This window comes from Malaya genurostris, chromosome 2 (genome assembly GCF_030247185.1).
Source record: "Malaya genurostris strain Urasoe2022 chromosome 2, Malgen_1.1, whole genome shotgun sequence".
Classification (NCBI taxonomy): Eukaryota; Metazoa; Arthropoda; class Insecta; order Diptera; family Culicidae; genus Malaya; species Malaya genurostris.
Genome location: NC_080571.1, coordinates 78,024,156 through 78,241,677, shown reverse-complemented (window position 1 = coordinate 78,241,677; position 217,522 = coordinate 78,024,156). Strand labels below are relative to the sequence as shown.

The 217,522-nt window shown below is 37.4% G+C and overlaps 4 protein-coding genes across 30 annotated transcripts in view; 3 read left to right on the top strand and 1 right to left on the bottom strand.

Annotated features, from left to right (window-relative positions):
• The window catches only part of LOC131429715 (putative peptidyl-tRNA hydrolase PTRHD1), an 8,006-nt gene extending 6,349 nt beyond the window's left edge, over positions 1–1,657 (top strand). Inside the window, exon 2 of the mRNA XM_058594027.1 lies at positions 1,403–1,657. Coding sequence (XP_058450010.1) covers positions 1,403–1,573 — 171 coding nt within the window. The 3' untranslated portion in view covers positions 1,574–1,657. The remainder of the gene's footprint in view (positions 1–1,402) is intronic.
• Positions 1,658–47,696: 46,039 nt separating this feature from the next.
• On the top strand, positions 47,697–182,263 carry LOC131427772 (tropomyosin-2). Of its 27 annotated transcripts, none has more exons than XM_058591265.1 (9): positions 47,697–47,851; positions 65,475–65,818; positions 112,749–112,882; positions 120,783–120,900; positions 144,423–144,493; positions 144,806–144,881; positions 145,996–146,058; positions 157,152–157,221; positions 166,275–167,109. In XM_058591265.1, the coding sequence occupies exons 2-9, from the start codon at positions 65,579–65,581 to the stop codon at positions 166,868–166,870; spliced, it is 1,368 nt and encodes a 455-aa protein (XP_058447248.1). In that variant the 5' UTR covers positions 47,697–47,851; positions 65,475–65,578; the 3' UTR covers positions 166,871–167,109. The 27 variants fall into 27 exon arrangements, with proteins under 27 accessions (XP_058447248.1, XP_058447247.1, XP_058447254.1 ...); XM_058591264.1 differs by lacking the exon at positions 145,996–146,058 and adding an exon at positions 145,512–145,574; XM_058591271.1 differs by lacking the exon at positions 166,275–167,109 and adding an exon at positions 164,300–166,066.
• Positions 182,244–210,091, bottom strand: LOC131427775 (modular serine protease-like). The gene is made up of 5 exons (XM_058591274.1): positions 209,758–210,091; positions 184,130–184,427; positions 183,538–184,073; positions 182,610–183,473; positions 182,244–182,534 (listed from the first exon to the last, which is right to left on the bottom strand). The coding sequence occupies exons 1-5, from the start codon at positions 209,852–209,854 to the stop codon at positions 182,323–182,325; spliced, it is 2,007 nt and encodes a 668-aa protein (XP_058447257.1). The 5' UTR covers positions 209,855–210,091; the 3' UTR covers positions 182,244–182,322.
• On the top strand, positions 192,704–196,066 carry LOC131427771 (transient receptor potential channel pyrexia). Its single transcript, XM_058591244.1, has 2 exons — positions 192,704–193,102; positions 193,162–196,066. Exons 1-2 carry the CDS (start codon positions 192,996–192,998, stop codon positions 195,956–195,958), a joined length of 2,904 nt encoding a protein of 967 aa, XP_058447227.1. The 5' UTR covers positions 192,704–192,995; the 3' UTR covers positions 195,959–196,066.
• Positions 210,092–217,522: the final 7,431 nt, after the last annotated feature.

The following is a 217,522-nucleotide window of genomic DNA, read 5'->3' as shown; positions in this document are numbered from 1 at the left end:
GTTTCTGGAACTCCAGAACCTGGATTCTGGAACTCCAGAACTTGGATTCTTGAGCTGGATTTTTAACTGAATTCTAAACCTGGGTTCGGGAGTCGAATTCTGGGCTTGGACTCTAAAACGAATTCTGGAATTTAATACGGAACCAAAATTCTAGACTTGCACTCTGTAACTTATTTTTTAATCTGAAACTGATTAGCTCTAGAAATTGGAGACCTGGATTTAGGGGCCTGATTTCTGGAAATGAATTTTGGAACTGAATTCTGAACATGAGAATTGAATTCTGATCTTCAACTCTGGATCTGAATAATGCATCTAAATTTTGGAACTAAATTGTAGAACTGAGAATTGGATTTCGGAATTGAATGTTGAGTCTTAATTCCGAATATGGATTCTGGAGCTGAGTTCTGAATCTGAATTCTGTACTTGGACTTGGGAATTGAATTCTGTAACGAAATACTGGAACTGGACTCAAAAACTTATCATTCTCCTTAAACGCTAATTTTGGAAAGGCGCTCCTTAGTAAAGTAGAACGTATTCGCGTCAGAATAAATCTAAATCTTACTGCACTGCGATTCGTAGTGTACAAAGTGTCGATGACTACAACAGTCGGGGATCGACACAGGCAACCACAGAGTGACGGAGCCGAACATTTGAAAACCAAAAGATTTCTCCAACTGTGTCAGACCCAAAGTCAACTGACTACGAGGGGATTCAAAGTACACAAAATGTCAACGACTACAATAGATGCAAGAGCAAGGGAATCATACAATGGAAATTCAAAATAACTATATGTTGTGTAAAACTAGTATCTAGTAGAAGGCATGATGATCTTTCAACACTCGATATGCACATTCTAAGCATACATATAAAACTCGGTTGTTACTTGGGAGCAACTACAAGAAAAAAATAGCATATCTTTGTAATTTTTGTTTATATATAACCGCACATTTCTAACAAAAAAATTACTTCTTTTGTATATTCAACATTTAGTCCTCCCACCATTCGAATGTATTCATTTTGCAACTTGCGGCTTGGTTTTGTTCCACATATCTCATCTCGCCTCTAATGATGTACTGAAACACTCCCACGCTGTCGGGAAAATTTTCCGCGCTAGCCTGTCTCGATAGACCAACCAAAATGTTTCATGAAATCGTGCGTGGCGCTCTGTCCTGTTCCAGTTCAATCGGTTTTCCAATGCAAACATCTAATGAACCTTCCTCGGCATGAGCAAACATTTACCACAAGAGCTAGGCATATCAGAACAGGGTAGCGTGGGTTGAAAAATCCGAAACTGTTTATTTTTAAACCGAGACAAACACCAAAAATTCTCGTCACCGGCCTACATGCGAAATGACTCGGTTCGTACTAAATATCGTTCATTCTTATTCATTTCCGTCCGTAGGCTCCGGATGCCAATAAGTTGATCAGCCTGGCCGAGGTGTTGCAGCAAAACGAAATCAAGCATAAACTGTGGATTGAACAACCGGAAAATGTGCCCACATGCATAGCACTGAAACCCTACAGGAAGGAGGACGTTCAAAAGTACGTCAAGAAATTCAAACTTCTCAGCTAGTGAAATCAGGAGTGGAGGTGGACGATAAAATTTTCCTGAAAGAAATATATTGCCTGTTTGGCTTGAAAAAATAAATAATGGGAAATTTCTCAGAACCGAAATGCGAATTGTTGACCGCCTTGTAGGTTTATTGCTTCAGATTTCGGCCATGTGTAAACTGGGACCGACAGCAAGGTGTGATCTTACGCCCGTTACGTAAAGTCCTCGGCTTTCGGGGCCGGCGTTAATGTAAATGTATACGAATACAATATTTATAAATCAGCTCGCACACTCGTTTTCACCGCTAGATTATAAAAAAATGTGATTGAATGGCGGCGGTCGGCCACCTACAGAATAGGTGATCAAATTTGGGTGAGGAAAAAACAGACCATCAATCATTTGAAGCATACCGAAATTAATGTGTCCTAGTATTTTCGTTTCATAAAACCTTGAAATGAAAGGAGTAGAATCTCATTCATGAAAACACGTTTACCCTCTATGTTCTATGGTCGTAATACTAATTGTATTTGCAACTGTCGAAGCTTCAAATTTTGTTAATGACGTTCCCAATTATTATTTGCCAAGTATTTCATGATCCTTTACGTTCAGTGTCTTAATTAAGAATTTTCGTTTTTCTACAACTCGTTAAATTGAGTTTACGAACTGAATAAGGGGTTTCGTGATACAAAGGACAAATTTTGACTATAAACTGTCACTTGCTTATACGCCCTAATGAAAAATCAACCGAGATTAAGTAATCAAAACTTTTTTGAACTTCTAGAAATCGACGTTAACATTTCAAAAGGGTTTAAAAGCAACTGGCAGATTCTCTTTGTTTACTTTCTATTTCGACTATATCTCGATACATATCTGGTACTGATAGAACATGTCTCATTTTACATGAAAATTTTGTAAGTAAACTTGAAAATTGGGGAGTTATCAACAGAGAAGAGAGTAAACAAAGATGAACTCTCATTAGTTTATGTGACCTTATGGAATGTTCACGTCGAAATTTTCAAATTGATAGGCATTAGTAAAAAGCCAATTTCCTTCTTCATCACGGAATAATAAAAACTATCAATTTTTAGGTAGAATGCGTTTTAACCAATTTTAGCTTATTTAACTGACCACTTACCATCGGTTTTGTGAAATAATGAATGAAAATTTAAATTAACCTAAAAAAGTGGTCAATTAACAAGCAAATTTCTGATTCTAAATACCAAACTGTTTTCTAGGGAAAAAGCTTTTAAAGAAAATATTCTTTTATATTTCAAAAACAGCTATGTGGAAATCATTTTAAATTCTGGACTGACTCAGATGAATTATTTAATCGAATCCGAAATAATCTCGCTAAATTTTCGTATAGTTCCGCCTAAATTTTCACAAACCCGCACCATCCTTGCTGAAGTTTTCTAAACTCGCTGATCACGCACAATTGCTTCAAAACTTTTCTACTCATTCGAACTAATTGATACCATACCAACATTATCTTCAGCTTTTATTGACATACATTCATCGAGCCCTTTTGGTATACCCTCAAACCTCTACATCCCTTTTGGGAGTGTTACTCACCCAGCGAGTGCCCAGGTTCAATAGAAAATAGGCGGATGTAATAGGAGTTCCCAACCAAGCATAGCAATTGTTCCTTTTACCACTTTGGGTCAATGTGCAGGAGCACTGTCTTGTAAAAAATACCTTTGCGTATTTTCGAGATCTTTCTTGCCGTTTTTGGACAAAAGCGTTCTTCAAAATTATTTGTTCACGTCAATAAAATAACCATGCTTTCGAGCAGGATTATTTTTGACAACATCAAAATAACCACTCGAGTGTCAGATTTCCACCAAAAGTTAAAATTATCCACGAAATGGTTCCCAGCCTAAACCGAACAGAAGTAATACGTACGCAAGTCAATCGAGTAATGTTCGAAAATTGAACAACTCGAACGAATGATATTCGAGTTCATACCCAACTCGAAAGGAATGCTGAATGGAAATTGTACATTCGATCGGAATATTTCGAATCGATCGACGTACAGAATAGGGGTGATAAACCATTCTATAGAACCATATTCACCCCTATTCTGTACGTCGACCGATTCGAAATATTCCGATCGAATGTGCAATTTCCTTTCTGCATTCCGTTCGAGTTGGGTATGAACTCGAATATCATTCGTTCGAGTTGTTAAATTTTCGAACATTACTCTATCGACTTGCGTACGTATTGCTTCTTTCAAAGAAGTGTTCAAGTGTTTCCGAACGAGAGTCGATCGAATCATACAAGTTGAACGGAATAAAAAATGCAAAATTCGAACTCGAACGAAAGTGTAGATTCGTTCGTATCACAAATCCGTCGGATTGCAGAAGCGGGGTGAATATACACCCCTATTTTGCACAGATAAAAATATTTTGTGAATTTACATCTATTTTTATGCACATATTTGGAGCAGGTAATTAAACATAAAATTACTTTACAATTCTGTATGTTTCAATACAATTTAATTGCCAAATAAGCGTTAATTGAAAGATACAGTTATATTAAATGAAAATTCAATGCAATTCAATTTAGTTTTGCATCGATGAAGGTTTTCAATCGAAATTTCGATTCAACTCATGTGTATTCCATGTTACTATTGATTTTCATCTCGTGTAAATTTCATTATTTCTTTCTGTGTGTATTTAGTTCGAATCGGAATGTTTCGATCGAATACGAAATTTGGCATTCTGTAGCTTGATAGAGTTCGAGCAAAAGCATCATTCGATCGAATTACAGAATGAAAATTTTTACATTCGTTCGACGAATTTTATCAAACTTTATTTCTCACTTTTGTCCAAATCAAATTGTCTGATAATTCTGACTCACGTACTTCTCGATTCAAGATGTCGTTGAATCAAGAAAACGAAAATATTTTTCTGGATAAGTTTATTGGAACTTCTAAAACGGCGGAGCTTTTCAAAACGTCCAAGCTTTCACGTGCGGTCAACGAAAGTTTTCTGAGTAATTTTTTACTGTAACTTACACAAGATGATGTATTTAATGTTCATTCGGTGTCAATTTCAGCAAGCAATTACACCTTAGACTTAAAAATTTTAGAAGGGAACGAAGTGTAAGCGTCATTACCCAGCCCATGCGGTATAACTCAGATAAGCTTTACAGAATTTTATTCCTCTAACAATTTCGTTAGCAGAAAAACGAACGACTCGGTTTTTATCAGTCTTGATTAATATTGTTTTTAAAATAACGGATTTTAAAATTGTAAACACATTATGTGCTTGAAAATAAACCTAAGCATAATCATATCAAACTTGAATAGACTGGTTATTTTAACAATAAATATATTCTATTCGAACATAAATATCATTAAATTTATCCTCTATAAAAAACTGTCATATATCAAGCATTATATATGATTAAAATAAACATTTCATATTCCATTCAAAGACAACATGAAGGGTTGCTTTAAGATTCATTTTCAGATTAAATGGAATGAAATTATTTTCGAAAAAACTATATATATGCTCTAGAACAGGGGTTCCCAAAGTGGTCGATATAGACCCCTTGGGGTCGATATAGACCCCTTGGGGTCGATGTCCTTTTTGCGGGGGTCGACGTAAACATAAACTGACTGTGGGGGTCGACGAGGTCTTGAAATCGACCCCCTATTGTTTGATATAAGTTGTTATTTGAAATATTCATGCTAAAAAGTTGTGTTTGCATTCAGTAATAGCCGTTCAACCGAGAAGGTTGTGTATAGAAGCGTACAGTTTAATAACGCTGGTTGGTTTACACGCGTTAAAAACGACAACGGTTGAACTACAGGTAGAAACCTGTTGGCAGCAGCCGTTAAAACGTATAGTCGTGCTGCATAAGAGAGCCCTAGTGCTGGGCCAAGCTGGTGAAGGAAACAACAAAGGGCGTTTCCCAAACTCTACCCAGGCCGCAATATACAGCCACAAGTGCTGAGCAGGAGAGTGCAAAGGCACATCGAAGAGGAAGAGTGCAAAGGCACATAGAAGCAGGAGAGTGCAAAGGCACACCGGTGCGAAGGCACTTCGGTGCAGAAGCATATCGGTGCGGAGCACAAGGAAGAAGGAGACAAGACAACTCGGTCTTTCCACTGCCATACAACACGCAGGTATACTCCGGTGACCTGCGCTGGTTACAGCTGGCGAAGACGAAAGCAAATCGGAATTCGAGTGGTGCTGGATGTCAGGTAGCAGTAGCATCACATCATATTCTATCGCTACAGTGAGCTTCAGCATTGTATCAACGTCCAGATACATCCAACAAGAACATCTAGAGCAACGAGGATCTACACGGCAGTGCAACGGAGATAGACAACAATTTCAAGGTAGAAGTTTTTTCTTTTCCTTTTGATTGAGTACTGTGTAGTGTTGGTTTCAAATTTTATTTTAAAGTTTAGTTAAAAATTTTAATGTAATGGATGAATCCATGGACGTAAATCCTAGCATGAATCCGATACCCCCACGAACGAAAAAATATCAGGAGAGCTCTTCTGGGCCTTGGATAGTCTTTTTTAGACGTATATCAAAGCCATTAAACATTTTTCAAATTAATAAAGGTTTGACATCACGATACTCTTCAATCAAAGAGATCATAAAAGTAAATAACGATAAAATTCGTGTTGTGGTAAATAATTTGAAACACGCGAATGATATTGTCTCTTCGGAACATTTCAATAAAGAGTATAAAGTTTACATTCCCTCCAAAGATGTCGAAATTGACGGTGTTGTTACCGAAGCGAGTCTTTCGGTAGATGATTTACTCAAGCATGGTGTTGGTCGTTTCAAGAACTCTATGCTTGAGGGTGTGAAAATACTGGAGTGCAAACAACTGTACTCAGTAGTTCATGAAGAGGAAAAAAAAGTTTATCGCCCATCAGACTCGCTTCGAGTGACATTTGCCGGGTCTGCGTTGCCGTCTCATGTCTATGTCGATAAAATTCGCCTCCCTGTTCGGCTTTTTGTTCCAAATGTAATGAATTGTACGAACTGCAAAAAATTCGGCCACACAGCTACTTACTGTAGTAATAAACCAAAATGTATTAAGTGTGAAGGGCCTCATAAAGATAATGATTGCAACAAGGAAATTGAAAAATGTATTTATTGTGGGAATAGTCCTCATGATGATATTTTAGTATGCACTGCATTTAAAGTGCACAAAGACAAAATTAAGCTTTCTTTAAAAGCACGGTCTAAGCGCACATATGCAGAAATGCTTAAAACGGTCATTGATGTCCCCCCTTTGGAAACCGAAAACGGGTTTTCAAATCTAGAGGAACCAGAGGACTCTGACTCTGACGAAAATAGTGAAGGTAATTCGTTTATCACTACCCAAGGGTCAGTTAAGAGAAAGAAGTCTTCCTCCAAATTACCAAAAAAGACACCTAAAATTTCATCTTCAAAAAAAGATCCCCGTGTTAAACAAAAAAAGTCAAAACCAAAGACTGTGCCTCCTGGTTTGTCAAATTCACAAACCAATCCAGGATCTAGTACAGAAAAAGATAATAATCCAGTGGGCTCCATTTCACAGCCACCAACAGGATTACTGAAGTTTTCGGAAATTGTTGAATGGATTTTCTCAGCATTCAATATATCTGAACCCTTAAAGACCCTCATAATGGCATTCCTTCCAATAGCTAGAACCTTTTTGAAGCAGTTATCAGCTCAATGGCCAATTGTCTCAGGTTTTGTATCTTTTGATGGATAATTTATCACCCGTCGCAAATGATACAATCAATGTCCTGCAGTGGAATTGTCGAAGCATCATGCCAAAACTTGATTCATTTAAAATATTATTGCATAGTCAAAAATGTGATGTATTTGCTTTATGCGAAACATGGCTTACTCCAAAAGCACAAGTTGGACAGCAACAGCTTAATGAAATGGTTGAAGCCCTTCCTGCACCACGATTGATTCTGGGGGATTTAAATTCGCACGGTATTATGTGGGGTTCCGTTTACAATGATAGCAGATCATCTTTAATACAAAACATTTGTGACAATTTTAGCATGGCGGTATTAAATATGGGTAGCATGACACGGATCCCAAGACCTCCGGCACGCCCAAGTGCATTAGATCTATCTCTTTGCTCAACATCAATTCGACTAGATTGCACCTGGAAAATACTGCCTGATTTACACGGTAGCGATCATTTACCAATCATCATCTCAATTAGCAGTAGCAATTGCATTGCTACTTCCGCTAGTATTCCATATGATTTGACAAAAAATATCGACTGGATTAAATACCAAAGTAGTATCTCTAGTATTTTGAATTCAATGGAAGAGCTCCCTCCACTTGAAGAATATGACTTCCTCATTTGTTCGATTCTGGAGGCAGCAGAACAATCCCAAACTAAACGCTTTCCTGGGCCAACGACTAACAGAAGGCCTCCCAACCCCTGGTGGGACAAAGAGTGCTCAGAGGCTAAACTCGCAAAACAAAATGCTTGCAAGACGTTTCTAAAACGGGGAGGAGGAACTCCTCAGAATTTTGAAAAACTTATGGTTTTAGAAACCAAGTACAAGAGCATACTACGAGCCAAAAAATGTAGCTATTGGAGACATTTTGTCGAAGGTTTGTCAAGAGATACCTCAATGAGCACTCTTTGGAACACGGCCAGACGAATGAGAAATCGTACCGTGGGCAATGAGAGTGATGAATACTCGAACCGATGGATATTTGACTTTGCTAGGAAAGTTTGCCCAGATTCTGTTCCTACGCAGAGCATTATACGGGAATCTCCTCCAAATAATGGTTTTATTAATAACCCATTTTCAATGATGGAATTTTCTATAGCACTCTTGTCTTGTAACAATAACGCTCCAGGGTTGGACAGAATTAAATTCAACTTGGTGAAGAATCTGCCCAACCTCGCAAAAAGACGTTTGTTGGAATTGTTCAACAAGTTTCGTGAGCAAAATATTGTTCCACCTGACTGGAGACAAGTGAAAGTTATCGCCATTCAAAAACCGGGGAAACCAGCTTCCAATCACAACTCATATAGACCCATTGCGATTTTGTCCTGCATCAGAAAATTGTTCGAAAAAATTATTCTACGACGTCTCGACACTTGGGTCGAGACGAACGGTTTGTTGTCAGATACTCAGTTTGGCTTCCGTAGAAATAAAGGGACGAATGATTGCCTTGCATTACTTTCGTCTGACATCCAAATTGCCTTCGCTCAAAAGCAACAAATGGCATCTGTATTTTTAGACATTAAAGGAGCATTTGATTCAGTTTCCATTGATGTTCTTTCAGACAAGCTTCACCAAAATGGACTCCCAGCGGTTATAAATAATTATTTGCACAACCTTTTGTCAGAGAAACACATGCATTTTTCACATGGCGATTTGGCAACACTCAGAAATAGTTACATGGGTCTCCCGCAAGGCTCATGCCTCAGTCCGCTCCTCTATAATTTTTACGTAAATGACATTGACAGCTGTCTAGTAACCCCATGTACACTAAGACAATTGGCAGATGATGGCGTGGTTTCAGTTACTGGACCCAAAGCTATTGATCTGCATAAACCATTGCAAGATACCTTAGATAACTTGTCCGATTGGGCTGTTCATCTTGGTATCGAATTCTCTGCGGAGAAAACAGAGTTAGTCGTCTTTTCAAGAAAGCATGATCCCGCGCAGCTTCAGCTCCATATGATGGGAAGAATGATCCAACAGGTTTTAACTTTTAAATACCTCGGGGTGTGGTTCGATTCCAAATGCACGTGGGGAGGACACATTAGGTTTCTGATAACAAAATGCCAACAAAGAGTAAATTTTCTTCGAACAATAACAGGATCTTGGTGGGGTGCTCATCCGGAAGATCTAATAAAATTGTATCAGACAACGATACTTTCAGTGATGGAATATGGATGCGTTTGCTTTCGTTCCGCTGCAAACTCTCATATTATCAAACTGGAGCGAATTCAGTATCGTTGTTTGCGAATTGCTTTAGGGTGCATGCATTCGACACATACAATGAGTCTTGAAGTTCTGGCGGGAGTTCTTCCATTAAAAGATCGATTTTGGGAGCTTTCATCACGCCTGCTAATAAGATGTGAGGTGCTGAATCCCATGGTAATTAATAATTTCGAACGACTAGTCGAGCTTCGATCTCAAACAAAATTCATGACAGTATATTTTAACCATATGTCACAGGAAATCAACCCTTCAAGATATATTCCTATCCGTGTCAGCCTCCTAAATGTCCCTGACTCAACTTTATTTTTCGATACATCCATGCAGCGCGAAGTGCGTGGAATCCCGGATCATCTACGTTCGACGGAAATCCCAAAAATATTTTCAAGTAAGTTCAGGCATATTGACTCTGAGAAAATGTTTTACACGGACGGATCGCGAATTGAAGAAGCGACAGGGTTTGGTATGTTCAACAATAATGTTTCGGCCTCATTTAGGCTTCAAGAACCTGCATCTGTTTATATAGCAGAGCTAGCAGCAGTTCAATATAGTTTGAGTGTAATCGTCACATTAATTCCAAACCATTATTTCCTCTTCACAGATAGTCTGAGTGCAATTGAAGCCATTCGCTCAAACATGACTGGCAAGACTGAACCGTTTTTCCTGGGCAAAATAAAACAGTGCCTGAACGACATATTGAACAATAATTATCTAATCACTATAGTCTGGGTCCCGGCTCATTGCTCCATTCCTGGCAATGAAAGAGCCGATATTTTAGCCAAACGTGGTGCTACTGAGGGTGAAATTTATGAGAGACCAATTGCTTTCAACGAATTCTATAGCTCGTCTCGCCAAAGAACACTTGCCAGCTGGCAAGCTTCTTGGGATAAAGATGATCTGGGTCGGTGGATGCACTCAATTATTCCGAAAATATCGACAAAGGCATGGTTCAGGGGACTGGATGTGAGTAGAGATTTCATTCGTGTGATGTCTAGACTCATGTCCAATCACTACACGTTAGATGCACATCTCCTTCGAATTGGGCTCTCCGAGACTAATCATTGTGCTTGTGGCGAAGGTTATCGGGATATTGATCATGTCGTTTGGACATGCGTGGAGTATCGTGATGTCAGATCTCAACTAATAAATTCTTTGCGTACCCAAGGTAGACTATCCAATATCCCAGTTCGAGACATTCTTGCTTGTCGTGACCTTTCATACATGAAACTTATTTATCATTTCATAAAGAAAACTGGAGTTTCAATTTAATAAAGGCCCCTTTCAAGACTTAGTTCTGATCCCAGCTGCGTCCATGAGTTCAACCAATAGCTAAATTAGAATAAAAATAATGTAATGATACAAACAAACTCGAAACAGTTTATGAAATTATTAACAAAATGTCTGAAAATAACAGCTTATTTTATAATTTATAGAAGTTAATCGTTTGGTTCAAATAATATTTCCGAGTAGATTTCATAATTAATGACGAGTTACCTAAGATGATATTTAAGTAATAAGAGAATATGTTTTAATAAATGCAAAACGTTGTGACTATGTTAGAATTAAATTAGGATGAGAATATTATGTAAAAGTGATGCTACGGCGAAGAAAAACTTATGTAAACTGCCTTAAGAAATAAACGTATTTATGAAAAAAAAAAAGTTGTGTTTTTTGACCATCCGAAGAAATTGGTAAGTATTTTACATCAATATTAATAAAGCAAGAAATTGAATTTTCAAAGGAATTTGTCACTGGGGGTCTGAGGTCTAAGTTTATTTTAGTAAAGGGGTCCATGACCCAAAATAGTTTGGGAACCCCTGCTCTAGAACAACCTAACAATATGCTGGAAAAACTGAGTTACTATTGAAGTAAACTGTTTTTCTTCTCCATGTACTCGTCGAAAATATAGGTACTGCCTCAAAGCTTCACACCCTGTTGTATCAAATAATTTATGCAGGAATTGACTTTAGACTCTTTATTAAGGACTATTAGATTTTTTTGCTGCATAATACGAACGTTTGGCTTAAATTTGTAGTAAATCTAATTTTTTCATATGATATATTATCACAGATCCAAAAAGTCTTGTGATTTTACATCTTTTAAGTTGCACATAAATGAAGCGTCGTATTTCACACAAATTTATATTCAAGAACATGTGAAATTGTGTGATTTGAAATTTACATGGCTTGAAATCGAATAAAATAGAAAAAAAAACAAAACACCGTTAGCAACAGCGCGACTTGAACCGAGAAACATTAGATAACAAAGCACGTCAGTTAATTGACTGAGCCACAGAAGCACATATCTGCCTGATAAATAATTGATACATATGAATCCATACAACGACAATTGGTAGCCTAATGAAAATAACACTCGTATCCTGTAAAATTCTGTACGAATGGAATATTGCGTCATTAGACACAAAAAGTAGTTACAAATTGTATCGTTTGTAGAATTATGTCACCTGTAAAATTCATAATTTTTTTCTGTGATATAGAAGAAATCACGCGTTTTTTTAGAGACTCTTTTTGATTTCTCTCTCAATCTCCTATTCTCTGTTGAATTAAAAAAAAAACTAAGAAAGTACTAACATAAAGATAAATCGATAAAGTTCATAATTTATTTCCAAAAAGTCATCGTACTTGGCGTTTATTTGAGTAGACGAATATATTTCAATATTTATACTGTTCGATTATTATTTCTCGGTTAATTTTTCAAAAGGGCGTATAAACAAGTGACAGTTTCTCTTTAATCACTCCCTCTTTCGATTATTGTGATGTGATGAGAAAGATTTTCTTTGATATCACTATTCTGTTTGAAAGTCGAAAGTTTCGGGTATCATTTCATGCAAAGAGTTGAGTGGTAAACGGGGAAACCGCTTGGTAATTAACTTGCTTATACGCCCTTTTGAAAAATTAATCGAGATTTAGTCAAATCGTAATCAAGCAGTGATAGGAGAAATCGAGGCAGGTCCTGACGAGTGAAATGTTGGTTTTACATACCGGCTCTCAGACACTCAATACATGGTGATTTGCTATGACAAGAAACTGGCTTCTTATTCTTCCTTCCGAATCATCCTTCTCGTCATTTTTGCCCTGTGGAATAAATACCAACGTATCGGCACAGATTTCACAGACTGGTAATGAGTACCAACAAGTTTTCAATTTGCTGGAGAAAACTACACTGAGCCAAAAACTCCCATTGGATTTACGTGAAAAATAAAATACTTATTGAAAAAAGCCCACCACATTATATTCGTATGCATCATGTAACATTTCTATGTTAATTTATAATATTTAATTGAAATCTCGATGACTTTTAAGGAAGCGGCGGCCTCTTGCATACCTGTAACCGCCTCGTTTGCCCGGTCTACTCAAAGCTAGGTTTCTTTGCTTTAGTTAGGGTAACGAGCGGTAGCGAGGTCGAACAGCACATGAACCAAAACGATGTGGCGCAGCCGCATTAGTATTTTTTGTCGTGAATACGACTTACTTTACTATGGGGTGCCTTTTCAAAATTAACCATATGGAAGAATGGGCAGAACTTAATCGTGAACAGTGCTGTAAAACTTCATTCAATTCAATTGAAACTGAATGTGGAACACATTGACGATCTCTCGAATGCAGTAAACTTCACTCTCTGACACACACAATGTTTGCTGACGGCCCGAACGGGCAGCATTCAGTCATCAATCGTTTCTCTTCAATCGAGGCTCAGTTTAACCACCGTCAGTTGATCTCTTGAAGTAACAAAATATCTCTTTCAATAGTGTGAGAGCGGCCTTCAAATGAGGTTCATGTAAACATTCCAATTGGTTCAAGATAATAGATGAAAGACAAACCAGATTGCTGAAATATCAATCACAGAATACACATAAATTAATTTTTTCCTCCTTCAGTTTTCAATTTTTAATACTTTACTCCATTTATAATTCTATTCGTTCGAATTTGCTTACTACCAAGAGCGAAGGCAATGAAGGAGCTACACTACTCCGCACTTGAAACTGAGCAAGCAAAACTTCAAATGACTATCAACGATTATTCAACTGACGATGAATTCCGGGAGCTTCACTTGAAAATGGCAGCAAAAGTCAAATGAATTTGTAGGGATATGCTGACGGCCAGCGGCCATAAATTTCGTTTTCATCTTATATTATTCGATTGAAAATGAAATTTTACCGCACTGATCGTGAATATCTCGACTTGTATTAACGGTAGCAACATAATTCTTTCACCATTTCATCAGAAATATGATCAGGAATTGAGGATAATACTTTGAACAGTGTGAGATAACCACAAACAACTTAAAAAATGAGTTTTCTCAAACTTTGAAAACAAACGCGGAAAACTCTTTACTTTTGCTTGACTTTTTCACGCAAGGACGACGATTTTGAGGTAGTCAGGCACATATCTTCAACTGACTGCGTATAAAAGGGGAACCGTGGTCAAAAATCGATCATTTCTTCTTGTGCGTTGGACGGAAGCAGACGTCATGGGACTAGCAGCTTCGGAGAGTGCACCTTATGCGTGGTTGAAAACCTCAAACGCTCAGGTCGTGCTTTCATTTGGACTTCAATCGTCAGGTGGAGCAATCGTCAATGAAAGCAGACCTTTTGCGTGGTTGAAAACCTCAAACGCTCAGGTCGTGCTTTCATTTGGACTTCAATCGTCAGGTGGAGCAATCGTCAATGAAAGCAGACCTTTTGCGTGGTTGAAAACCTCAAACGCTCAGGTCGAGCTCTCATTTGGACTTCAGCCGTCAGGTGGAGCAGTCGTCAATGAAAGCAGACCTTTTGCGTGGTACCAAACCTCAAAGGCTCAGGTCGAGCTCTCATTTGGACTTCAGCCGTCAGGTGGAGCAGTCGTCAATGAAAGCAGACCTTTTGCGTGGTACCAAACCTCAAAGGCTCAGGTCGTGCTCTCATTTGGATTTCAGCCGTCAGGTGGAGCAGTCGTCAATGAAAGTAGACCTTTTGCGTTGTACAAAACCTCAAACGCTCAGGTCGCATAGTCAGTTTCCCTTCGAAGAAGATTGATTACATCATCCTGTTGTTGGTCGTTTGCATTGAAGCAAAATACAACGGGAAATGGACAACAATGTAGAACATTATACAAAATCAGCCTTTCTAATGGCTTTAAATGTTACCTAAAGAACTATAAAGATTGCTTCTTTGTCAATCAAAAATTAAAATTAGCAGTGCAGTGCAAATCTAAGATAATATGATCAGTTTTTTTGAAATTTTCACTGTTGCGAATTTAGAACTGCTAAATTCGCAACAGTGTTCAAAATCGTTTATATCCAATCAGTGTTTAATATCTTAGAAAATTATACAATTTGACCCTTCACGCACGCCTTCATAAAAGGTTCTTTCCAAAACCACCAATATTTTATCATATAGACTATACTGGATATTTTGTAATATTTGTGTGTCAGAATGGTTGATGTAACTAATCTGTACTGTAGTTTGGGTGTATCGTTTCAAATGCTAGTAGTGTAAAAGGGTAAAACTTGCACAATTAAAACAATCGATCAACTGATTGATATTCGGAAGTATAAAGAAAGAGTGCCAGTTTTATTCGTATTCACGATATCCAGTTATGTCTCTGACATTACACACCTGTCCTTTTTTTATTTTCACTCAATAAACGGAAAATACCACCTACATTTTCCTAGTAGATACACACACCTATGCAATTGCTTTGATGCTTACTAGCTAATAGTCAACAAGTTTTCTTGGGAACTACTTTTTGAAGTTCATGAATCAATCTTTATTCAAAAGTACAACAATCAATCATTATTCAATGGTAGGTTAACAAAACGGGCGTTAACGCTATCATCTTTTGTTTGTCTCTAATTTAAATCAGTTCTAATTACGATTTCAGGATTCGGCGAAATGACCCTTTCGGCGAACTGACTTTCGGTGAAATGGCGTCCGGCGAAGTGACCCATTCGGCGAAATAACCCTTTCGGCGAAATGACTTTCGGCGAAACGGCTTTCGGCGAAATGACCCTGATCCGGAAGATTTCATGTGTAAAGCAAATATAAATTACGTGATTGTAAGCTATGAAAATTGTTTGGAATAAAAATAACTGTAAGTAACGAAGAAGAGAGTGCTCGCAGATTTAGGATTAGAAATTGTTCGTTTGAGCTTTTACGTAAGTTTATACGAGCTATCAAAAAATAGTTCTAAAAATATTTTTTTTTGTTTCAATTATAAAGGTTTTAACCTTAAGGTCATTCGCCTCTTCGGGCCAGAAAAATTTTCTGACCCTATGTGCGGGGTTGGGAATCGAAACCAGGTGGGCTGCGTGAAAGGGCATCGACTTACCCATCACGCTATACCCGTCCCCCCTCTAAAAATAATTATATTTAACATTTTTTTTAGAATGCGATATAGTTTCAACTGCGAACAATACGGTCGGACAACAGCGTCTTTTTCGTTTCACGTAGACAACGGAATGCTACTTATGGACTTATGGACGCTACAGTGTGTCAGTTATTATAAGTATCAATTTAGCTTACATATTCGTTATTATAAAAATTAGAAAAACTCATTTTAAATATATATAAAGAAAACGTAAAATCATTTTCATTCAATAAACATCAGCCATACAGCCAATAAATCAGTAGACCATTGGAAAAATACATGGAAGTTAAATGAAGTACAGATGAATAATATATGGATTTCAAATAAGACACATGTAATATACTAATAATAGCACGTACGTTTTACATGAAATTCATGTAAAACGTACGTGCTGCAACAATGATTTTCATTATGTGGGACACATGGCTGTCATGCATGGGAAAAGTGACTTTTACGTGCAAAGTATTATGGAAAATAATCATATGTTTTTGCATTTGAATACTAAGTGATGTTTATTTTGAGTGTAAGAGAATATAAATATTCGACAGAGCGGTTAGAAGTAGCGAGACCTGTTTTCTTTGATTCCGATCAGCTATTATGCTACAGATTTTGACAGACTATTTTTTGTCTTGATCACAGATGTAATAAAACATGAACTGGCATTCTTGCTGTCCAGTGACATAAGCTATCCAATCTTTATTGTACAATGTTGCTAGTTAATAGTGACAGATATCAGCTCTGTTGCCAAACTAAATTTTCTCAGCGTCAACCAGAAACTGACTGACGCCTGCTTGCCACATGAGATCACGTTTAAAAAGTTAATCGATAGATCGAAATAAATGCTTGCGATTTGGCCCCAGTCTCCTCTAAACTATAAACTTTTTTTTTTAGGGCCGCTCGGTTTAACGAAACTCTGATTATTATCAGTGATAATGCAGAGATTTTATATTTGGTTTTACTTGTTTCGCCTGCGAAATCGGATTTTTTTCGAATAACCCCATTCGTCATAACCAACATTCCATTTTGCGGTAATACAGGCTTCAACTGGTTGTTTACAATGTCGATCCAATTTAGGTTAATGTATTAGGCAATAAATATTCGATTTATCTCACTCAAGTCAAACCTCACATAAGTAATACCTGCATATTCATATTTCGCCAAGCATTGAAACTGTCAAAGTGCGATCATATTGGAGTTTGCAGTTAACCAGTTGCATAGTTTCAATTTTCCCGATATGGTAAAAATCACAGGCCATGTCCTTCCCGTGCTGGCGTCGACGGTTGCATCGGGCGGCGTGCGAGCAAAACAAACATTTCGCATCCGCTCCGTTGGACTGCGATATGCAGGCTGACAGACATGCGCGCGCAATGAGCGACAAAACAACCGCCGCGACGCAGCATGATTCATTCAATCAAAATTGAAATTAAAAGCTGCATAAAAGGTAGCGCAGTGATTATGCGCTAAAATAAGAAATAATTTCGCTGCGGTCCGGAATTCTTCACGCGGCGGCATTCTACGCCTAACTGGAACCGAGTTTTATTCATTTTATTAAATATTATGTTCTTAAAAATAGGATGCTTTTAACGAATGCACAAGTTTCACACCGAGTGATTTCTTCTTTTTTCCTATACGTTGACTATATTAAAAAGAATGAATATTTAATTTTAAGGAATAAGTCAATCCTCGAAAAGGCGTGCAACGTTACCGTCATTGATGTAATGAACGCGTAGCAGATACCGTACCTGTCGGTAGGATCTCGATCACGAAGATTACGGTCGGAAGATAGCTCTAGGATCGCACGCGGCCGTCAGGTCAGCGGTTCTCTCAGCAGTGGGCTCCCATAAACGATTGCGACGATTGCGCGTGTCTCAGCGATGATTCGCCGACGACGACCGCAAGGTCATCCTCCTGTCGCAAACCGAACCGAGGGTGCGCATTGGTTGCGGGCTTGGCTGCGTTGCATTTTTACAAATTATGGCCATAAGCCCCATCAGGCGATAAGTCTTACAACTGATGGTCTCCTCCACGGAGATAAATTGGCTGTTTAATAATTTTTCGCCTTGTTAGATCAGATTCTAGCGGCACTTGTTCATTTGATAATTGAGCGCTTCGCGACAACCTTCGGATATCTATAATTCAGTTACCAGATAGATGATCTGATCAGTTAGTCAGTAAATGCAAAAAAAAAAAAACGTTTATCTGCTTTCTGATTTTGGATGTTTAGAACTAGAACGAAACCAGTTCGAATCGCTGTGGGATACTTTTCGATATGATTGATGTCTTTTACCATCGTTGTCGAAGCGAAAACATTACGTAATCTATAACAGACAGGCGCGTATACAGGGGGGTGTTTTAGGGGTTCAAACCCCCTCCGAAACTCAAAAAAGTATGATATTATGTAAACTCTTTTTTTCAAATAAGTAAAAAATAAAATGAATAATTTTCAACAAACGACTCCACAATAAAAAAATTTCAAATAATTATATAAAAAGTTCCATTTGTATGGAAATTGATCAACATGTTCTGAAACACCCCCCGAAATTTTTTTCTGGGTACGCGCCTGATAACAGATAAGGGTTTGATTCGTTTTCACTGATTAGTATTATAAGGGTCTTATTTCAATCCATGCATCTCACACCATTTTTGAGGTTATGAACTTGTTACATAAAATTTGCTCCTTCTGTTCATCGAAAAGCTTTTTCAACTATGTCAAAATTTGTTGCTGTCTTGAAAAACAATAAAAGTATTAACTAATTAAGTATTAAATAATCTACCAATATTTGGTCAGCTTTTATTTCTGTCCTCATTTGGCAAAACAAGAACGACTAATAGTTAGAATCCTTGGACTGTTCATGTAGAACGTTCACACAGAAGAGTTCAAGGTTCATACTCAAAATCTATTGAACTTGGACAAAATATATTACATTAAAAATATCCACTACATGTTTAAAATAACATACCAAAACGCTACCCCGGTTTATGGGACAGATTCGGGTCGGCAAGGATGTCTAGCGTGAAAAACATTCGGTGGTGATGACGGCAGACACCTACCGAACTTTCCTATTTGTAGCGAGTTGGCGTGATTCACCGTAGAAGTAAAACTTTGTTCACGTTGGTGTCCGCGTGTGTGTGTTCCCGTGAACGGGGCAAGTTATTTCGAATGTGGGTTCTATTTTTGCTAGAAGGGAAATGGGTTTGAAATTTTCGGTCACACAATGTGTGCGCTTGTAGCAAACGAACATTTTGATAAATCGCGCCCCCACTAATCAGTTTTGAGACCGAGCGTGATTGAAAACTAGTAAAATGTTCCCATTCATCTTGAGCAAGCTGCTGTATGCATGTTTCTAAGAGAACCTTCTGAATCTAGATGATCTAGCTCTACTTTAGAGTCAAATCGACGAGTTGTAACGGGTTTTCACTTTGTCACATATACTACCTTGAACCTTCTTAAATTGAACGATCGAGCAGGGAATATCAGGTTAGAAAATCTGTATCACTTATAGATATCTTAACCCCAAATCTTGAACTGATCATTTAGAATACAATTTGTTAAATAATGGGAATGCATACCACAGTTGGTCGTTTTGAGCAAATATTTGAAACATCAAAAGTGATTAGAATGTATTGCAATTGTGTTGATGAATCATAGGAACGCATAATGAAAAAGTTGTATAAATGCTTGTGTTACTTGTATTTGAATGCAACAAACTGGATTAAAGTATTGAGTACAAAGACCAGACTCGGATTTTGCAATGATGAAATCGTTTAGGAACATATATTTTGCTTGAACAGGACAAAAAAAAATAAATGCTCTTGCCGGGTAAAAACATTTGTTTTGGAAGAATCGGTAAAGTTTTGGTTCGGTTTTAGCATTCACAGTATTTTAGTACGGTTCTTGTAAAAAAAAAAAACGATTGTTACATTGCAAAATCCGTATACGGGTTTTTAACTCAAAGTTTTTATACGGTTTCTGGATTCTAAAATACTGAAACGGGTTTTTTTAAACTAAGTTGCAATTGGCCAATTTTTGCATTCAGTTGTTCATATGAAGTTAATGCGACATTCGAATTCCCATCCGCTCAATTTTCTATAGAGACGTGTCTCCCATTACTCAATGACTCGAGATCTGCCTACGATCGTGGTAATTTATGTTTAAGAAAGCATAAGTAAAAAATATTACACTTGTTTGTGCTTTTTATAAACGCGTGTTGGATTAACAGATCGGCTGAAAAGTTCGTATCGTTTCTATGAGAGGGCGCCACTAGAATTAAATCCTTACCATTTTCAGTTAGTATCAACCTTGAAACGATACGTGTATAAATTTGACAGCTGTCTGATTATTAGTTTGTGAGATATTGCATTTTGAGTGAAGCTATTTTTGTTATTGTGAAAAAAAATGGAAAAAAAGGAATTTCGTGTGTTGATGAAACACTACTTTTTGATGAAAAAAAGTGCCGCCGATACCAAAAAATGGCTTGATGAGTGTTATCCAGACTCTGCACCGGGCGAAGCAACAATTCGTAAGTGGTTTGCAAAATTTCGTACTGGTCATATGAGCACCGAAGACGATGAACGCAGTGGACGTCCAAAAGAGGCTATTACCGATGAAAACGTGAAAAAAATCCACAAAATGATTTTCAATGACCGTAAAGTGAAGTTGATCGAGATAGCTGACACCCTAAAGATATCAAAGGAACGTGTTGGACATATTATTCACGAATATTTGGATATGAGAAAGCTTTGTGCAAAATGGGTGCCGCGTGAGCTCACAATCGATCAAAAACAACAACGAATTGATGATTCTGAGCAGTGTTTGGAGCTGTTATATCGAAATAAAATCGATTTTTTTCGTCGATATATAACAATGGACGAAACATGGCTCCATCACTTCACTCCAGAGTCCAATTGACAGTCAGCTTAGTGGAACGCACGCGATGAACCGAACCCAAAGCGGGGAAAGACTCAACAATCGGCCGGTAAGGTTATGGCGTCTGTATTTTGGGATTCGCATGGTATAATTTTCATCGACTACCTTGAAAAGGGAAAAACCATCAACAGTGACTATTATATAGCGTTATTAGAGCGTTTGAAGGACGAAATTTCAAAAAAACGGCCTCATTTGAAGAAGAAAAACTACAAGGATCAGCCCCATGGGGTTGTTCGAGCCATTGATGTGGAACAAGGCCACCAAAATTCCTAATGACCGACATTTTCAATTAATCGTCACACTTTTGAATCCGTAAATGCACGAGAGTCTGCTTAGATTGATCTTTATTTGGAACCACCACCGAACACGCGAACCCAGAATATAGACTCTATTTGTCGTGATTTGTATTTGTTTTGTAGCCGACGAAATTACGTCAATAGCCCAAATGTATGCAATTATATGTTTGTACATGCTTGCGATGCAGATATCGATATTTAAGCTTCTTTTCGTCAAGCTTGTGTTCAAGTTTGGTATGCAAGTAGTTATTTTTATAGCGTGTCTCTACCATTTTGCGATTTCGGTTGAAGCGATAAACTTTTTCTCATTATCAATCGAGTTCATCTTATGTAATTAAGAAATTAATCTTATGCATTCAAAATTTACCCTGGGGTGACTGTCAATTTCTCAGGCGAAACGACATAACATGGGATTTCATCCAATCTTTCATGACACAAGATCAGGGCATAGCAATTAAAGCTTCAAATCGTTTTATGGCACTTTTTGTCTTGCTGTCTAGCAACAACCTACCTCTAGCAAGCTACGTGTAGGACTGAAACGTTAGCTATAATTTTGCTTATATTTATAGCTTCGCGTGCTTCCAACAGCTTCGCTTTTGCATCGATAGACCAATCAGAGCGCTGCTTTCCCGTTGATATATCGCTTACTCCTTCAAAACCGTCGACTATGGCAGGTAAATCCGGTATGCCGGAGATTTTTTGCAGCCAAAATAGGACACTGCTAGCTATTAATCAACATTTCAATGATATAAAATTAAATATACATGGCTATGAACATTCAAATCAATACGTAGAAATATTTCCAATCAAATGGTAACATAATATTAATAATTGATACAAAATTGACTGAGCTGTAATTGTTCAAAACCTGACCACATTTCTACGTGTATTTTTCTTGAGTTTCTAGTTTGCACCGCTATATAGAAAACAAAAATGTGTTCCACATTAAAAAGTTTTGTTTCATCAAGACAATGCACCGTGTCACAAGTCGATGAGAACCATGCTGAAATTGAACGAATTGGGCTTCGAATTGCTCTCTCATCCACCGTATTCTCCAGATTTGGCCTCCAGTGACTTTTTCCTGTTCTCAGACCTCAAGAGAATGCTCGCTGGAAAAAAATTTAGAAGCAATGAAGAGGTAATCGCTGAAACTGAGGCCTATTTTGAGGCAAAGGACAAATCGTACTACAAAATCGCTATAATCGTTGTATCGCCTCTGATGGCAATTATGTTGAATAATAAAAACGAATTTTGGCAAAAAAATGTGTGTTTCTATTAAAAGATACGAACTTTTCTGCCGAACTGTTATATCGGTATATTGAATAAATAGTAGAACAATTGTTGTATGTTCGATAAATTAATAATTTGTTCTCGGTAGCCGGCTGCCCAGATCAACCAAGAAATAATTTAAATAATAAATTGGAAATAATAAACAAGACACGAGTGAAATCTGTTGACGCGTGTTTGGTGATTTAAAATGATTTGATATAATTTATAGAATACTACAATGAATAAACTATTTTGTCTAAATCCTATTTACTCGTTCATTTTGTAGCAGGTAATTCCAATTAGAAAAACCTGTTTTAATCCACCTAGTGGTGTAATGATGCCTTTCTCATGTACATATAATATTGTGGTATTCTATTCAAAATTTTTCTCTTCGATTTTTGAAAGAAACCAAGAGATTGTTTGTGCTTTAACTAGTATAACATACAGAATAAAACAGGTCTTTGATTGTGTAGGTCATCCTTAAGAAAAACTATTATATGCACTTCCGGCACCGGAACCCGAGAACCGGTATAATCAAAGTCGGTTCGTACGGCCACCAACTAACATGACATACAAACTCTACTAGTTTTTATTCGAATTTTGAAGATTTTATACAATTTTGCCATCGCACTCTAAATGACGATTTAAATGTTTGTTCTATCCGAAAATATGCAGTAAATTTTGGTAGGACCATAAAACCTTTCAATTGACCCTAAGATTGGGAATAACGGTTTAGAGTCCAGTTTATAACATTTTTTAGGGTTTTTGTTCCGCCAGTGTAAGTGACGGTGTACAATATTGAACACACTTCACCCTATAACTCCGGAACCGAAAGTCGGATCCGCACGAAATTCAGAAATTCCGTATGGGACCAGAAGACCTTTCATTTGAATCTAAGTTTGTGGAAATCGGTCAAAACCATCGCTGAGAAAATTGAGTGAGATCCATTTTGGTATATATGACCACTATTTCCGGTACTTCCGGAACCGGATACCGGGAACCAGGATAGCCGGAGTCGGTTTGTTTAGTTGCCTACTGATGATGACTATCGTTTTGTGTAGTTTTGAGACCAGTTTAGAATTTTTTTTCCTTTTTTTTCTCCGCCAGTGTAAGTGACGGTGTACAATATTGAACACACTTTACCCTATAATTCCGGAACCGAAATTCGGATCCGCATGAAATTCAGGAATTTCGTATGGGACTAAAAGACCTTTCATTTGAATCTAAGTTTGTGGAAATCGGTCAAACCATCGCTGAGAAAAGTGAGTGAGATCCATTTTGGTATATACGACAACTATTTCCGGTACTTCCGGAACCGGATACCGGGAACCAGGATAGCCGGAATCGGTTTGTTTAGTTGCCTACTGATGATGACTATCGTTTTGTGTAGTTTTGAGACCAGTTTAGAATTTTTTTTCCTTTTTTTGTTCCGCCAGTGTAAGTGACGGTGTACAATATTGAACACACTTTACCCTATAACTCCGGAACCGAAAGTCGGATCCGCATGAAATTTAGGAATTTCGTATGGGACTAAAAGACCTTTCATTTGAACCTAAATTTGTGGAAATCGGTCAATCCATCGCTGAGAAAAGTGAGTGAGATCCATTTTGGTATATACGACAACTATTTGCGGTACTTCCGGAACCGGATACCGGGAACCAGGATAACCGGAATCGGTTTGTTTAGTTGCCTACTGATGATGACTATCGTTTTGTGTAGTTTTGAGAAGAGTTTTGAATTTTTTTTACGTTTTGTCGTGAATACGACTTACTTTACTATGGGGTGCCTTTTCATAATTAGCCATATGGAAGAATGGGCAGAACTTAATCGTGAATATCTCGACTTGTATTAATGGTAGCAACATAATTCTTTCACCATTTCATCAAAAATATGATCAGGAATTTAGGATAATATTTTGAACAGTGTGAGATAACAACAAACAACTCAAAAATTAAGTTTTCTCAAAATTTCAAAATAATGCGGAAAACTCTTTACTTTCGCTTGGGTTTTTCGCGCAAGGACGACGATTTTGAGGTAGTCAGGCACATATCTTCAACTGAATGCGTATAAAAGGGGAACCGTGGTGAAAATCGATCATTTCTGTTCGTGCGTTCGATGGAAGCAGACGTCGTGGGAGTTAAACCTTCAACCAGCAGCGACGGAAAGTGCACCTTCTGCGTGGTTAAAACCTCAAACGCTCAGGTAGCAACTCTCATTCGCTTACTGGCCTTCAAGGCGAGCAGACTGCCATCGCGAGAGTTAAACCATCAACCAGCAGCAACGGAGAGAGCGCCTTCTGCGTGGTTAAAACCTCAAACGCTCAGGTAGCAACTTTCATTCGCTTGCTGGCCTTCAAGGCGAGCAGACTGCCATCGCGAGAGTTGAACCATCAACCAGCAGCGACGGAGAGAGCGCCTTCTGCGTGGTTAAAACCTCAAACGCTCAGGTAGCAACTTTCATTCGCTTGCTGGCCTTCAAGGCGAGCAGACTGCCATCGCGAGAGTTAAACCAGCAGCGACGGAGAAAGCGCCTTCTGCGTGGTTAAAACCTCAAACGCTCAGGTAGCAACTCTCATTCGCTTGCTGGCCATCAAGGCGAAAAGACTGCCATTGCGTGAGTTAAACCAGCAGCGACGGAGAGCTAGTCGTAGCGTTCGGTAGTCGTAACGAGGTTTAGAATTCAGAGCCTGCGTGCTGAAACTAGATTCTGGAACTGTATTCCGGAACTAATTTGAGTTTCGAAATTGCAGTTCTAGAATTGAAACTGGATTCTGAGTCTGTTATTGGTTCTAAATTTAGTTTTTGAACTCAGGATCCAGTTCTTTATTCCAGACTTCTTCTATTCGGTTCTTTTTAGAACCATAATAATACTCCTAAAGAATTATGCGGAAATTTACTTTACTGTACTCTATACAACCCATTCTGGTAGTCATGGCGAAAAATCGTCTTCAAGTTTTAGAGCTTAGTTCTGGAATATGGGTTTAGAATTCAGAGTCTGCGTGCTGAACTAACTCAACTCGTCACTCTTCATCACGAACGCTTTCATAAAAAGTTCTTTTCAGAGCCACCATTTTTTTATTATATAGAACTATACTGCTTATTTCATAATATTTAATATTTCAGAATGTATAATGTAACTAATTTGTAATTTAGTCTAGGCGCATCGTTTAAATTTCTAGTAATGAAAGAGGGGAAAGTTGCACGATTCAAACAATCGATAAACTACCATTTCGAATTCGGAAGCATAAATAAAGCGTGTCATATTCGTATTCACGACATCCAGTTATGTCTCTGACATTACACACCCGTACTTTTTTTTGTTTCGCCGGTTTAAGTGACGGTGTACAATATTGAACACACTTTACCCTATAACTCCGGAACCGGAAGTCGGATCCGGATGAAATTCAGGAATTCAGTATGGGACCGGGAGACCTTTCATTTGAATTCATTTGAATTGTCAAAATCGCTTCAGCCATCTCCGAGAAAACCTAGTGAGATTATTTGACACATACACACACACACACACACACACACACACAGACATTGCTTAGCTCGAAGAACTGAGTCGAATGATATTTGACACTTGGTTTTTCACTGGTCGGAAAAAGGCAAAACCTGTTTTAATCCATCTAGTGGTGTAATGATGCCTTTCGCATATCATCTACGATTTTTTGGAGAATAACCGAAATCGGTTTTTTGGCCGCCTACTGATAATCATTTGGAGAAGATTTGAGGTCGATTTAGAATTTTTTACGTTTTTTCGCCCTTTTCAGTGCTGGTATAAAATTTTAACACACTTTACCCTATATTTCCGGATCCGGATGAAATTCAGGAATTCTATATGGGACCACAGGACCTTCCCTTTGAACCTAAGTGGGTGAGAATCAGTCGCGCTATATATGAGAAAAGGTAGTGCAAAAAAACGTTACATACACACATACGCACTTACACACACATACACACCCAGACATTTTGCGTACTCGACGAACTGAGTCGAATGGTATATGTAATTTCATATGAAGTATGTATAATTCTATATTCTATATGAGAAAGGCAAAAATAGTTTTCATTCGTAAAGCGGTAGTATATCAAATTCAATTTTCTCGAATTAATCAAGAATTCCCGGAACTTCAGGGCAGAGCTGCTAAATGTCACTATCAACGAGCAACTTTGCACGACGAAGATTGGAATGTTTATGTCACTGGACTGCTGCCAACCAGGCTCTACCAATCATCATATATTGAGTGTCTGAGAGCCGAAGTCTCTGCTTGATTACGATGTGACTAAATATTAATCAAGCAGCATAAACATTGAATTAAATTCATGTACACCAATAAACTCCGAAATCCGATGACATTTTACAAAGAACAATGAACTTTATTAATTAATGTTTATGTTAGTACTCTCATGGAATTTTTTTACTTCAACAGGGAATAGGAGAATGAGAGAGAGAACAAAATGCGTCACCTGTCTTTGACTGAGTATACTTCTACTTGGTCATTGAACTATCGAGTATCTCATTTGACAGACACTTTGACCGTACCGATTACAGTTGACGATGATTTTAGTCAGTCTGTCAAGGTCATTTGACATGACTGACAATTTGCAGCTGTGCTTCAGGGTCGGATATTGTTGAAACGTTCACTTGGGAAGTCTGTGAGTTTAGTGGTGCATCCGAGCATCTTGAAACTGAAACATACTAAGTCGCACGCGAATACTACCAACCATTACTGAAATTTTTACCATCAAATATCCCTCTCCCGTGACACTTGTGGAGTGGGCAGTAGTAGGGGAAAGTCTTATAAAACGCCCCTGCTAGCCAAAATGCCCTTCCTTTCTTAAGTATCAAGACTTTTCTGAACCAAAGTTCGATTACTACCACTTTCTTTTCGTAGGATCTTTTTGCTATGCAAGCAGTGGCGTACCGAGGAAGACGCCGGGGCAGATTTGCCGCCCCCATCGTTGGTTCAAAGTGCAAAAAAAAATACAAAGCTGAACTCCATCTCCGGAAAGCTAACTTGGGCAAGCAAAAAAAAAGATCCCAAGAATTGCTTTGCCGCCCCCTAAAATTGTGGCGCCCAGGGCGAATGTCCGAAAAGCGAAAAAACTAAGAATGTGGTCGTTTTGGAAAATGTGTTTAATATCAATAAATTCTCATCTTTTCGATTGGATTCATTGAAAATTATGGTTCTCAGCCTTATTGCAATGAAATACTCACATTCTCGAGGAAAATATATCAATATAGTAACAACGAGTGTTGGACTAACATCCCTTCCCAGTTCTTAGTCGATCAACGTTAGGGCCTGGCCGGCACTGGTACTGATCAAAGAACTCTGGGATTACCAGAAGATGTACATTGAAAGATGATTTGCCAATCCCAGGCCTGGTCATCTAGGCATTCTCTGTACAATTTGAGCTAATCCCAAGCAGTAACGAAGGAGCAAACAGGGGTGGTCACTCAAACCCGCAGACATTTTTTCAGATTTATAGACTTTTGAACCCTGTCTGAGGATATTTGAAAAGAAAAAATGTTGGAATTAACAACAATATTTCAGAGAAATATGACTGTTTTAGTGGCCTAATAATATGGCCAGGGAATGTATAATACTGGAACCGTAATTCGTATGTAGATAAAATTCAACTGACGCCTATTTAAGTGTAAGACTTTTGATTTGTAAATAAGTTTGTGAGAATCGGTTCAGCTATCTCTGAAAAATCGGAGTGAGATCCATTTTAAAAGTTTTGATAATTATTTCCAGTACTTCCGGAACCGGAAACAGAGGGCCGGCATAACTAAAATTTTTGATTGTGACTGATATTTATTCTCATGGTTTCTTTATAAAACGTAAAACGAAAAAAACTGTAGCAGATCAGTGATTTTCGACAATATTGAATTGATTGATTCGTGTGATGCTCGATGTGACAGAAATTAAGTGTCAAGGTAGCTGGTATAACGTCCGATGAATTCATGACGTTAGACGAATTTATACAAGCCGATGTGCTCTCAAATTTGATTTTTTCAATATAAGGCTGGAGTGTGCGATACGAAGAGCCGATGTGCAGAGAAACGGAGCCATCATCAATAAGGTTGCTGACAGAGTGCAAGCATCACGCGAAGCGTCAAGAAGCCCGTGCGAGGTAGTTGTATTTGATCAAACCAAACTCGTCAGAGTGATTGCGATGCATTAAGTTTGCATCGCTTCGCATTCTGCGTTCAGTCTGGCTTCGCCCTCATCTCACAAGCTACTGTGCTACTTCTGCAATTATTGGTGTTGATCGTAGGGCTATGGCCTTTTAGGAAGCTGCGAGAGTAGGATTGACCATTAATTCTAACACGACAAAGTACATGGTAACTAGAAGAGAATTGCGTTTTATTCTGATTGCGAGCTACATTCAATCGTGCTTCGTAAACAAACACTGTACTTCGACTGAAATGCATCAAATATTATCGGAAGAATTCAGAGTCTGATTTTAGTTTTTTTCTTCATGAGCATTTTTTGAGGTGGGGTAAAACCAAGCAGTTAATTTATTGATAATTTCATCTGTACTTCGGTCGTTACAGAAACGATCCAGGACAACCTTGAACGTCAATTTTATTTTATGTCATTTGAAAGTCATCTAGTCGAAGAAAGCGTTAGCCTAAATTATTTGGGCCACTCTAATTAATTACAATTACCACAGTGTAAAACAAATTGAGTAATAATTTGAATCAAATACAAAACCAAGGAATGAGTATTGTCTTATATGAATAATTATTTTCTTAGAAATCGGCATAACTCTTTGTTATCACTAACAATGACAAAAGAATGAAAAAGTAAAATTCGTTAAGTTTTCAATAACGTCGGCAAAGTTCATTCTTCACAGCAAGTGAGAAGGTGCACAATTTTCTGACTGTAGAACCACAGAATCTAGTTTATCAAATAATATATAGCTCCTGAAAGTGTTGTTTTTCTGCTCCCATAGAAAAGTAAATAGAAATGTTAAGATATTTTTAGAACAAACGTGTGCAGCACAAAAAAATTCGAAAAAGTTGCCACTCGTGTTTCTGAATGAACGACTAACTTTCGCAACGTTTATTTTACTAATACCAGCAAACGAAACTAGGTTTACTAGCCAGAAAATGCATGAGTTATAAGGCCACATAAATCTTTCATTCCTGAAATATTCACGGTACAATTTCTACAGAAAGTCTACCTTCGGAAAGATCAAGCCTCATTACCTTTCCTACGCCAAGTTTCTATATTTCTAAACTATTGAGTGACTAATGCATTAGTACAGACGTTGACTACGGAGAATCCATATCTGGAGACTCGTCGCGAAAGATCTATGTTTTGTTGTCTCCACCGGCGGGGATAATAAGCTTTTTAATTGATTGCAAAGGGTGAGATTTCGAAACACACGAAGCCTTCCCCTGCAGCATCCAACTCAAGGCTGCTTCCTTAGATTTGCAAATTAAATTACGGACAGTCCATATGGACGTTTGTATGCAGTAGAATGGCGAGAATCAGCTGACGCCGGTTGAATCGAATATACCTCTACCCATTTTAAGCCACGTCGTAAATCGTCGTCTGCTCGACCAGCACCCCTTAAATGTGACACTCTCTATGGCACTATGGAATATGAGTTTTAATAATTATAGGCCTGTGAAATGAAATCTATTAGTGGGTTAATTGCCTGGTTATTGTGGCACCTATTCGTTCGATGATGTGACCATTTTTGTACCCTTCCGTACCGAGCGTGTGAAGTTTTCAGATTTGACCACATAATTTAGACGATGGAAGGGAGCTGACGGTTGTACGACACTGTAGGTGTCAGGGGCTATTTATTTATATTTTACAGAAAACTGTTGATTTTCACAATATCTTTTATTCTACAAATGTGATATTTCATAATGTCCTGTTTTGGGTCACTTTTCTCTAGACACTGCATAAAGCATAGCTGGTCTGAAAATTTGTTTATGAAATAATAAAGAGCTTAGAATTTTTGTTCATAAAAGGATATAAATATTTAATATGTTTATTACACTTCGCATGGATTCCTGATATTAGATTAGAAATTTCTGAATTTCGTCTTGTTCCCTATTCTGGTTCCGGAATCATTGGGTAAAGTGTGTTAAAAATTGTATACCGTCACTTCAAGCGGCGAAACAAAAACCGTAAAAAATTTTCTAAACTGTACTCAAAACTACACCACTCGGTAGCCATTATGAGTATGCAGTCAAACAAATCGATTCCGGCTATCCTGATTCCCGGTTTCCGGTTCCGGAAGCACCGGAAATAGTGGTCCTATATTCCAAAATGGATCTTACTCACTTTTCTCAGTGATGGTTTGACCGATTTCCACAAACTTAGGTTCAAACGAAAAGTCTTGTAATCTAATACGAAATTCCTGAATTTCATCTGGATCTGACTTCCGGTTCTGGAATTATAGGATGAAGTGTGTTAAAAATTTAATATCGTCACTTAAAGCGGCGAAACAACCACCCAAGTTTTAGGCAAATATCCGATTACTTTTTTTGAGTTCAAAATGGGTAGTAACTGATACCCCCGTACCCAGGATTTCGTTTCGGGAGGTGCCCTCAGATAGAAAAAGAATGTTACTAAAGATTTCTTATGTACCTAATTCTTGGTGTGCCTTTTACCGGAGTTTTTAAAAGACACCTCCAACTTTTCCACTGGAACTATCATTATGGAGTATTCAATTGAAATTTGTGACTGTGCCCGAGAGAAGGTTATTATGTTACAATTCCTTTGATGATGATGATGATGATGATGATGGTCCCACCTCATACCCCTACAAAGGTGTGAGCAGAACGAGTTATCTAAATGATAATTAATATTTTTGCACATATCTTAACCAGTAAACAAAAGAAAACGATCTGATTAATCTAGCAGGTATAGATTCTTCTTCAAAAGAACGACTGACCACAAAATAACATTCAAATATCTCGGATTTACTATCCAGGGTTAATCAAGAAAATTTCCAACCCGGGAAGATCCTTGATCACATCAGGAATCGAACCCGATATCTTTACCAGTATCAGACAGTAATTCACCTGGCCCTTCCCGCCGGACCAGTTCATCGCTACACACATCAGCTACGATGGAGTAACGAGACTGCGGATGAGCAGAGCCAAGCCCAATTCCATCAACAACTGTCGATCCCAATTAGTTTCCCGAATCTATTCCTTAAATAATTATCCAACCTTGCGATCAAGGTCAAGAGCAAACTTAACACACTGAATGCTAAGGCTCTTCGGCCAGTCCTGTTCGCTTTCCAAATAGTCACTACCTGCTTCGCGCGCGAGGCTCAAACGTTTGTAGACTGCTCATTATTTTTAACTCTCAAACAAACTAAAAATCCATCATCATCATACCGAACATAGTAACTTAATACGTCTCACAATAATATATATAAACAAAAAAAAATACAATCTTCGTAATACGTAAAAAAATAAAAAATCTAAAAAAATTGAACTAACTAACTAAATATTTGCTTACAAAGCGGACTTTATGTGTGAAATACATAACTTTTTGAACTCCACCAATGAGGCCGCGCGTTTGATCTCTCTTGGCATCGAATTGAAAAAACTTATTCCCTTGTACAACAATGAGTTTTGCGATCTGGCTAACAAAAAGCTTGGTGTTCTAGCATCAGACGCGTTTCTAGTATTGTACCTATGCAAATCAGTTCCTCTTTCAACTCGATCACACAAATATCGAGGCAGCATGCCATTTAATATCTTGAAAATAAATACCATGGTTAAGTAGTAAATTCTCTGTTTCACTGAAAGCCATTGTAATGCGTTCAGTAGAAAATCTGAGGAGGTATATCTACTACATTTTAGAATTAATCGCATGATCTTATTTTGCAGTCGCTGTAATCTCAAGATTTGTGTGTTATTAGCAAGAAACAGAATGGATGGGCAAAAGTCAATGTGTGGTGAAATGACTGTTTTATACAAAAGAATCTTACTATGGGTCGTTAAGTCATTTTTCAAACGACATAATACACCATATTTTTTGGCAATCTTCTTGATGACGTTATTGATATGAGATTTGAATGTTAACTTTTCATCAATTATGACTCCAAGATACTTCATTTCTCTAACGCGATCAATAATTTCACCATCAATTTCCACATTGGCGTCATGACCGGTGCTGACAGAAGAAATAACCATATATTTAGTTTTCGCGACGTTTAGTTTCAGTTGCTTAAATTTTAACCATCGAACCAGCGAACTTAGATCCTCGTTTAAATGTGCAACAGCTTCATTGAAATCTCTAGCCGTAATGAACAGAACAGTATCATCAGCAAACAAATTTATATCACAGAAACGTAAGACTCGCTTCATATCATTAATATACATGATAAATAGAATAGGACCTAACACACTTCCCTGAGGCACACCAAGTGAATTGCCGAGGGAACTAGACATTACATCGTTAAAAACAGTCTTTTGAGATCTACCACATAAATAGTTTTCAAACCATTCATGTGCCATTCCCCCGATGCCAAAACGCCGCAATGTCTGCAACAATAAAGGTCTTGAAATTGTTTCAAAGGCTCTCTTCAGATCCAAGAACACAGCAAAAATACTCTCTTTGGCTTCGATTTTCTCCTTCCATTTTGCCAATACTAGGTTCAAAGCGGTTTCACAAGAGTGACCCTTACGATATCCCGATTGTTCCGGTATTAGCAAACTGTTAGAGTTCAAATAGTTAATCAGCTGATCTTTAACAACAAGTTCCAAAATTTTTTCCAGCGTGTGCAGCATGTTAATGGGACGGTACTCCTCGGCTTTATCCGTTCCAGTAACCTTGGGGATAGGAACAACCAGAGATTCTTTCCACACTTTTGGCACGTGCCCCGTGTACAACGATTCATTTACCAGATCCAGTAGATCGTGTCCGATAACATGAAAGCAATCCTGTATCACTTTTGAGTTTACATTGTCAATACCCGTCGATTTTCCCAAATTAAAACAAATATTTTTCAGTTGTTCAAAAGCGATTGGTTGAAATTCATCAAGTCTACAATAGTTATTCATCGGCTGTGTTATTTCAACAGGTTCACCTACCAATTCAATACTTTGATTGATCTGCTGAACACTATTTATGAAATAACTGTTGAACTTTTCAGATATAATTTGTTCTGTGTGTTCTTCTATACCGTCAAAAGTTATACTTTTCGATGCACTATGTGTAGGCTTGATAAGCTGTTTGAGAATTTTCCATAACTCTCTACTGTTTTGTTGATTTTGATCGATTCTCCTCTGTATGTATTCATATCTAGTCTTCTTCAGTGCCCGTGAATAAATATTTCGTGCTTGTGTATATCTACTCCAGTGACTATCATTGTTAGTTCTACAGAATCTCTTGTACTGTTTATCCCTCTCCCGTTTTAACCGTAAGAGGTCTATTGAGTACCAACTACTCGAGCTGTTCAAACTAACATACTTTTCAATTACTAATTCATTAGTACACTTTTTCAGTATGTCAGTAAGAATAGATGCCCTGTGATCCAAATTTCCAGTCAACTGTGTACAACCCAAGCTTCTTGATACAAGTCGAGATATGGTTTGCTTTGAATAGTTTTTCCAACTCTTGATTTTCACCGTATCTTCCTCATTTCTAGAGCTACTCGTTACGGAAATTGCAATTGTTTCATGATCTGAAATCTTGCAATCGGATTCCGCATTTGAATAAACACCGTCGAAATTGGAATACACGTGATCTATCAATGTTTTACTGTATCTCGAAATTCTTGTAAATTCATTCACAGTTTGCCTCAAATTGAAGAATTCTGCTAACTGTTTCAATTGATTCGAACCTTGATCACTGAGCCAATCAATATTAAAATCTCCAGTAATAATATTTAGTTTACCAAAATCGACGAAATTCTCCCACCAGTTTTCTAGAATTTCCAGAAACTGGCGGTCGCTTGAACTTGGAGAGTGGTAAACGACTCCATAATTTCCCATCTGCATGCCTCTTTCAACTGATATACCCAAGAACCAATTATTTCCAACTGCTTCGTTTGATTGAATGCTGAATTTAATTGATTCTCTGGCGTAAATTGCAACTCCACCCGTGTGCCTGGAATGGGACAAACAAAAAGCAACAGTGTAACCCGGAACACTGAACTGATCGAAAGCGTCAGAATCAACAATATGTGTCTCTGAGAGCAAAACTAATGAAGGATGTCTATCCTCTATAAGATGACGCATTGCGACATAATTAGAAGACAAACCGGCTATGTTCAAATACAAAATATCTGAATGCCTCCCATCGATTAGTTGCTATTCCATTGACATAATGTTGTTCTTTTTCGTTTCAAGCAACCTCAGATATACAGGACACTGCTTACTAAATGCTGGATGGTGAATGTCTAAATTCAATTTCCTTTCTTTGTTCATTTTCAGACAATTAACGCATTTGAATTCAGTTGAAGAACACTCAGATGTTCTATGTGCGGAATTACATTTGGAACAATTTTCACTGTTTAAACATTCGGTGCTCTTGTGACCAGGCTTCCCAAATGTACCGCCGCGCGACATTATTATTGAGGATGTCATGCTACTCTTTCCATGACAGCCTTGTGATAGGTTTCATCACGACAGCCCTTAGACAAATAGTTCTGTACAGCCAACGTTGCCGTCATTCACTTCGTTCGACAGTTCATTCCATCGTAAGACATTTTGTCATGGTCCACGACAGCCGAAGAAGCATGAAGTTCTCGCTGTTGCGACAGTAAGCTTCGGGTATCAGTCACTGCGTTGTTTCTGTCGAGAGCAAAATATTTACTCTCCCTTGACCAGGTCTGCGACAGTAACCGGTGCGGTTCAAATTTGTTGCTCTTGGTTTGCTATGAAGATTCGAGGCAAGCATGTGGGTTTTAGTTTTGCCTTTGGTGATTGCTTTGCGCAGCGGTTGATCATTGCGCATAGCAATCACCGTTGGTAGGGCATTGATAACAATATAATTGATAATTAATAATATACGAAACTCCTAATACGAAACGGATTGAAGAACGGACTTTGGTTTTAATGAAAGTTAATTTTTATATTTTGGTCGATCTTCTATGAATTGATAGATCGATTAATTAAAGAGCAATGTTTTTTAATAGCTGAGTCAGTTCGGCGTGCTCCTTTCAGGCAGTTTGCGGTCGGTTTGTGGGCTGTAACATTCATAGTGTATGCGCGTACTGATGTGCGTGGAGCATTATTTTCATCCTCTTTATCTCTTCCTTCAGGATAGTAAAGGCGCAATCGTTCCTTATATAAGAGTGTAAAAGCCAATTGAATCAGATTTTAGATTTATATGTTAACGGTAAATAAATGTTCGTAGCGAAAGATATGTTCAAATCAAAGATTCCGTATTCGATACTCGTTAGCGTTAGCTTTGCAGTCGACTTGTAAGTCTACGGGATTTTTGCATGGCCAGTGCTGCAATACTACGGACACTAAGAATTCTTTCAAGTCAGGAATGAAACATACAAAACCTGGCTCGTTAAGTTCGTTATACGTTGAACCACCAATCGAATAAAAACCTTGAGTGAAAAATTTGGAGTCGGAATTTGCAAGGCAAAAATCATCCAGAAACATCTTATTTTCAGGTACCGTACAACAAAGCTTTGAATGCAAAAACTGAATGAAAAATTCCGGTTCTTCAAAAAAATATGTTTCCAAGCGTGGAATGCAGCATGGTTGCCCGTAACAGATTCGAATGTTTATTTTGTTTTATTTAGAAAAAAAGTTTTAATTCCCCAAGTTATGTAATAATGTCTTTCTTGAGTAATGTGGTCTCAAGCTTTCCATACATATCAAGTTCTCTTCTATATATGAATAGTATGGTGTTTCTATTACCCTGGAATATATTCCAAAAAAAAATCGGATATAGTACGGTTACTTATATGATATAGGGTTGTGCTGATAATCTGCTGAATCATTTTCTTCCTGTTATGCATAGAATTATCTTATTTCCAGAAACAGCATATTAACTATTACATTATTTTGGTCATAGCTACCAGAAGTTCGCGACTTTTACACACGTTGAAACTGTCACTTTACATTGTAAAATTTAAAACTCGGTTAAAGCGTATCTTTCATCAAGTAGAAGCTTGTGTCAGTATATTTTGAATTCTTTAACTTAATGTCGTTGTTTACCACAAAACTTGCTATAAAAGTAACTGAGGCCCAAATTTATATCTACAGTTAAAAGGACAATTTCATGTAAACTTCTAGAAGTATCTCAATCATTTCCTTTATGTGCTTTTACGCTCAATCCAATTTTGGAAATGTAGATGTTGCAATCACGAGCCGCACGCAGAAGAAGATGCGGTGCATTGAAATTTCAAACAGCACATCCAGTTTATATGCGCTCGCTACAATTCTCGTACACATTTTTCGTTTTCTGTTTGAGTCGACTCTCACGCCCTCACGGAAAAGGAAAGTTATTCGTGAATAGCAAAGCGAACTATTGAATTTAATTCGGATCCGACTTCCGCAGTTAAAAGTCTAATAATGTCGAAAATTTTCTAAAATCTAATTGCCTTAGTAGCTTGTGTCTGCATTTAAAAAAATCAAACGTTTGGAACTATAAATATTGTAACTAAATAGTCAAACTTTCTGAGAGCCGAGTTCTTTGCACATATTTAACAGTTTTCTTTCTAAAAAGAAATTATGTTCTGAAAAATGTAGGTGTAAATCCCCGGTGAACAATTAAGTTTGAAACCGGGAATAAATAAAAGATATAATGAAAATAATAATAATAATAATAATAATAATAATAATAATAATAATAATAATAATAATAATAATAATAATAATAATAATAATAATAATAATAATAATAATAATAATAATAATAATAATAATAATAATAATAATAATGATAATAATAATAATAATATTGTAGCAGTCATTTCCGACCCTAAGAAACTCATTGTTTTAGTTATCCTAGGAGAAACAGAATTTAAGAGCTGTATATGACACGAATTTGTCTTTCATTTATTTAAAATTCAAAAATTAAATTTTTAAATTCCCAGTTTTGGTACTGATCATCCCTTAATTTCGAAACAAGAAGTCGAATATGGATGAAACTAAATGGAAGGCTTTTAATTAAATGATTTGCGATGATTAAATGATTTGCGATGAAAATTTCTTCTTAACTTTTCTTCACATAAACAACCATCTGTTGAACTACTTTTTATCTGAGAGCTCCCCCAATCAACTTCATGGTTGCGGACCCTGTATTTGTGTAGATGGTACTAAAAGATCTACCACCTCAACGAAAAAGAGCTCAATTACAAGGTCCGGGGAGTACTTAGAAACTTGCAATGAGAGCAAAGGGAAAGTCAATTTAAGCCGCAATGAAGCTATATTAATAGGCACTGAATTCCATAAAAAAACTTATAAACTTATTTTTCTAGTTTTGTGATATTTATGACAACAAAAGAGGTTTATTGAAGATCTGTTCTCAAAGGTAGTAACAAATTAAGAACTCAACGTTTTTTATATTCTCATTCCTTCAACTGCTGGCAAAACCTATGTGAATGTTAAATGAACAACTAAATTTAAGCTATTTTAAATAAATTTAAGCTATTAGTTGATTGATTCCTATGTGGAAAAGAACAATTGAGAATACTAAATTTGTAACAAAGTTTGGGGTAAACCAAAAAATTTGATGCTTTTGGGAAAAATAATGGTTTCATTATATTTTTCTTTTTAAAACACTTTTAGCGAAAATCTGAAAGCACATGTTCACATATAAACATAAAAGTTGCCCATTCAATTTTATGGTCGAAAACTATTCAAAGTGCACCAAACATCTTATTTGGGTTCAGAGTATCATATTCTATAGTTTCAACGAAATCGGTGAGGCACGGGTACCAAAGTGTGCCGACTATTGGTGGAGTAACGTTAAATACACTACATAATTAATTAGTTGTGAAAAGTAGCTACGATTCGATCCAAAAATCAAACGTCATTATTCAGAATAAGGGTGCATAAGACATTTTCGGAGTATTGTTAATGAATGGAAGTGTATCTGTTTCTTTAGGAATAAGAAGGAAGCAGTAAGGATCAATACTTTAGAAATTCATATATACATATGAGCCGTTACACAAAACTCAGTGTTTATCTTTTAATATTCGTTAGTTATTAAAATTCATTGCCTTCGCCGACAGTATATATAAATCTAAAACAATTTCTTTATTTCACAATGGTATTGTAATGAAACGTTACTAAAGTTTCCTGCAAAGGTAATCCCAACAACGCAATCGTATGTACTAGTACCATTTCATTGAGGCAGCCGAAATAGTGCGAGCGCACTATGACCCACGGCTCGTCTCCAGAAACAGCCGGTTCATTGCTTCAAGAGACATTGATGAGACAGCCGGCTTGCGACAGCCCTTCGTAACAGTAATGCCCTTAAAATCAAAGGATGTCTTCGATTTTCAAAGGCTGTCTCCGTAACATTTTATGCGAATGAGCGAACAGAAAGAAACAGGATACAAACAGCCCGTTCGGTTTGACTACTCTCCGGATAGAATACTCTCATCAATCTGGCGAGTACAAACTGTCTCAGTGACAGCATTCATTTAGGCATGCGAGCGCTGTTGCCATTACAGTTCGGCGTATGCTTCACACATATTGTAGACTGGGCTTTCGACTTTGCGCTCCGACAGTTCATGCTATCTCGTGGCGGATGTCATTGAAAAGCAGTACTGCTGGGAAGCCTGCTTGTGACCAAACTCACCACACTTGAAACAGCGCAATACGTTGAACGACTCGAAAACCGAACACCTATCCCAGCCGACGCAAACCTTACCGGCGGCCATCAAACTAGAATAAGTATTTTTATCAACCTCAATTATAACACTGAATTTGTTATATTTGAAGCGTGGATTCTCAAAGTCAGCAACAACTTTTACATCTTCAATCGAAATTTCCTGATTTTGACTTTTCAATAGGTCAATAAATACATCAGAGGAATATCGATCACTCATCCCAACTATTTTCAGTTTAGGTTTCCCGGGCTTGGGTATAACAGCATTGTATTCAGTACCTAAATTGCTTTCAATGTTTTCTTTCACTGACTGAATATCCTCTCCTGCTGCACACTCAACAATAATCGAGCCATCTTTACCATTTTTGAAATTACTAATTTTATGTGTTCTTGGATCCAACCTACCCTTCAGAAATTGTCTCGTGTCATCACTTGTTTGCGAAGACTCAATAGGTTTAATCATAATAACCGAGCGAGTCTCACGTTTTCTGTTACTTTTCGTTCTATTTCTAGCTAATTTACCAGAAAGAACATCCGCGTATGATTTTTTATTATTTTTATCAAAAACTTCGTCATTACTATCATTATCAACATTTTTATCATGTGGTTCATCATCAGTATTAGACATAATTTTTCTTTTGCGTCTGGGATTTCCATCTGACTCCGAATGAGTCTTTCTATCTGCAACAATTTTCTTTCTCTTCATTACGACCAATTCATTATCATTGCGCTGATTATTCTTAATCACGAAACTTTTCAAATCTTCCAACTTTTTGGCCACACTGTTTTCTAAACAGGCCATTTTGCTCTCCAGAGCATCATTGGAAGATCTGATCAGTCTCTCGATTCCACTCTCTATCGCGATATTAATATGTGCCTCGATACTCTCCCGCACAGCAGCAAACGAATCAGTGATGGATTTGAATTTCTCCATCTCCTTCTTCATATTACTAATGAGCGAAAGAACATCATCCTTTGGCATCATATTAGACACCGCGGCACCTTCCAAACAATCAGCACATTTAAACAAAAGCGCCGGTGTATCTGAAACCCAACCGGCCATGGCTCTCGTAAGCCCAGTACAGCGCTGGTGATAGCCATTCTCACAAACTGAACATGTTATTCTAATATCTGATATGGTTATTTTTTCCTTACACTTCACACATTCACCCATCATTCATGCACAAACCAAACCGGCCCGACACACAGCTGGGGGAGAAATTAAAGCAAAGTGAACCATGCAAAAACAATAGACAATGCATTCAATATACCACGGTACGACGCCGCTTTGTTTGAGCGACCGCCGCACGGCGATTACTGACACAATTTACAGCACAAAATAGAAGTATTTACAAAACACTTTCTACTTATCTGTTTAAAGCACAATTAGTCACTTGCTTAGCCGAAAAAATTTTCGCAAAAAGCCACCTATTTCACACAAAATTTATCACAATTTGACTCAGCACTAAAGACGCACAAGTTACCATGTTCGCCATTCAATACAATTTGAAATTTGAAACTTTACGGTCACTGTCATGTTATTTCGGTACTACATGTCTAAGACCTTCTCAATATTTATTTCCGTCCCATTGAAACGTCCTTCGAAACACTCGTCTGTTGTCGGGTAATCATTCTGTTGTCTAGAGTGTAATAATGGGTTTAGCCAAACCTGTACTCGAGGTGCGCTTGCGTTAGTCTCTTTATCCCTAAATAAGTATGTACGAGCCCAGCGGCAGGATATCTTTCTCATCTGCAAAATCTTGCTCAAATAAGGCATGCTCGCGCACTTTACTTTTTAGTAAGCCTATAACTTACAGAAAAGTAACGCTTGTACTCTTCGTAACGCCTATAACTTACAAAAAGTAACGCATGTGAAACTTCGTAACGCCTGTACTTTGCTAAAAAGTAACACATGTAACGCTTCATAACGAATATATTTTACTCAAAAGTAACGCATTTCACACATATTTATATAAATAGGGATTTTTATAAAGACAAAATGTTTTCATCCGAGTTAGTATCAGATTACAATTCTAAACCGTATTTACCTACAGCTTATTTTTTCGTGTGGTGTATATCGGTAAATATTCCCTATATTTGTAGTTGTTTGGTTCAGTGTATTGATTGGGAAAACTGTCATATGTGCATTAAAAAATTTGTAGTATATTAGTAACCTTTTTCGCCACCGCACTTTACTGTGATGCCCCTCATGAATCGCAAGAGTGATCCATATTTATTAAATCACTCCCACGAAAATTCTTGCAGTCATTTTTTTTCGAAACGTTTTTATAATATGGGTGACATTTAGCATTGCCGCAATTCTCAGGGATATTGAGGATAACTATATATCTCAATACAGCGACACTTCAAACAAAGCATGTTATGACATTGATCTATGCCATTCAGCTACACACTTTAGTGTTACGTTCGAAGCATTCGGTGTCAACATGCCCACACTTAAGAGTAAAATGTGATGCAAAATAATTGAGCCAATTGACGACACGCTTTACATTTATGCGCTTAGCTTTTGAAGTAGAAATGAAGCATACTTGAAATCGTAGTCTAGAAACTTGAAATGTATTTAGAGAAACACATTTTAAAAAAAGTGTCGATTCTTAGCAGTGTAGGTTTGAGAAAATTGCTATCTTCGGATGAATTGAGTACACAGTTTTCTCATTTATTTTGTACACAATTCACTAATTTCCCAATAATTCAGAGATCGGTAGTCGAATCTGAATAAAACTCAATAGCAACCTACGTCACATACACAAAAATCCCTCCGAGCCTCAGTGATTACAAGATCTTTAGAACTGCCAAAAATAATTATGCTGGATCATTTTTAACAACAAAAAACTACAAGGATCAGCCCCATGGGGTTGTTCGAGCCATTGATGTGGAACAAGGCAACCGAAAATTCTAATGATCGACAATCAAACAGTTCAATCAATCACTTTTTAATCACTTTTTAATCCGCAATTGCACGAGAGTCTGCTTAGATTGATTTTTATTACGAATCAATACCGAACACGCGAACCCAGAATATAGACTATGTTTGTCTTGATTTGTATTTGTTTTGTAGTCGACGAAATTAAATCAACTGCCCCAATTGTATACAATTATATATTTGTACATACACCCGATACGGATTGCGATATTTAGCCTTCTCTTTGCCAAGCTTGTGTTCAAGTTTAGTATGCACGCAATTATTTTTATAGCGTTAATTTTCTCTACCATTACTATTAATCTGCGATTTCGGTTGAAGCGATAAACTTTTTGTCATTATCAATCGAGTTCATCTTATATAAATTGGAAATTAATCTTATGCACTCCAAATTTACCCTGCCGTAGTTGTCAATTTCTCAGGCGAAACGGCATAACATGGAATTTCGTCCGAACTTGCATGACACAAGATCAGAGCATACCAATTAAAGCTTTAAATTGTTTTATGGCACTTTTTGTCTTGCTGTCTAGCAACAACCTACCTCTGGAATGCTACACGTAGAACTAAAATGTTAGCTATAATTTCACTTATATTTATAGATTCGCGTTCTGCCAACAGCTTCGCTTTTGCATCGATTGACCAATCAGAGCGATGCTTTCCCATTGATAAATGGCTTACTTCTTCAAAACCATCGTCTATGGCAGGGAAATCCGGTATGCTGGAGATTTTTAGCACACAAAATAGGACACTGCTTGCTATTAATTACCATTTCAATGATATACAATTAAAAAATACATTACTATGAACATTCAAATCAATACGTAGAAATATTTCCAATCAATTGATGAAATAATATTATTGATTGACACTAAACTGACTTAGCTGTAAGTGTTCAAAAGCTGACCATATTTCTACTTGTACTTAAACTTGAATTTCCGATTTGCACCACTATATAGAAAACAAAGATGTGTTCCGCATCAAAAAATACTACTGAACTGTCAGATTTTACCCAAGAGGTATAACAATGAAATTCACCACAGATTTCGCCCAACCCAACCGAGGACCAACAGACCACCGGTCTACTGGTGGAACGAGAAGAATGTTGCAAAGAGCTCGATCAGCGGAGATGAGGATGGAGAGGCACACGGCATTCAAAACGGCGAAGTTAGCACTAAACAAGGCCATCAGCGCAAGCAAAAGAGCCTGTTTCGACCAGCTATGTGAGGGAGCCAACTCCAACCCACACAGATAAAAATATTTTGTGATTTTACATTTATTTTCATGCACATATTTGGAGCAGGCAATTTAATGGAAATTTACTTTACAAAACGAAGCGGTTTGCAAATATACAGTCTTGTTTAATGAAAAACTAAATGAATTTTAATGTAATTTTACATCAATCATGGTTTTAAATCAGATTTTCGTTTCAACTGATGTCTATTTCATAGTACTATCGGTTTACATGTCGTGTAAGTTTCATCTTTTCTTTCTGTGCATGGGGCGATGCCTACAGGATGGTAATGGCCAAAAACGAGAGGGGCGCTAGCACCCCCTGACCGTAGTCCGGCGAGGTGGAAGGAAATCATAACGGTTCTCTTTCCCCACCACGACACGTCTTACTGGCAGCCAGCCCCGCTACCAGCGAACGAAGTTGAAAAGGTAACGAACGAGGAGTTGCTCACTGCGGCGAGATCGCTCGATACAAAGAAAGCCCCGGGGCCAGACGGTATCCCGAACGTGGCTCTAAAGGCGGCTATAATGACAAAACTGGACATGTTCAGGGAGGTCATGCAGAGATGTCTGGATGAGCCTATGTTCCCAGACATTTGGAAAAGGCAGAGGTTGGTACTATTACCGAAACCTAGGAAACCCCCAAGGGACCCATCGGTGTATAGACCAATCTGTCTGATAGACACTGTGGGAAAACTCCTTGAGACAATCATCCTCAACAGGCTATCTCCCTTCATAGAGGAGGCAGGAGGACTGTCCAGTCAGCAGTACGGGTTTCGCAGAGGCAGGTCGACGGCGGACGTAATAACATTCGGTGGTAACCACGGCGGAAGTAGCTATCCAGCGCAGTAACCTACGTTTACTGGAGCGCCCAGGCGAGCTGTTGGCCATCAATTGTGAGAGCACCGCGATCGCTTTTGATGCGCGCTTGCAGGCGTATTCAATGTGCTTGCTGAAGCTGAGTTTGTCGTCAAGCATCACACCCAATTACTTCAGTGATTTCTTCGAGGGGATCACGCAATCTCCGCCATGTACCAACGCCTCCTGTTCCGATTTACGGTTGTTTACCACCATCACCTCTGTTTTGTGGTGCGCGAATCGCAGTTTCCTGCTACGCAGCCAGTCCTCTACCAAGCAGATTAAGTGTGATGCACTTAGTTCGACCTCTTCGATGGATTCGCCGTAGACTGTCAGTGTGACGTCGTCCGCGAACCCGACTATCTTGACACCCGGAGGGAGCCTCAACCTCAGTACTCCATCGTACATTATATTCAACAGGATCGGGCCCAAGATAGATCCCTGTGGTACTCCTGCCGTGATTGGTGTGTTACGTGTGCCATCGTCGGTCTCGTAGAGCAATACTCGGTTCTGGAAGTTGCTTTCCAGAATTTTGTACAGCCCTTCCGGTACTCCCAGTCGAAGTAGGGAATCAGCAATGTGTGCCCAACAAGCACTATTGAACGCGTTCTTAACGTCTAGCGTTACTACCGCACAGTAGCGGATCCCTCGTCGTTTGCGCTGTATAGCTACCTCCGCCGTGGTTACCACCGATGTTATGGCGTCCACCGTCGACCTGCCTCTGCGGAACCCGTACTGTTGACCGGACAGTCCTCCTGCCTCCTCTATGAAGGGGGCTAGCCTGTTGAGGATGATTTTCTCAAGGAGCTTACCCACAGTGTCTATCAGACAGATTGGTCTATACGCCGAAGGATCCCCTGAGGGTTTCCCAGGTTTCGGTAATAGTACCAACCTTTGTCTTTTCCAAATGTCTGGGAACATACGCTCGTCCAGACATCTCTGTATGACCTCCCTGAACATGTCCGGTTTTGTCATTATAGCCGCCTTTAGAGCCACATTCGGGATACCGTCTGGCCCCGGGGCTTTCTTTGTATCGAGCGATCTTGCCGCAGTGAGCAACTCCTCGTTCGTCACCTTTACGACGTCGTCACTGTATGTGGAACGCAACGCACAGATGCTGCAGAGTACGCATAGACTGATGTGTCTTCGCGTGATCAGTGCATACCGCACTGTATCGAAGGATGCGGCCTGGGTGGTTGCAAGTATGATGCCTATCGGTCTGATAGTGAAGGAAGACGCGGAGTGCTACAGCATGGGGAAGAACCGGAACGCCCGTAGGGCCTCCAAAGCCGCTTCTCTACGCAGATGGCAGCAAGAGTAGGACAGCTCAACCAAGGGTAGGTGGACACATCGGCTCATACCTAGGGTCTCGAGTTGGTTAGATAGACCTCACGGAGAAGTGAACTTCGGTCTGACGCAATTCCTCACAGGCCACTGGTGCTTCAGATGGTATCTCCACAGGTTCGGCCACGCGACATCCCCTGTATGTCCTGGCTGCCCAGACGAGATCGAGACGGCAGAACACGTCTTGTTCGCATGTTCCCGTTTCGCGGCTCAAAGGAGTGAGATACTGCAGGCATGCGGCATTGACACCACACCGGAGAACCTGATCCAGAGAATGTGCCACTGCGTAGAGAACTGGAACGCAGTGTTGACCGCGGCATCCCAAATTGCGGGCATATTGCAGCGGAAATGGAGTGCGGAACAACAACAGGCAGCCGCGACCACTAGCCGCGTGCAACCATAGTAGCCTCAAGAGGGATCAACGAATAAACGTCGGTCCGGGAGAATCTCCTTCGCCGGGGAGCTCTTCGTCGGAGTAGTCTAGATCCATCGTCGGGGACTAGACGAGTAGTACTTAAAACTGTTAGGATCGTCGGGGCGCCAGTGAACCGGAAGCTATCCTCCAACCGGAATAACAGGATCGACCCAGGCATCCAACTGGTCGATCCCTCGTGAGCAGGATGCTGATCCCCATTCTGCATAAATCTGGGGAGGGTGCTGTGAGCACCAATAGCCTTCCACCCCGAAGTAATACCTAGCGGTGGTGCCGGGGAGGTAGGGTTGGAGATCCAAGATGTTTTAGTGGGCAGTTCCAATCAACAGTTGGGTAGTCCCACACTCCGTGCGTAAATGCATTTCACCTTGTAAAAAAAAACAACTTTCGCCAAATGTACACACCTAAAACTTAATTTTGATCTCGTCGAAAAAGAATGCTAAAAACGAACGGCAAAGCGATATTTTACTGAAATTTCGGCTAAGATAGCTTTTTCCAAAATTCTCGGCATATTATTTCCGATTTCTCGGCAATTCAAAATGTTATGCGGATATTCGGTTTTGTAAATTACCGTGTTTATCAGCAATTGGTCGTTTTGCCGAAATCGACAAATTAATGATATCAACTTACCGAAATCTCGGTTAAAAATCTTTTAGACAACCGAAATTTGGTGATTCATCAAAGTAGCCATTTTCTTCAGTGTAAAACTGAGTAATGTGAATAAGTGCATGAGTTCATATGCGGAATTAGTTGCAAATAAAAATTGAATCCGAATATATATTTCGAATATATGTTTCGTGATATTAAGAAGTGACGAGAAATCCCCCAGAGCATTCTTACGGGATAAAGATCCTCGCAACGCTAATATACTGCATGAAATTGGTTGGACTCCGGTATGATATAATTTTTAAATATTCAATGTTTTTTTTTAGCCTTTACTTTCGTTGTAGCAGGAATCTGATTTTCTACGGAAAATCGAATTGTGTTCTTTACTGTGGATAATATAGAAGTGCATCTATTCTACGGCGTATATGTTCAACAAAGTTTTGCCGAGATTCGGAAAAAAATCTAAGTGTGTAACTATTTGATAAAAAATGTGAATTTTTTTCGCAACAACAAAAGTTATCCCAACTGATTTGATGCTTCTGGTACTGGACAGAATTTACAGCGAATCTATGTTTTACTAATAAATTTTGATATAATTTGGCAAAAATAAATCTGATCACAATATTTGTGTAATCGAACCAAGTTTTCTACTAAGATAAATTCAGTTCTACATATTTGCTCCTGACTTCACAGTACAAATAAATCGTTCACATATCGCAATTATGAAAACTTCTTCATGAAACCTACCGAAAACCATGAATTGAAAGACAGCAATTATTTCAACAAGATCGATGACGTCATTATCCACACCAACGAAGCTCTTGTCAGGAAGACAGCGACTCGCGATCGCACTGACTAGCATTGTTGTTGGCGTTCGTGCATTTCACGAACATTATTCACCATCGCGTGGCGCCTCCATATAGGATCAAGCCGCACCAAACGCTCCACTGTCTAGCGCCGAAAGGTAATTGGTTTCGGAATACGAGTGGTGGGAATTTTCCTCGGCTCGGAAAAACCGTGGTGGGGATTCGACCCAAACCGCTCGGGCCGCTATGCTCTATGGTGGTGGGGCGTGCTCGGGTCTACCGGCACTAGCACAAGTTGACCCCCCAAGTCAGCCGTACCGGTGTTGGTGTGCTCGCGCCGCTTTCACTGTGCAACGTCAGGACACGCACGCTCGCTGGCTGGTATTGGTGCATGCGGTCCCGGTTCGCGCAAAACAGTGCGCCGCTATCAAAAAACGCTTGCGAACGTTTTTCAGTTCGCCTTTAAACTGTTAAACTCGCGGATTCAAGTGTAAGTAAACCGCGCTGCTCGTAGATTTTCTAGAATCGAGAAGTGCGAGGTTTTGTTGTAGGGTTTTAATTCGTTACTGGATGGGAATAGGATTTAATAATTACTAGTTTTTTTCGGGATAATTGGGAGATATCTGTGATAATTACGTAGAGTGTAAAGACAAACCGAACTTGAATAAGTGAGATTTCCTTTGTTGTTTAGTGAATAGCGCGGATGGACTGAAATTTTCTGTGAAAAAGTGATTGAGGACACGAGAGTGAATGTGTGTCAGTCAAATCAGCGAAAATTTGTCGCTGGAAGGACACCACAAAAACAATCAACTGATAAGGCTTGACACGCTCTTCCATTGAGGATTCGAGAAAAATCGAAAGACTCCCCTACTGGAATGGGATCAATTGTAGTACATACACAAATAAAATTTCCTAGGCCGGTTGTTTGGTGACCACCGATTTATCGAAGTGACTAAGTTATGCCAAATATCGACGACTTCCATGAATCATAGCTTCAGTTATTGGTCGTTGACACACGAAATGGAAATGCCGTCAGATTGCAAAGTATTTTTATTTCACGTCGTTTGCATCACATATCCGTTTGTATCGAGTGTTTCGATCGAGCAGGAATTTATAGACCTATTTTTAAATACTTGCTTCACACGCTCTGTACAGATCTTCGGTCGGTTCGTGCTCGGAATGTACAAAAAGTGTCTGGTCAGAATTTTTCACACTGAAGCGGTTTGAAGCGAAAATTGCCGAGCTATATTTAGCTCGCAGCCCATGTTTGCTTTACGGGCTTTGTGTGCGATTGTTTAATCCGTTTTTCTCAGTGGGTGTCTGAATTATGAAATTGAAAGCAACTGTTTGTCTTTCTCAGGATCACCGTGGGCAATGCCGATGCAATCGGATCGCTTGCATCATTTCAGACATGTTCGTTGCGAAGGACCATGCGTGACTGTCTCATTGGTTTCCTACATAGAAAACGGTATAGTTCTTCGCATGCCAAAATAATACCTGTTGACTGTGTTACTTTGGTGGAAGATCTATTTTTAGACATTTTTCTCCGATCGCACGAAATCGTATTCGTATTAGGAAGTAGTCGCATTGCGTTTGCGCCGTGGAAAACTCTCGTCCTACGCATTTCTATTGTTGGATTGATAGAATGGAATCGGATGGTGCTGTGGTGGCCACTGCTCGAAAGTCAATCCAAGCAAACAGCGAACCACCGGACACTAGATTGCACAAGTAGGGTTACATTGAGAAATTTTCACGCATGGTACACCAGAGTAGGACATTTTTTTCTCTCTTGCACACCGACTGCCACTTCTGACTCTGAACTCGAATAGAAATAGTTCCGTTTTTTTCAAACTAGAATGAAACATAGAAGTACGCTCAGAAAATGCAGAAATTATAAGTTTTCTCTATGTATCGATCTATTCTTAATATAGATAATATAAATGTAACGGGATTAATATAATCTAAAACCATTGCTGAAGTAGTGTAGAAACAATTATTTAGCTAGATTGATAGAAAATTCGTTGAAGTAATTTTACTAAAATTTTCAAACTTCAAAAACTTTTGGAGGTGACATATTGCAATGCAAACGCCGAATACAAACGAGTGCTTACTCTATTCCAAACAAAGCAACCATACTTCCGGATGGAATCGAAATTTTTCCAAATTCCTTTAAAGATGAAAAAAGAGTAACCATATCAGGAGATATTTCCATCGACTATTTTACCCATATTGATACAGTTGAGCTGAAGGCCGAATCTAACATTGACAGCAAATGGAGAAAAACATCGATGAACGTTTTGACTTTGGTTTCAATTCCTATTTAGAAATTATCGTATATTCTCATGTCAATTTTTGATAAATCGATGAACTGTGGGTTTATCTTCAAAAGGTATGCAATAACATGAAAAGAGTTTCACCCTTTTTCTATTTTACTTCTATGCTCCCTGTGTGAATTGTGAAGTTACGCTTTCGCGTGCATTTTCCGTGACTGGTTTCCGCGACTAAGACAAATCTTCGGTCTCATTTACTATTTCCAGTAGTAAAAAGTTCGGAAACCATTTAAAATTACAAAAATAAATAGTTTCGCACTTTCTAACTAGCAATTGAAGAATCGCCCTGTTTGTTGGCATGGACCAGAGTTGCCAGGTTATTTTTTCAAAAATCTGTCAAAACTCAAAAATTTATCTGGATTTATCTGGGTCTACTATATACGAGGAAATTTTTGCCGGGCTGTATTTTCAGTGAGCAAAAAAAAAGAAAAAAAGGTCTCCTTACCTATCCTATAGAGGCCAAAACCGTAAAGATCTAGCGAGATCTGACAAAATCCAAGAAAATTTGGAAAATCAGGCAAAAGATCTGATTAGTTTAAGTGTCTGGCGAAACGAGAAAAATCTGGCATTTGCCAGACAAATCTGGCAATCTGGCAACGCTGCATGGAACACGAAGGGTGAAACTTACGTAAACAAATGGAATGACAGTTTCGTCTTTTGTTCTTTGTATTACAAAGATTGAGATTTTTGTAGAATCCGAATTTTTAGGCAAAATAGTAGGATTTTGAAGCATTTAGTCGTAGTAGACAGAGACTCGATTTGTTTACTTTTGTAAGATTTGCCATTCCTTGAAAAACAACGGAATTCTAAAATCTTACACTCAGGCAAAATGAACAGTGAAAATCATGAGATATGTCGTGTAGTTGCTGGAATCGCAATTTCATAGAAGTAATATAATAACAAACCTTCATTTTAATGGTTATCACTTTTTATTATGCATTATATCTATCGTTAATGTTATTTGTATACGTGCGCTCTATAGATTCAATAGCATATGAGAGATCTTATGTCTAACAGGGGAATTCAGTACACACCTAAATTACATTACCGATCCCAGCTGTTCAAACCTTTGTAGATTTCAGTAAAAATAACATTTCATCACAGCGGTACCTTAAGAACCTGCTGTCAACATATGATAATTTGTGCTTATATATCAGTAGAATAACAAGGTTCGGTAGTTCGGCTGTTCTGAACTCGTAAAAAGATGGAAAAAAAATTACCAAGCGAAGTTTAGTGTGTATAATCTTCTCAATATTTTCGAATAAATTTCATAAGGATTTGAATGAGGTGAATCTTTACCCTCTTTATGATTCACATTCAAGATTCTTGTGGCTAAAGTCACCGTTTTTCTTTGTTTACTTTCTCATTCGATTAATGGTGAGATTATGAAAATTTTTATTAAGTTTCCAGTACTGACCGAAGTTAAAGGTTTCAGGTATCGTTTCATATAAAGAAGCGTATGAACGGCTTAGTAATTGATAGAAAAAAAAGTAACAAGCAAACTGTCACTTGCTTACCGGGATCACGGAGTATTTCATATTTTCCGGCATTCTTTCTACATGTCCAGACGGTTGTAAGCAACCGTGTTCTAATAGTCTTCTGAAGTACACAGGCAACCAATAAGCACATACTAATGCCGTATTATGCAGCCCGTCTGGGTTCGATTCTCAACCAGGGTTGAAGGGTCAGTTAAAACCTTTTTAATCGAAAACAAAAAGCGTATGGATAATGTCAGAGACATAGCCGTATGACGTGAATACAAATGAAATAGATGACTTAGTTTCATTGATGTTTAATAATCTGTGTTGTGGACCTGGAATGCTGGAAACGAATTTTGGAGCCGAGTGCTAGAACTGAATTCTAGAGCTGAAATTAGAAACTTAATTTTGATTCAGGATTTTGGAACTGAATCCTAAACCTGAACTCGGGAAACGAACTCTGAAAATGTGTTCTAGAACTGAATTCTGTTGAACTGAACCTGTAATATGAACCTGAATTTTGGAATTGATTTGGAGACCATGATTCTTGTTCACACCTCATTAATGATTTTTAGTTACAGAATTCCGGTCCATGATTTAGTTCTCAAATTCGGGTCCAGAATTTAGCATAGAAACTGAGTTCTATAATCTAGATCAAATAGATCAAGATCTTGATGTCAGTTCCACATTTCGGTTCCAAAATCCAGGCTTAGAATCAAGTTTTCGAACTCTGGAACTCGATTCTGGTCCTGGATTTTGGACTGGATGTGGAATTTTAGATATGGATTCTGAAAAAAATTGGTCTTGGATTCTGAAATCGAATTTCAGAACTGAACTCTAAAATTGGATTCTGGTCTGAACTGAACGAGGCAACTACGCGGCTAGAATGAATGAAGACGTAAAACGTATTCACGTCAAAAAAAGCGCAGAATTTTTTCCAACTTACTGACTACTCGAATTTTCTACCTTCAACGATCATTCTTTAAGCCTGTACAGAATTACAGCGAGTATCAAAGGCTTATTTAGAGCAGGAATTGTGTAATATTGCAAGCTGCGAGATTTCCGCTCATTTCGAAGTCTACAGCTTTCTATTCCTATTAACAACCGCAACACACCTTTTTATCTCTTGGTTGAATTGAATTAGTTTTCCACGGTGTGTAGATTGTGGTGTGTACAAGATCAGAAAACTCATCCGTCAGAGTCAACCGATGAAGTTTTTATTTCGCCAATGAAACAATGTAATCGGTTTGCATACTGGATCTCTGATTTTCGTCACGAGAATTTACTCGGTTTTTTTTGTCGAGATCACTACAACCAATCTTTCCTTCACGTATTACAGGAGGTCCTAACGATTATTATTTTGCTGTACGTGCAGATAGGAGAATGACTACTGAATCAAAACAACACCTGAAGTAGCTGTACGAGTTGCACATGTACAGATTTGCACAAGTTAAAATATTTAACTACTTGTCGATTTTGATACACATATAAGCGAACGACCCTTACTTTCCAAATTCACCTTGTGAAGCCTTGAATGTATTGAACATTGAGTCTTTTTTCAGAACTGAATGAATTTTGTTATCGATTCTATACTATTTCGATTTTATTAAAGACAATACATGGTGCGATACAGAGCAATTCTAGTTATAATTCGTAGTGTTTGCATCGAGATTTGACTATATTTTTTTACTATACAATAAGACTCTTTTAGCCAGGTCTGACAGATACTCTTAGAATTTTCAAAATTGTAAATATTCTGAAAATTGACAAAATATGACGAAATATTTGTTAATAGGAATAGCACACCAAAATACTGGGTTCTGTGTCTGTTACTATTTCGTGACATTAGTGACGAAATAGTAATGAAATATTTTCAAGTTATTGGAATTAAATTGAAACTAATATCTTTAGAATCGATGTTCAATATATTAAACGTAGTCTGTCAAAAAATTATATTGTGAAGAGCATTCATTTTTTAGATTACCCCGTAAAGAGGGAACCTACGCATTTTTTTTTGAAGAACAGTTTTGTAAGATTTTGCTGAGATAAAGTGTACTTAAACTTCAAAACCTAGAATTCATAAAATATCTTTACCTGACATATGATAGGAACAAAAATAGTATAACAACTGGAAAAATGAGTAAATACTTCCATGCAATACGTTACTACTGGGATCAGATCAGAAGAGAATCTAACCGATTGCGCAAAGCACACATGTACAACACTTTCTCCAAGCGGATGCTTTTGTAATGTGTTCTTTCCACATCTTCATGATGTCTCAGTTGGGAAAACAGTTTTTCGCGTGGGAAAATGTTTGTATATTAATATAAATTTTTGCTTTATTCATATACCTATTTCTTTTTTCACACTGATAAAAAAGACTATCTTGCAAGGAGTTTGCCAAAGTGTATTATATTATTAAAACCTCATTATTTCTAAGGTTGAGTAAATAAAATTAATCAAGGGATTGTCAGACGAACTGTGAATGTAAATCGTACATTTTCTGACAGAACCAATAGTTTAGAGGAGACTGATCACTAAAAGTAAAATAAAAAATTAGGTCTGTGTTTAAATATAGTTCCAAGAATTCTTATTTTTAACACTCGCTTATCAAAAATAGAAGCTGATAACGGCCTAAAGATTCATAAAAGGGGGGATCTTAGGGACCTATCCTATCAAGTAAGGACACACAAAAAGTCATCTTAGGGACCCACAAAAAAGTACCCATCATTTCAAATTATTGTTTAATATATTGATATTAGCACAGGAAATAGATATACAGGCTCGCATATGAACTGTGTGTGAAATTTGCTCAATCAGCTTGGTGAATAATTGCAAATGTCACCGCGATCGACACTATTTTGGGAACTGCTTTCACATGAGACACTATTTCGGGTGCAACATTCACTTCACGCTAAATCTCGATGAACATTAGAAAAGGTCCCAAGTGCAAATGACAGATTCTCTTTGTTTACATACTCTTTCAATTATAACGGCCTAATCTTGTATTTTTCAACAATTTCTGAACTACAGATCAAAAGTCGATGGGTTCAGTCGTTATTATATGTAAAAGGTTGGATAGAGGAATTACCGATAGGGCCGTAATAATCGAAAGAGAAAGTAAACAAAGAGAAACTCTCATTTGTACTTAGGACCTGTTCCCGTGTTTGACTTCAAATATTTGTTTTGCTATTGGATAAAATCACAAGTTTATTTTCGTTTTATTCCGGCCCCCTGTCACGACGCCATCTTGATGAGATCAAAATCGGAACTTCAAAATCAGCTGATCGATTTTCAGTTCAGGCGATTAGTCGAGTAGGTAGCAGTAGTCAGCTCCAGGGGTTTTTGAAAAGTTTTGTTCGAGCCTGTACATCTGTTATCTGTGACATTAGACTTGATATGATGCATACCAAATCACAGTTTGTCTAACTTACTCGTCTTGAATTGAGGAATCTCGCTCTATTATTACGACTTGTACATCTCACAAAACCAGTATTCTTTGAACTACTGTAAAACAAGTGCTAACCGCAAATAAAAATGCCTTGAGAGACAGTAGTTCAGTGCAACAATGAACATCCCATACAAACCTAGCTCCAGGTGGTATTACATAAACAAAACTCTACGCCAAACAACAACACTGGAAAAAAAATCATTTCCATTGTCAGTTTACTGCCAGCTATGCTCGGATAAGTAGTTTACAAGAACATTCATCATGGTATTTACGAAGCGCAAATTTTATGCAAATTCCATCAAACAACGTACAGCTCGTGGTCACCCATTAAAATCAAAACATGCTTTGCTGACTTACTCATAGTCGTGCGATTTGCGAAGGAAAGCAACAATGACAACGACAACCAGAACCGGTAGCCGTCTAACCGCAGCCCCACGGCGAGCCTGGCCCGTGCCATCAAAGTCAGTGTCAAGAGTTATGGTACGCTGCTAGGTAGCGCTGGATATCTTTGCAGTTTCTCCTTGTTTACTATGCAGTGTTTGAAATAGTTTAAAATACTATTTTTCGCTATTATTTTCCCGAAAAATCGATGTTATCCGTCGTTTTGCGAAGGTCATTAATCTGTTCAAGGACTTTCAATCCTTCATATTTCAAACAGTAGCAACTTGATCAAGTCAACTTCGATCCGACGACGACTCGGTTCAGGTCTGGGCCGTTGGCCGTCGATCTAGCAAACGTTGACTAAATCCGATCCGAGGGATCGAGATTCGAGGCTGCTGCGGTCGGTACGGCACATTTATTAGTTATTGCCCGTATAAGTACCGGTTTTGGAATGTCTTAATGTGAACTTGCATCTGCCTTATATGGATAAATCGGGGTGCACTTGTGCACCTAGTTCTCACCGCAAGTTCACCTGTTCGGGGTTTTGTTTTTCAACCCGGCCGGTCCAATCCGCCAATCGGTGTGACTTATGAATGCTCATTTCGCTGTGGCGCCTTGCCTCGGTGAACCAGTTTCGCTCGCTTTGGTGCGACATTTTCGATCACTGTCGGTGACAGCCGACAGGGGGCATAATCTGTCGGCGAGTACAATTTGTTGGAACAACAAACACTCTGACGAAACGTGACAATTGCTCATGGCCGAACGGGCTGAGAAATAGGTTGGCTTGGCAGACCTTGAGCTGTTCCGACGACACTTTTGGCCCGCAGTTATCTGGAGTAGCCGAGATGACGCACGGTCTTCGGGCTACATTTTTGTGGACCAGTTTCGGTCCTTGACGGGTGGACTCGAAGGCGCCGTGCCGCATTGCAGACAAATTATCGAGGGGATAAATTGCAGGCTATCGAAACCAGAACAAAACAAAAAAAGGGGTAATAAAGTACTTGATTGCAAGTGCCTTCATGAAAGGCCGAGTAGGAATGAGTAGTGAAAGGTCATATTGGGATTTTGTTTGCAGGCTACTGTGCTCTTCGAGAAGGTTGCAATCGAGGATAATTTCAAGGGCTTAGCAATTTTACACGGTAGATTTCGAATGAGAAAGTTCACGTAGCAATGTCGGTTATAATTTTCGATTTGTCATGACATCTTTTTCGATAGTCGATAATCGCAGATAAAAACGTACACATCTCGCCGGAACTGAACTGTTTCTTCCATACTCGGATATTAGTTACATACGGAAAGTTGGCATATTGAGAAAAAGACATTTCAAATTCTATTTTCGTTTAATTTTTGTTCTATTAAACAATAAATTTTGGTACTGTTACGTGAAATATCCGTAATACATCCGAAGATAAACTCAAGATTACAATGTCTCCTACGATCCATTGAAAAATGTCAGTTATCGTGAACCAGTAGACTCAGTAATAATGTAATTTTATTGACCCTTCGTTAATGAGCGTCGACTAGCACCGGTAAAATCCCATGAAAACAATACAAATTAGAAAGGATTAGGATTAGAACATATGTTTACATTCAGCACATAATGATTCCTGACTTCAATGGTATTTAATGCTTCGTGGGATGAGACGATTACCAACTAAAAAAAATTCTTAGCTATAATTCTAAATAGTTTTTACATTCTTATTTTAAGAATTACTGAATATGTAGTCAAATAGCTTAATACCGTTCATACTGTAACTTGATATTTTTCAAACATAAACAAACATTGTCATAGTTACGACGCTTGTAGCGATCAGACGCTTGTTGTTTTGCTTCAAAAAATTGAACCTGACAGTGAACGGAGCTCATCGAGGAGTCCTATTTAAATGATACATGAGAAATCGTAGACCACTCCATCTTGTGTTTATCTTTGATACATTACTAATATTTTAATTTCACATCAAAGAAATTTGCACTGAACGGGACTCAGTTTTGGAATAAAGCAAAATGTTACTATGATGATTTATCTAATTTTAGTTTTCCTACACGGATAGAAATCCATTGCCGGTACCATGATTAAGAAATTATGGAAATCATGAAGCGTGTCTTATCAGGATATCATACTTATTGTTAATGATATTATGAGCAACTTGATTTAAAGGAATTACTGGGCTGCTCGAAGCACCTCTACAGGAGAATTGCTACTTGGCGATTGCTTTTTAAAATAACCGTTAAATTTCTTACACAAATTGAAATCTCTAATTGGATGTCTGTTCTCTGTGGTTTTACATCGTAGTGACTTGAGAATAAAATGTGAGCTTTTTCCCACACATCCAGAAAAAGAAACTGTCTTTTTGTGTCTGGTGGAATTCAAAATAAATTCTGAAATAATGCAACAACCGATTCCGAATGATATTTCGCTACCAATCGCCCTCGACTGCTCTATTTTTCAGTACTCGATCGATTCAGCGCTAAAATTTTCGCCTGACTGGGGTGCTCGACCAACCCAATTGACAGTGACATTATAAATGTCATTGAGCTTTCGCTCATTTTATGATTGTGTTAGTGTAAAAATTAGGCGACTTACGCCATTTGATTTTACTCCAGCTAGAGGAATGGATGATGCTAACTAACGTATACACAGAAAGAAATAATGAAATTTACACGACATGTAAATCAACAGTAACATGGAATAGACATGAGCTGAATCGAAATTTTGATTGAAAACATTCTTCGATGCAAAACTAAATCGGATTGCATTGAATTTTCAATGAATATAACCGGAACTTTCATTTAACGCTTAGTTTGCGATTAAATTACACTAAGGTCTCTTTTTACACGGGGGTTACGTACCGTGTTAAAAAAATCCGTGTAAAAGAAAACCGTGTTAATTGCGGAAACCGTGCAAAAAAAAAACCGTGGAAAATTTGACGTAATAATTGCAAAAACCGTAGATTTGATTTTTTGTTTGTTTTATTTTGGATAAAATGTAACTTTTGATAATTTGAAGGGGAAAAAAAGTTTATTTGTACTCCCCAATTTATACAAGGTGCACATAACTGTGAAAATGTAACTGTTGATTCACAATATAAACGGAAATCTAAAAAACAGCCAGAGGTTACGAGAAGGGTCCAGTCATACTTAATAAAACACATTGGATGATAAATTAAAATTAGAATACTTAGAAAACGCGTTGTACGACAAGCAAAATAATCTAAATGGCTCATGTCTACTGTATAATGCATTCAGTTTTCAAAAAAAAAAACGATAATACTTTCAAATTAGATCGTTCGACTAAAGTGCTAGTAACACCACCAATAAACACTTTCACTACAAATCAAGCTTGAGAATCAGTTCTTTCCAATTCCGAAGGTGCGATGTGTAGTAAACACTAACGATCTTAACAGTCATTTTCAACTAAACTGAGGAAAAGACATGGGTATTGGATGAAGATCTATGCACGCAGAGACAGAATTAAAGGGGAAGAATTCATAGAGATGGACATAAAACAAATTATAAAAGGTATTACTATGTGTAACGCTCGTATATTATTTAAAGGAAAAACAGTACATTTGGCGTAAAAATCAAGGAAATACAGTACATCGACTTTGAAAATACAGTACATTTTACAGTACGCATTTTTCTAAAAATAGTGAATAAAAAACAAAAGCAAATAAATTTGATCAGCATCTTACGAGGAAAACAGATTAAAAAAACGAATACAACTATGTAATGAAAACCGCGAAAAAGCCACCGCAGAAATTGGACTCGAACCCGTAGCAAGCCAAATACGGGTAAATCGTTTTGCATATTAAATTATCCTGCATGTGAGACACACATACAAACAGCCTAACTGAACATAAGAACCGAGCATGTTCAGCTGTGCTCGGGCCCTATGGCGTTCATTTGTAGTCATTTCTCAATAATAATCCCTCCGCAAGGTGTTTCAGCCCTCAATTAGTCCGTTTTTTTTGTATGTTTCACATGCAGGGCAGGTGGAAAAACGATTTAGGAGGATAGGAACTTTTTCGGGTTCGAGTACAGTCTATGCGGTAGCTTTTTCGCGGTTTTCATCACACAGTTGTATTCGCATATCATGTAAAACTTACTCAATACGGCTCTACGTCTTAAGAAGACTAAACAAATCGTTCAAAGCAAATTCATAAACTCAATTAAAAATTTTAAAATTCGCCAAAAACTGAAAAATGTGCGAAAGTAATAACATTTTTTGAGAAGCGGATGCTTTCGATAATGATTTTGATTTAGACCATATTTTCTTTTTGGTTGAGACATTTTTCTTTTTTTTAATCATCAAAGTTTCGCTTGATTGTTGTGACGCGCTCTGAACAAGAATTATTAATGAAAAAATTTGTGTGTGTGGTTGTTGTGTTCTCATTAACATTCGCTACGTGTTGTTACTGCTCTTGTACTGCCACAGATCGAAATTCAATGCGTTGAAGATTTAAAATTCTGTATTAAATTTGAGTGTGAAAAATACAGTGTAAAAATACAGTATGAATTAAAATACAGTAGATTTGAGGGTAAAAAACAGTACACAGTATTTGAGTCGAAAATACAGTACATTACTGTAAAATACAGTACGGATACGAGCGTTAACTATGTGTCATGCTGAAGCAACTCATTTCATCGGCGTAAATCATAATACTACTAGAGCTATATCATTCAAATGGGTATGAAATACTGTATTGCTCGATATGATGAAGAGTTGAAGTAAAGTTCTTCAACGCTCCGAAATTCTCGATGATATCAATGACGATGCTGACATCATACACCACAACTGAGCGGAAGAGACGTTGTCGTGTAATTTACGACAGGGGTTCAAGATCTGAAAACTGATTATTCATTTTATGGAACGACAGTCAATACTCCCGTGAATGGTTGAATGAATAATTTTAGTTAACTTTCAAACTTAAAATTAACTCTCATAATCGTTTTCTTACAGACAACCTGTTCCCTATTTAAAATTTTTCTCAAAAAAACAAATGACAGTTCTTTTTAAACTCTCATCAGAAACCGTGTTAATTGCGAAAACCGTGTAAATAAAAACCGTGTTAATTCCGGAATCCGTGTAAAAAAAGCCGTGTATAAAAAAACCGTGCGAAAAAAAAACGTGTAAAAAGAGACCTTAGTGTATATTGAAATCTACAGTATTGTGAATTAACTTTATGTTTAAATACCTGCTGCAAATATGTGCATGAAATTAGATGTAAATTCACAAAATATTTTTATCTGTGTAGGACTTTTTGTTCATTTCCAGCGAATTTCAACAATTTATGCGGACTGAATTGTCAATTCATTTCCTTCTTATTCTTTCCCGATTTTGCACCTTTTTTTTTTGCTGATTTTCAGTTTATTTTTTAAATAAAAATATTGTATAACTGAATATATGATTTTAAATCTTCAATTTTTTCGGATATGCAGAACTACACAGCGAAAAAAAAATGAAATTTACAGGTGACGCAAATCTACATATGACACAATTCATAGAACGTAATCCGTGAAACGACTGAATTTTACAAGAATGATATAAATATACGCCCGTATTTCAAGCAAATGGGTAAATTTACTTGTTTCAGCACTAAAAAGTATGTCAGAATGAATTAAATATAGGTTATATTTACTGTAAAATTGAGTTATGTCGGTCTCAGAAGACGTAAATTTACACGATTTTTTTTAGGTGTGTAGTAAATAACCAATTCTTCTTAGAATTCCAGCATTCGTTGGAAATGAACAAAAAGGCCTCACACACTTACATTTTAATACTGAGTCACTGCAAAAATGTCGAGATTTGCACAGTCGAGAACGATATTGGAAATGTGTGAAATTACTATAATTACTAAGTCGAAGGTTTCGGGTATCATTTTGTATACAAAGAGCTAAGTGATAAACGTGGATCTTGCTTTATAATCAAGAAAAGAGAAAGTAGACAAATGGAAGCTGTCACTTGCTCTCACGGCCTTTTGAAAAATTCACCGAGAAATGTCAGTAATCACCGATACTGTCAGCAAACCTTTGCTCAGTGAAAGCGACTAGAAGTACATGAATAGCTGTGACATTGGTTGTTGACCGTAATCAGGATGTAGCTTTTATTAATTTCTTATAGCTATATTTTTATAGCGTTCCATGGAGCGGTTTCTTGAGTCGACCGAATAGAAAAAAGTCACAGGGAGCCAAATCAGGTGTATTCGGTGGATGCATGGTATTCGTTTCGTTTCTAACCAAATTTTCACGGATAACGATGGCATCACGCACCGTATCGTAATGCAAGATCCACGAGTTGTTTGCCCACAAACCTGGTCTTTTTCGGCGAATTGCTTCACGCAAACGTCTCATAACGCCCAAATAATACTCCTTGTTGACGGTCTTGTGAGAAATTCTGACAGCTGGCAGAAACCTGGCAAGATTGCGGCAACTGTCAAAATTTTGCAGGCAATATTCTGTCGCCACATGACGTCTTGCAAGATTGCTCTTTTTTTCTTTTTTTCTGTTCGATTTCATTTGATATTCGTCAATCTCGCATGTACATCCAAAAATGAGAACGAGTCTTGAGACCAGGTAAAGAAAACGAAAATACTGGTATATTGAGAGATGAAGCTTTGCATATCATGTTTGGTAGTGCAAAAGCTATGTTATTGCTCTTCATTTGAACTTCTAATGAAAAAATTAAACCGAAGTCGCTAAATATGAAGAGCCGATCCAAAACGGTTCTGTCAGTCTTGTCAGTTCTCTGCCGGAAACGGTTGTTGCATTGTTGCCAGACTCTTACCGGATTTCTGCCAACATTCCAGCAAAACCATCTGGCAGACGCTGCCAGCCGTCCGTGGGGAAATCTGTCAGGCATATGCAAGTGGGCATATGATAAACATTTGCCAACACTGCTGCACACCTGGAAACAAGCAGTGAATTATAAAAATAACCAGGGCTTTTTCGTCATTTCTCTCTGAGGAGCACGCTCGTGCACAATTTTTTATACCCCCTCGATAATGTTTTAATGAGAAAATATTGAAATCATTCCTTTTTTAATTGTTTAAAAACACAAAATTTTAGTGAAATATAATAACTGAAGTTTTATTCAGGTTATATTGTTATGATATAAAAACTTTTGATTACAATATATGGAACAAATTTTAAAGCAGCTTCCAACTTTTAATCAAATTTTGCTCATAAATCGAACTATTATGAACTTTACTGTTTGGGTCCATGGAAGAAGAATGATTTTTAATTAACCATGAGTCCACATATTCCATAGGGTGAAAGATTGGTCCATTGATCTTGAAATCCAATAGCGATGATACTTTATTGTAGTAGATGTCATTACTAAGTTCATCTGCGAAAATCCTCTCGCATTCTACCGTTGTAACTGCTATGGTATGAACAGTATTGACGAGAAAAGGTTCCTGAATTACAAGGTGATGAGTGATGAAAGATTTTTAAACAGTAAAATAAATAACGACTTAAAAAAGGTGACGAAATGTTCAAAACTGATATTGAGCCCTTTTTTTGAAATTATGGTTTTTTAAGTTGCTGGATGCTGAAAATTCTATCCTCCATATGGTTGATGGCGCAAAAACAGGGGCGATATCATCAAGATTGGTATCAACATTATTCTGATTTGTGGGTCTGGTTAGTTGTTGACCAAACTCATTTACGAATTGAAAAATATGATCAGCTTAAAAATGCGTCACTGTGATATTTTCGATATTTTTTTAAGGTCCCCACATAAAAAGTCTTGAGAATAACAATAGCCACAGATCTAGAGATTTATTTTATTTATTGCAATGAAAGCTGTACGTATTAAAAAGAACGTGTTCCGTCTTAGTTCATGATGATGTATCGTGAAAAATGTAGACTTTTCATCACAGCGTATTATCGAACAACTATTTAAGTATTTTTAAAAGTAAATATGACAAAATTGACAAGTGACATAGTTGACAAACGCCTTGTCGAATTCCGACAAAAGTTACGTCACACACGAAATTTTCGTTTTTTGTTACAGCAAAAGACTTGCTGTAACTAATTCAATAAAACATTGTTTGCAGAAAATGCAACAATAAGCATTTGTATAACTGAAAATTTAGTAAAATGTTGTCATTAACTTCTGCATTGGTTCTCCGAAATGTTCAGCAGAGAAGGTAATTATTCACTGATTTTTCCTTAAAATTTTAACTGTTGTAAGTTGATGAAACGTCAGCTAACAGTTTTTGCTGGATGTGTTTGCTGAAATTCCAGCTCGGCAAAGTTCAGCAAAATTTCGTTAAAACTACGCAAACGAAGTTTCTGATTTCGGTAGCTTTACACGACACTAAAATAGGTCAATAATATTCTTCTAGTCCTGTTAACAAAAAGCTGTTAGTTATTACATACATGTTCATTGTATCTCTCATTAGGTTAAAAATATGAGTCATTGTGTTTGTCGTTCACAGTTCGAGGAAACTTAACACAAACGCAGATAAAATGGCTCTCCGATGGCACATACGCTGCAAAATCTTTATTCTGTATTTTTCCACAAATAACCGAAACCCGTTTCGCATGCCTTCAACCGACCACGGTATGCAGATCCGCCATTGCTGTGCTTATGTCTTTCACTTTCAAACATTTTTGGAATGCTACTCGAACATGACATCCTTCCCGTGGCTCTACTTCACGTAAGCGAAGAATAATAAACCACAAATTGAATTAATCAAGATCAAGGTTTACTGGCTCTTGCTGGCTGACCCGGGGATGCCATATTGGGAGGTAAGCCTTCGTTACCACTTAAGCCTTTTCAGTGCCGGATTCCGGATGCTACGACGTAATAACTGCCATACTCGTTAACCGACCGCCAAAATGGTTACAAAGAGGCTCTTTTTTCAACGTTGCAAAACTTTTGCTCCAGTGGTTCATCACGCCGTCAGGTGCTGTTGACTTAAAATCAATATTTTCCGGCTTATTATTTACGCAGGCCCTTAAATTCACCGGACGACCTTGGTTCTTCACCGATGTAGATGTCGGTAGCAAATAATAACGCATAAACCGGTCAAGCGTCAAGCGTATAACCGAATTTACACCATCGTATTATGAACTTCCAAGATTCGGCGTCCATCGTCTGGCCCAGATTAGTCATGTAAAAAGTGCGCCTTCTTGCCGCGCAACGTTCAATCACGTCTGCCGATGCGAACTGAGAGGGATTTATCATTTTGTCACGATCCCGTCTGAATTGATCAGTAACTCATACGATTTGCACACAACATGACACTGCCGTCGACCACTTAACAACAGCCGGTCCGGTCCGGTCCAGTCCGATCCGATCGTCTGTCGGTATGGCCTCGACGGAAGGAAGATGTATGTTTCGGGCTGCTGCTCATGTGGCCAGAAGATGATGTATCAACTTTGACACAGCGAAGCAAGAAAAAAAAAATACTACTCCTTATTTGGAGCGTATCGCGAAGACCCTCTCGTCCTTCGTATGTCCGTCGAGTTTGCATGAGAAGAACCGTTGTGGCAGTAGGTGCTGTAGAATATAATATGAGCACGAGAGTTGAATTCTAGAAGCAAAACATTTGTAGAAACATAAACGGGTAAAATTGAGCGCACGAAGCCACACCTATTGAATGCAAATGAGGCGAACGCTTTGGTGACAGTTGGAAGTATTTTTTTTCTGCTGAACCATGCATTTTCGGTCAATGCACAGTAAAACGATAACCGCCGGAGCCGTTCTCAAGTGACTCGACAAAAAAAAGTCAAGTTTTATGGGTTTGTTTTGAGTTTTTACTTGGGTCAAACAAAGCCACATCAACAAGTTGAACGCTTCTGAAGATTCTGAAGCTGAATTCTGAAAGATATATAGATAGAAAGAGAGTCTTTCTACCAGGTTTTTACTCAATTCAGGACGAAGTTACCCAGCTTCAGGTACTTGCAATTGACGGTACAGACAATAACACCATACTCCCGTCTTCGGTAAACTCTGACATAATAAGGTAATCAAATTGAAATTCATGTTCTCGACGATGACCAAAAATGGGTAACCGTCAAGGTCGTCTGCACTGCATACGGCCAGTCGGCGACGACTCTCGTTGTGGTTGGTTCTTCGCGCGCGCGTTCCAAGCCCCGTTGTTGCGAGGGTCTTTACATTTTATTGTTTGACTTTTAATCTGGCATGGGTTGACCAGGTGGTACGGTCAGATTCAGTGAGCATTTAGTTCACGTGAAGGGAAGTGCTTGGCAACATCTCAATTTTTCGCAGTGTTGGCGAGTAAATAATTCGCGTTCGATCGCGACAGTGTTCTTAGTTTCTGTAAAGTGATCCGCTACTGTTAGGTGGTCTCCATTCGACGAAACGTATTTCTACAATTGGTACGAGTTCCGGGTAGTTCACTTTTTCACTAAAATTTGTGTTAGGAAATTTATCATCAATTAAAACAAACAAAAACTAATCATTGATATCCTTTTTTTTCTCTTTTCGTCAAAAACAAACAGGTCACGTGCGGTCACGCGGTTTCCAGTGTGTTGCTAGGTTTCGGGTCCGATTCAGTCGTTTTGTTTTAGTGTAGTGAAGTGAGTCACACAAAAATCCACCCACCATGGATGCGATTAAGAAGAAGATGCAGGCGATGAAGCTGGAGAAGGATAACGCGTTGGATCGCGCCCTTCTCTGCGAACAGCAGGCCCGCGATGCAAATCTGCGCGCGGAAAAGGCCGAAGAAGAGGCCCGCCAGCTGCAAAAGAAGATCCAGGCCATTGAGAATGACCTCGATCAGACGCAGGAGGCACTGATGGCTGTCAACGTCAAGCTGGAGGAGAAGGAGAAGAATCTGCAGAACGTAAGTAAACGCCTAGTGTTTTTTTGCGAGATCGAAAGATTGACAGAAAGAAATCGAATCACTGACAGATGGATTATTATCTTCGCGACGCTGTTGGACCAGAGTGTACACGCAAAAAAAAAATCCGAATGTTTAAATCATCAATGCGATTAGTTACATCGACCTAAAAAAAAGTTGTTTTAAATCAACATAAAACATTTTCAACCCGCAAATAGGGTCTTCCAAATCAAAATATTATAGATCCAAATTCGAGACTTTCGTTTGTCGTTTTTGAAACAGATGATAGAAACGCGAACCAATTTTCCCGCTCAACAATTTTGATTGACAGATTACCATGCTGAACCTTTTTAAGTGGGAGGTTTCGGGATGTTTTACCCTATTAGACTAATTTCACGAATAGATTTCGGAAGTACCACATCACTTTTTTTATAAACAGGCTACGTAACTATAGAATACTTGTACTAAGGACAGAGTAACAACTACATATGTTCTTTTTGATTTGTAGAGAAGGCATCATTATTACTTTGAATTTACAGAAAAAAATAATAAACCAATAACTAATTTGTAATACGACAGGATACGGGTTTGAGTCCAGTCTTTGCGGTAATTTTTTCGCGAAATATCTTCTGCTAGACGCTACGTCAGTTCTTTTCCACTATGTTTTCCTGTTGGGCTTGATCAAAGTACCAATGAAACTTTATCTTTTTCTACTTTCTGTTCTACTAATCACCCTTGTTCTGAATAACGACGTGTTGTTTTTTCGATCGTATTTCATTCGTATTCCTAATAACGCTAGCAAAATCAAAGGTAGCTAGGATTCGACCGAACCATATTCGATCGGAAAACCAATACGTCGTTATTCAGAATAAGGGCGAATAACTCCTTAATTTTCACGTTTACTCGCAAAATATTCGTGCACAATAAAAGCGATTTCCATTTTTCTATCAATATCAGATATGTAACAAATTTTTGTATAATAACACAGATATAGTCAAATGAGAAAGTAAATAAACAGAATCTGTCAATTTCTTTTAGACGCTTTTGAAATGTTTACGTTGTAATAACAAACCGTTCAGCAAACTGAACGAGCAGCCTTCTTTTCGTCCGTTAAGCAGTTAAACAACAGATCTTACCGCTTTCTTATGTCGTTTTCGCTTGATGCCAAACCACAGATAACAGATATACAGGCTCACATATGAACTGTGTGTATCAGCGTGGCGAAAACTTGCAGATGTCACCACGATCGACACGAGATTCCACCACGATTTGGATGTCGCTTTCACATGAGCCACAATTTTTGGTGCAACATTCGCTTCACGCTAGATTTTTGTTTTGCTGGAAGAGGAGAAATAGGCACAATTCTTTTTGTTTTATTATGTGATTTATGCGTTATTGAAATAAAGTTGTCTTTAACATCACAGTGAAATCGTGTGATAAGTGTTAAAATTGTTGTAGTTCGAATATTAATATAACAGGCAGGACAATTTTGTTAACGTTCCGGGACGTAGTGGAACGTTTTGAAAGATCGCGGCGAATAGTCGAGTAGGTCGTAGTAGTGTTTCCAAAATAAAAGCCTTGGTATTACATTCCTGTAGCGGAATTTGACCTTCTGTTTCAACAGACTTCGCAGCCGATTCAGAGTGTACAGAACCATTGCATGGCTGGTGCCACGATTCTACTGACACTACGAATTTTTCCAGGTCGGGGCTCGAACATACGACAACTGGTTTGTAAGACCAGCGCAATATGCATTGAGCCGCCTACCCGGGACGAGTAGTGTTTCCAACGAATAGCAAATTAGAAATTTGCACAGGATTTTGAAAAATTTTGTTCGATCCTGTATATCTGTTATCTGTGGTATTACACATCATTTTTTTACGGATGTCGGTAAAATGTTGGCTTTCAAACAGTTCATTTACCGAATGATCGGTAGAGTTGCACTGAACTTCAATCTGTCATAATTGTACTGACTTTCGGCAAAAAATGTCACACGCCACAGAGTTTCGGTAGAATTAACTAAAAACCCCTGGAATGAAAATACACGCTTAATAAACAAGAATCACACCATGTTGTTTTCCAATTAATTTAGGACGCGGGATGTCTAATAATGAATTGTATTAAAATAGTGACATATATTTTGCTGCGATTATCGCCGGCGTTCCAATTCAAATACATTACGATATGTGTTCATAAAGGGTAATTTTTTAAGTGATAGGATTTGATAAAAAAAATAAAAAATTATGAAAATGTTGAAACTTCGATAGAACGATCAATATAATATAATGTTCGAAGATGATTTCATGCAAATGTTCATCGCGGCTCCACTTTAGATAGCCCATACGCAGGATCCAATTTTGGCACACTCTCTCCTACATATCGGCCGGTATTTCACGAATAATGCCACCGGCCTATAATCAACATGAAACAGTGCCTTTTGTGGGATAGCTTCTGGCTAATCTTCACTCCAGATATGGTAATTTTGCTTGTTGATGTATCCATTCAACCCGAAATTAGCTTCATCGTTGAATACAATTTTTCGATCAAAGTGGGATCTTCCTCCAACCTGGCCAGCGCTCATTGATTATTAAATTATAGACCAAACAACGATTCATGATTACATTATAGACTAAGCTGAACAAGTTTGGCAATGACGTAAGACACGATTCACGCGTGATCTGTCACAAACAGTGTTGCAAAAAAAAAATACCAGCAAAAAATTTACCCTGTATATTTGATGGAAAATGCTGATTGCCATCAGTGATTATGAATACTAATATTTTCATGTTCACACAAACCAACTAGAAATTAAACACGCCGCGTTCCTGACTTTCGGGAAGTAATCCTGTTTGACATTTTAGTTTACTAAAATATCTCACTATTAGTAATACATTTACTAAGCATTAGTAAACCTGTTACATGATTAGTGAACAGTTTACAGATTACAGTACACAGATCATGGTAGTGAAATATCCGTTAGTTCTTTGACAGTTGATAGGAAATTATAAATACAATTACTAATCGTTCAGGAAAAATATAGTTTTTCGGATCTCAAAAGTAAAAATAACATTTCAGTTGTTTTTCAAAGAACGGCGAATCTAACATTGACAGCAAATGGAGAAAATCATCGATGAATGTTTCGACTTTGGTTTCTAATCGTGTTTAGAAATTATCGTATATTCTCAGATCAATTTATGATTAGTCGATGAATTGTTAGTTTATCTTCAAAAGGCACGCAAATGTTACCACTTTCCTTCTATATCCACTGAATAAATCAACATAAAAAGAGTTTCGCACTTTTTCGATTTGTTTACTTTTATACTTCCTGTGTGAATTATAAAGATACGCCCTTGCGCATTTTTCATGAAATTGGCTGGTTTTCGCTACTAAGACAAATCTGCGAGTAGTTTCATTGTCTCTTTTACTATTTCCAGTAATACAAGGTTCGGAAATCATCTAAAATAAATATTTTCGCCCTTCCTTACTAGCAATTGAAGTATCGCCCTGTTTGATGGCATGGAACACGGAGGGCGAAACTTGCATAAACAAATGGAATGACAGTTTCGTTTTTATAGTTCTTTGTATTACTAAGATTGAGATTTTTGTAGAATACGAATTTTTAGACAAAATTTTAGGATTTTGAAGCATTTATTGGTAGGAGAGACAACCTCGATTTGTTTACTTTTGTAAGATTCGTCCTTATTTGAAAAACAGCTGATTTACGATTTAATTGCAATTGAACAATCCGATAAGCGTTATCACCGCGAGATGGCGTTATGGTGATTGTTGTGACATATCCCATGGATTTAGAAAAATTTTTGACGAATTTTTCCATATACTTGAGTTTGAACGAATGCAGATAACAAAACCTTACAAATAAGGGTAATAATAATGATTATTCACGTGTTGTCATCAAACATATGATTTAAAATTGTCCTATACACTTGAAAATTTCTGATGGAATCTTAAATTTTCAGTTCACATACAGATTTGATTTAGATGATAAAACATGAGTAAATAGACGAGTAAAACAACTTTTGATCATAATTTATTAATTAATCTCAAAATCCAACCATAAAAACAAAGAATTTCCCAGATATGAAAACAGTACCCAACCTCACTTCTTCGAATTTGATATTTCATCTTACGATTTCTCCATAAATATCAATCAAACATTCCGCGAAAAGTTACTGAATCAATAATGATCGACTTCTTTTACCACATTTTTTTGTATGTTAGTATTCGATTCATAAGAAAAAAAAGAAACCCGTAATTTTGTTCGAATCTTCAAACAAAATCTGAACATTATCACCATTGCTTAGTTCAAAGCTCGCCACTTGAGCAGCGCCGCGATCGCAGAAGAGTGGACTGGACTCTTCAATAAAAACGAGCATGAATTTTGCTTTTAGCTCGACAAAATCGATCCGGATTGAATCAACTGCCGAGTCATCATTAATCGAATATGAAAGGATTTTTCTTTGTTATTGTATGAAAAAATTATCACAAAAGTTACACGGATAAAAATACATTGCCGGCACCATGATTAAAAATCATGAAATCATGAATAATGTCTATCATGAAAAAAAGTCTTGATTTTATGAGCAAAATGATTGATATCATGAACATGAAAATTTTTATGATATCGATCATTTCACTCATGAAATTTCATGAGAAGACATGGTTCATTATTAAAAAATCATGGTACCGGCAATAAATTATTATCCGTGTACAGTTGTGGGAAGGTGGTGTTGATTTTAATCTAGCATACAAAAAACTACCCAAAAACAAACATAACGACAAAAGACAATTAGTTTTATTTATACGTTTTCTAGTTCCTCGAGCAATGGCGACGTGGTGCTTTGTAAAACTGACTAGAGACATTAGATGACAGATATCTCACCGAGTTTCAGTAAAAGCTAACTCAATTTGCTGATTCCGTTATATTTGTTGTTTACGAATTTGTTGATTTCGTTATATTCGTTGTTTACTGAAGTTCAGCATATGAGTAACATTTTGCTAAACTTCCACAAAAAAACGTGCTTTACCGAGATATCAGAATATTACTTTAACGAATTTCGGAAAAAAGCATATGGATTACTGAATAATCAGAAAATATCATGTTGTCGATCGAATTCGGCATTTCATTATGCCATCTTGAGAATCGGTTTTAAGTGTGAGTGACAATAACAGTTCTGATTTGATTCAACCAATGTTTTTTTCGAAATAACTATCATTTGTTCATAACAACCATATCCTAGTTTAAAGCAAGCATTTTTTGTTTGAATCTGCGGTATCTTGGTTTGAAACATCAATTTTTCGGGTTTGAAGGGCAAGTAACCGTTTTGTTATTTTATACAACAGGTATTTTTCAGTGTGTACGTGTCAACATTTATGGAAGATTTTTCGAGAAGTTAGATATGCTTTGATTATCTTAGATTCACGACGAAGGAGATATTGAGTGTATATTTCAAAAATACAACAAAACTACCATACTAACTGTCATAATTGATGATCATTCTGAAAATTTCTCGAATAATGTTGGGCCTTAGAAAGCTAACATTTTCACACCCTCTCATTTTACTACTACCACAGAACGCGATGGCATCTAGTCGAAGAAGCCATTGGTTTGGTTGAATTTTACCTCAAAATCGCCGAGAAGCATGACTTGAGTATCTCCCAAGTAACACAATCTGTCTCTGTATCGTATTTATAACTTCTCTTGTAACCATTTTCGATTGAAAAGGTGTACTTTTACTTGTACGTTGTGTAACAGGTATACGTTTTTGAAACTTACCTCGCTTTAAAATGTAGATTTAAAACAAACAATTTTCGAGGGTGAAAGACATCAAATTGTTTTTCTGTTTGAACAAATAAAAACAGAATTTTCATCACAAGCATAGGTTGAAAGTAATTATGTATAAAGAAACGCATGCAACCATGCAAACAACAAAATTTTTTTCTGGTATTTTTATGAATCAACTATATTTGGACTAAGTCCAAAAGATAAAACAATTAGCGAAATGGTTCACAGTCCAATTTTCAATTCAAACTAACAGTCAAATGTTCCACTACTCAAAAAAAAACTAGAAATAAACCGACTAAAAATGAGTAAATTTCCTGTAATTTGTTTAGTGATTATTTGCTACTGCCAAGAAAGATCTTCACAAGCTAAATCACTATTTCATGCTGGCAACTCCTAAAGTTATAATTCATCGACTTTCTGTCCTTTCCAACCGCAAACTGGTGACATTCACTTCCGGCCAAGTGTCCGTCAACGCAAAAAAAAACTCAGATAGCACCAGTTGGTAGCTACCCAGTAAAAGTAGAAGATTAGCGTCCTTGAACTGATTGTGCGAGTTTTATTCATAGCAAAAGCGCAAATTTTCATGATATTCGGTTGAAGTCTTTGTAAAGCGAAAAACACGCAAAATGTAAAATGGCGATCCCAAATGACGGGCTTGTGCGTTGCAAGTTAATTTTAGCAACCTTGCGGGGCGGAATTTGCACTCACCAAACGAGTGCATTCGAAGGAATTTCACCTGAACTCAATACTGTAGCATCCGTTTGCGATACTTTATTGCATAATTTGTGGTGTCAGTTTGACGTGTTGAATTATGACAACGGTTTTGTGACATGATTCACGCTCGATGTCCTGGGTAACAGAGGCACATTTTCGGTGGATTGTGCGAGTGTGACTCGAAGCACGCTTTCCGAACACGATGTTGGGAAAACCTATTTTTAGGACCAAGTGCCAAGCGATCGGTATTAAATATGGCGTCATCGTTTTTCTCGGTGCAGATCGGCTCATGCGCGTTTTATCCGCCGGCGATTTGTTCAAGCTGGGATTAGCGCTAGATATTGACCAAACGTCCAAACGGCAACTAGCATGCGACCAAACACGTTCCCGAAGATGTCGTCCGTCAACGGACATGTCCTGTGTCTACATGGACTTTCCGCTCCCTCTCTCTCGCTTTTTCTCAAGAAACTATAGGTTGGCACAAGCACCGATAGAACCAATCATCGTCTAATTATATAAAACTGTTTATTGGTATTATCGGGGCGCTGTCAGTGACTGTTTCGTGATTCGTGACTGGTGCGGGGGTGGAAGCGATTCACGAACCAAAGAAAGAAATTGTCGACGAGGGTCAGTAAGAAGAACAGTAAGAATGCCGGCTGATGGGTCCACGGCCGAGATCGGTGCGGAGTTTCATTCATGACATAAGTACACTATCCGGCGCATTGTTGGAAAAGACGGGATGCAGTGAAAACCGCATATCGTGCTGCTTCTCTACAGTGTATAGAGATAAAAAATATTGCATCCGATTAGTTTATCTCGTTTGTAATTCAAAACTCGTTAACAGTGAGTATTGATGTTGGAAAAAGTACAAAAATACAAGTGCTGATAGTTCTGAGGAGAATGATCGGAGTGATATCGTATGGAAACAGAAAACGAGGATCAAACTGCTTCAGTCGGCATCGTCGTGTCTACGGCGGAAATGGTGGAAGACGAACCAGAAAAGCACGTCATGCACGAAGCCGTGCAGCGGTGATATCGAAGTGTAGTACAAGTGCTGACCGTGAGAGAGCGTCGCTAGCACTGATCAACTGTGGCTTAGAGCAGACAGTATGGGCGAATACGAAGGTGGCGAAAACGAAGCGCCACCGAACAGCGAAACCAGCAACTGGCAGACGTAGCGCAGTGTCAGTGACAGCAGCCAGTAAAAAACAAGAACAAGTACGATCGCAAAGTTCGGCAAGTTTGGCCGATGGTGGTGCTTCTGGTAAAATGTGCGAAAATAATCCCGTTCCGTCTGGAGGTGGCACGGGAAGGAAACGAGGTCACCAGCATCATCCCCGATTCGGGGGCAACCGCAAGTCGGCCGTGCCAGCGGAGGATGTGATTGCAGCTTTACGGAGTGCCTTTGACAACGGCGGAGGATTACCACTAGCTGTTACGACGGGTGGTGGAAGTAGTATTAGCAGTAGCTCGTCATCGTCGTCACTGCTGACTGGTACGATAAACACAGACATAATCATCTATAACGATGAAAATGCTAATCCGCAGCGGAATGTCAACCGTGCGGAGGAGTACAAACAAACACCAATGATAATCGATGCTGATACTGATGAATGCACTGTCAGCTGCAACGATGACGATGTTGTAAATAACAATCTAGGCCAGGATCTCAATGCGGAAGTGGACCAGTTTCAAGATCCGATCGAAAGCATAGCGGAGGTTGATGAAAGGCTGTCAGAGCCAAGTGATGAGTTGATTATTCAACAACAAAGCAACAGCAATAGTCTAATTAGTAGCGACATAAGCAATAGCACTGCTAAAAATGTAATAGTGATAGAAGACGACGAAGATGATGACGGCGGGGGTAGTGCAGCTAGCGGGGAACCGTTAGTTATCAAGCTGGACGAAGTGACCAGCGGTCAGGAGCTAGTCAAGCAAATTACTAAAAAACTGAAACGAAGCAAAAAGAGTCCGTCCTCGGATGATTCCAGCAGCGCTAGTGTTAGTCGGAAAAAATCCAGTAGCAGTAGCAAAAAATCTTCCAAAAACACCACCGATGGCAAGCAGCGGAAAAAGGTCCGGACAGCAGGCTCGTCGGAGGTGCAGAAGGTGCAACGGGCTTCCGGAGATGGAGCACCGAGCGATGGCGACAGTGGTTTGGCGACGGACGACATCGACCCGGATGCGGCGGAATGGGCCAAACTGAGGTGCACCAGCGAACGGACGGAGGTCATCGCCGAACGGGAACATCGACGGCAGAAACGATGCGCGGACTATCCTGGTTTGGCATTCGGTCGATCCATTTTCAGCTCCGACACGATGATGAAGTTCAACATAATCCGGAACGAACTGCATAACATCATGAAGACACAACTGAAACGGGTAATTACCTTTGCTTTCGAGCTCATATCGAATATGACCGGGGTGGGAAGAAAATGTGTTGATTTGAGTGAAAAATCATTTCGATTGTATGCAAAACCATTCGCTTTGAATACACATTTTCTTGCGTTTTATTCAATATGCTCAAGCAAATTTAGTCTATAGACTAGTGGCAGCAAATCACAGAAAATGAAAGAAAGAAACAGATTCATGTCGAAATTTTGTTTGAGACGTAGAGTGTGTGTGTCAGTGTGTGCTCGCACCCGAGCAACGAGCATGTGTTATTTATTTTTAGCAGTAAGAAATTTTCCAAAAAATGTTTTTCTTCGCAAACGCAAATCGCGGCGGCGGCGGCAGAACGGTACATTTTCAACCCACATAAATTGCCCGAAAAAGTGAAGAAAACGGCGAAAATCGGTGAGCGCTGCGCGATCAGCTCAGTAGGGAAAGAAAAACACAAACACATGGCGCCCTGATGGTGTTAGTGGTCGATCTGATCTATCATACCGATCGGGCACATGCAGTACCGAAGCAGGCCAAGCGAATGGGGATCGGCTCATTTGACCGCATGGACCGTCATCAGCCTTTGGTACAGTACGGTAAATTTGATTACCGGTGTCCGGTTTTGACAGGTGTTAAAATATAATTTTATCGGGGTGTTCAAACTAAGCTTGAATAATTCATTTAAATTTTTTTTTTTTCGCTTAATATAGTTTTTCCGTCCGTACTGTGTCGTGAATGACTGCCCGACCCAGAACAAACCTTTTGTTGTTTATTCAAGCGAAATTTCTCGTTGCCATACCTACCAGCTACCAACGAACATCTCGATTTCTCTGATCGTATCAAAAATAAAACAGTCAGATCTATCTAGATTTCAAGATCCTACCTTTCACTCAATCATTATTTACTTTGTACCACTCAAAAAGCATAGTGCGTAACCTTTCACTGCGAGCAAATTTAATTATCTTTCCGTGTTACGTGCCCAGCATAGAAAAAAGAAAGAAGAAAAAAAACTAATGCAGAAATTGTGCTGCAGAGGAACACAATCAACACTGTCGAAGAGTTGGATAAGTTGTGCAATTTCGTTGCATGGTTTGCTTCGATGGTGATTCGTCGTTGCCTTACGCGAGAGGCGCTCAGCGGTGGCTAGTCGGTCTTATCGCTTTAAAAGAAATTACGAATTTGTTTTGATAGCAAGATTGTAACATCAACAGCAATAGCACACGATTGTCCGTTCATTTCTGATGTCATCCAAAGAATTAGAGCAAATTTAAAGCACAGTTCAAGTACAAGTTGAAGTTGAAGTTGAAGATCCGAACAATAATTTATAGTTGGTGATGGAAATTGTGCTGAGCTGATAATACTTAGAGTGCATTTCTCGAGTAATTTTTCAAAAGGGCGTATAAGCAAGTGACAGTTTCTCTTTAATCACTCTCTCTTTCGATTGTTGTGATGTGATTAAAAAGATTTTTTTTTATATCACTATTCTGTTTGAAAGTCGAAAGTTTCGAGTATAATTTCATGCAAAGAGTTGAGTGATGAACGTGGAAACCGCTTAGAAATTAATAGACGAGAAGGTAAACAAAGAGAAACTGTCCTTTGCTCTTACGGCCTTCTGAAAAATCAACCGAGAATGTTCTTATATGTTTCACCGCACTGATTTTATATTTGACGCCCAATCATTGTAAAACTTTCAAGGTAAAACCACAAGCTTCCGATTTATATTGGAAACTTTCGAGAAATTGCAGTAATGGATCCGTAATAATTAAAAGAGAAAGTGAACAAAGATTAGCATTATTAGCAGATAGGCCCTTTTTTCGTGGCCCTATCGATATTGTTATGATTTTATAGTCAGAAATTATCGGTTTTTTGGTTGAATGCGAATTTTGAACGCAAATGTATGAGTACACTGAAGTCTTTTTTTATGCGAGTTTACGTACCTCATAAAAAACCGCATAACTCTGAAAACTCGCATAACTCTGAAACATTGCATAAAAAAAACCGCAGAAGGGAAATTACATAATTCTGAAAATTCGCATAAAAAAACCGCATAACTCTGAAACTTCGCATAAAAAAACGCATAATTTCGAAAATTCGCATAAAGTCGTATAAAAAAAACCGCATAAAAAAAATTGGAATTTTCAATTTTTTAATTAATTTAACTTCAAAACCCTTATTAATCCACCTAGTGATGAGATAATGCCTTTCTCTTGCCATTTAAATATGTAGTCTCATTAAAACATTTATGACATTTCATTTTATCCTCGTCAATTAGTATTGTAAAGCAAAGTCTTGGCATTACATTCCTTTTGTAGAATTTGGCCTTTCTGTTTCAACAGACTTCGCAGCCGATTCTTAGTGTACAGAATCATTGCATGGCTAGTACTATGTATCCTACTGACACTAAGAATCCTTCCAGGTCGGGGCTCGAACACACGACAACTGGCTTGTAAGACCAGCGTCCTATGCATTGAACCGCCAACCCGGGACGATTGTATTAGTATTGTAAGCTAATCAAATAACCTAATAGTAGCTTCCAAACCAGTCTAAGTCTTTCGAAATCGACTCTTTTATTCTGTTGCATTGAAAAACACTGGGATTTGTCGGTTACGTTACATTGCATCTTCGAAACAAAAATATTTACCATTACCCTACCAAATTTTATTGACATTGTTAGTCTTCAAATAAGCCTAAGTTTATCGAAATTTGTTGAGTCATTTGTTGTCATCAAACGTATGATTTAGAATTGTCCTATACACTCGAAAATTTGGGATGAAATGGAAGAGTAAAACAACTTTTAATCATAATTTATCAATTCATCCTAAAATCCAACCATAAAAACAAACAATTTCCCGGATATGATAACAGTACCCAACCTCACTTCTTCAAATTTGATATTTCATCTTACGATTTCTTCGATATTTGATCAATCAAACATTCCGCGGAAAGTTACTGAATCATTAATGATCGATTTTTTTACCAAATTTCCACACGTTTTTGTATGTTAGTAATCGATTCATAAGAAAACTACAAGGATCAGCCCCATGGGGTTGTTCGAGCCATTGATGTGGAACAAGGCATCCAAAATTTCTAATGATCGACATTTTCAATTAATCGTCACACTTTTGAATCCGCAAATGCACGAGAGTCTACTTAGTCTTTATTATGAACCAACACCGAACACGCGAACCCAAAATATAGACTATATTTGTCATGATTTGTATTTGTTTTTTGCCGACGAAATTACATCAATAGCCCAAATGTATGCAATTATATGTTTGTACATGCTTGCGATACAGATATCGATATTTAAGCTTCTTTTCGCCAAGTTTGTGTTCAAGTTTTGTATGCAAGTAGTTATTTTTATAGCGTTTCTCTACCAGGAATAACTACCATTCTGCGATTTCGGTTGAAGCGATAAACTTTTTCTCATCAATCGAATTCATCTTATATAAATAAGAAAAGAATCTTAGGCACTCAAAATATATCCTTGGGGTAGTTGTCAATTTCTCAGGCGAAACGACATAACATGGAATTTCATCCAATCTTTCATGACACAAGATCAGGGCATAGCAATTAAAGCTTCAAATCGTTTTATGGCACTTTTTGTCTTGCTGTCTAGCAACAACCTACCTCTAGCAAGCTACGTGTAGGACTGAAACGTTAGCTATAATTTTGCTTATATTTATAGCTTCGCGTGCTTTCAACAGCTTCGCTTTTGCATCGATTGACCAATCAGAGCGCTGCTTTCCCTTTGATATATCGCTTACTCCTTCAAAACCGTCGACTATGGTAGGGAAATCCGGTATGCCGGAGATTTTTTGCATGCAAAATAGGACACTGCTAGCTATTAATCAATATTTCAATGATATACTATTAAAAATATATGGCTATGAACATTCAAATCAATACGTAGAAATTTTTCCAATCAAATGATGACATGATATTAATAATTGATACAAAATTGACTGAGCTGTAACTGTTCAAAATCTGACCACATTTCTACATGTATTTTTCTTGAGTTTCTAGTTTGCACCCCTATATAGAAATCAAAAATGTGTTCCACATTAAAAAAAATAAAAACCCGACATTTTTTTCGAATCTTCAAGCAAAGTCTGAAATTATCATCATCGCTTAGCTTGAAGATTCGAAAAAAATGTGAAAATTTGGTAAAAAAATCGATCATTAATGATTCAGTAACTTTCCGTGGTATGTTTGATTGATATTTACGGAGAAATCGTAACATGAAATACCAAATTCGAAGAAGTGAGGTTGGGTACTGTTTTCATATCTGAGATATTCTTTGTATTTTGGGTTGGATTTTGAGATTAATTGATAAATTATGATCAAAAGTTTTATGACTAGTCTATTTACTCATGTTTTATCATCTAAATCAAATGTGTATGTGAATTGAAAATTTCAAATTTCAAATTCCGAGATTGTCAAGAGTATAGGACAATTTGAAATTATGTGTTTGATGACAACACGTGAATAATCGTTTTTCTTACCCATATTTGTAAGGTTTTGCCATCTGCATTCTTTCAAACTCAAGTAAATTGAAAAATTCGTCAAAAATTTCTTTAAATACATGGGATATGTCAAAACAATCACCATAACGCTATCTCGTGGTGACCATGATTGGATTGTTCAATTGGCACATTCCCGCATTGGCTAGGCTGCCAGGCGGGTGACTAACGGCTGCCAGCGGGCACAATATGGCTGGCAGCAATTCTGGTGTCCGGCTGCCACACCGTTACCAGACATACACCTTAAACGATACAATAGTATCCACTAGGATTTCTAAGGTAGACGTGGCTACCAGCCGTTTGTCATACCGATGGAATTCTTTGACATTTTCAGCGAAGGTGAAAAGATGAAAACGCTCGGCCAACTAAGATACAGACGACTATGTTTTGCCAAATTTGATTTGACAGCCGTCACAGAAACAATTTTGGTAACCGTCTGGTGACCATGGCTGCCCAGGTAGCCAAAACGCTATGCGGGTTGTCGCAAAACTGAATTACCGGAAGCGACGCCTGCCAATGAAAAATGGAACCAAGAAAAGGAGGATTCTTCCGAAAAATTTCATATAGGCAGTAGTGATTTACGATTTTTTATGTTTATTCAATGGTACTAATCGATATCAGCAATGAAAACAAACTCGGAGTAGAAGAAAATCGGTTACAAAATTATTACTACTACTTTTTTAGTGTAAACTACGATTAAACATGAAAAATCTTCAGAAATGTGTGAAATTTGGTAAAGTTAGGTTTTTTCGGACCAGCATTTTTTTAAACAGAACCCAATAATGATATCACAAGTACTGAAATGTTTAGCGATCGAGTACCATCTATTTTAGATATTTTATCTGTTATTTCCAGGCATTTGAAAAATGATGTTGAATGGTTTTAGTATTTTAGGATATGTTCTCAAGAACTCTTCATTTCAAAATAGAAGAAAATATTTTCTTTTCTTTGGTGTAATCATTTTTAGTTTTATAAGATGATATGTTGACCAATATTGCGATCTGGAATTTGATTCGGTTCGGTTGAGGTTATTTTGAACCGAAGACATCATATCATCAGGATATACAGCTCTCACATTTCCCGAACAAATCGTAAACAACAACTTATTTGCGAGCATGGCGCTGACAGGTGTGTCCGCATGGAAACTCCTACATACAAGTACATGCGCACCCATGACATGATATGCTCAATGCGATGCCGTGCGATGGCGTAGCTGAACTGAAGACCTATTTCTATCAAAGCTGACAGGGTCTGATGTTTGCCAAGCATCCCAAATAATCACAGAAAAGTAAAAAATTAAGCAATTTTAATAGTGAAAATTGAAAAATAAACGTGAGCACTGCTCAGTAATCAATAAAAGAACAACTTATTGTTACTGACTGATGCAATCTTTGAAAAAAAATATTGAGAAATGTGATGAACTAGATTGTTCAGCCCTTCGAGTTGAATTTGAAAAATTATTACCATAGCTTAGTTAAATTATGAATTACTGAGATGGACAGGAAGTGGCATTTGTGTTTAATGTAGGACAGGCCCAGGCCCAGGTGACTGATTGTGACAGCTACAAGAGGGAAACTAATTTTGAACATTTACGTTAAGAATCTAACGTGGTAAGGACAGAAAATTATGAAATCATTTATTTTGGTTAAATGTACTGCAACATTTCCAATAAATTGTATTGGCACTGATTGCGGGGCGAATGCTGTGTCAAATGTTCACGGTAGTTATGAATTTTTAACTAAATATTTGAATATGGTTGCTTACAAAATCAACTTGTTATTCGCGTTTTTCAAAACATTAATTTATATTCAGTCGAACAACTAGGAGTCATTAGTTGCATTAGTTTACCGAAATAATTTTTCGCATCGATATTTTACCATACTCGTTAACTGGTTGTTAAGTTACGTACGTTACTTTTCAATTATTCAGTTAGTAACCTCCAGCAAAATCAAACATCAGAAAACGCTACCGTAACCATTATTATTTGCTTTCTTATACAATGTAAAGCCATATCTCCACTTTCTTGATCGTAAGTTTTTCTATGAGTCGCACTCGCCGCAGTGGGCTTAGACTATGATTTTTTTTATATTGTTCCCCACATTTTCCGCTGTTCAATTACCACTGTTTTGTGTAACGGTTTACGCCACCCACCGCCCGATAGTTAGAAACCTCAGGCCTCAGAGGCCAGGTTCAAAGCGCGATGCGCTCAAAAAGCCGTGTAAATATTTATACGTACAATACTGCAAATAATAAATTTATATCTGGCCTTTAGCGCAGTGACTGCCGGGCATGCACAGATTGGGTGTGGTCGGTTTGTTTTTTTTTCTGCGTTAAATGTAAAAAAAACTGTTGCAACGTGATAAGTTTTGTTGAGATGGACCCATTTCTTTAGGGTGATCGGATTCTCTGTGCAGTGAAAGAAGTTCCAGTTGTGTCACAAAACACAACAGACTGGACTATAAGATTTTCGCACCGCTAATTGTTCGCCACCCACTCAGAAGAAAATGTGCGAAACGGACGGACTTTCAGCGGGCATCTGGTATGAATAATTCAAAAGTAAACCAACACCCATTACAGTTTATGGTTTCGCTTAACGCAGCCAAGTTGTGCCAAGCCAGGGAGCTCTATGGGAAGAGTTGAATTCTTCGGTCCGGTCCGGCGGGTCTAAAAATATCGTGCGAATTGGAAAATCCAACCAATCGTCGTCGATCAGTGGCGGCCAACTGAATGTGATTTAAATTTTATGAATGCTGACTACTTTTTGATTTCTTAGTTTAAGAATACATAACATTGAAATATCTACCTTGTTTGGTAGTAAATTAGAATTAAGGTTTCTGATTGTTCGTATTCGATCACAAATACTAAAACGGTTTGATTAATTTTTTTAACAAAACTTCACACCTTCATTTAATTTTTGCCCGAGCAACAATATTGTTGACAGTTCTTTCTTATAAACAAATTACCGTTGATTCAACTTGTAATTTCATTTTTGAAATTTGATTACAATGTATAAAACATTGCTAAACTGATTTAAGTATTGATCGAATAAAAAAATTACTTTTGATCGGTATCCACACGAACATAAAAGTTCTACTCAAGCTTTTATTAAACAAGACTTTCTTGGGATGCATTGGTAGCTCTTGCAATGCTCCTGACTGCTCTTCACTCCAGATGCAGCAATTGTTGACGTATTCATTCAACTAGAAATGAGCTTCGTCGCAGAACACAATTTTTGGACAAAACCACTTTTTGGATCTTCCTCCAACTTTGCCAGTGCTCATTCATGATTAAATTATAGACCAAACTGAACAAGTTTGACAACGACATGAGACACGAATCACGCGTGATCTGTCAAAAACAGTGTTGCCAAAAAGATATCAGCAAAAAATCATCCTTCATTTTTAGATTTAGATACTCAGTAGAGGTAAATTTCGCATAATTCTTTGTGAATCAATTGTTTATCTTCCTCCAACTGGATCTTCCTCCAACTTTGCCAGTGCTCATTCATGATTAAATTATAGACCAAACTGAACAAGTTTGACAACGACATGAGACACGAATCACGCGTGATCTGTCAAAAACAGTGTTGCCAAAAAGATACCAGCAAAAAATCATCCTTTATTTTTAGATTTAGATATTCAGTAGAGGTAAATTTCGCATAATTCTTTGTGAATCAATTATTTATCTACACCAGAACCATAATACTGGAGAACACTGTACATTAATTAATGAATCAAGTTCGGTGAATTCTGAACTTGAATTCCGAATCTTAGTAAAGGAACCAGTCCAGATTCCATATTCCGAATTTAGTTTCAGTATGCAGGTTCTGAATGGTGGAAAGAAGTCCCAAAACTGAATTTAGGAAGTAAACTCTGAAACTGAATTCAGGAACTAAGCTCCAAGATTCAGGTTCAGATCTAACATTTAGTTCCAGAATCTAAAATTCTTATTCTAAATTTTGTTCATGAACTTCAAATCAGAATGCTAAATTAGAAGCCCGAGCAAAAATTAAGGAGCTAAATTTAGTTCCAAAATATAGTTAAGAATCCAGTGCCAGAATTCAGAATTAGGTTTCAGTTCTAGAATCATAGTTATTAATTTTGAAACTGTAATCTGGGGCTAAATTCTGAACTTGAAATTGAGTTCAGAATTAAGGTGGACCAGAACCCAGGTCTGAATTCAGATTTAGAATTTAATCCAAAATTCAGTCCCCTGGAGCTGCTGATTGCAGGCAACTGCTGGCTATGACGTCCGAAATGCGAATGCGGTTGTCTGAATGTCGATCGAGTAATCGAATAGTATTTAATCGATTAGTTTGAAATCAATATTCGATTATTGAACTAATCGAACAACTCAAATAAACCAGTAATCGATTAATAATCCTGATAATGGATTAGTTCGAAGACGTTACTCGGTTATCGAAATATCGAGTAATTCGCAAAAATTCAACATGCATAAATGCTTAAGAGAGAAGATCTGTCTTCGCTGCCGCTGGTTGAAGGCAACTGCTCGCCACGACTAGAGATGTCGGAATATTAATCGAGTAATCGATTAATAACTCAGATAATCGAATAATATTTAATCAAGTAGTCGAATTAATTATCGAAAAATTGAAAAAAAAACCAATAAAAAAACTAATAATTATTTGAGTAATCGATTAATAATCCTGATATTCGAGTAAAATTTTAGACATAAGAATCATTGTATGGCTAGTAGTACGATCCTGCTGACACTATGAAAACTTCCAGGTCGGGTTCTTACACAAAGCTAATTTTGAAAAGAGGCCCTCTCGTTTTCTCATCGAACATATGAATAAAACAGCCTGTATATTTGAAAATCTCAGAAATGTACTTTTGTATAAGTCTTTTTGTCTGATTTGAAAAATAAAACATATTTGTACAGACGAACGAAATCAATTTCGAACTTATTTCATCTCTAAATTCAACCACAAAAACTAAAAATTACCTTGATTTGTAAATGAGGTTTAGCACTTCTTCGAATTTTACATTTCTTTTTACGATTCATCCATACTTCATGGAATGAAAAGTCACGGTCATCTCACAGAAAAAATCGTGAATAGTTTCGAGCCGTTTCGTTGAAAACAAGTCTTTAGATAACCCAATACCTAATTTCATGACAATCCACTAGTGTTTGAATAACAGCTGATCTCTGATACGAGTTCTAGTTTTCATCAAGCTATTGTAAAAGACGCACCAGCGCATTCATGCATAAAAGCAATGGTGAAATTGCATAATTTGCAGATCGGATTGGTCCACCATCCCCCATATTGTCCAGATCTGACCCCCTGCGACTATAATCTATTTCCAAACTCCCATCTCCAGGGAAGGAACACCGATGGGTCAAGTGTATTGGCAAAATGACGCTGCCTTGAAATGTAGAGGCCCAGCTTGTTTAGAGATGATACTTTCAACAAAAGCTGTCAAATCAGCAGGAAAATTTTTAATTGCTTCACCTTTTTAACGATTTTCCATAAAAACGGGTAAATTCTTTTAAAAAATCATAGTAGAAGTGGAAGAAAAAGTTTCTACTCTGATGTGGTAATGTTGATCTTAATTTATTGTGCGAAAACTATCGTTTATTTAAAGATGAGCATTATACTTGGTTCAATACCATTCTTCAAATGCCCGGAAATAACAAATAAAATATGTGAAATAAATGCTACTCGATCCCTCAAATTTTCTAATTTTCGAGAAATCATTATTGAACTGGTTTCTGTTAAAAAAATACTGGTTCGAAAAAAAACCTAACCTCCCCCAATTTCACACATTTCTGAAGATTTTTCATGTTCAATTGTAGTTTACACTAAAAAATTAGTAGTAATAATTTTGAAATCGATTTTCTTCTACCCCGAGTTTGTTTTCATTTCTGATATTTATTAGTAAACAAAATAGTGAATAAACAAAAAAATCGTTGCAAATTACTACTGCCGATATGAAAATTTTCGGAAGAATCCTCCTTTTTTTGGTAACATTTTTCAATGGCAGGTGTCGCTTCCGGTAATTCAGCTTTGCGACAATGTGTCAATCGCTCTAGATGGAGATTATACTGAAGAATAAAATAGTTTCCGAGGTAAAAATCGACTTTTTCTTTGTTATGCCCGGGACTTCTCATTCCATGCAGTATATATATATTTATCAAATACTAGCTGACCCGTCGAACTTCGTCTCGCCTAAAGCGTATTTGTTCGAATTTATGTTTTCGGATAGCAGAATTGTCAATCGACTAAGTGGTTAACGTTTATCTCCATTATTTTTCTGATTACTTAACCTACAATCAACGGAATTCGAAACTCATTCGCTTTAGCTAAAAACGGAATATCACCAAAAATTAATGTAAAAATGTAAAATATTTCTGTTCAGCAAAAATTGAGCAAAAGTATAGATTTTCATCTCATCCTTTGAGTCAATGCATTGAGCAGAGATCCCTCTCTACTGGCTTGGACATAAAGGATATAAGGTGCCACGTTTTCTTCTACAGGTGTCGAGTTTTCTTAATCGATAAAAAAGCTCACTAAATAGATTTTTTTATTGATAAACTTAACACAATGTTGAAGAGTTTCTCTTCTAGAGTTGTTCATTCAGTGGAGTAGGATATATTTACAATTTGTATTCAGCCCAAGTAACTAAAACTTCGTAAAAACAAAAAAAAAACCCTTCTTAATCCACCTAGTGGTGTGATAATGCCTTTCTCTTCTTTCATAACAGTCTCATGAAAATATGTTTCATACATTTATTAAATAATTTTAGACGCCAATTGATTCAGATTGATTTGAGTAGTTCACAAAAGCATGCTTCAGTGTTTTATGTCACACAGTCAGCATCATTTTTCCAAACTAGTGCTTGACATTTGCGCTGCCTATTTGTATGAGAACAGTGATGCTAATCTAAAATAAAAAAGCCTTCTTAGTCCACTTAGTGAAATTTTCATATATCTTGAAAAATCACCATAGGGGGGAGTACATGAAATTTTCGAAATCGAAAAAAAATTTTTGATGCCAAAAGGCTTAGAATTGCATGAAACGTCGAGATTTAGTGTCATCTCGAAAAAAAATTTTTTTGAAAAAATCGACTTTTTGGGACTTTTTCTAAGTCCCAGAAAGTTGATTTTTTCAAAAATTTTTTTTTTTGAGATGACACTAAATTTTGATGTTTTATGCAGTTTTAAGAGTTTTGGCATCAAAAAAAATTTTCGATTTTGGAAATTTCATGTACTCCCCCCTATGATGCTTTTTCAAGATCGATAATTGTCAAACCTTTACCACCGGGCAGCACCCCTTAAGCATGTCCAATTTAGGTCAAATTTTGCATGAAGGCTTTTTTCGAGGTGCTTAAACTTTTGAGCACTAGAACTTTACGAAAATAGAGTTGATCCCAAAATTTTGGCTCCCTTATATATACAAGAGCGGTAAAAATCAACGTGTTTTGTCGGTTACGTCACTTATACCATCATATATCTGGAACCAAAAGTCACAACCATTTGATCTTCGAACTTGATCAACGGCCCGACAGTAGCTTTCAAACGAGCCCAAGTTTGTTAAAATCGGATCAGCCATCTCTGAGAAAATTGAGCGCGTTCAAATACAACGCTTTTTGTCGGTTACGTCACTTATACAATCATATCTCCGGAACCAAAAGTCACAGCCATTTGATCTTCGAACTTGATCAATGGCCCGCCAGTAGCTTTCAAACGAGTCCAAGTTTGTTCAAATCGGTTCAGCCATCTCTGAGAAAATTGAGCGCGTTCAAATACAACGCTTTTTGTCGGTTACGTCACTTATACAATCATATCTCCGGAACCAAAAGTCACAGCCATTTTATCTTCGAACTTGATCAATGCCCCGATAGTAGCTTTCAAACGAGCCCAAGTTTGTTAAAATCGGTTGAGCCATCTCTGAGAAAATTGAGCGCGTTCAAATATCTTCGAAAAGTGCACACACATACACACATACACACACATACACACACATACACACACACACACACACACACACACACACACAGACATTTTCCGATCTCGTCGAGCTGAGTCGAATGGTATATAACACTATGGGTCTCCGAGGCTCCGTTCGAAAGTCGGTTTTTCCAGCAATTCTAATACCTTTCTATAGAGAAAGGCAAAAAGATTTGGCTTAAGCAGCATACAAAGTAATCTGAACAGTCTGTTTTTAAGGAATTACTCATACTTGAATGTTCACTCGACGCAACAGAACAAACTTTGAAGCAGTTTCGTGTACAGCTTTTAGGCAGCGAGAAAGTTTCCTCAGAACTTTTTCTGTACGTTGAAGTTGCCAAAAAGTGCCACGCGTACTTTAGAGCTCTAATAAAGTGGACATTTTTCTGGTACTGTGGAATTTTTGGTTGCTTAGAGAGACTGCGCTAAAATTTTAATTAGATATTATACCAATTTGAAGATTCTTCACAGAATATTAAATATAAAATGGCATTCTCAGTAATCTTGAACATTGATATCTAGTTGCCATTTATTGTGTGCGCTTAGTATAATCTAAATCATTAGAGAACAAAATGCAAGTAAAATTTCTTAGTGTGACTACAGCACAATCTTTTCATTGATTCATTCAAAAATTTTCTGATTTGTTAAACTCGCGCCACTGAACACAATTAAGGAAGTGGTAAAATTATATCAGCCCATTTCCTCCTGCATACAGCTTTTTGGCAAGCAATAGTTTTGATACAGAATTAAGCACGTGGCTTGAAATCAAGTATTCATGTGAAATATCCACACTAATAAACTCATTGCGCGCCAAACAATTTGTTCAACGGTCTAGTATACTTTCCTTCGACGGCCTAACACTTATGTAACTCGTTGCGCGCCAAACATCAATCTTAGATCTAGCAATCAGGCGACTTTTTCAGCGGAAAATTCCATTGTCCATACAAAACAACTTCATGGATTTTTTCCACTTTTCCGGCAAGTTTTCCTAATTTTTTTGATGTACGAACCCGGTGGGGGTAAAAACTGATCAAACAAAAAAAGAATCATCTCAATCCGTCCATCCGTTCTTACGTGATGCGATTACAAAGAATGATCTCTGCATTTTTATATATATAGATAGAAGATAGATAACGCGGAATGTCACCGAAACCTTCATGATAGTGATTTTTACCAAATTTTTACGGATTTTTGTACGTTGGTGTTCATATTTTTCGAATCTTCAAATTAACTCCTGATTTTCACCATTGCTTCTTGAGTCAAGGCTCACCACCTGGGCAGCGCTGAGATCGCTGAAGAGTCGAATGGATTTCTCATCACATCGTCACTGTATCTGGTGGCGAACACGTTGATTGAATTCATCAACAGGGTCGTACACGGATCCAGAAAACTATCTAAATTTTAGCAGTTTCTAACGACTTGTGGGAATCTGTCCAAAAATCTAAAATTAATCCTAATAATAAATATTAGGCGAAGGATTAAAGGATTAGTTAAATAATGAGTTTTCGGTGCAATGTGCAGTACTCAACTTCAGGGAAACGATAACTAGATGACCGATAACTTGACGTCATATCATCTCAAGTATAAAATAATCTACAGGAAATCTCTTCAACTTTCAATAAGCTTACGTGTTATTTATTTATTTTTCGTCTATATCGTGCAGACTGGCCGATACTTGAATTACCATACCACTAGGAAAGCCACTTCTCTCATATGGTTCACTGGGCCACCGCCATGAATTTGCATCTTTCCCTACGTCAGTTCGTGTCAGTTGATATCCGTCGTTGCTGTTGTTGTTGTTCATATATTTTTTTCTGTTTTTTTTTCCTGAACTTGAGACGTTATTATTGGTGACTTTAATCCATTCAACTATCTAGCCCGGCAACACGTACGTACCCGGGTTACTCGTTGTGATTGAATGGCACACATGGCGAACCGACCGATGGTATACATTTGTGTATTTATTTTATTGCCACTGGCTAGCGCCATACCATCCGCTGCTAGTGTGATTTTCTCCTTTTAAGGAATTGTTTTTTTTCTCTCTCTCGCTCTTTTTCCCCTTAACCGACCCTGGCCCGTCTATCCGGTCGGTAATATCGGCGGCGTTGTACAATGTCACAGTGCTTCTTGTCGGATACGCTAGGGGAGGCTACGATACACAATCGTAATCCTTTCGCGGTTTTACTAATGATCGCTTCGGATCAATTTCAAATATCCTCAAGGTGAACAGTTTTATAGTATACTCATTATTGATCATTCGTTTTCTAGATAATTAAATGTCCATGGTTTATTGCATGAAACAAAAACTCGAATTCGACTGGTGAATTATTGATTATGACGTTCAATATCCGGTATTTAATTTATTCGTTAAGACCATTGGATAAACCAAAAGTTGAGCTACCCTAAGGCGGTGCAATTCCACTGATGAGAGGGCAGGTGGTAGCCTCCCCCTTCGTTTAATAATTTTGCAGTGCATACTTACCTACTTATTGCGGTTGGTGATGGCGCCTTGGCCCTATTAAAGCTTAGTGGCGCCAGATTTTTTTTTGTATTTATATGAAAGTTGTCCAAGATACCTATAGTATATTGCATTGTTCAGTGAGGTCAAGGTTGCGAAATTAAAAATAAAATTCCATCTGGCTGCTAGTATGAAAAGTAAGAATCGTATTTCAAGAATCGTTGAATGCATTGTAATAAAGTAAATACATTTTGAATGTCGATTTTAGAGAATTTCCTGTCCGAAAAGATTCAAAATGTCATCACAGAGGCTCCTTATCCCTTGTTTTCGCTAACCTTCCAGCGGAAAATCATCTGTCAATCACCGAGAGGTCAGTAACGATTGACCGTTGAATAGAATGCGCTTCGCGCTCAACCAATGAACTGTGACGCGTGGTCGCTTGTTTTATTCCACTCAACCCTAGCCGGCGGCGATGGCGTATCTCACGGAATTCGCCTTTTCGTTTCACCATGGCAGCGAAACAAAAACAAAACGAAATCCATAGCAAACTGCGCGTTCTCGCGTACGTGCATTGATTATTTATGAAAATCAGTTTTAGCTCTGCTGCAAAGTAGAAGCTCGAGCACCACGGTTCGTGGTTTAGTCTGACTTGGAAGTGCTCGATGATGTACGTATGTGTGTATCATACCATCGAACGAACAAAGAGGACAATGATGCATTAGATACGTAGGTACAGTTCTCATTTGTTTGAAATAATACACATTTCGTGGGGGAAAACTCTAGTCAGCATCGAACGAGTTTTTCGCCGATGAGTTCGCCGGAGAGACCGACACGAAACGGAAGCGCCACCCTTTTACAGGTGTTCCACATCCAATTCCATTGTTAGTTCCGCATTCTCCATTACAATATCAATGAAAGAACATGTACAGCGCAAACAAAAAATCGTTCTTCTAAAGCGATCAAATTTGTACATAATTATTTAAGCAGAAAAATGATGACTGATTAAGTGAGTTGTTGAAATGGATCTGTAATGCTAATTTTCAATTTTAAAAAAAAAAACAGGTGTCCAATGTAAGCCCGCATAAAGTACACTCGCTAATTATTATGCGACTAAACCGACCTGCGGGACATTTGAATAACAAAGCATTCTACACTTTAATGTTGTAGGAAACCACCTTCTCCCCTATCGCAAACAAAGTGTCTGACGCTGTTTGATTCTCTCACGTTGCTCATCGTAGCGTAAAAAAAAGAATGCTATGACGATGAACACAGCGGTATTGAAAAGCGTGCCTGCTTGTGTTGATGTTGTACTGCTGTTCGGAATGAATCGGAACTCAGTCTGTATGTAGTGGTGAAAAAATGCAACAGAACTCAACCCGTGTTGCTATTTTAACTATTTTGTTGGCATGTCGAATTTTAGAACTATAACTAAAAAACTTCTGTTGTCTCAGATGACCATAAATTGTTTGTGTCGTCAAATCGTTAAAAAATTCAGGCCAATATTTGAGGAATAGCTTTTAGTGATAGCAGTAACAACACGGTAACAGACGTACAAGTTCAAAACTCACTTTGATGACAAATTGTAGTCAAAGGATGACAGCGAGGTTTGACGGTTAGATTGTATACCGAATGAAAGCTAAATTCTATAATAGTGAATAAACTTATGCAATAGTACGAACTTAATGCTGTTCATTGTGGCATATGTTGGATTATTCATCAATTTTATCTATTTTAAACAACATTTTTCGAAAAAAGTCGACCACAAGATACAAGAAGTCATTGATACAACCACAAGATACAAGAAGTCATTAAAGGTTCTAGTAATTCAATCGCGACAAGTGTTAGCAGCACAGAATTCTGAGACCTTGTCACTAGAGTACAAATATGCTACTTTGGTCAAGTTATCAGTAAGAATAGAATACTTCAAGTGTCTGTTGATTTAGAAAAGGCTTAAGTTCGCTTAAGAATATCGCTCATTATTTACGTTATTCCATGACGGTTGAGTTTCCGGTTCAGAGTATGTTTATTTCGAAAACCAAATGTGTATGACTGCAAGAAACAAGTCATTAGCTTGCTACGCGAACCGTAGAAAGTTTCATCTCGAACCCGAATAAATGAACAGTCTGGCTTGAATAATTTAATTAATATAATGATACATTAAATTATTCAAGTCAGATTGTTTATTTATTCGGTTAGAGGTAAAACTTTCAACATCCACCTAATTTTTTATCAATAACACAACACATTGGAAAAGGTGGATGGGTAATTCAAGAAACCATTTCATGTTATTGATAAAACTGTAAATTTGCGCATTCCAATGGCATAAAATATCTGAAACTGTTTGTGTGTCATAAAAAGATTGAATGCCGAATAATGTTTTATGTGTTTTGAAAAATACGATGTTTCTGATGCTGAATATTATTTAAAATAATTCCCACTTATTCTGTGTGTTTGCTTTTGATTGCAAATACTGCGTTCACATCAGATAAGTCGGAGCTGACGAAACCAAAAACTCAACATAATTTCTTCACTGATTGATGTATTGTAAATTTGCTAGTTTTAAATGAAGAAAATAACGAAAACGGTCCTTTTGGATCGATTGGATTGTCCTAAAATGGACAAAATTGTTGACAATCTTCGATTTTTTAGAGCAAAGTCCTGACATTGCATTTCGTTTGTGAACCGGAAATAGAAACATAATACTTTTTATTTAAATCTGAGTTTGCGAAAGTCGCTCAAGCCGTTTCTGAGAAATTGGAGTGGTTTCCGCTTTGAAGCACTCGAGTACTTTTCCGGTGCTTCCGGAACCAGGAACGATGATCCGATATACCCAAAATCAATGTGTCATCAATTAACTATACCTGCCTAATTGAAGAGTTATATAGCTATTCGAATATATTTGGCTCGATTTTTCCGTGTCATTTATACCTTATGATAAAAAAAGAACCGGAATTTTCATTTGAAAATTCCCGCGCTTGTCCAATCGGTAAACTTTTATTCTCTCAACGTTGGCAATACTTTTATACACATTCTGTCAAATTTTGACGCATATCGTACGATTAGTTTTTGTTTGGCGTCTATACAAACAAGTTGAAAAACTTTCGTGTGACGATTTTTATAATGGATGAAAATTTAGAACTACGGCTTGCCTTCGAAGCGACATTCGGTCGATTGTTGTGCGGTTTCGACATCATATTCATAGATCCACACCTCATCACCAGTTATGATGCATTCGATGAATGTGGGGTCACTATCTGCGTTGGAAATCATCTCTTTGGCCACATCAACACGACGCTGTTTTTGAATGAAATTCAGTTTTTTGATTTTTCAAGAAAATTGCAAGAATTTTGATGCTTCATTCCTTAGTGAAATGCAAGACTGATCACTTTCATCACCGTTGGCCAGATATGTTTCTTGTTTCAATCGAAGTTACTGACGAAGTAAAAGACAAAATAAAGATGAGATACATTGGGCTGGATGGTACTGTTAGTATGAACGTTTGGACAAACTGTGGATGAGATTTTTAATCGTAGTTCCCAGCAGATACCCGAAAAATTCTTATTCCTAAAATCTCGATGTTTTTTGGACATGGGATTTCAACTTAAAGCTTGAATGAGAGAAATATTTTAAAAAAACTGAACATAGGCTATTTAAGCCTGTTCGAAAAACCGGGAATTTTTAGTCTCGCGCACCGGGAAAACCGGGGAAAAACCGGGAAATTGAAATCGCTAATTCACTTGCCACTCTGAATGACAATCATTTCCTTTGTAGCGGCTCGCTTAATTTAAAACAAGAAAACCGATCCAATCAGTTTGGCCACTCTGGACGACGTCCGATCCGTATACTATAGGCGTGACTCATATCAACCGCTACTTCGTGCACATGTTTTCTGAGAATGAAAGCACAGGAAAAGTCAGAATGAACTGAACGCACAGTTAGCATTGTCACTCAACATAGAACATGGAATATGAAATAGTAGGAAGAGTTACTTTGGAAGCTCTTTTTTTTTGCTTTGCACCTCGGATCGGATATCCATAAGTAGACAGATACTTCACGAGTGGGTCAAGTCCGTTCAACCAATTTACGAACGTGTGCTGGTCAATGATTGTGACCAACAATTATGTCCTTTTTTGGACTACTGGCTTCAAAAGTGGGCTCGCTAAACCTCTATAACCAAACACACATACGTCAAGATAGAAAGGTGTGGTGAGCTCACGGGCCACATTAGCCCACCGGATGGTAGTGGGTAACTCACTACCACCAGCCCATGAACTACTCTGCACGATTCTGTCTGGTTGGGCGCGTCGCCATCTTGGAATTTTATGGGCTGCTTGGTCCGGTCGGTTCATGTGTGGCTCGTCGCTCAGTCCGGTTCAGTATTGTAGTAGTTGTTGACGAAGTGAGTACTGCCTTGTGTCGTAGATCCGTGGCTGCCCAAATTACTACTGTTTCGATTGTGCTCTATTGTGTGTTGATGCGTTGATCTCTATTAGTTTTTCACTGGGGTACAGTTTAATTGGTGATCCAAGTAATTGCTATTGATACCGGGTAGTTTGAGATCAGAGCATAACCGTGCGGGTGCGGACGTGGTGTGTGCCATTGGTTGTATTGTCAAGGGGTGTGTGGCCTGGTGTGGAGGAACCACAGCCTGCTGGACAGTGGATTACTTTGCTGTAGTGTTCTAGCCGTGATTGGATTACTAATATTCTGGAGCTCTGAAGCTCAAAATGTCAATCGCGGAAATCATAATTGGATACCCTGACAGGAAAAATTGATTACATCTGTAGCTACTACATGTGATACACGGAGTGTGCTAGTGTGTTTGAAATTTTCATTCGGGAGAAGTTTTACGAGTTAAAATTCTCACGAATGTGAAATATTTTATTTTCGTGCTTAGTTTCAACAGGAAATCGTGCAGCAATTGTGTTTCTCTGCCAGTTTAAAAAGGAATATCATCAGTAGATTCCTGTTAGCATTAGTTATTTAGTTCATATATATATCTACATTAGTCGAAGAAAGATATAAAAAATATATATTAGGAAGAATCATGGCTGCGAATTTGCAACAAAGTGGCACTCTGTTGGATGTGCTGAAAAAGAAGATGCGACAGACCAAGGAGGAGATGGAGAAGTACAAGGACGAATGTGAGGAATTCCACAAAAAGCTGCAGGCGGAAGTCATGCGACGTGAGGAAGTAAGTGGTCGGTTTACGATTTCATAGCTATATAGCCAAGGTTAACAAGCCTAGACATATTAGACAAGAGTAACCAAGAGCCATGTACGTCTGAAATCGGTGGCCAACTATTGTGTTGCCATATTCGGGACAAAAAAAGCAATGATTAAACCAGCAAGCAGACAGAGATAACAAACAGTTCGAGGGGACAAGGTGTAGTTGCGTCACGGTGTGCCATCTGTCAAAGCAGTGACTACGACAGTCACAGCAATAAGAAAATTTCGTTCATGAAAATAAGCGTCCTTGTCAGTCAAACGAAAATGGTATGAATCGAGAATTTCGATAGCAACATAACACCGCACAACCACAGCGACAAATCAGAACTGGAATTTAAGCATTTCGCCAAATCTGTCTCTGATTGGTGTGTTTGTGTTAACTTTTGCCACATCGAAACTGTACTAATGTACACATTTGAACTGGAAATTTTCTCTAATTACTAGCAAATCTTTCTCGGCTCAAATAACAAGTGGTTGACCCTCTAGAACACTGTTTCCAGTCAACCACCTTGCATATCTAGTGAGGAACAAAAAAAAAACGAAAGACAAGAAGCAAAAATAACTCAAGTTGCTGCCTCTCTTCCTCGGAACGGTGTTGGCTTTTTCTTCCAGAAATATAATACGATACGACTAGGAATTCGTACGATGAAAGGTACCCATCCGAAAAGAGCATATTATAGGACTACTACACACGTCCACGTCCAGTTAGCCACAAGGCGGTTGCGCTTTGCGCATGCCTACACTGAACGATCCAAGTGTCAAAGTCATAAAAATACGTTCACTTTTGACACAAACACCAGCACCAGCACCGTTCTTCTGCTGGATCACGGGCGGTGAGTGGTCGCTTCACCCTAAACGGCTGATATTTGCTAGATTCTATGCTATACAATAGAGCCAAACACCGATCGCTTTCCGGCATCGGTAGTGTGCGCGCGAGTGAGTTCGGGGTACTCTCATCCGTCTTTCTACACACGCACACAGTCGCGCTCCCCATATGCATTGCACCGTTGTGAGTGCAGCATAACTAGCACTCTCCAGTGCCGCCTGATGTATGCGTGCCGTGCAGTGACTAATGAGTGGGTACTTTTGTTTTTCTTATTTCCAGTTTTCTTACGGTCTGTCGGTCGGTCGGTCTGCTGATGGTTGGTTGAAGGATCAAACTTCTTTCTTTTGTTTCTTGCTTGTGTTTTCGTTTTATGACTGGGCCGGGATTGCTGTATTTGCCGCATTTTCCTATTGGGAAAAGTCTGTTTGTTCGATTTTCGAGTGGGTTCCAAGATACTGTCATAAATTTCCGTTGGGAAATTTGTTAGGCGTATTTTTACCGAATATAATTACGCAATAAGTTATAGTCATGATTTAGTGTAGACATCATGTATTTATTTTTTTTCTGACAACTATTCGAACTACCGCAGACAACTGTCTGTCACAACTGTTTTTGATTAACGGATTTAACCCACTTGAGTATTGGAATCGGACTTGAAATTAGCTACTTATTCCAATTTAACCAATTTTGTTTCAACATAAACATGCCTAAAGGGTTGAAATGTAATTGACAGATACCGTTTGTTTACTTTCTCTTGTTCGTTAACTACATTGTTCTGAAAAAAATTGATGAATTATCAGCAGACGTGGAAGTGTCATTAGCTTATATAGAAGTCTATTTACCATAGCTCCTAAGGTAAACCTTCCAAAACTACAGATGCTTTGACAAGGAAAAACTGCTTCAACTAATGTCGTTTTTGCTTGAGGAAACTGAAACTGACTCAGGGTAGTTTCATCAAACAAAAACTTTTCACGAAACTGTGTTGATTAGCAACAGGGGTTTGAGTAAAACTGATTTAAAAACCAGGTTCGAAAATGACTCGATTTTCAGTTCAACAACGTTGAAACTAGGTTCGAAACTGATTTCAAACAAACGGTTTGACAGCAGTTAGAGTAGAAACTGGGTTAGGTTTGGCATCAAGCGAAAACGACATAACAATCTACTAACAGTGCCGTCTCATTAATTAAGAAGTGCCGTCAAATCGCACAGAATTATCGATCTGTTCTTGGTTGAAGCTCTATCATATGTGTTCAAAACAGTCACTTGTAATATAAATAAGAGAAGCGTCGTGTTTATTGATGTTTGAATTCCCCATTGGCTTCTATTCTCGCGCCGGTAGCTATACAACCTCTCAAATAAAGACCAAATAGAAATATTCAAAGAATATTAGAAAATTCTTACAGCAGCTAAAAATAAATGAAATAATTTTTACAACCAAACATAAATCAGATCACTGATCAAAGAAACTTGAACGTTTCATATTACTACAAAGTTTTCGTAAAATATTTGACACAATCTGCTAAATTCAATAAAATTACATTACGTATACATTTTTGAAGAGTTCCGAGTACATCCGGAAATATCTGAGGATTCTCTAAGATGCAAAAAAAGTGTTTTATTAGGAAACATTTCGGAAGACTTCAAAAGAAAGTTGAAACGGAAGACGAAAGCGAAACGCAAAGAAAGTTGAAACAAAATATGTGCTTTTTTGCACAAACCAAAAATACCCAAAATGTTCTAAGATTGTAAGTTCTTTAAGCATACACCGAATATTGAAAAATTCTGCAATATTTTATACGTTTTTCTTAGGCTTATGTACATTGAAGGCATTTTTGAACGGAGGATACGTATCGCATGAAAATAAATCATGTAAAAATAATTGCATAACTTCGGATATTCGCACATTGGAATCGAATATTTTTGGAAATCCGCATAACTTTGGATATCCGCATGAAAAAATTGTGTAACTTTCAAATTCCGCCAACCAAATCAGAAAAGTTTTTCTTTATTTTTTGTTATGAAGTTAACACGTCATCAGCTTAATTCAAACCCAACAAAAGACGGCTTCGCGAAAGGTGAATGATTGAATTTGCGAACAAAATACAGCCCACCGAAGCTGTATAACTATCTCCAGCCCGTAAAATCGAACATTTGAACCACTCAGCGAAACGAAACACATTTTCTTCCCTATCGCTCTTTCGGTAAAGACGTTTGAGATTTATTCTAAAGTAACGTTTCAAGATAGTATCTCATTATTTTGAAAAAGACGACGCGGTCCTTGAATCTCTTAAGAAATAAAGAAGTCTTCCGATGCTTAAGGTGCAATTTACATTCTTAAGAAAAAACGGCGGTTGTTCCATAACGCAACAGCGAAGTTTTCTTCGTTATCGTTTAGTGAAAATTCAAAAGAAAAATATAAAACAAAAAAAAACCGATGCGGACTGCTTTTTCATTTAACAGCAATAGCTGCTTTCTTAAGATTGTAAGTAGAATCTTAAGTTCTTCAAGTATACTCCGAATATTGAAGAATTTTTCAATATTATATTTGTTTTTCTTTGGCTTATAAAAAAAACTACAAAACTTCAGAAATTCGCACAAAAAAAAATCATATAATTTGGGAAATCCGCATACAAAATACATAACCAGATATCCGAAAAAAATCGCATAACTTCGGAAACTTTAAAGATCCGTTAAAAAAACACATAACTTCGGAAATCCGCATGGAAAAATCGCATAATTTCGGAAATCCGCATGAAAAAAATACTGCTTAACTTCGGCATAAAAAACCTCATAACTTCGAAAATTCTGCTAAAAACACGTAACTTCGGATTTCCGCATAAAAACCGCACTTCAGACATCCTTAAAAAACAAAACTTCGGAGATCCACATGAAAAAAATGCTTTAAAAAAAAATTTCGTAAATCCGCTTTAAAAAAAAACGCATAACCTCGGAAATCCGCATACAAAACCGCATAACTTCGGATATCAGCATAAAAAACCGCATAACTTCGGAAATCCTTAGAAAAACATATAACTTCAAAGATCCGCGTGAAAGAAAAACTACATAACTATGGAGATCCGCTTGAAAAAAGCCGCATAACCCCGGAAATTTGCATAAAAACCGCTTAACTTCGGACACCCGGTTGAAAAGAAACCGCTTAATCTCAGAAATCCGCATAACTTCGGATATCAGAAAAAAACGGATAACTTCGGTAATCCGCATGAAAAAAACTCGCCTTACTTCAAAAATCCGTTAAAAAACGCATTATCTCGGAAATTCACTTAAAAACCGCATAACCGGAAATTCACTTAAAAACCGCATGAAAGCCGCATAACTTCGGAAATCCACGTAGAAAAATACAAAACTTCGGAAATCCGCTTGAAAAAAACAACCGCATAGTCTCGGAAATGCGTTTTAATAAACCCATAACTTCGGAAATTCACTTGAAAAGAAAACCGCATAGCCCCGGAAATCCACGTAAATAACTATGAATATCAGCATAAAAATCGCATAACTTCAGAAATCCACATAAAAAACACAAAACTTCGGTAATCCGCATGAAAAAAAAAACGATGAGCTTCGGAAATCTATTTACAAAAACCACATAACTTCGGAAATTCGTTTGAAAAAAACTCCATAACTCCGGAAATCTGTATAACTTCGGATATCCGCGTGGAAAAATCGCATAATTTCGAAAATCCGCTTAAAAAAACCCCGCATAGCCTCGGGAACCCGCATTAAAAACCGCATAACTTAAGAAATCCACTTGAAAAAAAAAAAACGCGTAATAAAAATTCGCATAACTTCGGAAATCCACATGAAAAGAAAACAAAATAACTTCGGATATCCGCACAAATTCAAAGATCATTTAAAACCCGCATAACATAACCCAGGAAATTCGCATACAAAACCGCATAACTTCGAATATCAGCATAAGAATCGCATAATTTCGGAAATCCACATAAAAAACACAAAACTTCGGAAATCCGCATGAAAAAAAACCACATAACTTCGGAAATTCGCTTGAAAAAAAACCGCATAACCTGGGAAATCCGTATAAAAACCGCATAACTTTGGACATCAGCATAAAAAACCGCATAATTTCGGAAATCCGCGTAAGAAAAAACCGCAAAACCACAAATCAGCATGAAAAACCGCACAACTTCGTAAATCCACATAACTTCAAAGATCCGTTGAAAAACGCAAAACTTCGAAAATTTGCATGGAAAAAGTCGCATAACTTCGGAAATCCTCATGAAAGAAAAACTGCCTAACTTTGGATAGGCGCAAAAACACATAACTTCGGAAATCTGCTTGAAAATAAAAATCACAATACCTCTGAAATCCGCATAAAAACTTCGTATATCAGCAAAAAAACGCATAACTTCGGAAATTCGCATGAAAAAAGACGCACGACTCCGAAAATCCGCATAAAAAGGGGATATCAGCATAAACAACCGCATAACATCGGAAATCCGTAAAAAAACCTATATCTTCGGAAATCAGCATAATTTTAGACTTCTGGAATCCACATGATAAAAACCGGATAACTTCGAAAATCCGCATAAAAATGGCGCATGAATTCGGAAATTCGCATAAAAAGGCGCATGAAAATCGCATAAAAATGATCTTAAAATATTTTTTTAACCGAGTTCCTTTTGCATTAGTTCATCAGTTATAGTTTCACGTGATGAAATATTGTTTGTCGAACAAAAAAAAAAAAATAAAAAATAGTTTATTTTATACAGTTTTTTTTTATTCGGCTCCTTTACACTTAAGTTAAACGCGGCCGTTTCACAGTAAAAAATATATTTTTTTTTGCTGGATCTTGTTATAATTTTTTTTCTTGGAGGAGAGGCGCTTTCGCTGTTATCTAACGAATAAAGGGGGAGCAGTGATTCGCTATTCACACTTACGTCCATTGGTTCAACATCACTGTTATTGGCGGAATAATCGTAATTTTTTTCACAGGTGTTACCGATCACAGGTGTTACTGTTCACTCCTTACCGTAGTGAACAGCTTTTTGGAAATATTGATATGTGGCCATCTGATTGTCATAGGTAACAAGTGATTTGCACGGGATTCTTGTATTCTGACCGAAAGTCACATACGAAGGTAGTTCTTCAACCAGGCCCGTGCGCAGGAATCAACCATGGGGGGGGTTTCAAGGGGAGAGGGGGGTGTCCAAAAGGCGAAAAGGCGCCTCATCCACTTCAAATTATGTCAGTTTATAAATTGATAAAAAAATTGATAAAAAATATGAATTTGTCAAGTTATTTGCACTTTAATATAATAAGAACTCCATTGTTCAAGAAACTTAATTTAAAAAAAAATCTTCATGGGGGGGGGTTAAAACCCCCAAACCCCCCCCCTGCGCACGGGCCTGTCTTCAACTTTTCTTTTTCGATAGAGAGAATCTCTCCGTATTGGGACATAGTTTGGCTAATATAAGGATCGATGACGCTTGAGGGAAGATCATGCACGCGCACTTCTATAGCCCTATCTTCAATATATACTGGAATTTTGTACTTAACATTATTTTTCTTATTGCATTGAAGTAAATGTACACGTTTAGTGTCAAGATGCATTTGCTCGTTAAGCAAACCTTCAAGTTCTCGTATCGAAGGTCGAATTTTGCACCGCCTGAAGTCAACAACAATTGTATTCTTTCGTAGCGGCGGTAGCTTTTGTTCGTTTGGTTCACTCATTTCGAGATCGTTCTATTGTTCCCTACACAATATTGTACTTGGTTTCTTTTGTCCCGTACGTAAGCGGTTTTGTTTTATCGACTAACTTGGATGGGCTGTGAAAGCGAACTGGGTAAGAAAATAGTTGATTTGTACCCTTTAAAACTAAATTATCGGGTTCGACTCATCATTGCACAGCAACTCAACACGAACCGCTTGTGCAATCTAGTAGTTCAACATAAACTTAAACGTTCCTTGAGTGACCAAGATTTCAAAGTTCAAATAATTTGCAAAATTTGAATGAAAATTATAAAATTAGGATGTTTTTAGGATACTTCAAATTGAAACATTAGTTTGAACGGGCGGTTCAATGTGAACTGCGGTGCACTAATTAGTCGAAGACGAGTGTGACCTAGGCTAACATATAACACAGTAGAGAAAATGCTCGTAATAATGTATTTTTAATAATTTTAATATATTTTTGTTTTTGCTTCTAGAAAATATTACTGGTCCTTTGCAATTATCAAGCAAAATAATTATTCTTTACGGTTCTGATACGACGAAGATACGCATCTAGCGATCAATATGTGGATTACCTCTCATTCTGCAATGGAACAATAGGTGCCATACTGCCATAAAGAATATTTCCGCAACCTAGCTCAGAATTAGAAATCAAGATTGGACGCGCATTTCTATATCGATTGAGTCAAGAATGGAGTTGATAAAATTACAAACTACCAGCACAATCATCCGAACCGACAAATCCAATTAACCAAGACAAGGTCTCCGCAACGCGAACCAAATCGGAACCTACATCTCACTTCAGTTTGGGGCGAACCTTTCTTGGAATGATCAGCGGCCACCATCATCAGTCGACACACGGATTCCGATAGGTGCGGATTATTTCTCACATGCCTAATGAGCGACCGGCCGGCCGAGCATATCGTCGTTCGTACAAGGAGAGAAACTTCTCACCATGATCCATCGTTGGTTCACAGTTATCGCCATAATCTAGAGGCTGCTTGTTAAAGTCGGATCGAGGGGTACCGTGATCTGGGCACTACCAACTACCCATGTACGCGCTTAATTAATTAAATGAAGTTATTAAAATGTTCCGAGTTTGATTCGAGCTTCTTGCACAACGCAAATAAAAAGGAAACCTGTTTGTTATAATGCTTGCTTTGCCTGTTCGTTCAATTTCTTCTGAAGCAATTGTCCGCACGGCACGGATCTTGCGACGCCCTTGTCCCCCATAAGCCAAGCCGCTGTTATCCGTTTGCGAAATATGACATCATCCGTTGCCTCACTCGAGTCGTCGGGTGCTGTGCTCTGCTGCTGGATTTCTGTACCATAAATAGAAATAAGAAAGGATTGACTTATTTGGTAGCCGTGTTCGGTTTGACGATGACGAACGGGATAAGTATGTCTGGCGGGCTAAACGAAAATAAATGAAAAAAAATAGCAGAAGGAGAAATCTGTCGTCAGCTGTTACGTTGCATTCCATGCGATGATCAGCCAATGCTCAAATAAGGATGCCCAATCAGTCGATCAGCTCGCATTATGCGGATGAAAGTGATGTCATGCGGATCGGAACCGGATTACCAACGCGGATATACAGTGGAAATCCAAGCTGACGACAGTGCTCGTTCTGTTTGTTTGTCGGTTGAAGTTTGAAATTCATACGACGAAAGCAACGCAACCGCAAAAAGGTCGCGTCGAGTCTCAGACACTCGATTGGGAAGCTTTGATTGTTTCAAATTTGGCAGTAGACGACGATGCTCACGTTTTCCACGTTCATCGATCACCCGTGACATCATCGACAAGCATAACAAATATTCTCCATTTGCTCAAGGTCAGCCAAACTGTCGCCCACTAGCGTGCTGCACGTTAAACTAACGCGTCGTCGTTGGCTGCTAACGACAACGGCCACAACGAAAAGACCTTGGACTCTTGAAACTGATCGTGCGTGTGACAACTCTTTTTTTCTGTCTCCAAACTGTCAACCTGCTGGTTGAACGGAACGTGCGTTTTTGGTGATTGATCGACTGGCTCATCGGGGCGTGGTAGCCTTGCGGGTGTCGGAATCGTACACCCCCTCGGTTGCGCCATATTTCCGTCATCCGGACTATGCTGGTTGGTAGAGGAAACAATCGAGGCTAGCACACTAGTGATCAGACTGGTAGATTCCACCGACATTCGTCGTCAGCCGCCTCCTGTACCTCACCGATGTTTTGAGCCGGCTTGGAATGCATCAAGTCAACAGAAAATTTCATTGCGGAATCTTAGCTTTTAGCTGTGCAATAAGAGAAGGAAACAAAAAAATCATTTATTCCACCAAACACCGTTCCGTCGGCGGTTGATAGTGATGGTGATGGAGTGTTCATCACTAACATAACCCCCTTAAAACCGTAGTAGTGAATAACCCGACGTTGGAATGTACTTGTATGTTCGTGGAAGCAAAATTTGCTGGAAGAAAAGCCGGCTTCGCACACACGAATGGTGGTGTGAGTATTGCTTTGTAGTATGACTCCGTGTGCCGTCAAAGTTCGAATAGTTAGGAGAAACGAAAGAAAAAAAACACGGTGACGTTGAATGTGGAAAAAAAAGTTGATATCAGATGGAAAATTCTGAGTCGGTAGGAATGGTAAAAAATGATGCTTTATCCTGGACGTTCCTACCATTGCATTTTATTTAATGATTGTGTTGTCAGTTTGTGACAGTGTCTCAGTTATACTAATCACACTGATTATGATACTTTTACTCTCACTGTTACGTGGTATAGCTTCAAAATGTAGGAATAGAAATTGGAGAGCTTCACTTGAAGTTTTGTTCTGGCCTAATTTAGACAGTGGAAATTAGTGCCTTGGGTGGAAACTAAATTTGTTCCTGGTTTACAGTTTCACCGTCATTGATTAAAAATGTTCATTCAAACATCGATGAATATCAGTTCCAAAACCCAACTCTGAAACATTCTTCGATATTTCTCACTATATGTTGTTAGCAAACGTGTTCCTTCCGGAGCCCTGTGATGAGCAAAGTGAGAAATTATACTCTAATGTAATGTATTGCAATACTCTAATAGTACATATTTATTAACGTTTCTATAATTTAATATTTTTCCCTAACCTACATTGACAACCTCTTCTTAATCCACCTAATTGTGTTTTCATGTTTTTCATTTGTCATTCAATCAGTTTCATTATAACATTTTTTTTCTTAATTTTTGACACGAATTGAATGATTTTTGACAGAAACTCATTCGGTTAGAGCACAGAAGCGTCATTCAGCACTAACGTCGCATATTCGCCCACGTATCTGATACCAAACCTTCGAACTTGGTCCACGACCCAATATTAGTCTCAAGTGCGTGTAAATTTGTTGGCATTGACTCAGCCATATCCGAGAAAATTGAGCGGAGGGAAAAGTGTAATTTGGCGTTTGTGTCACAACTTTGCAACTCAAAGTGACAGTCAGATAATTTTCGATATTAATTTACAGCCCAAGGCTTGTAAAATTGTCTAAGCTTGTAAAAATCAGTTAGGCCATCTCCAAGAAGATTGAACGAAGAGTAAAAAATCCGTTTTGTCGGTTACGTCACTTATACCATCACATCTCCAGAACCACAACAGTCGCTTGATCTTCGGACTTAACCTACAATTCAATACTGGCTTTCAAACGACCCTAAATCGGTTCAGCCATCTCTGGGAAAATTGAGCGTTAAAAAATCTTAAAAGTGCACAAACGAACAGAGACATTTTTCGATGTCGTCGAGCTGAGTCGAATGGTATATAACAGTAGGTGGCTCCGGAGATCCGATCAAAAAGTTTCTCCACCAATTCGATTATCTTTCTGTAGAAAAAAACAAAATGGGAATGGGAAATGCTATGTATTTTATAACAATTAATAATCCATATTTTCCATAAATTTCTTTTCGGAAGACTAGAATGAAAATTATCTAAATTTCGGATTTTTTGTTCTGAAACAAAGAAAATTATAGTTCCTTCGATTCCATAGATCGAAAGCACGTCGGATTTATTTGTATGCTATAAGTCACAATTATAGATGTTATGAGCAGAACAAGTTTTATGGTTAATTATTCCCGATTTGGATGAAACTTTGCACACGTCTTTTAGTCTGGCAAACCATGTGCTTTACACGGCTGGAGAGACCAATTCGACTCAAGACTGGAAAAAGTTGATTGTACGAACATGACATTCCAAAAAATATATACAGGGTGATTTTTTAAGAGCTTGAGAACTTTTTTAAACAATAAAACGCATAAACTTTGCAAAATCTCATCGGTTCTTTATTTTAAACGTTAGATTGGTACATGACATTTACTTTTTGAAGATAATTTCATTTAAATGTTGACCGCGGCTGCGTCTTAGGTGGTCCATTCGGAAAATCCGCTTTTTTATCGACAAATTTTGTTCAGCGATGAGGCTCATTTCTGGTTGAATGGCTACGTAAATAAGCAAAATTGCCGCATTTGGAGTGAAGAGCAACCAGAAGCCGTTCAAGAACTGCCCATGCATCCCGAAAAATGCACTGTTTGGTGTGGTTTGTACGCTGGTGGAATCATTGGACCGTATTTTTTCAAAGATGCTGTTGGACGCAACGTTACAGTGAATGGCGATCGCTATCGTTCGATGCTAACAAACTTTTTGTTGCCAAAAATGGAAGAACTGAACTTGGTTGACATGTGGTTTCAACAAGATGGCGCTACATGCCACACAGCTCGCGATTCTATGGCCATTTTGAGGGAAAACTTCGGAGAACAATTCATCTCAAGAAATGGACCGGTAAGTTGGCCACCAAGATCATGCGATTTGACGCCTTTAGACTATTTTTTGTGGGGCTACGTCAAGTCTAAAGTCTACAGAAATAAGCCAGTAACTATTCCTGCTTTGGAAGACAACATTTCCGAAGAAATTCGGGCTATTCCGGCCGAAATGCTCGAAAAAGTTGCCCAAAATTGGACTTTCCGAATGGACCACCTAAGACGCAGCCGCGGTCAACATTTAAATGAAATTATCTTCAAAAAGTAAATGTCATGTACCAATCTAACGTTTAAAATAAAGAACCGATGAGATTTTGCAAATTTTATGCGTTTTATTGTTTAAAAAAGTTCTCAAGCTCTTAAAAAATCACCCTATACAATAGAGATGAATGTTTTTCCAAAAATTGGAAAGCTAAACTAAGAAATACCAGGAAAAAAACGTTTCTTCATGTGTTTTTTTTTTGCAATACTTTCATTATAAACAATTCAAAACATTTCACGTTCGCAGACCATCACCTGGAGGCAGAATCCCCCACACACTTAGAATCATTTACATCTTACTAGATGCACATAAAAGGAGCATCGCGATTTACTTACATACACAATTCAAAGCATGTAAAGATAAGTCATATCATCAACTTCACAGTTAATTTAGCTGAAGCAGTTAATCTATACAGACGCAAAATTTATTTTTACATGTTAGTAGATGTAATATTTTGTCATCACCGAAGAAATTATGGCATGTTGGAATTTACGTCAAGCGTAAATTTAATTTTTTCTAAGAGTGCAGAGTAGATTACCGTCACCCCAATGAGCATTGCTACAGTTCAGTACGGGTGTTTTTTAGGATCTTTCTTTTTTTCCAATTACTCTATTGTCTGGAAGTTGTTTTGACAGTTTAAAGTGACGTCTCTACTCAGTATTGTTTGGAAAATCATCATGAATAGGTTAACTCCAGAACAACGCTTCCAAATCGTGGATTTTTTTTTCAAAATCACTGTTCTATTAAAATGCACTTCGTGAATTCTATGGTGCACACAATCGTCCGTCTGATACCACCATAAAGAACGTAATTACTAAAATCAGTGGCGTCTGGTGACAAAATTTTCGGGTTGTGCACTGATTATGTGGTATGATATCCGACATAACAGTTCGTTGTAAGTGAAATCTAAAAATTGAGAAATGGATATTTGCTTGTGTTTTGCAATACATTGAAATAATGATATACTTTTGGATGGGTTTTTTTTTAATGAAAATTATGGAGATGCAGTTAATTCCTTCAATTTTACCGGTTGTGCAGTGCAGGAGGTGCACATGAGGACGAGACGCCACTGACTAAAATTGCCGTATTTGGAGCCAAGGTAATCCACACGCCGATTCCGATGCATCCCGATAAATGTTCTGTTTGGTGCGGTCTATGGGCTGGTGGAATCATCGGTCCTTAGTTCCTCAGAATTGAGGAAGGACGTCGCGTTACCGTGAATGGAAAACGATACAGAACTATGATCAATAAATTTTTGTTGCACAAATCTTCAAGATGTGGATGTGAACGAAATGTGGTTTCAACAGGATGGTGCCACTTGTCATACTGCGGCCGAAACAATCGACTTATTGAAAGAACATTTCAACGAAAAACATTATTTCGATAAATGGACCGGTGAATTGGGCTCGGCGTTCGTGTTATTTGACGCCTCTGGATTATTTTTGTGGGGATACGTGAAGTCATTTGTTTGTGTGGATAAACCAGCAACGATTGATGCTTTGGAAATCAAAATTCAACGTGTTATTGCTGAAATATGGCCTCAAATTCTTGAAAAATTGGACCTCTAGAACCTGTGTGAAAAATAGTCGTGGCGGCCATATGCCCGAAATAATATTTAAATTTTAAATGTCAAGAAATTATCTACCAAATAGAAAAAAATGGTAATTTCATGATTTGGCATGTGTTTCATTTAAATTTGAAATCAGCAAGCTCTTAAAAAAACACTCTTTAGTTATGAAGTTATCCTAGTTCTAAATATTTCGTAATCAAAATGAGAAAATGAACGCGGTATCTGAAAGCTCAAGATTGAACTTAATTCGTATTTTTGGACTGCAAACAAATTTTGGAATATATGTGTTAAACTTCAAGATTTTGATGAAAAATTTTCATTTATTGGGAGCTTCTCCTGTAAACGGGAGTTTCCGTTCCCTAATTTCGAGCGAGGTTTGAAAAAAGTATAATTTGTCTAATTTTCAAATTTTTTATGCAGCTATTAGTAAATTTTATGTAAAAATATCGAGTTGTTCCTGAGATATGGTTGCTCAAAGTGCGACAAACTGTCTAAGTGGTGTACATGATAACTATAGAACAGCTTGATAGTTTTAAAACTAGCTCTACGTCTTAACGAAGACTAAAGAACAATTCGTTTAACGTAGTCTGTTGAAACAGAAAGTTAAACTCATCTTCGGACTTCTTTTCTTATTGAAGAATCTTTTAATTTATCTTATAGAAGTCTATTCCTTCTTTGTTGGTCTTCGGGCAGGTCCCTTGTAAGTTACTGATTACCTACGGAAACCAGTGAATTACAATTCTGTACTATACTGTCAATCTAATCACTACCGTAAGTTTGGCTCAAAAACTGCAAAGAAGCAACTACAATCAATGTAAATGTAACTTACTTTGTTCTGGCCTCCAAGCATCTCCAGTACGTCTATCACAATCCATACTAGTAATGCAAGTAATGACCATGAAACATATTTCTTGATCTACTAAATCGTTAATTGACGAATTTCGTGCCAAATCGTATGAGTCGTTGGCAGCACCCTTTCAGAGTTCAATAACATTTTCTGGACATTTAGACTTATACCGTTTTCGTTTTTGAAACTACAAGCGGGCGACTCTGACTCCGAGTAAAAGGAACACGTGGTATGCGCCCTAAACAACAACTCTGAAAAAACCTGTTTTAATCCACCTAGTGGTGTAATGATGCCTTTCTCATATCAATCATACTATAATACGATATAATACTGTGGTATTCTTCAAAATAATGTTCTACGATTCCTAAAATAATAACCGAAATCGGTTTGTTTGACCGTTTATTGATGAAAACTATCAATTGGGGTAGATTTGAGGTCAATTTAGTAAATTTTGTACGGTTTTTCGCCCTTTCCAGTGATGGTATAAAATTTTTCACACACTTTACCTTATATTTCCGGATCCGGAAGTCAGATCCAGATGAAATTCAGGAATTACGTATGGGACCACAGGACCTTTCATTTGAACCTACGTTTGTGAAAATCGGTCGCGCCATTTATGAGAAAAGTTGGAAAACATATTTTATTTTTCTTTTGCACATTTTACCCCATAATTCCGGAACCGGAAGTCGGATCCAAATAATATTCAGGAATTTTGTATGGGACCACAAGACCTTTCGTTTTTCTAAGTTTGTGAAAATCGATTCAGCCATCTCCGAGAAAAGTCAGGGCAAAAAACGTTACATACACACACACACACACACACACACACACACACACAGACATTTTGCGTACTAGACGAACCGAGTCGAATGGTATATGACACTCGGCCTTCTTCCGGGTCTCGGTTCAAAAGTCGGTTTTCACAGTTTCATATAATCTTTCTATATGAGAAAGCCAAAAAGAAAAAATAAATGAACTGGCATGGATGCGTGGTGCGCTCCGAGAAAATGTTCAGAGCGAAACTCCGTGATTGGAGTCCGATCTAGAGCGACCCCAGGTTGCTAAAACAAACATCTCAAAAGTTGTGTTTTGAAAAGGGCCAAATTATTTTTTACCGTTTTTTTCCAAATGACTGTATTCAAAAAATGATTAGTCTTGCAGAAAAGTGTTGCACTAATGGTTATCACTGAATTTGTTAAATTTTCGTTTGAAAAAAAAAAATTGAAATCGATTCAAATTCAAAATTTTTTTTTCGAGAACTTCGACTAACGACTAACTTCGTGAAAATCTGTAGTACAACCCTCTTCTAGTAGGGTTTGTCATTTTTCGGCTATGGCCATTTGAGTAAAAATGGTAAAAAAAATTGGCTCTCTTCAAAACATTATCTAGATCAATTTAGTAAAATCCTAAGTGTGCAAAATGGCTTTTTCTGGCTTTTTTGAGCTGCGAATATTTGTTGCAATTGGTGCAAAATTCGTCAATTGCAGTCAATCCTTGAATGAATATTCACTTCTGATTTCGACATAACTCTGCTTGAAAAGTGTGGATACGAAGTTGGTAGCATGTTTCCGGTATGTTGTTTACAAACAACATTGACCATTCATAGAGCCAGTGTACAACAAGATACGTCTAAATAGCAACGTCAAAAACTCAGCGGATAAATAAAAAGACGAAAGAAAGTCGAAATATCCTCCAAACGATCACCTCTCCCTCAAGTTAATGGATAGCAACGATATCCAGCAAAAAAAAAATGTGGGTGGGTAATGTAGGCGACATAACTGGATGACGTGAAAACAAATAAAACTTCACAATACTGAATATCTAAAATCATTCTCATAATTTGATATATCGTGTGACTTGTACAAGGTTTTAATTGTAACGGTGCACTTATACTAAAGTACGATGAATTCCCGACACCGTTATTCTAACACACGAATTAATAAGACAGGGTAAAAGAGAGTAAAAAATTGTAGTACACACGATACGAATTACAATAATTTTAATGAAAGAAAATTTCAAAAAAGTCCCTTATTAAATAATTTACCGATATTGAAAGTCAACTGCGTAGGCTAGAATGAAAGAATTTTCTCTTTAGTATTCGTTGAAACCCAACATTTACAACAGACTTCGCAGTCGATTCCTAGCGTACAGAATCAGTGCTATAATTCTATTGACACACAGATTCATGTCGGGACTCGAACATACGACAAATAGCTTGTAAGACCATTAGTTATGCCTAGGGCAGACATTAAACCGGCAATTCTGGTAAAAAGTCGGATAGATTATATCAGGTACATATTCGATTTGACATGAATACGCCTTAAGCTAAAATGAATCCATGTTGTTTGTGTTAAACCGTTAGGAGGCGTTAGCAGTTAAATTTATAAATTTTTGTATTGATAAATCGTTCTTTGAAATCGTTTCGTTGGTCCTGAAAAGGACAGAATCGATGATTTTTTGTCAATGATGAATTATCACAACGGCATTATGTTTAAAATTTTATCTACAGCTTTTAATAGTCCTGGTTGTTCTTCACTCGACGAATGTTCCAATAAAGATGTATTCATGAGTGTGTATATAGGTAAATATCGCTTGCGATGTTGAATTGCACAGTAAACGGAATTAAAAAAGAGTTTTACCTATAGTCACATGAATGATTTAAATCTCAATATTTTTAATCGTTAGTTGGATTAGTTGAATCTATGTCAAATTCAATCTTGATATCTTTTTTAAGATATTCATAACGAGGGGCACTAGTAGGTTAGAAAGAGCCTTCGTCGGTATGATTGGTGCACTACGTTATCGATAAAAGTTGAATGTTTCAATTCCCTAATGTATTGATTCTTGATGTATAATTTGATGCTCTTTGTTAGATGCATACAAATTTTTATACTATGAATTTGATCGGTTCAACGTAAATATTTCCAATAATGTGCTCTCATTTAATTTAAGTGGAAAGTAATTTCCGGTCTCTCTTTTATTTTATTGAAGCTCTTGTAAATGTAGAGAATGCAACCAATCTTCATTTTAAGCTGATTCTACACAAAAGCTCCGGATATAGCTACCAAAATATTCAAATGAATTCAGTTCCCGCGCTAGACAGAGCGCATACCATCGCTCGCCGGACGGTAGTCCATTTACACTGTCAGAGTGAATAGCATTCAAAATTTGAATCTAATCATTGGACCGAAACGCATGCTTGCACCCGTCCATCCCTCTTTCACGGTGGCTCATTGATACCTGCTTTATTCGCTCGCATCAATGCAGTTCACAAATCCGATGACGACGTCGCCCTTCGGAAAGAATTTCACGGTTCTCGTTCTCATTCGACCACCCATCGAACCCATGCTTTAGTAGGTGCAACGCACGAAGTTCTGAGCTTCGGGTTATGCAACAACACACCTTTTTCCTTGTACCAAATGTCAATTTGTGTGCCTCTGTCGGTTACGTCCGATTCCCGCGATGTCCCACTCTCGGTCGGAGCGTGCTGGCATGGCGGCTGTATGATATTATTTATTCAACATTAAACTTGCCTTGCTTCATCAGCGAATTGTGATCTTCTGTGTTTGTGATACTTGGCTTGGCAACCGGGTCCCTCCCCGATGACCACGGATTGTGTTACGATAATAGGCGAAGTGGAACCGTGAAGCTTTAAAAAAGGGGATTACGGTTCGACGTTGATGGGCTTCTGTTGGTAAATCAATATCCACGCTAATTGTTTGGTGATTGAACAGTGCTCTTTGGAACTGAGAGATCTCATCTCATAAACAACTACCGATTATAATGACAGATTTCGTAGTTATTTTAAATATCATAATCATAACATTGATGCCAGACAATACTAACCAGATTATTTCTTTTTTCTTGTTCTCCATTGCAGGCCGAGTCGGAAGTAGCCGCCCTGAACCGTCGTATTCAGCTGTTGGAGGAAGATCTGGAACGTTCGGAAGAACGTCTGGCTTCCGCCACAGCGAAACTGTCAGAGGCCTCGGCGGCTGCTGACGAGAGCGAACGGTAAGTGGACGGGGTTCCTCCCGGAAAACGGTTGGTGGGGTCTCGCGAAAAAAAAAATGACTGACCCACCATTCCCAGCGGCTTTGGGCGGAGAAATAGTTCAGATGATGTTGTCATCTGACCATGCGACTCTTATTCAAGTACGTCCGTACCGTACGGGACTCCTAGCGGATTACTCGGATTAGTTGTGAATGCAGACGAATTGGATGCACGAGTTTTTGGAAAGTCTACCAGCGTCAAAATGGGGCCGGTGGATTTTGGAAAAGCACATTTTGCCTGGTTTTGCATTTCTTCAAATCCGAGAATTTGTTGGAGATCGTCAGGTGATTGTCTGGATATAGTTAGCTGCCAGGATAGTAATATTCATGTATGGAACAAAATCGTTTTCTCGATGAAATCAACAAGACTTCTATCGACGGTGGAGCGTAACAGTGTACGATGACGGACATACACAGGACACTGATGCAATTAGTCATAAATCTAGCAAGACGAAGGTAGCAATAGATCTTAGAGATGAATCTTTTCTTTCACTTCTAAGGTACAGTTAGTATCTTTTAGTCGGGACAGTAAACCCTGAGAACATTATTTTTTTTGTTTTCATATCTCAATTGGGTCTCTGACAGCGCACAGCGACAATTAGTATATTGGACAAAATATGAATACCCGTTGGATTGTGTTTGGTGTCTTCAGCAGAGAAACTCAACGCACAACTTTCCGCAAATGTTTTTCTTTACGTTTCGTCTTAGACTCGTCAGTGCAGAGTAGTTCAAATTGAACTGCTTAGTGCAAACTTAAACAGTTCAACTTGGGACGCTAAGCAAACGCTATTTGCAAAACACTTATTCAATTGGCCCCGAAGGGCCATGTCTTTGCTAACGTTTTCGTTCGGCACGTCTGCACTGCACTGACGAGTCGAAGACGAATCGTAAAGAAAAGTAAAAACGGTTATGTGCCCTAAGCATAAACTTAGGTTAACCCCTAAATTTCCTAAATGTTTATGCAACATCCTGTAACTGAAAATGCTACTAGTAATAAAGTCTTATTAATGACTCATATAATTTATTTAACCCCGGCTTTAGCCTTTGGTTCATTTGCCTGGGAGTAATGTGGACTGTCAGATCATTGAAAACTACATAATAACTACATATTGACGTCAATATATGCACGCTTGAGGAATTTCACGTGCTATTGAAAACCGGATACTTCTCATCCATCTTGAAGGTATGTTTTCATAAACTAGGCTTTGCAGAATTTTCTTCCTGATTGACAATATGTGCTAGCAGAATTTGTGGTTAGTTTTTCGAAATGCCACTTCATCGGGACTGTGGAAAGTATTCGTGTGATGGGATATTTTCGATATAATCGCCGCCTTCTTCTTCTGCGGCTGTGTATACTGGCATATGGCTATAAATTCCGGGCGTATCGCCACAGTAGCTGGCGCTGAACGTATCGCATAAATTTGCGCGGTTAACCCCGGTATTTAGTGAGCATGGCAAGGACCATACCATACCAAAGTGTTAGACTCTAGTATTGAGCATACAAATACAAGTATCTCAAACTTAACAGGTCAAGAAAAAGGCAGCTTAAATGTCGACTTTTGCTAAATATACGGCTAATCATTGCTCATTTGTGGCATTCTGAACTACGCACACTGATTGATTTACAATATAGAAGCTTTTAAATGGCTGATTTAGAGCTGGAAGATTTTTCTGTGCGCATAAAAAGCGATTCTACTGCCAATATTAATGCTTAATCCACAATATAATGCTTTATTTCCAGTAAACGATCAACATTAATATAGGTTCGTTTGGGATACCAAACTTACTAAAGATTTAAGACAGATGTTTTGGAGTTTTGGAGCGATATCTTCGGATCTCTCGAAAATGATTTCCGTCCAATAATATATAGCAACGTTAATATCATGTAATATCTTTCAAAACTACTCATAAGATTTGTCATATAAGTTTTGAATGTTATGGGTATTTTAAAGACGTCTTGAAATATTCCTACGAACTATAAACTATGCGTGGAAAATATTAAGGAAGAAAATGCTCACTCAAGTTTTAATCGTTAACATTATTTATTTTCGTCTCGTTTTCGGCTCCTCGAGTGACAAAAAGGCGGGTGGGTAATGTCAGAGACATAACTGGATGTCGTGAATACGAAAACAACTGACATGTTCCTTAACACTTCCGAATATCACTTATGTCGTTTTCGTTTTTAAATTGCACTACACTGGTGTAGCGAAAGCTGCACTGAAACCGTTCGTTTTTACCAATTGCACTACACCAGTGCTACACTTTTTCTGCACCGATACCACTGGTGTAGCACTCATCAAAAGTTTGGTGTAGCTCTGTGCAATGTAATCATGTATTGTAGTCAATGGTTACTGTTTATGTTTTCGTCATTTTTGTTCGTTTATTCATGCCTCAGTGTAGCACTGCACCGGTGTAGTGCAAATTAAAAACGAAAACGCCATTAGTTGATCAATTGTATGAATTATGCAAGCATTCCACTTTTCCACATTTTTCGCAAAAACAAAGAAGGCTTCACTTGATCTAGATTACTGTGAATTTCACACAGCGAAAAGTGCACAAATTTAACCAAACTGTTTTTTTCTCGAATAATTTTTCTCGAACAATTTGTTGTACAGCAGCAGATATTTTGTTCTCTTCCTCAGAACGCGTTCTGATTGGCTGGTGTTGACATGGGTCAAATGAGACAGATTTTTCAATAGTGTACTATTGAAATACTTCTATGCTTTTGCTATACACGTTTAAGTTGAAAAATTTCGATTCTATTAGTAGTTAGATTATATAAATCCTTCCACAGATCACTGAGCTATGAGCTTTCAAAATACGAGAAAGGTAAACGTGCCTTATGAATTATCCTCTTTGATACTCTTTTATACCAAACATTTCAGGAAAGTTTAATTTTGAACTATTTGAGATTATGTCACACAACTGAAAATTTTATCATAAAATTGTGATCATATTTCCGATGGCATGTAGCAAAAATTATGTTGATTCGTTAGATACAACAAAAGAACTTCACGATCAAAAACTTATCACTCTCTCAGAGGGTAAATTTTGAAAAGGCACCCCATAGTAAAGTAAGTCGTATTTACGACAAAAAATTTCCTTTCGTCGAAAAGTTACGAAGCTTTGAATTTCATGGTAGTTTCATGGATGACTTGAAGTACTCCTGCGAATTATAATCAACAATCGAAGGCTATTTTCACATGAAAAAATTAAATCATAAAAATCATCATAATCAAAAATCATAAAATTGTCTTCAGGCTAATTCAAGTTTCAAGCTACTCTAGCCTAAAACATGAATAAAATCAAGTAGTACTAATTTATATTCCTCTTCGCATGAATGGCAGTTCAATTTTGAGCCGCTTTGCAATCTAGAAGTTCAGCATGAACCTTGAGCTAGCGGATGTAAGATTCAGATCTATTTAGTGACAAACATTTTAACTTCGTCGAAAAGTTTACAGTTTATTACGCCTTGAACCACTCCGGAGAACTTCCGAAAAACGAAGATTATTTTCACATCAAAAATTAAAACAACTTGTTTAGCAAAACGGGCTTCAAGTTTTAATTAAATTTAGCATGAAATATGGATACATCTAAGTAATATTCATTTATTATCGTTTCGCCTTGGACTCTTTGAAGGAATGGCAATTCAATTTTGAACCGCTTGTGCAATCTAGCAGTTCAGCTTGAACCGTCAGCTCGTGAGTTGACGTAATGCTCATATCTATTTGAGTGTCTAAAATTTTCACTTCGTCGAAAAGTTACGAAGTTTTGAGTTTGATGGTAGTTTCATCGACGACTTGAAGCACTGCACTTCTGCGAACTATAATAAAAAATCGAAGACTATTTTCACAAGAAAAAATAAAATGAACTTATTATTTTTACGTTTCGTCTTTGACTCATCTGTGCAGAGCAGTTCGAATTGAACTGCTTAGTGCTGAACTCGGCAGTTCAATTTGAACCGCTAGGCAGACGTAAAGTTTCTGCTATTTACAGAACACTTTTTGTTTTGCAACGGAGTGCAATGTCTTATCTGACGTGCCGAACGAAAACGTGTTTTCGACTATTACTGGCCGATGTAGGTTAGCCAAAGTTTAGCACTAAGCAGTTCAATTTGAACTGCTCTGCACTGATAAGTCAAAGACGAAACGTAAAAATAATAAAAACGGTTATGTGCCCTAGCACAAAATTTGGCTAACCCCTAAAATCAACGATTACGTGAAATGGACTCATTCAAGTTTTAAGGGACTCCGACCTAAAACATGCAGAGAACCAAGCAGTATGTATTTACTTTACGTTTCGTTTTTGACTCTCTGAAGGAATGGCAGTACAATTTTGAACCGCTTGTGCAATCTAGCAGTTCAACTCAGGGTGGTAAGTGACTGGAAAAATTAGAAAAACCGGGAAAAAGCCGAAAATGTTAGAATAAAACCGGAAAAATATTACTCTCTCAAATATTAGTCACAATTTTCAACATCATTATTTTTTTTATTACAATAATTGAAAAGTAGGAGGTAATACCAAATTTTGCGTTTGAGCGAGAAGTTCAGCAAAAGTGTTGAAACAACTTATTGTCCCATACAGTGCGGTAAAATTTCATTTTCAATCGAATAATATAAGATGAAAATGAAATTTATGGCCGCTGACCATCAGCGTATCCCTACTAATTCATTTGACTTTTGCTGCCATTTTCAAGTGAAGCTCCCAGAATTCACCGTCAGTTGAATAATCGTACCTAGTCATTTGAAGTTTTGCTTGCTTAGTTTCAAATGCCAAGTAGTATAGCTGCTTCAGTGTCTTCGCTCTTGGTGGTAGGTATGAATGGAATAAAGTATTAAAAATGAAAACTGAAGGAGGAAGCAATTAATGTATTCTGAGATTGATTGAGATTGAGCTATCTGATTAGTCTCTCTTTCATCTTTTATCTTGAACCAATTCGAAATGTTTACATGAACCTCATTTGAAGGCAGCTCTCAAACAATTGAAAGAGATATTTTGTTACTTCAAGAGATCAACTGACGGTAATTAAACTGAGCCTCGATTGAAGAGAAACGAGTGATGAACTGAATGCTGCTCGTTCGGGCCGTCAGCAAATGTTGTCTGTGTCAGAGAGTGAAGTTTACTGCAGTGGAGAGATCGTCAATGTGTTCCACATTCAGTTTCAATTGAATTAAATGAAGTTTTACTGCACTGGTCCCGTATAGGTTATATGTTGAACAAACCATTGGAAATTGGGCCAACATCCCATGCGTCCAACGATATTCTATGGGTTTAACAGCAATCAGAAAGCTTTCTTAGTTGTTATCAATAACAGCACAATGAAAGCTTATAATGAAAAATATGAATTATTTTGATGCTTCTGCTGGAATTTTATCAAGTTTGAGAATAAGTATTCAAAACAATTGTAACATTGTAACCAAAGTCTCAGGAACATTGGGATTTTTTTTAAATTCCTAAACCCTTCATGTTTTTCAGTAGGCTAATAATTGCCCTAATTTCATGATAATTTGTCCCTTTGACTTTATCCACCGTTTGCAGAAAGTTTCCTTCTCTGATAGCTGAAACTGATTTCTGAGTACTTGTAAAAAACCATAGAAAGATTTAGACTGATTTGTTAGGTAAATCTATGTTTTATTTTCTTTTGAAGGTCCATTAATGTTGACCAAGGAGCAGTTGATGATAGGAGAATTAAATTCAATTTGAACTTTTGGAACTGATAGACTCTTCAATTATGTAATGATTCCAATAATCTTGTGTTGTATCGATATCAGCCAAAATTTTCCAGAATAATTTTAAAGTTCACATTGTTTTCGGTCTGTGATCTGTATCCTAGCCTGATAGTTATTAGGTGAATAAGGATTTCAAACTAACTGAATAAATCGTTGCTTTATTTGAAATCCTGAATGTTATTGGTAGATGATAGAAGTCTGTTTGAATCAGATCATTTGTAGAAGGATTTCTCGTAGAAGATAAACTAATGGGGCTGTTTGGAAATAAAACTGGTTAAAAACCAGCGGAGAGTTCCTTATGAAGAACTCGCACTTTCTGATTATTTTTCTGGTTATCCTACGAGAGATGCTTAGCATTTAGAACCCTATTAAAATAAAAAAAAAATGCTCATCAACGCATTAAAAATGGGAACCGACGATAAAGCGAATAGGTGAATAATTTGTTGCTAATAAGTTACGGCTCTTGTTGCTCGATTTTCTTAAAACTTTTTTTGAGTACTTCGCTAAGTTCGTATGAATTGAACGAAGCACCTCTACTAGATAAGCATATCGAAATACCCGAATACTTCAATCCTCATCTAGTGGGCCTAATAGAATGTTCTTTTTTGACATAGGATATCTGTTCAAAGCTTGAATTGAAAGAATATTTAGAAAAACCTAAACACAGGCGTTTGGGGACTATTCTAAAAACCATTTGAAGAATTAAAATTTCCATCCACCAAACCAGCAAGTTAAAATCAGCAATCGACTTGCCACCCTGTCAACTTGAATCACTTGCCGACGTAATGTTCAGCTCTATTCTAGTGGCCAAAATCTTAACTTCGTCGAAAATCTGAAAAACTTGGAGCTCTAAGGGAGTTTTAGCGACGACTTGAAGTACTCCTACGAACTATAATAAAAAAATCAAACATTATTTTCACGTTAAAAATCTAAAGAGTTTTTAGCGACCCTAGCATGAACCATTAATAAAACCGAGTGCTATTTTCGTTTTCGATTCGTCTTCGTTTTATGAATGTAGATTTCAGCTCCCTAATAAAAACGTTAGCAACACTGCTTCATTTGTATTAGATTGCGCAACACAAAATAAACAAAACTAAATATTTTCTGTTACAAAAGCAGTTTTCCGGATAAATAGTTTTAAGAAAACATTCCATATCCATTGCCTTCTGCGTGTTAAATTAAAGGTTCCTATTTTGCGGGTTTACTTTTAGAAACTACTTAAATCTTTATATCGCAATAATTTCTGCAAGAGGAAATTCATATAGGATTGTGTTTGTTGCTAATCAAAAGTGTTAGTGGAAGTAAGTTGAAACTGAAATAATACGCTTGCAAAGAGTCTTGCTCCTTAAACGTGGATGAGAAAAATCTTATATGAAAAATGAATGTTTTTTAAAAGATAATTCAGGTAAATCAATTATACGATTGATAGTGGAATTTCATTCCTAAATCCCAATACATTTTTTGTGCTTGAGTAGACAATGATTTCGATGGCTTGCATGTGGTCGATGCCTCTAATAAATCGATTTTTGGTTACTCACTACTTAGAGCAGACAAAAGTGACCGGAACTCGGACTCTCTTTCACACATATGCTCTGAATTCTATGTATCGCAAGATACATGTTAATGAGTCACAATAATTTTTAATTCCATATCAAACATCAGTTATAATCCGTTCAAGCAAGTTAATTTAGTATATAAAATGCAAGACAAATACGAATTGTTAGTTCACGAACATTCTATTGTATTTCGTCCTAAATTCCTAAGTGTTAAGCAGTTCGTGTTAAGCTGCTAGTACAGCTTAGCAGTTCAACTTAAATCGTTAAACAGAAGTAAACGTTTACGAAGCGAGTTTCGTCCAAGATATCAGAAAATAAACGACTTTGACTTGGCTCCAGTGACTTCGACAATTTCTTGACTAGTATTTGACTTGACTTGACGAAAATAAAACCGTGTATTTAAAAAAAATTGTTCCATACTGAATATTCGCTTTAGTTCGCAGCTAACATGTCCAGATAAGTTCACTATTTCCCAGTACGATGCTTCTACTGCCAGTAAAGATCCTCCTTAACACCGCCATCTTTTTTTGTTTCGCATCAACATCCACCGTTTCGCAAATGGTGTGCATGTTCGCAGGATTAGAAAAGCCCTTGAAAATCGTACAAATATGGAAGACGACAGGGTAGCGATACTGGAAGCACAACTATCCCAGGCAAAGCTAATAGCAGAGGAAGCAGACAAAAAATACGAAGAGGTACACTGTTCCGTTTCTCGTATTTGTAAACAAGATTTTTTTTTCTTCAAATTTTTTAAACTGGTCAGGTGAACAGGAGGGACCTCTTTCCCCACGTTCAAACAGCTAGGGTCGATAGGGTTTTCAGCTCTTTACAGGTCTCCGAAGCCGCACCGCCGAACAACCGCCGTCAAACATTTCAGCCCCCGAAAAGCATCGCACTCCGTTCTAACAAATGATTTTCTTTGTTTCATTTTTCCCTCCCCGTCAAATTTCGACCCATATCCGAACCAATGTACCGCAAATTTTCGAAACAGTGCGCGCAAAATTCTCGAGAATCGTTCCCTCGCCGATGAGGAACGCATGGACGCCCTCGAAAATCAGCTGAAGGAAGCCCGGTTCATGGCTGAGGAGGCCGACAAGAAATACGATGAGGTGCAAAAGTCAGACATAACTTGAGATGTGTTTCGTTGTTTTTATGTTCTGTTTTGTTTCCTTTTTTTAAAAATCTCTGCGACTATTCGATTCGATTGTTGTTTCATCTCCTTTCAACAATTACTGTTTGTTTCGGTTTGTTTTCGTTTTGCACATTTCTTGTCATCTCGTCATCGTTATCAGCATCCGTTGGCACCATTATTTTTATCATCATCATAATCATTATCATTATCAGTATCACCGCGCAGCAGCAAATCGGTTGTAATTTGGCAAGAAGATCAAATAGATTTTAGTCTTGATTGGTTCGAATCAGTTGACACTGATAGGTAGCTAGGTTGGGCTACAAAGATTCGCGCAAAAGCTCGGCTGTTTCGTTCAACTTGTGATAGAACGTGATCCAAGCATTAGGAAATGAGCCACGTGAGATCAACTTGTAGGACAGATGACGAAAGATTATTGAGGTTTTTGATGAACAAAATAACAGATTAGGTAAAGAATCGAACAACAAAAAGTCATGTACTTCGTTATGAAGGTGGATCTGATAAGCACCGATTGTAGGCTATGTTAAAACGTATCATAATTTTGGTCCGTACTTTTTTTAAACATGGAAATTTGTTCTTATTTACATACTGGATTGCTCACCTTCGGTGTTCAAAACTGCGAACACTTTTAATTTGATTTTTTTAGTCCTCATCTAACTCGGTGCTTGATGAGTCCCAAAACAAGGTAGCACAGAAAGACTCACAATTCTTTGTCCGCGAAACACTATGTCAAGAGAGTAAATGTTTTTATTTCAATGATTCGAATACTATTTGAATAGCAGCTAGTGTTATTAACTAATAAACCTTAGCACTTTATAATTCTGTTTCCGTTGTACTGTCTAGTATTGAGTAGATTATTTTTGTTAATTAGAGAAAAAAATGTGTTTAGTTGAGTTGCGTTTTGTATATTTCGTGAGGTAAGAACAGAAAGGAATGAAACATAAACAAGGCAAGATTAGGGAAAAGTTGTAAGAGGAAATTATTTTAATGTTGACGGAAGTTTGCAAATATAAAAATCAAAGTATCCGAAGTTAAAATGCATGTGTCTCACGCTTAAACAGTTCTGTAAACGGTTTAAAAAAAAGAGCTTCAATATGCTCGAAGAAATCTGCATTTATTGGGACTAAAAGTCAGTGTCTCTGTTCTCACAAAATTTTTCACTTTATTGTTAAAAAATGGATATATATTTTCTGTTCAAAATATTGCCCATCGGAAACTGAAACTAGGTCCATAATCCGTCCAGTTTATGAATTTGAAAAACAAAAAAATTTTGCAAATTGTTGGCTCCGTTGATGGAAGTGGTAATCGAATGGTGCTAATTCTGTAGTATCAGGCGGATGCGGCAAAATTTCCTATCCATTGTTATCCAACTACGTTGGAACCGGAGTCGCACCACGTTACAGACTCCTAAGAGCTGTTTCATAAATTATCAACAGAAATGGTAGCACTTGTTCCGATTTGGATTAACCCTTTGATGCGCAATTTTATCTTAAAATAGCATACCAGAAACGCCTCAAACTTCGTATGCACGCGTTTCATACAAAGTTGCATGTCAAAAACACAAAATTTAACGGAGAATGCTCAACTTTGCTCAGACAATTTCGTCTCTATAGTTTGGAGACTATTAACCGTGGTATCCAAGAAGAATTTGACGAAAATCGATTGACTACTCTAAAAATAGACTGGGAAAAATGGGTAATTTTCATAGAACTGTAAAATTGGACCACAAAAAAACCGTGTCTTAAACCTTTTTCAATAGTTTTGTTTTAAAATTGTTATCGAAACCAGCACTTGATTCGTGCGTTTTCAGAAATAAAAATTTTACAGTCTGAAGTTTTGACCGATTTTTGCCAAACTTTATTTTTTGTCTTAAAAATTGCCGAGAATTGATAAAACGGCGCAATTAAACAAAAACTCGAGTTCTTTGAAATTCAAGTCTAAATATCTCGAGAACGGTTGCTTCTAGAATAAAAATCACCTAGAACCTATTTACCGTATTTGATCTGCCGAACGATGTTCTAATGTTTAAATGACTAGGTCTTCGAGAACTCCAAGTTTTGCAATTGTCTGTGAATTGTTCTAGCTACATCTTCCTCATTTTAAAAGATACACTAACACACATCGAGTGTTGGTTTTAATAACAAGTTAAAAACAAAGCTAAAGAAAAAAAGGAAATGGACGCTTTTTCAATTTTACTTTCAATCCGTGCAACTTTCTTATTAATAGTAACTTTTATTAGAGTGCCCAATCGATTTCCTACAACTCTTTTCGTTATTACTTTCCGAGCTACAACGTTTTGTAGCTTGAGTCGAATTGGGTTCTTCATTAGTGTAAAATAAAGTGTTTGTTATACTGGAAACGTGTGCATAGCTTCTTTCAAATAGGATTATAATGATATTTTGTTACTCATTGTTGGAATTTATCAAATCCAAGTCGATGTTTTCTTCACATATCTCGCAATGGTTTTGATTTAATATTTTCTTTCAAATCGCTCCAACAAAAGATGCAAAAGCCGGACATAATTTGACATTTCGTGTTGCACCTTAGATCCAATAATATTAGATTAATCCCAATGCTTTTAGACATAGAGAAACAGTTATTCAAATCTGACGATGCAACAAGCAAGCTCCTATTGCGTTTCACATGGATTCCCATTTCGTAAAGTCTTCATTTTCTCGTTTAAGAAAATTGTTGTTTCTTGTCTTCAACGCTTCTGAATCGGAAAACAATGTTGATTCCTTCAACGAAAGTGAAACCTTATATAGCAAGAGGACCAAGCTTTATCCGCTGTTATCCAACTAGGTTTTGGCCGGAACTGCTTCATATGACGATTTGTTTTTTAGTCTTTGTTAAGACGTAGAGCCGTCTTGAGTTAGTTTTAATATGATCAGTATCTCACGGGGAAACAGTCCCGTTCATATGTCATATGTCAGTTTTTCAATCTGCTTCATATGGCCGAGCGTTGTCGTGATGAACAATCACACACTCATATTATTGTAGATTTTTCATCAATACTTGAACAGAGAACATTTCATATGGACGTTGGTTTCTTGTTATGCTATTCCTCTTGGGATGCATCTCGCGTGGACTCCAATTTCCAACCATTTTAGTTGATTCCCAAGATCGTGTTAGGTTCAGTGATGCAGTAATGTCTTCTTGTGTACGGATTCTCATACAGCAAAGCCTTCAATTATTCGTTTCCGCAAATTTTCGACTTTATTTTTTACTACAGCCGAACCACCTGGCCAAGCGTTGTCGTGATGCACAATTACACGTTCATATGCCCTCATGCATTTAGGCACCGGGTAACAGATTTTCGTGTTAGGATCCATAATGTAGTTAACTTTTTTGCGTTTCGTTCGGGTCATTATGTAGAAACGCTTCCTATTCCTAGTCTTCAAAAAGCGTTGACTTCTTGTTTTCAACATTCAAATCACCACTTCTGAACCATTTGAATCACATTTGAATCCGCGAGTGATTCAAATGGTTCAGAAGTGGTGATTTGAATGTTGAAAACAAGAAGTCAACGCCTTTTGAAGACTAGGAATAGGAAGCGTTTCTACATGATGATCCGTACGAAACGCAAAAAAGTTAACTACATTATTGATACAGGTACAGATTGGATATTGGTTTTCAGACTTTAATATAATTGTTTTCCCCATATTTCTTTCTTCAATTTCGATTTCTGATTACAAGACTTATTGCGAATGTGCGGTTTTGATTATTAAATTTTATCCAGATACTAGAAATGGTCGAGTATGCAAATACTAAAACCCGAATCCGATCCGACTCTAAGCCGATTTTTTTCCTCAGCTTGATTCAGAACAGAGAAAAATTGCAAACTTCCGCGGCAACGAAAACACAACTAAAAGTTTAGGTAACAATTTTAGGGCAGCGTTTTGTGTTTCACTCAAATTACGATCCAAGAATCGTGTTACGAATATCATCGTTTATCATAGTTATCACATTGCCGTTCATGATTTATGTTATGTTACTCCATCCCCGCCGTTTTCCATGTCTCATTGTTGTTATCTTTTGTTACAACGTAACATCATCATCATCACATGCTTGTGTTTGCTTGCTTGAAACGATTTTCACATCACGAGCCGTTCCGGTTTTAAAAACACGACGGTAGAAATATTTTGCCTTCCACACCAAGAAGTAAGTGTAAAACGAAGAGACTTTTTCACTCAAGAAGTACACACAGTAGTAACCAGTAACCGTGGAGCTACGGAAAAAAACAAGGCCTTTTATTATACAGCGAAAGCAATATCTCAGTGTGTACAAAAGATCACGCGAACTCAAGTGCCTTCTTCCCGTTAGGTTGACAATATTTGTAAATCAGTTTACGGTTTTCTAGCTAGTAGATGCGTGCACGGTCAGTGACAAAGGATCCGAGTCGCGAAAAACGAACAATTGTAATAGCGAAAAAAAGTAAAACATCGACTTCATTTGACAATAGCGCTCAAACTCGGATCCAAGCACTTTCCGTGCACTGCTCAACAGATCACTCGTAAGATAGCCCCCTAAACTCATTTAATGTATCTAACGTTATGGATTAACTAAAGAAGTGTTCAGATAAGAAGACCCTCAACTAGAAAGCAGGCCGTTATCCATAAAACCGACTCGTTTAAAATTACTACATGACTTGAATAAGCAATAACAAGCGTCAGATAGATTTAGCCGGTTCGATTCGCACCCAAAGAAGAAAAAAATACTGTAGAGCAACCCTTTATATGCTCAAGAGGAATGCCGCAGCAGAATTCCGAATGTAATTGAGTTAGTAGTGATCCATAGTCCAGATTTAGTTGATTTTACACAGTGCGTCTACACGCAATCCCGACATCCTTGTTCACAGCCTAATGAAATCAATCGAATACAAAGTCTAATTAAACGATGCAGCAGTGCCTAATATGTCGGCAGGTGAGGTGTGAAATGTATGATGATTAACTAGCGTAGGGTGGTAAGCATCTTGTATGATGGTCTATTTTTTTTGTAGTACACATGAATGGCTAGCTAATCGATACGATGAAGTTATAATGTAATTGAAATGTGCTGTTAATGATTGAGAAAAATGCTAATATGTACACACACTGATGTGTTATCAAGAAATTATATATGGAAAATACACTATTTTAAAAGCATTGGAGATATTTAATAAAAACTAGCGATAACATCCAAAGCCAATGAAGTAGTTTTATTTTTATGTTGGTGATTATTTTCAGATTCTCAGCGATTCCACCGTCGGCTTGCTTGCTAAAAACGTGATTGGAAAGGAATGGAACTAGAAAACATTGTCGAAACAATCTCGAAATTCTGTTGACAGCATTTACGAAACCATGTTTTAAATCATTATTTAGTCTGGCTGTTTACTTAAATCTCATTCGATGTGTTTTGCATAACTTGAGTCACGTTAAAAATATTTCAATGAAACATGTTTTAAACTACCCAAAAACAGGCAGTAGAAAACCTGGTTGAAGTATATTAAATTTGGTTGTGTATCAAAGGAAATAACTTGAATTCCTTTTGGGTTCTATACAATCTGTTCCATAGGAAAGCGGGTACCGTAAATAAATCAAAATATGACGCTTATTGTGTATCGTTAGTACAAAAGATTGAATTACCAGAACAAGGCATTTTCGGGCCGACGTCACTCCGTTAGCGTTAAAACCTTAAGGTCAATCGACTCTTCGGGGTCAAGAATCAAACCGAGGTGGGCTGCAACGACTAACCCATCATGATATAACTGTATTCAGAGCATCAGGCATCCGTTGTGGTTCTTGTTTGGGTATTTCTTCACTCTTTTGCACTAGCGATACACAAAGTAAACGTCAATCTTGTTCGAAGCGCAATCATTAGCATTCGTGCACGATTTGCCCAATGTTCAAATTTACTGGGAAGGAAAAACTGGGCGAAAATGGCGGACCAGCTCATGATTGGTTAAAAATGACATAAGCGAGTTGTTGAAATTAATATTACTGCAGGGTGGTATAAAAAGTGTTATTAGTATCGTCGGTAATAATGTAGTTTGATAGTAAATATTTTGCTTTTGAGAAATTCCAGGAATGAGTAGACAAAAAGTGACAAAATCAGAATCGACCTTTTCCGATTTGGATTAAACTTTGCACATGGCTTCAGTATGGCAAATCCTACGTTTTGAACCGATGGAGAGGTCAATCCGACTCATGACTGATTTTTAAAAAGGGCGTATGTATTTTTGCATTTCACAAAAATTGCCTTTTTCAAATCGTTGTATCTCGGAAACCGTTAATTGTACAAAAATGGTGTTCAGGAAGAAATTGTAGGGAATCGATTGGGCACTCTAAAAAAATATACACTAAAATTTTTTTTTTAATTTTTCAAAAGACACGGATGGGGGGACGGATTTTTCTTTATTTTTCAAAAGGCACGGATGGGGTAGCCATCAATCTGTAGGTTTTAATAAGAGCTTTGAAATAAAAATTTTTAAAAAAAATATCGAAACCCTGATTGTTTTTAATTTAATTTTTTTGGTTCATTTTGAAATTATTGAGAAAAAAAATCAAATTTTTTTCATCGTATATTTTTTTAAAGTGCCCAATCGATTCCCTACAACTTCTTCCTGGACGCCATTTTTGTACAAATAACGGTTTACGAGTTACAACGATTTGAAAATGCAATTTTTGTGAATTGCAAAAATACATACGCCCTTTTAAAAATCAGTCGTGAGTCGGATTGACCTCTCCATCGGTTCAAAACTTATGGTTTGCAATACTGAAGCCATGTGCAAAGTATCATCCAAATCGGAGAAGGTCGAGTCTGATGATCTGCCAAGCGTTTCTGGAATTGCTCTTTTCTGATACATCGTCTTTTTAAAATTATTAGTTTCGATTGGATTAGAGTTCAATTTGTTTTCAATTCCTGACAATATGTAAAGTATATTAGAACATTTAACAATCACTGGATGATACAAGGAGAAATCTTGAAATCATGAAATGTGATATGGATTATGCTGGTTGTTTTTTAATAGCCCTGATCTTTGAATATTTCTCTTTATTAGTATTTTTTAATTGTATATAATAGTTACTATAGTTAATAAAGAGGCAAAAACTATTGAGCCAAAAATTCAGTGCTTTTGAAAAATGTTAGTAAATTTTTTCAATTAAAGGATTTCTTCAAAATAAAAGAAAAAGAATTTAGAGTAATATTTTTGGTTGATATAACATTTGTCTACATGTTTTTAAATGATAAATAATCGCATGTTACAAGAAGGATAACACGTGTCAATGAGACTTTTAAAATCAAAGAAAATGGCGGATTTTGTGTTTTATCGCCTTTAACACTCCTTTTCACTAGAGTTGGGAAAATACCGGTTCCGTTATGGCACGGTTTACGTTGTTTCAACATATATTCTCGTTTGAAACCTACCGTGTTCGATTTCGCAAGCGGTTATTTGATTCGTAACCAAATTAATACTACATGAAGGGAAACGAAATGCTAGATGAAGGTTTGATAAAAATATTCAGTTTAGATTGTAATCACATATTGCAGCTTTCACTACGCAATTCAAAATTAGTGACGATGATGTTAATGCTCTATTTAGATCAAACTCAATGAAACGCTATTTAGCATGAATTTGATCTATAGAAGTAACAGGAGCGCATGCCTTGGCTTGTCTCAAACACACAGCCGGTGTAGTGTTTGTATTGGCGTAGCGAAATGCTGCGCTCCTATTACTTCTGTGTAAATTTTCAAGCTTAATTGGGTCAAAATTTTTAATCAGCTGCATAACATCACACGCATGCATATGTGATTGGACTTTTAATAATGTTTTTATTATCATTATTCGAAAGGAATTGGATTTGATTTTAAAAAATTGAGAAAATCGATGAAATTTTTATTGGAATCGATTGAATGCCGGCGTGTGTATGTATTGGAATCCCGGATCCGGGATAAAATCCGTTTGGTTGCCGCCGTTATTCCTCGCCGAGTTTTTCGCATCGTCGGCGTTGGAAAAAACTGGCGAGGAATATCGGTGGTAACCAAATGGGTTTTATCGCGGATCCGGGATTCCAATACATACACACGCCGGCAGCTCAGTCATCGCCGATGAGGAAAAAAACGTCCCGGATAGTCCCGGACGGTCCCGTCCCGCTCGTCCCGGTATAGTGCGAACAGGCTATAATGCCACCAAGCAGTGACTTTTTTGGGATGCATTGGTAGCTCATTCAATGCTTCTGGCTGGTCTTCATTCCTGATGCGGCAATTTCGCTTGTTGACGTATCCATCCAACCAGAAATGTGCTTCGTCACTGAACACAAATTAACAAAAAAGTGGATCTTACTCCAACTTCCATTCATGATTAAAGTATAGACCAAAGGACGATTCATGATTAAATTATAGACCAAACTAAACAAGACACGAATCGCGCGTGATCTATCAAAAACAGTGTTGCCAAAAAGATACCAGCAAAAAATCACCTTTTTTTTTAATGCAAAATTTATTAATTTCGCTAATTTCAGGAATCAGACGTAATTGGCTCAAGTGGCACGTTACCCTAGCTTAGATCACCAATTATTTTTGATTTTCAGTGATTTCCCAGCCTGGCTACGACTTCGTAAATTTGAAAACCGCGATGAACGAAAACAGCCACTTTTTGTTGAGGCGAAAATGGACACTAGTCTCGGTCTGAGTCTTAAGTTTATTGTTGTTCTTACAAAAAAAAACTGTTGATTTTATGAAGGTTTGTACTAAACAAAATAGTCCGAAAATTCTCAAATCTACGATATTATCGATGGCGTGACGTTAAACGCTTTCAGAGGTTTAGATGTTTTTCAATGTGAATGCTTATTGCAACATTGTCATAATATAGGAGAAACCGGGGCCAAACCGGGTACTTTTGAGAAATTGAAAAAAACATCCATTACAACTGTGTTTTTACCCAAGTTAATCGTTGTGTAGCTTCAATCTTCAGCTACAATTCCCAATTTGGGATTTGGAAAAATAGGAATTATTTTTCGTACCAAGTCTCACAGAATTGACCAATCTATAACCAACTATGTCTGGAACCGCGGGGCTAAAATTGAAGAAATTAAGAACGAATACAGTGAGGTACCAAATCTCGAGATACCTTAATGAGCGCAAAGAAAATGATACCATTTTAGAATGGATTCTCTATTGGTTTACTGTCTCGGAACTTGACGCTCTGCTGTACCCAATGATTTATGCTGAAACTGACTTAACTCGTGTTTCAACTTCGCGAGTTTCGCGTCAAATCATATTCGGAGTTGGCTGCAATATCTCAGATTTGAAATAAAAATTTTCTGGACATGTACACTTGTCCGCAAAATGACACTTTGCATACATTAATTTTTTCACATGATCTAAACTGTCTCTTAAAAAGGGTCAAACTTATTTATTAACATTTTTTCTAAATATTTGTTGAAAAATGACAAATGCTACAAAAAATGTTCATAAAATCACTCAAATTTTCGAATAAAAATACTGAAAGAACTCCTAACTGGTCCTAAAGTGGTTTCCGATCGAGAGTTAACCGATGTTGGAAGCGTTTCTGAATGCTACCTACTGTTGAACGAGGGGCTCAGAGTGATTTTGCTATGGCATGACGGTTTGTTGCCTCAATTTTCATTCCAGTTTAATATTTTTTTTGTGAGCGTTGTGAGCATCACGTGGTATTAGTGAAATAGAGAAAAAAGTAGCATTTCTCTCTCTGAATACCGCTTCAATAAGCTGTGGTCCCCTGGAATAAGGAATCAGAACTAATTGGCTTAAGTGGCACGTTCCCTCCTAGAAGATGTCATGCGTTTGTTGCATCCACACTTTTAAGATGGTATGAAGTTTCTAAGATACATTATCATTTAATTAGGGACCGGAAGACAAACTTTGTTAGTTAGGATGTGGGGTCAAGACTTTTCAAATAATTAAAAGATGAAATGGGACAAGAAACATGACATGTAGAAAAGTTAATTAATTTCTCAGAGATGGCTGTGCCGATTTTCACACACTCAGAGTCATATGAAATATATTATGAGTATTATAAGGATCCGACTTCTGGTTCGACAGTCACAGGGTAGCAGTTCAGATCTTCCGGTACGAAATCGACATCATTTGCCTTAAAGCTAGTGTAGTGGCATGATGCCAAATTCTTCCAGAACATCGTGAAACCGTCGTGAGCCTCCAGGAACCACTCTTCAAAATAAACCTGTCCATTTATTGTGCTCGCGGTAACGAAAAGTGTATTCCGCTTTCCGCAATTACAAATCGCTTACCAACATAAATTAACTTATTGTTGAACTTCGACACCTTCTATGTTAAGTGGTTCTCAGGAATTCCTTGGTTTCCTGGAATCTGGTTGAAAATCCGCTTTCACATAGATCTCGTCATCAAGTACGCAACAGTGTGGTTTCGTTAACTTCTTGTCATACAACTTCCGGGTACGGCTTTTTTGCAACCATCTTCAGTTTCTCGTCAGGGTTGTGGGGACTTTTGAACCCTAAACGTACGAAGATCAACTCGAGTTCGGGTATTCTGCACAAAAGTCTTGCTCACATGCAACTTTTTAGTTACAACTTCAGGCGTTCGGTTTTCGTTTTAAGTTTGTAAGCACGCGTTTGTGATCGTTCCCGTTGACCTGATGAATTTTATTTTAGAATTTTGCTTCCAATCGACAGTCAGACGTTCTTCGAACCGAATTTATGATGCCAGACGCCGGGGAACTCACGATTCCCAAATACCCGATTAAATCAACTCACAGAGTGTAAACAATACACATTAAACTGTTTCTACGCGAAATTTCAATTAATTCTCAACGGATCAAAAGTTAGAGCAATTGCGATGGGTGCCGATATTAAACAGTGCACTCTTTAAACTGGGGTGGAATCATGTAAGGTGATAAGTGACTATCACCTCCTGGTGATAACGAGGTGATCACCAGAATGTTTGGAATCACCGAAGGTGATCACTTTTACTATCACCATCACCGGTGATTGAGCCAACTTCACTCCATTTATCACCTGTCAAGAAACGTCAATTTTTCAGGAGTCAAATATGAATGTGGCGTATACCGTTGATATTAGGAGGAGTAACATATGAAAGTGGCGTATACCCATATAATATTTTGAAATCTAAAGTTTTATTCCTTTAGTTTTCAATTTTTTCATTAATTCGAGTCATGTTTATCAATGATGATTTGTATGGATCGAAGAGTAACGTTGGAAAAAATTACCTGCGCACAAACAAATAAAAAAAATCACTTGTTTGTTTAATTTAGCGCCGATTTTTATTTTTCAATGGAAATCAATGTCACAGTCAATTCTTTGGGATAAATTTGCTAGCTTTGAAATGACACGAATTGTTAGATCTTCTTGATGTTTCACAACGGATGGCATTCCTCTCGAATGAGAAAGATCCGTTAAATAATTTCTTGTATAGTTTTCATTCACTTTACGATTATGGCATTTCACAGAGCTTTCAAATGCTACCTCCATTTTGGAAATTTTACCCACCGGTACTACGAATATCCACTATGATTAGCAGCAACTAATTGTCCAAAAATATTGCCTTATTTAGTTCAACTCACAAGAAGAAAATTAAGAACGCATTTTAATCTTTTTTACTCGTTCAGTTGAACGAGACTGATATGTCGCTTACTAATGTCGTTTTCGTTTTTAAATTGCACTACACTGGTGTAGCGAAAGCTGCACTGAAACCGTTCGTTTTTACCAATTGCACTACGCCAGTGCTACACTTTTTCTGCACCGATACCACTGGTGTAGCACTCATCAAAAGTTTGGTGTAGCTCTGTGCAATGGAATCATGTATTGTAGTCAATGGTTACTGTTTATGTTTTCGTCATTTTTGTTCGTTTATTCATGCCTCAGTGTAGCACTGCACCGGTGTAGTGCAATTTAAAAACGAAAACGCCATAAGTCACGGCCATCTAATTCTACTGAAAATGTTAGCAAAGATTTTTTTATGTTACGTTATGTGCAACAGGAGATGCCTACATTCATAAACTTATCACTTTTCCAGAAAGCAATTTATCTTTGACTTCACGAATACCCCAATGATATTCCTACAAACAATAATTATTACATAAATGAATTGATTTAATTGATAAATACTACCGTTCATTCTATGAATTTTTTAAACTATATAAACTAAGTTACTTTTCATTTTGGTATTTCATTCTGACACAATATCAGTACGAATTTTATTAAAAAATTATCCTCTCCGACCAATATTGGTAGGTTTTTTATATCAGTGGCTTGAAATTCACCTAACGGACAATAATTTATAAAGCCACTTCTCAAAAAATCAAATCACTACTGAAAGTGATAACTAAATTGCTATCACCTCCATTTTGACATGAAGGTGATTAAATCGCGGTGACTATCACCTTACGTAATGCCAACGTTTGATAGTGATGTTAGCCTCTCAGCAGTGGTGACAGAACTTGGTGATTATCACCTTACATGATTCCGAATTTTCAAAAGTGATAATCACTTGGTGATAATCACCTTACATGATTCCACCCCTGGTTTTTGAGAAAAACTACAGGTCTTGATTTCATAGAATGATGTTGAATTTTCTTCGAATCCTGTCACCGGTTTCGAAGTTACTGGATAAAGAGTGTAAACATTCTATTCAAAGAACGTGGTCAATTGAAAAGTCTGCGAATTGGTCGATGTGGAAATGTCTGCAACAACAAAAAATGTCTGCAGCATTTTATAAGAAACATGCAGATTTGCAGACAAACCTGCAGACCTGGTATCTCTGGTGGAGACTAAACTCTTCTATCGACCTGGCTGGCAACTCACTTCAACTCGACGGATCTCCGTTTTTCGGTACCGGAAGGGCCGAAAGAAGTGGTGAAGAGACTTCAAAATGAAATCCATATCATCTTCCTAGGGATCGTTTTTGAAAAAAAGGCGGGAGGGTAATGTCAGATACATAACTGGATGACGTGAATACGAATAGAGCTGGTATGCTTTTTCTGCACATCCGATAATCGCACGAAATAGTTGATTGATTGTGTGAATTCTGCAAACTTTCAATGTGTCACTTACAAAATTGTAATAGTACAATTATAAGGTGGAACACATGAGAGCAAAAAAAAATACGGACATAAGACCCATTAAAAAGAATCAATGTTCAAATTCATTAAATACATAGAAAAATCCACAACAAATCGTTTGTGGCCTTCTAGGATTTCTGAATTTAAGTTGGGAATTAATATTACATTAATTTTAATAACTTACTTGTCGAACCGGTCTCGAAAATACAAATTGTGTAGTGATTTGGTAGAATGTGTCGGTTTTATACGATACGCTTTGTGTGATCATTCGTTCAATTCATGCGGTTGAAATTTTGCACGTCTTGCTTTGGCACTGAATTTCACCTTAATGCTTGTCGCTACCCAACATTCAATTTAGAGTTATTTGTTATTTAGTAGAGTGGAATTAATTTTTTTTCTCAGAGCTGGTTGTACCGAATTTCACAAACTAAAACTTCGAAGCTAAAAAGGCGTAAAAATTCATCTGATTTTTGAATCATTTTACTGAAACAAAACTCACGTCGGTCTTCCGTTTTCGGTTTCTAAAGAAATTTCCCTTAAATTGATTTTACACGTTTTCTCAATTGTTGATCTGATTAGCAGAGAGCCAAATATTTTCACTTAAGTTGCACTGGTTCTTAGTTTCCGGTTTCCGGGAAGTACCGGAAACAGTGATTAGAACCATTAAAATGCAACTAACTTCGATTTCTCAGAGATGGTTAGGCCGGTGTTTCTCAAACAAAGATTCAATTAAAAGTTCATACAGTATTTAAAACATGCTCCGAATTTTATCCGGATTCGACTGCCGGTTACGGCATTACAAGGTGATGATTGTTTCAAACAGTGAAACTCACTCCGTTTTCTCCAAATTGATTTAACCGATCTGAGAACTGTTTCAATTTGTAGGTTACACTAGCTGATGCACAAACAAAACTGCATTCTTTCAAGAATTGAAGGATGGTATTTTGAAAAACACCAGTGTTATATATGAAAATCTAATTTTGCATTATTAGTTATCTTAAAACTACACAGTTAAAAAAAAATCTTGTGATTTTACATCTCATAAGCTGCATATAAATGGAGCGTCGCATTTCACACAAATTAATAATCAAGAACATATAAAATTGAGTGGTTTGGAAATTACATGGCTGGAAATCGAATGAAATAAAAATCAAAAGATCGATAGCAACAACGCGACTTGAACCGAGAAACATAAGATAACAAAGTACGTTTTTTAATCGATTGAGCCACAGAAGCACATATCTGGTCAATGAATAATTGATACATATAAATCCATACAGCGGCGCTTGCTAGCCAATTGCAAAATGCACTCGGAGCCTGTGAAATTCTGTACGAATTGGGTCATTTGACAAGTTAATTAGTTATGAATTGAATCGTTTGTAGAATTATGTCACCTGTATAAAATTCATAATATTTTTCTGTGTAATTAAAGTTTAATGAAAAAACTACGAACTTTTGAGTTTACTTCCGCCATTAGGGCCGGTGTAGACTTCTCTGCAACCGATTAACTGCTTTTCTCCAAGATTGTCAAAAAATTTATGTACTTACAGCTTGTTGTTTATATTGAGAGCGTTCTCTCTTAACGAGAGCCCATTACCGCTCGATAGGTCGCAACTCTGGGCATTTAGGTGGACTCCATTCATGTTATATAATTCAAAAACATCTTTGGTGTAGTAACAAGATGCCGAATCAGGCCAGAATAGTGTGGGTCCGAGCAACTAAAAGTTCCACAATTACTTATCACATCCACTTTTTTACTGCTTCATAGCACGCGCGTAACTTTTGAGAACTTGAAAGTACATACAAAACATGTTCCGCGTGAATTTTCTCACTGCTTAAGAAAACACGTGGTATTTTTTGACAGCTGGGAGTACAGAACAAGTTTCGCGTGAACTATCTCGCTGCATAGAAGCTGAGAAACGTGTTTTAGAATCTGCTTAGAAGTTCGCTCGGTTACGTAGCGCAAACTTCAAAGTGTGAATAAATACTTAAAAACGGGCTGCTTATAACGTTATTCAGATCTTTGGACATTCTCCATGGTATATTTCCTTGTTTACCGTTCCGGTAGTGATAAAACTTTGGTTTGCTTGACCATAGCTCCATATTGCCTGCCAAACCAAATATTTTTTTAGGAGTGAGGAAAGAAAACTAATTAGCTCAAGTGACATTTTTCTTCGTTCTGAAACGTTTATCTACGCCATTTAATTGCATGGCAGTATAAAAAGACATTTCGGGACAGCACATAATTTTCATCGTTCATTATCAAGCAGGAAAACTGTTTAGCATTACAGTGCTTGAAAGTATGCACGAAAGTTGGGTACATTTTTCTTTTATTGTGTCACGGTACGTATCGAAGGATCTGGTCTCTTCAGCAATACACCCAAATCTCCGTTTACGACAACTTTTTTTACGTTATCTTTCTTTACGTAACTCTTTTTACGAACCAAATCTCAAATAACGTTTACCTTTTTCACGAACCTATTTCGTAAGAAGAGGTTTTTGCATTCAATGAAAATGGTTTCCGGCTTATTTTACTACAATATGGGTATTTTTGGAACGGGTTTAAAGATCAGATTCCGGAAAATTATGTTTGAGGTATTTTGGAAATTCAAAATGGCGACTTCCGGTTTATTGATATTCTGCGAAAACCCTTACAATATGGGTATTTTCGGAACGGGTTTGATTATCTTGGATTTTGAAACGACATCGTTTTCCTACATTTAATCTCAAACTCGTTCCGAAAATACCCATATTCTGATGGTTTGTAACGAATGTCGATGAATTGGAAATCACCAGCTTGGATATTGAAGCGATTTTGAACATCCTTTTTCTGCAAATACTGATGATTTATGTTCCAAAATTATCCATTATAATATATACATCCAATAATACATTTTTTGTGTTGAAAATTGCAAATAACGTAAACTTTTTTCTACGTCATGATTCTACTTATGAACCCCTGATTATCACGTAAATGAAGATTTATGAGTGTATTTGCTTCACCTTCGCGTCCTTCTGATGGTTTCTGAAGTCTAGCTCTTCTTTCGACACCATCTTCTATCTAAAAGCTTGTGAAATTGATTCTACACAATGAACAGACATACGTTCGTCTGTCGGTGAAATATTTCACGCGTTGATGAAGTATGATATGTACGTATTTAGGGTTTAGATTAAAACAAAATTTTGTATAAGTTCGCGATCTGAAAGTAAGTTGCTTTCCAAAAAGTGTGGAAAAAAGCTTGATTTTTTTTCAAAACTCAATTTTTCTTTTTTATGGAAAAAAGTGTTAAGAGCCTTCAGCTTCGATGGGTACAAGTAAAACAGTCAGATGGTGCCAAATCTTTGTAATAAGGCGGATACGGTCGAATTTCTCATCTATATTAATTTTATTCGAACGTTGTCGGTAAGGATTCAGATCAATACTATTAGAAATTGTTTTTTTCGCAGTAGTGAAGTATAGTTTATTAGAAGCGTGTACGAAATATTGAAAAATCATTTATCTAATGTGACGCATATTTGCAAGATTGTGACTGATGAGTGTTAAGTTGGTGAATTTTGATTGTAAATATCCGAAAATTCCATCCATAATGTGTTCAACTAAAGCAAGCAAGTCGACGAAGGTGTCGCTGAAGATTTGGAGATGGTCATCCAGTAAGTCTAGGGTCGCAATTTTCGTTGGTGCTATCTCGAGTGAAAAACAATTCGTTAAGGTGTGAAAATCATCTCAAGCTACTATGTGTTTTTTTTATTGTCCTAACGAGCTTAAAAATATTCCACGCCGCTTACAATCGTCGCACCGTTGGGCTTTCTCCCTACTAAACCGACTCGCAGAGTGGATCCTCAATTTTTGTCTGAAACTCATCGCATGACAGTTTTGCAATCTCCAATCAACAGTTCGGTAGAAGAAAATTTCTAAATCTTCGATTATTTCCTTCTCTTTTCCCCCACCTTTATCATCGTTACTCAACCGAACGAACCATCGACGATGACAGGTTGCTCGTAAATTGGCCATGGTTGAAGCCGATTTGGAGCGTGCTGAAGAGCGTGCCGAAGCCGGTGAAGGGTACGTCGTTTATCGGCGGTGTCTTTTTTGGCCGCCGCGTTGTGCTTGTTGAGTGCTAAATAAATCATAACCTCGTGTTATCGCAATTTTCGCCCTAATGTGTGCTGTCACAAAAGCAATAACCTTAGCAACCAAACCATTAACCGTACCGCAGCAACTTTCGACAGATTGGATTTTTGTTTTTGTTGTGTTTGTTTTTTTTTTCTTTTTGTTTACAGGAGTGTCACACGGCTTTTTGTCTTCCAAATTTCTGCCATCAACTGGCGAACTGGTTCACCGTTCTTAAATTTGAATTTAAATGTTAAAATTTAAATTTCAACGAATGATCCGCAGATGACAGAAAGTTGAAGACAAGAAAGTTTTATTAAATATTTATAAATGAAAGAAACATTTTTCGTTAAATAAGTGTGTAATGCATATATAATTAACTTGTTTTTCAGCGTCGCCGTTGTGAGCAGATGAATACAGTGCAGCGAACTGGGAATGATTTGCGACTTTTGTGATTGTTATCTTTTTCGGGCTCAATTGAGTAAAAGTGTGAAACAATTGGTCATTAAAGCGGTCAGGTTTGCATTCGAGTTTGTAAAACGGTCTCGTTGTGTTGTATAGAGAAAAAAACTCGGAGACTGTTGGTGAAAAGTCATGATTTATTCTTTATGCAGTTCTAATTCAGTGACTTCTTGTTTTGGTGGGGAATTTCTTTGCAGAAGTAGGTTGATTTCATTAAAAATTTGATTCATGACATCTGCTTATCGAATTTGAAATGGATTAACTTTGCATGAATTTTAGAATTTTTTCATCTTGACGAGCGTAAAGATTGATCTCTGGCAGCTTACTGCGCTTATAGTTTTGGGCTTCCAACAGAAAAATGGGTTCATCTATCAAAATTAGTTTTTTTAATAGCTTGTTATGGGTTTTAAACACCAGTGTGCTATTTGCATCTAAATATATCGGTAGGCTGACTTTCAGCTTTGCACTTGTAGAAGTAGGGAAGATATTTCATCAAATATCAGCTATGCTATTCTATGCAAAAATTCACTGATCCATTTGAATTGCAATTAGAAATTTCAATTTTTACGTTATCTATTGGTGAACGATTCGTCATTCTCGTCTACACCCAAATCTCCATTTACGTACATTTTTTTACTTTGCCTCCATTTACGTAACTCTTTTTACGAACCTGACGGCAATAAGATACTCAAATATTTGATGAAAAGATTCGTTGAAATTCGATTTCCATTGCTTTTTTTTAATTGTTAAATTCTTTCCACCAATAGTGCCTAAAGTATAACAAATTTACACTAATGAATTCAGCTCCTTTGGAAGCTTAAAATGTAAAATACAGTCAACAACTGGTGAAAATGGTGGAAAATCGATTTATCGATTCTTGAAGCTTTGGTTGAATATAGATATTGCACACAACTCAGAACTCAGAACGAAGCAGATGAACACGAAAGAAAGAACTCGATTTTGTAGTTGCTGCTCTGCTTGTGTTATCGACTGAAAATGTATTTTGTTTTCCTGTTCCCGGCTGTTTTGAATAAAAGAAAGTTCGAATTAAGAAAGAGCAATGGTTCACTATTCACTTTTTCGTCCATTGCTTTGGTTTCGCTTTATTGCTGGAATCATCAATGTAAGACTTAGCTATCTTATTGCTGCTGTTTTTTTCAGCTGATGGGCTCGTTGTTGGATGCAATAGGCGTTGGTGCTATTGTTACACTTTGATTGCAATACTGTTTTAATGTTGTTGATGTTGTTCGATCAGAAAACACACTAAATAAAACATCACTATTGATATCAGGTGTACAACTTTGCTTCCGCGGTTTTTTTTTTTACAAAATTAAAAGCTTTATTGCGAAAAAGTGCTTACAGATGTATTATTCAAAGTATTTTCCTTTTTTCCCATCTTTCCGGCAATTTTCGGATCCCGGCTCGAAAAAAGGAGTCTTCTTTTGACGCTATTCATGAAGCAATCCATTTTTCCAACTCTTCGAAGCATTGAAAATGTTGATCTTCCAGGCCGTGTGCTATCGAACGGAATAGGTGGAAGTCAAAAGGGGCAACATCTGGGGAATACGGCCGGTGGGGCAAGATTTCCCATTTCAGCGTTTCCAGGTACTTTTTGACCACTTTTGCGACGTGAGGCCGAGATGTCCCTCGGTTTCAACTCGTACGGCACCCAGTTTCCTTCTTTCTGAATCATGTCCAGGGCCTTGAGACGTTTTGGAATGGCTTGCTGACTCACTCCCAACGATTCGGCAAGCTCTTCTTGGGCTTGCCACGAATCTTCATCAAGCAATGCTTCTAGTTGTTCATCTTTGAAGGTTAAAATAAAAAACTTTTACTCGACCCGAACCCGAGATTAATTTTTTTTTGAAACCCGAACCCGACCCGAATCCGAAAAAAAAATTCGTTATCCGTACCCGACCCGAAGCCGAAAAAAGATCCGAAACTCGACCAATTTTTTTAACCCGAACTCGACCCGTAGCAGTTGAAAATTAAAAAGTCGGCACCCGTACCCGACAAACATTTTTTTTCTGTACCCAAACACGACCAATACCCGTCGTTGATGAATAACGCCGAGGAACAATCAATTGAATACGGGCGCGTTTACAAGAGGGGGTTTGGGAGATCAAACTTAAAATAATAATAATTTTCTATAAATATGACGAATTATTGAACCAAAAAGTCACTTTACCTACTTTATATTTCCAAAATTGATCCAGACTGTCTGTTTAAAAGGGCTAAACATATTTTATAGTTTTTTTTCAAAAAGTTATTGTCGAAAATTGTAAGTCCTACAAAAAAGTGTTGTACTAGTGATTTTCTTAAAATCAGTCAAATTTTGCAACAAAAATACTTAAAAAAATCTTTATCGAGTCCTATATTGAAAAAAATTTATTTTAAAAATTCAAAATCGATTTACAAAAAAAAACCATTATTGATTTTGACAAAAATTTTGTCCCAAGATAGGTGATTAAGTTTCCTACCAATTGATCATACATTGAAAGATTTGCGCATTCAAGGAAAAAAAATTCAATCAGATTCTATTTCTTGTCTAAACAGAATTTTTTTATCCAGTGTTTTTTTATTTAAAACTAACTAAACTGAAAGTCATAATCATCCAAGGTTCCTGTGAATCTCAATTTTTGAGAACATTTCACCGAATACCTTATAGCTAGTTGCCCGATACTTCCAGAAAGTATCAGTGCTGGTTGAGAAATTGTTTTGTTAAATTAACTTTTTTTCATTAAAAACATCTATCATTTGGAAGGTTGGCATAATTATCGATGTTGGGACAAAATTTTATTCAAATAAAAGACGGCGCAGTTTTTGTAAATTGCCTTAAATTTTTTCACTGTTGAATTCGATTGGTAATTTATTCAGTATTTCTTAACAGAAAAACAATTTTTTGTATTATTTTTACGTTTCGTCTTTGACTCATCAGTGCAGAGCAGTTCAAATTGAACTGCTTAGTGCTAAACTCGGCAGTTCAATTTGAACCGCTAAGCAGACGTAAAGTTTCTGCTACTTACTTTTTTGTAGAATTCATCATGTTTTACTCTAATTATTTGCAAAAAAAACAGTAAAAATGTCTAGTCCTATTCAAAAGATAATCTAGATCAATTTAAAAAAAAAATGAAGTGAGCATAATAGCTTTTTGTGCCAATTTCGAATACGATCTAGCACGAAATGCGTCTATTCGAATCCTACACTGAAATAAAATCAGTTTTCGAAACTAAAGTTAATTTAAAAAAAATACTCGAATTCAACAAAACTTTGTCCCAAGGTAGGTTATTATGTTTTCATGTATTGTAAGGCGGCCAGTTTCTGGAAAAAATGTTTTGTTTTACTAAATCTTTTTCTTGGTCATTTCTGATACTTTTTGCAAATATCGGGCAACCAGTATTCTGTCAAATGTGCCCTCAAATTGAGATGGATTGAATTCTTGGATGATAATGACTTTCAGCTTAGTTTAGTTTTCGATTAAAAGACACTAAACATTTTTTTATTGAAATTTTTAAAGTCATTTCGATATGGAAGTTTTTCAGTATTTTTATTGAAAAATTTGACTGATTTTGTGAAAATCACTAATATAATACTTTTTGTTAGACTTGCTCATTTTTCGTCAACTATTTGAGAAAAAAAAATGTTTAAAAAAGTTTAGCCCTATCAATTTTGGAAAAGCAAAATATGCAATGTGCAAGTCTACATGTCCTGAAAGTATCATTCATATCTGAGAAAATTCTGCCAACTGCGAATATGGAACAGGTTCGTCATATTTCAGTCAATTATAAAATGATTAATTTTCAACAAACGACTTAACCCAAATAGTTTTCAAGTAATTATATACATTTTCATGCGTTTGAATACTGATTATCATATTTTGAAACTCCCTTCGGAAATAAATTTGGGTACACGTCTGCATAAAACATTATTAGTTTTGTTCAGTTGAAGCAAATTACTTGTTTTAGATCGAGGTACCCTTACTCCTATCGAAAAGTTCCAAGTAATCGTGTCGATGGTCGAACTTGACACTACTTAAAATCAACAGCGGTTGTCAATATATGTTAGGTTCGCCTTTATCGATATCGTCTAGTTGTTCAAAACACTGTATTGTTCTTTGTTTTCTGTCGGGCTGGGCGTAAATGGTAAATTTTGTCGACCGTATCAGATACAGCGACTGCAGCGTGTTGAATGCTGCTTTCGCATCGAGTACACGGTAATACTGGTGTAGTTGAAGAAACGGACTTACAGGAAAATTATGCGAGAGAATTTTCTGAGTCGAAAAAGATTTTGCAAAATCCGTTCAAAACCGTAATATTTGTCCATAAATCCTGAAATTCTTGCGATAATTTTGCATTTGATTGTATCAATTTGATCACTCTATTGATACGTGTAATTTGTTGACAGAGATTTACCTACAAGTGAATGTAGCGAGGAATGTTTTTTTGCGCTGAACGTTCATTCAGCAGACAAAATTAAAGTAAAGTGCCGATCGCTTAAACAATTGGGCATTGATGCTCAATACGGTAAACTTTTTCAGACTGAAAAATTAATCTCGGGTTCGGGTCGGGTACGGGTAGAAGTTTTTTTATTTCTGATCGGGTACGGGTCGGGTCGGGTTTCGGGTACAAATAGAATCCTATATTTTCGGGGAAAACTTTATTTATAAAACTTTATTAATAGGGAGAAACTAAAAAAAGAAGCGTTGTCTGATTTTCGAATGCACGCAGTGTTGTGTGAGTATTTGGGACTCCATGAATCGCTGTCATGAATGACAGGTTTTTTTTCTGTTACAGCGAAGCATTGAAGATTCCCGTTTCCAGACTGCGTAATAACAATTAGCAACTGCACTGTATTCGTCCGCAAACCGCAACATTCCATATTGAAAATCTTTTTACTTCCAGAAACATTTGTTGTTCCACCATCACGTTTAACTGATAATTGCCCTCAATAATTGTACTGAATGTAAAATTTTAGCTAGCTAGAAGTGTTTTTATTTTTACTAATTTAGTTCGTAAGACTGTTAATACCGATCAAATGCGTGTCTCAGCTGTAGAACCCGACACCCTTTTGATCGGTAACTTATTTATAGTTTAAATATAACCTCTAATGTGTGATTTGATTTCTAACCTCAATTTTTTTCTTGCCAAATCTTTGCAATCACCCGCACCCGAAACTCGGATTGCATTGTTGTTGTTGTTTGAAACTCTGCTGCCAATCGATGTTGTAAATCCAACTAACAAACACGCATTACACTTGTCAACATCCACCAACAAATAAAAACGAATACAACTCGAATCTGCTAACATCAAATTGCGCTGCCGTTGCTGCTGTTGCCGCTCTTGTGTGTGTATTTTGTGTGTCTCTCAACACCATGCCAACCGCCAACTTGGATGTTCTGCTGGACGAATTGGACCTACAGGTGGCCAGGAAACTCGTCCTTATGGAACAGGACCTGGAACGTTCCGAGGAGAAGGTTGAAATGAATGAAAGGTTTGTTGTTGTTGTGCTCGATTTTTTGTTTTGGCTAACCTTAGATCTAAGAATAATCTTTTCTCTTTTCGGTTAAGTAGATGCCGGATCGATCACGGGGAAGGAGGTGAAATCAGGGGGAAACAGACTGTCAGGAATGAAAAAATGCGAAGGTTTCACCTGTCAGTCTGTTACCTCTTGGGTCAACTCTTTGTTCGGATCGATTTTTACACTGTGGATTGGAAATGTTGAATTCTAATATTTTTGTTTATTCATTTTATTTTCTTCCTCCACGCTAATCAACGATGATGATGATGATGGTCCACTTTACAGCAAGATCGTCGAGCTTGAGGAGGAGCTCCGCGTTGTCGGTAACAACCTGAAGTCGCTGGAAGTCTCGGAAGAAAAGGTATGAAAGATCTTGTACATGCGCGAGTGCTTTTGCAATTATCTTTTTCAGTGTGGTAAATCTTCGGAGCCCGTCGAGCTACCGATGCACCACCTATCGGCACAAGAAAGCAACAACTGATGCTCAACTGCCATTTTTCGGTTGTTTTAGGTTGCTTTCTTGTGGACGTGGATCCGGAGTACTTCGATTGGTGGAAGAAAGTTGATTTGTAATGTTTTTCGATTGGAAATAGTTTTGACAAAACATTGAAAACGTTCCGTGTTCAACTGAATCTTTAGAGCTTTGTTTTTGAATGAGTTTACTAAAACGGTCAATAGATATTTACTCGAATACACAGCAACTTTCTTCCACAACCCGGTTCCACGTTAAAGGATTACTCATTCGCTAGAATTGAATGCCGTCACTTTGCAAACGACGACTGTTCAACGTCAGGGAAACGATCTGGAAGAAAATCCTTTGAAGTTTTCTTTTCTCGAAATGGTGTTTTTGTCCGATATAATATTTCACGGTTTTGATTTTTTCCTGTTTACTTCTATTTTTCTCAATTCGAAACCTAAAACAAACGACCTCTCTGACTCTGAAAATCAAACAAACAAAAAAACAACAAAAAAAAACCATACGTACAATTAGGCTAACCAACGTGAGGAGGAGTACAAGAACCAAATCAAGACGCTCACCACCCGTCTAAAGGAGGTACACACTAAATACGACTGGTTTAGTTTCGAGTTTTTTTTGCCGTTTTGTGTGCGCTAGCGTTATTCAATAACAGCTCCGTTGAAAACAATGAAACGCGATTGGTTGTTGTGAATTTTCCCGGTTGTTATCATATTTAGGACAGAAACACAGCCGTTGCGGAGGTCAACAACTGCGAGTTTATTAAGCGTTTCCTATAAATTCTACGAGACAGTGTTGCTGCCATAACTAATCGAATGATCGTTTGATTGTTGTTCTATTTTTCCTCTCTTTTTGATGGAACTGTGATCGCCTAACCCCTTTTCCGTGTGCAAATGAAATAACGCTAACCAAATCTGCAATAACATCATCGCAAACATCGAACGAAATCGATGTCCGGAATTGACTACAAAAAAAAAACAAAATAAACGTAAAACGTCAGGCTACGCAAAGAGAGGAATCGTACGGCGGCCAAGTTAGAATACTGGACCAGCGTCTGAAAGAGGTATTAACTGATAGTGTGCATCCAATAGTGGACGATGGTCCCCTCCTGCCCTGTCCCCGGTCGATGGAGCCTTGTAGTTGTGCGCGCTCTATCTTCCTATTTCTGTTCTGTGAATGCTGTTCTGATTTTCTGTGTGTCTGTTTCTTGCTTCTATTGTTTGTACTCTGTACTCGAATGTTCAGGTGGATATGTATTACCTGGTAGTAAGTAGTTAGTCATTCTGTGTTTCATTCATTCCATTGTTTCAGAGGGAGATTCTTGGATGTTTCATTATTTGCCACATACGACCAAGCGAAATTGTAGTGTCAATTAGTTAGTGTACAAAGTGGTGAGGGGGATGTTTGTGCATGGCTAGGAGAGTTCTACGGAAGTATTGGAAGCGTTTTTCGAAACTCATTAGATGATTGAACTCACCGAAATTTTGTCAAACAAAACTGTTCAAATTCTTTACATCTCGTCTTTGATCTACCTGTGAACAACAGTTCAACAGTTGAACTGCTAGTGCAACTTAGACGTTCTACTTGAACCGCCGAGCAGACGAAAGGCCTAAATTGTATAATTGTTGGGCAGTAGCGTCAAGTCTTTACTGTCGTGCCAAACAATTACACTATTTACGTCATATCATGTAGTTAAACACGTTCGTATTTCATATTCCAACACGAGAACTGCAAGCAGTGAATCATTTGTTTAACGTTGACACTGCCGTTATCATCGTCGTACGTAGAGTTTTATCATATCTTATCGCAACGGACACAAACTTGTGTCATCCACAGCCAACGGTGCGAGAGAGTGTGTTGCAATTTTGTTTGTTCCCTTCTATCTTCCTACGGCAATGCTGTAGACCTCATACATGCTGATATGGCAAAACATGACTTTCCGAATAAAAACTTATGTCAATGTACTGATTCTGCGTTTTAGATACGGTTTGTAGTGTAGAAAAGATATTACCGTTTCTACGGGAGCAATCCTTAAAAACGAGATATGTTACACTATCATTCACAAAATGTAAAGCCTGTTATAGAAACAAACATTGAAAGTGCGAGCAATAAAAAAATAATATACCAGACCAAACCAAAAAAAATTTATGTTAGACAAATATATTATATATCAATATTGATCACTCCAGGGAATCCAATACAAATCGAAAAAGACATCACAGTTACACCATTTCGCGACGGAAAAGGTTACAAATTCAATATTGTTTAATAGTTTGCGTTTAGCATGCACCAAAATCTGAAATGTCAAAACTAATTGAACTTGAGGTGGGAACTTTTCTATATTTTAAGTGTTGGTTTTTTTCTGATGAAATGCAATATCGCCTATAAAAATTGAAAATAAAACGACGAATATGGTGTATTTGTGCCACTGGGATCGGTAATCATCATCGTCATCATAAACCTAAACACAAGAGGACTTATTTCTGAAATCAAGAAATTGTAATACTTGCTTCGGAAATGTTGGATCGTATTTACAGCTTTATTTTCGTACAGTGCATATGGAGGAATGTTCTATATATTTGGGGTTGTTTGGACTCAGTGTACTGATTGAAAAAGCTGTTATATGCGAATAAAAAAATTTGCTGTGTTACTGTTGGCGTTTCTCATTGAGAAACACTGGTGGCGTGGATTGCTCTGATTTTGCACTTTCGAGCAGAAGTGCAATTTTTTGACGGTGTTTTATTGTCATTTCTGCTCGAAAGTGCAAAACCAGAGCAATCCACGCCACCAGTGTTTTTCAATGAAAAACGGCATGTGATGTCCCTCGTGAATCGCAAAAGTGATCCATATTGATATGTAATATATTTGATGTTAGAGCAATGAAAAGATTTAAAAAACCGAATGACCAAAAGGTTAAACTAAGTGTGTTAGTGTTATATTTGCAAACTTGTTAGAGTATACTCAGGAGTGTTCTAGTTCTAGATGAATTATGTCAGTTTTGAAATTTAAATTGGGAAATTATAACAAGAAAAACGATTCTGATTTCAGTATCCCAGTTATGAAATTGACAGAAAAACTGATCAATTAAATAAAACCAAAACGCTTTACTGGGGAAACGTTCTTCAGTTCTAGTACAGATCTTTCGTGTGAAAATTCCAGCTGCTGAATTTGGTCTTAGTGCCTATTCAGTACAGTTTTAGTTCATGATGCATAATTTATGTCAGTTTTAATATTTCAATCTAGAAATTATAACAAGAAAAACTGGCAGCCCCAGCAGCATTTTATTCGTATTCCAAAAATACAGAACCTGTTTTAATCCACCTAGTTGTGTAAAGATGCCTTTCTCATATCAATCATACTATCCTATATAATACTGTGGTATTCTTCAAAATAATTTTCTTCGATTATTAAAACAATAACCGAAAGCGGGATGTTTGACTATCTACTGATAAAAACTATCAATTGAAGAAGTTTCGAGGTCGATGTAGAAAACTTTTTATGGTTTTTCGCCCTTGATGGTATACAACTTTTAACACACTTTACCCTATATTTCCGGAACCGGAAGTCGGATCCAGATGAAATTCAGGAATTACGTATGGGACCACAAGACCTTTCATTTGAACCTAAGTTTGTGAAAATCGGTTCAGCCATCTCCGAGGAAAGTTAGTGCAAAAAAACGTTACATACACACATACGTACATACACACTTTTTTCTCATCCGAAAATGATCCTATTCTATAGATATGAAGCTTATTGTAGCTCCCTGTGTCGATTGTGTTACAGAATATAATTACAACTCAAAATGTACAGACCATTCCTATAAAATTGTAACATCAATTGAAAAATTTGAGTGTATTTGAGAGTTACGCTAGTTATCTGCCATCGATAGTCCTAGCCAGTGTTGGGAAAAAATCAAAATTTCGAAAATCGCGACTGAAATTTTTCAGAAGTGATTTTCAAAAAAGAAAAATTCGATCAAAAAACTCACTGCAGAAAAAGTTCAGTGCCGATTTCTTTTGCAAGCCCGATTCTCACCGAAACTTCACATGGCAAAAATTCATTTGTGGAAAGTTCACTAGCGAACATTCGAAATATCATACGCAGAAGTAACAGGAGTGCAGGCTATCGCAACGCTAATTCGAACTCGCCATTCAAACGTTGCGCTTGCTGTGTGTTCGAGACATACTTACAATAGTGCGCTCATGTTACTTCTATAAATCAAATTCATGCTAAATAGCGTTTTATAGGGTTTAATCTAAATAGTGTAGTGTAATCAACGAGCACAGTTGCGATTCAATTGTGAATTTATTCAGCAGAGATTTTTTCATTGATGAAAATATAATAAGTGATTTTTTCAGCCACTGATTTTTTTTAGAAAATCTCAAAAATTGATTTTTTCACGAGTGAAAATGAAATGAACTTTTTCTGATTTTCCCGACACTGGTCTTAACATTTCCTTACGACATCTGTGCAGGTTTACTCGTTTGGTTCGCAAGAATGATCCATATTGATCCATATCCATATGCAATATATTTGATGTTAGAGCAATGAAAAGATTTGAAAAACCGAATGACCAAAAGGTTAAACTAACTAACTGATTTTGGTTTTCGGCGAAATGACCCATTCGGTGAAGCGTCCTCCGCCTTACCCATTTTCTTAGTTTGTTTTTCCCGAACGAGCGTTTTCACTTAGAGGCACATACTCCACTCTGGAAGAATAATATTACCACCAGAAAGATAGATGGTCACACACAAAACAAATTTTAAGATCTTTTATCAGCGTTTAAGTAGTTGGACATAAGGGTGGGACAAGGTTATATGGGAAAAAATCAAAAGGTTCATTTTTCCCTTTTCGGTCCCGGAAGAACTATCCATTTATTTAATAATCAGTAGAACAGAAAGTCAATCTGTTATATTTTGCAAACTTGTTAGGGTATACTCAGGAGTGTTCTAGTTCTAGATGAATTATGTCAGTTTTGAAATTTAAATTTGGGAATTATAACAAGAAAAACAATTCTGATTTCAGTATGCCAGTTTTGAAATTGACAGAAAAACTGATCAATTAAATAAACCAAAACGGTTTACTGGGGAAACGTTTGTTCCAGTTTCAGTTCTAGTACGGATCTTTCGTATGAAAATTCCAGCTGCTGAATTCGGTCTTAGGGCATATTCAGTAGAGTTCTAGTTCAAGATGCATAATTTATGTCAGTTTTAATATTTCAATCTAGAAATTATAACAATAAGAGCTGGCAGCCCCAGCAGTCTTTTACTCGTATTCCAAAAATACAAAAAATAGAAAGGCACCGTATACCAGTTTTAAATTTGACAGTAGAACTGTTCGAATAAATAAAACTATATCGGCTTACTCCCATATAAAACTTCCCGGGTTGACGGTTCAATGCATACGGCGCTGGTATTACAAGACAGTTGTCATATGTTCGAGCCCCGACCTGGGAAGATTCATAGTGCCAGTAGGATCGTAGCCATGCAATGATTCTGTACGCTAAGAATCGGCTGTGAAGTCTGTTGAAACAGAAAGGCCTTATCACAAATGTCCAAATAATACGTTAATATACAAGCGCCATAAAATGTAAAACGTCTCGTCTTCCACTAATCAGTGCATCAGCAGTTTATGTTGAACATAAACTGCTAATGCACTGATGCGTCGAAGACGAATCGTAAAAATAAACACAAACCGGTTCCCATGCGATACCAAAACTACTAAACAACTGAAAAATATTACGACTTTTTATCAATTTAACTGAAAACCCGTGAAGTGAATTGAGCTCACAATTTAAATTTGGTAAATTAAAATATATTTTGGCTTGTCTTATGTTTGTTTGAAAGTATGATTTATTTTCAAAAAACAAGAAATCCTCTAATGTTTATTCCTTCATATTGAATGCAACCATTTTCACTTTTTTCTCATCCGAAAATGATTCTATTCTATAGATATAAAGCTTATTGTAGCTCCCTGTTTCGATTCTATTACAGAATATAATTACACTCAAAGTGTACAAAAAACTCATTGCAGAAAAAGTTCAGTGCCGATTTCTTTTGCAAGCCTGATTCTCACCGAAACTTCACATGGCAAAAATTCATTTGTGGAAAGTTCACTAGCGAACATTCGAAATATCATACGCAGAATTAACAGGAGTGCAGGCTATCGCAACGCTAATTCAAACTCGCCATTCAAACGTTGCGCTTGCTGTGTGTTCGAGACATACTTACAATAATGCGCTCATGGTACTTCTATAAATCAAATTCTTGCTAAATAGCGATTTATAGGGTTTAATGTAAATAGTGTAGTGTAATCAACGAGCACAGTTGCGATTCAATTGTGAATTTATTCAGCAGAGATTTTTTCATTGATGAAAATATAATAAGTGATTTTTTCAGTCACTGATTTTTTTAGAACATCTCATGAATTGATTTTTTCACGAGTGATAATGAAATGAACTTTTTCTGATTTTCCCAACACTGGTCTTAACATTTCCTTACGACATCTGTGCAGGTTTACTCGTTTGGTTCGGCTCGTCCAATTCCTTACAGGGTCCGGCACTCGAAGTGTAACCAACTTCAGACCGCTCGCGCAGCTGACGCACGGGCATCAGCTCTCTAGAAATTTGCTAAATGACAGTTCGGAGTTGTATTGTTTACAAGCGCAAGAAAGCATTTTGTCAAAAGTGAACGCGAAAAAAAAATCTTGACTTGAGAGAGCGAAGGAGTTGCTTCGTTTGGCCGAAAGCGGTCAATTTCCGAACATTGTATTTTCTGATGAGAAAATTTTTCCAATTGAGCAATTCGTAAACTCTCAAAACGATAGGGTTTACTTGACCGACCGTTCATACGAGAATTTTAGTCATCGATTGGCCACCAGGAGGCAGCACCCGCAACAGATAAGTATTCTGGAGGTTGCTTTGAAGCCGTGGGCAGACAAACATTTCGGTGGCAGACCATGGACGTTTCAGCAGGACTCGGCACCGTCTCACAAAGCTCGAGTGAACCAAGAATGGCTGAAAAACAACGTTCCGAATTTCATCACGTCCACACAATGGCTCTCGAATTCACCAGATGCGAATCCAATGGATTATTCTCTTTGGGCCATTTTGGAGAGCAAAGTCCGAACTAAAAGATACACCAGTCTCGAGGCGCTGAAAAAAGTTATTGTCCGCGAGTGGGCCTGAACACCTGTAAGTCACATTCGGCCGCTTGCGATTCGTTTTTTGACCGTCTCAAGGCCATAGTCAAGGCAAAATGTGGTCATATCGAGCAAAAGTGAATTGATTCTGAATTTTGTATTATTTTTACACATTTTGTACCTTGAATTAAGTAAAAGTAATTTTCCAAACTGAATTTATGGCCTTTTTAATTGGTTACACTTCGAGTGCCGGACCCTGTACATTAGTCGGAATGGGTAATTCTATTTTTCATTCAAAAGATATATCACCTCTTCATTTTACATGTTACTGTAAAGGTGAAATATTTAGCTGTAGAAATGCAGATTGATCGCTTTATGCCTGCATTAGTAGGTAATGAGGGAGAGTGGGGAGGTTTGATCACTATTTTTGTCGATCGATTGTTTTTCAGTGCAATTGATCCATAGATTTGATACCTTTGAGGTCAAATGTAAGAATAAATATTCCTCTACACTATACATAATCGTATATTATATGTCCGCACCATAATGAAAGTCTGTAAAAAATTGTATACACAAAAAAAATTAATTCAGTTTACACATTATTTTTAAGAAGTGTAAAATCGAAACAAAGAAATATCTCCAACATGTAAGTTGATCGAACTTACCTCATAAATGATGAACAAATTACATATGCTCTTAGAAGAGGATAGAACGGGAGCGGGTCATTTCGCCGAATAGGTCATTTACCGAAAGTCGTTTTTCCAAAAGGATCGTTTCGCCGAATGTCATTTTGCGAAAGGGTCATTTCACCGTCGCCGTCGGAAGCAGCGGCCTCGCGCATACAAACCTGCAATCGTCTCATTTGCTCGATCTACTCAAAGTTAGGTTCCGTTGCTTTAGTTAGGTCGGATAGCACACGAACCAAAACGAAGCCGAATTAAATAAGCCGAAGCCCCATTAAATATGTTTTCATTTGCACTCAGTAAACGAAAAATACCACAAACATTTGGTTGGTAAATAAACCTAAGAAAAAGCTTCGATGCTTAGTAGCTTATAAAGTCAATAAGTTTTCTTGTGAACTCCGTTCTGAGAAACATGAATCAATCTTTATTTAAAAGAGTAGTCATTAGGGATTAAACGCGGGGAAATTAATTCTCCGTTCTATCAAATATGAGATATTTCAGAACTCCATTTGTAGGTCAACCAAACGGGCGTTACCATGTTTTATATGTATTTATTTCAAGTCAATTTCAATTACGATGTTAAAACAAATGAAGGATTCGGTGAAATGGCTCTTTCGGCGAAATGGCATTCGACGAAATGACCCTCACCCGATAGAACAATTATTCGGCGGAAGGTTAGTGTAAGAATATTAGGAAACATAAAACTTTACGACATGAAAAATTCTTTAGAATCCACAACGCTCTTACGATATGGTTAACTATTTTATGATCTGATAGGTCGTTTTTGACAAGATTTCCTATCATTGTGATAACGTTCCGATTATATCTCGCATGACATACACACACATCATCTTTAGCATGTATGCGATAAGGTCACTGGAGGAGTAAGCTTTTGGTGGGAGCCCAATATAAAGTTCCAGGACTGTTTAAACAGCGTGGCTCCTACTGTCGCCATCTGCCTGAAATTTTTATTCGTCAATTGTTTATCCAGTGTTGTCGTATAAAATTTTCATGACATTTGGACGTATAGAAGCTGAGATATCGCGCTAAATGTGACAGTACATTTGTAGTGTAGGTCGGAAAATGAGCATAGAACAAAGTTGTATAGCCGAATTTCAAAATATCGCAACGTGATCGAATCTGCTCCACTCTCCCCTATTTTAAAACACAATGCGCAACTGTCAAAATAGATGGACCAAAATTTATTTGTTTCACCCAAATCTAGCTTCTTCTTTAGCATTAACAAACTGGTATGGAAAAACTAGAAGGCTGTTCATCTAGAATTTGAACCGGGGAACCTATCGAAAAAAATTCTTTGTTCAAATGTTACTCCTTCTACTTGACTCGTGTCGCATACATCTGAGAGCAGTGGAATAAGTTCAATAATGAATTTCATGCTAATTCTGTTCAGGAAATTCTCATAGACAGTGCTGTCTAATTGAAATGTTTAGTCTTTTCGTTTCATATTATATTAAATTTTGAATAAATTGTTCTTGGAGTCTGATAAATCCAACCACCGAATCAAACCAACTATCATATTAAAGAGCTGCAGTGCTCTGAGGCATTTACATTTCACATGTTTTCATTTTACCCTTACAATCAATAGATAGCTAATAAAAGTCATTTTCAATTACTCAAAATATACGAAAATGACAAGAAATTACTGTCACTCTCAGCTTCACTTGCAAAATATAAGAATGAAATCCATGTCCAGTCAATGACATAAGCGGGACAGTAGTTTAAAAATTGTGTTCATTTTTTCATTTCGGTACTAACATGTGATTAGGGCATATCGTGCGATATGCCCTTTTGAAAGTTACGAAAAATAATGCTCATTACTCAAGTTTTAAACATGAAATTCAAGCATTTTGCGCACAATTTCGTAGATTGGGCTTCTATCTACGAGATTATATCGATTATTGTGTAAATTAAGGTTGTAGAGCCGAGCAATGAGCATTATATTTTGTAACATTCACAAGGGCCTATCGTGCGATATGCCCTAATCACATGTTACTACCGATTTGCTCTTTCAGTCATTTGCGGGTTTCAGTGAAAATCCCATAGTATGCAGTGTCGATATTCAACCGAAGCTTTGAGGGTCGAAAATGACAGAAAAAGGTTTCACGATGACTTTTATCTGTTACTGCTCGAATTTGTAGTAGATTTGGTTTCCAGAGAGGTTCTGGGATGTAATTAATTCGATTTGTCATATTTTAGTCGATGAAAGAATGCTGATGCTTCCTGAAGACGTTAGTTTGGTTTCGTCTTGTCATAGAGGAAAGAGTGACGTTGGCAATTAAACTCTCTCTTTTTTCAATGAGAATCGAAAATAATTCGTCTCTCTTCGTTTGTTCTGGTGTCGGTCATTTACGAATGAGACAGTAAAATATTGAAAATGAGGCTGTTGGATTGGATTCTTTCATTGAGAATTCAATTTCAAGCTCTGGATTTCATAATATTTTCACAAAAACAAATACATACAGTGCAATCGACACTGACATTCAGCAGTGATTTATTGGCCTCGTTTATTTTTTTGTTGTTGCTATGAACGCCACAAAGCGCCGCTCTTACTATCTTGATCGCTGATAAGATTCACCTTGTCGGGTTTATCGTTCTATTTTATTGCTTAATTTAATCACGTTTTGTGATTTTTGCTCGAATTCTAGTGTAATTAATTATATTCGAGTAAATGAAATAAATATAGTACCAAAAATTCACAGAACAAGCACACAGCTTGTTTATCTCTTATCATTTTACGGTGAGTTCAAACGTCTAGGGTTTCGATTACATCAAAAAACAACAGAGAAACTTTTGTAAATACTTTGTTTTCCAAAAAGGGATGTAAGTCGGATGCTGAAGGCAAACAAGGTTACGGTCACCCATATGTCACCCATTATTCATGGCCTACTTGTCACGGACTGCAGTAAAACGACAAACAAACGACAAATGAATTTACTTTCCCCAACATATTTTGCATCAAACAACAGACAGCGAATGTGTAACCGAAACCAATTCAATAGCCATTCCAATCAAGTTCCAAAGAATAATAAAATTTTGTTCATCACTCTTACAAAATTAAACAACGAAACGCACGCTAACACTTTCAGGCCATGGCATCACGTGATTCGGTTGAAGATAAAATCCACCAGTTGAATGATAAGTTGACCAATGTAAGTGTAATATCGCAGAGGTGGGACGCACTACCACCTGTGTCCTAATTCAGTATCAAATTAAAGTAATTGATTAAAAAATAAATAAATAAACGGTACAGGGTGACACCCAACTAGGCTTCAGTTAATCGAAGATGGTGCTTTGGATGCACCATTTTTTATCTAATTAATTCAAAATGCCAGCAGAACGACAAACACACATTCGCTTCAAATTTAATAACCCCTTGTTTCGCTGCTCTGCTGGGATGCAATTTTCAGTGATCTTTTCGATTAGATTAGTGGAAGTGGAAATTGTATCCCATCCAGAGGCAAATTCGTACAATCGTGTTCACGCGAGATTATCGCATCCAGAAAACCAATAACCAACTCTTCACGCAATTATTGCCACACCATTGCCGTCATCACGGGGAAATGAAGAAATTTTGGATTCAGCTTTTAGGGGTTTGCGCAAACCGGTCACCGGAACACGCGTGGGTAGCCATGGGAAGGCAGGCAGGCGTGTGCCGTCGGTCGAGCGGACGGTTGGTTTCAAATCGACTCGTCTGCGTGCGTTTTAATGGCATTCGTTGTGGGTGCTGTAGATTTAAATTGGCTGTTTTATACACATTTCTTCGGGACAACCAGTTGAATGACTGCCTTCCTATGGGTATCTTTATGTGTGTTTGGTGGCGAACGGTGTCGGGGATCCCATATTCTCCTGGTCTGATTGAACGTTAACCGGTTAATTCGATTCAATTTAGTTTGTACATTTATTTTCCGCCCAATCCGGGCAACTTTCCTCTACTGGCTTTTGATAAAGGTAATTGGTGTTTGTTTGTGCTGTTTGGTTTTCGATATTCATGTTTGATAACTTGTTTGTAAAATGTACCACTAACAATAACATCTGTTCAAAATTGCATGCCACTAATCTGGAGCTTTAGGTTTAATTACGTTTTTGCAATCTGTGAAAAGTAGTGTTGGTTTTTTTCTTATGAAATGCAATATTGAAATTCAACTAAGAACCAACATTGCTTTTAACAAATCTATTTCGATTTCTTTTAGATTCCAAAGCTAACTGATTTTTTTTTTCTTACAATTTTTTCACTCCGCACCATAATCGATGCATTACAAACTCGTCAACTCGTCCGCCACAACTACTCCCCTCGAACCGGAAACAATAATAGGCTGAGGCTCGTGCTGAATTCGCTGAACGTTCCGTTCAGAAATTGCAGAAGGAAGTCGACAGACTCGAAGGTAAGAGTTTCGATTGCGGTTGAACCGTGTATCGATAGTGTAAAGTAATCAAGAGAAGAAAAAAACTCAAGAACAAAAATTAAGAAGCTCTATAGTACAAAGCTAATCCCAAATTTGAACACAGTTGTTCTCTAGTGCTAACCGCTCAAAAACTTCAATTTCACGAAAAGACTAGGTGCGCTAGAATTTGAATGATGATTCAAATGCACCTCCCTAGATTGTTTTACAACTTAACGTATGCTACCTTATGGTTTTTACGTTTTTTTAGTTACATTTAAGAAGAAAAAAAATTCCATAGTATTTGATACTGATCGTGTTATTTTAGATAGATATTGAACGAAAAACAATTTTAAAAATCCCAAAGCATACTGAACTAGGCGAAAAAAAAAATTAAACCAATCATTTTAACTTATCATGAAGTCATGATAATGGTTCATGATTTTGTGAGCAACAGGATTAAAATCATGAGCAATAAGTTTTCTTCCATGAGAATTTTTCATGGTCAGAAAATGCGTTACTAGAGGAATGCAATTCATTCGAAACTCATATCTCAAATTTTCTACTAGAGTGATGCGTTGAATTACTTAATAGATAAATGGGAAGGCAAAAAGCAGTCATTGAAAAACAAGAATTACTTGAAATGTCCACTTAGAAACCACCGGATGACAGAGAATTGACATCATAAATCAATGATGGTCGATTTCAACCCTTCCAGATTGGCCACATTAATCAATTTAGACTACTTTTCGTGCGAGTAGTTTGGATTTTCGCGATGGTCCAGCAAAATTTTGACACGTTGCCACTCTTGCTTCGATGCCACTTTAACAACCGAGAAGCAAATATTTAAATTAAACAGTAGACATGATCAGTTCGGTAAAATTTCATTTTAAATCGAATAATATAAGATGAAAATGAAATTTATGGCCACTGACCGTCAGCATATCCCTACTAATTCATTTGACTTTTGCTGCCATTTTCAAGTGAAGCTCACGGAATTCTTCGTCAGTTGAATAATCGTACTTAATCATTTGACGTTTTGTTTGCTCAGTTTCGAGTGCCAAGTAGTGTAGCTCCTTCATTGCCTTCGCTCTTGGTAGTAAGCAAGTTCGAACGAATAGAATTATAAATGGAGTAAAGTATTAAAAATGAAAACTGGAGGAGGAAACAATTAATTTACATGTATTCTGTGATTAATATTTCAGCTATCTGGTTTGTCTTTCATCTATTATCTTGAACCAATTCGAATGTTTACATGAACCTCATTTGAAGGCCGCTCTCACACTATTGAAAATATATTTTGTCATTTTAAGAGATCAACTGACGGTGGTTAAACTGAGCCTCAATTGAAGAGAAACGAGTGATGAATTGAATGCTGCCCGTTCGGGCCGTCAGCAAACATTGTGTGTGTCAGAGAGTGAAGTTTACTGCATTAGAGAGGTCGTCAATGTGTTCCACATTCAGTTTCAATTGAATTGAATGAAGTTTTACTGCACTGGACATGATAACTTAGTCACCTTGCAATCGCAACTCGATCTATTTAATTAGGACAACAACTTTTGAGCTTAACGTGCTTAAACTTTGGCTTAAGTTTTGAACACAATATGGGATGTCGGAAATTTACACAATCTCAGTATCTCGTCCAACGACAGACTAAAGATGGAGATCTGCAGGAACACTGCGCTCATTCTCTAAGAATGAATTTATTTAGAAGTATGATGATGCGATTATATCTAATGTGTGTTCCATAGATTTTACAAATATAACTCTGACTCTGACGGAGACAAATTGCTTTGTGATGGAAAATTTGAAATAAAATAAATAAAAAACTATCTATCGAAAAGTAGTTATAAACTTTTAAGTAATAAAATAAAAAAGGAAACATTGTAAAAACACGCGGGTGGGTAATGCCAGAGACATAATCGCATAACGTGAATACGAATAAAAAGATAAAAAGGCCCAGGGCTTGAAATTGAGCCCGGTGATATGCTAAGTCCACATTCTGTTCCAATTGCAGGCTCAGAATGTGGATCCGGAACTCCCAGGTCCATGATCTTGTACTGAGTCCATACATCTGAAAGTCAAAGAATTGAATTAGTAATTTTTCATAGTTTAGGAACAGATCCAGATCCAGGAATGGATTCAGGAACTTAATCTGAACAGGAACTTTGAACTTAACTCTGAACCTCACCTAGAATTCAGTACCTGAACCTGCACAGAAAAAAGTTATGAATTTTACAGGTGACATAATTTTACTAACGATAAAATTCACAACAACTTGTCAAATCATACAGTTTTACATGTTCTTCAATATAAATTTGTGTGAAATACGACGCTTTATTTATGTGCATCTTTCAAGATGTAAAATCGCAAGATTTTTTCGAACTGTGTGGACTGTATTCTGATCCAGGATCTGAATTCCGAACCTGGAATCTGGACCTGAATTCTGGACCGAAATTCAGAATCTCAATTCTGGGTCTGAATTCTGAAATTGACTTCTAGACCAGAAGTTTTGAACAGAAATTCAAAATCCGAATTCGGGTTGGAATTCTGAATCTGAACTTTCGATGAGGATTTTGAACCTGATTACTGGAACTGGAGCAGGTTCTGGATTTGAATTTTGAATCCTGAATTTCCGACTTGAGTTCTAAATCGGGTTTTGGGCCTGAACTCTGGACTCGAAATCTGGACTTGACTCTGGACTTTAGATCTCCATTCTGGACTTGGATCTGGATTCTTGACATCGACTTTTGACCTAAATTTTACGAAGAACTATGGTATAGGTCTTAGATTCTATGGTATAGGTCTTAGAATACTGGTTCTGGATTAGAGATAGTCGGGTCTCGGGTATTTGTACCTGATATCCGGTGCGGATTTGGTTAACATGTTCACCAAAGATCGGATCGTAAAAACTAGTCAAAATGTTCTTTTCGGTTGAATGTCCGCACTCTTTATTTAGGACCTCTCATCAAACTTTTAACCAGAACTCTAATGAATCAGGTTTAAAGTTCTGGTTAAAAATTTGACTTGAATTCTGATCCTGGATCTGAATGTCGAACCTGAATTCTGGACCGGAATTCAGAATCTAAATCGATTAGGCTGGGATTCTGAACCTGAATTTTCGATTGGAATTCTTAACCAGGATTCTGGAAATGGAGCTGGATCTTGGTGTTTAGTTTTGGTTCTGAATGTCCGACTTGAATTCCAGAGCGAAGTTTTGGACCTGAATTTTAGACTTGAAATTTGGACCTGGACACTGAACCTTAATTCTAAACCACAATCCTGAACTTGGACCTGGATTTTTTTTGCCAGGACTTTCGACCTGAATGTTGGTACTTGGTCAGGATACTGGATTTGGACTAGAGATGGTCGCGTCTCGGATATTTGTACCCGAAACTCGATCCGAACCCGAATGATACGGATCGGATTCAGCTTCAAAAATTTGGTTGGGTTCCGGGTATTCGAACGCGATACCCGACCCGAAAGATGAACCTAACAGGCTCAGCTACAGGGTTCAGGTCGGATAAGGATAGAAATTTTTATCGGATACGGGTCGAATTCGCGTGAAGGTTTTATAATTAGTACGGGTTTAAGAAATTGCTTACCGGACGAAAATTTATAAAATGTGGTGTATTATAGCTTAACTTTTTCACTAGAAATGGTCGGGAAAGAAATTTTTAAAACCCTAATTCGACCCGAATTCGATCGAAAATAAAAACCTTTACCCGTACCCGAAACGAACCCGAAATAATTTTTTTTTAAACCCGAACTCGACCCGTACTCGATAAAAAAATTAAAATCTTTCCCCATACCCGACCTGAACCCGAAAAACATCCCGAAGCCCAAATAAAAAGCCCGAAACCCGATTTAATTTTTTAATCCGAACCCGACCCGTACCCGTTGAAAATGAAAAAATCGGCACCCATAACCGACCCGACCCGAACATACAAATCTTTTTCTGTACCCGAACCCAACCAATACCCGTCGGGTACAAAACCCGACTATTTCTATTATTCACCGAAAATCAAACCGTAAAAACTAGTCAGAATGTTCATTTCGGTTGAATGTCCGTACTCTGGATTTAAGATCTCTCATCAAATTTTCAACCAGATCTTTGGACCTGAATTCTGAACCTGGGATTGCATCCTGGACCTCCGTTTTTGATCGTCCTTGTTCTGAATTCTGTACTTGCATTCTAGACCAGAATTTTAGATAGGGATCTCGATTCTGAATTCCGGATTGGGATTCTGAACCTAAATTTTAAATCTCGATACTAGATTTGGATTCTAGAACAGGAGTTGAATCTTGGTTCTGGATTCGACCTGATTTCCGAACTGGAAATCTTAACTTTGATTTTTCGGGACCTGGGGTCTGGATCTAAATTCTGGAATTCTGAAACCTGCGTTTTGCATTTGCCCTTGATTTCTGGTTCAGGGGCCTGGATCTGAATTCTGGATTAGGATCTGGATTCTGGACAGGAAATTAGATTTGAGCTCTGGACCTGGGATCTGGATATAAATTTTGCACTTGAATTCTGGACATGGACCTAGATTCTGGGCAGGAAATCTGGACGTGAGTTTTGCCTCTAGGGTCTGGATTTAAATTGTGGACTAGCATTCTGAACTTGAATTCTAGACCTAGATTCTGGGCAGGAAATCTGGATTTGAGTTCTTACCCTGGGCTCTGGATTAAGATTCTGGACTTGAATTCTGGACTTAAGCTCAGGACCTGCGATGTGGATCTAAATTCTGAACTTGAATCTGAATTCTGGACTTGGATTCTGGACCTGAGGTCTGGATCTGAATTTTGGACTTAGACCTAGATTCTGGTCAAGAAATCTGTACTTGAGTTATGAATCTAGGGTCTGGGTCTAAATTCTGGACATGGATTTTGAGGTCTGGGTTGAAAATCTGGACTTGAATTCTGAATTTGGATCTGGATTCTGGACTGAAAATCAGACCTTGAAGTTTGGGCCTGCGATCTGGATCTTAATTAGAGACTTGAATACTTGACTGGATTCTGAGCAGGGAATCTGGACTGGAGTTCTGGACCTGGGATCTGGATCTAAATTCTGATTTAGGATTCTGGACTTAAAGTCTGGATTCAGATCTGGATTCTGGACTGCAAATCTAGCCTTGAACTCTCAGCCAAGGGTCTGGATATAAATTCTGGACTTGGACCAGGATTCTGCACTTGGATCATGATTCTGGACAGGAAATTAGATTTGATTTCTGGACCTGGGATCTGGATCTAAATAATAGACTTGGATCTGGATTTTGGAATGGAAATCTGGACTTGAGTTCTAATCCTAGGGTCTTTATCAACATTTTGGACTGGGACCAGGAATCTGGACTAGAAATTAGATTTGAGTTCTGAATATGGGATCTGGATCTAAATTATCGACTTGAATTCTGAACTTGGACCTGGATTCTGGGCAGGAAATCTGGTTTTGGGTTTTGGCCCTAGGGTCTTGATCCAAGTTCTGGACTTGAGTTCTGGGCCTGGTGTCTGGATTTAAATTCTGGACTTGGTCCTGGATTCTGGACTAGAAATTAGGTTTGAGTTTTGAACGTGGGATCTGGATCTAAATTATCGACTTGAATTCTGAACTTGGACCTGGGCAGGAAATCTGGACTTGTGTTTCGACCCTAGGGTCTTGATCCAACTTCTGGACTTGAGTTCTGGACCTGGGGTCTGGATCTAAATTGTGGACTTCAATTCCAGTCTGAACTTTGACTTGGATTCTGGACTGAAAATTATACCTGGGAGCTGGATCTATCTAAATTATCGACTTGAATTCTGGATTTGGACCTGGATTGTGGGCAGGAAATCAGTTCCTAGAGTCTGGATCTAAATTCTGGACTAGGATTCTGGACTTGAATTCTGGATTTGGAACTGGATTCTAGACTGGAAATCTGGCCTTGAATTTTGTACCAGGGGTTTAGATCTAAACGGTTTTATGCGGTTTTTTACGTTGCTTTTTGCGTGGATTTCCGAAGTTACGTGGTTTATTTATGCGAATTTATTTTTTTTTTGTCATTGAAATGCATGAAAGGTCAAGTTCTGGTGTCATCCTGAATTTTTTTATGCCAACTCTCTCACACTCTATTTTTCGAGATCACACTAGAATCGATATCGAAAAAAAAAGACATTTGGCATTAACATTTTTTTTTGTGAGAAATCTCAAAAAAAATGTAAAGTCCCAAAAACTTTCAAATAAACTTTTGTCCTGATAACAAGAGATCTCAATATTTAATGAATTTTTGAAGACACTTAATAACAATACATTTTGAATGAATTTGTCAAATGAAGGAAAAATTCTGATCTGGCAAGGAATTTTCACTTGAAACAAAAGCCAAGTCAATTTGCAAGCAGTACTCTGGATAGTAAAAAAAACGATACTACTAAAACATCGAAGCACTAAAAGTGTTTAACGAGGGAGGTATACGGACATTTGCTATTAACAAAAGTGATTATCGAAACTCCTAATGGATATCAAAAGCTTTTATATGATACCTTAGTTTATGCAAGTATCAAAGATACTAGACTAGACTAGACAATATTTTTTTCATTAAAATAAAATCCTAGAGTTTGGGATTAGTTATGTTAGTTTTTAATTGTTTTTTAAATCAGAATAATATTATTGATTGTCTGATAGATTATCAGTAACAAAAATTCATCCATCGAAAAATCTTCTTCCGTATATGAAATGATCATCTTCGACAATATTCAATTTCAGGTTTTATTTTTGAATTAAGAAACTCTAGAACATTATCAGTATCAAATGCTATCGATAGAGAGTTGACCTAGAATATTCTTTTAATTTGTTCTATAATTTTTTATTTATTTTATTTTCATGTGTGATATGATTGCTTAACCCCAAATAAAACAAAACCCTTCATGATTGATGTTGTTTTGTAATAACCCTTGCTGCGTGCTTTAAAACCAAAACGTGCATTGTCGTGTGCTGTGTGCTCTTTCTCTATAAACAAACAATGCCACAACTACCAACTACTACAAACTGTCACCGCCCGTCAAAACGGGAACTGGTCACCAACGCCACGCAACGGCGGTTCACCAGACGAACTAATGCACGAGCGTGCCAAAAACAAAATGCTCCAGGAGGAGATGGAAGCAACACTGCACGATATACAGAACATGTAATACTTACCACCAATCACGGACAGCAGTTCACACAATTCGTCGTATAGAGAGAGAGCGTGAGAGAAAGAGATAGATATGGCGGGGAAAACTATGGACCCACTAGTCCTCGGGTGCCGTAAAATTCTCCTTCTACTACTTCTTCTTCTTCTGCACAACAACAAAAACAACAACCAACACATAAAAACTTGTTGTCTTGTTCTTCGCATCGCTGCTGCTACACACTCACCGTCACCGTATTGTCATTTGAAATACACAAATACCATCAAACGTTTACTTTAGCGAGCGTGGTGACATCTACCGCACAGTAAAGGTAGCAAACCCGTCGGCTCAGATCGATATATTTTGAAAAAAGACACACAATTCCTATTGGAAATCGTACATTCCGCACAGTTATTTTTGACAACAATTAGAAAAGACATTTTCGCTTGCTTCGATAGCACCATTAGGAACTTAATTGAGAAAAGTTTATCAATCAATTTTCAAGTTGTAGGATATAATTGTTACTGCCCATTATGATTACAATTATTGCATAAACTATCACAGTTTTCTTCCGCGGTATGAATTTTTCTGAACAGATTTGATTAGTCTTCCAAAAATCACAGTTGGTTTTCATTCCGAAAATTGAACGAATAAATAAAATTGAGATGTTTCTAGGCTCACGAGCTCTACATCAACATGTCAACAGAATGCATTTAAATACATAAAAATCAAACAAAGAGGAAGTGAAACCGTGTGTGTATCAGGATAACCAGTAAATTATTGAATCATTCAATAAATGAGAAACAAGAAAAAAAATTGCACAAAAAAGCGTAAGCGATAGAGAAATAAACAACAATAATTCAGAATTTAGTTACGTCTAGAGTATTAAGTAGTGTCAAGCAAAGTCGAATCGATGACACGTTTGTGTACGAATTCGTACGTACAGAAAACAAACAAAAAAAAGGCAAACTAGGGAGCAGTAAATCGCGCCAAAAATCGTGTCTACTCTCGTCGCTTCTTCGTTTTGCTTGCGGTTTTATTTCAAATCCTCTTTCTAATTTTAGATCGTTTTTTATCTGCAATAAGTTATCCCTATATATTTTTTTTTATTAGAACGGATGAAAACGAGATAAAACGCAGTAATTTATGAGCAAGCAGATTTTTTTTTAATTATTAGTCTTAGATAATTACATGAGATATTCCAGAGAAGGAAGAAAACTGCGAGCGGTGAAAAATTGATCGGAAGAAGTGTAGGAGTGTGCAAAAAAAAAGTGCCTTTCATCGACCGGGTGGGTATTCACTCGGTTTTAGGGAACCTTTTCCGATCGATTTTGAGCTGGATTCAAACACTTGAAATTGTGTGGCATAGCCATTTGGAGAGTATTTACTTCTTTTTGTCAAGAGCCTAAATTAAGCGTCGTAAGTTATAAGAACCGTGTACATCCTATTCCACCAATTCATTCCACTCTGTGTAGGTAATTTCACAGTTTTAGGCAGGTTACACAGAAATAATAAAAAAAAAGGCAGAAGTATTGTTTTCATGTGAATGTACACAGAATCGTTGCAAAACAATTTTTTTTCACAAATCGAAACTCATTGCAATTCTACGACCACAACCGCAAGAACAACAGCAACTGCAACAACAACAAAAACAACAATATCATATTGAGTGTTTATAATAATATATTATTTTATTTAAAGCCGAGTTTGCCTGCGTTTTTATTCCGTGTAAATATGGTTTGTTTATGTGTTCGTTTTCCCCTTTGTATCAATTCTTTTCTTTTATATTTATCGCTTCTGTTATGCTTTTTTCTCCTCCTTCTAATCTGCCTTACTTCCGTCAAAACAAAAAAAAACAATTAACACCGCTACGTCTAAAAAAAACCTGCAAACAAATCAATTGGCTACGTCAGACGAACTGATTATCGAAAAGATCCGCTTTGCCGAGATTGGCGACGATTTGGACTTTGCCTTCGTCGACCTGATTCCGGGTGTCGAGCCAATCTGGACCGATCGCCGTCCGAAGCCGAAAACTCCACCACCGCCACCAAAGCTGCCGACTCCACCACCCCCACCACCAACTCAGGAACCAGAGCCTGCAGCGGCCGAGGCTCTAGCCGAAGGTGCTGCCGAGGCAGCCGCACCAGAGGCCGCCAAACCGAGATCTCCGAGCCCGTTCGAGCTACAGAAGCACTTCCCACCGGAGGGAGCCGAGGTGCCATACGTGCGTTCGGCATCCGGAACTACGCCGCCGCGAGATGTTGCCGCCGAAACGGCCGCTGAAGCGGAAGCGCAATCTGCTGCTGAAGCAGCAGCAGCTGCAGCACCTCCAGCGGACGGAGCCGCACCTGCCGAAGGTGAAGCGCCTGCTCCCGCTGATGGTGCAGCTCCCGCTGAAGAAGCCGCTCCGGCGGAAGCCGCCCCCGCTGGAGACGCTCCCGCTGAAGCCGCCCCCGCAGAGGCTGCTCCAGCGGAGGCCGCCCTAGCCGAGGAAGCGCCCGCGTCCTAAGCCATGCCATCAAAATTTCGCTTATTCTTACTCTCCTGACTCTATTTATTTTCATTTCTTCCGTTTAACTTTCGTTTAACGTGTTTCGCACGATGGATGTTATTGCGCTGCCCTAAGAATAAACTTAATATGAATGGTTCTTTTTCCTACCACCGCAATATCCTACCTTATGTCAGAATGTTAAGTTTAACTGTCTCTTTTTTAATATCTCTCAATAAAAAAAATAATTGCTTGATTTATATTATAACGTTTTGTAGTTCACTGTCCACTGACGAAAGCATCCGCGATTTGTAGTTGTTCAATAGTATGAAGTCCGAACCGGATAGAAAAACGAAAACGAACGAAAAAGAAACAACCTTATTCGATTACGCCAAAATGCAACGGAAAGGTGTTTGTCAAACCTTGTCGAGTAAGTAGAATCGTTTGCCGATTTGAAATGGAAAGACTTTAAGGTAGAAGGTAGAATTCAAAGTTTGAGTCATTCAACATCTGGGCGTACTGTCTATTTTACTGTAGTGCTCTCAGCTGTCGGTCGGATCTGGAATGTCCTACCAAGAGCTGTCGGATTATGATATCGTCAAGAAATTCAATGCCCGATCAGTAGGATTTGTCTGCGAGAAGGATTTCACTTTTTTCGGGTCAGTAAGCAACTAAACAGCAAACTGAAACAGAATCTAGTAACCGAATGAAGTGCTCGAAAGTATTACAAAAATTTCTTATGGAATGTCCAAAGGGCTGTCGGATTTGAGATCGCCAAGAATCTCATTGCCAGATAAAACACCGTCGGAAAGATTCGTCTACGGAAAGTATTTTGCTCTTTTCGGGTCAGTAAGTAACCTAACAGGTCACTGAAACAAAATCTAGTGGCCAAATGAAGTGCACGAAAGTAGTACAAAGAGGTTTTTAAGGAATGTCAAACCAAGAGCTGTCGGACAATGATTTCGCCAAGAAATTCAATGCCAGACAAAGTACCGTCAAAAGAACTTGTGGGCGAGAAGAATTTTGCTTTTTCAGGGTCAGTAAGTAACCTAACAGGACACTGAAACTGAATCTAGTAACCAAATGAAGTGCCCGAAAGTAGTATAAAAAAGTTCTCATGGAATGTCTAACCCAGGGCTGTCGGATTTGAGATCGCCAAGAAACGCAATGTCAGACAAAGCACCGTCGACGAAAGGACTCGTTGGCGAGAAGAAGAGTAACCCAAAACGACACTGACACTGAATCTAGTGGCCAAAACAAATACCCGAAAGTTGTACAAAGAGGTTCTTATGGAATGTCGAACCCAAAGGTGTCAGATTATGATATCGTCAAGAAACTCAATGCCAGATAAAACACCGTCGGAAGGATTCGTCTGCAGAAAGTATTTTACTCTTTTCGGGTCAGTAAGTAACCTAACAGGACACTGAAACAGAATCTAGTGTCCAAAATGAAGTGCCCGAAAGTAGTACAAAAAAGTTCTTATGGAATGTCTAACCCAGGGCTGTTGGATTTAAGATCGCCAAGAAACTCAATGTCAGACAAAGCACTGTCGAAAAGACTCGTTGGTGAAAAGAAAAGTAACCCAAAACGACACTGAAACTAAATTTAGTAACCAAATCAAGTGCCCGATAGTAGTACAAACAAGTTCTTATGGAATGTCGAACCCAAGGCTGTCAGATTATGATATCGCCAAAAAATTCAATGCCAGACAAAATACTGTCGGGAGGATTCGTCTGCGGAAAGTATTTTGCTCTTTTCTGGTCAGTAACAGGACACTGAAACAGAATCTAGTGTCCAAATGAAGCGCCCGGAAATTGTACAATGGGGCTCTTATGCAATGTCAAACCAAGAGCTGTCGGATTATGATATCGCCAAGAAGTTCAATGCCCGATCAGTAGGATTTGTCTGCGAGAAGGATTTCATTTTTTTTCGGGTCAGTAAGTAACCTAACAAGACGATGAAACAGAATCTAGTAACCAAAACAAGTACCCGGAAGTTGTACAGGGTCCGGCACTCGAAGTGTAACCAATTAAAAAGGCCATAAATTCAGTTTGGAAAATTACTTTTACTTAATTCAAAGTACAAAATGTGTAAAAATAATACAAAATTCAGAATCAATTCACTTTTGCTCGATATGACCACCTTTTGCCTTGACTTGATGACTTGAGAGAGCGAAGGAGTTGCTTCGTTTGGCCGAATGTGACTTGCAGGTATTTTGGCCCACTCGCGGACAATAACTTTTTTCAGCGCCTCGAGACTGGTGTATCTTTTAGTTCGGACTTTGCTCTCCAAAATGGCCCAAAGAGAATAATCCATAGGATTCGCATCTGGTGAATTCGAGAGCCATTGTGTGGACGTGATGAAGTTCGGAACGTTGTTTTTCAGCCATTCTTGGTTCACTCGAGCTTTGTGAGACGGTGCCGAGTCCTGCTGAAACGTCCATGGTCTGCCACCGAAATGTTTGTCTGCCCACGGCTTCAAAGCAACCTCCAGAATACTTTCCCGATAATATGTCGCATTTACCTTGACGCCAGGCTCGATGAAAACGAATGGAGAGCGCCCATCTGCGGTTACAGCGGCCCAAACCATTATCTGTTGCGGGTGCTGCCTCCTGATGGCCAATCGATGACTCAAATTCTCGTATGAACGGTCGGTCAAGTAAACCCTATCGTTTTGAGAGTTTACGAATTGCTCAATTGGAAAAATTTTCTCGTCAGAAAATACAATGTTCGGAAATTGACCGCTTTCGGCCAAACGAAGCAACTCCTTCGCTCTCTCAAGTCATCAAGTCAAGGCAAAAGGTGGTCATATCGAGCAAAAGTGAATTGATTCTGAATTTTGCTTTATTTTTACACATTTTGTACTCTGAATTAAGTAAAAGTAATTTTCCAAACTGAATTTATGGCCTTTTTAATTGGTTACACTTCGAGTGCCGGACCCTGTACAAAGAGGTTCTTCTAGAATGTCAAACCAAGGGCTGTCGAAGTTGACATCGACAAGAATCTCAATGTCAGACAAAGCACCGTCAGTAGGATTCGTCTGCAAGAAGGATTTTGCACTTTTCGGGGCCAGCAAATAACCTAACAGGACAATGAAACAGAATCTAGTGACCAAATGAAGTGCTCGAAAGTAGTGCAAACAAGTTCTTATGGAATGTCTCTCCCAGGGCTGTCGAAGTTGAGATCGCCAAGAAACTCAATGTCAGACAAAGCACCTTCGAAAGGACTCGTTGGTGAGAAGAAGAGTAACCCAAAACGACACTGAAACTGAATCTTGTGGCCAAAACAAGTACCCGAAAGTTGTACAAAGAGGTTCTTATGGAATGTCGAACCCACGGCTGTCAGATTATGATATCGCCAAGAAATTCAATGCCAGATAAAACACCGTCGCAAGGACTCGTTAGTGAGAAGAATTTTCCTCTTTCCGGGTCAGTAAGTAACCTAACAGGATACTGAAACTGAATCTAGTGTCCAAATGAAGTACCCGGAAGTTGTACAAAGAGGTTCTTATGGAATGTCAAACCATGAGTTGTCGGATAATGATTTTGCCAAGAAATGCAATGCCAGACAAAGCACCGTCAAAAGAGCTTGTGGGCGAGAAGAATTTTGCTCTCTTTGGATCAGTAAGTAACCCAAATGAAGTACCCGAAAGTTGTACAAAGATGTTCCTAAGGAATTTCGAACCCAAGACTGTCAGATTATGATATCGTCAAGAAACTCAATGCCAGACAAAACACCGTCGAAAGGATTTGTCTGCGGAAAGTATTCTGCTCTTTTCGGGTTAGTAAGTAACCTAACAGGACACTGAAACAGAATCTAATGTCCATATGAAGTGCCCGGAAATTGTACAATGGGGTTCTTATGGAATGTCAAACCAAGAGCTGTCGGACAATGATTTCGCCAGAAAATTCCATGCCAGACAAATCATCGTCGAAACGACTCGTTGGTGAGAAGAATTTTGCTCTTTGCGGGTTAGTAAGTAATCTAACAGAACACTGTAACTGAATTTAGTGTTCAAATGAAGTACCCGGAAATTGTACAAAGATGCTCTTATGGAATGTCAAACCAAGAGTTGGCGGACAATGATTTTGCCAAGAAATTCAATGCCTGACACAATACCGTCGGAAGAAAACGTCTGCAAGAAGAATTTCGAATAAGTTGTACAATGAGGTTTTTTATGGAATACGATCGATGCATTGACAATATTGACCGACGAAACGTACGCGAAGATGGATTATGGGCAGCTTCCCGAAAAACAGTTTTATGAAGCCATTGATCGCGAAGATGTTCAAATTTGTTTTCGGAGACAAATTAGCCAAAAAAAATATTGATTTGGCAAGAATTTTACAGCTGTGGAGAAAAACCCCAAGATTTCGAGACAAACAAGATAAGAGTATTCTCAAATGGAGGATTGCCTTGAAAAGCGTATTCTTCCGTATATTAAATCTTACAATGAAGCTGTAAAGTTTCGGTCTGATTTGGTAAGCTGCCATTACAGTGGAAAAGTGCTACAGTGGTATCAAGGCTATGAGGTTTATTTTTTCGATCATTAATCCACCTTCATTAATCATTAATGCCTTCAACTTTGCATAATTGAGAAATATTGCGTGATTGTCAAACATAAGTTGAAGAAGAGTGGAAAGGAGATGAAGAGATGGTGGAACAAAATGATCGCTCAGGCTAGCCAACTACTTTTTCTATCGCTATTTCTACTTTGAAGTGAATTAATTGAAATTAATTTTGAGTACTAAACATAATAATTATCAGTTTTGGAATGATTGAGTGGAAACATATATAGGAGAAGCCAAATGAATGAAAACAGAAAAGATGATTTATTGGAAAAAGATACGCTCAGAGACAGGAATCGAACCTGCGTTCTTATGCATTCCGTGCATACGTGCTACCATTTCGCCACTCTGTACCTTGTTTAAGACACAGCTCTAAAACGCAGTTAGACATGGTAGAACGTACATCGAACATGGTCTACATCCTGGCCGTCACCAGTTATGGTGGGTTTACGTCAAACCAACTAAAATTAATAAATCGATAATTATTATATTATCATGGTTCCGAGATAAATCCGTTTTTTTGCGTCCAGATATTAAATGACTCAAGCTTTGTTGTTGTCATCTTTGAACATCCGTTCGGCATGTTTCATAATTAAGCTAGGTAAGAAGTGAATAAATTCAGTAGGAAAAAATCTTGTCGCTTGAAGCTTGAAATATTGACGTTAGTGAAATCGTACCCATTACGGTGTTCGCAAGCACCTTTCCGTCGCAACTCGAATTGATCAGCTCGAATCACTCGAATGTCAAGCTCGTTCGTTCGTAGCAATTACACGAATCCAATCGACCAATAGGATCGGATACTCCTGCGAATCTTTTTTTGGAATGGCTTACATTTAATTACCGTTTACTTCCAAGCTAGAGTTGTGCTTTCCTAACCTCACCGCCACTAGGTAACGTTACAATTTTATTATTCATTTTTTTTTTCAATATATTTTATCAACCCCATGTGAAATATTAGTTCTGATCGTTTTTCTTTTCTTCACGTTCCTATTTTTCATTTCGTTCCTTATTGGTTTTCCCTCAATCCCCTCAATCTTCCTTCCAACATTCAAAATTCACAGACGAACTCGTCATGGAGAAGGAGAAATACAGGGAAATCGGAGACGACCTGGATACTGCCTTCGTCGAGCTCATCCTCAAGGAATAAGCTCGCACCGAATGCAACCGTGTCCGGCAGTGTCCTGGAGGGCCGGCGCCGAAACCACGACCCGAACCAATGCAGTTTTACACCCGATATCTCAATCGTAAACACCATCGTAGCGATGAGCTTGAAAAAAATCTTTTTGAACATGAACACACTTTCATCAACGACAACAACAACAATAAATTCGAATGGCTGCAACATGCAACAATCAGCCGAACATCGCTATCAGTTCAACGCCTTGCTACGACCGTTTATCATCGCCATCGCTTCGACTGAACAACAGCTCAAAGCATCATCCTGGGCTGTCCTGGGTGGCAATCAAAGTGATTCGTTCAGAACTGTTTTATTCTTCTTTGTGTGTATGATTTGACGATCAGAAAACAGAAAATTAAAATTGGTAGTTGTTGCTGCAAAAAAAAAAACAAACAAACAAAATAAATAAACACCATGAAAGATATTTTAAAGTCAACCAGTATGATAATTCGAAGCAGTAAACGGTTGTAACGATGCGAGATTGTGTCACTATCTTCTTATATTTCTATGTATTATGATATTTATTCATTAGAAAAAAGTTAAACTCTATAATAAAAATAATAATAAAACTATTCACAAAGCTTAAAGTTACATTTATTATTTTATTGTTGTATTTTAATTTATTCGTAAGGTCGGAATTTGATTGATGTATCACATGGTTTCATCTTATGTTCGCTTGGTCCTTTTCTTTCAATTGTGTGTTTTAAACAGGTATTTGATAAGTCGATTATTCATTTTTATGTAATGTAATTTAATGCCAGAAAGTAGCGTTTGGTAATAGTTTGATGATTTCTTTTTTGGAGTAGAATCAAATTAGTTGCACTGTAAGATTAGAGAATAACCTTGGCATCTTAGAGCTTAAGCAGTGTGCCTAAAAATATATTGTAATATTGAATAAAAAAAAAATTAGTTGCACACATACAGCGAGGAACACATCACTCGATAAGTGGTGTGACTCACTAAAAAAAACCTTTTTTTGCCAAAGATCGGTTTTATCCATCTATGTAAGCTCTTTCTGGAACAATACAATCATTCCAACTCTTTTCTAACTTCTCGATGCCATACTTCTATGAGGATTTGTCTCTTGCCTCAAAATAGGCGGCGAGTGAATAGCCAGTAGTCTCCGGGGGTCAGAACTGGACTATACGGTGGATGAGGAATCAATTCGAGGTGTAGTTCATTCAATTTAACTATCGTTGCCATTGTCGTGTGAAACAGTGGTTTTTCCTTGGAATTTTGAGGTCCGTGATTGCCGCATCCAAACGATCCAACAACGCTACGCAGTATTCGCCATTGATTGCTTTTATTTTCTCAAGATAGTCGATGAAGATTATACCATGTTTATCCCGAAATACTGAAGCTATAACCTTCCTAACTGAATGTTGTGCATTTGGACGCCTCGGGCGTGGCTGCAGTCCACTAAGATGTTGATCGTTTTTTGATATCGGAGTGAAGTGATGGATCCATGTTTCATACATTGTCACATACCGACGCCAAAAATCAGATTTATTTCTTTATTACTACACTAGAGATGGACAAAACCGTTCATGTTGAAGAACCGCTCAGAACTTAATAGTTCTACCGAAAGAGCTAGCTCTGTTGAACCGCTTTTGCGTTCTTCTGAAATTGTACTTTTTCCTTCTGGAAGAATATAAGAGCCACAAATTGTATTTTGTAATAAACAATTACGATTATAGTATAGAGTACTGCATTTGTACCAATAATCATTTTGTTTTGAGTACTTTTTTAAACGTCGCGAATGCATGCAAGTTCTATCATATTCCTTAGTCCTGCGACCGTTTCGAAATAGGTATGCAATTGATTTGTATACTCTCTCGAAAAATTCGATTACTTCCATTTCTGTTGAAAAGAATAGAGAACTATCATTCTTAAATGAAGAGCTTCAATTCACTCATTTTTCTAGAAGAACTAGTTCTTTTAAACCGCTCACGAACGCCCATCTCTGATCAATACGTTGTTTTTGATCGATTGTCAGTATACGCGGAGCCCATTTTGAAAAGAGCTTTTTCAGCAAACACGCCGCCTTCTGATATCTTTACGGCCTCAGCTAAGTTCGTTGTAAGTCAAAACTAAAGATTGAGGAATGAATATTCACTTGTGTTTTTCAATACCATGAAATAACGATATACTTCTGGATAGGAATTTTTTATCAACCTTTTTTAGTATCATGATACAATAAAAGAATTCGGCCCTCTGCTCGTCGAGCAAACCTGCCAATAACGTCATCAATAAAACCGTTTCGAAGTTGCAATTGAGACAGCAATTTGTTTTCAACTGGCATAAGCATAAGCCACTGAAGCCTCTCCTGAAGGTGTGCATACAAGCTTTCACAGAGCCGAGCGTGACAGAGAGAACAACAAATCTCAGAGCTGAGCTGAGTAATTCATTCTCTTCTTGAATCTGTGTAAGTAACTCAAAGACTAACAAAGCGACATGAAATACTTGAAATTTTAATTTGGATATATATGAGATGTGCCTAAATAGTTCCGATATTCACGTATTGGTCCCGCTAATACGATACGAAAAGATCGTTTGGCTGTCATATACAGTAAGCGTAAGCAGCTTAGGGTGAAATTGTACATATTGTGCTGGGAATGAAGTTGTTCATTATTTTATATTGGTACCATCCAACGTGCTTTCATCGAATAAATAGAGAATCTAAAAATCCTACGATTTGACCAGTTGGGCAGTGCACGAGGTACACATAAGGACAAGACGCCACTGCACTGAAGCAATAGCAAATGGTTCTTTTCGATAAAGCATTGTCAGGAGAATAATGATAAATTTACACAAGAAAATGATTTGAATCCAATTTTTTGACAAAAGTACAGGGTTGTGTAAAGGAATGTCGTAGGGACACCGATGATGCAGAACGCAGTGGAAGTCTAAATTAAGCGGTAACACCAGTAAACAGAAAAAAAATCCACAAAATCGTTTTGAATGATCAAAAAGTCGAAATTGCGTGAATTTGTTGACATCGTGAAGACATAAAAAAACGTGTTGGCTTTATAATGCATGAGCATTTGACTATGAAAAAGCTCTGTTCAAAGTGTGTGTCGCGTTTGTTCACTGTTGACCAAAAATGAGAACATGTTGATGATTCTTAGCAGTGTTTGGCCATTTTTAAACGTAACAAACCAGAATTTTTTTCTGCGTCGATATGTGACAATGGAGTCATATGATTGGACAGCAACTGGTGGTCCTCGTCCATAGCGCCCGAACGCACAACAATCGTCTGGAAAGGTTATGGCCTCGACATTTTGGGATGTGCGTGGTGTAATAATTATCGACTATCTTGAGAAAGGATATACCATTAACAGTGAATATTTTATAGCTTTATTGGCGCGTTTGAAGGCTGAAATTGCAATGAAACGACCGCATATGGCAAAGAAAAAAATGTTTGTTTCATCAAGACAACGCTCCGTGTCACAAGTCAATCAAAACAATGGCAAAACTACATGAATTGAACTTTGAATTGCTCCCACATCCACCGTATTTGCCAGATTTGGCTCCCAGCGACTACTGGCTGTTCGCAGACCTGAAAAAAAATGCTTGCCGGTAAGAAATTTCGCACGAATGAAGAGGTTATTGCTGAAACTATGGCCTAATTTGAGGTTAAAGATAAACCGTTCTACAAAAGTGGTATTGCAATGTTAGAGCGGCGCTGGAATGATTGCGTTGCTCTTGATGGAGATTACGTTAATAATAATAAAGTTAAATAAGAATAAAGTTGATTTATAATCAAAATAATCGTGTTCTCTTTGTTAGACCCGGGACTTCATTGCCCATGTTAACACATGGGTTTAAAATGTTTTTTTAACTCACGAATAGTTGAAACGTACGATTCATTCATCAAAAACGAGCTATAAATAAAAACGCGATGCCTTAATTTTCCTATATTTCGATGCCGATTTTCTTGAAAACAGAAAATTATTGCATTTGATGTTCAGTACGTCTAACTTTTCGCTTGAAGTCCAGTGAAAAGAAAGTCTATTGGACTATAAATGAAAACTAACTGGCAATATAGCCTAAGTTGCTGTGTCATCAATCGGTGTCATCTCAAGTGAGGTGACGCCAACCAGACGGAAGAAGAAGAAGAATAAGAAGAAAATTTGTACTTCATAAACGTCATATGGGTTTGACAACGATAGCGCCATCTGTGTGTCAGCCACACGATTAATTGAGTGATTAATTTTCCATTGTTGAACAACATCTCGAGTTTGACAATTGTAGAAGATTTACGATGAATTGGATCGTATAATCGATCGTCGTTCCACACTCCAGTGAGATGCTCAGCCCTCGCTGCACGGTTCGTCTTCTTTCTGGTTCGCAAAACATTTCTTTCGAAAACATCCGCGATCTTCTGCCGACATAGTTCAAGTCTCGTAGACTGTAGAAAATAACCGATGTAACGAGCGTTTTGTAGATGATAAATTTCGTGCGTTGTACCCTCGACATTTTACTGCTAACGCAGTATGCTTTGAAAATTATATTATTATAAAAAAATACTGCGCAAGTCGAACTTTTCTCGTTGGAATGGTTTTCTGGGATTCCCACACAACCCACGAACTCGTCAAACATTCCGCCGTCGTCTATCAATATTCGGGATAAGAGGCGAAAATTTCATCTTTAGAGCCTCTTCTACAAATGTATTTTGTCCAAGCCGATCCCCTTAGTTTCGTCTGTCATTCAAACTGTCAACAAGGAATACTATTTGAGTGTTATGCGTCATTTGCGCGAAGCTTTTCGTAAAAAGAGGCCGGCTCTTGGTTTTTGCACCACGATAATGCACCGTCGCATACTGCATTGATTCCTCGTGATTTTTTTCGCCAAAAATTAAACCAATATCGATCCGTAACCACCGCATTCGCCTGATTTTGCTCCGTGTGACTTCTGGCTATACTGCAAACTCAAACGACCGCTTCGGGGAAACCGTTTTGAGTGAATTGAAGACATCAACGTGAATCGTTACGCGCAACTGTTTCGAGGATTAGAATTGGCGACATTGGCGGAAGTGAATTGTGGCCGGGGGGAGGTAGGGGAATATTACATTGAGGGGGACGGAAAAATTTGGAAGAATAAATAAAGAATTTTGAAATTATGAACAAAGTCTTACTATTCTATCGATTTTGATTGGTTCTTTTCGGCAGGAACTACACTTGTAACACGACCATACTTTAGGACTCGAATGTAGTGTTCGATCACCTAGAGAAAAGGGTAAAATAAAATAAAGGTAAATAAATCATTTCTGGTTGAATGGAGACGTCAACCAGCAAAATTACCGCAGCTGGAGTGAAGTCCAGCCAGAAGCATTGCAAGAGCGCTACCTATTCATCCCAAAAAAGTCATTGTTTTGTGTGGATTATGGGCCGGTGGCATCATCGGGCAACCGTGTGATGATTGACGATTTTTTGCCCAAAATGGAAGAATGGACATGTCTGACAAGTGGTTTCAACAAGACGGGGCCACATCCCACACGGCACGCGAAACAATGACCAAATTGATTTCCGCCTTCGGTGAACACTTTATCTCACGTTTTGGGTTCGTCAATTGGTCGTGTAATTTAATGTCTTTAGACAATATTTTGTGGGGCTACGTTAAGGGTCATGCCTACAGGGATAAACCAGCAATGGTTGACGCACTGGAAGTCAGTATTGAAGAGATTGTAGAGAGTGTGTCAAGGGGCAAATCACTCTAAACTTTGTCTGAACTCAAACAAGTTTTACCGGGAGTAAAAAGGTTTAGCAGGGATCTCGCTAGATTAGAATGGGATTGAAAAGTTTAGCCGAGATCTGGAAAAGCATTATTTTGACATAAGAAGCTGTCAACGTAGTATTTGTTTCTTTTCTGTTTTTTCTTTCTTTTTGCAACTGCTCAACGCAGGCAAAGACATCATATTAACAAGATATCCAGCTCTCACATTCCCCGAACAAATCATCGCCAACATCCTTTTTTGTGAGCATGGTGCCCTCATCGAATCTCGTACATAGAAGTAGAGGAAGGAAATATCAAATTCGTGCGCGCCAAATTAGCAGCACTGCGCGCCTATACAATTGACATGATATGTTGAATGTGATACCGTATGATGGCGTTGCTGAACTGAAGATAGATTTTGCTCCAAGCTGACAGGGTCTGATGCAGGTCAACTCTTTATCTACTTGTCATACACTTTTTTGCGAGCAGAGATGCCAGATATTTTCATAGAAAATCTGTTTTGCTTTGTATAAAAAATCTGTATTTATCTGTATTCTCTAATCAAATTAAATTTTGGAAAAGTTTGTACTAGCTTGGTTGATCCAATGGCTTTTATCGTATCAAAGAACGTTCACTGGCAACTCTTCAACGATTGAATCAGTGCCATCAAAAAGAGTTGGAAATCATCGCAACAACAAAAACCCGGCATGACTCATTTAACATAGAATCGACACCAGTGCGAGAGCGAATTTCTCTCGATGACATTTCTGAGTATAAAAGGTTAGCACGCTGCTGTGAGGATCCTCTCTGATGCAACAAACGGTCGCTTATTCTCGTTTCGCGATCCGATTCTATACAGGCAGTTGATAATTGCGATAGAATCATTTTACTATTGCCGCTTATTCTAACTATGTGCATATGTGGGTTTTGAAATATTGCAACCTAGTATGAGAATCATCAAGTTGAATCATCGATTCGATTTTCTGCGATAATTGTCAACTTGCTATTCTCTCTTGGAAAATTCCACACAGCAACGATCATTATCAGACTGTAATTTTTATTAAGGGCCGTGAAATACTCAGAGTATGAAAGAATGTAGAAAAATTCTCTCGCGTTTCATGCATTGAGAGACTCGAGTTCTTTTAGCATCTTCTACCGGATTGAAAATGTTGTATACAATATAGATAGCAATATAGCAGCTTCTGTGAAATTTTCGGCAATCACCAACACTGGCTTGGATGTCTGTTCTGTATGAGCATGTAATGCGGCCCTTACACGAGACAATATTATTGTCAATACAAGGAGTATTGACTATACTTTTGATCGTGTAATGGAAACTTCATTGGATTGACGAAAATATTGTCAAAAAATCAAAACTGCTCATCAATCCGACAATACTTTCTCTCCAGAGAAGAAACTGTCAAATATGTGCAATGAACTCTTCTCTCAATGTTTCAATGTTCAGTTGCAATATTTGAAGGTTCAAACGCTTGATTTGTTCGAAAAATGCGGACTCATGTTACCAAGTCAATTGGATTGACGGTATTGACAATACTTTGGATTGACAATAATATTGGCACGTGTAAGGGCCGCTTAAAAATCTGTATAATACATATAAATCTGTATAAATGGCATCTCTATTTGCGAGCTCGAATGACAGATACACTTCAAACAAGATTAGGCAAAACTAGGTTGGATTACCTTAAAATTACCCAAACTTATCTAGACTAGTTGGGATTAAATGAGATTAGAGAATATTATTTTGGAATGAAATGAGTTTATTAGTATGAGATTGTCTAGAGTTTAGAGTCATTTTCCCCTTGGAGTGTGTCAAAATTGGACCTTGGGCATAAAATCATCCTTCATCCTCGGTGCAATTGCACTCATTGGAAGTGAATGAATTGTTATGGTCGGTAGTTAGTATTGATAAACATCTAAGCGTTTGGTACTAGGGAAGGCTCTAGATTTTTTTTCCTCGATTTGTCGCCATCTACGACCTTGTAAACAGGCTTGCCAATTCTAGCTAATTTTGTTCGGAGATAAATAATAATGTTATCATACTGCCTATGAACTCCAGTCAGTAAAACCATCTCTAAATTTGATTCATAACTAACCTAATTTGTGACGTTTTGTTACTTGATGGTTCTACCTCGGCAATACGTGTTCCCGGTTTCCGGTTCATGAGGAACCGAAGGTAAGGGACAATAATCCAAAGTTTGAACTCGCATCGATTTCTCAGAGCTGGGTAGTAGCTTTTCTAAACTTAGATATAAATGAATGATCTTATGGGTCGCTGGAAATGTCAGTAAGGACTATCCGATTCCTAGTCCAAGGATCGAGATTCACCTGACAGGGGTTTATCCAATGGTTGAACATTAGGTAATGCAATTTGGTGACATACGCATGTTTGGCTGTTAGAAAGTATATTGCCATTGTTTAAAAAAATGTCGTCTTTTTTTAATGTCGACAGCTCAGAGTCTGACTCAGAAACTTAGTAAAAATTCTAGTCGTTTCACCCTGAAAATGAAGTAATAAGCCGTCGAAATGTTGGTCAGTATCGTAATATAAATAATATGTACTAAATTTACTAAAAAGCCATTTACAACTTCAAATAATAAATCAAATTTTTTCTTAAATCTGATCAGTAGTAGGCGTGCCGTCAAGTAGGTCAAGTATCAATCTTTCTCCTCTTCCTTATATTTTATTACTTCCTTTTTTCCTTCCTTTTTTATGAACGATCACAATAAGGGCATGCCTTTGTGATTCGAAGAGGAATATTATGCAATCCACAAAAAATGTGATAAAATTGTGTAGAGATCTGTTAAGACAACTATCATGTACTTATGATTATCAGCTGACACGACGACTGAAAATTTTTTTATACTGTTTTCGATGTTATCTTTATCATAATAAAATCATTATGTTCGCTATTAGTCAGAATCTCTCGCAGATAACAGAAATTTTTTAATTGTCGAATTTTAAGAACAAGGGATTTTTCGAAAGGTTCTATTGAAAATGTAGCTTCGAGAATTATCGACTGCTCAAAGTTATGTTAGTCTGTAAGTTTAATTTATTATAAGATAAGATAAGTAACAAACATCTCAACAAAGTCATAAACCTAATCATAATCATCTCACCGCTGTCTCTGCCATCATTACTAACACTAGGTGTAACATTTACCATTTACAGATGATGTCAACCGAGAAAAATCAAAGTACAAAGCGATCGCTGCCGAGCTTGATCTCACATTTGCTGACCTTTCCGGATATTAACAACCTATCAGCTTCTAGTAACGAACCTGTTTCACTAATCAATAACAACGCATTTGATGACAACTCAGATCCAACCTTCCCGATTGAGTCCGTAAAAAACCGTATTTACACGTAAATCCGTAACCGTAAGTGGTTACGCTTGGTCGACCAAAACAAACATTAACAAACATAGAAAGACATTGTTGCACTCTATTGCTTTATTTGTGTAAAGTTTCTCTAGTTTGTAAGTTATAATCATTAGGAAGACACGATTCATGCTCTTTTCCAACTAATTGTACTTTTAAAATCTTTAAAAGATTATGTTTTTTATCTTAAGCAAACGAAAAAAAAAATCATTCCAATGCTTGACTGCCTTTAATTGTTTTCCAGCTTTCTGACCCTTAACGGATAAGAAAAAGGGCGATAATTGCAAAAAGTAAGATGCACCGTTTTGTATCCAACGTTTACATTCCATTATCGGTAAGATTAGGCGGACATTTCTTTTGTAACTGAGAATTGAACTATATTTGAGTGAAGCATTGTGCGGTCGAGAGCGAAAAGAAATAATCAAGCTTTTATGTGATTGACAAATAGTGAAATATTCCAACTGAACCGGCGTGAAACCGAATACAAATCAAGGAAAATAAATATTACAAACACGTTCCGATGAAGACAAACTACAGATTATAGCGAAATCAAAACCAGTTTATTTGTTTTATTACCGGAGGGGGGTCAGATCACAGTGTCCCTATTCGTCATGAAATTATATCACTGGAAATCGACTCTCGGCATCCAGAATCATGGGAATGTAGTTCTGAACCTCGGTGAACGCTACGTACTTGTTGTTATCACAGCTTCCGGTAGCGGATCGTGGTGCCGAGCTCACAACACCGTAGAGGAAGAACACGGTTTCGGAGGCATTTTCCTTACCTAGCGCAAATCCTCCACCACTGTCTCCCTGACAAACGCTGGTACCTGCAAAAGATAAAGGATTAGAATTCTACTGGTAAGTAAACTACTAATTACACGGACATTTTGAGCTCTACTTACCCGTTTTAGGTTCCCCAGCGCAAAATTTGTCTCCCGTCAGAAACGGTCGATAAGAAACGGGCGAAAAATCTCGACAAGTGTAATAGTCTACGGTAGGAATATCGACAACCTTCAGGACCGGACTTAATGCTCCACCCGACGTCGTCAGTCCCCAACCAGCTACCCGTCCGATGCTGTTAGGTTTTATGCGCTTCTCGCTTTCAGTTCTTAGGTTTCTCTCTAAACAGATGGGCCGAACATACGATTTGAACACTACGAAGTCGTTCAACACGACAATGGCGATGTCCAGATTGTAGTATCCGGAAAAATCCTGATACTGTGGTTGGGTAATAATTTCTCGGATGCGCAGCACTTGGGCGGGTAAACTTTCGACTGCATTCAATTCTCGTCGATACTTTCCGGCTGTTATTAGGAAAGATTTGACGTCGTGGAATGACGTAACATCCCAGAAACAGTGCGCCGCTGATATAACCAATCGTTCGGTAAGAATTGTGCCACCGCAGATGTACAGCCAATTTTCCGACTTCAGGTCATCTATGGTTTCGTTTTCCAAATTCCGATAGATTCCGGTATGCCAAGGAACTTCGGCAATCGATACGTTTTTCCCTCCAATTATGTAAGCCTCCGCGTCCGGCGTTGGCGTTCCGCAAATCGGTTCACAACGAAACACCGAGCTGTCCCATACTCCGTCGACGCAAGTGAGAGTCTCGTTGATTGGACCTTCCGGTTTTTGATATCCAATTTTACAGTCGATGCGTACCTTCGTCGTTGGAGGGAGTGACCGTTTGCAGGTAATTTGTTTACGCTGATACTCACATGTTGGTTGAACGGTAATGCCATTGATTGGGATTTCCGAGCAGTATCCTTAATAAAATAAAATAGTCGAAGAATTAGTCACAATTAATAAGTTGGTTAGAGAAAAACCTACTTTCACATATCGGAAATGGTTCCATCCATTCTCCATCTAGGCACGTGATCGTGGCTGCACCTTTGATCGTGTATTTGTCATTGCAGATCACATGCACCGAGTTGTAGTTTTCGATGAACTCGCCACTGCTAATGGGAACATCTTTGGCAGTTTCATCCAGGACGATATGACCGTTCTGCGGTTGACTTGGTACCAAACATGATCCCGGTGAACCCGTCACTAGCGGTGACTGAGTTGTAGTCGTTGTTGTCGATGTTGACGTTGTCATACTGACTGCTTTGGGTGTTGTTGTCGGAGCTGGTCTACCGCAAAGTAGCTCATCTTCATCCGAACCATCTCGGCAGTCAATAACTCCATCACACCTGGAGTAACCTCCGATGCAAGCACCGTAACTGCATCGGAAGGCAAACGAAGGGCAGAATGTTAACCCGCAAATTTTCTGCTGTTCATCGGAGTCATCATCGCAGTTCGACAGACCATCACAAACCTCATCGGTGGAAATGCATTGACCGGATTTACATTGAAATTCCATACTTCTGCAATTTACATTCACTCAATAATACTACACAATAAAGATTCATTTCCAACTTACGAACAGTTTCCGGTTGTGATCAAGGTGTCACTGTACCCCGGACAGTGCAAATGTTCATCCGACCCATCGTAGCAATCTTTAACCCCGTTACACATGGCGTTTCCGTCGACACAACCGCCATACTGGCAACGGAATGCGTAGCTCGGACAACGAATGAAGGCACACGCTTTCGATGTTTCATCCGATTTGTCCTTACAGTCGATCACCCCGTCACAAAGTTGATGCGATTCGATGCACTGGCCACTGTTACATTTCCATTCATAGTAGTTGCATACTTTCCGGCGATCTCTGAAAAATGCTGTACAAGAAACAATGGGGTCAGTTCTTGTTCGCATCTCACCCGACGCAGTCGAAAATCGTTTACGGTCGAAACAACAAAAACAAAGACAATACAGTGCAGTGAACAATAGAGTGTACGGAATGGTCAAATACGATTTAACAAAGCCTGGAACTTGGCCTACAAGACCGAATTCAATTTGTATAGATTTCAAGCGTTGCAAAGTTAGACCAGCAGCAAATGAAATTGAAATCTTACTTAATGAACGAATGCATCTAGACGCTAATAATGTAAGTGAGATTCAATTCAACAAGGCGTCTAACTGTGTGTACATTATGTTTAAACGTGAAAGCGATGCACTTGCATTCGCTTCGGTTAACAACGAGGTGCACAGCGTTGAGTGTGACAACATAAAAAACAAAATCCCTGTGCACATGGTGGACAATGCCATAGAAGTACGCATGCATGACCTCCCCCCGCAGGCCACCGATCAGTACGTTCGGGAGAATATGTCGCAGTACGGTGAAATCCTTTTCATCGAAAGGGAAATATGGCGGAATTTTTTCAACGGCATCCGGAATAGCATGCGAGTTGTGCGTATGCAACTACGTAAGGCAATTCCATTTTACATCATTTGTGCTCAAAGTGGGACACGTCCGTGTAAAACGTTGATTACCTATGAAAATCAGCTGGTTACATGCCAGTTTTGTGAACAACCTGCACACTACGGTAAACCTTGCACTGAAACTGCGAAAAAGACATCTTCAACCAAAGACAATGTCAATCGTTCAACAACGAAAACTAGTGAGCGCAGTACTCATGTTCCACCATCAAACCAACCAGCAACTGCAACCAATGTACAACAAGGCGCATCTAAAGCAACTAGCAACGAGCTCAAGACTACGAACAACAAGGAAAACGAAACGAAGACGGACACCAACAACAATACAACCGATGAGGCAATGGATGACGAGACGAGCCACGAACAAAGTGCCCCTCAACCATCGCAGAAGGGAAATGGAAGCTCTTCTCCTTCTAGAAAAAGAGTGACAATGAGATCCACTTCAAGAAATTTATTATTTAAAAAATCGGCTAATTCGGCCACGTAAAGCTTCTACGCAAATAGGCCTGAATAAAAATATCTTAAATAAAAAAAAGAAACAATGGGATTAATGTTTTTTACAGGTGTTTTTTTTAAAGGATTGTTTTTTCAATAGGGGTTACTCTATTGCCTGAAAGTTGTTTTGACATGTCTCTTCTCAGTATTGTTTGGAAATTTTCATGAAATAGCTTAACTCTAGAACAATGCTTCCAAATCGTGGAAATTTATTATCAAAATTAGTATTGAGTTAAAACTGTTGGCTGAATGGATACTTTAACAAGCAAAATTGCAAAAATGATCCACACACCATTCAAGAATAACCGATACATCCCGATAAGTTGGTGTGGTTTATGAGCTGATTAAATCATCGGTCCTTATTTCTTAAAAAATGAGGAAGGACGACGCGTTACCGCGAATAGAAATCGTAATAGAACCATGGTAAATTAATTTTTATGGCCAAATCTTCAAGATATGGATGTGGAAGAAATGTAGTTTCAACAGGATGGTACCACATGTCATACTGCGGTCGAAATAATCGAGCTATTGAAAGAACATTTTAACGATAACATCATTTCGAGAACTGGAACAGTGAATCGACCTACGCGTTCTTGTTATTTGACGCCACTCGATTGTTTTTTTCGTGAGGATACGTGAAGTCATTGTTTTATGTGGATAAACCAGCAACGATTGATGTTTTGGAAACCAATATTAAGAATCAAGAGTAAACCAAGTTTTTTGGTGTTAAAAATTTGTATATTACATACTTCATGTTTGATACGTATATCATAGATCTACACCCCACACCACGAAAATGAAGCTGGTACAATTTCTTGCACTTACAATGGGTAGTATGGATATCAATGGATACAATAAAAGTAAATTTTTAAGTAATGAAGGTGAAGTTTATAGGTTAATCGTAGATCTTGTTCAGTAGAAAAGGAATATTGTAGATTATTTCTTGAAAAAATATTGATAAATTTTGCAATGTTCACCTTGCCAATAATATTAAATTGTGCATTCTAGCATGTTGATGTAAGGCCCCTGCTTTGAATAAATGATATACGAAATAACATTAAAAATCATTTCCGTTCCACACTATTCATTTTACTCTATCACAAGCGCAGTCAGTTTGTTTATCGCTAAATTTATATATAAACAGGTTCATGTATGATCCTCCACCTGAAGAAAAGCGTTCAGAATAATTTGACAAGAAAGGTGCAGCTACCAGCTGATAACTTTGGTGGGTTGATACTTTTTTTTCATTACACCATGGGACACTTACACTCATGTAATGCAACCGGTACTACTCCTGCTGATTCCACCGAATTTATATGTTCAGTGCAACCAGTTTATCAAAGGAGCGTTTACCATTTAATTACATTACATTTTAATTTTTCGATAATATATGCTCAAACTAATGTAAAGCATTGTTTCATATTAAAATATTAATTTTGATCAATATTTCGTCGATGTTTGATAGTAAATTGCATACAGTCTTAATTCTTGATTTGTTGTTACATATTAGAAAGTTTAGCTACACTTCTTCAGTCCATCTGTATTGGATTGCGCTATACAAAATAAACAAAATTGAACATGTTTTGTAAAAAAGCAGTTTTCCGAAAGAATAAAGCGTTTTTCAACAACATACCGTATTTATTGCCTTCAAGTTCTTCGAGCAAAGGTTTCTATTTCGCAGGAATTTTAATAAATGGTATTTAAATCCTTATTTTGAAGCAAAATCTGCGAGAGAAAACCATATAGAAATGTGTTAGTTACTGATGGAATGTGTGGTAGTGCAAGGAAACTGAAACCAAATTATTTTTCACTAGCAGTTTTCAGCAAAATGGAAAAGGTTTCGTTCAAAGCTTTTACTTTTCTTGAATTGTCATTATAAGCAAAAACGACTGATTTGTTTCATTTTCAACTATATGATAGTTTTATCGGATCAAATCCGGAAAAAAGATGATGGAACTTGTTTTTATGCTCACATTATTGACATTACCTATACGCCTGCAAGAAGTCTTTCCCCTTAAACGTGCCATTTCTGAAATACGCCTTCAAAAGCTTGAAAAAGTGGATGAATATTGAACCTCCAAAACAAACTTTTTTAAAAATTGTCGTGGCGGCCATATTCACGAAATTGTAATTAAATGTTAATTGCCGAAGAATTATTCACCAAATATAAAACTAATTTGGTTATTTCATAATTTTTCATGTGTTTTATATAAATTTCAAATCAGCAAGCTCTTAAAAAATGCTCTTCAGTTTAAGTTGTGCTTTCATACCACCTAGAAGTTCATTATAAATCGCTAACTCTAGTGGTTATGTCGCAGTACTAAAACAGGATAACTTCTGAATGACGATTAATGTTGTGTATGTCCGTTGGTGCTACTTTTTCCAAATAATGTTCAATGATTTTTTTTACCTTTCAATTATCTCGGAGATGGCTGAACCGATTTTAACACACCCAGGCTTATTTAAAAGCTACTGTTGAATTGTGGATCGAATTCAAAGATCAAACGGCTGTGATTTCTGGTTCCGGAGATAGAATGGTATAATTGTTTTTTTACAGCTCAAAATTCTTAGAAATGGCTTAGCCGATTTTAACAAGTCTAGACTCATTTGAAAGCTACTATTGAATTATGGACTAGGTTTGAACATCAAATGGCTTTCACTTCCGGTTCCGGAGATATAATGATATTTTTCATCGGCTGAATTTTCTCGAAAATGTTTCAAAAAATTTCGGTAAACAACATCTATCAAATTTGAAAGGGTTATGGCGAACATTTCCGGTTCGAGAGATGTAATGTGACGTAACCAACAAATTCCAGTGTTTTTCAATGCAACGAAATTTCTCTGTAATGAAAGAATCGATTTCGGAAGACTTAGGTTTGTTTGAAAGTTACTATTAGGTTATTTAATAAGATCACAATACTAGTGGCCGAGGATAAAATCTTACGAATGTTTTAATGAGACTAGAAGGCAAGAGAAAGTCATTATTACTCCACTAGATGGATTAAGAAGGGGTTTTTTTTCCTTTCTATTATAGAAAGTTTATTCAATCACTGTGCAAACCAACTTTTGAACGGAGTTTCATAAACCATTCAACTCAATTCGTTGAGATCACAAAGTGTCTGTGTTCAGGTGACAAATAATGTCACTCGATTTTCTCAGAGATGGCCGAACCGATTTCCACTAACTCATATTCATTGTCACTCTCGAAGATGGCGTGACTTGTTTTGGTAGTATTGTGAAACAGTGATAAGTTACACAATCGATTTTATTATGTTTATATATCTTTCTGAACATATCTAACATAAATAACAAATCTAAAACAACTGTGGAACATCCTGAAATTTCAATAAGTTATATTTGCTACTTGACTAGAGCTAGAGAGAGAGAGAATATTGCCCTCGGCATCTTATAGCTTAACGCAATGTGCCTTAAAATATGTTATTAAATAAAAAAATAGAGCTAGAGACGGTTAGGTGAGCATTTTTTTCAACCTAAACCTGACCCGTAACCAATCCAAAAAAAATTACCCGTACCCGATCTGAACCCGAGAATAACATTTAAGTGCTTTAAAATTTTATTCAGATCTGACTTCCGGTTCCAGAGTTACAGGGTGATGTGTATTTTTTAATAGCAAAAAATAAGCACTCTATGTTCATGTAGATCAGGGGTACCCAAACTATTTAGGCAGGCGCGTACCCAGAAAAAAATTTCGGGAGGTGTTTCAGAACATGTTGATCAATTTCCATACAAATGGAACTTTTTATATAATTATTTGAATTTTTTTTATTGTGGAGTCGTTTGTGGAAAATTATTCATTTTATTTTTTACTTATTTGAAAAAAAGAGTTTACACAATATCATACTTTTTTGAGTTTCGGAGGGGGTTTGAACCCCTAAAACACCCTTCTGTATACGCGCCTGTATTTAGGTCATGGGCCCCTTTACTAAAAACTTAGGCCTCAGTCCCCCATAAACAAATTCCTTTGAAAATTCAATCGTTTGCTTTTTTATATTGATGTAAAATAGTTACTAATTTCAGCGGATGGTAAAATATGGTCGATTTCTAGACCTCGTCGATCCCAATAGTCAGTTTTCGTTTACGTCGACCCCCGCAAAAAGGATATCAACCCCAAGGGGTCTATATCGACCACATATCGAGGGCCAAGTGTCATATACCATTCGACTCAGTTTATCGAGCTGAGCAATGTCTGTCTGTGTTGTGTGTGTGTGTGTGTGTGTGTGTGTGTGTGTGTGTGTGTGTGTGTGTGTGTGTGTGTGTGTGTGTGTGTGTGTGTGAGTGTGTGTGTGTGTGTGTGTGTGTGTGTGTGTGTGTGTGTGTGTGTGTGTGTGTGTGTGTGTGTGTGTGTGTTTGTGTGTGTCAAATAATCTTTGACAAACTTAGATTCAAATGAAAGATCTCGTGGTCCCATACGAAATTCCTGAATCCGACTTCTGGTTCCGGAGTTATAGGGTAAAGTGTGTTCAATATTATAGACCGTCACATAAGGGTGGGGGGGGTGGGTTTTGGGTCTAAAAGATGAAAAAAATCATTATTTTTGAGATTTTTTTTCCAGAATTGTCGTTCAACAAAATCAATTCAAATGTTTTGCACGATAAAAAGCATCATTCGAACAACATTTTGTAATTTTTTCGTGGACAAATATTGAGTAATTAGTTGGTAAAGAAGTATTTTTGAGGACACTTCTCAAAAATCATGATTTTGTATCTGTATCTCAGCGCAAACTAATCAGAAGTGAACAAATGAATTCAGCATAGTTAGAGTAGAAGTTTTTCTAGACCCCAACGTTTCTGTTTGATTTTTTTTAATTTTTAAAAATTTTGGTTGTTCAAAGTCAAAACTACGATTTTTCACGAAAAAATTCGCCATTTTGTAGCTGTTAAACCTTCCCAAAGTAATAAATAACGAAAAGGAAATCGTTGGGGTCTGGTTTTTTTTTATAACATATGTAGAAAGTGTGTGCAAGAATTGAAAAAAAAAAAATGGTGCAGTAGTTTTCGAATGACGATGGACACGGACTTTCAAAACCTGCTTTCGAGAAAAACGCGTTTAAAGTTTTTTGTCTATAAAATCAATGGAAACAATTTATTACTCCAGGGAGGTCGTAGGGTCTAATATTTTCAAAAAATCGTATTTTTTCTTTTATAATTTATTCTAACATTTCAATAATATTTCAAGAAAGTTTTGTCTAGTTTTGAAGTCAATCGAAGTAGAAATCTAGAGCCTGTGCGCCGAGCTCTTGTTTCTTCGCAGAATGAGATAGCCATAGATAAAGGTCCATAACTTCCAGAGTTTTGTTCCAATAGGCTTGAATATTTCACAGAATATTCTTGAAATGTTTTACTATAAGAAAATATAAAGAAAATAATAAATGGTTTTTCAAGAGTGTTAGACCCTACCCGCCCCTTAAACTGGCGGAACAAAAACCGTACAAAATGTTATAGACTGGACTCTAAACCGTTATTCCCAATCTTAGGATCAATTGAAAGGTCTTATGGTCCTACCAAAAATTACTGCATATTTTCGGATGCAACAAACATTTAAATCGTAATTTAGAGTGCGTACTAGTAGAGTTTGTATGTCATGTTAGTTGGTAGCCTTACGAACCGACTTCGATTATACCGGTTCTCGGGTTCCGTTGACGGAAGTGCATATAATAGTGAACCCACTTCGTTTTCTTAAGAATAACCTACGCGAGCAAAGTATTGTTTCATTCTGTATGTTATACTAGTTCATGCACAAGCAATCCCTTGGTTTTTTCAAAAATCGAAGAGAAAAATTTTGAATAGAATACTACAATATTATACATGAGAAAGGCATCATTACACTACTAGGTGGATTAAAACAAGTTTGCATAGACTATTCGCTGATGGTTTGTAATAAAAATGTTTCGATTTCTTTAACGGCCGATCTGGTATGTAAAAATTGAGTTTAGACAGGAGCACACTGGAATCTATTACATGGTGATGAGCAGAAAAATATTCATTTCAAGAGCGTGTTTCTATACATGACAAGGAATAAACGAACAAAAATACACTGAACTAGCCATAGCAACCTTATGCTGTGTACGTCTAGTTATTGTTCATCGAAAAATTGACCTAGGAGATATCGGTTTTTAGTCCCCGGAGAAAGCTTTCTTCAAAATTTGTCACAATAATGTTCCTATTGGAAAGTAATGTCAATTGCTAGTTCTCGGTTCCGGAAGCAAAAACTTCAATACGGACTTTTTTCCCGTTTTATGTTTCGCCTTCGACTCATCAGTGCGTCAGCAGTTTATGTTGAACTGCTAACGCCACCAACCTAACGTAAACCGCTGAGAAAAAGTAAAGTTAGTGCTATTTTCAAAACACTTGCTACAGAGTGAAGTGCATTTCCACCATAATTTTGAGCGGCAATGAAGAAATCGCTAGAAAAGCTTCTAAATTTGATTATTCAAAACTGTTTTGGGCCCGTACAAACTTTCTCGTTTTTATTTTCACGATTCAATGGAAAGTTTTTTGAAAAATGCTACAGTAATATTTATAAGAGTATGAGTAACACGAAAAATACATCGTCGAATCACTGGGTGGATAAAAATAGGTTTTATTATGTCTTTATTATGAACTTCGCCCTTCTGTAAAAAAATGTGGTCATACAATTCACTAATGATGTCAGAGGAACCGAAGTCAGACGATATACTCTAATAGATCTATATTCATGCAATATGTTCGAACCAACGCAGTTATTTGGACGTAAGCTTCCGACTGATTATCTAATTCGTGTACATAAGGTGATCGTACTCATTTCTGTCTTTTCTATTCTATTCTATATATTTGAACTTATTGAGTAGAATCAGTGTCTACTGTTTGTATTCAAAGGTTTTGAATTAAATAGAGCGTTTGATTAGTATTTTAAATTTGATTAAGCATTCAACATTCACCGTTGCAGCTTTTCAACTTGAAAATAGGCGCCATCCCCTTACGAACTGGATGATCACAATAGTAGAGAATAGAATGACATCTACTATGCCCATGTTGCACTCGCATAATAGCAAACAAGCATTCATTCAAGTTTCCAGTAATTAGACGCTTCAAATTGAATCAGATAATGCCGATGCTTGGGATTCAGTTATGTTTCCTTCCTTTAGTGTGAATTCTCATTTGGATGCATTCATATGTTATGTTCCAGAGAATCAATCAAAACGGTCCATACAAAATGCTGTATGACACAAACTGATCAGAACATTATCTCAACGTATTTCTTATCTTCTTTTATCATTGAAATCAGTTTTATTGTGTTTTATGCGATATTCTTGACTGTGTTGTAGGATCTGCTGCAGGTCCTCAATTATCTGGCTAACGCTAGCGTGTTTGCGCTCACTCTCATTGTCAAATAATAAATTGAAAATAACTGCGCTAAAGATGCTCAGTAGATAAGTGAGCTTTGTGCTGTCCAGAGACAGTCCCGGAGGAAGTATGGAGAATTTCGGCTACAAGGAAGGATCGACCAAGCCCAATCGTGCTTGGGGTACAAAATCAACAAAAATTAAAAATCAACAAGTTCCCATCCCTATGAAGCCAAGGTACGTGTGTGTGTTCGAAACATGATTCAGTGGTGATTGATCAATTCTCTGTTCGCTAGGTTTTCTCTGACACCCGATGTGACGGTTCACTGGCGGAACGATCCTGAAGCTGTGCTTGCCGAAGATTTCGAATACATGAAAATTGGCCCGTCGCCCCCGGCGGAAAGTGCTCCCAATATGTTTGACAATTACGAGGAATCGAATGCGGAATTTGGTTTTGAAGTTTCCAGTGAAACGATTCGCACGTCTCTGATGGAACAGATGAGACTTTCGTCCGGCCGTTTGAAACTGCTGGACAATATAGACCAAGGGAACATAATAGCCGCTAATTTAAGGGAGATGTTCGAAGGTGCCACAAAAGCTGAGAAAAATATTAGCTTTTTATTTGCTGCCTTCTTGAAGCGCTGGGATTTGTTGGACGGATTGTTGGAATGTGGAGCAGAGCTAATTTATTTTGATAGCAATGGGTTCACTGCGTTGCATTTGAGTTCATTCAGCGGATGTCTCAATTGTACTAGTTTTTTAGTTTTCAAGGGTATTGAAGTGAATATGCAACCGCGAGCCTTCACACCGCTGCACTGTGCCGCGTTCGGGAACTCGGTAGAGATCGCTCGATTCCTGATCACAAAGGGCGCAAAACTGAATGCCTACACCAAGAAGCAAAACTGTGAGGAATCCTTACTGCACTGTGCGGTTCGCTCGAACTCGATCGAGTGTGTGAAGCTGTTCATCTCGGAGGGGATGGATGTCAACTCGCTGAAACCGAGTGGCATGAATGCGATTCATCTGTCGGCGGATTTGGGTTACGTCGATTGTCTGAAGGTTTTGCTGGACACTCCAACGGCGGATCCAAACATTCGGATTGGCATACGGGAGAAGGAATCAACGGCGTTGCATCTAGCGGCCGACGAAGGAAATGTTGAGTGCGTAAGTTTACTGCTGGCCCGGGGAGCCAATGCCAAACTGAAGAACCATCGTGGATTTACGCCGTTACATTTGGCAGCTCGCACTTCCAGTTTGGAATGCGTTGAACTGCTGTTGAGGTTGGGCAACGCCGATCCCAATGCCGAGGATTTCGATTTACGAACACCGCTTCATACGGCCATCGGAAAGTCGGAAGCGGCATTCGATATCATTGAAACGCTAATTTGCTGGGGATCGGATGTAAATCGAAAAGACGTATTCGGTTTTACCCCGCTGCATTTGGCTGCCCTGGACGGTCTCGCCCATTGCGTAGAGATTCTTATTTATCATGATGCCGATGTTACGACCAAATCCAAGAAAGGAACCACCGCTTTAAATGTTATAACCAGAAAAACTCCGTCTTCGTTAGCCATTATCGGGAGGAAATTTGATGATGCTATGACACTGATTCATTCGCAGGATCCGTCCGATAAGGAAGTTGTGCTGGAGCTGGATTTCAGAAGCATTCTGCAGCATTGTTATCCTCGGGAGATAAGCTATCTAAACACGCTCGTCGATGAAGGGCAGAAAGAAATTCTACAGCATCCTCTGTGTTCGGCCTTTTTGTACATCAAATGGGGAAAGATTCGTAAATATTACATTGCTAGGCTGCTGTTCTGTTTCATCTTTATTTTGTTCCTCACGCTGTATGTGCTGACGGCACTGGCGCACAATTGTTACAACGGTAGCAAGGACATGGAGGAAACTATCCAGGAACAGGAGTTGTGCCAAAAACAATCAATTCTGGGGAATATGTTGAGGAACAATCCTTTTGTGATGGAAATGCAGTGGATGGTCCTGGTGGCGATAACGTTTGTGGAAATATGTCGCAAGTTATATGGAATGACGGGTTACTCCTCGGTGCGTCGATACATTACCCAAATGGAAAACGTTACGGAATGGTTCATCATTGTTAGTGTGTTTGTGATTTCTTACATCTACACCAAAAGAACATACACGTGGCAGAATCACATCGGGGCGTTCGCGGTGTTGTTGGGCTGGACTCATTTGATGGTCATGATTGGCCAGTTACCGGTGTTCGGGGCGTACGTTGCCATGTACACTAAAGTGCAGGTAGAGTTCGCCAAGCTCTTCATTGCATATTCCTGTATGCTCGTTGGATTCACAATCAGTTTCTGTGTGATATTCCCATCATCTTCGTCGTTCGAAAATCCGTTCATGGGTTTCATCACGGTTCTGGTGATGATGGTTGGTGAGTTGGATTTAGAGCTGCTGATCAACGATCCCGATGGAAAGGATCCACCGTTCATGCTGGAACTGAGTGCTCAGGTCACTTTCGTACTGTTTCTTCTGTTCGTAACGGTCATATTGATGAATCTCTTGGTTGGCATTGCGGTCGATGACATTCAGGCGTTGAAAAAGACGGCCACCCTTTCGAAGCTGGTAGGACAAACCAAACTGATTTCTTACATTGAATCCGCCTTGTTCAACGGATGGCTACCCAATTGGTTACGAAGTTTACTGCATTACACCGCGCTAGTGTCCCCACAGGCTTACCGAGTGATTCTCAGCGTCAAACCATTGAATCCCGAAGAGAAGCGTCTGCCGAGAACAATCATGATGGCGGCATATGAAGCGGCAAAGCTACGGAAGCAGACGAACGCTGCCGCGTGTAACCATGCTAGCTATAAATACCAATTCCCAAATGGAGTCACCGAATCGACCAATCAAATCAATGGCAAACAAACTCTGGATCGGATACTGGAGTCGGACTGTGGATTCGAAACGGCCAGTCTGTGTACATTGACGAATAAAATCGACGAGAGCTCCGAAAAGTTGGATGAACTTTGTAAAGAGTTGAGTGAACTGAAGGCGTTACTCAAACAAAATCAGATCTTGGTAGATAAGATTTCTAAAGTTTTATTGAAGTAAATATAAGACACCAAAGAGAGTTTTTATATGTATACCAAACTTGTTACTGTATTGTCAAGAAATAAATTGTACTAACTTATAGATTAAATTAGTATTATTAAAGTATAACATGAGAGTTTCGCTTTTTCCAAGTAAAGAAAGTCCCAAAATATTGTCATTTTATCATCAAACTGAATCAAAACACACTTCATATTTCATTTCACGAATAGTTTTGTCACTCGATTTTAACGTGTTCATTATAGCTTTCGTTTATCACTTACTTTTTGCAATTAAAGTACACTAGTCAATCTGAAAGGTTTCCAATGAAAGTGTTTCGTATCGGTTCGTGTTGAACGTGCCAATCTAGTAGGCAAAGAAAGGTAAGAAAGTCTACATAAATGAAAATTTGCGTACGATGACAACATGTGTCAAGTTTGTCCATTTAACTCATTAAATAAGTGTAAAAACTTCGAGTGCGGAGTTCTAAATCAATTTTATATGAATATCAGTTTATTGTAAACATCGATTTCAATTATATCACGATTTTGGCATTAAAAATGCCTTACTCTTCACTATACGGGGCCGGGTGTCAATTAAAAGTTCCAAAAATAGTCGCGTAACCTTTTTGTGTCATAATTTTGAACGTTAATAACTCGGTCATTTGTTGATGGATTGTTATAATTTAACAACCAATCGATTCGGAAACTTTTAACTTAAACATGTATGACGACGTCGTTTCAGTATTTCAATAGCATACTATTGAAAAAATGGTTGGAATCGACCAATGTTTTCATCCACCAATCCCTGTTGTACAAAATGACGTCAACTTCTTGTTCGGCATAGGAGGCTTTGCGTCATGCATAAAAAACACCGTATCGTTCTGCGTAGTATGAAGAGAAATCTATAAATATAGGCTGCACAATATTTCTTTGCCTAGTTGATGTTTGACTGTGAATGAAACAAGTAGCTCGTCCAGTGAGCTGATGACTGGATTGTATATGCGTTCACTTGCTGGATTGTCGCTTTTGCATTATGTGTTGGTAAAATTTCCTGTTGTCTGTGCAACACCGTGTTCGCTTGAGTATCTTATATATCATCTAGCTATTGAAGAACTGAATCAGCGTGATTACCGATTCTTTTCAAATATCCCATGTATTTAGCAAATTTTTGGTCGATTTTGCCATTAAAAATGCCTTACACTTCGCTTCCCGAGGCTGGGTGTCAATTTAAAACATGCAAAACTAATCGCGTAACATTTTTCTGTCATAATTTTGATCGCTTATAACTCAGTCAGTTGTTGATGGATTTATATAATTCAACAAACAATCGATTCGGAAACATTTAACTTGAAGTTATGAGACAACGTCATTTGAATGCTTCAATTTGTTATTTATGTTTTATTTTGGTTCTCTGGTAACTATCAGGATAAATTTAAAATTATCGACGATAGATTTTTCGGATCTAATTTGCAGCGCTTGCTCCTCGATGATTTGTTAATGGATTTTCCTAATTTAAATGATTCCAAAGCTTCAATATTGTCAGCTTAAAAATGTTTCAATTTGTCAACGGATCTTAAATCTCCATTCCCGTACGAACAAAACGTGACAATGTGACTGAACATTTTGTCCCACCAGGAATTAAACGCTTCAAAAGATTAAAAATTAAATTCTGAAACTTATCTAAAAGCGGCCTCCTCGGTTTAGTAGTATAAATGAGTTCCACAGGCTCACATATACAGAACAATTAGATGCAATATCATATAGTATCAAAAATAAACTCAAGGTAAGTTTACCTGCGATTTTACATGTATCGTTTGATTAGAAACCCTCGTAGAATTTGGTTAACCGCCAGTTTCAGTTGAATTATTATTTGCTTCAAAACAATAAGCGTCTGATGGCTACACGCGTTGTAACCACAGACTAACAGACAGGACACTCAAATTTGATTCTTCAATCATTTTAACGGTCATTTCGAATATTCCATTATTTGGGACAGTACTCACATGTGTCATGATGGCGCCACGTTACCCTATCAAAAACATCATGTCTGTCATCTAGACTGTCTTTATTTTTTTCATTTACCAACAGAGTTGCCATTCATACAGAATTACCTGTAATGTATTGTTTTGTATACGTCCATGCGAATTTCATGCAGGATACAGATTTAATACATATTGCCAAAGATAAACTGAAGATTACAATGTTCCATACGTTTCATTGAAAAATGTTGGGTCAGTAATCGTGAACCAGTTGGTTCAGTAATAATGTAATTTTATTGACCCTCCGTTAACAAGCGTCGACTAGTTCCGACAAAATGCCATGGAAACAATACAAGTTAGAAAGGAAGCACACATATGTTTACATTCAGCATATAATGATTTCTTGCCACAACTGATGCTTCATGGGATGAGGCTATAACAAACTAAATAAATTCTAGACAATGGTTCTAAGTAGTTTTCACTTTCTTATTCTAAGAATCACTGATATAAAGCGAAATTTCTCAATATCGTTCATACTGTAACTTGATATTTTTCCAAACATAAACAATCATTGTCATAGTTACGACGCATCTAGTGATCAGACACTTGTTGTTTTGCTTCAAAATACTCAAATTGACAGTGAACCGAGCTCATCGAGGGGTCCTATTCAAATGATACCTAAGAAATCGCAGACTACTCTATCTTGAGTTTATCTTTGATATTGCCTAAACTATATACATAATTGCGCCTACTTCTCATCCTCCAACTCAATAAAAAATCGAACCCGTTTTGTTACAATATTTACTTGCTTCTGGTCTGCCGCCACTTAATTTCGGGTGAAAACTACCAACACAATAAAAAATAGTCTAGATGAACAAATTTGAGTCGAATAAATGGTTACCCTCCAACATCAAGAAAAAGTTAAATATATTATCAACGTAATCCAATAAATCATTGTGACGATTCATTTTCAAATATTTTGATGAAATCAGGCATCCCTGCAAGCAGCTGATCGGTGTTGACAAACGAGGGGAAACCAACTAGTAAAAAAACTTTTACATAACACAAGGGGTGTACAGATAGTAAATAGTTCGCGCAGTACAATATAGGTGGAACTAGTGCATCACGAAAAATAATTTTTATTAGAATTTACTCATACTGTCATGTCTGTTAGTCTGTGTTGTAACTATGACAATGTTTATTCATGTGTTAATAAAATCAAGTTACAATATGAACAAAATTTCGGAATTTTGTTGCGTATCCATTCCGTATATTCCTAATATGCCAAAGCGAAAATCAATGTAAGTAACTAAATATTTTATGCGAACTGTTTCACATGTTTTCTTCCTCGTATTGTTGCCATATTATTTACCGACACTTTCCGAAGATTATCGACGATTTTGAAGGATTAATAAAATTACACCATTACTGAGATTACTGGTACAACATTGTCTTGGATCGATTAACTGTTTATAGAATTATTAAGTCCACCCAGTAAACGACCATTATTAGGTTAAAACTGAGGGTAAATAAACGATATAAATCAAATCAAATTAATAAGTTTGTACGTTTTTCGAAAATTATCATCATAAAATAAAATAGTTTCATTTGTTCAGGTTTAAATCTTTAGGTTGTTTGTATCTAAAATTGAGCTTTCAAGTAACTTTGAAGTGTAGTGAAGTTTAGTGTATCATCATCATTATCATCTTTATTTTTGTATATATTATGAAGACCCTACACAGAAAGAAATAATGAAATTTACACGACATGTAAATCAATAGTAACATGGAATATATGTTATATGGGTTGAATCAAAATTTTGATTGAAAACCTTCATCGATGTAAAACTAAATTGGATTGCATTGAATTTTCAATGAATATAACTGTATCTTTCAATTAACGATTAGTTTTGTGATAAATTTACATTGAAACCTACAGAATTGTAATGTAACTTTATGTTCAATTGCCTGCTCCAAATATGTGCATGAAAATAAATGTAAATTCACAAAATATGTTTATCTGTGTAGAAACGTTTCGTTTTTAATGTTATTGTGCTCGGTCGTATCTTGAATACAACTCTCTAATTTTTTTTCACATACAATGGTACTATATTAATTCACACTTGTAACCGATGTGTAGGAAGATTCAACAGCAAAACATATCATATCGAACCTAGAATTTTTTTTTTTTACCGTCAATGCTAACCTCAATCGGATGAACACATTTTAACAAATCAGCGGTATTGTTTGTAAACAGACTTTTTTTGTTTGTCTGTTGACAAAATGGATGAGACCTTTTACGGTGCATATCACCTAAATAGAGTATTAAAGCATTTGTTCACGATTGGATACGGTTTGATTTTGAGATTTATTAAATAAAAGAGACTAGTTACAAAGTGTATAGACGATTGTTTGAGATGTGTTCCTCGATTTTGTTTAAGTTTGTTTGTAAACAGTACCGCTGAACTGTCAAGGATGAATTTTTGTTCATTTGTGATGTCACGATAAAAAATCTAATTAGGTTTTGCACGATGACCACTCGAATGAACTACCAATGAACTGCCGATGAATCAAGTTCACCTTTTGACAGCTATCAATGATTTGTTCACATATCTATTAACACGTATTCAAATTAGAATGAACGCAATGAACACATAAACAAACCACTGATAGCTGTCAAAATTGATTCATTTTGTTTATTTTTGTGAGGTAATGTTATGTTCGTGCAAAACCTAATAGACAGCTGCCAGTGGTTTGTTTACAGTTTAAAAGTTCATCAGAGGTTCATCGTTTGAATTTAATAATTGCAAACCACCTCACACTAAACAGTTGCAGAGAAATTCAAATACAGAAACACGTGTGCAGTTATAAACATCCAAAATCCTTATTTATCCACTTACGCGCATGGTTTGTCTCTCGCTAGCAGAGAATTAACTTAAGTAAAACAAAACAAACATTGTCGTAATACGAAACAAACCTAATACAGTGTGTGAAGAATTAGGTTTTACACGATGACGACACAAATCAACTGCCGATGAATCAAGTTTATTTTTGACAGCTGCAGGCGGTTTGTTTTTTTTTTGCGACTTCAAATTAAAAATTGAATATGACGAAAAAGTGCCTGATATAACCGTGTTCCACAGTGAAAAGAACGAAAAAAATTGCCTTGTATGCATCAAGGAGCGACATTGGTATAAATTTGTTTAGTGTGAAGCGACTTGCAGTTTTTAAATTCAAACGATGAACCTCTGATGAACTTTTAAACTTTTTTTAAACAAACCACCGGCGGATGTCAAAAAAAAGTTCATTCTGTTCATTTTGTGGGGTTATGTCATGTTCGTGTAAAGCCTAATAAGACAATGTCTAAATATGTAAACCAAACGAACCAAAGGGACAGCCGCTTATACGAAAAAATACCGTTGTTGTTCACTTTACCTTCGGTATAAGAAATTGAAACCTTGTTTAAAGAACAAACGCAAAAATTAATTTACTAAAGACAACAACAACCTATGTAATTAGGTTTTTACCCATCACTTCTAACCTGAATCGGATGAACACATTTTGACAGTTCAGCAGTACTGTTTGTAAACAGAGATTTTTTTGTTTGTCTGTTGACAAATTGGATGACACCATTTACGGTCCATATCGCCTAAATATAGTTTAAAAACTGTGCAGAAAGAAAAAGTGTAGCACTGGTGTAGTTCAATTGGTAAAAACGAACGATTTCAGTGTAGTCTTCGCTACACCGGTGTAGTGCAATTTAAAAACAAAACCGACACAAGATGTGTTCTTTGATTTTTTTTCAAGCTTGTTTATAAACAGTATCGCAGAACTATCAAGTATGAATGCTTGTCTAATGCGGGGCCATGAAAACATCAAGTACAACGGAGGGATGCTTTCCATCGAAAAATTTTTACTCGGTAAGTTATACCTTCTTATGTGACTTTCGGTCAGGACACACGAATTCCTTGTCTCCTACTGTCATCAGCAGGCTACATGTCAATAATGTCCGAAAGTTGCTTACTACGGTAATTCTTGCGATAAACTGAACAAGAATTCATCTATACTCAAAGACAATGGTACTACCTTTACATCGGTTTCGAACAAACCCCATACTACTGAAACAGTCATCAAATGCTAGATATTTTCATAGAAAAACTATGTTGCTCCGTATAAACTATGTCCCGGGTTGGCGGGTAAATGCGTAGTACGACGGCTCCTCAAGCCAGTTGACGTTTATAACTATAAATCAACTATAACTATAAATCAAATCTAATGAATATTGATATTTGAAGCTTGACTAGTTTTTGATGAAAAAATAATCATAACTTTTTACTGGTAGCTCGTATGAAAAAGCTTAGTTAAGCAAAATTATGCGCAATGATTAGTACAACAACTCTTCTGAAGACAACTTTTCCGTAGAACGTTTCACAAAAAAGTTAGAACAAAAAAAGTTAATTTTCAGGAGCCACCCTACTTTTATTCGGGAAAATTTATGTAACTCGATCAAATGAAAAGCTAGAGAGGTGCTTTTTTAAGCAAAGTTGCTCAAAATAAAATTTCCTACAACTTTATTGTACAACAAAATCATTTTTGAGTTCAATTAAGAAAGTTAGATTTCAGATTTCAATCTCAATGAGGACCACCCTAGTAACATTTTTCATCAAAAGGAGCGCCATTCGATTACAAACAACTTTTGTGAAGACACCAACTACAAAAAACTAATATTTAATAGTGAAAGTATTTTTTTCACGCTAATTTCCCGTTTCGGACCATAGTGCACTGTGAAAACCGACTTTTGAACCGAGGCCCGGAGGGCCAAGTGTCATATACCATTCGACTCAGTTCGTCGAGTACGCAAAATGTCTGTGTGTGTGTGTGTGTGTGTGTGTGTGTGTGTGTGTGTGTGTGTGTGTGTGTGTGTGTGTGTGTGTGTGTGTGTGTGTGTGTGTGTGTGTGTGTGTGTGTGTGTGTGTGTGTGTGTGTGTGTGTGTGTGTGTGTGTGTGTGTGTGTGTGTGTGTGTGTGTGTGTGTGTGTGTGTGTGTGTGTGTGTGAGTGTGTGTGTGCGTAAGTGTGTATGCAACGTTTTTTTGCACTAACTTTTCTCGGAGATGGCTGAACCGATTTTCACAAACTTAGGTTCAAATGAAAGGTCTTGTAGTCCCATACGTAATTCCTGAATTTTCTCCGGATTTGACTTCCGGATCCGGAAATATAGGGTAAAGTGTGTAAAAGTTTTATACCATCACTGAAAAGGTCGAAAAATCGTAAAAAGTTTTCTAAATTGACCTCAAATCTTCTCCAACTGATAGTTTTTATCAGTAGACGGTTAAACAAACCGATTTCGGTTATTCTTTTAAAATTGATTTGGCACATAGCCGAAAAGCTCATTTACCATTAGCGACATCTGCAAATGAATTTTTTTCCGAATTTTCACGTCGGCAGTTGTGATTTACCACGATTTTTCGTTTATTCATTTAACAAATAGATATAAGCAATAAAAGTAAGCTCTGAGGGGAAGGAAATCGAATTGAAAATGATTACTACTACTTTTTCTAGTATGAATTACGAATAAACATGGAAAATTTCCATATATGTGCAAAATGGGGTTGGGTTATTTTTTTTACCAACGAATATTGTTTTAAATAGGAACCATTGTGATGTTTACATCTCGAGTACTCGAATATTTAGCAATCGAGTACCATTTATTTTGGATACTTTACTCGTTATTCTCGAGCGTTTGGAAAGAACTTTAGTTTTTGTAAAAGCATTTTCTTCCATATCAGAACTAATTTAAAATATTCCTACCGATTTGGCAACTCTTGCTAAAAGTATTATCTCTAAATGAGCAGCGCCCCTGCATTTTATTTCAACTTCAATGTACCAATCGCGCGTTAAATTTTTATATGTCCAACCAAGGCTATGGTTCCGTAAAAAGCCCATGGGGATAGAAATATTTGGAAATAATGATTGGTTGAAATGTGATTGCATACTGATCACATTTGAAACTAGTTCAAGGCGGCTCTGCGCCGTAACAAGATTAAAACAAATCCTTGAACAATTGTTTATTTTACCCACATTATCTAAATGACGGAATGAGCAATGAAATCTTACTCGACTGCAGGATTTTTTAGTGCTCGATCGGTTCAGTGCTAGAATTTTCGCCTGAGTTGACTGCTCGATCAACCTGATTGACAGTGACATTTTAAATGTCATTGAATATTCGCTCATTTTATGAATGTGTTAGTGTGAAATTTATGCGACTTAAGCCATTTCACTACACTCCAGCTAGAGGAATGGATGATGCTGACTAAGGTAGGCCGTTTTGTTAATTTCCAGCGAATTTCAATAGTTTATGTTGGGATTCTAAGAAGAACTGGTTATTTACTAGTTCTGTATATCCGAAAAACATAAAGATTTAAACTTGTATATTCAGTTATATAATGTTTTCGTTGAAAAATAAACTGAAAATCAGCACGAAAACGTGCAAAATCAGGAAAGAAGAAGAAGAAGACGAATTGACAATTCAGTCCGCATCTTCTCACTTAATTCCGAATCAACCGATTGTAGGCGAACCGGTTCATTCGGAATCGGTTGTTGCACTGGAGTTGGAATTGATTCGGAATCCATTATGATTTCCACATGAAATTCCGAATGAAAAGGCTATAGCAGGATAAGCATGTGAAATCTGCCCCCAAAGGGAATTCATATTGTTATACCACATTCGAAAGTTCATAGACTGGAAACAATTTTCTCAAAGTTTCAACCCTTTAACTGCCATATTGACGGAGCTAGGGTGGTTCTATTGATTTTTATTTTATTTGATTTTTGAAGAAACTGCTTCTCCGAAAATTTTGAAAAAAATCAGGCATGTTTAAGGCATTATGGGGATGCTTTACAATTTTTTTCAAAATTTTTGAAGATGTATTTCTTTTATTAAAAAATACTAGAAAATTTTTAAACATATTTTTTCCCTCTTCCAATTTTTGCACCACCCTGGATTTTTTAGTGATAAATAAAGAATTTTTGGACATGTTAAAATGGTATGTTTTCATGTTTTTTAAAAATGTGGACGACCAAAATATTTAATTTTTTCTAAAAAATCAATAACAGTCGACCATGCGTTCCCATCAAATTCTGAGAGAAGGAAACGCATGGTGCTTTATCTTAGCAGTTTCTAGTAGTAGTCGACCATGCGTTCCCATAAAGTTCTCTTAAAACGGAAACGCATGGTGCTTTGTTCTAGTAGTTTATGATGCAACTCAAGCGCAGGGCTTAGAAATCAAAGCAACGAAAAGAAGGAAATGAGTATCAAACTTTGCATAATACATACACGATCATACTTCGGGTACAACCTAGAAAGCTACAAAGCGAGAACTTACTGGTATGTGGTTTATATATGAATGGTAGTAATATATGAACGTTGCGAGTATCAAACATATGCAGTTCGGTTACGGCAGTCAAGAACTAGAGCGAGTGACTGTATATAATTCGATGATTCGATAGTGTTTCATGAAATGGTCAAATCGTTTTGCACTGTTGGGTCTCGTACAACGCGGTTTTCTTTTTGCCAGCTCTATACATTTCACTAAATACATAGCGAGTTGAAACAGCAGTGAATTTAATTTTTTATTTTTTATATTGGTGTCAAACAAAAGTGGCCACTGATGAAGGATGGAATCGATTTCTTAGAATTGTTTTTCCATAAATACGTTTATTTCTTAAGGCAATTTACATAAGTTGTTCTTCGCCGTAGCATCACTTTTACATAGAATTCTTATCCTAATATAATACTAATATAGTCACATCAATTTGAGTTTAATAAAGCATATTCCTCTTATTTTTTAAATATCATATTATTTAAACCAAACGATGAACTGCTATAAATTTTAAAATAAGCTGAAATTTTTATACATTTTGTGGTTGATTTCATAACCCACTTGGAGTTTTTTTATATCAGCACATCAGCTATTGGATGAACTAATGGACGCAGTAGGAGTCAGAACTAAGACTCAAAAGGGTCAATTATTAAATTGAAACTTCAATTGTTTTTATGAAATGATTAAGTAGTTTCATGTAAGAAAGGTCACGAAAAAATTTCTGAAAATTATTGACTGTATTTTTCATTTAAATAGGAAATGGGATAAAAATGTTATAAAAATACATTGCAGTTTCAATGCACACATTTTCTCTCTGATTCTTTTCGTTCATTCTATAGAATTATCATCGTCACTTGGTAGCTGTTCTGATTTAAGCATTTCTGACAATATTTTCGCCGGTCTCACAATTCTGGATAAAAACCGAGCATAAGGAAAGGTAGTGAATAATGGCGGCCTCGTGTGAACAGCAATCAACAGTTCTATTGCCAATAACGCATTCACAGCAACGGCGCTGGATTCCCAAATATCCAGTCGAATTTGTTATGTACTCGATATAGTACTTGTAAGCTTTTAAAAATGAGACTTATTACCGGCCCGAATAGCTTTTTTGTGATCTGTGTGTCTCAATTGGGTCATCTCGTGATAAAGCTTTAAATTCAAAATTACTTGGCAGAACATCCTTTTCAAAAGCTTCTGTTCCAGAGCTACTATATTCCGATACTTGTTGCACTCGTTCCAATCCAATGGTTGATAATATTATCTTATTAAAACTTCCCGTTCGCAATTTGAACAAAAATACGAATAAATCTTTCTTATTTACACCAGCATATCACGAAGCTCAATGATATTTGACCATATTAAACCTGTAAAAACCTGGAAGTGTTCCTCTGAGAGTGAAAATCACTTACTGAGTTAATTATGTATTCTCAGATATTTTCTGGAAAATATGGAGCTTTCTACACAATATACCCAAAAATTAAAGAGATCGATTCAGCGAATCAATTTTTCTAATAGACATGGTCGATAAATGCTTGATTTGAAATTATGCAAAGGTTATAACTCAAAAATGAAAAATAACGCATCACTATTTTTTTATATCTGTTGTTTCAATTTTTAGAATAAATAAAAAAATATACAGCGCTCTCAGTCTACAAACCATGAAAACCATCATAAAGATATTCGATTGAAGTTTTCAAACACAAAACTCCAACTTTATCTTTATTATACATTTTTCCAGAAAACTGTACACATCCCTCGATAACATATCTTTATGATAACTTTTGACACTGTAATGAAATTTTCATTCTTTCTTTCATTATTCTTTCTTTACATCCATCAGCAACACGTAAAAAACTGACACTCGCTCTAGTTCTTGACTGCCACAACCGAATTTCATATGTGTGATACTCGCGACGTTCATGTATTACTACCATTCATATATAAACCACATACCAGTAAGTTCTCGCTTTGTAGCTTTCTAGGTTGTACCCGAAGTATGATCGTGTATGTATTATGCAAAGGTTGATACTCATTTCCTTCTTTTCGTTACTTTGATTTCCAAGCCTTGCGCTTGAGTTGCATCATAAACTACTAGAACAAAGCACCATGCGTTTCCCTTTTAAGAGAACTTTATGGGAACGCATGGTCGACTACTACTAGAAACTGCTAAGATAAAGCACCATGCGTTTCCTTCTCTCAGAATTCGATGGGGACGCATGGTCGACTGTTATTAATGTTTTAGAAAAAATCAAATATTTTGGTCGTCCACATTTTTAAAAAATATGGAAACATATCACTTTAACATGTCCAAAAATTCTTCATTTATCACTAAAAAATCCAGAGTGGTGCAAAAATTGGAAGAGGGAAAAAATATGTTTCAAAATTTTCTAGTATTTTTTAATAAAAGAAATACATCTTCAAAAATTTTGAAACAAATTGTAAAGCATCCCCATAATGCCTTAAACATGCCTGATTTTTTTCAAAATTTTCGGAGAAGCAGTTTCTTCAAAAATCAAATAAAATAAAAATCAATAGAACCACCCTAGTTCCGTCAATATGGCAGTTAAAGGGTTGAAACTTTGAGAAAATAGTTTACAGTCTATGACCTTTCGAATGTGGTATAACAATATGAATTCCCTTTGGGGGCAGATTTTACATGCTTATCCTGCTATAGCCTTTCTCGCCGATTCGGAATTGATTCGGAATCCATTCGGAATTCATTCGGATCTGATAATGTGGGTACTATTGCGCTACCGGCTGTGGGATCTGGAAGGGTTTGACAGCAGTATGTTTTAAAAAATTCTAACTGAAAATTTCGTTACGATTGATGTTGTTTGAAATATTTTATACTTGATGGAATCCGCGAATCGAAAATGGTTGACACCAGCTTGGAAAATTTGAAGTAGTTAGGTAAGAAATTAGGCAAAATCGACCGTGTGCAGTGTACTCAAACAGTTTCATTGGCGGAATACTATCGTATCGTATTATATTGCCAAGAAATTCGATGCACCGCTAGAAAGACTCATAAGTGACAAGAATTTCATTTTTTTGGGCCAGTAAGCAAGGATATTGAATCAGAATATAGTGACCAAAAGACTTGACCGGAAGTTTTTAGATTCTTTCGAAACACGAAGAATGTATCCTTCTGGACGACGAAACATACGTGGAGATGAAGCTTCCCGAAGAGTTGAACTTCTAAAACCAACCCCTGTATACGTGCCTGAAATGTATGAAGCATAGCAAAGCCTTTGTATTATATTCCTTTCGTGGAATTTGACCTTCTGTACAAAACGTACAGAGCCATTGCATGGCTGGTGCTACGATTCTAAGATTCCAGGTCGAGGTTTGTAAGTTCAGTTCCCGATGATTTGAACCGCCAACCCGAAACTAATATATATATATGAAACTAAAAACATAAACCTCACAAGCGTCGTTTGCTTCGGTTGTTTGAATCTATTTGATGTGAGTATTGCATTTAGGCGGGGTTAGTCGATGAAACGATGACTGTGGAACACGATTTACTCTATATACAGAATGGGTCATCGGAATACGATTCACCCTAGTAGCAAATGTAACTTGTTGAAAATTATATGTTTGACAATCGTTCCTGATTAGTTAAATTTGACAGTGCAATATATTGATTCAAAGAAATTTACATACTGTTTTCACTGAACAAGTATTACTGCTATGAAACATACCAAGTTTTCAACAAGTTGCGCAGTTGTCACCGGGAATACTTTCCGATTTTTTGGCTCAGTGAGAATCATAAGACTCCAAAGCAAGGTGCCACTTGAACCAATTTGTTCTAATAGGATTATAAGACTTAGTAGATCAAAAATCAAAAGATGTTAGACTTATGAATCTACTGACATAAATATTTGTTGGGCTCCTTATCAAATATACAATTTACTTCCATAATATCAAATTTGTTTCGAAACATGGTTTCATATGGATGATTAGTTATTCTAGGTCTAGTGCATTGTTTGTTCAAAATAAGCTTGTTGTTTATGTGTGTTTTTGTTATCATATTCAATTTCATTCCTAGCAGATGTTTTGCTATTATAGTTTTCTAATCTGAATTTCCAAGAACGCGTACAAAAAAAGCCACCATTCGGAATAACTAAAATTACAAACGCCAGCTTTTGCATTAAATTTTGCACATCCAAACTGCACTTCTAGATCAAACGAACGATCCAGTTACTGAAATCACTGGGAATCCCCTCCAATCCGACACGCAATTTTCATATGCATTGTTTTGTTCTTCATGAGCACACCGGTAATGACTTAATTGCATTTTGCTGGGATCCACGCACGATTTGTCTGATTTACAGCTCTCGCGGTTCGTCCGAAAGGTCATTGCAGGCTACCTTATCAGTATTTTCGGAGGTTGAATTTGTACACAAACACTAAATATTTGCCTAGAATTTAGGCCGAATTCGTCACAAAAGCACTCTTGCACTTACACTCCATTTGCAGCTGCACCGAAGGGGCAATTATCTCCGCCGCGATCCAGATCAACACAATGCATTTCCACTCGGTTCCATGTAGGAGCTTCCACATTTAGCCAAACAATCACTCGAACGCACTTCTAATCTACTGAGATGTACTTCTGGATTTACTGGCCAACATCAACGCACTGACGAAGAGGGTCATAGTTCTGATGATACCAGTGATGCTCTGACGCTTCTTGGAAGCACTGTATCTTAACTGAGTAGAGAAGAATTCGCATAAACCTGTTCCGGGAAGCAGGATCGACCAGTTTCGTACGAATCTAAAGCGCATGCAAACTGCGTGAACTTGAATTCTTAACTGAATCGAGAGTGCTTCAACAGAGCCACCGAAGCGTGAGAATTTTGACGTCATTGATGACGCCCTGTTGTAAGCGTCTACATATTCATGCTGTAGATCGCTCAATCGGAGATTCACTTCACTGGGGTAGGTGGTGTGATATGCGCTTTGTATAATTTATACACTGACTTCATATTTCGATTTAGTCTCGTTTTATTATAAAATAAGAGTACAACTTTATTTACAGAAGTAACATATTTAAATCTATCCACCTTTACCGTTACAGCTCATCATAGTTACCTTCGCCATTTTCTGTAGCCACCTGGTGCAGCAACGAGTTGTGCCGAGCTCCACACGTGTCACATCGAACACTTTTGTCGCAAGCCCGGGCCAGATGATGGCCATTGAAACAACTCGAACACAACAGATAACGTTGCACCAGCTTCCTACGTTCGGCGACCTTCATCTCGAGAAACTGGGGACAAAATCGCAACAAATGAGGTGCGTAACAAAGAAAGCAATGAACAATTGGCTGGTTGGAGAGAATTTTGGTTTCACAGCGTTCGGCAAATGTTTTCGACTTGCGATCAATATAAATCGAATTTTTCATTGTATCCAAAAGAGTTGATTTTATATTGGTCCAATTGCATAATTTATTCGAGGATTTAAATTTGGATGCCAAATTTCGAGGCAATTTGTCTCTAATAATGCGACCGACCAGCAGATCAGCCAATGGATCCAGATGATAGTTGAGTAAATGGAAGCCATCAATGGCATTTTGGAGGAGTTCCAGAAAGTTTTGAATCTGTTGATCGTTGGGAAGTTCCGGTAAAAAATGCACAATGTACAACTCATTCAGAAAAATATAAATCAGTTTACAATCGTTCTCGGCACGAAATGTTTCCCACAGCTCGATAAATGAGAATTCCGAACGCTTAGTTCCTATATCCGCAGTTGTTTTGCTTAACAATATTTCCTTCCTTTGACAGTTAGACAGCGATGAATTGTGTACGATATGTTTTTCGAACAGACTTCGAAACTCGAACCACTTGTTCACATTTCCATCGAAACTGGGTACATTGCTAGCGATTTCAGGCAGACGAACGGTTCCATTTGCCAAATCTTTTTCCATCCACCGTATCAACGTTTTCTGAGCTAGCTTCAGTTTCAGTTCGATCCTGTCGGTCGTTTGTCGAAATGCGATAGTTTCCTTCACATTTCCTTCCTTCGAGATAGCGGTCAGCAAATCCGCGCTCTTGATTCGTAGTTGGGAAGTTCGATTAAAAAGTTTTTGGAAACTGCTCAGTTGAAAATCCGACCGGGTCAAATCATTTACCAGAGCAAGGAGTTTGTGAGCATCCGCTTCTACACTCGACATGCACCGACTGAAAGCTAGAATTGTGAACTCCACTTCAGTTGCCATTGCACCACCAAATATCACGTCTTAAAAACTTTTACTGATTGATAATGAAGCTTACTGATTGCAATCAATGCAGACCGTTTACTACCGTGTTTATCACAATGCATACGACGACAATTTGGTAATCTTTAGCTGTATTGATAATCTTTTTTGTCAGTTGTTTTTGTCAGGTTTGCTTACTCACACGAACAAATAAACAGCTGTTCTTGAATGTAGAATGCAGGATAGAAAAAGACCACTAGATTAGCACAGCAGAGAGTATTGTTGTTTTCAAGGTTGAGTTTCAAATCACGTTCGATGAAAAACATTTCTCTCCGGGTACATAGCCCATACTCGCATATCAGTCCCATATTGAAAATCAACAAGTTGAATAGGGTAAGGGCTCCCTATTTCATCTCATCTCCAAATTCCATCTCATTCCTTCACCTCATAACTTTGAACATTAATCATATGTTTAAACGTACCTGAACAAAACTGTGGAACGTTTTAAAACATTTATTCTAGGTTTTGCCACACTTTCCAATTGAAAAAAATAGTTTAAAAACCTTCAACGATCGCTTTTTTTCATTTAAAATAAACTCATTTTTTGATTTGTTAACCACTTCCGTCTGAAGTTTTATAATTCATCATGTTTCTGTATATTTACTAATCGATTCGTCTCAAAACATGATCACTATTTCACATAATTACACAACTATTCAATGTTGGATGACTTTATAGTTATTAATGTTCACTTTCCACTTGTTTATTCAACGATTAAAGACTTCTGAAATTACCTGATAAGCAATAAAAGCAATGAAAAATATTAGATGAAAATTTGCACTTAATTCACTTGATTGCGCTTTGTTTTCATCTCATTTCGTATCGCAAGGTTGCCAAGTTTTCTCATAATGTTAATTGAAAAAATTATTTTTTTCTTTAAATTATCATCAACAAGTATTTTTTGGTATCCGTGACATTAGTTTAATTATATCATTGATATTTATATATAAATAAAACTGTTTCGGATTCTAATATTACCAAATAGAGCGTGTTAAATACTAATCAAATAACCATTATGGCAAATCTAGTAGCACTAGTTTCTTTCCGCTATACGTCACCATAAAACTGTTAAATGTGTGTGTTTCATCGGCTGTGCATGCCAGATATTTCCATAGAAAATATGTATCTGTTCTTTCTGTTTTCACTAATAAAATGAATCAAATTCAAATTCAAATTGGTCTTAAATTTTAATATAAATGTTTATCAGTGTTCATCATCAAACATTTGCACAAAAGATTTCCATTTTTAGATGTGATTTGTCCGTTGATTAATAAACTTTTAAAGAAGTACTGCAATCAAATACTAATAGATACTCAGAGAGAAAAGTCTAAAGTTTTACTTCTCACTTTTTATGAACCTTTATGAATTTTATGAATCTGTATTAAATTTAGAAAATCTGTAATCTGATTTAACGAACGCGAACGCAAAAAATCTATACAATACAGATAATTCAGGCCCTTTTTAAGTAAAATTCTGACATTTTGAACCTGAGAGTGTAATAGTGCAATATTTTAGTTTTGATTGCTGTCGCCATTGCTAATTTATGGGATGAATAAAGGACCAACGATAGGATGAATATAAAACCTTTGAGATAAAATTAGCAGCACAGTAGTGAACATATCAGAAGTGTTTTTAGCGGATTTTTTATTTCTTATTTTAATTTCCAAGGAATGTGAATCAATTCCCAATGTGGAGCAAGGCGAATTAAGCAGAAATATGAAAAAATCGTAGTGATTTTGATGGCTGAATCAAGTTTTTAAGGTAACGTCCTTACAAATGAGATGAAATAGGGTGCCCTTACCCTACATATTTCGGTAATAATTCGCTTTTTTAAATGATACTATTGAATCACATAAATGAATAACATTATGAACATTTCATCTGGAATGAAATATTGAACCTTCTGTCATTCGTTTATATAAAATCTGGTACGCAATAAGATGGGCCACATATGCGAGTACATTTGTTATGGAACTCTCTCGCTCATGGAAAAATTTCATGTTTGATTTTCCATTCGTGTGAAACTTTTAATCGTTCGATATAATTAAGTTTATGATATCATGTCAGCTCTTGATGCAATTGTATGGTGTAGACTCTTCCACGAAAGACAGCACAAACAGTGATTTTGTAGGCTTCAATGTCGCCAACATCCGAGATAAATATTCCGGAATCTCTCGTTCGAGATAATAGTATTATTGGTATTATCATAATACCAATTTGAAATATTCGCATACATCTACATCTGATTTTGGTCAAAGTTATGGCAAAGAGCCGAATCTTTTCCTAAAGTTGTTGCTTCGGAGGATGAAATTGTGAGTACAAATGGTCGCGTTCATAGGCAGATAAAGATTATTTTCCCCTAGTTTTTTTTTATTTCCAGACAAAATGGAACCAGATCCTTTGAAATCATTTGAAGAAAATTGCGTTGCATTCGAATTAACAACAGAAATACTATCTACAACGACCTTGAAATTCTTGCCACTGCGGTATGCAACATGTTTCTCAGGTCTTCAAAAAATATCGATTTTCGTCAAGTTATATGCATTTTTCATGATCCTTCCTTGTTAATGACACTAGCTACGCTCCCTCCCCCCGTAAAAATAAGTTTATGACCATCTTTTTTTTATCAAGGTGGAATGCATTTTACGCACGGAGTTTGGGACTCTCCACAGGACTACCCAACCTACGTTTACTGGAGCGCACAGGCGAGCTGTTGGCCATCAATCGTGAGAGTGCCGCGATCGCTATTGATGCGCGCTTGCAGGCGTATTCAACGTGCTTACTGAAACTGAGTTTGTCGTCAAGCATCACACCCAATTGCTCCAGTGATCTCTTGAAGGGGATCACGCAATCTCCGGCATGTACCAACGCCTCTTGTTCAGATTTGCGGTTGTTTACCACCATCACTTGTGTTTTGTGGTGCGCGAGTTGCAGCTTCCTGCCAAGCAGATTGAGTGTGATGTACTGTGTGATGTACCCGACTATCTTGACACCCAGAGGGAGCCTCAACCTCAGTACTCCATCGTACATTATTATGCGTTTCCTCCAATTGTTAAAATATTTTTGGATAAATTGTCAGAAAAGTCAATGACAGAATGTAAACAAAACGCGTTTTCAACCGTTGAGGTTTCTATTTAACACGTATTGTGGTGGTGATACGAAATCAGTGATTGAGAATGGTGCTCGATGGAAATATTGGAAAACCTGGTGTCAGAGTACTTTGGTGACTATTCAGTGAAGTAAGAGTCTGTAGTAGACTTAGAATTCACGTAATGTAAGGGCAATTTCTGCTTTAGACAATCAATTATTGTGGCCAATTCTATTTTTCTAGGATTGTATATTGCCCCCCTGATTTAATAAATTCAAAACCTTTTTCAATCCGTATATCGGAATAATTATATTTGATTTGTATCTACTATCTTAAAGTTTGATAAAAGGAGACTTGCTCCGACCCTTATGTTTAATAGAAAATCGAGCCAAAGAACTGAATTGAAATGTATGACGACGCTTTTTAAAGAAAAAAAAACTCATACCTAATCAGTAGAATGAAAAATGATTAAAATTTGACAAGAAAGTTTTCATTCTACCATGGATCTACTGCATACTCTTGGAATAGATCAAATCTGAGTTTTTTCTTTTTACAAGCGTATTTTTCCAGGATTGCTATGGAGATGGAAACCAACAAATCTCTGTAACTATATTGCAATGCAGAACTTGATCATCTGCATACTTCGCTGCAGATTTTTAGTGTACAAGTCAATCATGTTCTTACTATCAATCAATTTTATTGTAAATAAAAATATTATTTTAAATAATCGAGGAAATTTATTTTAAAATCATTACTTTTACAGACAATAAATAACAAAAATAAATCTAAGCGCTGGACGTTTTTGATTTATCCAAATTTAACGTTTCTGGCTGCTTAAATGGTTTTCAACAGTAATATAAATTGCATTTGAATGGAAACGGAAAAGTCATGTATCTCACAGCAAACGATATTTTATATGAAATTGATACTTTCAATTTTAAAGTTTTCTTACATTTTCTTATATTAATAAACCATTGTATTTTTCATTTGACCAACTAATTCCACAGCGGAAATAAGTGATTCTCAATCGGAACTATTCGGTTAAAGACAATTTATTGTATTTTGATGACAAAATATAATTTTCACTGTGCGATATGTTTTCCTTATGTTGGTTTCTGCTGCTAAATGGTCAATATATTCAGACTTGATTCTTTTCCGAAAAATTGTTGAGGGGAAAAATTAAGCTTTTAATTATTACGATACTTAACAACCTACACACTTCATTGTAAAAAGTTTGGGTACAACTCATTGAATACACTGACGAAAATTAGTACGATAACTCAACCGACTCCAGCATAGTTTATACAGAATATTGAAATGTCCACTTATGTTAAATGGAAAAGTTTCAATGAATATGTAACAATAAATCTTATGGTTTCTCTGCAACATTGTCTCAAGGGGTCTAAGTGGTATATGTGAAAACCTTGCTCTCGGCATCTTAAAACTAAAGCAGAGTGCCTCATTAAATATATTATTTTTACTACCAAGGAGTGGGAAGGTAAGTTTCTTGAGACATTATCAACTATTCAACCAATTGTCTTTCAGTTATTTTAGTCAAGGGCAAGAAGCCAGAAGTAACTATCTTTGATCTGCAAACATACGACCAATGTTGCGACATGTTTTACAGTTCACTAACATTTCAAACGTAACTGACAGTCATATAATATATGAATGGTAATCACACATATAAGAAGTAAAACTCACTGAATATTGATCATATGATCATGCAGATTGTTCTATCATTCAACAGTCGGAATTCTTAGTTATTTATCGCATTGAATGAAATTTCATTCAAAATGCGGCTGGCGTTTTCTTTAAGTGCAGTTCGTAGCAACTTAAACAGTGTTGCGCAAGAAGATTATTTTAATAATTTTCAAGGGGTTGCTATATTTGTGGTAACTGGCGGTAAATCGCTCAAGAACATTTTTTTCCACTGTTTTAGCTGTAACTTCTTCATTTTTCAAAGGCACGGATGGGATAGCCATTAATCTGTAGGTTTTAATAACAGCTTTAAGATAAAAATTATCAAAAAAAATCAAACACTGTTTTTTTATTTAACTTTTTCGAATTATTTTGTAATTATTGAGAAAAAAAATCAAAATTTTTTTTCAGTATATATATTTTTAGAATGCTCAATCGATTCCCTACAACTTCTTCCAGAACGCCATTTTTGTACAATTAACGGTTTTCGAGTTACAACGATTTGAAAAAGACAATTTTTGTGAAATGCAAAAATACATAGGCCCTTTTTAAAAATCAGTCGTGAGTCGGATTGACCTCTCCATCGGTTCAAAACTTATGGTTTGCCATACTGAAGCCATGTGCAAAGTTTCATCCAAATCGAAGAAGGTCGATTCTGATTTTGTCACTTTTTCGTCTACTCATTCCTGGAATTGCTCTATACCAGCTGAAACGCGCCTGATGGTTTGTTTGTTAGAAAGGTGCGTCTTACTCATTTCAGACCTTCAGGGAGAAACACAAAGCTTTCCCCGCGTGACTCAGGTTGGCAATCCACTCCATCATCCAGTCATTCACTTGTAAGATACCCTGATGAACAACCTGCCCCTCCCCGTTGTCGATTATATCGACAATTATAATTGTGCATAATACAATATAATATAAAAAAATATAATATAATACAATAGAATATAATATATCACATCCTATTACAATTCAAAACAACCTAATATGATATAATTCAATAAACATAAGACAATATAATATAATATAATATAACTCAATATAGCATGACCCTGTATTATGGTCCGCCATGTAACTTTTTTTTTAAACGTGCAATTGTGGAATATAATTTCATTCAAATGGCTGCCTCGGCTGGCCTTGCAGTACGCCATACGGTCGTTCCAGTTTTTTTTGTACATTTTCGATTGTA

What these genes read in the sequence shown, in the direction of transcription:
- LOC131427772 (XM_058591250.1), top strand. Translation starts at nt 73,233, where the DNA reads ATGATCGGAGTGATATCGTATGGAAACAGAAAACGAGGATCAAACTGC. An exon ending in AAGGTTGAAATGAATGAAAG is followed by an intron (nt 144,494 to 144,805) that starts GTTTGTTGTTGT and finishes TCCACTTTACAG; the next exon opens with CAAGATCGTCGAGCTTGAGG. An exon ending in TGAATGATAAGTTGACCAAT is followed by an intron (nt 155,989 to 157,151) that starts GTAAGTGTAATA and finishes AAACAATAATAG; the next exon opens with GCTGAGGCTCGTGCTGAATT.
- LOC131427771 (XM_058591244.1), top strand. Translation starts at nt 192,996, where the DNA reads ATGGAGAATTTCGGCTACAAGGAAGGATCGACCAAGCCCAATCGTGCT. An exon ending in CCCATCCCTATGAAGCCAAG is followed by an intron (nt 193,103 to 193,161) that starts GTACGTGTGTGT and finishes TCTGTTCGCTAG; the next exon opens with GTTTTCTCTGACACCCGATG.
- LOC131427775 (XM_058591274.1), bottom strand. Translation starts at nt 209,854, where the DNA reads ATGTGGAAGCTCCTACATGGAACCGAGTGGAAATGCATTGTGTTGATC. An exon ending in GGTGCAGCTGCAAATGGAGT is followed by an intron (nt 184,428 to 209,757) that starts GTAAGTGCAAGA and finishes TTTCTTGTACAG; the next exon opens with CATTTTTCAGAGATCGCCGG. An exon ending in ATCACAACCGGAAACTGTTC is followed by an intron (nt 184,074 to 184,129) that starts GTAAGTTGGAAA and finishes TGTAAATTGCAG; the next exon opens with AAGTATGGAATTTCAATGTA.